The sequence below is a fragment of the Phoxinus phoxinus genome (assembly GCF_949152265.1).
Source record: "Phoxinus phoxinus genome assembly, chromosome: 4".
Lineage (NCBI taxonomy): Eukaryota > Metazoa > Chordata > Actinopteri > Cypriniformes > Leuciscidae > Phoxinus > Phoxinus phoxinus.
The window spans coordinates 23,703,287-23,991,644 of NC_136879.1; the positions used below are offsets into that span (position 1 = coordinate 23,703,287).

The following is a 288,358-nucleotide window of genomic DNA, read 5'->3' on the forward strand; positions in this document are numbered from 1 at the left end:
ATTATTTACTCACCCCAAGGCCATCCAAGATATATAGGCCTAGATGTTCTTGAGCAGAAAATCTTCAGCTGAGGAAAGAAAGTCATATAGATCTTGGATGGCCTTGGGGGTGGGGATATTAAAGACATTTTCATTTTTAGGTGAACTATTCCTTTAAAGAATGCATGAAGTCAGTTTCTCTCAAGATAACAAAGAACTCAAGATAGTTGATGACATTAACTAAAGAAATGAATACTTTTATTCAGCAAGGGCACATTACATTTTTCAAAAGTGACAGTAAATACTTTTAGATTGGTCCAAAAACATATATATTTTTAATTCTTTATATTTATCAAAGAACCCTGCCAAAAAGTATTTTAGTTTACACAAAATAACCAGCTAAGCTTTTTTAAACTGTAAAAAAAAAAGAAGAAAATAATAAGAAATGTTTTCTTGACCATCAAATGAGAATATTAGAATGATTTCTGAAGGATCATGTGACACTGAAGACTGGAGTAATGATGCTGAATATTCAACTTTGCATAAATTACATTTTAAAATATATTAAAACAGTAATTTTTTGACCAAATAAATGCAGCCTTGGTGAATTTAAGAAACTTCTTTCAAAAACCTTTAAAAACTTTTGAATGCCAATTTATCTATTATTTTCTCATTTAAAACCAGACAAATGGTGTGTGTGTGTGTGTGTGTGATGTTTTGCACTTTTCTTTAAAAAAATGTCACTTGGTTTGTTATTTTGTAATATAGAACACATTCATTCATTTATTTCAAAGCCTTGTCTACTCTTTGTGTGGCACCCATGACCTTCCTTGACTTTGAGTATTGGTTTTGGCTTGAACCAGTACTAAAGTCCCCATTCATCACAGGTGTCAGTCAAGTATGAAGAGAAGGGCTAAAAAGAAACAACTGCAGGGCAGCCGGAACAATAATGTCAGCGCATTTTTGCGTGCTATTTTCTTCATTTCTTTGCTGAGAAACAAAGTGCAAAGCTCACAAGAAGTCAGCAAAGGTCAAACGCAGCACAAACACCAATGCAATCAATGCAGCGCTGAACAAGTTTGAGACGTTTGTAAGCAAAAGTCTCCTTCACAAATTCCCTTTAAACACAAATGATATCAGCATGCTACGAATTACTCTACCCAGGGCTCCAGACTAACTTTTTTCACTAGGAGCACAGTGGCCCCCAACTGAAAATTTTAGGGGCACAACCAGAAAATTTAGGAGCACACACCGTAAATCAACATACTAACCAAATATTCACATTTCTACTGATTTCCAGTGTATTACTAATAAATATTTAGATAATAGATGCAGAAATTACAATGGCTTTGCACTCTGATTTAACGTTACAGCCTCTTGTCTTCTAAAAGCAACCGGCAGTTGATTTATTAACATGTCACCGCATACTCTGTGCTTGAGGCTAAGATTGTGTTTAAGTATTGTGTTTAAACGGTGAAGTGCCTGCACTGTCGGCAAACTTCGTGTTCCCCGCAGTTATGGGGTAGCGACTGCAACATTTGCAGTTCATGGAGTTCGTCTCCTTACAGCACTACCTCCACCAGCTGAATTCTCACCGCCAGTCTTCCCGAAAATGGTGGTTCGGCCTTTTTCACCACTAAAACCTCTCACTCTGAATCATCATCCGACTGTGGCACTGCACTAGGGCAGGGCTACAACGTTTCAAATAGCTCACGGACACGGTTCAGTTTGTATCACGGTTGTAGGTTCACGGTTTCGGTATGATTCGGTATGTGCTATGTTCAGGGGGAAAAAAGACTACTGTAAAAAAAATTAAGAAAATAAGAACAAATAATCTAACCACAAGCAAAAGCACAAATAAAGGCAATAGAGCAAAGATAGCCTACTAATAAAATAAACTATGCTTTTCAGGTAGGTCTAACATTAGTTTTCAGGTACAGAAATTGAATAAAATAATCAAATGTAAAATAACATTGAATATTTGACTGTATAAATTAAAGATTAATCCTTATTAAAGTTACAAAAGCTATTCAATTCAGAGCTGATTCAGTAGGCCTACACCGATACTGTGATGAATGTTCACTCAAGGTTGCTAGGATACTCATCAAAACGGACATGTTGACATACTTTTTGTATGAATTTGTCCATTCAAGTGCAAAACTTGAAAGATAACTCAATATTTGCGCGCTGTCTGAGATGAGTAGCCTACGCATACACACAGACGCGCGCGCGCGCGCGCACGCATATTCCTCTTGAATGTTTACATTGGCAAAACATAAATGATGAGTTTAGTTTAAACACCGATGGTAACGTCTGCAGTTCGGGTCTCGCCTGCGCTCGTGCGCGATCAACTCCCGGGTGATGATGACGGCGTAAATGACAGGTCATGTTTGAGCATTTGTCACTCGCATTGAACAGTGTTTACAAAGAGTAATCGTTTTGTTCACGTTTTTTTTATTATCGCTGTCGTAATGTATTATTTGGGAAGCCAGCAAGTGAATTTAACTGGCACACTAGCCGCAGATCGGAAGAACGAGTCAATAGTTCGCTTGCTCGTTGTTCAGACGCACATAGCAGGTTATGATATTTGTCTCTGTCTCCTTCCTACAGACTTTTAAACGCGCGCTCGATTATCTCTGGGACCCTCCCCCTCCACACATTAGCCACTTACAGTGGCCATTCCCTATTCTTCTTGCACTCATTGGCCTGCCACACATTCCGAATTCATTGATAAGCCCCTTCCACGTTTAACGTGTAAAAAAAAAAAAAAAAAAAAAAGACAAATTTACTGGTCGCACATGTGCGACTGGATGTAAAATTCAGTCGCGCACACTCAAATTTTGGTCGCAAAATGCGACCATTTGGTCGCAGTCTGGAGCCTGTCTAAAATACAAACATAAACACAGAATATTTCAGATTCCGCATCGGTCTTTGTCAGGTGACGTCACACTCGCGATACACGAAGTGCATTATGGGCGTAACCGCCATTTGTAAGGTATCGATGCTGGGGTATTCTGATGTTGGAGAATTGTGTTTTTCATTCTTTTTCAAACTAAAACATCCTTAACATGACATTATCATCATCATCAATACAGCAAACCTATCTTTGCTATTACTACTGTGTCCTTCGGTGGGAATGTAAATAAATCCTGTACACAGCCGTTTATGAAATGTCCGTGGGCTTTAAGAGATTTATAGTTTTTAAATTGTTCACTGGTATATGCGCTTATACCATAAACAAGATAGTTGACAATGTCCAAGTATGAGGATGAGGAAAACAATTCGCGATCAGCACTCCAACTCACTGCAGTTAGCTCATATATGGATCTATGTTCTGAATGGATGACAATTTCTCCAAATAACGGTACCTGCCTTATTTATCGAGTTTATTGCGGTACGACCTTTTCTCAGTTTTCTTGTGCTTCTCCAGTTTTGCGAGTTATTTACTTGTTTTCTCTACTATTGTAATCTCTTCAATGCTCACAGTCAGTAGCGATACCTCAAAAATGGCGGCGCGGTGACGTCACACACAACAAACCCACGTGTCTGACAAAGACCGATTGGATGTTACACAGCTGATTGGCTGGCAAGCACTGCACGTCCTGAGCCTGAATCACTCCATAATCCCATCATGCCTCGCTCTATCCCTCCGATGTCAAGAACTTGCCCTTAATTATATAATGCTTACACTCGATTTATCAGGCCAGTTTAGAGTTGGCCATTTGAGTTCTGTGGGAAAAGTCTATTCATTCATATAATATAACCGCAATCTGAGTGGAAGCCACTGAATATAACAACAGCGGTGTCTACTTATATGCTACTAATTCAAACAATTGTAGATATAATAAGATACAGAGTGTTTCAATAGAAAGATGTTAAGATGCCTACATTTTCATGCGTTCGTGAGTTGATGAGTCAGTTTTAGCACATGCTTTTTTATATTTTCATATGCAAATACCCTAGACAGTCCAGACAGATCAACAGCCATGTCAACAGTGTCGCATCTTTTCCTCCGACTAATTCACAACTAGGATTTGCCTACAAGGAACAAGGGATTCGGTGCTTCCCTGTTTTTGTTTATCCTTCAAACATTAAAACATAATACAGCGGTTGGTTATGATAACATTATGGCAATTGAACAATCATTTATTTCAAATGTAAACTCAAAATAAATACTTATCCCAGTCACATAACCCACACAGATCGGACATGGTAACATTATGAGATTGGAGCTGCATGGCACAGCGAGGGGCTCTCAGACATATTATTACATAATGTCCTGGCTGAACTATCTCTCAACCTTTCAACCAGACCATTAACACCCCACAGTGCAAATGGAGCGCTTGATGGGTGGAAATGTCCAAAAAGCTAAAGGGCACAAGCCTGAAAGCATCGTATTGGAAAATGGCTTGAGCCAATCACTCAAACAGCACTCAAGTGAAATCAAGCTATCAAATAAAAGAATAAAATAAAGTAATTGATTGGTAACTGATTGTATCTGGGATGTTTGGGATATTTGATAACCTTACAAACAAAAATCAATTTTCTCATCACAGGCATTCATTGGCAGGTCTTTTCTTTCAGACGGAGTAAATATTTGGTCTTAAGCCTTCAGGGGGAGTATGAGCAGGTTGTTCGGCAGGTTGAGTCCCATTAAGAGCCTATTAAAAGCATTTTCAAGCTCTGATGAAGTGATGGAATGTGAGGCATGTCTCACTGATGCAGGCGTCACTGTGGATATCAGTACCAGCTCCGCACTCCTCCTTTTTTCTGTCTACTTTTCCTCCCTGTGCTGGTTTTTTCTCTCTGTCCACCCTCTGGCCCCTCTTTCTCCTCTTACCTTATCCTCCTTTTCAGACTACTTCAAGGAAATGCACACAAAGACTAACACACAAGGCTCAAGTAACATTGTCTGTCTCTCCTCATTCTAAGCGGTCTCTGTGTGTCCTGTCATTTACATCCAACTGTTTATCACATTAAACAAGTAGGATAGATACTGTGGGGTCCAAAAAGTCTGATTGCTTTACGGAATTACAAAGATATGATCAGCATAACAATTTGAGTTAGAAGTTAAAATTAAAGTTATCAGAACGCCTTAGTATTTAGTTGATGCCGCTCTACTGAACTTTCTACCGTATTTGTTTAAAAAGCCTGAAAATGATTTATCAATGCACTGTAAAAGTGATCAGTTGACTTAACTTTTAAAAAATTGTGAGGAAACTTAAAATTATGAAATAAATAAACTTCAAGCTTAATTGAAAATAAATAAGTTATGTGGAATTGTCAAGTTCACTTAACTTGATTTTTTTAATTACATGAAGTTTATTTACTTAATAATTTTAAGCCAATGGGTTTTTCTCACTTTTTAAAGTTAAGTCAACTGATCACTTTTTACAGTGTGGTTTCCACAAAAATATTAAGCAGCACAACCGTTTTCAACATTGATAATCAAAAGAAATGTTTATGAATGCTGAATATTCAGCTTTGCCATCACAGGAATAAAGTTCTCTTGATCATATAAATGCAGCCCTGGTCAGCGTAAGACTTCTTTCAATAACACCAAACTAAATAATCATACAGATCCAAATCATGTAAACAGTAATGTAACAGAGTTTCTTTCTTTTAACTTTCTTTTCAAAATGCTAAAACTTTTTGTACATTTCCAGATTTTGAATCCCAGACTTTTGGACCGCACTGTATGTCAAGTCATGCCAAATCATTTGAGATGATCCATGACAACCCTGTCATATAGAGTAACAGCAATCCAGCAATTCAGTTCTAAATTCATCTGAAAATTAGGGTGAATGCCACGAAACACTATGCTATCCATTTCCTCACGTTTCAGCCCATCACTATTTCACCGCACACATTCTGTTGGCTCATATACAAATGTGATAATCTGAAAGCAAAGTCTATTTTAACAAACATGACGCCAGATTCTTGAGTTAACCAATAAATATCTGTAGACGTTGAGGCATTTCACACATGGTTAACAGAAAAAACGTATGAAGTTGCCCACCCTAGCACAGCAGCCTCTAATTTTTGCTCCAATCTCTTATTTCATAGCAGACAGTGACAACAAATGAACACCAATCAGCACCTACATGCCAGAATAGTGGGCCTTTTCCTGCACCGGATCTTCTTGAACTTCCCGCGAAAGTCGCCGCTCAGCATCAGGTCTTCAGGAAAGCTGGCCATGCTCACCACTTCAATCCTATCATTCCCCTGATGCACCGGCAGCTCCTTGCAGCCACGCTTGCCTATCGACATCTCCAGTTAACGTCAGGCTTTCCACAGCGGGACCATTGAACATGTGGTTTTCAGTTTGTTTGCTCTCCTTGCTCCTTCTCACAGAAGACCGAGTCTTGATCCTGGGCTGTTTCTTATACCAGTGTGCATGGGTGTGTGTGTGTGTGGTGTGGAGAGATGCAGCCAGATATGAGCCCGGCTCCACGCTGCAAGTGTGTTTTAACCCCCTCGTGCTTGTCAAAGCAGTTCAGCCAGTTACAGTACGACGCATGAGAACAGGCAGGTGTAGGATTACTGTGCCGCCCAGTGACAGAATACGAAAGGAAAAGGAAAACGGAGAAAAAGAAAGAGACACAGGAAATGCTGCGGTGGGCAGCTCTCCGTCTGTGAGTAGTTATCACAAACAAGCCGCTTCCGTCATTCGGTGTAATTGAGTCCTCATCCTGTGATAGTCCAGAGGGTGGGATTCCCCAAAGATAATGCAGATCCGTGCACGTCTCATGTTTTGGAGAGGCATCCCCAAACTCCGCTGGGATGGAGGAATCATTTGTGCCTGTAATTTGCATGTGAAAGCTCAGATGTGGATTGTCCTTATGAAGTCACTTAAAGAAAAACTCAGCACAGACTACGTAATGGGAATTGTTGCATCATGGGTGTAAACCCTCAAAGGCTTAATAAGAAAAAAAGAAAAAAAACACTCTTACCTTCTGACGCTCATTTGTACTTAGAAATAGCACCAGAAATGGCCAACACCTACGTGAATGGATTTTTCCACTGTTACCATACATGAGAAACACAAACCCACTTTGTGTGCACTTATAGGCGTTTTCTGTTTTAAAAGTACGTCTGTTTAGCCAGCTAGTACACTGAAGAATAGATATACTGTATGCCACAAGAAAAATACAATTAGTGTTTTTACCCTTCACGATCTGGGTTAGTCACACCCTGTAATGTTGTGTCATTTGTACTATTCAAATTTAAAGCGAATAAAATAGGGGAAAGGTTCAGCTTGTGAAAAGTTCCTAATGGAAAACCACAATTGAATTAGGAGGAATGTAACCACACAAAATCACTTAAGTATTCAAATTACAGCTATGAAAGGATTGCTGGAGTTTTTGGTGAAAAAGTAAAGTGAATTTGAGGGCGTAACTTCATGGATTTTTAAGGATGTACTATTTTGCATGAACACCTAGGCTATATCAAATGTATACTACCATTCAAATTTCTGGGTTCAGTAAGTTTCTCTGAAGACATCTCTTATTTTGAATTTTAATATATTTTAAAATGTAAATTATTCTTGTGATTGTAAAGCTGAATTTTCAGCATCATTACTCCAGTCTTCAGTGTCGCATGATCCTTCAGAAATAATTCTAATATGATGATTTGCTGCTCAATAAATTATTATTATCAATGTTGAAAACAGTTGTGCGGCTTAATATATTTGTGGAAAACTTTTTTTCAGGATTCTTTGATGGACAAAGTTCGAAACAATAGCATTTATTTGAAATAGAAATGGTTTAAAACATTATAAATGTCTTTACTGTGACTTTTGATCAATTTAACGCATCATTGCTTAATAAAAGCATGAAATTATTTTGTAAAAATCTTACTGACCCCATCTTTTGAACAGTAGTGTACTGTATATGTTTTGTTTAAAATAATATGTAAGTTTTTTTTGTCAAATCGGAATTTCAAAACTAATGTTTTAATTTCAGATTTGATACAAAGCAATCTCTAAGTGACTTTTAACATAAATTGTAACATAAGTTGCTCTAATGCAATGTTAGTTAAAAAGGTCTTGTGAATCTAGAAGAAGAAAAAAATTGGGGCAACTGCGCCCTCTAGAGTTAAAAGTAGAAACAAGCATATGCAGGACTGCCACAACTTGCAACTCAAATGTGCACGTTTAAAGAATACCATAAAAATCCATAAGAAAGGACATGATAACGTGTCATACATATGCCTACAAATAGAGTATATCATATCACAAGCAGTATATCATATCAAAAACTAGAAGATAATGTCATGCCTGTGATAAATTCATAGATCACAGAGCATGCTTTAAAGACAGTCTCCGTTTATAGTTAAAAGCTGTTTCATAAGCTCCAGCAATGCAGAGCAGGTCTCTGTGGGCAGAGAGAAGTAGGCGAGAGTTTGGCGAAGAGTGTCAACACCTCCGGGCACTGGGAGAATTCAGCAAGCTGTTGCCATGGCGAGGGACATCTGAATTTGCATACGCAGAGAAGGGCCTGGTGAATAATTGATAAACGCCTATTATTAGAATAAACTCATTTAAAGTTAATTGTACTCTGATGAGCCTTCAGTAAATTCCAGAGAAAACAAGGAGCGAATGTAAACAACAGCAACAAACATCTGCCGCACTGCAAATAATCGACTCAACACTCTCCTCTGGAGGAGTGTGTACTTTGTCTCTGTTGACCCATATTTCTCAATCATTTGGAGAATATGTGCTTATTGAGTTTAAAATGCTGTAGTTCAACACAAACTCTAGAAGATCAATTCCTCAAATGATTTCTGAGAAAAGCAACCGCAAAAAGGCCATTAAGGGGAAAAAGCTGAAAACATGTTAAATAGTTTCGGACTAGTGCATTGTTTCCAGGCAATAGTTTCATGCGTGGAGATGGTGAGAACATATCATGTGACTCATCAAAGCAGCTCTTTCAACCTGATCTCATGTACATCCATCCGTCTAAGTGCTTCAGATGCCATCTGGAGCTCAGAGACACACCGAGAGGCATCTATCTGCTCCCCATCGCAACACACAAACCCCAACATCGAGCTCAACTGGCGCATGCTTTACACTTAGACACGTTGCATCGAGCACATGGCTGTTTTAGGATTTCATGTAGATTTTTTAAGCAGTTCATACTGGAATTTAAAATGAATTAAAATAATAAGAATTAATAACTAGCCCTAATGCTTTGCAAATAAGTATAAATAAGTAAATGTGTGTTTACTTGATTTCATGCATTGCTTTGTTGCTATATTACTACATTTTCTGACTGATTTTTAGCACATTGCTTTGTAGTTTCTAGCAGTATTACTGTATTTATACTATTACAGTAGGTATAAATAGATATTGAATCAGCTTATGTTGTAATAATTCAAACTTAAAACTAATTTTTAGTAATTTTGTTATGCTTTTGTGATTTCTATTTGGCTTTAATTCTTTTTTATTTCAGTTCAAGTCATTTTAGTACTTCAAATCAAACATTTCATTTCAGTTAGCTTTCATCTAATATATTTATTTTATTATAATTTTCATTGAATACTTATATTTTATTTAGCCTATATTTATTTCAATTAACATAAATGATTTTTGAAATAGTTTTGGTTTCAACTAAGATTAACAACACCGGCTGCTAGGCTGTTCGGGGTTGTTGCTAGATTATTATTATTATTGTTTTGTTTTTTTGTTTTTTTGTTTTTTTAAGTCCATCCCAAGTCCCTATGAAATTCTGCTTCTGGCTCAGTCTTCCCAGGCTAAGGGATTTTTTATCCAACAAGCAAGTCAAATCACTTAAAAGGGAATAGCACTCCTCTTCTCAACAAGCAGCATGACTTTAATAGTAATGAGGTTTAGAGATTTGTTAAATAAAACAATAAGTTTTTCCTCCCTCCATTCTGTCACAGATGGAGTTTAGGTTCCTTGCCACTGTCGCCTTTGGCTTGCTTAGTTGGGGACACTTAATATTCAACAATGTTATTGATTAGCTGTATCGGATGCGAACTGAACTGGGCTGATGACACCACTCTTTTCTACAGAGCTGCTTTATAGTCGAAGTGAACTAATTTAATAATTAATGATCTTTACAACGGAACTGAATCAACACTGAACTGACTTTAGCTGAACAATGACACTATTTTCTGTTTAGAGCTGCTTTACAGCAGAATTGAATTCTGTTTGCAACGTTTAATCATTATTTTCCTGTTGATCACTGTAAAGCTGACTTAAAACAATCTGTACTGTATAAAGCGCTATATAAATGGAAGTGGCTTGACTTGACAATACATACTAAATAAAAATTAAATATTTAAAAAAATATATTTAAATATATGCATTTAATTATTCATTTAAGTATAATAGAATACAAAAATAAATTATTATAAAAAATAATTCTATTACAAGCAAAAAGAAGCAAAAGGTGCCAATGAATGCAGCATTCTTAAGGTTGAGACTCTGGTGTTCGCTGTATGAAAGTACCGGTTCTTTCCGCTCCACTGATAATGGGGTCTTTCAGGGCATCTGGGTCCTCACCCTGCACCTGTCCTTCTAACTGCTCGTCTGTTAGCAAACAGAGGCACAGCTCATTTCTGACATCCAATCAGACAGTTCAGAAACTGCTAATGGGCGGAGCTTACATCTCATCACCCTATGGCATCGCAGAAAACCGGTGCCACTGACACCGGTACGCTGCTCATATCTGGTTACGGCCAGGTGATTCTGATCTTTTTTTCGTTCCCGGCATCGATATACGTATACACAAACGTTCATTGTTCAGCTTTCAAGATGGGAAAAGGAAATCAGCCGTTGGCTCAGGTTCAACAATCAAGCGTTTGACACTCACAAAAGACGCCCTCCGTCTCAAGTGACACATGAAGACGTTGGTGTTTGAATGTCCCTGGGCCTCGGCCATTGTCTGAATGGCAACGTTCAAGCCAAGTCATAATTGAACTGCAAGCGGACAGGATTCAGGCTAATTAGATGATGCTTGCATGTACCTTTGGATGAAACCCATATGTGTTGGTGGATGACCATAGAAAAAATAGAGAAGGAACTATGAACTATGACTATGTAAAGATACCAAATCATAAAGCTTCCTGCCCACCTTCTCGCATATTTATAGTAGCGAACTATACCAGCGCGGTTGCCTGAGAAACAAGCTTCTGTGGGATGTTCTTCAAACAGATGTCTGGGAATGTTCTTGTCAGAATGATTCAATAAACTCTGGAATGACAGCTAAAGAGAGTGAATTACAGTAAATTATTGCACTGTCATAGAGGTCAACTCCATTTGTCTCTGATAGCTTCACTTCTAATAGCTATTCTAAGACAACAAGAATTGTTATAAGCAAATCACAACCATTTTTATGGTTCACACAGTCAATAGCACTTTTAGCATAGCCTATATATATATATATATATATATATATATATATATATATATATATATATATATATATATATATATATATATAAAGAAAGCTTAACTTTTATATAATAAGGTTTGGCATTTCCTCCAGCAGCATGGGCTCATTTACATAAAAGCACGCCTACATACAGAACTGTTGCATATTCCTATATTATTTATTGAACTATTTTGCCGTTCCACAAGCAGCTACTGTACACGCAACTTCACCAAGATAGCTAAAATGTATTAGTCGACACTGCTTTTAGATTATTCTAGGCTAAAATCTAAATTATTTGTAAGATTTCACAATCAATCAGCACTCTTTTATATTCAAACCTGTATGAATTTCTCTCCTCTGTTGAACACAAAAGAAGGTATTTTGAAGAGTATGGGTAACTAAACAGTTTCAGGTCCCCATTGAATTCCATAGAAGAAGAAGAAAATACTATGGAAGTCAATGGTACCCCATAACTGTATGGTTACCGACATTCTTCAAAATACCTTCTTTTGTGTTCAACTGAGGAAATGCATTCTTACAGGTTTGGAACAGCATGCGGTTGAGTTAATGATGACAAAATTTTCATTTTTGGGTGAATTATCCCTTTAATAAATTTGTATCAAATAATTTTAAGTTCATGTAAGATCAGCTCTAATAAATAATAACAGATGCAACCTTTGATTGTAATATTCTAATAGTAGATTGAGTAATGTTACCTAATTGGAACTTATTGTAAACTGTTACCAATATTTGTTATTTTTAGCCTTTATATAATAATGTTTGGCAGGCCCTCAGCATGGGAACATTTACATAAATGCACGCCTACATGCAGAATGGTTGCATAGTGCTATTCTATTCTTTATTTAACAGGAATAAGTGCATGTATTAAAAAGCATCAAAGTCTGATATTCTTCATTCTGATCTACTCCCTAAAAAGAGGTAATTCAATAGGCTACCTTTTTTTGGTAGGACAGCTGCAGTCAAAGAAACATGCAAATAACGGATTGCTCAGTAATATTATATAACATACCGCACAATGTTAATAGTTGCATTTTATCTCATAAAGTATTCAATAATGACTGGTTAATTAATGGAGATATCAGTATTTGATGCGTCCCAGTTTATCCAAAAATAAACACATGCGCAACATGTTGCAAACCTCATCACGCATTTCTACCCACGAGTCACGACCATAGCAAACTTTTGTTATAACCCTTCATCCAGATACCCTACAGAACGATTTCAGGGAATGTAGTTCAGGAAACGTGAAGGATAGGGTTCACGTGATGAATATTTTATACAAAGTGTGGATTCACAGAGGTGACAGATAAACCGCTCCAAATGACAGTCGCCAATATAAGTGAATAGACGTACCTGTGAGGAAAATACTTTTCTCGACTACTGCTCCATCCTAAAGTTGCTGCGGCTGCGGTGAATTCTCGCACTTGCCTCGAGGTATGCGGAGCCTCTGCCTCGTTACGACTGTCAATCAATAAGTAGTGTGAAGTCGTAAGCTCCTCCCACTTTGTAAGCCCCTCCCACCGGTAGCCCTGGCCTGAACCTAGCGTGTTACAACGAACTTACCGGGTAGGCTATGTATTCTATTTGTCAGTCATTGTATCTTTACTTCACAAACATAACTTACTCCAAAATGATATAGTTATAAGTTATTGTGTTTATACGAATGTTGTCCTGTCAGCCGTTTAATGTAGAACACTTCTCCACCTTGAATAGGTTTGTTGATAATGACCGACTAACTAATTATACAATATCCAGCTTATTACAAGGCTACTTAATAAATATGGACATTAAATATTGATATCTTTATTTTAATAGTTTTAGCTTAAAGCTTCATGTAAAAAAGTTAATCACAATGCACAATGTCTATTGCAACAAGACAAACACTAATTACCCTAATATTTAATTCTCATCGACCTTTTTAGTGCCTATACCGGTTCCTTATTCTCCTGCAGATTTTGTGAATATAATATAATCAGCATAAAACTTTTGATAAAAGGATTCTCCAGTTTAATCAAGAAAACAGGACTCAGGACTCCTGTAATGTTTCCGTTTTCTTGATTAAACTGGAGAATCCTTTTATCAAAAGTTTTATGCTGATTATATAAATTCACAAAATCTGCAGTTGGTAGTCGTAGTAACCAGTTTGAGTCACTAGGTGGCGGCAATTAGCCTAAACGTTGAGATGAAAAAAAGGAGAGACCGTGAAGTGAAAACGAAAAAAAAGAAGAAGATGGTTTGCCATAAATTAAACCGCTGTGAAATTAGAGGCCATTAAACAAAAATATTTCACAAAATATTTTTATAGTAGGCTAATAATTTTTTTAACGTAAAGACACTAGTTTGTTTACTCCATGGTCTCTACACCATTAGTCTATGGAATTTGAATTAAAGAAGTAAATGAGATCACAATTGTTGTAGTAATTCATTCCTGATTTTAAATATGTTGAGATTTCGGTCTTTCCCCATTCAGATTACGGGGGCGTGGCCAAGATTATCGCCATGTTGACTGACTTGGCTGATAGGCTACTCATCACTGTGATTACAGTTTTTTACGATCGCTATGACAGTTTTTTCAATACATTTAACAATTTTCCTAAACTCTTAACGCACCAACACACCTAAAACACACAATTGTCAAAACGGTTAATTTCATGCTCAAAATCACACACTGTAAACTAAACTCCAAAACTAATTTTCAAAATACAATAATACACTAACACAATACACTATGTCTAACAAAACACTGCAAACATGTTTCAAAATCAAATAATTATTCAAAACACTAACACATGTTCTCTTCCAACAGGAACATTTAGTCAATCATAACACAATGACAAAAAAAACACTAACATCAGCTGAAATTACAGAAACTGCATTATTTTATGTGTCAGGTCTGCCCTTATACAATAGACAGTATATGGTATTGATCATAGATTGTGTTTTGCACTGTAGTTTCTTGTGAAGCCTCTCTACATTTCAGTTTTGTTGGGTTTAGTAAATACATGCATTTTGTTGCAGAAATTCAATACAAAAAATGAATGACCATCTCAGAGTAGCTTTATGTACAGTTTATGAAAAACAGAATTCCTGCAGTAAAGACTTTATTTGCAAAAGGACATTACTGCAAGATATACCTCTCCCTTGTCCTTGCCCAACTCCTCTCCCTTGTCCTGGTACTCGTCTTCCTCTCCCTCGTGTAGGCTTCTTTCTTTCTTTCTTTCTTTCTTTCTTTCTTTCTTTCTTTCTTTCTTTCTTTCTCTCTTTGTGTTGCTCTATATTGTTCCTTTTCCACACAAGATCAGCCCAAAGAGTCCTCTTTTATAACATATGGTCATGCGATTGAAAGAACCTCAACACCTGAGTGTGCTTCTGGATGGGAATCAGCTGTAATTTATATATTTGCATAACTTCAATAAGCTGTTTCTCAGTAGCAATGGAATAAAATACAGGGAATATATTTGTGTTTCAATTCATAGCTGTTCACTTTGACTTTAGCCTATATAAGTTATGTTTAGAACATGATGTTATCTGTTCTGACATACAGTGTGAAAGCATTTGTAAATTTGGCAGTAAAATTACATTGTTTTGGTATTGGTTGAGCTTGAGTGTAAAAGAAGTTCAAGCATTTTAAATTTGTGTTAACTATATGCATTTTGTGTCAAAGCAACAAGAAATGTGTTAATTGTATAGCCTACAAAGACTGATGTTGTGCTAACCGTGTTAAGAGTTTAGGAAACTTGTTAAATGTATTGAAAAAACTGTCATAGCAATTGTAAAAAACTGTAATAGCCTACAGTCTTTATAATAATGGCTGAGTGATATTACACTGCTATGATGAATGTCATGACTGAATTGAAGTAGGATGTAGGTAGCTCCATTTACTTTTGCAAGTGAAAGAGGATTTTTCTTTATTTTTTGACACAAATACACTACAAAAAAGGGAAATAATACTGTACATCATATATGCAAAATACAAATAGCCTGCATGCAACCAACCCTCTGTCAAAGTAGGCTGCATCTTACAAGATCAGTGTATGGTCTTAAAACCTATTGACTAGCAAGGTTATAACATATTCAGCCATTTTAAAGCTTTTTATGATGTAGGCCTACTGCAATAGTGTCAGGCTATCTTACACTTTGTTTTATCATTCTTGTCCAACCATAACATGTAGATATTTGATCTAATTTAGGTCTTCAATATGGCATCTGATTACAGTCAGTCCATGATTCTGTGATTATGATCACCAGCAAATAGGCTCTACAAGGACATCGTCTTTAAGTGCTCCGGCACTCCGAAAACTCTGTAGATACACTACAGACAAATGCAATGTCCATAATACAGAATATCTTCATCTATAACTGACATCTATGACTATAGATGTCTGTGGGTGGTAATAAGAAGACCTTGAGGGGTCCATGTAAATAACAGAGCTGGTGAAGCTCTTGTGGTCCTGTTTGAGTCTTGGCTGTCTATGGCACCATAAAAGTTCCACCTGCTCTCTGAAGAAACTGGTGGTCAGCGTGTACAGGATGGGATTCAAGGCACTGTTGATGGGAAGGATGAAGATCACCACCCATGATGTGATTGTTCCTGGGAGAGACATGAAAGATAAGAGATATTTTCCTTTAGTAAAATATTGAGTGCATTATATGTTTGTGCATTATAGTCTTTTGTGTAGTTTTAGTCAAATATAAAATCTAAGTGGCACTAATAAATTCCTCATGTTAATATTTGTGAATGCATTTTTGCGTGTATACCATTTCTATACACACATTATTGTTTTTTCTTTTTTTCTTTACATTTTTTGAGGACCAACTAACCTGGTATCTTAACTTCCAGCAGGGAGAGGATTTTGACCAGGAATATGGGAATCCAGCAGAGGGCGTCAGAGAACACGATGAAGAAAAAGCGATGTGCCATAGCCACGTCCCTGTGCAGCCGTCCACGCACCTCTGTGGCGTCAATGCCTGTTTTGTAGATGGAGTAAAACATGCTGGAGTAGGAGACGACAATGATGAGGAAGGCCACCAGGTTAAGTCCTACAAGTATAAACATAAAACTCTGATTGAAAAACAGCACAAAGCATAGTGAAAACAGGTCAAGGCCAATTCTGTAGGCTGAGCTGTGACTAAAAGCTGAGCATACAAGAAAAGTGAGGTTTTGCACACCTGGAGCAATCGTTCATATATGATAAACGTTGCAACGTAGCATGATTGCCGAGCAACAATAACTGTAGCAAATTATTTAATAACCTCTTATATTCGAGTCATTTGATCTGGCTCATACTGTACAGCCTCCCCCCACTGGACGCATCAGGAACAACAGGGGCGTATATCTGCCTGTTCCAGGTCTGAATGCGCGGGAAAATGGCTTTCATCAATTCAGTCTGGTTGATTTCATTGATAAACGAGTGCCACCATCAGCAGCAGTTAACAGAATGTGGCACAAAAATAAGACAGATATTCTTCAGACTATTGAGGTTGAGACATTTCGCTGTTTTGAAGAGGCCATATTCCTCAATTTTATTTTTGTCCACGTTTGTTAGTTAAGGTTTCCTGGATCAAAAATAGCCCAAATTAAATTTTACATGATATATCAACAGACCCCATCTTACAGACCCCAAACTTTTGATTTGGTATATATTCTTAACAACAACAAAAAATCCACTAAACCTGTCCAATAAATATGGGAGATTAATGTTAATGTTAAAGCCAGAAAGAGACATTTTTGTAGCTTATTTTCAATAAATGATTGTGGCGAGCAGGACGAGGTCGAGGGACATGAGAGGGCGGCGCGAGACCGGTGGCGTGATTAATGATGAACGACACCGTTCTCGTATCTCTCGCGGAGGAGACAGTGGAGATCGAGAGAGGAACAGGCCTGATTTTATTTGATGTGTTGTTTCTGTTTTCTGTTTTATTTGTTTATTAAAATCTTTAAATGTTCGCCGGTTCCCGCCTCGTTCTTCCCATAACATCTAACCTTGTTACAATGATCTATGTGTGCTGGGAAGCCTATTGGATTAGATCATAACTAAATCAAATATTTCTCCACCATTGCCAGAACTCACCAAGAAAAATTCCAGTGGAATATCCCTTTGCAATGGGCTTTTCCAGACGCTCAGAGTGAAGAGGGAAACACACTCCGTTGTGTCCGTAATAATTCCCAAACATGTCCTCATTAAGCAGAGGCACTGCAGCTATAGAGATACCTAGCAGCCATATAGAGGTCAAGACGGCAAATGTCTGGCACTTGCTTGGTCGCAGGTGGCTGAAAGGGAAAACGATGACTAGGAATTTCTCTATGGTCAAGTAAGTGAGCAGCATGACGGAAACCTCGGAGGACAGCATAGCCAGGAAGCCAATGGTACGACACTCCAGGCTCTCCATCCACAGCTTGGCGTTCTTGTTGTACTCGCCACGGAACTTCACATCAAAGACCCCCACAAAAAACAGATAGACCCCCATCAGGCAATCTGCACCTAGGGATAAATGAAGCATTGTGGTAAATAGCTTTAGCTATTACTCATTAGATATCAGAAGCAGAACTCATTAATGAACAAGTAGCTTCCTAAAAGCCCAGATTTACAATTTGGTCTTGCGCCAGCCTTTCCTGCACATATAAAATGTTATTTTTAAAAGATAAATCACAACCCCAGCAGGCCAGAAATCAATTTGTACGAGGCATAGCACAGATGCGTGACCGGAGCACATGGTAATAGCATTGCAGGCTAAAATAGACGCCTTTCCCATGCCAAACATGGGTGCATTGATTAATGGCACCAGCCCAAGAACTCCAGAGTTAGAATTGATCAGTGAAGGTGATTGTAATAGAGAGCGAATCCTGTGTGAATAGAATTGTTACAGGTTTATAGATTTCCCGTCCGATCAGAACAGCCTTTCAGGCTAAATGTCAGGCGGGAGATTGTCAACAGTGGGACACTTTGGTTAAAGGAGACAGACAGCTAGAGGACCTGGAGAAAAGGGTTTTTAAACATCTCAGGCAGTGCTCTTCCAGAACTAAATTATAATTGTCAACTGCTCTCACACATCCCTTTCTGAATGCGGAAAGCATAATTGGACTGAGTTCTTCAGTAAGATGAAACGTACATAATTTTTCAGATAAATAGAAAAATGAAGAGATAGCTTGCGATATTTAATATGGCTTGGTGTAATTGAGAAGACATTATGGTGCAGGAACACTTATAATTCGAGAGCTTGGTGTCCTAGAAAACTGTTTCTTCTTGGAGTGCCAGCTGCTTCTGCTTGCGTCACATTGGTTTCATAACAGTCAGCCAATTATAGTACAAATAAGCCCTGAAAACAGATGTTTGTGGTGTCATTATTGCTGGTATCTTAAAAGACTTGGCCTTTTAAGGTTACATGCTTTTAACTCCGTATCATAAAGCATATTTAGTGTTTAATATAATGTGGGCAATGGTCAAATGTAAACGTCGGGTACTCACAGCACAAAACTTTGATGCAGAGGGCATGCAGGTTGTTCTCAGCCCGCAGGACAGTCCGCATCCCGATAACAAAGAGGTTCCCAAAGCAGGTGATAAAAGCCATGACCCACACAGACACACGAAGGACCACGTTAGCAAGCAGATCCTCAAAAGAAGAGATACCATCTGAGTTTGGTTTACACTTCCGGACATGTGGGGCGTAAGAGCAGTACTGGAACTTCTTGAAATATCTGAGAAAAAATGAATATCAATATTTAATTCTTATTTTAAAAGATTAATATTTTATGAATATTCATGTTATATAATGTGTTTACAAAATTCACACTGATGTGTGTCATTTCTGTGATTCTAGCGGTGTAACGATACCCTCATGTCACGATTCGATACATTATCACGATACTGAACTCACGATACAATATTATTGCGATACTCCAAGATATATGGTAAAAGGTAAACAACAAATTTACAGTTGATAAAAATGCTAAATTTTACATTACATTGTGGGTATAAATGAATAGGCTAATTTTTTTAGACGAATATGCTTGCACTCTGTCACTGACCAGGGCCGGATTAACCATTAGGGCAACTGGGCACTTGCCCAGGGGCCCAGGACATCTAAGGGGCCCTGGGCACCGTCAAATATTATGTTCAGATAAAGACAAGATACAAGATTTGTATTGATGTAGCAAGTTGTGGCTGGTGTGGTGTTCAAGTTAAGTGGTGTCAATAAATGTGTGGTGTTGTTTTTTTGTTTTTTTTTACTTGAAGCAAATGTTGTCTTTTCCCTTTATTTTCTTGTCAGTATCCACCATAATGCTTTGTTTGGATTTTAAAATCACCAACAAAAAAAAATTCTGGGATGCCCATACACCACCGTACGAGGATTTAATTTGTAAACATGTCACCTTTTCACCTCTCAGACCTGAGTTTGCAGGTCTGATTTAAAAAAAGAGAGATACTCACATGTAGGAGAGATTATCCATGGTCCGGAACATGCTTGTCTGGATATTTGGGATCTCCACTCCCTCCAGGCCACTGCAAAAACAGAATATTGACGTTTTAGTGTTATTCTGCTGACCATTGTCCGGTCACCTGCAAGCTCTAAGCCTCAGTGAATACTACAATCTGGCACATAGCCTGGTCTGCTGTTTGTTTTCTTGTCATCATCAGTATATCAACAGCCCACAAACACAAACTCGATTTAGAGAACAACCTTTGCTGTGTGGTTACTAAAGCATATCAAATTTAATAACATATATTGTTAAAAAAGAAAAATTCATGAAAACCTTAGATAACGCTGTTACTTACAGAGACTGGAGCTGAATTAGGTGGTTAAATTGGCCTGGGTGGATGTGGTCCAGTGGGTTTTGGGACAGATTCCTACAAATGAGAAAACACAGCAGCCGGATAGTATGTACATATATACTTTATAAAGATCTGCACCCGATTGTGTTTAAATTATCCAACTGCTACTCACAGAATTTGCAATGAGGGTAAATCCTTGAAAATACTGATTGGCAGTTCCTTTATCAAGTTACTGGACAGATCCCTGCAAAAGCGACGAGGGCATGTCAAGCGATAAAATCGTTGATACATCACTAGTGCCTTCTCTTTGTCCTTATTTTCATGCACACACTCATTCACAACAATGTTTCATTGTCACTCACAGGTCTCCCATCATGCACAGGGATTGGAAGGTTTTCTCCGGCAAACTCTTGATGAGATTGGCTCTCAGTGACCTAAAAAGCACCAAGGATGAGAAGACTTACAATCATAAACCTGATTGAAAGGGACCTGATTTTGGTGTTTTGCTGTTCACTTCTGTTCAGCTGAATAAGGACACCGTATACTTACAGCACAGTAAGATGTTCACAAGCGAGTAAAGTTGACAAGCCCAACGTCGTAATACGATTCCCCTCAAAATCCCTTTAAGAGAGCATGTCATAAAATTGAGGAGTAAGAATTAATAATGCAAATAAAAATGCTGGATATACAAAATTTCAGTAAATATAATACAGGCATGTTGACATGTACATGTGACGTACACAATATTAAAAGGTAGCATGACCGCTGGCCTAGGACTTTTTGGTTACACCTAGAAACACATCGGCATATCAGTGAAATCCAGGCTCATCCTGTTGCTCTTGGCTGTCAAAGACGGACACCATGGCCAAGGAGAGAATAACGCATTAGCAACAGAGTACATACTGTTCTTGTACTACACAAAGATGAGAGCAAGAAGGATGAGCCCCAGGTAGCACTTAAACCTGTCTGGGATCTTAAAAGAGCCAAACAAACTAATGCTAAAAGAAAAAATGCTACAGATGTACTGTACACTATGCACAATAGAATTTTACTGAGCTTCATTATGTTGATATGATATATATATATATATATATATCATTGTGTGTGTGTGTGTGTGTGTGTGTGTGTGTGTGTGTGTGTGTGTGTGTGTGTGTGTGTGTGTGTGTGTGTGTGTGTGTGTGTGTGTGTGTGTGTGTTAGATTTAGATTTTTGTTTTTTTTAACAATATACAGTGAGAAAAATCTGATCTGTGGTCAACATAACTTTATGATACGTTCTGCTCTATAATGTAAATTACACACATCCATTTCGTAAACACAAATCTTGGAAGCTGTTATGTTTCATTTAAATAAACGTATGTTTCTATTAAGTACATAAGAACGTTTGGGGTGTGAGTGTGTGCAGGTTAAGTTGCACAGAAAATCGTGCAAGCATTGTCACATATGTTTACCACTGATCTTATTTTACTCATAAATTGGAAAAACCCCATAGGGAAATCTTGAGGAAAACATTGGCGAATTAGTCTTCCGGGTTTTGACGTCAGCACTCTATTCAGTTCTTCATTTTCACCCATTGTAAATGAACTTGTAAATGATTTTAAAGCACTTTCAATTTCCATTTTGTATAAAATGAGCTATATTAATATCAAAAAAATATACCACTGAATATTACGATTTCTTTGTTTGCATTCTGAGTTACAGGCATGCCAACGTAGGAAACAAAACCCATAAAAAGTGCTTCTCCCTATTTTTTAACTGATATGTTAAAATAACATTAATAAATGAACTGTGTCCATTGGTATAATGCAACAAGGATTGCTAAATATCTCTAAATATCTAAATATCTAGATAGGTAGGACATACCTATCTATTTGTAAAAAATAAAATAATGATGCTGCCATCTTTTAATTTCTCTGGTGAAAATGGTCATTTTGACCCCCTTTACAAAATAGTGGATTACTTAATCAACTAAATATTTATCCATGGTATTTGATGTTTTGACTTTCATACTATTTATGTTTGTCTTTCTTCAGATTTTTTTAATTTTTTTTAGATGTGAGCCAGATACCTCTGGTTGAGTCGTCTCAGAGTGACCCAGCTCTGTTTCAAACATGATCTGCCTCGCTGCCAGCATCTTCCTAACTGAACTGAATTCACAATCCTGTAAGCCACGACAGCTAGAGTAAGTAAAAGAGAAGTGGATACTTACAGCCAGCTGAGTAAGGGCATATGGGTGCAGAGTCTGGCGGGGGGGAGCTGTTCCAGAGAGGCATTTACCATTGACCTGTACAGATGTTTGGATCAGGTGAGCCACAACCTCGTACAGACATTTAAAACTACAGTGCACAGACTTAAATCATTTAAAATGCAAATATATTTTTCAGGGCGATATTTTTTGTGACTGAATTTGGGTGAAATTATACAAACGCATTGATTCTGAAGAACAGCACTTTACACACAAATAATGGGGTTTATTTAAACAAAAGAAGGAAATGACCAGCACTTCATAAATGCGGATGGATGAAGACTTACAGGAAGAAGAGGGAACTCAGACCAGTAAATGTGTTGGCTGTAATTGTTGTTATGGGATTGTCATCCAAAATCCTGGAGATAAAATAACATTTTAAAACTTGCAAAAATTTTCCTTAACCACCAGCCAACCTAAGGGACTACTTAATTTAATAAATTAATAACTCATAGATTCAGTGCAGATACAATACCATTTAAAAGTTTGGGGTCAGTAAGATTTCTTTGCTTTTTTTTTTTTTTTAAGGAAATAAATATCCTTCAGCAAGGATGCATTAAATTGATCAAAAGGGACAGTAAACATAATTTAAAATCGAATAACATTTCACAATATTACTGTTTTTATTGTAACTGCACTGTCAACTGTTTTGATCAAAAATACAGCATTTGAGTTTAAGAGACTAAATATCAACAACCCTAAATTGTAACAAATTTTGAATCTATTTTAATATACTACAACAATACAAGTTTATTTAATTGTATTAATACAAATCTTATTCTTGGTCAAAATATTCAATATGTATTGTGTACTTATGCACAAAAATGACTGTTAAGAACAGGCATATACTGCTGTTGCAAAACATTTTAGATATAATGTAGTCTATGACTCATGTAAACAACTGAATCATCAGGACTTTGGATGTTGGCAGTTTAATTTGCGCATATATAAGCATATACTGTATGTACAGTATATATATATAAACAACAACATTTACAGCTTGTTGATGGTTGTACTCACAACCACTTGAGTTTATGAAGATCACTGAAGACTCCAGGTGAAAGCAAGGAGATGCAGTTCTGGCTCAAAGATCTGCAACACAAGAACAATAAATAATGTTGAGTTTAACTCAGAATGAGGGACGTTTTAACGAAGACAAAAAAAATAGTTGTAGGCTATTCACTGAATTGAACTTTCATAATTGAGGAACTTTAAAACTGAATTGAGCTGAATAATAACAGTATGATCTTGCTAGAGTTGCTTTACAGCAGAATTTTATTGCGTTTGAATCATTAATACTTTCCAGTTTATTATTGTGAAGCTGCTTTGAAACAATGTAAGTGCTATAAAAAATAAGGGTGACTTGACTATTCCCCTGTTTAATGTGAAAATATGTATTAAAAAACGTAAAAAACACACACACAAAAAACACTTACAGTTTTTGCAGCTTATATAGTCCACTAAAAGCGTGAACGGAAACTGTGAGAATGCAATTATCCTGGAGAAACCTGAGGAAGAAAAAAAAAACAATCAGCAATTTGGTCTACAGGTGGTTGTGTTTAACAGGTTAACCAAACTGATTAAAAAAATATATAGATATATAAATAGATTTATAAAATCATGTTTGTTGAAGGAGGGACTCAAGCCATATAGACTAAAATATCGTAGAGACGTTGTGCTAAGCTATTTTGACTGGTTTTTGGATTGCTGGTTTGCACTTTTGCACTGCCTCACTGTGTTTCTGACCAACGCCTGCACCTGGACCACAATTTCAGCTTGTCTCGTGTCCTTTATTTATCTTTAATAAATCTCTGCAAATACCTCCCACACCTCACAGAATACCCTCAACAACTCACATTCATAGTTACACCATCCTTTGCCATCAGTACTGTATCCAAAACTAAATGTCCCCAACCAAAAATTTATCTAAGAATAAATAAATATTTGAATATTGGAGGCGCAAAAATGAATGCCTCATCAGGGCAGTTTCCACATCCTCTGTGTGACATGTGAGCGTCATCACATTGTAACTGCACAAGTACGTTGTGTTTTCAAGCTGACGGTGTCTGCAGTGGCTCTTTACAGAAAATAATAGTCCTTTTTGAGTCACCTACAATATTAAATATTTAGGGGCTTTGAATTATGAATTAGGGAATGGGCATATTGATAATTAATCATAAAATTTATAATTTATATAAGAAGAAAACTCCATTAACCTACCGGTACATGGAACAGAACCTAAACATTGAAGTGTTACTGTACACACAGCTCGAATGGTAAAACTCGACTCTCAGTGCCGTTTCTAAGACTTAACACTAAACATAAATACGACAAAATAGCTTTTCTCCTTGACAGAAACACAAAAAGTAGATTCACTGAAGTAGCACACAAAAAAAAGCGCCACAATGACTAACTTTTCATGTTTGATTTTTATTTTTTGCAAGCAATATGTAAATCACAAATATTTCATTAATGTTTTGTCTCGTGCCGAAAAGCATGAAATGGACAATTGTCTCAAACTGATGTTTTTATCTCTGGACATGGAAAACTAAATAATTTTATATTATATATATAAAAATATATATATGTTAAAATTATACATATACTGTATGTATCTTACATATATGTAAAAAATACACCTGTTGGGTGCTTTCATCGATTACCCTTAAGGTAACCGTTGCTTTCAGCCAGAAGCAGATATCATCAGGTGGTACCCAACCTTCCTTGAGTGTTTCTACCCTTAACTACAACACTCTCCAGTTGGTGGGTCGGCAGTGGTGGCCAAATCACTGCCCATCTGCTCCTGGCTTCCAGCGGTCTTCCTCTCTCTTACTCCTGCAAGAAGCTCGTTCAGCCTCCTCTCCCATCCTACGAGTAGCGTTCTTTTTGCTCTTCTCGTCTATGCCTAAAGCTGACAACAGCCGCCATGCTGATTTGGCAGGAAAGCCTCTGCACCCTACTTCCACAGGGAACATGCCTGCCATCCCTTATCTTTGCACTCCTGGATTAAAGGCTGATATTTCAAGCCCTTCCTCTCCTGAGCCTCCTCACAGCCGTCCTCCCATGACACGGTCAGCTCGATTAGAATGATTTTACGGTATTTGGCTGACCACAGGACGATGTCTGGGTGAAGAGGGCTGTGTGGACGACTTCCGGAAACTGCAGCCTCCTTCCGACGTCGACTCTCATTTCCCAAGAGCTTGTGGCTTGCAGCAGATTGGATTTTGCTGATGCCCTGGCTGCGAAGGGTCTGGCTCCCTCCTTAATGAAGGTGATACTTCTTCTCTCGTCTGTGCAACCTAACCTCTTCTTGCACCTCTCTCGCTCAAGTGCGTCAGCGAGGGACAGGAGCTTGTCGTGGCACCACCTATATCGACCTTGGGTTAAATATGTTTTGCACCCTGACAGTATGTGTGCCAGTGTCCCCTTTGACCACAGAGCAGTACGGGTCGTCCCTCAACCCCCATGATTGCAAGTGAGACGTTGAAGGAAGGGTGTCGTACACGGGGCGCTGAAGGAAGGAGATGCGGTAGGGCTCCAGTCTCCACAGCTTTGCCCATGTGATCTTACGCTTGGGCAGATCCCATTTTGTCCAAGCTCCCTGGAATGCTTTTTCCACTGCTCTGGTCAAACGCCCCTTTTCCTCTTGAGGTCAGATTTCTGACTGGACCATGCCTCGCTTAATCTTTGTGCTTGCATTCCCAAACTGTTGGAAGTGTGTCGACCCCAGGCCTTGGCGTCCTATGCAGAGATCACGTAACTTCAGTGAGATTTCTGCCTGTTCAATGGCTGAGCTGACTGCCCATTTGCAGCCTGATCTTGTTATGATGCCTGCTTGCTTTACCCGGACGTCTTTGGACTCTCTCAGACTTAGCGCGACTCTGCATTTTGCCACCTTGAACTTCTCAACGACAGATGACAGGGGGAGCTGCAGCTGTCCTGAACGGGGGGGGGGTGGGGTTGCTATGCCTTCTATAGCAACTGGGATGTGGTAATGGTCTATATAGTACATTACACTACCATTAAAAATGTGGGGTTAGAAAGGTTTTTTTTTTTTTTTTTTAAGAAATTGATACCTTTATTCAGCAGGGATTCATTTAACGTTACTTGATCAAAAGTAACAGCGGCAACTTTTACATTGTTAATGTATGAATGCTGTTCTTTTGAACGTTTAGAAATTAACACAGTTTCCACAAACATAAAGCAACAATTGTTTTCAACATTGATAATCAGCATAAATCAGAATATTATAATGATTTCTGAAGGAGTAATGGCCACTGAAAATTCTGTTTTTCCATCACATGAATAAATTACACTATATCTATATAAATTTTACTATATCTTTGATCAAATAAATGCAGCCTTGTGAGCATTAGATACTTTCAAAAATTATTTTATGAAAATTATTTGTAAAAAGGAAAAACATTACTCTCTATTGGTGTAATGCTGATGTCTTTTGACAATAGATATCTACAGAACTGTAAGTGCTTGTGGCCACTATCCTTACGCCTTTCAGTGTGTCCTACTAGAAAGCATTAATCACTATAGAGCGACACATAAAATCCCAGCTTTAATGGCATGCTATGCAGAAACCTGCCAATACTGAGATTAACAAGCAGCAGCAAGCTCAATTTAAAGGAAGGTGACCATGGCCTCATCATAAAAGCTTCAGTGGATTCAACAGAAAGCTGATCATAAACGTTAATCAGTTTCATGCAGGAACCAATAGTTTTTGTACCACATACTGTAAACAGGCATTGGCTGTACAGGTTGACAGCTATACAAGCCTCTGTGTTGATTTGCGGCTTAAGCAAAGCATCTCCTTAGTCAATGCATACCAAAGTTGTCTTGAGCAGGTCTTATAAAAATCAATCACTAATTGTGACAAAAATTATAAGTAGCTTTTTTGGATCAGAGGAAAGGAATGGCTTATTCATACTTACAGCCTCTGTAGTTTTGTGTATTTGATGAAGGCTTTATTGGGTAACATGCGAATCTCGTTGCTCTTCAGTGATCTGTCCAAAAGCAACACAAACAGCTAATTAAACACTCAGTAGTGTTTCATTTGTGTATGCTGAAGAAAATACATGATAAAGAAAATGTATTGTTAAGCCGTGTCATGTTTGACTTTGCATGCTGTTTTACTGAATATACTTTTCAGACCATAGCTGTAAGAATAAAACGATCTCTTTTTCATTCAAAAAACGCGATTCCCGTTATTGCCATGTGACGAGAAGCTGCTCACTGCAGAGCAAATGGGTGGAGCTTTAGTGTAGCTCCTCCTTGCTAGAGATCCAGCGAGGAGGAGCAAATGTAATTTGGCCCTAATGGGTGGAGCTAGAATATCCAACCAAACCCTAACCCTACCCACAACTCTATCCCTCCACCCCATTAGACATTCAGAGAGGAGGAGCTGGTCGTGAAACGAAATAGGGTCCGCGAAACTTTCTGTGGCCCTGTCCCATCGCAGATAGCACTCGCGGTCTTCCTACGAGTCCGCACTTTCGTGACATAACGCCGCTTTGACTGGCGGGAAGAAGTCTGCTGCGGATCAGTGAGGGCTCTGCAAAAGTGCGTATCGAGGGCGCAAATCGACCGCATAGGGGGTGAGACCTAAAATGACAAATGGGCCACCCCACGCCTACGGTCTCACAGGCTACGGACACGCGCACGCGCCAGCCATTGTATGCATCGGACCTACGCCGGAGCCTCTACGCAGTAGGCAACGTGTTGGTTTTCATTTATACTTCTGCGTCGTTGGCGCACAATTACAGCATTTGAAACCCGGAGAGGTTCTAGCAGACCAATCACAGAGCTTGCATCCGCGTAGAATTGATACGTTGTTACATTTTTGGAGAGGTGCACGTCAGGGTACGCCGAAGGAGTTCGATGCAGAAGTATAAATTGTGCTTGACCGAAAGTGCATAAGTGTGTCATTTGTGCATAAGTGTGCCATTTGTGACAGGGCCTGTGACGCAACACGCACAAGTGGGCAATTCTAATTGGTTGTTTATTTCTAAACCGCCTGCTGTGGGGTTGCCAAGCGCACATTTTCTAGTGGAATTTGGTTACTTTTAAACTTCTTTTTTTTGTACCACGGTTTTTTTTTTTTTGTCACGTGGGTTAAAGGTTGTTTAGTTTTGTGAGGGAGTGCCTCTGGTAAAGATCATTTGAGCCCCTGCGAGCTCTTTTATGAAAACAGACTGTTTATGATTAGTGATTTTCAAGTTGAAATGCTGTATAACTCACTGCCCCAGTGGCCCTGGCTGACCCTGCTCTAGAGCTTAGTACTGGGTTATGTTTTTTTGGCTGCCTTAACATGCTATCGGAATAATATATAAATACGATTTCCTTAGTCGGAAATTGGACATGTACGCCCAAGTATTTACCACTGGGAAACTCAGATATGATTTTAATACCGGAGTTTCCGAGTTGGGCGTGCCATAAACTTTAAACATGGCGGAGAGGAGAATAATTGCTCCTTTGACTGCTATTCTTTATTCGTTTTTTTTCCACAAAAGCTATCGCCTTTTCTTGTCGTTAAAGTAGTGCATATATTTGCATATACTGTAGTCATAATAATTTCAAGCATTGTATGATTTTATACAGCGAAAATATGCATGTAGCCTATTTGACAGAAATTCCAGAATTGTCACCAAGCTGACTATCTATATAGTGCGGTGAATGTTTATATGGTTGTCAACGAATGGGAAGCTTCATTTTATTCAAAATTACATTTTGGCTTTAATAAGATTTCCCCATGAAATAGGCAAGAATAACCTGGTGTCCTCCACGATTCCTGTTTTTTTTTTCGACAACAAAGTAAGCTACTTAAATGCGATGAGCTCGTAATCACAACTTCAGAAGTAGGAAGTAGGAAATTTCTGATAGCACAGGAAAGCAGCGTTAAAGGGATAGTTCACTTTGAAATACAATTTTGGTATGTTTTTGCTTACCTGAAGTGCATCCTAGATGTAGGTGTCTTTGTCTCCGCAGTAGTTTCAATTTTAATATTTTTAGGTCAAACCGTTCTTTTCTGTCAGTCATATAATGCAGGTATATAGGAACTGTCTCCAAAAGCATGCAGAGATGTCTCTAATAGCATGCAGAGAAAAGTCCAAATTAAAAAATTCCCCATCATAAGTGCACATTTATGACCTAAGCTCGCGCGAATAACTCATCCGGGAGTGTTGAGTTTTCATTTATTCCCAATTTGTAAGCCTTCTATCTTGACACACTACTCGCTTCATTGTTTAGGTCAATCAAAGGCATACGTTGAGCCGTACAGCCAATCACACGCGTTTCTGCTAAAAATGCAACGTCCAATCGAAGGCGGTTAGATTAGTTTCCAGGGAAGAAATCCTGTGTAAACAGATCAGATGGACGTGGTTGTGTAAAAGAGATAAAAACGATATAAATACTGTTGTTCGTTTTATCACACAAACCACTTGTTTCGTGTCTTAGGCCATCAATGTGCACTTACGATGGGGAATTTCTTAATTTGGACTTTTCTCTGCATGCTATTAGAGACATCTCTGCATGCTTTTGGAGACAGTTCCTATATACCTGCATTATATGACTGACAGACAAGAACGGTTTGACCTAAAAATATCAAAATTGAAACTACTGCGGAGACAAAGACACCTACATCTTGGATGCACTTCAGGTAAGCTACAACATACCAAAATTTTATTTCAAAGTGAACTATCCCTTTAAACCTTCAACAATTCATAATCTTTTGAATCAGTGAATTAGGCTGCTGTACATTTTGACTATACAAATTTGCAATGGAAGGCTGCGTACAGGAAGGTAACATTCGCTGACACCTGTGGAACGGATCTCAAGCTGACATGCACACAGTGGATCTCATTGTTAATGCACTGGCAACGATCCGGATACTGCTCCACTTCTGCAAGGCAGGACAGGAAAGAGATACATATACACACGAACATACACTCATTCAAATTCAACAGTTTTTGGCAATATGGAAGTTCTGTGCAGTGACATCCAATACTGTAGTTAAAAATGAACACTGATTTACATTGTTAAAAGTATATTAAAACGAATTTTAAATTAAGGTTACATTTCAAATGTATTTAAAAGTTTAAATACGAGTTGACCTTATCCACATTTTTCCTATGCCCCATGACGCTTTTCACGAATTATGGAAGTACTTTCGTTAAAACGGTAAACAATTAGCAAAAGGTTCGCTGTATGAATGCAATAATAAGCATTTTCGAAAACTGAGTACAATATGACATTATTCTACTCACCCTTTAACCATCGAACATTAAAAGGAAATTAAAAAGTTAAGCATAAACAAATTACTACAACAGACAATGAAATACTATACCCCAAAAGCTTGATTAGCCTACTTCAGCAGAAATGGACGTGTTAAATACCACTGTTATGTCTGTATTATGTATATCAAAATCAAAATGGGATTATGTATCCCATAATCAAAAATGTTAATTAGCTGGAACATTGAGTGATACTATTTCAAAGTGATTTCCATCATTTTGACAGACAATTGCCTTGTCCAAAAACCCACTAGCGTATCCCATCATGCATTATGTTCGGGAACTCTCGTGCCCCGAAATCGCGAGATGTCGAGGAAAACAGTGCACTGTAATTTAAATTAATTAGATACATATAATTTGGTAGTAAAAACATAAAGTTTTGCACATTTTATTGGTGCAAAGATGAGTATAGTATGTGTAGCCCTATTATGCACAATTTGTAGCCTACGGATTTTACGAGGTGAATAATTTATTATACGAATTCGTATTTTTAGAAAAGCATCACCAGGAAGGACCACCCCTAAACCTACCCATCACTGGAGACAAACTGTACGAAAATGTACGGATGAATTGCTATGAGATTGCATTGGACGTTTGGATTTTAAAGCATCCATGTGAAAACAAACCTGGAAAGAGACCTGAGGATTTTGGGGGGGAAATAAAGATTATTTGTGCATTTCAGTGAATTATTCATGGGATAGCTATATCATAAATTATAGCAGGAGAGCAGACCACAAATGCGCAGTACAGCCTAGTCTTTTTTGCATACTGTTACAGTGGAACACAAAGGAAAAACAAACAATCAGGAGGAAAAGAATCCAGCGACTGAAAGAGCTCTTGCTATGTTATACCATATCACATTAAAATACCAAGTGTTGTTATTTTACAGCTCATTCAGTCCAACTGTAGAGCAACCTTACGATTTGAAATGATTTGTTTCAGTCTTTTTAAGTGGAACTTCCACAAACCGGGAGTGCCTCCCATAATCTAAAATGCAGCATCGTTAGGAAAAATGTGGATAATGAACTTCTATTGAAAGTGACATTAAAAATTGCACTTGATATATTTGGCATAGGCCTAGTTTAGGCAAAGTTTGTACTAATACAAGTAGTACTGTCTAGAACTGGACAGTCTAAATTGTGTTTTTGAGACTGCAAGACAGCAAGCTCAAGAGGTTAATGATTAGGTATTAGGTGTATATTTACGGCACTCTGTAGAAAGCTCTTGTGGATAAACCCTTTTAAATGTCTGGTCGAAGAGGTCTGCCCAGCCACTGTTATCCCCTTCAGAGAGATGGACAGCGATGAGATAGACGTCAACATGAGACGAGCACACAAACACATTCACACAAAACACATACAGACAGGCATAAGTTCATAATTGATTTTTAAAAAAAGGTACGATATTGTATCCATTTTAATATGTGGGGTTGACATGACATGGCCTTTTTTTGTGTCAAAGTTAAGTAAATTACAGAAAAATATGATATGTCAAAAACTGTGGTGATATTGTTCAGAAAGCTCTGTTTTATATGAAAATACAGAGCATTCATGGGATTAATCTTCCATTTTTTTCACGATTTTCAGCCAAACCAGAAAAAGCTCACATGCCGTGACTGTAAGCACATTTCACAAATTTAGATTTTGAATAATTAATCATATTTATTCAATCATATATTGATAACCCAGATGTCTACTTGTGAGTCTGCTTGACTAAAAGTTCAGGCATAATATTTTGAAGTCACCCTTAACTAAAACATTTTGTCCCAAAAATGGATGGTGTGACGCCATATTCTTTTTTTTAAACGGGCAATTGTTTGGAGACCTTTGGGGAGTGGGGGTCCTCCTTCATTCAGAAGGAAGAACAACACCTCAGAAGGACACTGAAAGCTACAAGATGAGTTTTCTCTCTTCATGTTTTCAAAAAAAATCAAGTATATCCGGCACTCCTGCTTCAGTTCCCTTTTGCGCTGTCTTTTGGTGTGACGCATTTTACACAAAAATGGCCAAATTAAGTTACTTTTCAGTCAATATTAGGCCTACCTTTAAAACTATATTGCTATATTATAGTTAGTATGGTTTTAGGGTGTTAGCATAAAAGCACATTGCTTAATATCATGCTAAGTACATGAAACCTCATATGGTGTGACACAACATCATAAGGTGTGACAGGGTTTTCTTGTCATATGATTATTTTGTCACACTATATGATATGAAAATACATAAATAATGCTCTTAGATACATATTTTATAGCTAATAGTTAAGTTTATTGAATATTTCGTCCTTTTAACACATTTTGATACTATATTATTCACACATTTACACCAACTCAATTTGGTGAATCCCTACTTTCCTACTATCCCATTTTCAAGCTGAATCCATGCTAAGCTACATAATTTTGTCACTCAAATGTTTCCCTTTATTTATTAATTTTAACGTACGGAATCAAGAGATCAGTTAAATATTGAGGTGCCAAATTATTGAGGGATTTGTAAACAAATAATACAATTCTAAACTCAATCCTATACTTGACAGGAAGCCAGTGCAGGGACATTAAAATTGGTGTCATGTGGTCATATTTTCGCTTCCCTTCAAGCAGTCTAGCAGCTGCGTTTTGAACCAACTGCAGACAAGAGATGGAAGCCTGAGAAATGCCATAGTACAGCGAATTACAGTAATCAAGCATAGATGTTACAAAAGCACGAAGAGCTGTTTCAAAATTGCTCCTTGATAAAAAGGGCTTAAAGGATAATTCCGGTATTTAACACCTTGAGTCTATATTGTAGTTTGTTTTGGATGAACAAGAGTGGTGGACAACATTTTTTTGACAATGGTTCCTCTCTCGAGTTTTTGACTATAAAAGAATTGGCCATGGACCCATTTAACATTGGAGTCAATGGGCATGTCCGAAAATGTCATTAAAACAGCCAATAATGTTCATTTACAAAACTGTTAAACTCACCGAGTGGTTAGTGGTGTTCGTTGATGATTATAAACAATATATCGTCGCAATATATGATTCCAATCCGTTTATTTTGCTATAGTGGAACTATTTTTTCAGACACTTCACAACCGTGTAACTTCCGCTCAATGACGAATAAAACACAACAGAAACTGTATTTCGCAACACTTTTTGTTTCTGGAACATCAACTAACATCACTAATCACTCGGTGAGTTGCACAGTTTTGAAAACTAATGTTAAAGGTTGTTTTAATGACATTTTCGGACATGCCCATTGACTCCAATGTTAAATGGGTCCATGGCCAATTCTTTTATAGTCAAAAACTCGAGAGAGGAACCATTGTCAAAAAAATGTTGTCCACCACTCTTGTTCATCCAAAACCAACTACAATATAGACTCAAGGTGTTAAATACCGGAATTATCCTTTAACTTTACTGAGAAGACGAAGTTGGTAAAAGCATGACTTGACAACAGCTGAAACCCAGATTCCTGGCACACTGTTCCAAAACACTGTTTTCCTTGGGGCCAAACATAATAAACTCAGATTTGTTTTTATTTAGGTGTAAAAAATAGCTTGAAAGCCATGACTTAAGTTCGTTCAGAAAATCTAACAGAGGCTAAAGAGAATATTTATTATTGCGTTCCAAGGGAAAGTAAAGCTGGGTATCGGTCATCGGCATATAGATGAAAAGAGACACTATGTTTAAAAAAAAAAAAAATGCCAGGGGGAGCAAATACAGAGCTCGCACCAGGCGGGATAGCCTGTGTTGTCCTTGTGCATCCATGAGCTTTGGGAGTCCAACACCCTGTCGCCATGCAGTTTATGGTTTGTCCCTCTTCGGATCACTTTTGGTTCACCACTGCTGACTGCAAGAAACCCACAAGCCTTGCCGTTTCAGAGATACTCTGACCCAATATATATTATATATATAGCCAGTGTCCAGAGATCGGGTCGTCGGGGCCCTCGCCTTCGCACGGGGCTGGCTCCAGGCTGCGCCATGCTGGGCGACGTCCTGGCCCTTGATTTTTCTTTCTTCATAATAGAATGAGGCATTTATAGAGCGCTTTCATATGTACTACTGTACACCCAAAGCGCTTTACAATCATGCCAGGGTCTCTCCTCAACCACCACCAGTGTGCAGCATCCACTTGGATGATGCGATGGCAGCCACAGTACAACGGCGCCAGTGCGCTCACCACACACCAGATACAGGTGAAGAGAGAGTGATAGAGCCAATTCAGTGGATGGGGATTATTAGGGGGCCATGATTGGTAGGGGCCAATGCGGGTGAAATGTGGCCAGGACACCGGGGTTACACCCCTACTCTTTACGAGAAGTGCCATGGGATTTTTAATGACCACAGAGAGTCAGGACCTCGGTTTTACGTCTCATCCGAAGGACGAAGGATAAGGGGTTCTAAACCGCTCTTAGTTTGAATCAGCACTTCCAAGTCCGAGGCCATGGTCCTCAGTCGGAAAAGGGTGGCTTGCCCGCTTCAGGTTGGTGGAGGAGGTTCCTGTCTCAAGTGGAGGAGTTCAAGTATCTTGGGGTCTTGCTCACGAGTGAGGGAAGGATGGAACGGGAAATTGACAGACGGATCAATGCAGCTTCTGCAGTAATGCGGTCGATTTACCGGTCGATCTACGTTCCTACTCTCACCTATGGTCATGAGCTGTGGGTCATGACCGAAAGGATAAGATCCTGGATACAGGCGGCCGAAATTAACTTTCTCCGCAGGGTGGCTGCATAGAGATGGAGGAGCTCAGAGTAGAGCCGCTGCTCCTCCACATCGAGAGGAGCCAGCTGAGGTGGCTCGGGCATCTGTTCCGGGGAGACACAGAGGAAGACCTAGGACACGCTGGAGGGATTATGTCTCCCGGCTGGCCTGGGAACACCTCGGTATTCCCCCGGAAGAGTTGGAGGAAGTGTCTAGGGAGAGGGAAGTCTGGGCGTCTCTGCTGAGACTGCTGTCCCCACGACCCGTCCCCGGATAAGCGGAAGAAGATGGATGGATGGATGGATGGATATATAAGCTATATGTGAGATGTCTGTAATCTGTATTTGTAAAAAGCTCTTACCACAATTGTCTTCGTCAGCTCCATTGGGACAGTCGTTTTGTCCGTTGCAGTGCAGAACCTGTGGCAGACAAATGCTCATATTGCCACATGGGAAGTAACCCAGCTGACAGTCTTCTGAAGGCCTGCGCTCCAGCCCTGCTGCTGGGACAATAAAATCACTTTGAACACTTATTCTAATCTTCTGCTGTTAAGGTAAAATGCAATTTAATAATGTCATTCAGATATAAAGATCCAGTCGGGTGGTATAAATGAGGCTATAATACTGTCTTTAGTAAAAACATGAATGATAAGCACTCTGCACTGTTTTTATTTATTTATTTTAAAGAAATAAATGTACTATATACAAAAATGTTATGGTACTAAATTAATTATAATACATTTATTCAGTTTTTGAGCATAGACCTGAAAATGAAATTTCCAACTTAAACTTTCCTAAATATTTACTGTAATGCTTTGGAGCACAGGTTTAAGTTTGGTCTATTTTTAAAGATGACAGATAATTGGCAGATTATTGTTAAAAATAAAAAGTGAAGGTAAATGTAAAGTTTTAAAAAGTGAACTTAAAAAAGGTAATAGAATTTTACTTTTATTGTTATGGAAACTGCACAAAAACACTTACAATTTTAAAAGTAAATATATATATATATTTTTAAAAAACATTTTACTCTAAAACTGAGAAAATCAAAGCCATAAATCAAAACAAGTTGTGTTGCAAACTTGACCTTGATATCTCAAAAAAATTAAGAAAAGAAAAGAGATATCAGTAAGATTTTGTATCTTACTGAAAAGGGACAAACTGTGCAGATTGTCAAAAATAAATATATATATTTTTAGTGTTATATAATAGACTCACACTGATATATATATGGTGGCACATGCTTCAGAGACAAGAACATTAGGTTGGAATATTCATATGAGCGCAAATCTGTAATGCAAATCTACTTTTGAATCTGATACAGCTGTAATTACAGGTGTAAAATAGAGGGGAGAAGAGAGAGGTGAAGAGAGAGATATCAAATCATAAATCATGAGATTTCTTAAACATATAATACTTAATCATGACTTTTAAAGGCAAAAAATACATTTGAGAGAATTTGCTGAATTTAAATGAGGGTAAATGTTCCATGACCTCTGTAAAGTGTCTTGTAGCAACTCTCTGTTTGGATTGTCCTCAATAGGAACTCAGCGTTCGAGTTTTAGACAAGACTTTATGCCATCTGTGAAATCACAGGAAAAAGAAAACAGCTTGCTGTCCCTTCTAGGATCTTGTACTTTAATGCCTAATGCCAGCTGCTCGACATTTCCGATCTTTGAGCGGAAGGAGATGGGCAGATTATCAATACACTGACTTATAGTGATTAAATTGAAGCCTGGAATCATACATGTACATCACACCATGTTCATTAATTTGTCCAGAGGAGAACTGAGCCTGGTTTCTTCCAAGTTTTTTTTCTCTCTCTCCATCTGTCACCTGATAGAGTTTAGTCCAGTTATTTGGTTGAGGTTTATAAGAACCTTAAAGGGTTAGTTCTCCCAAAAATGTAAATTCTGTCACTAATGACGCACCCTCATGTTGTTCCAACCCCGAAAGACTTTCGTTCATCTTCGGAACATAAATTAAGATAAAATTTTTGATGAAATCTGAGAGCTGGCTCACTCCTTAGGCTGCTAGGTAATGGATATCTGCCAGCCCAGAAAATGTAGTAAAGACATCGTTAAAATAGTCTAAGTGACAGTGGCTCAACCTTAAGTTTATAAAGCGACGAGAATACTTTTTGAGAATACCCTTTCATATTCAGTAATATTATCAATTTGAATATTTGATGTATCTGCGATGAAACAATATAACGCATTATATAAATAAAGGTGACTTGACTATGAGCCTAACAATCAGTACTACTTGAATTGTAATTGTATGAATTGTATAAATCTCTATCAATTGTAGGTTCGGTTGGAAAGTTTATTCACCAACATTTCGAGAAATCCCATCTTCCCATGTCCATTCACATTTAAGTTAGAATAGAGAAGAAAGTGTTAGTATTACTGGATCAAGTGCTGCCATGTCACACAGAATAGCCTACACTCTTAAAAACACAGGCTCAAAAAGGGGGTTTCACAGTGATGCCATGTTAATTCTGGCAGCCATTTTTTATTTATTCTTGGTTTTCATCTTCAGATGAAAATGCTTATTGGTCTTAGTCACATTTTAGTCATTTTGTCTTCCATAGTTTAGTTTTAGTTGACGAAAAGTCATTGCATTTTCTGTCAACTTTAAGTCAAACTGCAGTTACCAATTCCCTTTTTTTGTAGTCTTTAGACAAAAAATGTCATTTTCATTTTTCTCTCTAGGCCAATTCAATTAAGCTTAATTGAATTGGCTTAATTTGAATAAGAAATTAAAAAGAAGGTAACAGGCTGTATTGACATTGCACTCTTTAGCAGTAGCTCTGTGCAATTCTACATAATCTTTATGTAGATATCTCTACATATCTTATATCTCTTATATCTCTAGCCTACATATCTTATACATATCTCCTTTTCCTTAGTTCAGTGGTTCTCCAATTATTTAGAGTGCCGTACCCCCTTTCTTCCACTTAAACTACAGTCACACCTTTTCCATTAAGGGACAATATTTGCCCCCTTAAATCGATTTTTCCAGTTCTTTTTTTTACCTTTATAAAATAATTAATGCTTTAAATAAAACAATGTTCAATAAATATGCAATGATAATAAAAACGAAGTGATACTTTTAATATTAAATGAAAATCGCCAGTAAGTGGCGGTAACTCACTGTCTTTATGAGTGAGTCATCGAGTCATTCATTCATTCATTCAGTACGAAGTGGCTGTATTCATGAACGGGTCATTGAATCTCACGATTCGTTCAAAGCCACAGATTCGTTCACGAATCACCGCTGTGTGCTGCAGTTCTGCTGTGGCTTTCGGTGCAAAATAGAGCAATTCGCCTTCTGTTTTAGTAGGCCTAAGTCACCAATGTTACCCGTTTGTTTGTTGAACTGTTGTATAAAATTAATGTCACATGAAATCGTGTGGATATTCAGGAAAAATTGCATTTATGCTCGTATAATGATCAAATTAAAAACACTGCTGGATATCAGCCTGCATTTTAATCGCAGATTTAGTCGTAGCCTACAAACAGCGCAATTGCGGCTCGTGGCAGAACACAGACCGACTGAATGACAATTTAGTTTAAGTAAAAAATCTCAAATGAAGATCGCTGAACTCCAGCTTAGCCTACTTGTGTTTTCAGATCATCCGCGCTTTTTCAGTAGCCTAGTGTCGAGCGCGCGCGCGTATGGTTGCCAGATTCAAAAGACCGGGTTGACAACGTGTTCTTTTAACCGAAAAGCACTGACTGGGGGATTCAATTATTGAAATCTGGCAACCGTAAGCATGAACGCTCGTAAAAACAGTGTTGTCGTCTCTTTTATTTGACAAAAAGTGGTTTTAGTCAAGTTTTTTTTTTTTTAAACACATTCAGTCTCGTCTTTCGTCAACGATATTGTGCATGTGTTGCTATTCACAGTTATCTTTAATGATGTGTGTGTAGTCTCTCATCACCTTAGTCAGGGGAAAAAAAGGTTTTAAGGGGTAAAATATGGACAAACCCAGCCGTTGGGTTAAAATTTTACATTACATTTTTTAACCCAACGTTTGGGTTTGTCCATATTTTACCCAAAATTGGGTTGAAACAACCCAGCATTTTTTAGAGTGTAACGTCATAGTTTTCGTTAACGAAATTAACACTGTCTGTAGCCTGCCATTAGTGGTTCCAGAAAGGTCTACCACTGTGAACCGATCTTAAAGAACCACTTTAATAATATTATTAGCATTATTAGGCTAGGCTATATTAGGCTATTAGTGTAAAGAACATTTGAATGATCTAAAGAACCTTTTCCACTAGAACATTGGAAACATCCCATGAATGAAAAAGGTTTTTCATTGCAACTAGTTGGATTACTGCGCCTGTTCCTCAAGAGCTAACGTGAACACTGGCCTATTGCCAATTTGATATTTATACAATAAATCTACAAACACTGTGGGCTGTGAGTGATGGCTACTGTAGGCTATTTCATATTAGTAACTGTGACTTCATATATAGCCTACAAACGTGAGTTTATTTAAATTAATTAGGCCTATACATTTAGAATTTTATTCACTTGTAATCAAGTCCCAACCTAAGCCCTTGACTCTTGTCCTGTCATGCAGAATAGTTTGACACCCATGTTCTTTAAGCGCCAGATTACGGGTCCAGTATAGGCTCAAGCATGTCATCCCTAAAATGTATGTAAAATGACAAAACCCAAATATTTTGTGTAAAATGTACAATTTGGTAGGCTACCGCACAATTTACCATTTGTATAGTCTTACTAAATGGTAGGCTATAGACATTCAATTTACAGTGAAACGAATGAAATGATAATATTTATGAAACTAGGACACCAACAAATAACTTTTATTTTATTTTATTTAAGATGACCCAGCTCTGTCTTTTAGCATTTCTTACCTTTGATTGTTGTTATCCATAAAGTGAAAAATATCCATATCAAACATAAATCCAATGTAAAAACCGATTGAACAGATCTCATTGTGGCTTCGTGCCAGTCGTACATGCCCACATGAGTCCAATTACATTTTATCCAAACACTGAGCTGAGGGGAAAAAAATCACGATCTGTCTCGACGTTAGCCTATTGTGTGAATGAACGAGCAATTCAAAATAGTATCTCACCAGAGAGTGATTTTGCGTCAATACAGGTGGAAACCTGTCACATTTTACAGTGCAAAAGTTTGTCCGGAGGGAGGGAGGGAGGGGGAGAGAGAGAGAGAGAGAGAGAGAGAGAGAGAGAGAGAGAGAGAGAGAGAGAGAGAGAGAGAGAGAGAGAGAGAGAGAGAGAGAGAGAGGGAGGGAGGGAGGGAGAGAGAGAGAGAGAGAGAGAGAGAGAGAGAGAGAGAGAGAGAGAGAGAGAGAGAGAGAGAGAGAGAGAGAGAGAGAGACTGTCTCTGTTGTGCGTCAGTCTCGTCTTGTGTGGTTGACTGAATCATGTGGCCAGTTGTTCTGTTCATCTATTCATTCACATAAAAACGTAGATTTGTCTAATTTGAAACGGAAAGGTAACCCATTGGCTTCACATGCAGCTTACCATAATATTAACAATATTAACCAGTTATAACCAAATTAACCAAACCAAATTTATAAATGTAAGCTATTGTTATAATTATAGTAACAATAGTTCACAGTAGAAATCTATCTATCTATCTATCTATCTATCTATCTATCTATCTATCTATCTATCTATCTATCTATCTATCTATCTATCTATCTATCTATCTATCTATCTATCTATCTATCTATCTATCTATCTATCTATCTATCTACAAGTGACATGATTTCAGTACAATAAACATTCAGGTTTTAGTTTTCAAAGAAAGTGTTTGTTATTAATCTCAGACAGGTTTGCTAATTAGTTTGCCAGGTCTTCTTAGGTAAATGGAAAACCTACTTAACTAAAGGTTTTTCCACATTATTAAGCAAATTACTGCAGTTGTCATGCAATATGGGGAGGAAGAAAGATCTTTCTAAAGATGAAAAGCATGAAATGGCGCAATGTCTTGCAAAAGGCATGAAAACAACTAATATTTTGTAAAAACTGAAGATTATTGAATTATCAAAAGATTTGTAAGAGATTTAGAGCACATAAGAACTCAGTCAGATAAAGGATTATTAACATTCACCCTTCCTCCGCATGACCGCATCCTGTATAAATCCTTCCATCGCGGATCAAAAAAACCCAAAGCCCTAGAATTAGCCTATACTTCTTTTTTTTGTCCAGAAAGTTAATTTTTTTATGATTTGTTCTATTTTTGATGCATAATTTTGGAGATTTTATTTATTTTTTATTTTATTTTATGTACTTTTAAATTTCTATATTTAATCTATAAATAATATAATGTAAGCACATTCGGTAACACTTTAAAATACGGATCCTTCGTTAATGAATAACTACACAGGAACAAATGAGTAACACAATGTTAACAATCTAGTAACTAGTTAACTAACAAGTAACTGATTAACGAATTAGTAATTAATAGCACACAGATTTAAGTGGTATATAGTTCACTATTAACTAATCAATAACTACTATTTTTTTAATACTTCCCAGAGAACTACTGAATTTTTTACAGATTTAAGTGGTAGTTCACTAATAACTAATCAATAACTACTATTTTTCAATACTTCCCAGAGAAATAATGAAAAAAATTCACAATTCATGCAAAACTTAATAACTAATGCAGGAAAAATTACTAGCACTAGATTAATATTACTGCTAGATACTGTACACTAATTGTAAATATGTAATAGCGTAGCAGACTTATGATTTGGGAAAGCTGTCAATAATTAGCCTATGCACTGCTGTCTTTTAGAGAACTATTCATAAACTAAATAATTTTTAAGAATTGTTTTTATAAATGCACTTGTCTGGAACACTTACCCTGTGGCCGATTTTCCGGCATTCCTCGGGACTGGCTTTGAATAACTAGACTCATCATGGTGAGTACTGGAACATACTGAGTCGCCATCCACATACCAGTTATTTTATTATTTAACCTACTTCTCAAAAGTGTTTTTATGTATGTCTCTTTGCTCATATGTAGATATATATATATATAAATATGTGTGTGTATATATATCCTGTGAATGATTAGATGATTCTACCCTTTCGGGTTGGCTCTTCATTAGTAACTACAGCATGGAATCATGATAACTAGTAATGACTCAAGTGTTAATGCATACTTCTATAGGAATTATTAATTATTTGGATCCGTATTCTAAAGTGAAGATCATGTTAACTAACTAGTAATGACTCAAGTGTTACTACATACCTCTATAGGAACTACTAATTATTTGGATCCGTATTCTAAAGTGAAGATCATGTTAACTAACTAGTAATGACTTAAGTGTTAATGCATACTTCTAAAGAAATTTTCTAAAAGTATAAAAGTTCACAAACAATATCTCATACGCTTGAAATGACTTGTGTTTGGTATTCCTATAGAAGTATGTAATAACACTTGAGTCATTACTAGTTAGTTAACATGATCTTCCCTTTATAATACAGAATCCAGTATTTGTGGTTCAAGTGTGACAAAAGTCCTTAGGTCTTGGACGACTCCGATGAACACTCAATTTTTAAAATGTTTTAAAATAAGTTGCGGGTCAAAATGACCCGTGGGACAAAGCAGACGTGCAGGCAAACCCGATGCATGGCAACGAGATGCCACATCTCGTTCCCCTTCTCATGGTACCAAGGTTACAGTCGTTCTAAGGACGTTCCCTTGGAACGTGGAACTTCGATGCAGAGATGATGTCTGGAGATGATATAATGAATTATTATTATTACGATGCTATGGGGAACAAATACCCACTCCCCCATGCTCCTAGTGCCTGCCTTACTAGACTAACTATAAAAGTCACGGCCTTTTTGATAAACTTTCCTCTCCACAGGGCAGGTAAAGACACCCAAGTGCCCTAAGAGCATCGCACATCATTAGCTATGTCAAAAACTTGACACAGCCTTTCAGGGAGCTGTTCAAAGTAGACTACAACCTTTGATCTATTCTTCTCAGGGGAAGAAATTAGCTCTTGTTTTCCTCACAAAGGGATGTAAATCATGAAAAGAAAAGACTTCCTCGCATTTCAACTCAACCCCAGGACTATCGAGGAGCTTAAACTCTACTTATTCACACTAGCCATCACCTTGAATCTCTCGACCACCATCTCAACGGAGGTGCCAAAGAGACCTGAAGATGAAATTGGGGGTGTCCAGGACAGATTTCTCTTCCTCCTTAATCCCTGAGAGGTTTTTAACCACAAGTGCCTCTCTGTTTTACCACCAAGACCGCCATAGAACTGGCAATGTCCGCGGCAGATGATCCGTAGTTCGACGCAGTTCCTCCAACGCCAGGAGACAATCCTTTACTCTAATCCAGAGACTCGAAAGTTTAGACACACACACAGTAAAGACACACACATCCTAAACATATATGACAAAGTGTGTGGATTCATGAAGAAGATCAAACTGTGGGAGAGTAAATGTGAAGATGGGGACACAAGTTAGGAGACAATCCTTAGAGACTAAACGGACCTTCCAGCAATATTCCATATGCTGACATCACAGTCTTGTTGGAATTCAGTGGCCATTCACCAACCATCCAGAAATCCCCCCATTGTAGTACGGCATTCGTCAGTGAATAAAACTTTTAATATATTTCTAAACCCACTGTAGAATATCTATCTATCTACCTGTCCATCCGTTTGTTTGTCTATCTCTCTCTCTCCGACTCCGAGTATGGGTTGTCGGACACATAACTAAATTTGCTTTAAGCAGTTCATCGATCTTTCCTTGAAGCAACTGGTAACCGATTAGTTTCGCAATAGTAGTGCACACTCCCATCCATTTGGTGCAGATTTAAATTCAGGAGGTTCTTTTCGAGGAGAGCACTGAGCCCAGATAAATTGCTGAGCAGACAAGCTTGTACAGGATATTTAATCTTGTCATGTTTTATTCATCATAAACAAAATGTAAAAACCTGAATTATTCATTTTAATTAAAACACTCCTGAGCTTAGTTTCAATTTACATTTAGTAGTGACACTGATTAGAACACTGTGTTATTGTATATCAGCATTTATATATATATATATAGCCTATATACATATATATATCAAAAAGAATTTGATTAGGAATTTTATCCCAAAGCTTTTTGCCGGAGCAAAATTGTAACCAGCATTTTATTGAAGATTTCATTGAGATTTGACAGTTACTTAAATCCAAATGAGCATAGTTGATTTTAGGCTGAACCACCAGTCTGACCAAACAGATGTTCAGAAAAACGGTTTGGAAACAGTCCTCATTAGGGATATCAATTCCACACTTGACCTTTAAATGTTAAGTTTTATCTCAGTGAATAACTAAATGACTGAGATACTCATTACCATGTGATCATCTTTTGACAACTTCTAGATAATAGTGCTCCTTTATGTGATTCATAATACTGTATGTCTTTTTATTCTGGCTCTGTGCACCAGTGCGGGCCAAAAATAACCTCACGACAACAGCTTCGATGCAGTCTCATTAGTTATGAGAGGCAGTTGGTTTTGCATTCAATACTGAAATCAGGACACTGCAAAAATTAAATTAAGGCAACAGGATTTGAAGTTTATCATACATTTCAATATTATAATCACACATAATTCAAAACTTTTAGAAAACAAAAGTGTTTAAAAATAAACCTAAAAATAACATTGGACAGGTTGGGTTAATTGTGGAATATTCATATTTCAGACATTTGAGACATGCAACTCCCAAGAAAACACTGTTAAGTACATTCATACAGATCAGAAGGCATCCTTCCATTCATGTTTGTGCAAGATTCACAAAATTGAAAACATATGTATCAATGAAGGGCGAACAATAACATTTTTACACGTCAGACCAGACATACACACTCTCACTACTACACACACGCGCACACACAAACAAACACTATAATTCTTCTTTAGTGCTTTTCTGTAGTCCTTCTGTGTGTTTGCCGTTCTTCAACCACTTGTTAAACACCACGATAGGGTCTATGTTCCAGTGTTTGTGGAAGGAAATGGGGGTCTGGTGGGCCAAGAACTCCCTTGCGTAATCTTCTGGACGAGCCTGAGACAGAATACAAAAATAAACACAGGCGGAGATATGATTAGTGTTACCAAGTGAAACTACTACTAACTTCCTGTTATTTGGTGACATTTAAAGTGAAATCTTCCTTTGAAATAATATGATGTGATGTTTGATTGAACCCAAACGGCTTATAAAAGAGTAGTGAAAGCAGTGGTCATGTTAATCAAATATTTGCCATCACTGACTGACCTTTTTTTTTTTTAGCAGTGAAGGACGTTTATCATTTTGACAGATTACAGCAGGGTAATCTATTTGTATATTGTAACTGTAATTCTCACCCTGTCCAGTTGGTGGCGCATATTTATTAGCTATCTAGTATCGTCTCATCTTCGATCTGAGTGTATGACGTCTTTGTCCAGCCTGTGGCTTTAGCAAAGACTTTAGTTTATATATAGAAAGACGGTGCACTATATGGTAATATGGCGGAATAAATTCCCACGATTAAATAAAAGAGGCAATCGCTGATTGATAAATCGCATCACTGAAGCTGCTGTTAGAAGCTCCGGATGCTAAAGAAAGTTAGCGATCTGAGACGCGCATTTAGGACTGTGCAAGCTCATTGGCTGCTAAAAAAGCAGCTTTTTTAAACACTATTTGAGCGTAAGAAACCACATTTATGTTAAAGTGTTGTCAGATTTCATTGGTGATTTCTAATATGAAATTTAACCGTAAGTTTGGTGAACAGCTTTGGAGAATTTGATGTTTCCCTATTTAAAGAGATATGAGCTGTACTTGCATGACTGAAATAGCTGCCCGAGAGGCATTTCAAAGATGGCCGTCAAGTGAAATGCCTGAAAGGGACTTTTCTATTACACATAATTGCAAAAAAAAACGCTGAGTTGAAAAGTTTCTTCAAATGGCCAAATAGTTGTGATGTTGTTGATAAAAGAGGTGAAAAAGAGGGACTGATGCGGATGCGAAAAAAAGAAGAAAAAAAAAAAAAGTTTAGCGGTCACCAGCACAAGCACCCAGTTTAACGCTGCCTTCATGTGCTGCCGGAATTATCGCAAGTATCCTAGTTGGAAAATTGGACAAGAACGCCCATCCCAAGTCGTATTTACCACTGGGAAACGGCTATTCTTTATTAGTTTTTTCCACAACAGCTTCTAAAACAATAAATTGACAATAAATTGTCTTGTCATTAAAGTAGTGCATACTTTTATACAAGAATAATCATTTAAAACTTGTGTTTTATACACAGCAAGCTGACTATCTAGATAGAGCAGTAAATGTCTATTGTTGTCAATGAATGGAACGCTAAGTATCATTTTGGCTTTAATAAGATTTTCCCAATAAATAGGCAAGAATAAACCTGGTGGCATCCATGATTCCGGTTCTATCCGAGAACAAAGCACTTGAATGTGACATGGTTGTAATCAAACATTTCATTTTCATTTGAAGGTAGCAAAAGTCCATGCAGACCAGGAGGAAGGTTTGAGTTCAGGTAGTCGACTTACTTCAGTTCAGTTATTTATTTACTTGTTTTGTTCATATTTTAATTGTATTTTGTAATATTGCGTTGTTCATATTTGCCTGTTCAGACACAAAGGTCATGTTTTAGTGGCCTCCGCTGTTACTGCGGAGAAAACAAACATTCATCTGCTTCGTGTAGTGTTGGACATGAAAAGTGATGCAGTCTCTGTTCATCTGTTCTCTTCATAGATAAATAAATACATAATCTAGCCTATATGCTCGTCCTGTAAGTTCATCAAAAAAAGAAAAGCTTATTATCATTAAAATATGAAATTTAAAATGAAGGGTAATAATAGATTATGATAGAATTTGTACGACCCTGTCCATCAAAATGAAAGTCTAAAAAGCAACCGCTGAGTTATCAGTAAAACTTTGGTTACATAGCACTGCTAGTTGAAAACCTTTGGTGACAACCATTCAAAAATTGCACACAATTATTGTACACACACAAGGTGAGGTTAAAAAACAAATCTTAGACATCTAGTGCACTGAAAAATGAAGGCCGACGGGAAACCAATTTGAGGCACTTGCTTTGCAGCCTAGACTTTTTGTACCTTTGATAACTGGACAAAACATGGCAGCACAACATTGTGTGCCGACAATAGGACAGGGCACGTCATTACGTCCCGAAGGAGTCTGTGTATGTGGCATGACCTACTAACACTTTTAAATGACAAAAATGTTACAAAATAAAAATAGATACATAAACAAATAAATAAATAAATAAAAGTTTATTTTAGCAATAATCATTTTGATAGCTAGGCAACACTGTTTGAGTAGGAAAGACATACTTCTGGAGACAAAAATGCTGATAAAATAATACAATGATATAATGGCCTACAGTAAGATTAGGTAAAAATGTGTGCATGTACCTGGTGGAACAGGGGACTGTGTGTGACAGGAACTCGTAGAGCATTGAGACACATGCCCAAAACCATGTCATCAGGAGCATCGTTACTGTAGCACTTACAGCCGCTGGCCAACAGCTGGACCACAGCCTCTCGACTGAACACCATCCTGGTCAATACACAACAGCACTGTATACGTGACTGCTTCAGTGCAGGACATTTCAAAAACATTTGTTGATCTATTGATTTGCCATTGTAAGGTCAATGTAAAGGTCACACTTTACAATAAGGTTTCATTAGTTAACTACTTAAGTTAACATAAACTAAGAGTGAATGAACAATTCTTCTACAGCATCTTAGTTAATGTTAATTTCAACATGTACTAATCCATTATTAAAATCAAAAGTTAACATTAGTTAATGCACAGTAAACTAACATTAACAAACAATAAATGGCCGTATTTTAATTAACATGAAAGACACGTCTCTTTGACCTAGCATTCACATAATGCATTATAGACTTCTATAACTCAATGTTAGGCTGCATAGATTAGGTCAGCCGGAACTGGGAACACTTCCCTTAAATACTGATGTACTCGTTACATCATAAGAAGAATGGCATCTACGCTAATTTTAGTGTCTTTGTTTATCCCGAGGTTTTCCCGCAGCCTGCCGGATCCAGGCCATATCCAGATCTGATGAAGGACCTTCGCCTGGACCCTACTGGATATCTACTGTACCCCGAAGTGATAAAATTCTGTATAAAAATGAAGGCCAGACAAGTAGTTTAAGGCTTAGTTTGTAGGGAATTACAAACCTGCGCACATATATTCAAATACGCATAACTATAGAATGAATTCTTAATGCGCACGTGAGCGCCATAAGTGTTTCTCACATGTTCGCGTTTAAAGTCTTTGTAGAGAGAACGGCCTCGTCTTAGCGGCCTCTAATTTAATATGATCCTTGCGACGGAAGTGAATCAATTAAAACTAACTTTAGCTGGAAAATATCTTTATTCAAGAACCGCTAAAAAGACAAAACAATCTCTGTTACCTTAAATTATCCGTTTATCACTATAAAGTAGCTCTGAAACAATCTACATTGTTAAAAGCACTATCTAAATGAACATAACTTGACAGACACACACACACACACACACGCAGTCCAATAAAACACACATTGTTACTTAATGGCTTCACATCTGGTTAGGACACCATGTTAAGTAAATAATGTCAAAAAGTTTGTTTTTCTCGTAAAGCAGACACTCACCCCCCACCACCAGTGATGTAACTGTATCCTCCCTGACCCAGTCCGTACCCATAGCGCTCTCCCAGACACACTGGCACTCTGGAGTCATAGCAGCTCAGCAAGGCCTGCAGTCTGGGCAAGCTGTGAGAACCAAACACATTATGCCACCCACTTAACGTGTAAATTGATTCCTTGTAAAACCATGCAATTTCCCAGACAACAGGCATGTGTCGCATGGATGTACACAAACAGACAGCCTTACCTTATAAGAGTATCATCATCTACAATCAACAGCCAATCGGTCTTGGGAACGTGACTGCTCAAAAATCTTCTTAAGATGGCGAATGTTTTCCCACAGTGACCTGCAAACAGATAAATATGGAATCTTGTTTTCGACAAGAAATAAAAAAATAAAAAAGGTAATTATGACACTTTATCTCACAATTATTTCTTTTTTTCTTGCAATTGCAAGTTTATACAGGTATCTCACAATTCAGACTTTTTCCCTCTCAGAATTGCAAGTTTTTATATTGATAGAATATTGACAGAATTTATTTATCATGCAATTCTGACTTTATTTCTCACAATTCCGAGTCTATAACTTGATTATTTTTTACGCCTCAGAATAGTGTGATATTATCTTGGGATTGTAAGAAAAAAAAGTCAGATATAATCTAATCTTGCAATTAAAAAGGTAATTCTGACTTTTTATCTCACAATTCTGACTTTTTCTCTCTCACCATTGTGAGTTTATATAGCACAATTCTGACATTATTTCTTCCCATTCCTATAGTTTATAACTTGCAATTCTGACTTTTTCTTCTCAGAATTAGGAGATATATATATATAAAAAAAGTCAAAATTGTGAGATAAAATACTCAGAATTAGCTTTTTTATGTTTTATTCTGAGACAGAGATAAAAGTATTAAAAGTAAAAGTAAATAAAAAACAAGAAATGTCAGTGAGCACCTTCCTAAACATCATTTCTTCTAAACAATGTCTTCCATCAGATACTGTGCATCGTGTGTTTTTTCAACACACAGAGGTCAGTTGACTTTGTCTGACTTTGCTGAGAGCTTTTCACCTCAACGCTGTCATTCAGCTGTCAGAAAAAAACTGCAAATTAATGCACTCTGTCCATCCACAGGCTGAATGGGAAATGCAATGAGAACGGAACTCTATATCTCCGTTATGTACCCTTTGGATAAGTACTGCAGACATGATGTGATATCAGCTGGAAATGTTTTCCTAAGCCAAGAATCAGATATTGATATTGTATAGAGAATGTGCACCGTAAGAGGAAAAACCCTGAAGAAACTGCACTGGTGACAATAATGCGAGAAAAGCACGAATGCGGCAGTGACAATGAAGGCTAAGGGAAGAGAGCAGAACAGGATGTGCTGCTGTCAGACTGCACAGGGAGAACAAGACCCCCTTCACAACAAATATAAGAGGCCCCTGTAATGTGCCGGCCATCGGATAGCTTGCAGCCACCAGTTAATCCACCCTTAAGACAACAATGATGGGAACAAGAGTGACTGTGTGTATATGTTTGAAAAATGGCATATATTCTAGGAAAAATAATTAGACAGGAACGTGTCAACCAGAGATGTGCAAAATTCAGAAGTTGCTCCCTTTCAATTCATAAGTGTGAATTTGAATTAAATTGGCCATACCCTTAGATTTGGAAGTGGAGCTGGATTTGAACTGGAATGACAGGAACAGGACTGAACACCTTGATTGCCCTGGCTGTGTAAATTAGAGCATTGTCCTGCACGAAAAACCAATCCTTCCTATTTGGGGAAGGAAGCAATTTTTCTTTCAGAACAATCTTGTATGTGGCTTGAGTCACGCGTCCTTCTCAAAGACGAATATGCCAGATTCTAGCCTTACTGAAGAACCACCAGATCAACACCAATCCTCCACCAAATTACACAGTGGGTGCGATAAACTGTGGGTTGTAGGCCTCTCCAGGTCTCCGTCTAACCATTAGAGGACCAGGTTGTTGGGTAAAGATGAAAACTGGACTCATCATCAGAAAGATCAGAATCAGGAAGATCTGTCTTTCTGAAGGACGCGTGACTCTAGCCGTGTACAAGATTATCCTGGAAGAAAATATGCTTCCCCATCTCGAAGGATTGTTTTTTCCCGCAGGACAATGCTCCACTCCACACAGCCAGGCCAATCAAGGTGTGGATGATGGAGGACCACCAGATCAAGACCCTGTCATGGCAATCACAATCTCCAGACCTGAAACCCACTGAAAACCTCTGGAATGTGAGCAAGAGGGTCACCAGCCATTAAATAAAGCCAAGCTACTTGAACTTTTTCACCAGGAGTGGCATTAAGTCCAAACAGCAATGTGACCGACTTATAGGGAGCATGCCAAGATGCACGAAAGCTGTGGTAGGAAATCAGGGTTATTCCACCAACTATTGATTTGGTGAACTCTTCCTAAAACATTAGTATGAAAATGAATGTGATATAAAATGAATATAAACTTGTTTTCTTTGCATTATTTGAGGTCTGAAAACATGAGGTCTGACCAGTTGTCATTTTCTGCAAATAACTGCTCTAATTGAGAATATATTTATTTGAAATTTGGAAGAAATGTTGCCAGTAGTTTGTATAATAAATCAAAAATCTTAATTTTACTCAAACAGATAGTACATATAAATATGTTAATAAATTATTAATAAATATTTTTTTTCTAAAGCTGTTTTTATAATATATGGATCGATAGATAGATATACTGTAGTGACAGTAACTAGTGACCTTTTCATCCCTCTTAACTTTAAACAGCGATATACAGCCTCACTTTCGTCACTATCTGCCAATGATAAACGCAAGAATCCGCATTTAATTTGGCTTTGACATCAATTGAGATTAGGAGAGCAAATTAATTGAATCTATTGAAGAGGGTTTTTAGTCACAGACATTAGGCCTATGTCGAATGAATATCATTATGAATAAACAAGTAGGGAAAACAGAGGAACAGAATGTGCCAAGAGAATTTTAAAGCATCAAACAAAAGGGAGAAGGAAATCAAATGAAAGATTGACCCATCGGAGGTACTTTAAATAAAGTTTGAATGTTAGAAAAAAAAAAACGTGTGGCTCTCATTGGACTTGCTGTTCTAATCAGAAGATAAGCACCACGTTAACTTCAGCATTATGATCACATTCGCATAGGTCACCAGTGACAGACTGCCATGGAAGTGCAGCTTATCCGCTTGTGGGTTGGTAGCGCTGGAAAGAGATTGATAGAGAAATTGACCCTAGAGCACAGCATTTACTAACCGCTTCTTACATTATAGGGCATTATGCAATCATCAGAAAACAGCAGAAACTTTCTGATGATATTAGATTTTCCCAGAAAAGAATCTGATCAGACATTTTTAGTGTCACATCTGAGGTTTACAACAAACATGATTCTCCAGATTAGAAGATGTATGCATTCAGATCCATATTAGACCTCTATTCAACCCGTCCTTAGAATCAGAGTCCCAAAAATTAATACTAGATTCAGTCTAAACTTTTTTATACATGTCAGAGGTATTGGCCTTCTCAACAATTAAAATCATAATAGTACAATACCATTTTTGACATAATTATTCAATTGAACTTACATTGTTTGTAGTAAAAGCTATTTTAGTCATTTTAATGGCCTTCTGCATGCCATGCATTACATGCTATTAAAATATGAATATAAAAAAGCATATTAAAATTGTGACTCCCAATGCGTAGCATCGCAATGTTAAAACCCTGTTATCTATTCTGGTTGTTGTTGTTATTATTATAACTTTTTTTTAATAAGAAAATAATATCATTATTTAACATACTGATTAAACAAAGAAATTGATGCTTTAAAAGGATGCATTAAATTGATCACATTTATAATGTTAAAAAATATTTATATTTTAAATAAATGCTGATCCTTTGAACATTTTTTTACTTTGAAAAATCATGACATGTCTCACGGTATCAACAAAAATATTAAGCAGCATAACTGGTTTCAACATAGAAATATTTCTCGAGCAGCAAATCAGCATATTAGAATGATTTCTGAAGGATCATGTGACACTGAAGACTGGAGTAATGATGCTGAAGATTCAGCTTTACCATCACAGGAATACTTTTCTTATACATTTTAATAATGCTTCACAATATTACCTTTTAATGTATTTTTAGTCAAATAAATGCAGCCTTGGTGAGCATAAGAGACGTCTGTCAAAAACATTTCCAACACCAAACCTTTTAATGGTGAATTTATACTCAATTTTGCACCCAAATGTGGAAAGTGCCAGTGACAGCTTGACTATAAGTGCAGTACCTGTACCTAAGATTGAAACACCGAAATGAAATATAATTATTTCCAATAATAGACCTAAACACTGATCTCACGTCACAAATATACCAAGTATGAGAACAGATTTGAGCACTCACCCCTTTCTGTGTTTGGCACTCCCAGATTGATGGTCGGTATAGAGGGATCTGCGTAATCGCTGTAATACTCCAGCAGTGAGGCTTGTTCACTCCATGTTTTCTTCACCACAGGAACTGTTGTGTGGGAATAGAGAATCAATCAGTACTTCAACACATAAGAGATAACTCCCACAATCATCAGACCACTGCTTTATCTCCTAGGGCTGACAGTGATCAACATGCAATATTAAAGAAAAAAAAGAAAACATTTTTTAATATTGGGGTATAAATATTGCCCCCCCCCCAGACCAGAGCCAATGATTTTGATCTTGTACCATCTTATTTGACAGACTTACCTGAGAGGACTTCAAATTTCTCCTTCACATTCCCCGCTTGAAAAAAAGGGGAAATAGAGCCTTTGAAGTGGCTGGCCCCACTCTGTGGAATAATCTCCCGACCCAAATTAAAATGGCTTCCACTTTGTCTGAGTTTAAAGCTGCTCTTATAACTCACCTGTTTGTCTCGGCTTTTAACATGTAATTTATCCTGTTTTTATTATGTGATTGTGACTGTTTTTTATTGTGTATCTATATTGTAATTACTGTACAGCACTTTGGTCGGCCAGTGGCCGGTAGTAAATGTGCTTTAGAAATAAACGGAACTTGAACTTGTCAAAACTATGAATACATTTTGTAAAAATAATAGAATTCATATTTTCTAATTTTATTTGTCTTATCTTATAATTTTAGTGTATTGAATGAGTAAGGCTGTTTTTTTTTTTTTTAGGATGACAAAAAGTGAAATGTTTAGGCTGATTAATTTTTTAGCTGTCTACCTCAGTGGTCTAACAGCGCTCGTCAATGTCAAAATTATCGAGATGACCAATCAAATCAAAGTAGGCGGGTCCTACTGTCACTGTCACAACACAACAAGAGTTCATGGAAAGATGTAAGTAGATGCAAGTATTAGACAACTCTTTTACGACAGAAATGTTCAGCGACAGACAATAATAGACCATCCAGTGATGCAAACTATCGCCGTTTTTAATTGAAAATATGCGATCATGATTCAAGTAGGCTACTTCATAAATGAATCACCTATGTTCTGCAGGTAAGTCAGCCACACTTTTGTAACAAGTTATTCCAACTGTAATACTTATGCCTCATTTACAACAGGACTTAACAGTTTTATCTAAAAATAATTGAAGGGGAAATTTGTTCTTCCAAATGCCATCTTTAAAACTCTTCAAAGTGACTTGCAAGATGTAATTATGATAATCAGAGCAATTAGATACAACTGATGTGTCAGATAGTTCTCTGAATTCAAACTGCAACACTTTATCTGTCTCGTTAAGTTTGAATTAATGCCTGGTACTTAGCAACTGCCCAGAGTTGCCATGAAGGGCTCTAATAGTGGAGAGAAGACTGGAGTGATGCCCACCGGGGCAGTCGGCCAAAAATATCTCAATACCAAGTTGCTTCGGAGGTCAAACACTCGCTGAACTGTTAAAGCGAAAGAAAACGTCGGACTGTATCATCAGCGATAACAGTGGTGTGAAGCGAGGACGGGCAGGGTTCATGGTGCCATGCGCACATTTTTGCACGACCTCAGACACATGACATTACTACTACTACTTAAGTGCTCTTGTGAAGAACAGGTGGGGCCCTAGAGAGGGAGGCGGCGACGTATGTGTTAAGAGCGCGGACTATAAAGGACGTAACACTCACCTCTGTCAGAATGGAACTTCTTACAAGTTTTCACCGCCACGAAGATGTTTTCACAATTAACAGGCTGGCCCTGGGGACACACGTGAAGAGAAAGTTTTGACAGATTGCATAATGCTCAATAACATGTTGAAAGTGCTCAGCAGTATACTGTGCAATGCTGTGAAACGTAAGAACACCCCATGTAAAGTGTTTTTTCCTCAACAGACACGGACACTGAATTGGCAATAATTGTGCTTTTATATACAGAAATATACATTTCTTAAGAAAGAAAGTTCAGTACACCTCTACATTTACCACTATATCAAGGCCTAAAATTTGTATTTCGTTCAAATTAGTTTAACAAAAATAAATAAGGAAGCACTTTACATGGACCTCGATAACCTGAATGGGTTTGATCATAAGCAATGAAATACATGACAATGAAATGCTAAGCAGTGTTGATATTGTCAAGACTAAAACTATTAAAAACTACAAAAACCATTTGTTTTCATTGAAATAAAGTTTTTAAACGTTATTGATAACAGAAATCGTTTAGATTGAAGTTTTAAAATGACTAAAACTAAAACTAAATTAAAGCTAAACAGAACATTACATTTTTTCATACAAACTTACAAAAGCATACAAAAACTTTATAGATACATATATTAGTATATTCACATGCCTGTGAAATCCACAATGAAACCATCATACAGGTCCCTTCATATAAATATATTGGTGTCTTTTTTGATAATTTACTGACATGGAATATCCATGTAGATAATCTTTGTAGTAGGTTACAACAATGGTTGCAGTTTTTACGTGGTCTGAGAGTGTATGGTGTTGATCAAAGGTTTATGATGATCTTCTATCAGGCAGTCTTTGAGAGCTTAATTAGATACAGTCTGGTTTGGTAATCTCAATCTGTCTGCACAACGTAGAACTAAACTGTTCCGGATGATCCACACTGCTTGGAAAATTATTGGTGTGAAAGAACATACCTTATTGCAGACTATTTATGAACAGGCTACTTTAACACAAGCTAAAAAGATTTTCTGTGATCCATCCCATGTTTTGTACATAGAGTACGAGTTGCTGCCGTCTGGGAGGAGGTTTAGAGCTTCTCGCTGCAGATTGATTGGATTTAAAAACTCATTTATCCCGGTGTCTGTATAAATGTTAAATAGTGGTGGTATGGAGTTGTATTTGTAAAAAAATGTTTGGTTTTATTTTTGTCTGGTATGTTGTTTATTGTGTGTTAATTGTGTACTGACTGCAGCATTGGTGATGGCCCAAGACAAATTTCCCCATGTGGGACATAAAGTTTTACCTTACCTTACCTATATATACACATACTGTAAGAAATCTTTGCAAGTAAGAAAAGAGAATACTATAATGTCTACATTTTTTCTAAGTTTAATACCGGTTTTCTGAATTATTTCTTAGGCCATAAAACTGTATAGTATATAATCTTTATTCCAGATTTTTTTTTTTATAATAATAAAAAATATATATATCTGCAGTTAATATATATATTTGTAACTAGGACATTCTCTTGCTGCTTATTCCTTGTATATTTGTGACAACAGTGTCTTTTATGTCACTGTAACTTGCAGCACCATGTAAGAGATGAGTCAGTGTCCACTGGTTAAACTGCAGCTGTGAAGACGGTCACAATTTTCATTTTGGAGGCTTAATGTGAGGCATGTTGCGCTTTAATGCGTTTAGTCACCCTTAACAGATGCTTAATGCTTAATTTGCCACCTTGAATCACAGCAGCTGTTTACAAACCATTCAAATCATCAGAGTATCATAGTTACAATGCCATTTGAAGTTACTGGCAAAGTCTATTTACTCACTTTTAAGTAAGTGATTTTACTTGCATTTTATACTTGTTATTTCTATCATGCTTTAAAAGAGTCAGACTGGAAAAAAGGCAACAGAAAACATCTGCCCTTCCAAACTTGTGATTTTCACGCTTTCAACAGACACAGCAGTCCAACTTCTTTTTGTATTATGCTAATGTGTGTTTTTGTGTATTTCTGGTTAAGTTTTTGGTTCTAAATCTGAGGGGAGCATTAAAGGCCTGATAATCGTAACTCTGAGATAAGAGCGCTCAGCGCTGCTTCAGGGAGATATTGCTTTGATCTGAACACGCTGTGAATATTAAACACCAGGAGATACCGGATGTTGACAAAGCATCGGGGCAGGAGACGAGCTGATAAATGACCTGATAAAGTTTGTCGATTTTAGAATAATCTGCAGTTAAGAAAGATGTCTGTTGATATCATGCTGAAAATAGGCATGGTTATTTAAAAAATATTTACACGCGGGAACACACAGACACGCATGCACGCAGCGTAACATTCACAACTGTCTGTATCTGAAAAAGAAAGTTACAAGAATGGAAATAAGAAGGTAAAATAGCCTCAAGCACTAGCCTGGCTCCGTCCTCCTACGTACTTCCGTTCAATTTTCATTTTCCTTCAGTACTAGGTCTGGGATTGTGGTATATTCTTGGTTTTCTCCAGTCAATTTTTTACCGGTCCAATCAGCGAACAGAGGGAGTGGCTGAGAACGATGACATTGAGGTTGTGCGCTAGTTTGAGTCGTCATACGTCACGACCAAATGTTAGCTATTGGTTATGGCAGAGAGTGACTGGGCAGATCCAATAGTTTTAAACTTCAACAGAGGACCCGCCTTCAAGGAAGTTAACGCTTGTCAATAAAGAGAGGCCAGACTTCTCTGTACAAATTAAATGTACAAGAGTCTGGTAGAACCAGGCTACTCAAGCACAGCAGCTTATGAATTATGTAATATAATGTTTCAAAAAGAATCCACAAAGTGGCACTTAAAATCAATGAGATTGTGATGGGTCATAATGGAACTGGCGACAGATGCTTTAATGTGCTTGATGGTGATACAAACGGCCCAACCTCACAAATTCATAGTCATTTGCATAAAGTTTGAAGCATAGGCTAACAAATGCAGTGAACACATGGTCACCATCTTTAGACTGAAACATGATGAAATGACCAGCAATGGATTAGGATAAATGGATTTTTCATTTGATTTATAATATTTGGTTGGGATCAAACCCAGATTTTTTGAAACTGAATTTTTATACCTTAATTATACCTTTGGATAATTTGTTTTTCGAGGAGAGGGAGAGGGTAAGGTTGGAAAAAAATTATTAGGTAAAAAAAAAATATATATCAGTTTGAGGGGGCAAATATTTACCCTTATCAACGTAGCCTAAATGGATTCGCTACACCCTGTCCAGTGCATCGCACAGCTTTGCCCCACAGATTTTGAAAGTTGGTCAGCAGTTTGACAAATATCTTACATTACCTCCTAGGGATAATTATGGGTGCAGATGTGAAGTAAATAAATATTTATGAGATGCACTAATATTTCACGGCACGCGTAGGTGAATTTATGTCTACACAGAAGAAAGCTTTGTCTAGGCTCTGCCCCGGTACGGTTTGTGCCAGGTCATTAGTCTGGTTGTTTGATGAGAAATTTACTGTAGTTGCAGTAAATGCTTTAAGAATCCGTACAGCTGAAGAGTGGATGACTATTAATCTGTCAGGACCACTATCGTCAAAGATGATTGACAATTATCATACAGTTTGGATTTGCGGTATGCTTCTGTTCTGGTTAATTCCCACCCATGTAGAGATTGAATATTCAAGCGGTTTCTGCATTTTGGTTTTATTGTGTATTATTTCGTTTTATTTATTGTGTGGCAAAAAAAATATATATATATGAAGAAAAAAAACCCCACGAGATTAGTTTATTTATGTTCATGAGAAGGGTCAAATAAATTAAAGATTTCTTCGTTTTCCCATTTTGAAGAGGAAAAACGAGAAAAATTATCGAAGGTACACGAACCAAACCCTGACACTGAAACTCCATTTCATTTACCCATTTAGCAGACGGTTTTATCCAAAACTTATATCCAGCACAAATCAAATGAATCACGTATAGCAGTGTCCAGTCGTAACCCTCAAATCGTAACAGAAGGTTTGCACTTTCACCCCTGTCAGCCTTCTCCACATACTGATGAGGTGTGTGTGACAAGTGTGTTAAGCGCTCGATGTGGAGGTTACCTACACACAGTGGTGAATGGCTGCTGACAGTGGTGGCACAGTATTGTGCTCTTGGATTTTGCTCTGGCAGCGTGCAAAGTTCTGGAACCCCTGTCAGTCGAGGTCCCTTTCCATCCTCCCAGATGTATAGCGCCACCTGTAGGAGAGTAATAATGGAATTAAATGCAACACTTTTAAATACAAAGCAATTCTTATTGCTTTAGTTTAGAGCTAATAATAATAATACACTTAATTTTCTACATCGCCTTTAAAAGTTTGAGATGTCTAAGCACTTTACAAAAATAAGAGTATATAAAAGAGAAATACGATAACATAAAATAAATGCATTCATAAAAGTGAAGTAGATTCAGATATACAATACAAAAATAAAAACATGTTATCAACACAATTCAATATAGTTAGAAAGATAGTTAGAAAGTAAATCAAATCAATCAATAAAGCTACAGTACACTAAAAAAGTAAGTTTTGAGGGAAGTGTATTAAAGATTATTATTATTATTTTCGTCATTGTTTACGATCCCTTTCCTGGTTTGCCTTATTAAGATTCCCCAATTTTATTTTCCTGGCCCTAGTTTCTCTTCAATTATCTGTTTATTGATTTGTACCAATAAACCAATCATTGCAGATGTGTGCTAATGGGTCCTGATAGATAAATGCCTGCATTGATGCACAATAGTCTGGGAGATTTTGGAGCTGCTTGATGTTTGTAGTGTGTAGATGAGAAATGGAAAATGGAGAATTTTTTTTTTTACAGTATTATCTATCTTTTGCTTGTATGATTTGAATGAATTATCCAAATTGAAGTGTTTGTATTTCTGTTTTGTCTAGAAACCACACTCAAACTCACATTCCCTGCTCAATTGCTCTGTTCAATGTGTAAATAAAGTGACCAAATGGAACTGTACTCATGGACTCCGTGTTCTAATAGACCGCCATCTACATTTAAAGTTAAAGACCCAGCTTTACGGAGCTGGTGGGTTACAGTATACAGTATACAGTAATCCTCAGTATTATCAATGTTTAGACAAAGTCAATTTAGAGACCTGCATTTTTATAAATCTCAGAAATACATAAGACAGAAAGGCCACAGCCACATTATCATCAGGTTTTGAATCTAGGCCTATGTAAATCGCGGTGTTATCGGCATAAAAAGGAAAGTTAAGACCAAGTGATCTTAAAAGTTGGCAGACTGGAAAATGCTAAAGAGTAAAGGACCCAAAATGAATCCCAGAGGAACGCCAGATTGCATGACTTGCAATCACCCATAGCAACAAACTGCTTTCGATCTGAAAGGTAGGACTTAAACCAGTTTAGTGCTATATCAGAAACACCAAACTCAGTCTCTAAACGGGTGATTTAAAGAGTGATCTACAGTGTTAAAAGTGGCACTGAGATCAAGAAGAATCAAAATTTAAAAGACAGTCAAAGTCCGAAGTAATTAACAAGTCACTAGTGATCCTAACAAATGCTGTTCCAGAGCTGTGGAGTTTACGGAAGCCAGATTGAAGGGTCTCATAAAGATTGTTTGCAGTAAGATGAGAGTACAGTTGAGAAGCAACAATTCACTCTAAAAGTTTCACAAGGAAGGGAAGATTATCAAAGTCCATGTTAGTTTTATTTTGGTACAGTGGTTACAGCAGCCATTTTTAATGGGGTACATTTACAATACTGAAAACAACAGGACACAAGGAAGCAAAACAACAGACAAGTTGGTATAGGATCAACTCTGGAAGTGAGAGCTTTCATTTGTGAAACCTAATTGCTAAGAGAATGAAAGTCCAGTGTGAAGAAATTTGAGAGAGAGGTACCAGAAAAATCTGAAATATTTAAAGGAGAAACAGACAAAGGAGTAGTAGTGATAATAATGGATCTACAAATATACTCAATCTTAGTGCTGAAGAATTCAAGAAACTTATTATAAAGGTGAGTTGAAGCAGGGACATTTGAGAGACTGTTATATTTGGGAAGTTTGTTAATGGAATGAAACAAATGTCTAGGGTTTCTTTGATTATTTACAATTATCTGTGAAAAATCATCTGACCGATACAATCTCAGGCTTATATTCTAGTAAGTGGTCTTTCCAGGCCTGGTTATGAACCATCAAGCCAGACATACGCTCACCTACGCTCCATTTTATGACAACACGGCTTTATTGCACGCAGGTCATCATTATACCAGGGAGCAGAACGTACAAAGGAAACGGATCGTGATTTTAAAGGAGCAAATGGCCAGTCAAGAGAACAGAATTTAACATAGAAACTTTGTCCTCTAGTGCATCAGATGGAGAAAAACAACTTAAGGAAGAATCAATAAAATCAGTGAAATTTGAGGGCTCAATACATCTCCATTAGCTATAGTTAATGATGTGAGAAGAGGAAATGTATATGTCAGGCAGTTCCATATTAAAAAAGATAGCCAGATGATCAAATAGCCCTAAATCAGAGGTGGGCAACGGAGACACAAATGAGCCATTGAAATCACAAGGTCTGGCCTTTGTTATGTGTAGGATAGTCCATTAGCTGGTTCAAATCAAAGCAGTCCAATAAAGACAAAAAGTATTTTGTTATTGTAGTCTTTTATGTCCATGTGGATGGTAAAATCCCCCAGGATAAAAGCTCTCTCAAATTTGAGGCACAACAATGAATGCAAATCTGCTAATTCTGATAAAAATACTTTGTCTTTGGAGGCCTGCAGACAGTAGTGAGGGGCGCAGAGACACTCAGAACAAGACCTTCGTTTGAGTTAAACTGAGGAACAGCCACTGGACTCTGTATTGTAATATACAACACAATGATACCCCCACGTCTACCAGGAGATCAAATAATCTGTAGCCGGCGGGAGTAAGTTCATTAAAAAGAATATTATCGGACTCTTTGAGCCATGTTTCAGTTTAGCACACAAGGTCCAGTTTTTCTTCTGTAATATTTCATATTTAAATTGTTATCATTTGCTCCAAACCTGAATGAATTTATTTCTTCTGTAAAACACAAAAGAAGATATTTTGACTTTTTTTGTTCATATGAAAGTCCAAAACAGCATGTGTCCCCTTCAAAACACTAAGGGCCCTATTTTAACGATCTGAAACGCAATCAAAAGCGAAACGCAAGTAACTTTGTGGGCGAATCTCGACGCATATCTAAAATGGGTTGGTCTGAAGCAGCTTCATTACTCATAGGTGTGGTTTGGGCGTAACGTGCAATAAACCAATCAGAGCATCATCTCACATTCCCTTTAAGAGCAGGCGCGCTTGTTCCATGGCGGATTGCAATTATAGCGGCGGATTTGCCGGGCTCACGCAACTTACATGATGGTAAAGGGGATTTCGCAGTCTTCAGAATTTTGTTTCCTAAAGTCATTTGCGCTGGGTGCAAGATAGGGCCCTAAAACATTTTAAAGTTATCATGAAATGTAAGATGCGATTGTCATTTCTTTCCTATTGTGACGGCATTAACTTGTCAATCACAGCATTGAGTGCTCAAATATTTCCACTACTGCATTAAATTGATCAACATATTTCTATTTCCTGTTCTTTTGAATTTTCTATTCATCACAACTATTTTCAACATTGATAGTAATAAGAAATGTTTCTTGAATTTCTGAAGGATCATGTGACACTGAAGACTGAGTAATGATGCTGACAATTTAATGTTTAATGACACTTTAATGTAATCTAAAATTAAAATTATAGAAAAAATTAATAATAATATCAAGTGAGCCCATAGTCATCTTAAAATATACACCTTAAACATTCTTACCTCATGCTTTAGATCTATGGTGAAGTCTGATTTTAAAGGCTCATCTTCAATTTTGCTTGTCAACCTAAAATGTGAAATCACTGTAAAATTAATGAACTACAAGGAAAATTACCCAAAATACCTTCTCAAACATAACATTTCTAATGGCAAAATGGTAATACCATGTAATAGTATATGAAGATGGTAATTTTTCAGTTACATAGTATAAATCAAACTACCTGGTATAATCTAATAAATAACTTTAACAATGCAAATAATCCAGCTTTGAAAAACCTTTCAGAAAAATAGCATGCACAATAAAATGGAAGAGTTTTTAGAATTTAACTTAAACCTAATCTATAAAAACGTCATACTGGAAGACTTTATCCCTGGATCTGCTTTGTGACAGTTAGTCAGTTCAGCTTTCAAACCTGTTGACAAGAGGGATACTAAGCGCCCATCCTGCAGAGAAGTCTGGGTACTCGAAAGCCACTGGGTTCTCAGAAAAGGCATAATGGTGGATGATGGTGGACTCTTCATCATGAAGTGCCTTGCCAAGAAACCACTCCTGAGGGCAAAACGTGGAGATTAATGACACCGTGATGGTCATCTCAGGCTAAATCACACCTTAACAGCTGCCGCCCGTTCATATGACACTGTGTGGGGCATTACAGTCTCAAACTTTTCATTCTGTTTTCACAGTCAATCCTGCTCTGTACATATTGACATAGGTTAAATAATAATAATTAAGACAAAAGCAAACACATTTATTCCAGGAAAAGTTCTTACTCGTATTGTCATGTTGAATGCACTGTACAAGCGACTCATCATAATGTAGTTTACATTATGGTGTTATTTAGAAAAGGGTCAGGTGAACAGATTTGAATGAAGTGGAAACCTGTGACAAGTCTCTTGTTTAGTATGGCAGCTGTAAATGGCCTTCACTGTCAAATTTCATTAATATAAAAAAAATATATATACTGTATATAAAAACTTTAAGAGAAATTGGTAAAAAAAAAAAAAAAAAAAAGTATAATATATATATGTCCGAGACCGAGTATAACATATACTGTGGAGAATGACAAGTGGCATAATGCAGGTGAAAAAGATTCACTCATTGAATTATTTCCCTTCATTACTCTCATACAGGCAAAACTCGAAATATTAGAATAATGTGCAAAAGTTCTTATTTCAGCAATTCAACTTAAAAGGTGAAACTAATATATTATATAGACTCATTACATGCAAAGTGAGATATTTCAAGCCTTTATTTGTTATAGTTTTGATGATTATGGCTTACAGCTTATGAAAACCCCAAATTCTAAATTAGAATATTGTGAAAAGGTAAGCCATAATCAAAATTATAACAAATAAAGGCTTAAAATATCTCACGTTGCATGTAATTAGTCTATATAATATATTAGTTTCACCTTAAGGTTGAAGTAGTTTTTGCTTGGTAGTGTATTTATATTATATGTGTTTATGTATTTTTTCAGAATAACAACCGCAAATTACATGAATATCACTTATGGGCTATGACGTATTTTGCAATTTAATGTGATTTCTGTTAGGAGGGTTTTTAACATTGATACAGTAGCGTCTTGCAGAATCTTTCAGCGCATACACAATACACACCTTTTCACTTTTCATGACAAGATCAATGTAAATTAGCTTTCAGCATTAAGTGCTTATACTCTCGAGTAAGGCATTCAAAATAATAAATGTTGTCAAAAGTGTTAAGGTTTCATTCATAATAGAAGTAGGTGATGCCAATGCAAAATATATTGGTCATATATTTAAACAGCATCAGAGACTGACACCAAAGAGAAGAAATTTTTGAATGAAGTCGTCATTTTTGGAAAAAAATTCCAGCACAAAAAGTATTCTCGCGACCTCTTTTGATTTCATCAAAAATATCATTTTTGTTCTGAAGATGAACGGATTTTACGGTCTTACGGATTTGAAACGACACGAGGGTAAGTCATTAATGACAGAAATGAAATGTTTTGGGTAAACTAATCCTTTAAAATCATGATGAGCATGAATATCCACAGGAATAAGTCTTCATTGAACAGCAGGATGGAATATACATAAGAAAACACTATGTCAACCTATCTCCACTCATAGGGACTGTGATACATCAAGTATAGTGCTAAAGGTGAATTCTGTTTAAATCACATTCAGCACATTATGAAAAGTTCTTACTTTTCTGCGGTCAAATTTTCTGAGGACTTTATTAAGTTTTTGGAGTTTCACTCTGGTGTCCTCCTCCAGAAACATGATCCAAGAAGAGTTCTTCCCAAACTGTGACGACAAGCTGAAGGGAAGAACATTATGCATTATCAAAAGTTTTATTGAAACAAACCAGTTATTACAAACAGAAAACAGAATACAAACATTCATAAACAGTCTGTGCATTAGTGGTGGAGAGTTTTTAATTGTTTCTGCAAGTAACATTGTTACAGCGGTAGGTGGCGACAAGAGTCTTATGAATGAATCACAGATTCGCTCAAAAACCCTGATTCATTCAGTATGGAAACATGTGTCTGTTTTATCAGTGAGTCACTGAATTATTCACTCAAACAATTTGTTCTGATTCAGTCAGGAATGAAAGGCTGCATCTGAAATCACATACTTCCCTACTATACAGTAGGCGAAAAACAATATGTGACCAAATAAGTTTGTCCAAATGAACAGTACTCATAAAAGAGTAGAGTAAAGTCCCCAGATGACCACCTACTTCCGTCGAGATTCTGAAGTGTGCATACAATGAAAACTTTATTATCCCATGAGGCCACGGGAGAGGATTATGAATGGCAGTGAAGCAACACAACTGACGCTGGCAGGTCACATGATAACAACAAAATGGTTGAAGTTTAAAAAGATTACAATCATACTACACACATTCAAACTATACAGAAGATACTTTTTTAGCACTCTCAAAGTCATTACAAGTGAGTCACTGAATCTTTTACTTAATTGAATCATTCAAAGTACTGATTCATTAATAGACAACTCGTGTGTGTTGCCAGGAGATCCACAAGAATTGAAATTTTTATTTTGAAAAAATTCAAAATTTTATTTTGAAGAGAAAAAATACATAAAGTAACTGGCAAAAGTGAGTGTAAAATGAATAAGTCCTTATGAAATATTTATATTATGACTAAATAACAATATTAATATTGTATTTTAATATTAACAATACTAGTAATAATACTACTACTGCTAATAATTATTAATATTATTTAAAATCTAAAACATCAATAATTAATGCTTATAGTAAAATCCCAGCTGACTGTATTGATATTCAATCAGTACTATCATTGAATTAAGCCTAAGGAATAAGCCAAGTAAACCTCACTTCAACCTTTAACACAGATTTCACCATGCTGAACGTCTGTAATGTCAGATTTTACAGCACTTACTAAGGCAGCAGTGGGAGAATGCTCCAGTCTCCCTCATTGTCTGACAGTGTGTGCAGGAGCAGGACGACAGGGGGACTCTGAAAGAGACAAACACTATTACAGACGATGAGAAAATGGGAAGAAACCATGAGAACTGCCAGCTATCAAGTGTTTATCTGATTTGAGACAGTAGTTTACTTTCAGGACAACAGTCAGCAAAATCATGAATGGCCTTCAAAGAGAGAACAGAAGAGCGATCAGTATAATGATCTATATATATTTATGTGTATATTTTGATACACACTTAGCTCAAACAGTAGAGTGTTGGCGCTTGCAACGCCAAGGTCATGAGTTCGATTCCCAGGGAAAGCAAGAACTGATAATAATGTAAATGTGTACCTTGAAATGCAATGCAAGTCGCTTTGGATAAAAGTCTCTGCGAAATGCATAAATGTAAAAAAAATGAAATGTAAATGATATCATCAGCCTGTAGAAAATCATAACCTTGAGCTACAAAAGTGTTCTATATGCAATAAAAAAAGGTTTTCAACATCCCATCAGGACTAACATTTTTATCCCAAGTCAATTCACATTTGTGATTTTAAAAGGAGCGACAATGAACCAGATGAGAGAGTGCTCATGTTCAGTACTACCCCTTAATACATTCACAAATGTGCTCACAAAAACGTCATTCTTATCTCCAAAGAGAGACACGAATGACTGAGGACTTTGAGACACCCATTGTGTCTTGATGCAGCTCATTAGGATGTGACCAGAAAAAAGGGTTCGTGATCACGCTGTGACTAAAGATGTTGAAAATGGGGGTCGGCGTGACCTTGCTACCTTATGTTACCTCAGATGATTGCCCTGGCTCCATCACGTGGCAGCCAGAGACCAGAAAGGTGAAAAATTAACACTCGGGTCTTAGAAGTGTCTGATCTGTCTGTCCTTTATGTCATAGAAGAGACAAAAGCAAAAAGAGACTAAAGCTTGCATTTCCTTTGTTTTCTCAGAGAGTAACCCTCTCTTCCAGTTCTTCTAGTCTTACAGTTTTCCCTCCTTGACGCCGTGGGTCAAGAGTTGTAACTCATTGGTAAAGAAATTGATTCTTTTTATCACCCAAAAAAATGTCCCTTTTGATTTAACGGTTCAATAATAAACCTTTGCACTATTCTTAAGGTGCCATTTTGTTGGTGGAAAATGTCTTTTAATCTAAACATACTTTAATGTCAGGCTTTGGATGGAATATTGCCTTGAGAGAACATGGGCGATAAATGAAACAATTTGGTAAGACTGGCCATCTAAGTTTGGCCTAACAACCTATTGAACTGATAGTTTAAAAAAACACTTGCATAACATTACATACACTAAATACGATTGCTGGTATCATGTTTTTGACCAGCAACAAAAAACATTACAGATGAGAATAGTCAATATACCCATTAAGCTATTTTTTTTATGATTTGGGTACTTAATGTCATAAAATATACAAGCCAGCAGGTAGCATATAAACAATATTTTAAAAAGCTGCATGTCAGGTCAAACTAATACAATTTATTATGAGGATGCATTTCAGTTGTGAGGTCAGGTTAATTTATCTAATGTTCTCTGCACATTCAGCCTGATTACCATAGAGACTGGGACAAACATGTTATATTGTAATGCTCTGCTAAGAGTGTCTGTGTATCAGTGTAATTAATTAGGGCAAATTTAAGCTAATGGATGAAACTAATTACAGCGTCCCCACTGTCTGTAATGAATTACCCAGTTGTATTTTCCAAGTCAATCGCAATTACAGAACTCCTTCCACTACTACTTGTATGAATCAGGAAGCATTACATGTTGAGAATACACAAAGACTTGTTAAAAATGCTACTTTTTAATATTTGTTAAATTAAACTCCATGTCTGCACACTCCAAAACTAAATTACAAATTTACATCAACATTTCCAGGAAAATACCAGTGATTGAACACACACGCACACACACTCTTTAGATATAACAACTTTAAACTCACATTTCCTAAAATTATACACAATTTAAGGTTCAATTATCTAAAAAGCAATGCAAATGACATCAACAGAAGGAAACAGTCCTGGTCCAGTGTTGTATTAAGTTTACAATTCTCATACTCAATAAAAATACAGTTTTTGAAATTGACTTGAGTAAAAGTTAAAGTTGCTCACAAAAAAAATACTTAAGTAAAAGCATTAAAGTAACTGATATTAAAAGTACTCAAGTATTAAAAGCACAGGTACATTTTACAAATAATAGCACTGAGATGCTGTGTTATAAGAGTTATTAAAGGGATCGTCCATACACACACACACACAAATATATATATATAATAATAAAACATCATAATTTACTCACCCTCATTCCGTTCCAAACCTGTATGAATTTCTTCAGCAAAACACTAAAGATATTTTTTAAAAACATTCTTTCCATAATGGAAGTGGTCCAAAACAACAAACCCAGTGACTTTCATTGTATTTACATTTTTTTATATATATTTTTCTCCATAATATAAATGCATACATGAGGGCGAGTAAACAACTGAATTTTGGGGTAAACTGTCACTTTAACTCAAGAACTGAACAGTTAAATGAGAATGTCCTACTACAAATGCACTGTAATCCACAATATAACAAAATAAAGGAAACTTTTTAGAGATAAAACTGCAGTAAGATGAATAAATTTGTTCAGACGAGTTTGGTCTTAAAACACAAGATGCAGGGTATTGGAATTTGAGTTTGACTTACTAAGAACTAGTTTGAGAAATTTAAAGGAACCGAATTGATCAAAAGATTAATTTCCGAACAGGATAATATGACCAATCAGCAAATATTACTTCCTGTTATTTTTTGCACTTTGCAGCTGCAAATGTCACGAAAGGGTCTAGACAAATGTATTGGGGTAAAAGTATCAATGTCAAGTAAAAGTAGAAGTCAACAAAAGATGTTGCACTCAAGTACAAATATACAAAAACTGTACTTAATTACTGTACGAAGTATTTGTACTTTCTTACTATACAGCACTGTCCAGATCAGGTCATATCAGTTGCTGCCATATAGTTAGCAGACTTCTGTTCTGTGCCCTCTCAGGGCTTTAGAAATGAATAACTCTGTGTTTACAGACTGCTGGTCTTATTGAATTTGTTCTCTGCAGTAAACGCCCCCACTGTTCTGCTGCTTCAGCCCTCCAGTGGTGGAACAAACATCCCACAGCTTTTACAACATACAGTAACATTCATTGCTGGCTGCACACTGGGGAGTTAATATGAGCGTGTGAGCACTGTACAGTCACACAGGGCAAGAGTGATAAATCTGAAGTCTAATTTACACTAACAATACTGAAGCTGTCAGGGTTCACAGACCGACAGAGAGAGTAAGAATTGATGTGCACATACATGTAGAGCATGTTGCAGGAGTATTTCTCCGTGACGAATAGATGTTAGGCCTCGTGAGTCCAAATAAAGAGAAACTAATTGCTCTACTGAAACCAGGATCGAGCATCAGAAATCAACCCTCTCATGTCTCAGACGAGTGCTGACATCTTGTGGCAATGCGTAAAGCAGCAAGCACTATTTTCCTTCCAAGGTCTGAAGGTACAAGGCTGTATCTTCCTTCAGAGGAAAAACGAAGTTCCATATATCTCTGATGTTATCCAGTCTCATCTATAGAAGCTCTCCTTTAGTGTGTTTACCCATTTATCACAACTTCCGCTTATGAGAAACCCAGAAATGTGAAAAGGGTCCATTATTTAAAAAGACAGTTCCTCCCAAAATAATAATTCTGTTATTATTGACATTCTTCTTTGGAACAAAAATAAGATAAAAAATGAATCAGTGTTTTTTTGTTTGTTTGTCTATATAATGAAATAAAAGTAAAGCATAACATATTATTATAAATATTTATTATTAGTTACACAAATTAATATATAATATATAATATTTATTATTAAAAAGAAAACATTTAATTTAATAGATTAGATTAGATTTTATAAATATTACATTTAATAATATTTTCCTTTTAAATTAAATTACATTTTCAATAAAATAAACAATACAACGAAGGAAAACGGAAAACGTATAAAAAAGGGCTAAATAAATACAATTAAACAGAACTTTTTTTGTTCATCTGGATAAAATTGACTCAAACTCTTGACAACATGTACATGGCCTAGTTCCTCATTCATTTATAATATGATCTTAAAGGTAGGGTAGACAATTTTATAATAATTGTATGTTATACTGGTTAAAACTCTCTTCACATCCTGATAGCAATCAATAATAGAAGTGGTCTAAATATTAAAACATGTATATAACTTTTGTGAAAGTCACAGGACAATTTTTTTTCTCGGTCCGAATGCAATGATATGATGTTCTATGTTCCTGTCAATGTTTGTATTTCCATACCACCACGCGCCTGCTTGCGCAGACATCACACGTCATCAGTGTATTCCGTAAGGCTGTGCCGAGTTGAAGACAGACAGTTAGCCTTTTACAATTCCTCCAAAACAATGAGCCTATGCTGCATTCATGCAATGTAGAAACCGTAACTACGAGATGGCAACCCGTGATTTTCTCAGATTTATGCGTTTCCAAGTAAACAATATCAACGGTAAAATGAATCTGCAGCAGTCAGGTGGTACAAGTCTGAGCTTTGCAAGTTGTTTACATTCATCATTACTATTGTAATGTTATTTGCTTTGAGACATGAGGTAGTTTAATGCAATCTCAAGTCTTTGACGCTTTGCAGACTTTGTATACATTGTGTTTTGAAGGAGGCATGGCTCTGAAGGGAGGGTGGGATCTTATGCATTCAAACCTAGCTTGCTATTGCTAGCCTCTCCGAAATTGCCTACAAAGTTAAAGTTGGATTTGATTACATTGTTTATTGTTTTTTTTTGTGTGTCCTTGTCTATGGATTTGCTGTTTGCTTGGGGGCGAGTGATTTAAAAAAACTCAACTTTGTCACAAAAGCAGGCATTCTTTGACGAAGGTCCTGTTTGACAGCACTCTACTGAGTGAATGTGGTATCACACACTTTTGCACTTTCTGCAATTTGCACTGCATTCTTCTCACTTCATTTGCGTTCACAAAGTGTTGCTAAAAAGCATCTAATCTGATATGAGACGAGAAAGATGAAACAATTTACAACACACTGTCGAAAATCCATTGTACTGTACAAATTTTTGTCTAAGACGTTTTGCAAAAAGAAGAGCTTGAGAATGAAAGAAAGGAAGCAGAAGGGATATAGTGCAGGATAAGAGCGGTCTCTTAATCTGGTTTTGATTGGATCGGAGGGTGACAGCTCAGTGAACTGGTGCAGGGCTCGGAGGTTATTGTGGTTTGGCACTCCAGATTTTCAGAGCAAGCAGTCAGAAAGAGTTTGTCTACAAAAGCGGTAAACTATCAGGTGAGGATGTGAGGGGAGGAAAAAATAGATTGCATTACATTTTCACTCTCAGAGGATGGTCGCCATGCTGAGAAATAAATAGAACACACTATCAAGGGTGGAATATTGAGGATGAACCCAACAGTGTCTCTCATTGAAATAAAGCTTTTAACATTTCAAATGTCAATCCCACTACTTCACTTAGTGAAAATGTCACTTCATGATCTGTCCTTGCCTTTCCGCCTTTACTAAAATGAGAATTTTCAGTACGACGTGTACATACTGTGTGTATATATATAGAAAGAATAAGTAGGTGTGTTCAAACTTTTGACTGGTATTGTAAATCTGGTTTAGCAAAAGTTTCAGAACAGATGGGTGTAATTGTCCAGAAAGTCATGGACAAAATTGGAGCATAATTGCACAAATAATTTCTCTTTGGGTTGAACTGATGAGAGTAAATTATGTGAACACATGCCAGGCATGAGGTCAAATGGTCATGAAAAACAGAAGTGAAAATGTGAATCAAAAAATAAATAGCGATACCTCTTGAAGAGCTTGTGTCTGCTGAAGAAGGTCTTTTCTGAGTTTCTCTGCCTGCTGCACATGGAAAGAGTTCCTCTGGCTCTGGATGACAAACACCACTTCTTTCAAGTCTACAACAAAGAGAAAACACTCACCATGTCATCCCTGTTAAGTTGCTTCCTGTAGGGCATACCACAGTTTTCCATTGAGAGTGATGACATTAAGGCTGGGTAAGAATTATTTTGTTGCGAAGGCAAGCATATCTATGGAAAGTATTCATTCTAAACTCTAAGCACAGGAAGGACATGCAGATTTTTTTTTTATCAAATAATTTTAACATCAACTAATGTTTTTTTTTTTTTAAAGAAATTATACGGGCACAATATTTAAAGAGGGAATAAAAACATTGCACATATGTTCCTCAGTTAGCATTGAACCTTGGTGCCAATATAAGATGCAGGTTCCTGCAGGTTTCGAATTCCTGCTCTCTAACCAGTGTATTTCTGTCTCTATCTACTATCTCTGTTTAATAAATCTAAAAGCCCTGAAGATAATCATCCTTTTTTTTTTCTAAACAGATAACATTTGGAGGGTTTTTGCCCCGGGAAGAGATAGGGCAGCATGGCGCACCTGTCAGTTTATGAATGTGCTACAAGATTGAAAGAAAAAAAAGAAAAAAAAGTTTTTATAAAGCAAAACTCTCTGGGCTTTAGTTCAAGTCCGTACAGTTATGCTTCTGGGGCCATATTACAGAAACTTCCTATCTCAAGTCTCAAGTTCAAATCTGGCAAGTTCAATGTTCCAAATGAGAAGTGAAATCACCACGGTTACTAAACAGATAAGACCTGATTCGAGATGGAGTGTGTTTCTTGATCTACAGTAGCTACGTACATACAAATGTAACAGCATGGTCTCTTGAATAATTCACAAAGGATTAATTTATAATGAGTTTTAAAAACAGAGAATTAGCTATGACCACCTCATTGATAAATGTGTCATAAGAGGCTTTAAGTCATGAGTGTAAGTTGTTTGAAGGCCTGTGAGTTTTGTAATCAGACTCGGATTTAACATGCTGAGACACTGATCTCACCGAATACAATCTGTGGCATTTGTCTAATGTCACAGTCATGGAATCTTTACATGAACATTATGTTTATCATCAAACCAGTCAGGAAACATCATCACATGATCATTTTCAGAATAGAAGATGAATGGATGGATGGATGGATGGGGAATTTACTTTTTTTTTCAGTAATAAAAAATAATAATAATAATATATTAGGAGATTGACAGCTCTGTCCCCATTTCATTTCATTGTATGTAAAAGATGAAAGAAAAGCTATATTTGGTTAGAAACAATATTTGGGTAAAATATTATTTTTAAGAAGTGTAGACACAGGAAGCATATAGATATATTCGATATTTATCTCCACAAGCTAATCATTTATAAAACAAAAAGGCATTAAATGTCGTAATAGAAGGAGGTATTAAAAATCCTTGATGCAGGTGCAATGTAAACTATCTAGTTTAACTATAAAGAACAACCAGCAAAATGCACTCATATTCCACTTCATTACACTACAACACCCACACACTGAAAACAGACTCTAAATCTGTAGGCTGGCTGACAAAGAGAATTAACTTTGCTTTCATATGTTCTCCCAAGTAAGAAAGCTCTGTCATGTAATAAAACCCATATGCCAATTAGATAAGTCACTTCTTCAATAAGTCTTGCAGTCACTTCATCATGAGCTCTGTTCCAGCTCAAGCTCACGTACAAGGCTCTCTGCCCAGCCACAGCACTCTGGATCTCTTTATTAGGTTTCTTTCAAACATCTGCAGCAAAATGTGGCCATACAGTGCATATTACACATCGTAAATTATGATTAGACACCGAGTTTTCTCCTTCATGCCGTTTTTAAGCAGCTCTGAGAAACGAGGCTCATTTGTCAACACAAACGAGACGAGGAGTATGAGGAAAGCGACAGCTCCGTAATCTTCCTCCGAGACAGGCTGAGAAAGAGTGAGAATGTGGAAAACGGCTGACATGAGCAAACAATCTCTGTATGCCTCAATCTGCTCCCTAGTTAAGTCGTAAACCCTCTTCCCAGGGTTTCAGTTTCTAAGGCTGTCCCATTGTCCAAGCTGTTCCAGTGCAAAGACATATTCATATTCTCAAAAAAAAATTCCCCAAATACACTGTACAAACTAGTGAGTGAGCATCGGATGCATGCTATATTCACTTCAATGGATATTTAGAATCATCAAATAAACAACTAATAATCAAAATAAATAGTCTGTACTTTTTGATAAATAATAAAAATGTAAACAATATTATATGTTTAACTACATATGTATAAATACATTAAATAACATGAACTGAGGATGAACAATACTTCTACAGCATATAATAATCTTAGTTATTTTTAATCTCTTCATTTACTAATATACTAGTAAAATACAGTTGTATCTGTTAACGTTACAGTAGTTAATGCACTGTGAACTAACAAGAACATGAATATTATTAATAACTAACATTAACAAAGATAGATACTGCTGTACAAATATATTGATCACTGTTAGTTTGTTAATTAATGTTAACAAACGAGGCATTACACATTTAAAGCGCAGCTATTATGCAAAATCCGTACACAATCACCCTACAATGATACAAATCCACCCACTCTTTTTTTTAGATCCCAATTAAACCAAGGCAGTCTCATTAGACATGCCATTTTGATTCTCTGAGCAGTGTGACATCATACTGTTCAGGCCCCGCCCACGGCTGCTGACTGACAGTCCTGCATTACCATAGTTTCCGCCCTCAGCGAGTTGTACATCACTATCCGCCATTTTCTCCGCGCTCGAGCAGCTGTAGTGACAATGTCTCGTAAGCAATCCCGGTGTTCTGTTGGATGTAAGAGTGAACATAAGAGTCTTCATTTTCAAGAGTGGATTAGTTTATTATTAATTGAAAACCTCTTAAAATGATAAGATGTTATATATATATATAAAAGTTTAATTCGCACTCATGCTCCTAAATGCATTTGACAGTTCGCACACATCTATTTTTTGTCGCAAATACGAATGAAATGCTCGCACTGTAGAGCCCTGAACCCGTTTACATTTATTTGTGTATATATATATATATACACTCATATATATTCGTTGTACATTTACATGTATTTAATGTTGTCCACTTATTTGATCAACCAAAAACACATCTTTATACCAGGTGTAAAAAGGGCCACAGTCTGTGTAGATTGAAAGCTACAGTTGTTTTGCTTGAACCCTCGGTCCACACAAAGCTAAGGGGCAGGAGAGCCTGGGGCCATGGGCATGATCTGTTATGTAGTGTCATGCTGTTTTAATTTAGTATTGCTGCCTGCCGTCTCCGCTCTGTCCTTCTCCAGCTCAAAGCTGCTATTGATCTGCCGGCTCTGATGGGAAGGGGATTTACCTCCTAAACCACGGCATGCCCATCTCTTACAGATCTGCCTGCCTCAGGGATAGACAGGGACTTATAAAGAAATGTACACGCCGTTCACTCCAGCTTCCCATTCGCATCCTTGAGCGTTCAGTGGCACAATCCCACTTTTAAAAGCCTTTGTGCTAAGTACGCTTGCAAGTTTGTGTGCATGTACGTGTATGTGTCTGCATACGGATGTGATAGGATCTTTTCAGAGTTATATTTATAGTATACATGCATTTCGGTGCACTAGGTTTGTCCATGGTAACAAAAGTTGATCCTATGACACTGAATTCAGACACTTCAACAGGAATCCATGCGATTGGGAATTTCACGATTTCCCCACAGATTTCGTTTAAAGGGCACATAACAACACACACAGATTCTGCCAATCTCATGTTAATCTAGAGTACCTATTGAGTAGTATTGCATCCTCTTTCCGAAAAAAGCCGAGCTACTGGAGGCGTGCCGTGGGCGGAGCTAAAGAGTCATGCACCATACATCCTCCCGCTATCCCTGGATAACTTTTGATTCACTATACGTTCGTGTTGTTTACACACACTTTTGATGTTACTTAGCGCCTGCAATTCCGAATCATGACTGGGATATTTTAGCGCTGGAACCGCTCCATCTTTCGGTTTCAAACAATCTGCAAATCTAGCGTCGAACTGGACCTCATAAAACATGTCACCGGAATGCCAGGAACAAACACACTTGCACAACTCCGTTGCTGCTCCGGAAATACTAACTCCATCCACTGTTCCCCTAATGCAGGGTTATTTGGGAATCTGAACAAGGTTATCTTTCCCTTACAACCGAAAACACACTTCTTTGGTGACATTTTTTATTCTGGCCTAAAAACAAAATGGCAGCGCTGCTCGCTCTGGTTGATGTGTGCACACGCTCTTCCAGGAGAAGTGCCATACATGGAATTCCGCCCTTTATGACATCATATAGCCTAGGGCCATAGTGAATCCTGAAGGAGTGTATTTGGCATGTCATACATCCAACTCTTTAACAGTGTAAATAAGTCAGAACGTATGAATTAGCTTTAGACCTCCCCTTTAAGGCAAGACACTTGAATAAGGGTTAAAGAAAAACTAATAGATATCACCATACTTAACGAAAATTATATAAGAACAAATCCCTCAGTAAAAACCTTCAGAACAAAACTGTAAATTCTGGTGTATGTAAGTGCTACTGACGTGGAGATTTCTGGCTCAATGAAAACGGCCTTTAAAGATGTGTACTGTAATTTAAATCTACTACAGACGCAATTAGATAAAGTGCTCTAAAAGATAGAGTTAAAAGTGTATTTTGGATGTTTTCTTTCCACTAGTCTGAAAACACACTTTATGAAAAGCCAAAGAGCCCAAAATTGACAGATGGATGCAAAAAACACTGTTTTTGCCTGTAATGTATCGCCTTACGCTGGTCAGGTGGATTTGCCATGTTGACCAACAGAAAGCTGCTGGTTTTGAAAGTGACTTCTGAGTGAGCTGTGTTTCAATACATCAGTGTGCACTATTAACAATGGACCGTTTTTGCACTGAAAATTGTGGCAAAATTTGACCACATCTTAAGGCAGAATGCTTACAGTCATGGAACCTTATGTGGAACACTCTATATAGGCTCTATATTAAACTACAACATAACTTCACACTCTATACAAATAGTGCTTCAAAAAGACATGATTAATTTGTAAATGACATTCACAATTAATTTCAGAATAGTTTGCTGTTAGATTGTTGCCAAGCTAGCAACACAATCCTCTAATACGCACAAAAACACACGACGCAAATACTGGGTAAAATACATTTTAAATGTATTCAATCAGATTGAACTTTTTATTTAAAAAAAATGTCTGAAATAAAAGTTTCTTATAAACTTTTCGTTATTGAATGAATCAAACATACAGCATAAAATAAACTTTTCTCTCAATTCGTCTGCCATCTTACAGTAATTTTTTCATTGAACGAGTCACAATGTATTATGGGATTCCCTTCTCCACTGTCAGATAAGAATACTCTTTTGGCCAAAATAAGTAATCTTGTAAGGGTCAGAAGTTATTGAAATACAGTACATTCAAAAAAAAATCTCAACCAATGTACATGATATTTGTAAATAATATATTATTGTATCTGACCGACGGGTAAAATAACGAGTGAAACATGTACTGTAAGCAGCTAACAAGGTTTCGCAACGGAGTGATTGCGTGTGTTAAGACAGGCATTGTGCAGGTGTATAAAAAGCCTGAGAACATTTTAGAGTCTTTCTTTTCTGGCATTGTGGGGTGCCACAGTAATAACAGTTATCCGGTCTCGGCAAGCGTCAATGATAAGGTGCTTGCCAATCTTTCATTGTGTCTCTATGCCTGTGTGATGTCAGAATGAAAGCACAGAGCAGTGTGTAAAAAAAGAAACTAATTAAAGCTGAATTTAAATGGTGTGGCCTCCACTAATAGCGTTCGATTAATCATTAAACAGCGGAACAGCAGAGGGATGGGAAAAGGAAAAGCCTTGACATTTTGTCTTTCTTTTTGACCTTACATCAGCCTCGTTCTCTCTAAGCTTGGTCACCATCACTTTTGCACGCACCAAATTTGCGGACGAGGACTATGCGTGATGGAGCTAAGTAAGCAATTAAGAAATGTATTGAATTATTACACAAGGCTTTAAAGCAGCAATTTCTTCACTGCAGACCACCACTGAATTGTAAAAATGCAGAGAACGGTTCTTCAAACTGTTAGACTTATTTTGGATGAGAAGGCCAATCAAACTCTGACATGGAGAGGAGACAGGGGTGACTGATGTGAAGAGAAAGTAGTAGGGGACTTGAGGTCTATCATTCATTTAGTGAGGTATCATTTGATTACAGGGCTTAGAAGCATGTGATCCTTCGACAGGTTTCTTCCGTCCTCTCTCACTTCTCTCTCTGCTCAATCTGTATTCTACTGGAGGGGTGACTCGAAAGATAAAGGGACTGAATCTTCTGGATAAGGGAGATGTATTGAATGAGACGCTGGAGAATTGAGCTTCAGTCACTGAATCGTTGTGAATTGTTTTCCCCATATAAAGTATCACCTTCAAAGCTATGACCTCTGCTTGTCCCCCATCATGCTCTCCAGGGTTTGGTCACCCTCCAGGGGTCTTAATTTGCAGAAACACTAGTACCTAATAAGATGCAATGTAAAAATACTGCAAAAATGTTACAACTAACAACCTGTGAAACAACCTTACCATATACAAAGAAAATTACCATATGCAAAATACATGAAAGTTTACTGTGAAAAACTCTTTTAGAAATATATATATGCATGCTGCTTTGGAAGAAAAACATGAATCACACAAACAGTAAAAAAAAAAAAAAATTGGGAATTAGGAGCCACTCGCTTGTCAGGTCTAAAAACTTGTGGAAAACGCTCTCCGCGGCGCTTTCTTCTCCAAAAAGTGCATGGGAGCTTGCTCTCCCGTGGTGTCTGCCATTGCAAAGCAATCATGAGCAGCGTTCTCCATGAAGACAAAGAAGTTGTACTGTGTACTAATATTACAAAAACTAAAATGGAAATAAAAATAAATTAAAGCTAAATAGAAATCTATAAAAAAACATAAAAATGCCAAAAGTACTTAAACTAAAATAAATTAAACTGAAAATATACAGATAAAATCCCATTTAAAATATGAATAAATACTATAACAGTATATACACACAATACTAAAACAACTTTGAATGCAAGTACTTTAAGTGGGTTTGTATAGCTGATTTACCAATTTACTGTCATAACTATATGGTTATGAACTTAAAAAAAATATAGGCACAACACGTCCAGAAACGTGTTTGGTTGTTTTTTTTACCAAAAAGGATTTTCTTTTTCCAGTTTCCCCATAAACAATGAGCTAAGATATTAAGACTAGGAAGAGGCATCTGATGAACGCAAGTGTATCATTATAGTCACACTGAGGCAACCCACTAAAAATGAACCTCAGATGGTATTGCATCTACCCAGGAACCAAAACCAATCAGATTCTGTCCCACGGCGACACAACAAGATGGAACTACATGACAGCAGAAACTCAAATTAGTTCTACAGCAACCCAGAACAAAGTCAGACATGATGTTGTTTGCTTATGTATGATAATAGAAAGAGGGAAAGAGAGGTGACAGAAAAGGGAGAAGGAAGGGAGAGAGAGCACTACAAAGTTAAAGAGAAAATAGCACATTTATACCCAGAGGCTGGTGAATCAGGTACAAGTCTGAGGTGAATAAAATGTAAGATGAAAACAGAGTATTGACAAAACAGACTGATTACTGAGGAATAGATCTCGATGCAGACTATTTAATTGAATCCAAATGGCAATTTTAGACCCAGAATGCAAGTACATACAAATAAGCCATTTTCCAGAAGACAGTTGAACAGTTGGTGGCATAATCTTTGTAGACGAAGGGGTTGAGGACATGTACAAATATTCTGCACAACCAACCAACAGGCAATCAAGAATTTCTCTGTGCGCTGTGCTTGGATCAGCTAAAAAAGCTAAAAGTCTTTATTGTGCACTCATACCGCCTTAAATCGGAGAGAAAAATTCTGTGAGACTAAGCAGTGAAGACATATGGCAGTTGCTGAAGTGTGAAAAAGGCTAAAAAGAAGAAGAAGAAAAGTTTTCCAGCGATTGGGGTGCTCACAAGTTCCATCAGAGCATTTAGTAGAGAACATTGGCACTGAAGTACAGTAATTAGAGGTGATTTTTGAGGTCGCAACAGTAGGGAGCACAAAATGCCATGTTTAACCAACCAACAGCATCTACAATTTCAGGTTTATCGCTCCATTTTTGGACTTCGCTCAAAAAGTCCAGAGACAAGCCTTTTCCAACATTAACTGGAGTCATGCAGACACAATGAGTCTCAAACGTGGACCGATTTAGTCAACAGAGACATAGTAAGAGTCTGTGCACATGCCCGATTGAACGCAGAGAAACTAATGTGCTGTCCGTGTGGTGTGTGCGTGTGGTGGTACAGTCCATCCACCTGGCACAAACTCTTGCTGACAGTTTGCATTGCCTGAGGTGGCCGGGGGAAGCGTACAGGACAGTCACCTCGTGCCCCCGCCGGAGGATTGTCAAATCTCTGAACGTCAGCAAAACAGGTGCAGAGAACTTAATCCATCACCCTTAAACGAATAGTTCCCCCCCAAAAGAAAATTAAGTTTTGACTCAAACTCATGACGTTCCAAACCTGTAAGACTTACTTTCTTCTGCTGAAAAACAGCAGAAATTCTGAAAATATGCTTGTCATTCTTTTAAACGATTTACAACGAATCGGTACTGAATGCTTCAATAAAGGATAATAAAGGAACACAAAAATCTATATTATAAAGTATTTTTTTATAAAGCATCATAAAAGTGGTCTTTCTTACTCATTTAAAATCTTGCCCGCCCTAGTTCTCTTTGAAGTAGCCATGTTCGATTTGGGAATGATTTATTGAAAAGATCTGACTCGAACAAATAATTCAGTTGATTCAGTCTGAAAGAGTTGTTTCACAGTTTGGGCTGATTTAGTTTACTTGTTCAACTCACTGAATCGATTCAATTTTGGCTGCAGTAAATAAAACTGGTTAGTAAAATAAAAAAAACTTAAATCAACTTAAAAGTTAATGCATGGCTTCAGAAAAATAGTGTCTCATTTACTAAATTTAAAGGGTGCTTTTGCATGTTTGCATTTTTGTTTAGTTCATTTAAGCTTGAAAGCTTCAGTAACTGTTTTGTAATTGAATGGAAAAGGAGCAACCAGCAACCTGTTTTCATAATTTAATTTCCTCCTCTGAGGAAAGAAAGTCATGCAGATTTGGAACAACATGAAGGGTGAGAAATGACAAAATGTTCTTTTTTGGATGAACTATCCCTCTGAGACTTGGCAAATGTACAAATAAGCAGCAGTCTACCAACAATGATAATTGGAATAACTGGGGGAGTGGGAAGCCCCCCCAAAAAAACTGGAGAGAGAGTTTGTTCCGTCAATCAAGTCAATCATGCATGACAATGAGTACCAGATGGAAAGCTAAAAGCAATGTGAAGAATAATGGCACAATTTTTTCGCCTACTCCTGATTTGAATGTTGCTTTAACAATAACAGACATCTTTCTAAACGACGGAGCCACACAAGAGGGGCCATTAAGCCGTACGGAGGAACAATGAGAATGTCAAGAGTGGATTTTGCACGCTCGGTGGCAGGTGATGGGAGACAAGAAAGACTGTCGATGGCTCATTTCCATGAGCGGTGGCGTTGTGCATCCTGGCCCAGAGCTGATTGTTTCAATGTGGAACTGGCTGTGCTCCAGTGACTCAGATCATTGTGCTGCTGTAGATGTAACGATTTGGAGTGATCCAAGTTTGTATGCAAAGCTACCCAATCCCTTTCGACTCACCGGGGTAATACGTCGTTCAAAGAAGAGAGAAAGCAAGGAAGGGAAAGAGAGAAGGGAGTGAATGAAAGGGATCAAAGGATGATAGGGAAGAAAAAGATGAAAAACAAGATAAGACGGGAGAGGTGGAATGAAAGAGGGAGCAAAGAAAAGCGAACTCGAGTTTTCACACCAAAAAAAGGCTGGCTAGATCAGCCGGAGCAAAAATAGCCCTTTAGATTTAAGGCCCCCGCAGGTGCTTCAAAAAGACATTAATGCAAAAACCAAAAATACAACCATCTTAGGTTTAAGATGAAAAGCTTTTCCATTGAAAATGTGACTTAGGGATGTGCATCTACATATTTAAAAAAAAAATAAGAACGACTAATGACTAATTAACACTGTATAATTAGGCTGACTTTGGGTTCACCTGAATAAATAAGATGCATTTACATGAGACATGTTCTCATGTAAAAAATACAGGATTCTTGAGATTATTAACTTGACACACCATCATTTGAGGTGAGGCACAATGCAACGGCTAAAGACATCCATATATACTGTACACTACCATACAAAATCATTCTAATATGCTGATTTGGTGCTCAATTAACATGTATTATTATTTTCAATGTTGACAACACTTCTGTTAAATACTTAAATTATTTGAAGAATGGCTTTATAAATACTTGAAATATATTTTTTGCAACAATGTAAAGGTCTAAAATTCTAAAGAAATTGTCACTTTAGATTGATTTAATGCCTTTTCTTTCTAATATATATATATTTCTTAAAAAAAATCTTACCGAATTGTTAACAATAGTGTATATGGCTGAAGTGGCAGTACTTTGAAAGGAATTAACTTAAATACAAAATGGTTTTAATGAGCAAACTGTTTAACAAACAACTTGCCAATTAAAGATTTGATGCTAAAGATATTAAGAAAAAAAAAATCTAGAAACTGTTAACTAGTTGACCCTACTAATTGCCTAGCAAATAAATGTCTAATATATTTTAAGAATATTATATTTTAACATTAATGGCATAATCATTCACCATTTTATACCTGTGAATTTCTGTTTAATTACTCCGCACAAATGATCAATATAACACGCACGCATAGTTTTTAACTCACCGATGGAAAGGTCAATGACGTAAATAACTATTTTAAAAAAGAGAGAAAGAGTGTTAGTTGTAGGGAAGAAAGCAGAGAGAGGTAGACACTTTTTGGCAGAACAGAAAAAAGAATAACACTCATTAGGATTCTCAGCGAGGGTTGGACATCACAAAACCTCCTGGACTCCAACACCTGAACTTAGGCAAGGGAGATCGAGCTGGTTTAATCATGCTCATTATAAAGCTGCAGTCCCTGTCCCTGTGTGCATCTCACCCGAAAACTAATGAGCGTTGAAGGCAGTTTTAAACCTCCTACTTTGCATCAATAATTCAAGGCCTGGAGGCAGCTCCACTTTAAAAGATTCCAAATCCGTGAGCCTCATTATCAGGTCTTAAACTGTGCGCCGCTGCAAGGAAGTGGATTGAGTAAACATGATCTCAGCCACTTTTAAAAAGGCAGAGTTGCGCTTTAATTACTCAGAAAGCATCTGAGTTTTCGGATATCTAGGCGACAAGCTGTTCAGAAGAGGCAACATCGTGAGATTTTCCGAGCAGATCCCAGAAAAGAATGCGGGTCACTTGAGTTCAGAGAGATGTAGGGAAAAATTTTGTAGGATGAGGAGGAAGAAAACTTGTCACAGGAATTATCAAATATGTGGCACTCAACTATCAGAGAGTTAGTTGGTTGGTTGTTGGTTGGTAGATAGTTACGGAGAAGGTCAAATAGTTGAGATAGATAGTTGCAGAGATAAATATAGTTCAGATAGTTGGGAAGAGAGATAGATAGATGGATAGAAAAACAGTGCACTTTGCTAGATTAAAGTGGTGACATAGCTCACACACTGACACATCTTACCCCAATCTCCCCATATATTTAAGCAAGCCTATCATTAAACTAAACTACAGAGTTTGAGCCATGCTCTGCATGCCTTCTGGCAGAATAATCTTGATCATAACCAATGCAGAAATTGCAAAGACTCCTAATAACTTGGCACATTGCCCAAGTAATAAAACCTGACATCGCTGCAGTATGACTATGAACAATGACTAAGGTCTTAATCATATTTATAGACGTAATCACATTAGAAAACAGAGACGCCAACACAAACACAGCACATCTAAGGTGTTGTGTTATGAAACCGAAGTGTCATCAGTGCTGGATAAAGTAGAACTAAATCCGGGTTAATTAAGCAATACAGTTTGGCTTGTATCTACATTAGCTATTTTTCATGTGAATGATCCTTTAGGAGATGGTCCAGAGAGTAACCATGAAGAAGAGAGTATCTGATAAAAGAATATAATAAAAAAGAGTCACTGATACTGAGGCAAGGTTCCTTTTTTAAGTAAAACAAGCCTTTGATCTTGAAATCTTCTAGGCATTTCATTCTAGACTTGAGATGCAACCCATACTATTTTATTAAAAGGATAAAAAACATTCTGTCAACATTTACTCACCCTGTTGAAGCATGTTGTCGATCCAAGGAGATGTTAGGCAGAATGTCCAAGCTGTGTCGGTTTTAAACGTTAAAAGACGAGGCAATACAGGAGAGAAAACTATTTATTTGCTATTTAATTTGGAGCAACAGTGTGAATATCTGTCCATTTTAAATGTATGTAAATGAGCAGCTTGGGTATTCTGAAAACATCTCCTTTTGAGTTTTATAGACGAAATAACATCATAGAGGGTTTGGATAAAGCAATGTGCGTAATATACTTCATTATTAGGCATTATATATAACTAGTCGTTTAAATTTGGTATAAATATCAGTTATTGCGCTATTATTAATAAAACAGTAACCAATTGGTGTCATTTCGACTTATATCCTTTTTCTTTCTCACACTCAGAAGCTGTAGTCAAACCGACATCATTAAAGTCTCATTTAAAAACCCTTGAAAAATCTCCAATTTAAAAATGAAACTCAGAGGAACTGTTATCTCACCCTTCCTGAGGCTCTTGAAAGACTCTGATATCTTCTTAATGCACCATCTGAGAGTTTTGAGATGATTTTCAATGGCACGTTTAAACAAAGAAGAAGTTTGAACCAGGTTAAATTCCATCAGATAGTTGTATAAAACATCCTCAAGGACACCCCAGAACCTCACTTTTCTATTTGACAGTTTGACGCATTGATAAAAAACAGAAATAAATAAATAATTGTATCCCTTTTCAAATGTTCAAATCTAACCACTCCATCCAACTCTTCATCATGCTTCATTACATTCAAAAAAAGCCCCTGACTTTCTATAAGATAAGACAGGGCCGATGTCAAGTTACCACCATGGCAACCGTGACTGTGTTAAGTGACTGTTATGCACAGGGATGGAGAGGCATCGGGTACTACAGTTCTGGAGTGTTGGATGAGGGAAGCATCCTCGGTTTGCTTCGATTGCAATCAAATTCATGCAGGCCTTCAAAACATTCTAAAACAAATATATATTTAAGATTAAACGCACTCAAATATTCCATATGAGCGTATTCTGGGAGGAATGATGCATTTCAAACTACTTCTAACTTCTCAACATCCCCATATAATGTCGACTTTGGTCTGAAGTACAGTATTTTTAGCTGTGCAGACAATATCCAGAAATAATTTAGAGATTATGCTAGTGCGCTTGACTTTTCGCTATCCGTAGAGTGCATTACAAGAGAAAACAAAGCTCAAAAGAATGCCTCTCTGACATATACGCATAAAGCGCTTCAGGCAACCAAACACTTCTGGGAGACTAAGGAAGAGAACTTCAAAACCATAAAGGTTATTGTTCTGCGTCACGTGCTTGGTGCAAAAAGAGGCTCTGAGAATATTCGTAATCATACTATGGGCTGAAGCATATGAAATACCTTTTTGAAAGTGAGAGTTCTGTGAAATTAACCATCTTTGCACTTCAGGCTTCCTTCAACTGTTTGATGTATGAAAGTCATTAAATTTCGACAGACTCCACATCCACTTCATGAAGTTGATTAATTGCCGTACTTGCCTTCTTTTGAGTCAGACAAAGAAGCATTTCAAACAGACCATGTTTAACTCTATTCTGCTTTTTATAAAGGATAATTTCATGCCTGTACATAATTGAAACCCCAGTCTATGCTCAAACTGTTGATCTCCTTTCATCGTTTAACATGTCCTTGTCATTTCTCTCTTCCTCTGCCTCATCCACTGAGATTTCCTTTGTTGAGCAGCGACAGCCAATCATAATTGACCTTTGCACCTTTAGAGTCATTTGTATGCTGATTGCTCTTGCGTAGGCCTTTTAAAGACAAAAGAAAAGCAAAACACCAGTATCACTTTAGCTGTAATGGTTGCTGGAATTAAGAGGTCAAATAATGACGTTCTTTTCATCCAAACCGTTTTGCACCTTCTGCTCGAATGTTTCACTGTGGCAATTGCAAGAGAACCTAAATTACGGGTATTGTAATAAACCTTGAAATAACACTGAAATATCAAACACACGTTCAGCACACTGCAAACGATGACCCAAATCAATTAGCCGTGCCCTAAAATCCAATCCTGCTGCACGGAGAGCCACATCAACTATAACCATCTAAAATAAACCTTATCATTTTCTGTTTAGATGAGGCATCAGTGATATTTACAGCTGGTCTGAAGAAACACTAAATGAAATGTGATAAGAACATAGTGTTAGTAGCCTGAAAAGGTACTAAAATACAAATTGAAGTCTCTGACAGGAATTATTTCCATGGGATTTTGGTGTCTTTTGAAAAGCTCCTCACACTCTGGTTGACTTTTGCAGGATGTGAAAGGAAACAGAAGCTGCTTGAATACTCACCGAGCTGACTCTCAGAGGGAGGTTTGTCAGCGTCATGGATCTGAGAAGAGAAGTTGAGAGAAAGACAACATTAGAGGCAGTGTTTACAAATGAACCAGCAAGTAAATAAAAGTTCAACCTGGAGCCACTCATAACATCATTCGTTTTGACAAGAAAACTCAGCACTATTAAAGCATGCCAATGAGTACAACCTAAACACTAAGGGAGAGAGATATAGGAGTCACAACCTTTCCCCAAGACTAAATAAACTGCAGACTAATGGTTATTCTAAATGTAATGTTGTCATCAAGTCCTCCTGGAAAGTTCTTACTGACAAGATCAGATATCTAAATTACATACAATCGGCATCTAGGGCAAATTTAATAGTTTATTTATTTGTTTGCATTTGAATAACTTTGTAGGCAAAGTACTGACATTTAGTGGGGTCAAAAAGTCTGACATTACATTGAAAATCGGGGACTTAAAATAGAATTGAAAACAAAAATATTAACAGAAGTGTTTTAATCTATTAATATTATAATGAAATGTATAATTTCAAAATTAATGAATGATATAGGAATAACATTTAATATTACATTGCATTTAATATTTTGGCTTTCATTTAGGTTTGTCTTTCTTCAGACAAACTAACATTAACAAAATCAAAAATTTGAGCTGGGAAAGTTTCTGAAATTTGGCTGATTTGACATGGAATGACCCTACACTTTAGCCATTTATTATATTTCTTCTGTTATATCTGTCTATTTTATGTTATATTCTGTTTATAATTCTAATTATGTAATACAAATTACCATCAACCACAGATAAAAGAACATCTCAAGTTTCCCTACTGGTAATTATGACATTGTGGTTTCGTTCATGCAAATCTCCTAAACATGATCATTCCGACATGATGCCAGAATAAGTCTTCCAGTATGCATAAATTAGTCGTTCAATTAAATTTCTAAAAGAACATCAACATTTGGAGAGGATCCTTTGGATTATTTGAACTACGGTAATAAATCATGATTCACCATGTCATTAGTTCACTGCAAATTGTGTGGTTTCGGTGCCTGGAGCTGATGCTGTTCTAACCCTGAGTGCTCAGCTCAATTAGGGTATTAGGAAGCTCATTCTGCCACCAGAGCTGTCAGTGCTTCCAGCCGACTGTGGAGGAGAGAGCGAATCGATCACAGTTCCTTTTGCAAACTTTGAACGAGGCTTCCCCGCTCAAACCAAATCTCACGTCCTCAGGGACATGAAGAGAGAAGGGAGCAAATTCGAGCAATATTCGATGCTCTCCCTACTCATATTGTGGTATATTAGAGGATAACGAGGAAAAAAGGAGATGGCTTTTGATTTATTGCTACCACTCTGCTAACAATTACTCTAGTCTTGAGCTCCAAGCAGCCCTTCGAGAAACAAGTCATATATCTTTACACCGGGCAGAGTGTGGCACATCATTACAGAGAGAGGGAGAAGCTGAATCATCAAGGTGACGTTGTGAATCATGGCACGGTTAGAGGTTCAATCCACGGCGAACCGATGAGGAGAAAAACATTGATTCTGAAACCCCAAAGGACCAGGAAACTCAAAGACAGGGACTCGTTGTGACGGAAGAGCCACCTCCTGTTGTATAATTGACCCTGAAACAAATACACAATGTAAAGTAGCTTAGGAAGTGCTGTGGTTAGAGGTCTGGTGATATGGAATTCCAAAGCTGCCAAAATAATCATACATACATAGATACATAAATATACAAATAAATATTTTTTGTATAAAATGATTTATAGAAATATTAAAATATAATATGTACTGTATAATAATATTATATATATTCATAGTAAATATAATAAGTTAGATAATCGTATTTATACTTTTAAACCTGATCCTTTATTAAGACATACAAACTAAATAAATAAAGTTTTAAATGTCAATCAGTCATTTTTTGAATTGAGAAATCAAAATGTCCTTCATCTTTTTACATATGACCTTTTATCATGGTCATTGTACTGTACAAATCTCAAAACTTCCTTGTTAGTCCAAAAACAGCTTTTATTGAAACCATGATCAAAACATGACTTGTTTCGGATCATGTCACATTATTACGTTATAGTGCGACGAAGATCAACGCCTAGTTCTACGGCATTGCCTCTTTAGCTCCGCCCACCCATTCACAAATGTCATGTAGTAGTAAATACGAGACCAACGCAAACACAGGATTGCTCCAGCAACAAAACCATAGAGATGCCTCAGAGGATTACAAGACGTTTTGAAGTGCCAAGTTGTGGAAAAACAGTATTTGCATTGCCTTCCTTGTGATCATAACATTAAGAAAGCGTGGATGAACTGAAGTTCCAGTCAGATCGCGTCAGTAAAATGTTCATTTGTTCGCTTCTTTTTACTGCAGATTCAAAGTTCACCGCAGGCTTTTCAGAGAGACTGAAAATTAGAGATGATGCAGTTCCGACTGCAATGTTGCAACACACAAGTGTGAGTGTGAGTAAACAGCGTTTTTACCATGTGTCACTAACTATATTTGAGTATTTATACTGTAGCGCCGCAGTCAAACTGTGAATAGATATGATAGGCAGTTGTGATTGGCTGTTCTTTCCTTGCTTCGGCATTTAGGGGGTTAATGTGAGAGATTGCCGGATACGGAAGAAAGCACGTAGAGAACGCAGTGTTTGATATTGTTTTGATCGAAGCCATTCGCTGTAATCCTGAATGAACAGCCTGATGAATCGCCTATAAGAATGACAGGGTGACTAGCAATGACACATTCATTCATAATTCCATTTACCGGTACACAAAACACTAAGTCATCCTTTGTCCATTATAACTGTGGTAACTCCAAGACCTTAAATTTTATTTGACAAAACCAAGACTTAACCAAAACATATGCCATATGGATTTTTTTCAACATCGGAAGTTTTCGAGATGTAATGGCAGGCCATTGAAATGTATTTTAAAATGTAAAACTGTTACCCAATCATAGCAGTGGGCATAAGTATTGAATGTGGCTGCCCATCAAAACAGTGCGTTTCAAAGAGAGGGTCAAAAACAGGATAGAAAATAGCTTATTACTTCTAAATTAGGATGTTTTTGATGTAAAAATCCTGATAACATTATAAGTGGCCCTCAGAGAACATTATAAAAGAAAAGAAAAATGCATGACCTCTTTAAGTAAGTGGGTTCTGGCTAGAAAACCTGCTTCCTTCCTCACAAAAGATGTTAAAAATTACACATCTTCAAAATCGACTAGTCAGTGCACTGTCTGAATGAGTTGGACAGAAAGCCCTGTAGACAGGTCCAGCAGACACCATCAGATGTGCTTCTGTGGATAAATGGATGCTAAGTGCAGACTTCAAAATAGGTTATAACTAACAGATATTGAACAAATAAGTAGGCAAATTAATAACTTTTATTAATTATAACCATAGTCCTCACAAAAACAAAATCCTAGAGACCAAGCATAATAAAAAAAACTGCTCACACAATTGAAATCTAACAGTAATTGTCTTGAAATGTATACTGTTGAGTACAAAAAAACAAAAACACTGCTTTGATGGCTGTAGAGGTGGTGGTTTAATGGGTATGAATTTAGTCATGCAACTTCTGGGAGAAGGTTAACTGACTGTCAGCATGCTAAAAGCCTTTATGAGAGGTTATGCGTCTAAATTCAACCCCCGTAGAGATCCATCACTAAAAAAAAAAAACATCTCAATTTCCTATTTTTGCATATGCATTTAAAATGTAAGTGTGTCATGAGGCATGTCACCACTAATCAAACTGTACACATCTTCTGCCCCCCACCATAGACATGCATCACCTTATATTGTGCAACAGAACACCCATATATCCACACACAAGTTCTGATTTACACGCATGCTTTCTCATTTTCATCATATAATCGACAGGGGGCGAATATAAATCTGTTTGAAGAAAGTGGATAACAGGATGCCAGGCAAAACGTCTGCATGGTTAGTCAGAATTTTTTATCTGATTTCAGTGAGAGGAAAATTTATGCATGGGCCGAAAGGACCATATCAGAACTGATTTAAATCAGTGCCAGGGGTGGGTAGAAGGCACTGACTTAATTAGGCTCTGTGGTTTATCAAGCTCAAGGGTTTCTCCTCGTCACATTCTTTCTGAAGCGGACTAAACAGGAGAAAATGGGCCATTGCAACTTACTGTTGTCCTCTGGATAACAGATTAAATACAATCAAGTGGAGATGGCTTTATCATACTTGTGGTTTACACAACCATGATCTTGTATTGTCTACAGCAAAAAAACAAAAAAAAAACATTAAAATGACACTACCAGGGGCCTGTACCATGATGGTAGTTGAACAAACTCAGGGTTACAGGATTAGTTTCGAGTTGACAAAACCAAACCAATCCAACCAGGATTTGATGGTACCATGATGCTGAACTTTCTCTGTCAACTCAGGCTTTGATCCGGAGTTTAGGTGTGACATCAGTAGCGAACAGCCAATCACATGCTGAGAAAGAGTGAAACTGTGATTCATTTCTCACGAGAAGCAGAGCGATTCACTTTCTTCTGCAGAATATTACGAGATTGAACAATATTACGAATTTAAACAATTTTACACAGCAAGAAGAAAACAGCAGTCTATGAAACACAACAACTAAAAGAAAAAGTATTGCTATATCAGTGCAAGTAAAAATTGTAAAGTGATAAAGATATAGAGAATTGAACATTTAAGCTCACATGTAGTCATTTTATAGCTTTATCTATTGATTCTAAAGCGTATTTATATTATCTTTATATATGTATTCCTTTAAACTGGGCGTAATAATAATTTATAAACTAAAATGTAAAATTCTAAATAAGTGTTACTAAAAGCCAGACGATTTTGTTTTTAAAAATCATTTGCTATGTAGTGACCTTTAATTTGGAGTAGAAACAGGTGGAGTGACTTTATCCTTTGCTCACAGCTGATTGGTCCAATTTCGGTTTGAGATCTCTTACCTGGAACACAAGCTGCCGGACCAGTTTAGCCTTGGAGCGTAAGTTACTACGGCGATGAACACTGCTAAAAGCCAAACCACTTTCATGGTGCCTAAAACCCAAGGTTGGTGCAAACTAAACTGAAACATACCTGGCTAGCCACCTAAACCGGCTTCATGGTATAGAGCCGTGGTCTTTCACTTCTATCGCTACAACCCCAAAACAGCAGTTTGCTGAGAGTGTGTTTTTGTAAACATGAGATATCTTTAATCTATCCAAAATCTACTTCTGAGCTGGAAAATTATAAAAGTTCACATTCCCACTATTTCATCTACTAGCTCTCTATTTTTCACACACACATGTCTAAATGGGGATTTTTAATTGTGTAATAAATTGTTTATTAATTCATTTAATTTATTATTAATCAACTTCAAATTTAAAGATGTTTTCTTTTGGGGATAGGCTTCAGTTAAGACCCTGATACACTCACAGCAAGTTATTTTTCGTTCTTCGCTTAGGGGTAAAAATAAGTTACATAGCAGCGATATACTGTTAGCAAACATCCCGAAGCCGCCCACACTGCTAAGAGCGGAGTTTAGATGACTATATAAATATGTGCTGCACGCTTTCCTCTCAATAACAAAATAAACACACAGCAAAAAAAATTATTTTATTTTTTATAAATCATAAGAATCTGATCAGCATTGTGATATGTTTGCACGAGCTCTGCATTTCGGCACATCATGTGACATTTGTATATCACTTTATACAATATATTGCTTAAAAGCAAGCAGCTTTACAGTATTAAACATGTGTTCATGTTATCACTCGAGGACGTCTGACCTCAACAGGCTGAACAGAACAAATTTCCGAGGAGATTCAGCGCACACCTACCTTCTACGTAATCACCACGAACCAATGGTAGTACAAATGTGTTAGCGAGAGGGAACTTTTCCAGAAAGTTCGGTTTGGCAAGCTGTTTGGGCTAATCTTGTTCGAAATAACGTCACATCAGGTCATTCTTCAATTTTGCTTGAAGTATATCCGGGCTTTTATAATTAGTTATAATCTGAAAAGTGCTGTTCATTCCCAGTGTTGTAAGGTTGACTTTCTTTCCTTTACCTATGCTTCCCTTTACTCAGTTTACTCATATACATATATACATACATAACATACATACTGTATTTTTAATATAATCAGTCATGTTCAGTATCATTTGAAATGTCTCAGTGTCCCTGGTACAATGGTCTCATTTCCAGATAAATAGACCCATAGATGATACAAGTTACAAGAGTTTTGAGATGTTTTGCTTACTGTGGAGGGTGTGCCATTTCCCAGGATATTCCATGCTAATTACATTCTGTCCCTAAAAAGGTGTAAACTACCCAGTTCAGAGCATGTGAGCGAAGTGGTGTGACTGTCTGCTCAATATTCGGCTCTATGCCAAAGCGTTTTGCTCAATCCCTCACGGCCCGAGCGAACGCTCCACTCATGCACCGCTCACGCTCACCGGTAAAACGATATTCCCTCAAATCCCGTTCAGTAAATTTCTCTGTACTATACGTCTTTCTGTTTGTAACGCTTGCATACATGTCTCAATTACAGTAAGAGCTCTCATCAGTGTGGCTGCGGGATGTTTGTTAACAGTAGCGCTGCAAAGGTATTTCAAACTTATTTTTATCCATAAGTGAAAAACGATAAAGAACTTCGCCGTTATATATCACAAAATGAATCTTTGCAAACTCAGTTCCTTCACACTTCCTTTCAATTTCTTATCCTTCTTCATTCTTACTCCTCGAACTCCATAACCGTAGACCTATTGCTTATTTCACATATTCTCAAACCAGCATATCACAAAGACCATTGTGGTTTGAGTGAGCGGCCCTGAGCGGACTGAGCAAGTGGAATCTTCAGTAAGGAAATATTACTCCAGTCCACTCACATGCTCTGACCCAGATCTAGGATCTTGATTAATGCAAATTTAAATTGTTAGTTCATGCCTCCATTTGGAGGATGTTTTGTCTTGGTCTGGGTATTTAAATGTTGCAAAAGGCTCGGGGTGATTCTGTAGCCAGATTATCCAGTAATGCAGAGTGTCTTCTATACACTCAGCATTATGTAGCCTATCTTTCAGATGTCAGATACGCACCTTTACTCTTTATTTCTGAGCATTTGATGTTTTGTGTTGTATTGTATTATTTTGTACTGCCAGACAAAAATACTATTGAGGTACTAGTAAGCATGGGGCGGCATTACTTTATAGTACTAGCCATAACCTCTGATTATGGAACTACTATTTCATTAATGGCAAGCATGGGCAGCCTGGACCCTCTGTGGTGAAAAATCAAGTTTGTATTTGTTTATATGTCTATGTGGTGTTTTAAATATACTTTAAGACAAACCATGTGCAAATTCATGAATCAACTAACAATCAGTATTTTCTCCTTAAAACTGCAGTGAAAAAAAGACGGTTTAAATTGACGGAGCTTCTGACATCACAAACTACTTTGTAACCAATCACGTCAATGTGAGGGCGGTCTATATCAGGCTGTGAAGCAGAGTTAAATAGTTAAATAGAATAATCAAATGTCTACATAAGTGATTATATAAATGACAAATAATTCATTTGTATTCGAGGTCATGAAAAAATTAAGTAGGCTAATACAAGTTTAAATGGAATTTAATTACTTTCTGCACCGAAAAGACAGAACATGCAGGAAACCTTCAATCATACCATTGGACACCATCACTGGGCCAATTGGATGGACCTTACATGACTAAAATGTAAAAAAAAAAAAAAATTGTTAACTGAAATAAAGCTGAAATAAAATAGAACCATTACTAAAACTAAGAAAAAAATTTGAAATGCTGCCTAAGGGATGTTGAGTTTAAGTAACCAATTTACTAAAATTACTAAAACTAAATTAAATTAAAGCGAATATAAAGTTAAATGTTTTTAAAAAAATAGAAATTAAAAAGCACATAAAAATAATAAAACTAAACAAAAATGAAAGCTGAAAATACAAACATAAAAGCCAATTCAAACTATGAATAAATACTACATATTAGTATATAAACTTAATTATTTACCATTTATTTTTCACCAGTAAAGGACGTCCCTAAAAGAACCCTAAGGAAGATTTGTTCTTTGGGGATACCTCCTAACACAAAATAAAGAAAATTATACTCAACAGACAAAACCAAAAGAGAATGGAGGACAAACTCAACCCACCAACATGCGGAGCACGGGGGATATCAGAGACAAAAACAATGCACAGAAGAGAATGGCTGCATGTGGGCATTGCTAAGAATATCAAATAATAAGCACAAGACATGTGGGACTCATAAAATATTTTTTCTTGCTTCACAAGGTCATCTGAGAACATCATAAACTCTACACACTGTGGCATCTCAGGGCTGCCGGGAGCCTCTTTCGCCAGTGGTACAACTTTCAATGAACCAATTACTATTCAATGGCCAGTGGCAGAGAAAGATTTAACTTCCCATCCTGTCCCATATATATCCTGTAGTTTAAGGAATTGTTGTCACAAAACTCATTGGAGGAGCCTGTTAGTCTCTGATCTGAGGAACGAGTCTAATGATAATCCCTCATGATGGCCGTTTCTCATCCTCCTGCAAGAGAAGGAACCATGTAAGCCCAGAAAAGTGATGTTTATTCACCATTCCCATTCAAGTGCGTTAAAAACACTCTTTTGCGGGATTCTGTAAAATCTTCAGATTCAGAAAGGACAGTTTGGCACAAATGGCAAAGTCTAGAACTGCCAATCCAAGCACGCCGAGATTGCAAGTAGCTTGAGTGACATTTGCCAGCTGGCTCTCGATATCCCTCAGCTAAACTAGCACTGACAGGACTGAACCTGTTTGAAGAGGTAAAAATGAGTCACCAGTCAATTCACATGGGAAAAGCTGCTTGAAATTACAGGGCCGAGCTTAATTGGAGTTGGGTTTAATGTGTGTGCTCGCCTTCCAGAGCAATTCAATCAAGGAAATCTTCAGAAAAATCCTTGATTGTACCCGCCTTTCATTTTTTCCATACACAGACCAAGGTTGGTTCACTCTCTCTGTCCTTGTGATATATGGTAGAGTATTCCAGCACACACCAGTGACCTGTTGAGTCTCATTTGGCCTCTGTTCCCCGAGCCATTGAGATTCTGAGTCCAGCGCCTCTCCTCGAGCTGCATGACCAATGTGGCCGGTTATTGAGAAAAAGGTCGACAGCAAAGGTCATGCAAGACTAAAAAGCTGAAGATGAAAACGGCACCTTGGTGTATCTTTTATGAGGTGTTGGATGGGTTGTAAATCACATGACTTGTGAGTTGTAGATTATTTTCCATATTTCAAGACAAACTGTAATCCCTGTCGTGTAGCCAAGATCAAGGACAAGTGTACAGCCCTAACAACATAATTTGCATGCAACCACTGTCCTGTATAAACATTGGGTCATGTGAAACGCAAAGGCCTATAGTGACCTTGCTAGTAAATAAATTAAAATGTAGGGAGTCTTTAGGGTCTCCCAAAACGTATGGGTCTTTAAAGGGAGTTTACAAATAAATAAAAAATCCCCTAAACTACATTCGGAACGCAAAAAAATTACATTCTGAAGAAGAATACAATACAATGATAACTGTTTTTGCCATAATGAAAGTTAATAGGGTACAAATTTACAACATTGGTGCCCACTGACTTCCACTGTATGGAAGAAAAAAAAAGGCATTTTTTTCAAAATATCTAATTCTGATATATTGGAGAAAACTTCCATAAAGTAATCTGAATTTGTAAAGCACCTAACCAGTAACTAGGATATATTTATAATTAAAACCTCCTAACACATTGAAAGAAGCTGTACACGACAGCAAATTCTCTTTTAGCCCGACTTTTCATGTTCTTTGTACAACATGCTTTGCAACAGTGTAGTGGTGATGACATGCCAAATCTGAAATATCTCATTCTGCGATAATGTGATCATCCATCATTTATCAGGGAAAGTCATTAGCTGCAGTTGGAACCTCAACAAGCCCTCGTCAGAAACAACTTTCTGTTGCAGGCACTTAAATTCAGACTTAAAAAAAAAAAAAAAACAGGATTTAATGGCTTTTAACTTGACACAAAGCCCAAATCAAAACTAAACTTAAAAAATAATAATATGTAATATGCTACAGAACAAATGCTTGTCTAACACTCATGATAGATGTTCAATGATATGGAAATAAAAAAACAATATATTGACCTCTAAAATGCTTTTTTTAATGTTATTCTTATTTTTAATGTTATTCTTATTAATGATTTGAATGTCATTTAATTATTAGCAAATATTATACGCATTCAATTTTGATTTAATTAAAATCATGTATTAACATCATGTAACTAATTCAACGATTCAATATACAATATACCTTCACAGAAATCTTTATTTCAAATTGTAATAATATTTTACAATATTAATGTATTTTCTGTATTCTGTATATTTTTTTATTAAATAAATGCAGGCTTGATGAGCATAAGAGAATTCTTTCAAAAACATAAAAAAATAGCCTAATGTTTCCCAACATTTAACCGGTACTGTGTAGGCGAATGACAGTCCTACTTAATGCACAAAAAGAAATGGCAGAAAAAGAAAAACTTCAATGACAGCAACAGCAACATTCATTTGGATCCTTGATTAGAACCAGTCAATCCTCTCACCCCAGGAGCACAAGGATGTGCAGTCTTTGAAGAGCATTGATTTAACAGTAGGAGGGCCTGAACAATTGTCCATCCTGTCATCCTGCTGTGCAAATCAAGAGAGACATTATTTAATGTCTATTTCTTCTCCTCTCCATGCGTCTGAAAGGACCTAGAGAGATCTATTCATTAAAATGTCCACTTTTACACTCAATCAACCATGTGAACCTTCGACCATAGTGAGGACAACATTAACAAACTGTACTATTTCACTTTTAATTTCATCGATTGAAAAAAAGAAGGAAATATCAACAAAGAAAAGGAAAATTGCTAAAACCCCAGATGTACAAGCACATCTGAACCCTGGCCATGGTCTAAACACAAGCATATTACAGCGTTCTATGCGTTCTAATGTATTCGCTTCCTCTTTCTCTTGCTCTCTGTCCTTTGTTCCCTCTCCTGACCCAGAATGTCAGTGGCCTTTCTGCTTAAAACTCAACAAAAGCTACACCAGAAAATGAATGCATTAACCGTGAAACCTATCGGCGGAAAGCAGAAACGGCTGACGCAATAAAAGAGACAAATGTTACTTGCAGCAAGGATCATATGCTCAGCATTTCAGCTGTGAAGACCCCTGTCAAAGTCCCTTAGAGTTAGAGACAAACTCAATGTAATGCTTATTGCAAGACAACGACACAGCCTGACAAGTTGAAGATGGATCTGGAACCAAATAAGAAACACGTATTGATTAAAATGCAGTGTTTAAATTACCTCAGGGATGCACCAATAATAAACAGCGTGTTGTGGCAGATAACTGATAAATTGACTTTTTCTTTCTGTTTGCAACCCTTTCAACTCTAGAATATAGACATTACAATGTGATTTGACCAATGCATAACCACTGCTTTTTAATTTACTGACATCTTGGTGGTATGTTTCATAGTTTGCCTCAGACTGTTCCAGTAGAGCAAAGAGCAACAGTAGCAACACCAAGTTCATAGACTGATAAAATATATTTGAACTTGAATGCAACGTAAGTCACTTTGGATAACTGGCTGCGATTTAAAGTGCCCCTATTATGGTATTTTAAAGGTTCCTAATTTTGTTTTGGAGTCTCCTACAACGGGTTTAAATGCATCAAAGGTAAAAAAAGTTACATTTTCTCATAATATAGATTGCACATCACCACATTTTTCAATGATTTTTTAAACGAATTGACCAATGATTCAGTCCGTCTAAACCCCTCTTTTCCGCACACACACGTACAATCACACCAAAAGTCTTTCGAGTAAAAAGTACTTTTTCGCCTCTTTTTTTCTATACCGATGCACTCCCTAACAAAATCACACACACACATATATAGCCTATATATGCTAGGCTTTAATTGGTGCACTTTCAGCAGAAAAAGATTATAGCTGTAGCGTAGCTTGCATTTATGGTGCTGGAGATACAAAACTGGTACAAAGGGTGATAGGTCTTGAGCCATGTATGAGAAGCAAACAAACAAAAGAACAGGAGATTACAGATCTGCTATTTAAAATCAAACTGCTGTCATATGCCGTTACACAAGAGTAAACATGCTTCAACCCTTACCTTTTCGTGACTCTCCACATCGTCTCCTTTTGCAGTGATGAGGGGCACTGGAATAAAATCAAACAGAAAACATCAGGCCACAACAATGAGGGCTCCATCATCAATCCATTTAACATGTTGGCAAAACACATAGGCAATGGTCTAAAAGCATGACTTAATGTAACTGTTAAGTGGTGCTCCTTTAAGATCTAGAAGAGGGAGTTAAAAGCCAGCTGATTAGAAGAGAATCTTTCCCCCTTTAATCTGTACCAGCCTTTAGGGACTTCTGCACCTTGTATTTTGCAAAGTTTTTCATTAGAGCAGGAGAAGCTTCTCTCAAATTACATTTCCATTGATCCCGAGAAGAGAGTCGCTTTGAGAGGAGCTTCAAAATCGATATTGAGCGTCAAAACGGCAGATGCAGAGATGACTTTCCATGCCAGTGAAATCATTGCGAGTGAGTTTCGGTTTCTGAGAATACCACAGGTTTCTGGACATTAAGCTCTCCTTGGGACAGTTCATAATTGCTCCTTTTACTTATCCGCTTCTCAGGTGACATTATAAGAGCAGAGCCATGAAAGTGTGCATTCTAGATTAACTCATATGAGGGTTAAAAGGCATTTGCTTGTTGCTACTTCACAAGTCTATTTGCAACCTGTGAAATCTTCTTTTATATAACTATTTAATGAGGCTGATGTTTACACCTCTGGGCCAATAGTTAGTTTGAATTTTATTTTGCTTCTTTATCCCTGGCCCTGTATGCTTGTAACTCAATTATTTATGGAGTCCAGTTCTCTGTAGATGCAACAAACAAAAAAAAAACTGTTGAGAATCCTGCAGAAAAAAAAAAAAAATCAAGCATTATGAATTACGTTCTGAGTATTTCATAAACATACAAATGGTGGCAAGATCCACAAGTAATAGTTGTTTCTTGGCCTAGTGTTATGCTGAATAAATTAAATATGCATAAATGAATGGCTCAATGCTAGACATATCTGCTGGCTGCTTCAGTGAAAGCATCTTTAAATTAATTAATGTCATCGATGAAAACTAACACATATGACACTTGTTAAAAAGATGATGATGGGTAAACATAGCCTTAGAGAAAAGTGGAAAGAAATCTAGACATGGCCACATTAAAATTCCAAGTTAACTTTGAAATGAGGAAACATTGAGCAAAATCACAAATGAAGGGAACCAAAAGGTCATGTGAGCTCATCAGACCTACAGCACGAGTGGCTCTGTGGATCTAATTAATACTGTTGCTGAAAAAAACGTATATATGTGCTTATTTGTCTTTATTAATGTCACACTGTTAGCACAAACAGCTTTGCAGAGTTCAGGGAACAATCCAACATGCTCATGGATCATTGGAAAATAACAAATGTATGTGGTTTGTTTGTTTGAATGGTTAATATGAATAAACCAAGCTTAAAAAATCCATGTGCAGCACTTTAGTTTTTTTTTAAAGCAGCACTAGGTTACTTTTCAACCTTAATAATATATTTCCAAGTCTCTTGTGATGGTACATCGACTTACAATAGGTTGAATGACATGTCTGCCATAGCCTGACGGGGTCTGTAGCGTTTTTATCGTACTTTTAAACTTCGGGTTTCGGGTAGTAACCGGCGAACAAAGAGAACTACAAAATTCGACTGCTTTACGGCATATACGTCACTTCCACCACCACCCCCACTTCCTTAAAATCGGACGTGCGAGCCAAACTAGCGTTTGTTTGCCAAATGTTATAGTCATAGCCGAAGCAGACAGAAAAGCAAGAAAGCAAAGGTTTTGTCGGAGGAAAGCAACAAGAGGAAACGAGAAAGTGATCGTATTAAAGGCAGAACGAGGATCAACATTGGGCCAGCGTTTCCGATGCCACCCGTCCCGGTTTTCCAGGGATTATTCTCTTTTTTTGAGCGACAGTCCCAGAAAATTCATATTCTTTCCCGGGACACGAATTGTCCCGTTTTTTTGTGAAAATGTACTTCTAAAGTAGAATTTCCTGGTTTCAAATTAAACCGTTTCCGTCTACTGTTACTGTGTTTTCTTCATAGTTGTGTACAGTACATCCAATCCTGTGTCCGTAAACGGGTAAAAACCATGGTAAAAACGGGTAAAACAGTGGATTGGCCAATGCCAGGCGTTTACTTTTATTTGATTGGAAGCTCAACTTATCGCCTAGCAACTGGCTGTGCTGTCGGTCGGTCGCGCGCGCGCATCAACACACATCCAAGATGATACAGTGTGAGTTTAGTTGCTAGCTAGCTTTTTAAAAACGGTCTATTTACATCTATTGTGTGAAATGGGGAGAGAGACGGACGAGGAGGATAACCACTGTCTATGAGGATAACACAACAAAGTCGGATGAGCCACCAGCACCAGTGTCAAAGAAAATACTATTTACAACCTACAACTCAGACCCCCAAAAATAATAATAATCTGTGTCCCGGTTTTTCACAAATCAAAGGAGGCAACCCTATGCCGATGCGGACTTTCAAATATCAAATGAAAGCCTATGTCTAAACGGCGTGTACAAGTTTGATAGGGGCTACATTCTTGCAAGTAAATATATAAGATGTACAAAATAATATTTTAGGATACCTAACATGTCTGTGATATTTGTTTATTTGTAAACCAATAAACAAGCTATAATGCAAATCGATTTGTAAAATTTGCAGATTCATCTATGGTAGCTTGATATTATAATATTGACGATATATGGTTATTATATCTACCACTCCACACATTGCATTGAAGTATCATATTAGATTCAGTAAAACGGTAACCAATAGACTAGGCTACTATAATGACGCTGGCTTGTAAACGTGAGCATCGCGATCATTTGTCGTTTGAAAAAAAATAAAACCCATGAAATTATATTCATATCATGACATGCTGAAATATATGCCACTGTACCTGGATGAAGACATTTCACACGCGACGCAAGCAGAACACCTGCATGTGAACTCCTACAGTGTTCAGGGCTATCATGGTTGTCAACAAATGCACGTGCATGTATGACAGAGTTTACGACAGTAGTAGAGGACAATACTGTTTCCCAACTGTAGGGGGACCCCGAGAGCAAAAAAAAAGAAAAGTAACCTAGTGTACAAAAAATATTTAGTTAAATGCTACTCTCTCTATCTAATAATATTAGCAATTTTATGTATGTTTCAATTGCTATCATTATTTTCATTTGTTGTCATATACATTAGGCTACCATTCAAAAGTCGAGAACTCTATGTTTAGGCCGTTGAGCCGCTATCAATATGTGGGGTATTGACAACGTTTTTGAATGCGGGCTCGCTTTCACTGTAGCTTCACTGCGAATTCCCGATCATGCGTACCCTGAGTATAAGGAAAGCACTTACTCGCCGCACATTTTACAAGATATTTGTCAAATCCCACTATGACCAAATCCTCCGCCTTCGTCTTGTCAGTCATCTCTCTTTACTCTCTGAAATCTAACTCCTGCTGCAACTGTGCTGTGACTTTATGGAGCAGAGCAGATGATTTCAGTTTATAATTGTAGTGTCCGTTGTCTAACTGAACTAAATGTTTTTTTTTTTTTTTCTGTAAGAAAGCAAAACGACAGTAGATGTGGTGCCATGGTGGACAAGTACGGCCAAACAGTGTGTAAGACTACCTCAACAAGCTGACATTGTTACAAGAAATTATACATTTCAAGTAAATGCTGTTCTATTAAACTTTCTATTCATCAAAAAAATCCTGAAACAAATTGCCAGTGTCCATAAAATAACTATTTCAACATTGAGAATTTCTTGAGCACCAAATCAACACATCCAAATTATTTATGAAGAAGTGTATCATGTAATACTGAAGACTGAAGTTATGGCTGCTAAAAATTCAGCTTTGCCATCACAGGAATAAATTGCATTTTAAAATGTATTAAAGTAGAAGACTTATTTTAAATCACAATAATATTTTACAATATTTTTTTATTTTGATACATTTTGTTTATTGATTTTTCATAGACAGGATCACATACAATTGCCCAAAGGTTTCTTCACAATGATGAACAAAACAAAAATTGACCCTTTGAAGCCCCCAGCGGTCCCCCAGGTCCAGGCCACTGATCCTTGTAATAAAATCTCAATCAAATTTGACTGTATTTGATCAAATAAATGCAGCCGTGGTGAGCATCAGGGATTTCTTTTAAAAGCTTGCCAAACCTCAAACAGTAGTGCATAATATACATATCTCAGTATTATAGGCCCTACCACATATACCATACCATACATATTTTGCCAATGCGCAGCCTCTCCCACTAATAAAAACATTTATAAATGTATGTCAATGTAACCAAATATAACCAAATGTTTAATCTGGCCCTATGATCTCTAGATATCCACATCGGCCACTGATAAACATTTCAGTGGTCAACATTCTGACCAATATACAACTAACTTAAATCTGTCTAAGATTCAAGTAAAGGTGTGCGTGTTTACCACCACGGTCACACAACTTAATTCATGTTAAACAACTTCCAAAACACATTTACAAATGTTTAAGATGATCTTCCAACACATCACTTTTTCTTACAAAATGTAAGCCATTAATAATAAATAACCCAGGAGTGGATGGATTTGCTCTGCCCTGAACATTATCTTTTCCCACAGTGACTGAATCATAAAGAAGCAAGGCATTTTCAGCATATCAGTGGGCAGGATGAGCCGAGGCCAGAGCTGATATATAATTCTGCTGTTCCTGTTAGATGATTCCCCTAACAGTTTCACCCAAGCATTGGGTTGTTTACGGTTGAAAAATGCACACTGGTACTGCCTATCATCAGGATAGCTTCCCTAATGTACACTACTTTCGTTGCGGCAAAAGTTAGATCACAATTTCACCTCAAATCTAATATTCCGTATTAGTGCTCTGACAGGAACACAAAAGAAAAGCAATAGGGGAGACTCATCACTACATCTCCCTGAGCGCGCCATTAAAGCGATTGTAAAATGCAAGAAATATGTGTTTAATATTAAGAGCCGAGCGCATTCACCAGCACCGTTTCACTCAGCCAACATATTCAAGCAAAAAAGTTGTCCATCTTGAATTTTAAATAAATAATTGCACATAAATAAGAGCAACTGTAGAGTGAGAAAATGGGTTTCAACAAAGAAAAGAGTAGTTCTCTCAGCAGCAAGACGGGCTACATTCTCACATGGACTGGAGTCTGTCAGGGTGGATTAAATATGCAACATTTGGCTTGAAAACCTTGGCTTCTAGCAGGAACGCATCCAAGTTCACTCCTCATTTCTTGACATCTGTCGCAAACTTTCAATCTTTTCATGCCGGTCCCCTGAGGATGTTATAGGGCGGGAGAGACACACACGAGGGCCATTTACCAGCTCTGTAAGCACATGGCCGCTGAGACGACTACACTATAAAGTGCCCTTCTTTATTGCCAGTGTTGCTTTTAACAACTGCTGGCTATATTCTTGATACAATGCTGCAAGGCAATCATTTGCCTGAACTGATGACATCTGTGTACAATTTTTTCAGATGTCTTCTAGAGTAGACGAATGCAAAGAACAGATGCTCCTTCAGATGAAGGAAAACAACATAGAAAAATTAGAGAAATTAGAAGCTTTGGATGAAAGCTACTTGTGTAATCAAAGGTATTTCAAAGTCTGATAGACAAGATTGATGCACAGTTCCTTTGAACAAATATGAATACTTCCCTGCTACACATTAGCAAAAATGAGTATGTCAAATCAGCTGCATGCCTGAATACTCAGTATTCATCATATACACTTAGAAAACAATAACTGAATGACCAATGTTACTATAAAAAGCACTAGGCCTATTAAAAATTGAGGGTGATACAGCAAGAGGAATTAATGAATTGATAACAAAACATAATAAATAATACATGGATTTACATCTTTTCTTACTATTTTGTATATCTATCTACGGTAAGTTATTTCCAACTCATTTTCTTTTTCCTTTCAGAAGTGTGGAGAACTTTGTCTTCAGTAAACTGATTGAACTTCAACTTTGACTGCTGGTCTTCATTGAGCATATCAGTCTCAATGGGGTCTAGCTGTAATTCCCCTATACAGTTAAATGGATTAAGAATAAATCAATAAAAAAACACAACAATTCTTACATATAGCCCCATTGAACGGTTGATTTTAGTTTTAATGTATGTTACACTTTTTGTATTGCCAATGTGTGAACAGCTTGTAACGAAAAACGAGACCTTCCCCGACTTCGTAGGTTGTAAACTGATTTTTATGTGAAGAACTCGGGCCAGTTTCAGCAGGAAAATCCAAAGGATGTGACGGTTAGGAAAGTTTGATAAAAAAAAAAAACAGAATCTAAAAGGATATTAAGATATCTTTAATACTTATTAAGTTACAGGCATGCAAATTTGGGGCAAAAAACTAAAGAAGTGCTTTTTCCCCATTTCTGTTGGGACTTTCACTGTTGGCATATAATGCAACAAAGATTGCTAAAGTCAACAGATTTAACTAATAGACCTACTATTATCTCTGTGTAAAAATAAAATAATGATGCTGCCATCTTTATAAAGTCATTTTGACTCCCCTGTAATTTGGCTCCAAATCTCAAGTGAAAATTGTCATGTTTACCTCCTCTAAAAAAGGATGGATTACTTAGTAAACAAACATCCATGACATTTAATATTTTGGCTAATAGTTTGTCTTTCTTCAGAAAAAATATTACCAAACTTTGGTTGGTTTGACACGGAATGTCCCATATACTTTATATTCAAACAATCATGAAATTCAAAGAACTTCGCCATAAGCATCTCGTGGCCTTGAATCACATTCAGTCTCAGTAATAGGTTGCTGGCTGCATTTCACTTTACAGCCACCGGTGTCGCTAATAACAAGGGTTTCTGAATTCTACATATAACCCCTTTATATGCTACAAGTAATTTTAGGCATCACAGCATTATAATATAGGCTACAGTTTGAAAAATGGATATTCATTTTGAAATTTGCTAAAGATTACATTTAACAGTGTTTTTAGTGTTATTCGAGCTTGTGAAGAAGAGTTCGTCTAAAATGTAAAAAAGAAAAACTACAATTTTTTTTATAACCAGGTGATGATGATGCTATCGTGCATCCCTAGTTAATATGTTTTAGATCAAAGAATACAAGGGTGAGAGGACAATGCCAACATTGTACATCGGGGAATGTATTCACTACACCGGCATACCTACATAACGTACTACTTATGGGAATAAGAAGGATGGTGTCTACGCTAAGATTAGTCTCTCTATTTATCCCGAGGTTTACCGCAGTCCGCCGGATGCAGGCCGTATCCAGATCTGATGAAGGACCTGTGCCTGGACACGACAACAACGCAGTCCTGAAGTGTCAACTAGTCTCCCTGAAGACCTCCCTCCCTTCACCTCTGTACAGATAAAACGGTGTTCACGTGGCTACGTGGAAGTGATAAAAAAAAGTCTTTATTATAAATTTTTCAAGGCTTGTACCTAGGAACCTATTTCATGGTTTGCGTTCTCGAGCCACCAGGCACTGTTTTGTGCGGGTGGGCGGCCGGATCGCATTAGGGGTTTTCTGTTAGAACGGTGTTGTGTTGGCGGCCCCTAAGTTAATAACTAATGATCGTTGCGACGGAAGTGAATCAATCAAAACTAACTTTAGCTGGACAACAACTTTATTCTAGAGCTGCTGTAAAGCCAAAACAATCTTTGTTACTTTAATTTCCTATTATCACTGTAAAGCTGCTTTGAAACAATCTTTATAGTTAAAAGCGCTATATACTGTAAATGAAGGTGACTTGACTTGACTTCCTCTACAGTCAAGAAGAAAGTTCTCCCTCAAACTCAAAATGTACTTTGACAATACAGGAATTTGCATTACTTAGCTTTAGATGGTTAACATGGAGTTTTGAATTTCATCAAGAATATATTAATTTGCCTCATTCCATCAACCACACCTCCAAACGCATCCACTTTTTCCCTGAATCAGAATTTTAACTGGCACTTGTTTGAAACAAAACTATTGTCCTCGGCATTGGCTTTTTTACATGAAGGAAATGGGATTCCAAAGTCTCAGAGTCACAATGAGAGCAGTCACTTTGGTTTGGTTCCGGAAGCCAAATTTATTGTTCATGCATGCGTGCCGTTTTGTGTCTGAAGTTCTTTTCATTACCAGGACTCCACAACCTTATTATGCTCACTGCCTCAGTAAGAGGTTAGCAGCACAAATTACATGATAATATAAAAAATATAAAAATATTAATTACATTTTTAGAGTGTACAAGAAGTCATTTGTTGAACTCCATATACTCTGCAAGTTGATAATGAACCTACAAGTGTTAATCAATCAGAATGTATAAAAAGAGTCAGCAATTCACAAGTGTGAAGCAAACAAAGCAAGTTATTAGTCATTACTCCTTCCATAAATCACAAAGGCGCACTGAGATTTATCAAAAAGGCACTCAGAGGAGACCTCAACGCTGTTCTGAAAGAATTATATTAATGTCATGCATTAGTTATTAGAGACTTGAATGGTGTTACTGCCATTAAATGATAACATTGAATGCTATAGACTGTTCTCTGCTTCTGTATTCTGTTGGTGTGTATTAATTCTCTTGCCGAGTACTAGACCCTGCTGTGATGATGATTAGTACCACAAACAGGAGCACTACACAAAATACAAATCCAATCTAAAACACGAGTCAATCAGAGATCCCTTTTAACTTATTGCTTGTAAGTTGTATTAAACCTGAACTACTCTCTCTTGACATTTCATTCAAAGTGGATGAGTGAATGCTTTTAAAACACAAAATTTCATGGCACTATGAAACTAATATGACCTGAAAGGAGCATGACTTATCTCTTGAATAAAAAGTACCTCCCTTCATCTTTCACATCACTTCACGATCTCACTTTGGAAGCGAAAAGGATTTTCTGATGACCTGTCAGTCTAAGGAAAAAAGGAAAACTTTAGAGAAGAAGCTGTCAAAAAAGACTACGCTGAGATCGGCAGGCCTGATAATCACATCAAGGGTTTGTTGGTAAATGTATATGACGCGTCTTCAGTTCTCTAAACAGACAAATATTGATCACTCAAAAGATCGAAACATGATGAAAGTGCAGTTAGATGACAACAAGTTGTGAGCAGACTACAACATTATTAAAAGGATGTCCCACTGTGTGACAATGCCTCTGGCTGTGCACTCTTCAAAACTGAACAGAGAATGGCTTTTAAAGTGGGCATGAAATACAAATTAATTGATTTTCTATCTTATTGTGATCGATTCATCTATGCATGTTTCATTTTTTATTACTTTTTTGCAACACATAGTAATTTTCAATTAAAACATCATACAGTAACTCAACCTTCTGGTGAAATGACAGACTTCTCTCTACCACAGGGGGACTTTAATACTTCTTAGGTTCAATTTCCACATCCGGATGTGTCTCACGCACAACCGTGCGTCATGCGGACGGCCGAAGTATACTCGCTCCTTAAGTATTAAAGTCGACATGAAACGCGAGTTGCGATAGTCTTTTCTTCTCTGTTGTGACTTTCATGTGAATGAAAGGGCTTCTCGAACAACGAGAAAAAAATGTAGGGCAGGACTTGATTTGTCTATGACCTCATGTGAGTGACCGGTTGCCTCGCCCTCACGCCAGTAAACACGTCATCAGAGAAGAGAAGAGATGTCCTTTTAGCGCACGTTAGAAAGTTGGGAGAAAAGAAAACGAGCATGCATTGGCATTTCTTTGCTCATCATAAATGCCTAGTTTGTCTCCATCTCCCATGGCTTTCAATCCCAAGCCAAATCCTAAGACTGCCTCTCACTGATAAGCAGAACAGAGCGCAAGTATTCACACCGCCAAGGTGATTTCATGCCATCCGTGGATTCCTGCGCTCCCTGCATACCTTAAGATTTGTATTTGACAGTCACTTTTCCAGACAGTCAGAGTATGTTTATCTTTTTAACTGTCAGGTGTAAACAGCACTTTTATCTTTCAAAACTGCTAGCTTAAACTGCCTCCTGACTCAAGCAATGGAATAACTTCTATGGGAACAGAATAACATCTGTGGGAAAGACTTAAAATGCCTGCAATTATTCTAAATCTTGCAGTATACCTCGTCAACTAGCAAAACATCTTTGATGCGCATTTTAAATGACTTTGTTTTTATCTGTGACTGACAGCAAAACCGCAGTGGCCTTTGACTGATCATTCTGCCTGCAGGTACACATAAAATGTATGTTTTCTCTTAAAGTTTTATTCTGTACATTATAAATAATACAGTGCCGATATCTTGACATACATAGACAACCCTTACACAAAGTTCTTTACAGGGAAAAATACAACATATTTTAAGATCAACAGTATTTTTTCCCCATAGTCCCAGTTGGGCCTGGTTGTGACAGTAGTTCAGATCTGCACTTGCCATGTTTTCATCTGGCTGAAAAAACAACAATATTCTTTTTTTTTACTTTAAAAAATAAACATAAGAATATTACAGAGATAGTATTTTTGTTTCTTTTAAATTTTACATTTTCGTCACACAAAATTAGGTTTTGATTTGCAATAATGACATTTATTTTGTAATTATTTTATTTGCATTCTATATTTATAAAAAAAATATTTTTCTAATTTTTCCATAAAAATCTTACTGTGAGTCTTCCATTAGTTTATTTTGTCACAAAATGTCCAATATTAAATTTATTATTTTGTTTTTCTAACAGAAATAATAGAGCTATAATGTAACTCCATGATGGCTAGATTGATAAACAATGGCAAAAGCAAAAAATAAAAATGTTCTTTGTAATTTTTTACAAAGTTTGTAATTTTCCTTAAAATTAACATTCTAAATGATGCTTTCAAGACTATCATAATAATTCTTACAATTTTGACAAAACCGCATGTCACTCAGCTAGATCTAAAATCATATTTGCAAGATCAGAATATATAAGATGCAGTGATAATGTACCACTAGTCCAAAATAGCAGGTGACGGTTCTATCAACTGACCTGAAACTCTCTCACATGTGCCCCAGACCAGCGGGGTCGTCCTAACTGCTGAAAACTGCAGGTGCGAGCACTACTAAAACTAGGTCAGTTCCTCAAGATATTAGCAACCACAAGTCTCATTCTTGAACAACGACATATATCTTACGTGTACAATGCACATCAATAATTCAATGAACATGTGAGATCTTTCAGTATAGCCTACTTCTTGAATTTAAAAGAAGCCCTCAACAGAAGTTTATTTTCTCTACATATCTCAACAAATTGCCAAAACAAATTGAGGCACTTTGAGAAGTAGCAAATTATGCCTCAGTGGCGAAACTGACAAAATAAGGGGCAATGACAATACTTCTTATCAGACAGCACACATTTGCCAGAGGTTCAGGTGTTCAGACCCATTAGGACCCACATGCTCTATATATACACAATACAAATGGATGGCACGCTCAGTCCAACAACCTCAATTGCATTTACGTGACTGGCATGTAGGGCATACACAATCTTACATGAACTGCATCGGAAACACACAATTCATGCAATCGGGTGGTTGTAGGCTTGACCCTAATATCCACGAATGTCCATATTAAACTGTCTTTGTAGGCATTGATCAATACATTAAAATGTCTCTATCTGCATTGGTGCTCTGTATGAAACATGTAACATTACTCAGTTGCCTGGCACATAGACCTCAGGGGGAGAAGAAAAAGGTTTCAGTTAACAAACAATACTTCACATTTACGCATCTACTCCAAACTGTTGTCAGTCTGTTCAATTCATTTTTAACAACGACAACCAGATACTCTGGTTAAGGCAGCTTACTCACAGTAAATTACACTCATGTTGGCCAAAAATTATGTCAAGACAAGCAGCACACTAGGTTTTGAGACAGATTATCTCACCTATGATGCTCAAAAAAATATTGTCAAGATTGGCAGCTCAATAGGTTTTCGAGAGACAATCAATGATACCTACAATGCACACATATGCTGTATACACGCAGCTCACTAGGTTTTGAAACGGCCAATCACATGTATGATGCCCAAAATGTTGCTAGGTAGGCAGCTCAGCCATTCATTCAATCTATTAGACACATAAGTTTGAAAAGGCACGTATCCTTCAAATATTTGGGAGTTTAATTCATTCAACTGTCAAATGGAGTTGCAAAGATCAGTCTCAAGCATTCATCAACTTGACAGAGAGCAGCAAAGCTGTTACAAAAAAAGAAGGAAGTGTCATTTGTGGCAGCTTATTTAAAATAGCTATACCCTTGTTACAAATAACGGTTATACTCAGCATATTGCTTTCCCATAAGTACAAGAAGTAAACATAATTTTAGACTGCTGCCTTTCTCAAACAAACAGTAAAATAAATAAATGTAAGATTCTCGAGCTGAAAAACTTCATTTTGGTAGGCTATATGAGTAGAGAAATACTTACCAAGCGCCAAAAGCAAGAAATAGTGGGCAACACTGTATCCGTATTGAGAGTTTATGGGAAGCATAGTAATACGAAGCGCTGATAGCGCAGGCAGCCAGCTCGCTGTAGCAGAATGTTTGCACTGATCTTCTATCCAACACTCACTACAGTGCGCGCCGAACATTACACAGCTTTGTTTTGCGAAGACATTTCCTGTTGAACGCGCGCCTCGGCTGCGGCCTCTAGTGGCCACATCGCTAACTACAACAAAAGGGGCAGTGCTTGTCACTACCATAACAAGTGCGATTCAAATGTTTATTAAAGGGGTAGTTGGACAGAATTGCCAGATGAAACTGACAACAAATGAAACAGCCATAATCTACGTTAATCAAAACCTGACTTAATTTCTTCCGTGAAAGTCAGAACGGCAGAACGACAGTTCCGATCATTGAAAGATGGCAAATGACAGAACACATGTGAACAATCACGTCATAATTTGGCTTCCGTTATAAAATCACCTAAAATGTTAACCTGCATATTTTGATTACAAACCCAATAAATTACATGAATAAGAACACACCGATCTGATCTAATCTGGATAACGTTATATATTTAAAACGCATTTAATAGTCATGATGAATATCACCCCACTAACATTCATGCAGTCTTTTTCACGCTTAATGTGCGCACTGACCGATTGAACAAGTGTTATGTAACGTTAGATTTTTTTTTAAATCCAACCGCTCTGTAAGATTAAAATAACGACAATAAATCAATAGATGTGTGTGCTATATTTAGCTGTAGCGCAGAATACTCTCGCACGGTTACCACAGCAACCCTTCGGACGCTCCACGTTGAGTTCTGCGCCGAAAGCTCTGGAAATGTCAACGCAATCACACTGCGCGGGGCCGCGGACTGCTCCTGCTGCTGTGTTTGGAAGTTTCTCTGGAAAGTTCGCCGAAAAGAGATACGGGTCGCGCGTGCTAAAATAGTGCGCGCGCGTTTTGGATTATCAACATCGACAAGCACAGGCGGGTTTGTTCGTTTGTTTATCTGATCTTAACACACCGCTCGCGCAGCGAGGAGGGTCCGGGATGTCGTGGGCTTTGGTGTGGGATTTCAAAACTGACGTATATCTGTGGTCAAAGCGGGGCCATCGAGACCGAATCCAATGAATTTTCAGAGTCAGACAGATGCACGCCTTGTAAGTGGATGCTGATTCTGTGCTTGCTGGATGCATTAAAATACACAGAGCTTGCGTTGCATGAATCGTCAGTGTATCAGTTGAATGTTGACTAACTTAGGCCTATACTCTACATTAAACATTTGATATCCACCCAGGCTGAAAGGCTAGTCAAGCATAAATCACACTTTAGGATCTAAAGTTTAATTGATAAGCTGTTATTGTTGTCTTAAAAATAAATAACACAATATCAGAACTCATGGTTCGTCATGTCATATCATAAACCTGTCAATGTCAAACATCTAAAACCTGTACATATAAGATATTATCTGTCAATTTAGGCGCCTCAGAATATGAATATGCCTTAACGTTTTTCTTTTAGAGCTGTTATATCATTTAGTTAAAAGAACAGGACCATTGGTAATGCTGCAAGAAACCAGGTTGGCATCCCTGTTCTCATCTGATGATTATGAATTGAAAAGGATCTACCGTGATGTAACACCATTAGTCTTTAGTTTTTTTTTCACTTGTTCTATAATAACCAATCCTGAAAGCACTGCCTGTCTCTCATTTTAAGAGACCTCATGGCAGATTGTTTCAAGATTATTTTGTGCAATCAGAGAATGAACTGGTAGCACTAAATGATGGGAAAGTTGGAGTCAAGGTAAACACTGTGTTTGTTTATTAGCCCTGTAAGTTGTGAAGACAGGTTGTCATTGGAGGAAAGAGTACAATATTGACTTTTAATGTCTTGATAAGGTAATGTACCTCGACCAGAAGCACCATTTCAGCATCGAGCAGATCTATGCTGCTGAGTAAAATGAAAGACATCGCAGAGGCAAATCTGCAGAAGAAAGTGGTCGTGGCGTGTGTCATCTCTATATGTTTTTGCACTGGAGCCTTGAATAGTGCAAGAAATAATGAGTTTTTTTTGATATTTAATAGATACCAGAGGCATGTACCAGAAATAGAAGTTTTAGTTCATTAGAAATTCTCCCACATGATAATATATTACAGTATTTTTTAGGCTTGTCATCATGATATATTAAAGAAAAGGCCTTGCTTTGCTTTCATACAGCAGGAGATTTTAACCAGGCCTTTTTTAATGTGTAAGCCACTAATCCGATGGTTTGTTTGTGTTATTTCTTTGGCCATACAAATGATTTTGCACGCATATATCCCCTCATTCTTCACTGATTCAGAAAGGAGGTCTGTTCTGGATGCTGCCAAGATTGAACCGCCTAAAGCTAATGAATGACAACACTGCAGGTATCCTTTTTTGGATTAATGAAACTCCCTACAACTGCCTTTGCCTCGCCTAAAGCAATGTCCACAGTATCATTATCATTCCAGTGGCTTTAAACTACGGCATAAGGAAGATCTTCCAGGCTGTGATGAGAATCCAAAGATTGTGGCGTTTGTGGACATGGACCACTCAGCCCAGCCCTCCAGGTCTCTGTTTGTGCATTCAACAAAGGCAAACTTAAGGTGAGTCTCAGTCAAAGTAAGACGCTTGTGTAGATTCCCAACTTTGCATTTTCACGCACATCAGTGTATGCTCTGTACTTTGCAGGTGCTGTCTACCGCCTTTGATCCTTATTTGGGAGGGAAAGACTTTGATCAGAGGCTGGTGGAATATTTCTGCGCTGAATTTAAGTCCAGGTACAAGATGGATGTAAAGTCCAAGGCTCGAGCTTTGTTGCGACTGACACAAGAGTGCCAGAAACTCAAGAAACTGATGAGCAGCAACTCTACGGACATTTCCCTCAACATCGAGTGCGTTATGGATGATAAAGACGTATGTGGGAAAATGAACAGGTAGGGTGACTGTTTAGTATCACTTAGAGCTCAGAACTATTATGCCTTTATCAAAGTTCAAAATGAACATTCTTTTTTTCATACTGTACATTATAATGTTGTGATGCTTAAATTCACTTGTAGCATATTGATTTTGTTGTTGAGTTTTTAGCGTTTTATTTGTAATTTATTTAAACAAAATAGTGTAGAATTTTAATATCAGCTATTTATTGATTAGCAGGGATAACATAGACATATTTATCAGCTTGAAATTTTAAATGTAATCTTTATCAGATTTCAAAATAAATGGGCATATCCATTATTTGTACTGTAGGCTACATTATGATGTTGTGATGCATTTTATTTTGTACTTATTTAAACAAAATAGTATATAATCTTAATATCGGCTGTTCATCAGTTATCATGCATAATATATAGGTTAAAGCATAAAATATTTATCTGCATATTGGTACCTTTACTTTGAAAGTACATAACGATTCTATTATTTAATAAATAATTAAGATTCATGTTATATTGGGAGCAGTCTTATCTGCTTAAGTGATGATGCACATCAACACAGGCTTGTATTCTAATAGTGAAATGGCAATTTGATGCAAGTTTCACGTGACTGTATGGTTTCCCCAACCCCCTTATTCTGTCATTTAAGAGTCCCCCACTTGTGTTTTGTAACATGCTTAAATTCACATCTTAATCGGGTGTCTGTTTACATATTTAATTGTCCTTATTCGCATGTATACAAAGCACCAATGTTATTGCAGAACTGCAATTGGGATTCGATGGAGAAGCCAAGAGAAGTAAATGCCTTCCTCTTCCACACAGGGCCAAATTTGAGGAGTTGTGTGCTGACTTGATGGAGAGAATGGTGGTTCCTTTGATGGCGGCTCTAGATCAGGCTCAAGTGTGGCTTCAGGACACCAGTTCTGTGGAGATTGGGAGGAGCCACACGGATCCCTGCTGTAAAGGCCCAGATCAGTAAGTTCTTCAAGAGGGATGTGAGCACTACATTAAATGCAGATGAAGCAGTGCATTACACGTAAGTGGGTTTTATAATATGTAACATATAGCATAATGTGGTTTATCTAAAGCTGAAGCACATAATATTATGTTAAAATGATATCTCCTTGCCTAGTTGAATATGCAGAGACAACTACAAGTTTATAATTTGATGCTAGTAGCACAGAGATTACACACTTCAGCTTTAAGAACCAGAAATTCTTAAAAAGTAGATGAATAGGAATCCTAAAATTGAATCGATTTAGAAAAACAGCAAGAGTGTTGTACATTAACATTTATAATGTTGGTGTCAGTACGATTTTTTTTTTTTATGTCTCTTATTCTCAATAAATATGAATGTATACTATGAAAACCTTTTCACAATATTCTAATTTTGAATTTGGGGTTTTCATAAGCTGTAAGCCATAATCATCAAAATTAAAACAAAGGCTTAAAATATCTCACTTTGCATGTAATAGGTTGATGAGTATATATATATTAGTTTCACCTTATCAGTTGAATTACTGAAATGAATGAACTTTTGCACGATATTCTAATTTTTCGAGTTTCACCTGTATGTAGCAATACTAGCAAACCAGGAAAGTCTCTTCAAGGAATGTAACCACATACTTTAATTTTCTTAAAAATATATATAAAAAAACACCATTCTAAAATCCCATTAGAAATTCCAGAGGGAACCCATAAATGTGCCTTCCAGGATGGTCTACAAATTGACATCATGACTAAACAGCTCAAGCACACAGTGGTGAGAATATTTTGTGTGTGTGTGTGTTTACAGTAGCTTAGCTAACGTGTGGTTCTCATAGTTATGTTTTATATGATCAATAACATTGACTGATTGGGTTTCTATGAGGGTGACAGTGAGAGATAGGCTCCTTGTTGTGTAGAAATGTAACTATGTAATGTAACCCTGGTACTGTGATTTCTAGGACAAGATACTGGAGCCAAATATGCCAATAGCACAGTTTTCCCCATGGAAAAGCAGAATCAAAGAGATGCACATTGAGATGGCCAGTACATTTAGCTTTAGACTGTATGTGCATATCAAATGGACATGTTGATGTGCATCTAGTTTATATAAAACATCGGTCTTCACAGCATGTCTTGTGAAATATCTTAATATGGACATTTTCTGTCAGTTTGACTGACTGCCATACCATTATGCAAATAGACTTTGTCTGTTATTTACAGTTGAATGGAGAAGTAAACAATCACCCCCCTGATGCTAAAAAAGCCAAGATGAAGGTCAAGCATGTTGTTCTGCCTATTGAGGAGACATTTACCCAACTGTTGCCAAAGGATCGCCTCAGAACTTACATAGAGCAGGAGGTACTGTTGACTAAATGTTTGTTTAACGTCACATGTATACATCAGTGTCTAAAAGTAACAAAGGTTGTTGATAAGGGAAGGAGGCGGGAACCAGTAAGCGTAACTTTAATAACAAAATAAACAACCAAACGAAAGTAAGCAATACCCCCTCATGGACGACTGTCGCATATAAACATTATAAAACATCAACGCAAAGTCCCAGCCCTGGCCTTTTCTTCTCGTCCATTGTTGTTTTAGGTTTTAGGATGTTGAAACGTTTAAAACAAGTCATTTTACGAAAAAAAAAATTGTAAGAAAAATTCAGCGCTATTCCTAGGTCGCAAATGGATTTTAAAAAATTGACAATTTTGGGGTTAGTAAAAATAAATAAAAAATCTCTTATTTCTCACCAAGGCTGCATTTATTTGATCAAATATAATCGATGTTGAAAACAGCTGTCCTGCTTAATATTTTTGTAGAAACTGATACTTTTTTTCAGGATTCTTTGAACAAAGTTTGAAAAAGAGTTTATTAGAAAACTAAATATTTTGTAACATTATAAATGTATTTACTGTAACTTTTAATTAATGTTATAAGTGTTCATTTATTTATATTTTTAAAAATGTATAATCTTACGGACCTGAAATTTTTGAAAGTTAGTATATAGGTCATGTGATATTTGAAAAGAGGATCACACTAAGCCATCCTGAAATTAATTTTAATAAAAAAAATTCAGTCCAATAAAGCAAAACAAATATAGTTATTTTTTTGTATGAGATTGTTTCAGTAAAGCACAAAAGATGATTCAAAAGCTGTGATAGATATTTTGTTAGCCTAAGAAGTGTAATTTTGGTATCTTGACAATGTATGAATCCATAAACATAAATAAAGACATTCTGGTAGATTTTTGAGTATCAAAGCTATTCAAAAATCCATCAGTCATTCTCACCATCTGGCGTTCTCTTAAATTCCTATTCTTTTTTCTGACAGAGCAAAATGATACAGCAAGACTGCCAGGAGAAAGAGCGTAACAATGCTAAAAACGCAGTCGAGGAGAATGTCTATTACTACAGACACAACCTGGAGGGCCCCTTTCAGACGTTTCTGAATGCTCAGGTAATGTATCTTCCGTGCTGCTTTTCCCAGATAGCACGCCATTACCTGTAGAGTGACATGTAATCTATTTAGCTCACAGGAACTGTTATCAACAGATTGTGATTTATTCATAGCGCCTGTTTAATGTTTTCATGTTTCAGAAGCCTGTTCCTGATTGCTAAATCTCTAAAGGCCATTTTCAGCTCATGCATAAATTAAACAAACTCTCATTCAAATTAGTTTGTAGTTCATATGAGCTCTTTGGTGAAATGCAGTTGAATGGACCATAAATGTAAATGCGGCATAAAATACTGCTAAACAAGCGCTTGTTTTTGCTTTTCTCTAGGACCGTCAGACATTCTGTGAGCTTTTGAATGGCACAGAGAACTGGCTGTATGAGGGAGCAGACCGAGATAAGCAGACGTACATTAACAAGCTGGCAGAAATACATGTGAGTCGTCTGTCCTTTTTGATGAACAAACACATTTGATCATAGGTTAGCCTTTGTGTGCCGTGACAAACTGATTTTGTGTTCTCTCAGAGATAGCCGGACTTGTACACTGCAATGGGTTTAACATTACACTCTGCTTGATATGCGACCAAAGTTTTGTGGTTTAATTGACTTGCGCTGTCTTGACAGCTCGCAGCGTTTGCGATGGCATGTGCTTCGCTTAAAGGCTGGGCGAGTCATTTGTGTAGCTTTCAAAACCCCTCTGATGCACTTTAGGAAGAGCACTAATTGGATGCTGTGTACTGCAAACCAAACGAAAGCATTCATGCTTGCAAACAGTGATGTATTAAAGCCTTTTGTTTTTTATTCAAAAGAATCTGGGTTTGCCTGTGCAAAACAGATACCAGGAGTCCATAAGGAGACCCAAAATGTTTGAGGAGCTGTCAGGCAAAATACAGAGTTATATGACTTTTGTGGAGGAGTACAAGAATGGAGTAAGATTTTGCTCTCATTTACTTTGTCATATTTTACATCTTATTTAAAACAATCATGCTCTGCAAGGAACATTATAGCATCGGGAGGCATTATGCTATTTTTTTTTTTTTTTTTTACATTAGAATGGATCCCATGCAGTTATGCAGTCAATTTCAGTCATCAGATACATCACTTACTATAAATAGTCTGCTTCTACATTTATTCATTTAGCAGATGCTGTTATCCAAAGCACCTTACAAATGAGGGATGCAACAACACCGCAATTCATCCTAAGGAGACAGTAATATCAAAAATGCTGCAATACCTTTAAGTTTCTAAACTGACTAGAAAATTACGAGCTAGTGAAACACTAGAGTGTGTAAGTATAGCTAGGCATCAATGGTCGTCTTATAGTTAACACAATATTATAATACAAAAAATAAATAATACTGATACTGATAATGATAACAACAGGTATATGAAAAATTTCAATTTGATATTCAATAAAAAATGATAATATTTTCCCAGAGAAACCTTTTAATGTATATTAATTAATGTATATACACAATATATTGTTGCCATATCGGTTATCGGCTAATTTTAGAGGGGTTTTAAACCATATTTTACAGTAGGCTATATACTTATTTCCTCTATTTTTGCCATCATCTAATGCTCACCGTAAATATTTAAAGAGATATTTAGAAACACGGTTAAATGTAATATTTAGAAAATCTCAAAATGTATATCCATTTTTCTTACTGTATATTATGATGTGATGCCTAAATTTACTTGTAGCATTTAATTTTAAAATCATTACATCCCTATCAATAACCGCACTGTTTTAAAGGCGCAGTAAGCGATTTCTGGGAAACGCTGTTGAAAGTGGACCGACCGCCACAACTAACTTGTAGCCAATCAGCAGTAGGGGGCGTATACACTCATGATGGGGGAGGAGAGAGAGTGAGCAAGAGGGAGATTTGAAGAAAGAATGTATAAAGAGAGATGGCTGAGAGGCATTACTATAATGTCAAAGGAATATCTATGGAAAAAGGGGGGTTATGATCACACAAGGCCGTGTTGATATTAGAAAAGCTTTCCAGTGCTGGAGAGACCTAAATGGGAAAGCCTGAAAACGGACACTGAGGCTGCGTTCTTTCTGCTCCATCCGTGAGTAACATTGGTTTTGTTATGTTTCACATAACCAAGATATGCTGTTGTTGTAATGTTAGCCATAGTAAAAACAGTTTTGAGTGTCATTTTTTGTCTTTATCTTTCATGAAGCATTACTTAGCTTCCTTTATCAATGATAAAGGGACATGCACTCTTGCATTGTGTGTCTGTCCATTTGGGGGCGGAGCAATGAAGGGAGGAGCGTGTCTGTTTGGATTGATTTCAAATATCAACAGTGCTTCTCAGAAATCGCTTACTGCACCTTTAACCCACCTTAAAATCTAAGGTAATTTTAAAACCAGTTTATCAACTCAATCAAACTTAAACTTAAAAAAAAATCTCATATTATTTATGTAATTGAAAATGCATTGTAAATATATGTATGCCACTTCTGATGCCGCTTCTGTGTCACCTCTGCACTGCAAAGATGGATTTTGTTGATAATGATTTAATTTGATTGGTAACAGCCCTATACTGTGTTATTATTGTAATTGTAATTGAATTTGAATATTATAATTTTACATAAAAGGTGATGCATACATCTAATAAGTTTAGATGTCCTTATATAGGTAAAAATGCCCCCGGAAAATCTATTTAAGGTGGAAAATATTACCCTTAATAAAAAAAAGTTAATTTATGTCACTGCTGTAAACTAAATATAATTTAATTATTGTTATCAATAAAATCTTTGAAAATGTCGAGATAAATGTTTAATGTACAGTATTCATTTTTATTTCTTCAGGTCTTAAAACGGTATTAAAAAGCCTTGCATTTGACTTTAAAAAATGTGCAGAAACCCTGTGCATTTATTATATATTACAAACTTTTTTTCACCCAGAGTGACAGATACTGCCATATTGACGCCATAGACATGGACATGGTCAGGTGTGTGTTGAAGATACTCAACTGTGGATGACAAACATACAGGATTCTCAGGATAAACGCACACCTGATCATGATCCTGCCATACACAGCACTCAGATCCAGGCAAAATTACAGGTGAGGAAAGACTAAAAGCATCATGAAAGCATTTAATTGGGGGAGACAGATCTAATAATAACCTTATATGTAACAAGTGTTGATTACTATGTCCGAACACCTACACAGGGGTGGTGTTAGCTGTCTTTTCTGTCATCCTTCAACATTCAAAAGTTGTTTTTTTTAAATAGTCTTTTACTGAAGCGTTTCATCAGGAATTTCTCACTTTAGTTTTATTCTCACTATTTTAATATAGAAGTTATCAGAAAACAGGACTTCAAAGTCATAGTGAGCAAGCATGTTATTAAATTAGTGAGCATGTTATTAAACCTAATTTATAATTAATGAAATTATATTTGCATTTGTTTGGGATAGTGTTTAACATTTCTTTTTTTATAATTTTCCAGTTACTCAACAACAAACCCAAGCCCTGGGTTGACTCTCTTATGGATGACAACATTCAACCAGAGCGGCCACACAACAAGAAAAGTCCAGAAGATGTGACGATGCAATACACTGATTTTGTTCAAAATGAAGCAAAAAACAACCATGTCAATATTTAGCAGCTTCTGATATTGGACATTCAATATAGCTGGATTGCATGTAATATAATGGTTGCTGGTCATTCAGTCATGCAAACAGTGGTAAACGAAGCTTTTTTGTTTCTTATGTTTGATGTTTAGAGGCACATTTGAACCTTGTTTCTTATTTTGATATGATAGTCATATTATAACTTTTAGTTCATCTTCATGTAGCATTTCTAGTTTGAAATCTTAAAATGAAAAAAATAATATGATATTGCTGTTTTGGATTAAGAAATGAATAGATGTAGATGTAATAGCAGTTATCAACAATATTAAGAGAACAGCAAAAAGAACTGAAACTGCCATTGCCTAGCAGTGACTAAAAGAAAGCTCATGCTGAAACTATGGCACTAAAGTGAAAGCTTGCAATTTCAGGAATTGATGTACAAGAGCTGCTGCTATACGCTTGAGTGTTTCGCTTTATTTTCGCTGTGCAGTCAATCGGATATGTCATGTTAAATGCGCAATTTATTTATAGCGCATACTGACAATCTGTGCAGGTGGAAATGCACCAGCTGTCCTTGTGAAATTTGATGATACTGTGAATTGTTGTTTGTTCCTTTGTGTTGTACCTGAAACTTTAGCAGAAATCACAATAAAATAAACACTTCTAAAAATTCCTAATCCATGTTTTTCTGCAAATATAGGTATACCCAAATGTTTTTTAATTCGGTAATTTACAAACCTTAATGAATTTTCTCTTTGGAACAAAATATTTGATGTAAAATGTTTTGGACCCCATTGACATCCATTGTATGGACAAAAAGAGTTTCTTCAGAATTGGAACGGTATTATTTAGGTTAGGAGGACTATCCCTTTAAGGCTTTCAAAATGGTTAGAAACATTTTTAACTCGAAAATAAACATGAAGTGTATGTCTTTAAATCATGAGATGATATCTAAAGAAAAAAATAACTCTTCACTCCTTTGATAGTAGTGTTATGTCATTTATTTGTCCTTATCTTAGCACGCTGACTTTGACGTGACTAGTCATCTGCATCGTTGGATTGGAATTTGGAGAGATTTTTTGTGAGAGATGTTTTTTTATTGTTGTAAGGTTAACAACTAGGTCTGAGTCCTCAAAAGTGTGGTAGCCCTTGAGACCCATTCTGTCTGAAGTTCTGATACGGTTGAATATTGCGTGGCACTGCCTGCGATCCAAAATAAAACCCAATTTGTTACTCTTTAATAAGGAGACTCGGTTAACATTTAGATGTGCTTGGTCTGAATGAAAATATACACTAACCTCTTGCCAGGCTCAGACACACCTGGAATTGCTCGGTGCAGATTCGTTATCTTTGAGGATTGATGGAGGGTCACTTTCATCGATGAGGACATCCAGCTGCAATTAAAGCACATTAGGGTCGTTTTAGAAGCCAGATTTCAATCTGAGAAACACCACCTGATCCATTCGTGGGAAAACAGAGCTTTATAAAACAACCCCTAACCACACCAGGCTTCATCCAAATATCTTACCTCACTCTTTTTATTTTTAGTTTCCACAGAGTCCAAGACATCGGACAGATCAGTCTCTCTATCCAGTATGGGATGAGAAGGCATGCTTAAAGGATCTATGAGAATTTCCGAGGGAACAGCCGGGTGCTTCCAAGAAGATGGTGTGTCGATGCACCAACTCTCGTACTGTCCAAATGTACCTGTAGAATTCAATGTAGTTTAGGTTGTCATACATTTGATTCCTGAACAAATGACTCTAATTAATTGGTTCTTTTCAGTGAATCAAACACATATAGCTTATGTCTTGTGAACCTACAAATTGAAAAATGTAATTTTATAATTTCAATTAGTAGTCTGTAGGGTCTACTAAAGGTGCGGTCACATTAGCAAAATTTTGAGGACAAAAAAAAGATATATTGTCAGTATTGTAGCAATGGTCAACGTGACAAATTTTGTCAATTAATTTTGACAAGTACATTTTTCAAGTATCTACTTTATCTGAGTATTTTTTTTCCCCTTAGGGAAATGTTTACTTCACTACATTCCAAAGCAAAATATCATACTTTTTACTTCATTTCATAAAAATATATCGTTCCTCGTTATTTTGAACTGAAGAAATCGCCACCAGATACCGAAGCTGAGACGCGATAGATTGATTCATGAACAAGCCAATCCTTTACAATGAACCTGTTGAACTGATTCACAAATTGCACTGAACTATTATTACATGAATCTGACAAATCTGACTGCAGCTGTTCTTGAGTCAACAACTCACTGATTCAGTGATCCGGTCAAAATGTTGTATCGTTGTAGCTTGATTGACGTAGTGAATTTTCACATTATTATTGTAAAGGAAAATAACAATTAGGTCATGACTGTCAGTTATTTGTGATCTAAATATGCAGTGATAGTGTGCGTATAATGACCATAAATAATAACCATAATAATACGTATAATGTATAATAAGATCTGGTGATAAACAAAAGTTAAAAAACCATACTCATGGAATCATCAAAACTTTCTCCTGGGACTGCAACTCGATGCTCGTTCAATGGCTAAAGCGTTGCAAGTATTGTACAATTAACTAACTAATCAGAGGTTCAGTATAAGCGGTAAATGCCTTTAACCAGGTGCTTTAAACTAAGAAACTGATGGTTTTCTGTGCATGGCCACGAAAAAATCCTTTCTGAGAATTGATAGACTATCAATACTAGTGTTCGCTGGACGAACAGATTAATTGATTGTAATATTAATTCATCTACATTAAGTTAATTCGGTTAACTGATCCAAATATGTATAATCAATTATAACAAGTTATGATTAATTATTCATATTTCCCTTTTGAGATAATTTGTTAAACTGTACATTTACTCAAGTACTTGATTCGTCCACCACTGATTTTAACCCCACAGATCGCAGCTTGAAATAGAGCCAATTTATTAGCGTCATTCGTTCTGGTGTTGGACTGGTTCACCTGAAAGTTTTTGATTCACTTAAAACTCAAGAGTCATTATTCCGGACAACACTGGTTACGTAGAATTAGCAGGGCTGTTGTTGAACTGCTGAATAAGAATAGCAGGAAATGCTGTCCAAGTATTTTAATGGGATACTTAGTATGATGCACATTGGCAAACGAATGTACATGCCACAACTGTTACTTCCTGAAAAAAAACATCTAAGCAACTTGTATATGTACCTATAAACTCTCCATGGATACTCCACAACCGCACTGAGAAGTCCAACGAGGAGGTAAGCAGAAACTGGTCCTTGTCAATTATCTTCAAGCTTGAGGAGAGGAAATTATGGTAATAATGGTAATGAGATGTCTTTTTTTAAATGAACAAATACTAAACAAAAAATGAAAGGAAAATACATAAAATAATAGTAAATAAAAACTAAGAATATTGAATAAACACTTTTTTGTGCTTTTTCCCCCACTTATGGAACCTACCTAGTGATGCTGCTGATGTGTGCACGCCAGAAGTTCACCTCTAGAAATGAATAACACCACATCAAGACTCAACATACACATGAAAAGATAAAAATAAAATGAGGACTGTCCTTACTTCCAGGAGGGTTTTGTTCAGGCCCCAGGGCATATTGCTTGACATCATAAACGTAGATGAAGCCGACATGATCGGCTGTAAAAAGCATGCTGTCATCCTGCGTTAAAGCCAGTTTCATAATCGCCTGCTGATGCTGAGACTTAAACATAAGATTTTGATTAGAAACGTTGTCTCATTCTGTTGACATTGAATTTATAATCAAACTTGAGGAAAGATATGAAGATATACAGCCTGAAAAGATGTGATGAACTTCCCGCCATTCAGAACACTCCAGAAATGAACAAAACCTTTGAAAGAGATCAAATACGTTCCGCGAATTATATATCAACTGATTTCTATCATTTTATTCATCGCAAGGACCAGTTTACCTTCAGTATCTGAAGATACAAGCCAAGCAGAAGACGACAATTCAGGAACAAACGCCCGGGTCTTTAAGAAGATGAGGCTCAGCACATTTGTGCATTGAACTATCAATAAAAAAATTAAAAGTAGTTAATATAAGTTGTGCATAATATACCAAGTTTTCATATTGAGGACCAGCGAATCTGAAATCATTATTCACTGAAAATTCATGTGAAGATTGGCATACCAGGATAACTGGTCTGTTGAGGGGTCGGTTGAGGAGTCTGGAAGCGAGACAGTATGCGTTCAGACACTACATTCCACACGATGATCTCCCCATCGTAGCTGCCAGTGGCCAGGAGGTGTGGTGTGCATTGAGCAATGCACAGAATATCCACTTTGTGCCCATTCCTCTGTGTGTGAAACATTCAACACATTTCCCAAAATGCCCCTGCATATTTGAAGGAGATTCAAAGTGTGTAGTTTTGTGAGTTGTGGAGGATGCTAATACCACATCGTCCTGCCAAGAAGGTTTTGGTCTCTCGGTGTACTGAGTTTCCTCTTTGGAGTCCTTTAAAAAAAAATAAAAAATAAAAAAAATAACATGTTTAGCTTAAAAAGTAATCACTGCAGTTATGCACTATTCTGTTCACAGTCTCTTGAATTAAATGAAATCACTGGCATTAAATTTGGTGCACATTGTGGCTTAATCTGGCAAAGGTCCATTCAGATATAAGGCAACCTGACCAACAAGTTAAAGTACTAATTACATATCCTCGATTTTATGTAATTTGGTGGCGAGAAAAAGATAGTTCAGAAAATGTTTGAACATTTTAAAAAAAAAAATTTGTAATGTTCCAAGTAGGTACATAAATGTATTTTGTTGGTTATGGGATTAATCTAATTAATTTGTCATTTGCAGAAGAATTTAAATTAATTAATCTAAAGGCACAATATCGACTTTTGGATTAAAATATCCAAAAACCACTAGAACAATGTTATATATATTTCATAACCGTGACAACCATACAATATTTTTAAATTAACTACATGCCATTTAGCAATAAAATCATCCCGTTTCTATTAATATTATATTCTAATATCGATCAAGCTTACTGCAATGTGCAACAAGTGTCTCATACCAGACACCAAGCGAACACTCAGAGTAACGTTATAACAACTTTCAACACACGCAAATTTATTTTTAGTATGATTGTTTTGACCAAGTAAAACAGCGCTGCTTTACCCCACAATTTAATTCGTCAGATAAAATTTAATGTGAAAATAATTTATTTATAATTGTGTTTAATTATAATAAAGTTATTTTTAACTAATAAAGTTACTGTGTGTGTGTGTGTGTGTGTGTGTGTGTGTGTGTGTGTGTGTGTGTGTGTGTGTGTGTGTGTGTGTGTGTGTGTGTGTGTGTGTGTGTGTGTGTGTGTGTGTGTGTGTGTGTGTGTGTGTGTGTGTGTGAATTTTGGTTTGTCTGTATATCTACAGACACCTTCAACATTTCTTACATTATCACAGTTTATTCGCAACAGTTTAGAAAATTATAATAAAATATGACAAGAACTTTTATCAAATCAGTTGATATTTCACTGGTTTTGCCCATCCTTCTGTTAGACTGTCTCACAAATGAATTAGGTTGAATAGCTGTCAACTGTTACATTTAAGTACAACTAGATAATACCAGTTTAGGTCAATTACCAAGCAATGCTTAATTTTGTTCAGTCTGTGGTCGCAAAACATGGTCAGGTCAAAGTGTCTGAATATTTTTGGTCCCAAATTTTTATAAATTTTACTGGTATTCCACTGTATGAATAAATTTGGAGTATAATATATCACAGTTTACTTTACTTTGCTATCCTCACTTACATGAACTAGTGTCCTGCATCCACTAGTAAAAAAATAGAAAAAAATACAGCTGGTGTCTGAATAATTTTTGTTTTGACTGTAGATAGATAGATATCCCTCTTCCACTGAAAGAATGGCTAAATCAAAGTACTCTGAAGACTTAATAGAATTGACAATAGATGGGGAGGGGAACTTTTTAATAAAATGAGATATGTATTCTCCAGTGGTGTCAAAATCATGCATTTAGGGTATATTTTTTCACGAAGCTCGGATTCTCTTTTCTAAAGTGAACAAAAGCTCTTGTAATAGATGGAATAATGGACTGTCAGAAGGGAATGGAGGAATAAACCACACCAAACACCACTCAAGCACTTTTGAGGAGGAAGGAACATCGAAGTAAATGAAATATGGAAATGGAGTGAACAGCAATAAAGGCGAGAGTACCAGGGGGAAGAAACAGGTCATGGCAGTCAACCATTTTATGAGAGCCATCTGGGGAATTACGCTGATATAAAAAAAAGGTCGTAAGGGAAGCAGGCTGGTCACTTTATACTCACCAAGTAAATGTCAATCCTGCGGTCCCAACCAACAGAAATCACAAATCTGCCAAAAGAAATAAGAAAAGTGAATCAGCCAAAAAATGAGGATAATAATATCCATGAAGATTATGGCGCTTGCAGTCAGCAGAGACTTACGCATTCCTGTGCAGTGTCAGGTAGAGGCAGTCACAAATCTCTGCACATTTTCCATCTGGGAAAAAAACATAATGCAGGGCTTTGCTTCACAACAGCTTTAGGGAATGTGGGATATAATCAGTCATTCTCAGGAGCAAAGGAAATCAATTAAATGCACATTAAGAACTAAAAGGAATTATTGACCTTTCTTGAATATTTTCACGCACTGGCCATTGTTGAAGTTCCACATCTTAAGGCAGCCATCTCTTCCACCAGTCACTAGCCTAGTGGAAAAAAAAAAAACACTGCAAAAAACAGTAATATTATGCATTGTCATATATAAGTTAGCTTTAACAACCTCCTTCCGCTAGAGTCAAAAGCCATGCAGGTTATTGCAGACTCTCCATGAGCACCTCCAAACTCAAACATCTGAGCTCCAGTTTCCACATCCCAAACTTTGACAGCCTGAATTCAAGAAAATACGTTAACGCACTACATTTAGAAAAGAGGGACTTGCTTTACTAAAAACAGCTCAGCTTGTCATGAGTTGAAATTAAAGAATATACTTTTAAAACACTTCTGGATACACTCAAAAAAACGAACTAGGAAGGTTGTGCACTTTACATAATATATTTATATTTAGTTTACTTATAATAATTGTGTTTGTTGACTTGAAATGTTTTTTTCTATTAAGGTCCACGTAATTATGTCTCATCTTAACAGTACAAAATCCTAACGTGTTGTCTAAACACAAATCATTTATGTTAAGTAAAAAATTCTTACATCCAGAGGGGGCGGTATAGTGCGACGCCAACTGCCATTTTGCCCTAACTTAATTTGATTGTGTTCAATCTGCTTAAATATAAAATTTAAGTTTACTTAATCCATTTGTGTTGGATTACATGAATGATTTGTGTTGCATTAACTGAGACTGGGCGGTGCTTGTTAGTTCCCAGCATGCTTTGCATATGGTTAAATTAAGAGAGAATAAATGTTAAAATGAAGTGTTATTTTATGTTTTTTGGAGAAAATTAGAAAAGGGGAAGACTTGATAGTGTGTAATTGTGTTTAATGTTCAATTACATTGGAATAATTAGAACCATTTAAATTACAGTGGGTTACCATTGTGGAGAAGAGTGGAGCATTTTGTTTGGCTGTGGACTGATTCAGATACGTTTAACTGTTTTGGTTGAAGAAGCATGTAAATCTTAGCATTTGCAAATATGTACTACTGCTAGCAAATAGCTAGCTATAGTCTATCGATTTGATTATGTGTCACTAAAATAAATGAAATATTAATGGATATTTGAAAATAAAAAACACTTCAATCATGTCAGAAAACCTTAAAATTAGTTGGGCTGACACTATTAAATGAAGCTGTGCCAAACTATAGTAAATAAGTTGAATCAACCTTAATAAATTAAGTTGACCCAACGTAAGTACATTAAATTGGAATAACATAATTGCATAATGCTGAAATAAAGCAAGTTAATCATGTGGAAATCCTTTCCATGATTTTTTTATGTTCATTCAAAGAGTAATTTTTTTGAGTGTACAAATGTAGCCTATATCTACTATTTGGATCTTACGAAAAGTCATAATTTTGCTAACTTCAACCAAAAACCCTACTAAAGACAAACAAACCTGTACCCATAAATTGGTTACTCACACAAAGCTATCATTTGACTTCATAAGAACTGGAATATAGCACACAAGACGTATGAAGTACTTGTATGTTTTTATGTAAGGTTTGGTGTCAGTAAACTTTATCGTCTTTTTAAAGAAATGAATGCTTTCATTCAGCAAGGACACATTCAATTGATCAAAAGAGACAGTCAAATCTTTTACACTGTTACAAGATATTTATAGTTCTAATAAATGGTTTTCTTTTGGACTTTATAATCAAAGAATCCTGAAAAAAAGTATCATGTTTTCCACAAAAATATTAAGCAGCACAACTGTTTTCAACATTGAGAACAATAAGGAATGTTTCTTGAGCACCAAATCAGTATATTAGAATGATTTCTGAAGGATCAAGCGACACTGCAGATTGCTGAAAATTTAGCTTTGCCATCAAAGGAGCAAGTTACATTTAAAAATATATTAAAAGAGAAAAAAAGTGATTTTCAATTGCAATAATATTTCACAATAGTACTGTTTTTACTGTATTTTTAATCAAATAAATGCAGCCCTGGTGAGCACAAGAGACTTCTGTCAAAAACCGACCTATGAGCACGAGGAACAGAGCATCTGCGTGCTCAATGTATTTCATACAGATACTTCTCAAAAGCACTCACCGAGCCCTCAGAGCAGCTCACCACCTGCCTAAACTCCTCACTGTATCCGCAGCACAACACTGGCTCTTCATGGGACAGAATCTGATTGCCCTTAGGCTGTGGTCTACAACAGATACAGGCATGTGAAAGGAGAAAGGAAGCAAAATGCATGACAACATTGTAGCTAAATACACATACAATCTAATGCCTTATAGCCAACTGATACTCATTTGAAATCTTTTTGTTATATAACATCTAAGATACATACTTTGTCTGAAGGGATAGTAAGGCGAGAGAATCTGTGGCGATGTAGAGCCCCTTCACAGCTGAGGAGTAGAGGCACGCAGACAATTCTCCCTGGATATTACTTGCCTCTGGATCGGCAGTAAAAAGACACGTCTCATCCTTAATGTGCCATATCTATAAAAAAATGAAATAAAAAAATTGTCATCATAAAAAAATAATACATTTTCATATTTATGTTGCACGTAACTAGGAATATTTCACAGAAAATTACATAATTATTTACTCCCTCATGTTGTTCCAAACCCATATGACCTTCTTTCTAATGTGAAACACAAATGGAGAATTTTAAACAACATTCTGCCCACTGTTGTCAAAATAATGATCGTAAATGTGGACTGGGGCTGTCAAGCTTCGAAAAAGATTCAAAAGTAATAGTATCATAAAAGTGGTCCTTGTGAATTACACACCACATTGCAAGTCTTCTGAATAGTTTAGCGTGATGAACATACTATTCCATGCTAATCTTCACTTTAGTGGGCTGTTTACGGTGAACGGATCATTGAGTCGGTAAGATCAGTCCGGTTCAGACCGGTTTAGTGGACTGGATCAACTGATTCATAGAAAAGAACAATTTAACTCAAAGAATGATTCCTTCACAAACTGGACATGTCTCATAAGTGCATCAAGGAGAGACTGTGTGGATTTAACTATTTCTGACTTTAGAAGACTTTGAATACAGTGCATCTTTATTGTGGTGCTTTTTGTCATTTTGGAGCTTGACAGCCTTGTCCTTATTCACCTTCATTATACTGACAAGAGTGATACGCATTTGCTTAAAAAAAATTGACTTGAGGATGAGTAAATTAATTTAAATCTTTGGGTGAACTATCCCTTAACAAACAAATGGTGCAGTCTATAAATGTTGCATTTGGGTTTACTAATTATGAACATTCAGTTTAACTTTAGCTTAGTTTAATGTTTGGCTTTTTTCATATTGAGAAGATTTAAAACACTTTTTTGATATAATAAATTCAGATTTGACTTTGGATTTTAAGTAATGAATCAATTCCTCACCTTAGCAGTCTTGTCTGTGGAGACTGAGTAAATGTGCCCATCTTCTGAGGAGATACAGAGGTAGGAAACGGGGGCATCGTGACCTTTCAAAATCCCTGTTGGTCTTCTGCCATTTCCAAATGTAAAATTACTAGCCTGGCATTTCACATCAGTATTTGATAACACAGTTTTATCTATGTATATTTCATATTTTCTACAGTATATAGATCAGAGAGGAAATCATCTCTCTGATTTTAATTCTCCAAAATAATTAAAATCAGAGAGATGCCACTTGTTATGAAGAAGATACCCTAAAGATATAAGGCATACTTAGGCACATAAGGATTCCACATGCGCAGCAGCCTGTCCATCCCGCCGGTGACCAAAAGATTGCGCTTCTCACAGAAATCAAAGGTCATGACTCCTTTAGGAACGGTGAAGATTGTTTGGTTGCTGGTTGCCCTCTGTGTGACTTTCGTAGACTTTCCCTTTTCGCTCACTTCTGTCATCTCTCTCATCTGCTCTTGCATGTAGGTTGATGGATGAATGCATCCTAATTAAAAACAGATTGTCAAACCTTCATACACGCATATCCACTCAAACAGATCACAGCTGACAGATTCAGAGCCCTTTCCCCCTCTTTCTGAGTCATGGTGTGTTATTCAAATGAGTTTAACCGGAGCTTCATTGCACTGAGAGTTTTGACAGATCTCTCATCTGGCATTAAACATGCAAGACACCAGAGTTGCTATTTTCTTCCTTTTGCAATGTTAAACAGACATCACTGAGAAAAAAGTGAGAAAGGAGGACACTATTTTCTACACATGGGTTTATATGAATGTTTAGGTCAGATCTCACCCTAAAATCAATAGTAATATTATCTTAAAAGTATATCTTGCATAAATAAAATTAACGCAATTTTTAGGATCAATACGATTTTTTGCTCTGTGACTGTGCTCTGTGTTCAACTAAGACCATTTCGACCCCTATTCTCATTATCTTATTGCGTCTGTTTCCATCTTGCTTGTATTTCTCATTATTTTTAATTATGACTCTCATTACTGTAATACAATAATGAGGAAGACAATGTGCTTAACTGCCATGAAATAATGTAAAAAAAAAAACTGAATAGTCCTAAAAGTAAGCTGAATTATTCAGGCAAAATATGATTTATAATGTTTCCTTTTGATTTTGGGGTGACATATAATATTAAATGAGAGAAAATAAAATAATCAAAATTATCCTACTATACTGCAAAAAGTAAACCAATAGAAGTCATTTTTAAATCTTACCTATAACAAGGGCAGAGTCTTCATGCCCTGATGAGGATACAATGGCAGGTATGCTTTGAAAATATTTCACCTGAATTGATAAAAAAATATTGTTACATTTTAGACACTTGTTTTTTCTTTTGTAAAAAATGAGATGATTATAAAAAATACTTTAGTAAAATATTTTACTGTCAGTATCTTATACTAATGCACTGATGGAGTATTTACAATTGATTGCAATGTATATTCATGTGCATTGTAGCAATAAACAACATTGGATGAGAAGAAGAAAAATATATGTACAGTCATTAATAATGATAATAATAAATATTTAACCTTTGACACCCAGTCTTGGTGGACTTTCCATCTGATAAATGCTATTTCTGGAGACTGAAGTGCACGGTCGAGGCTTATGTTTGGCATGTTGTCAACCAGCGGCAATCTTTTCCACAATCTAGGGCATAAATGCATTCTTATAAAAGCTTACAGACCATTCACAAAATATACTATAAAAATGACTGTTTCTGCCTTTTTGTTTTTTGCTTATGTTATTATTATATAAATAAGATGAATATCATGCACAGTGTCAGTGAGCAAGGTAATATAATATTCTTAACATGCCAGTTATCTCTCCAGAGAACAGAATCAATGTTTCCTAATTAATTTATTCATTCATTTATGAAAATTAGAGCATGCCTGCATGACAAATTGTAATTTTGTTTTACAAAACTGCACATGAAAAATCTTTACTATTAAGAAACCTTGTTTACCTCAGTTTCTCCCTGATCGATGTTATTAACAGGATGTTCACACAGCCCTAGAGTGCCAACAGCTTTGTGTTTAGTTAAACACGTTGTATTTCATGAAATTAATATGTGTAGGACTGCCTTCGTTTACTTACCTGAGTATCGCCATATACAATGATACATTCATCTGGGCCAGTAGAGCTAACAAAACCAGAGTATATTTTTTAATTACAAGAAAAGCAAACATTGACATCAACAAAGAGCATTGTTCCAAAATATGTTAATGCAAAAGCCAACATAACATACCCTTATTTATTTTTTTCTGTTTTCAATATCATGTTACATTGTAAATGCAGAGCAAATTAAGTTGTTGTTTTTCAAACTAAAATCATATCTGAAAACACTGAACATGAATAAAACTCCAAAACGTCACAAAACAGCAATCACATCAACATGTCTGACGTGAATCAGGTCTGCTCACCAGTAATCCAGGTTTAAAGGCACAGTTTCTAGTGCACTCAACTGACAGCAAGGCTCCAAAGAGGAAAGCTCATAAAACTGGATCTCTCTGGATCTGTAAAGTGGGAGAAAATATGTTGTTTGGATTGACTGAAGGAAAGGCAGAGATCAGAGGTGGCTGTTATATATATATAAAACAGTTTTTCCCCAAGAACACTACAAAGTTACAAGGTATACTTGAGCAGAATAACAGAGGAGTCCCCAGGCTGCTCCAAGGGAATCATCACTGTAATAAATGTAAATTGCTTTGGATAAAAGCATCTGCAAATATACTACTTCATCTTCATTTGAAACAGCATGCCATAGGGAAAAATCTTCATTAGAAAGTTATAGTGTATTATAAAGACTGTTCTGTAAAAATAAATGTATTTTAAAAGCAGTTTACCCAGTTCCAATAATCAGTTTGTTGTACTCTGTCATTGGCACAAAATCAGTAGCCCATTTTTGTTTTCGACTGACGGATCTCTCGGGCTGGATATAGAAACAGAGAAATGATTCAAATTCAATATTGGATTCTTAAAAAATGGATGAGAGCAGGAACATGAATACAGAAGTAAACAAATGTAAATGTAAATATAACCCACAAACACATTCTTCTTGCTCTTCAAATAAAGCTTGGGGGTCCAGAAGTTAACAACCCCATCTTCTCTTAGAGTCACAACGGTTCCATCAGAAGGCAAGTGGATTCTCACAACAGGCTTCCCACGTTTCAGAAACTTAATGTTAGCCGGTAATATAAAGGTTGCCATTTTACTGCGACGCACAGTCTCTTCCTTCGCTTCGTACTCCAGGTATATGTATGTGCAGAACTCATGCTAAAAGAAAGAGAAGAAGACTTAAAAAAAACTTTAATAGAATTTGTTATGGAAGTGTGTTCAATATTTCATAGTAAAGGTTATGAGTCTCATTCACAAATCATTTAAATACACATATTTTTTTATTAATTATTATTTTTTATTAATTACATTATTAATAATATCAATATTATATTCTATTATTTTGATATCCATTTTATAATATTATGAAAACTATATATAATATACAACATAATCAAATGAGTATAATATGTATTCATTACATAATACAACAAAATAATTTATATATAAAAAAACATTTAGTCCATCAGGAGTTAGATTTTTGTATACAAGTTTGGAAATAAATTGAATTGCAAACTTAATTTCAATCATGACCTCTATTTGAAAATGTTTGCAAGCAATTTCCTGCACAAATATGTGCATTCAAAGTTACTGAATGAGACCCATTTTGACCACTTGCCCACAAGGGGTTTTTATATGTAAAAACTTGACTCAAAAACACAACATTTAACAAATTGTCAGTTCCTTTAAGAGAACAAGTGTGAGATTTAAAGAGGAAACAATGATTTATTCATACCCATTCGATTTTACCATCACAAGTGTAATCGATCTTCATGAATAGCTGGTGAATGTGAGATTCTTTCTGTGACGTTTCAAAAAGTGTTAGTCCAAAGTAATGGGTGGGAAGACAGTGAGAGAGAGAAGATTGTACAATCATACATAAAGATTTTAGGTCTTGGGTCCCCGTTAATCCATTTACGCAAGCAACAGGATATGACTGAATAGTACTTACAACTCCTTTCAGACCTGGGCAGTTTTTCACAACAGATTTGAATTCTGAATAATCCAACATATGGATGCCAGCCTTTGCAAACTCCTGCTCAAGAGAACATAATTAGGAATAGCGTATTGTGTCTAATTAATCATTTAAATTAGATTTCCAAAAAAACTACACATTTTTAATACTTACATCATAGGCCAGTTTAATTTGCTTTAGATCATCAATGGACACCATCTTCTCAATCTATGATGGACAGCAAAAAGAAATTAAACAAGGCACAACTCTCACAGAACAAGTGAGTTGGAAGGAGCATGTATTAAATGTGCAAGTCTCTACAGAGAGGTTTGTAGGAAAGAAGATTAACAAAGATTAACATCACAAAGTCACTGCAGATGCTATTTCAACATAGTATGAATCGACAAGTGTTGTTTGACATTTGTTGGATGATCAAACAGCACCTTTCAGCATGTCAAAAAATGAAACAGCTGCTGGATTCCGACAGGTTGCTGTCACATGTTCAGCTCCTCCTTACAATAATAAATTCACTTGAAAATGAAACGGCTTCGTTGCAACGTGATGCAATTTTAATTTTGTTGTGGATCAAAAGCCCACATGCTTCATCAGTCTGCAGACAATCAATAGATTACATGCGAGTCAAATCACTCAAACCATCTACCATGAATAAAGGAATGATATGATGACTTGATGAGATATATGGGTTTCTTCTACAATTCTTAATAGGATTTTAGATTAGTACTTTGTATTTATAAGACTAATTTACCTTGGGTTCCCTCTGCAATTATACATAAAAAAATCTCTGCTAATTTTTTGCAACTTAAGTTTTCAAAATTCATGTTTGAGACTGTATTTTGTGATATACAACAGTCTCTTTAGATTAAAAGCAGACCTCAATTTACTCACAAATTGAAAATCGCCACTAAAAATCCATAGGAAATTGCAGAGGGAACCCAAGCCTTTCCCGGTTGGCCTAGGAATTGATAATAAGTACTGCATCTGCCACAAAAACAATTAGGCTAGGATTTCAATTAGGGTGACAGCATTAAACAGCAAAATGAACACCGAAAACAGCTGAGCTACGGTTACACCAGTGATAGGGGTGTCCCTACTTGTTATTTGGTCTCCTACTGATAAATACAGATTATAACTTTCATGCCTATTTCACTGTGCAGTCAGATGGCAAATTACCTCCAGCGCAAACAAATTTGGGCTTGATAAGGAAAAAATAATTGATTTGCTTTCTGGGGAGCAAGTTCAAGCACTCTGTTGAAATAAATAATGCATGTCCACTGTGTCATTTCATTCAATCGCTAGTCATGACAGATTACCCTGCAATGGCTGCCCATCCAAAGGTCATCCAGCTAATGAATTAATGGATTCTGTACTTGATTCAAAATGTCATTTTAGGAAAAAGACCACAATTCTGTCCTGCAGAAAGTTAATGATTTGGTTTTGGCATATTTAAAGCTTTGGTATGAGAAGAGTGACCTATTATATACTACACTGACACCTTTAGGTTTTAAGATTGAAAGACGGTTGGCTAAAATGGCAGTTACAATTTGGTTGGTTACTTCTACATCAAAACCTGGGACATAATAAATAGCTTTTTGAAGAATGAAATATGATATGATTTAGAGCAGACAAAAGATATGAAAAGAAACATATTCTGTACATACCTAAGGTTGATGTAAAAACTGAATTCAGTGGTCTGTTTACTGGTCGGTTAGAGCAGATCAGTTTAAAAAATGCAAAACAAGATTAGAACGATATGAAGGCGGGCTCTGTGCTGGAGGGGGCGGGGTTAAACATTAAATATAGCCTAATATATTAAATAGTAAACAATATATTAGACTCTAATTTCATATGCAATATTATGGATCTATGAATTGCATCAGTCCAGCTGCCCAACTCCCTTATTTATCATTATAACATTTACATTTGCATACCTGACCAGTGAGAGATGATGCTGGGGCACGTTGCCATTCATATAGGTAGAATATAATTGTTGGGAAATGCAGCCAAGCAGCAGATGCTGCACAAGTGTGACCCTTTGACTTTTACCTTGAGCTCACTGAGGGTCCCAGCAGGATCTGCTCTGTAGCGTTTTCGCATGCTAAGTTTAACATCGTCTCCCAGGGCAAGAGAGTGTCGTCTGGGTTCTTGCCTCAAAAGCTCTCTCTCTAGCCAAGCAGGAAGCTGTTGGCTCCTCTCAGAAGGGTCTAATATGGACCCAGTAGAATACAGAACCCCATCAGCCGGCTGTCTGTACCGCGTGCCCTGCTTCTGGTTCAGTCCAGCCGCTCCATACACAGGCCCAAAATCTGTCGAAATACTGCATAAGAGTGTTGCATTGAATATTTTGATTATCGTTTCTTTTTTATTTAAGTTATTGAGAGACAACCTTGCAAATGGCCCTTTCACGCATCGCCCAACGGCAAACTCAAACATCACATGTACCTCTTACAGGTGCTTGTGATGGCATATCTCAACAGGTAAAAGTAGGCTACTTTCAATAAAAGATCTAACATATTAGCAATACTTTTTAGCTGTGTTGCTATGTGTCATGAGTAACCACACACACATGAGAGGGACTAGAATATAGTTTGCAAAGTATAAAAAGTATTCTATAGTCTATTGGATGTCCCTATAAAACATGAAAACCCAACGTGTGTGTGTGTGTGTGTGTGTGTGTGTTTGTGTGTTGTTGTTGTTGTTGCTGTTGTTTTTATAGGGAGAACTTTACACCTCCTACATTTTATTTTGCAAAGCGAAAGCCAAGAGTATGTTAGGTCAAATCAAATTAGAGTCAAGTAATATCTTCATATTTGTCTGTCAAAACATAAATTAATTAATCTTCAAGGACACAAACTGGTTCCAGCAAGGCAACAGCATTATCCATATTCCCTGGCAACAGTAAACTCTATGAACAACAGGAGGAGTGACACCCAAGGTCAGGAGCTGGAAAATAACCGAATACCAATGTGGTACAAAACATAGTCCTCATACTGAAATGAAAGTCATGAAGCAGAACAAATTAGTCTCTGTATCAGGAGCTGTTTCAAAGTGGTGCTGAGCAAATGAAATGCTTAAATATGGGAACTGGAAGCCATGTCAAGATATAGATAACTGAAAAGCATAAAGCAGAATACCTGGGCTTCTTATGAGTCTCAAGTTGGGCTCCAGCAGATGAGGCCCGAATTTTCCTGCCTAGCGGCATAACTCAAGAGATCTGAGAGTATCTCGTCTTTTCCAGCTTGGCTTCCGTTCTCTTTAGAGACTGCTTGCTTGTTTTGCAAAGGAGCTTAGAGACACAGCACACCTGAGTCTCAGGTTACCTGATACACAAAACCGAGTGAGGTGGCTACGCATGCATTGTGATGAGAGACACATTTAAAACCACTTTTAAATTTCATAATGTTAAAAATACCTTTTAAGCAGAAATGTCTGTTCACCATAAATTAATTTTCTTCATTTTCAGGGGGAAGAAAACTTTTCACTCTTCGTCTTTCAGTTTTAAACTTAATGAGAAATATTCATGTGGTATTAAGATTAAATTGAAATTAAATGTTTTTTGTGTGTGTCCTTTCTACAGCTTGCGGTGCACATGCTCTGCATAATAAATCAATTCATCTGATGCTATTGATTTATACCTTTACTATTATTTTTATAAAGTCATAATACATACAATATCTCAGGACTATAGGGCCGTATTCTCCAGTACAAAATCTCAAGAGGTTTATTATTCTCAAGAGACAAATGATTAATTATATTTTTTCCTTGTATTTTCATCATAGTAAAAATCTCAACAACAAAAAAAGAACTGTGTATAGTAAAAATGACTTATGTCTGTTTTCAGTTTATTTTGTGTGTTTTATTATATTAAGCACATCATCAAAGATGCATAAAGGCATATCATTATATTAGGAGTGTTCTGACTCCTGGAAGAAAATCAGAACCCTAAAAAATACAGCACAAATATTCAGCTTTTTATGATTAAGATTGCCATGTTTATAAAGGCCCAGGCCAGGCAGACATCCTCTCCAGTGTGGAAGGGGCTTGCATGAATACACCAGTATTCTTCACCTTACATCTATCAGAAGAGGAGCTGCTTATGTGCAATGTCTTCACATCTTTCTTTTCTGGTAAAAGACAAAATAATAAAAAATATATAAAACACTTAAAACACAGTAACAGGCTACACTGTAGGAATTATATTTATTTCTGCTTTTCAAGCAAGATCGGTAGGATTTCTAGAAGGATGCTCGTTATAATTACGTAATAATGAAGTATAACAACTTTTGATTCGACTGATCTAATTTGTTTGATTTTAGTGTGAAGTTTTAAAATCACAGAAATCTTAAAATCAGGGGATTTTATTTTTTTACATTTCTAACAGTAAATACTTAATTTAATAATTTAGTTGAACTTAAGTATTCTAAATATTCAGTAAGAACACACAGCATCACTCTTTCTCACCTTTATCAGATAATTTCTTACAAATCTGTCGAAACGTCTGAGGTGGGATTGATTTGAGCACTGAGGAGACATCTGTATGTCTGCTTCCAAAATGCATATTGTAGGTGGTCTGCAGTTTGCTGTTTTCCTGATTATTGATGTGGCTGTGAAACACTGTTGGGACTAAAATGCAAAAGAAAAGTGTGTCATTCTTCTCTAGTTTGTTTGTGTGCCATACTGGTGCCATAAAACCTATTTTGCGTTTTTTTTTTAAACATTTTCAGCTTTCTTTAATGTGTAAATGTTGCTGTTTGAGTATGAAAAAGGTCTGCAAAGCTACAAAGCACAAAAATGACTTTATCATTAAGTACCATTTCTGAACTCCCTCCTGAAACGCCACGATTATACTGTTGAGTTTTCCACGTCACAATGTTCCTCATTTAAATAGTTCCCACCCAAGGCATACATACAAATAAAGGGATGAGTCCTTGTCAAAGACTATAGATATACAGTAGAAAGACAGTTCACTCCTATTACTTATAAATGGGAGAAACTGCAACACACATTATGGCGGAATACTGTAGATACCGCCTTGTAAGTAAAAGAGCCAATCACTGATTGATAAAGGCATTACGTCATTGGAGCTGCCGTTAGAAGCTCACACTTAAGCCTGCACATGAGCATTGGCTGTTCTAGCTTGAAAATAAGCTTTTTTAACGCTATTTTATTATAAGAAACAACATTTATGGGACAGTTCATGTCAGATTTGGTTGTTGATTTGAAACATGTTATTTATTTGTGAGTTCGACAAGCAGTTTTTGATATTTCAGGATTCCCCCATTCAAATAGATAGGACTTGGTCTTGGATGCCCGAAATAGCTGCCCGGAGGCATTGCAAATATGGCCGCCGAGTGAACAGACTTTTCTTGAAAGGGACTTTGGCCTGGTTGATTTGGTTGAGATATAAATATATAAGCTTTACACAAGTGTGTTGAAACTTTCAGTAATTGTAAGGGGTGGGATATTTCTGAAACATGCTCAAACCCGTTGGCCAATCACAACACACTGGTCCAGCCAACCAATCAGAGCACATTGCATTTTTTGGAAGGAGTGGTTTCATAGAGACAGGAAGTAAATAGAGCGTTACTTACAGACTGGGAAGAGAGGTGCTGCAACAATGTAAAATATGTGAAAAATAATAATTTTTTTGACCATGAAAACCTATTCTAGTAGACCCTTTTAAGACCCTCAAGACTTTGTAAAAGGGCATAATAAGGCAATTATTTAACAATAATTGAATGATTATAAAGTGTACTTTGTAATTGTCAACTGATGGATTAAGTCAATTAACTTGCAATTCAACTTGTAATTCATTGTATGTCTAGTCTACTTGTTTGTGTTTGCATTGTGTTTTGGCTATTGACAGGGTGGGTTGTCTTAAATTTCAAACAATGTAGTTTAAGCCTAGTTGAAACAGAAGTGTTGCAGGTTTGCCAAAGCTTACCGATACCCCTTGCTGCTATACCATGCAGCTTATTGCACCCATAGCGAGAGTTGTTCCCCAGAAGCTCAAGTTTTGATTGAGGTGGGCGGTAGTTGTGTCTCATTTCAGTCTGGGTATAGTAGTGGACAGCATGACTGTGGTTAAAAGGAGCACAGATTGCATGGTTCTTCATAATCCCTGTGATTCAGACAGAATAACAAAGACATTGAGATGTTTCAGTCATAATAAGATTATATTTGGAACCACAAGACCTTGAAATTAAATAAGATTCAAATGCCTTTCAGTGTGTATACACCTATAATGTAATTCTTAGAACTCACCTTGAGGTAATCTAATAAAGTCAGTCTGGTAGGTTGACCTGTACTGGGCACTCAGAGCCTTTTGGATTTCCTTCTCAGTCAAAGCAAGTTGAAGAGAGGAACTACCATCACAGTGTTTAATTTGATCTGCATTATGTCTCCACACCATGAATGCCTTGACACAAGAGATACAATTATGGTAGTACACTCTTTCCAATGTTTTTTAAACAGGAAAAAAGTTTCCAGTTATTCACACTATGTTCTTCACACTAGCCTTTAAGGCCCGTTCACACCAAAAAGTATAACTATAACGATAATTATAACGTATATAAATATAATTATAACTATTATTCGCGTCTACACCAACGAACAATAACAATCTTTTTATTCTAAGCACGTGCGCGTCCACGCTGCGGTTTCAAAGTACCAAAAATGGATGACCTGCTGCTGCTTTCCGTTACACAAAACCATCAAAAGAAAAACAAGCGCTTTTGGGTACACGATAGCCTTAAGAGACGAGATGAGTTGGGAGAATCCGTCACTTTGATTCTTTTGAAGACACTTTTTATTTATACTTTCGAATTAATCAATATCAGTTTGTTTACACGTCTTTTACCAGGCAGCAGATGTCCTCAGCATGCTACGTTTTGAGCGCATCTAAACAGTGAATCTAGCTAGCTAGTGTAATCGATCTAATCTGACAGCGAATTTAGCTGACGAAGTCAATAGGGGAATAAAAACTACTCGGTTACTGTCAGAACCTCGGTTCCCTGAGATAGGGAAAGAGTATTGCGTATAGACCAGAAACCTCGGGTCTAATACATGTATACGGGGACTAAAACAGCCAGAGGCTGGTTCATAGTAAGGGATAGTGTGCTTATGATCAGTGACATAAATATATAGATAAGACCAGACTAGTCGAGTCTTAATCATACAGAAAGGACCTTCGCCTGCAGGAAAGGAACCTCCAAGTTGTAAAACCTAACAAAAGTGGAGGGTGAAGACCAGCCGGCCGCCGCAAAAATGTCCTGAATGGGAAACCCACAGGACCATGGCATGCGGCGTTTGAGCCAGTGCTGTAGCGGGCGCGTATGCAGTAGTCCCATATGGAGTACTGGCGATGCGGCTGCCATGAGACCAATAATTTTCTGAAACTCTCTGAGGGGGGTGCGCGCGCTCCTTTTGAAGGAGGCTGTTAGCCGTTGTATAGAGAGCGCTCTGTTGTGAGACACACTCTCATAGTTGTAGAGTCTATAACTGTGCCCAGAAAGACCACATTCTGGCTGGGTGTTAGTTTGCTCTTGGCCAAATTGATTTTGAGTCCCAGGCATTGCAAATGGCTGAGAATCAAATCCCTGTGCATCAGCAGTTCGGCCCGTGACTGTGCCAAAACCAGCCAGTCGTGGAGATAATTTGAGCGAACTGGAGCGAGTAGCCTCGCTTTATAGTGTTTATAACCCAACTCGACACACCGGGAATGGCTTGCCAGGCCAGGGCCTTTGTGGCTAGGGTTTGACACATGTTTAGGAACGGGCCACCTAACAGGGGGACTGGATACCTTTATGTTGTGATTATTGCACATACTGAGTGTTAGTTTGACTGAGAAGGCTTGCGCCTCAGGCAAAGTCATAGTTACAACTGGGAGAGGGCCACCTAGTGTAGGGGGACCGGGAACCCGTGTGTTCAAAACATGCTCTTTTTGCGTTTTATTGGGGTCCCCATGAAAACGGCGTTTGTGAGCGGGGCCGCGAGCAGTGCAGTGGGCCCGTTTGCTACAATACAAAATTCTCCAGTCGCCTGAGCTGAACAGGGAGCTGCGAGAATGGTGGGTTTCTTAGAGGGCGGTCCGGCTAGACTCTAGGTCTCGCTCTAGTCGCTAGAGCGAGACACGAACCCGGTCTTTTTACCCCCGTTGCTAGGAGGATTTCGGCGGTCCAGGATCCGACGCAATAGTGGGTCGGGGGCCCTGGCGCCGGGGCTGTGGGTAGTGCTTAGATGGCTGCGAGTGGCGGTGGGTCTCAGCCGCAGGGCGGGGCTGAGGGACCTGCTTCGCTGTGTTCTTGGGCAGAGACGAGGCTAGTAGGCCCAAAGCCACGGAGCTGGAGCGCTTCGGCAGGAAGTGTCTCATAGCCTGAGACGACTTCTGGGCTTCGGTGAACCTCTCTGAAAACCCCTTCACCGCCGGGCCGAAGAGACCGGAGCTGGAGATAGGCGCGTCGAGGAACATCGTTCTATTAGCCTCCTTGATCTCTGTGAGGTTGAGCCAGAGATAGCGCTCAAGCACAACCAGGTTAGCCATGCTACGTCTGATAGCCTGCGCGGTAGCCTTGGTAGCATGCAAGGCTAGGTCAGTGGCGCTCCTGAGGTTGTGGAAGGCCTCAGGGTCCGGGCCAGCCTCGTCCATCGACTGGAGGAGTTTGGCCTGGTAGACTTGCAACACGGCCATCGTGTGCAGGGCCGAAGCAGCTTGACCGGAGGCGGCAAAAGCTCGTCCGGCGAGAGCTGACGTGCTGCGGCAAGGCCTGTTCAGATGAGTTGCTCTAGCTCTCCAGCTAGCAGTAGCGTTTGGGCAGAGGTGAGCGGCCACGACCTCTTCGAGGGGCGGCAACGACTCATGGCCCTTTTCCGCTGCGCCGTCCACGGAGGAGAGCGTTGCGGAAACGGAGAAGGTGTTAGGGCAGGAGAAAGCGAGGCACGCAGGGACGTGGCCGGCGTGGGCTCGCTAACCTCCATAACCTCGGGCTGTCGCTGGCTGCGGCGCTTCTTCTTCCTCGGGAGAAGCAGAGCGGGAAACGAAAGAGTGGAGCTAGCCGCGTCCGCAGCACCGAAACAGGCATGCCCTCGCAGAGAGAGCAGCCGCCAGCAGAGAGCCCGGCTTCAGCATGGGTAGTGCCCGTCGCCCTCGTGCAGATGGGATCCGCACGTGGTGGATGTGGAACGAGGCATTTGGAACAACGCTCGTTCAGCTCTTTCAAACTGTATAACGTTACAGTTTTAGAGAAAAGGATTTATGTCGATCGCCGGATGGCCACAGGAGAATGGCGACAGAAGCGACTTCGGAGAGAAGGGCGCAGTCCGCTGTGAAAGGCTCATTCTAACAGAGAAGGCTTGTTTCGACGGCGATAGCTTCAAATTTTTCCGGAGGACACAGAGACAGAGTTTGTCGCTGAAGTATGTCGCCGCGCTGTTAGCTGTTTGGCGCATACGTTGGAGGCGCCTTCGCCATTGGATGTGCAGTTGTGTCAACACAATGAGTGAGCCAGTCTCACTGTGCAGGCTGTGCTGCTGCAATGCGCTTTACATTTTTAAGCTTCAATAAATCACTGCAACTTCAAAGGAAACAATAGAATGTTGTCAAAACTAGCGCTGCATAGGCTAACGTTACCTGAGGTAATTTTGTTACTCTAGGATTTGCTAGCCTGCATAAGGATCTAATCGTTAATACTTCTCACCTTTTATTCCAAGGGTACGACCGATTGCTACATATCCATTTTTTTACTTGTCCTTGAAAAGGGGTTTTGACTTGTCAAACAGTGTTGGATTTTTCTGTACCTCGGCGATTAACATCTGCATTTTAAATCCACGAGCCCTTTAAATTCGAGTGGATTCTGATTGGCTGTCAGTTTTATTGTTCGGCAGCTGGGAAAAAATCGTTCTAAAAGTGATCCAAATGATATCGTTCCTAATATTTATCGTTACAGTTGTGGTGTGATCTCTGTTATTCTTTAATAGAGAACGATTTTTAGAACTATATCGTTATCGTTATTATCTTTATAGTTATCGTTCCTGGTGTGAACGGGCCTTAAGAAATAAAAATGGTTATTTTAAGAACTATTCAATGAAAGCTTCTTTGTGGAACCAAAGATGGTTCTTATAGAATCTTTGTAAAAAAAAAAAAAAAACCTTTGGAACCTTTATTTTTAGGATTGTACATTCTAAAGTTTTTCCATGTAGGCTATGACTTTCTTTCTTCCATAGAACACAAATAGGCTACGCACATTCATACAAGCATTAGCACAAGCAGACACTTTCAAATTATACTCTACAAACACAGCAAATTACAAAATGTGCCATTTACCTGGCTTGGGTGTGGGTTGTTCCTTCTGTTTCCTGATGCTGTGGCAGACCTTATACAGGCAGTCTTTGACACAGGCTTCCAGCAGAAGTCTTCACTGTATGCAGTTGCTCCCATTGGATCATCCAATGCATATGGATTTCGATATAGGCCTATCTTGCCAGATGTTTTCGGCCTTGTGTTTGATAAAAAAGAAAGAAAGAGATGATTCTCAACTCAGACATTTTGCATCACTTCTGTTAACAGGAAACTCACCATATTAGAGTTGGAATAGATAGGTCTATAGATGAAATCACTTTTATGAGAAGTTTAATACACATCCCACTTTTTGATAACATCTACACTAAAATGCACAGCGAAAAAACATGAATTATACTGAAGTAACACTGAAAATTAAATTAAATATAGCATATTAAAATCACAATAAACTTGTCTAACCATAATTTGCCATGGTTGTCTTGACAGATATGAAATATCTGACTCTGTTGTCCAAACGACATTGTGTCTCTGTGGTTTCTATGCTGTTCACCGTGAGAATCAAGAAGATAAACTTTTTAGCCTGTTAATGTGCATTAATGTCCATCTAATCGGATGTTATTTGTAAGATGGCGTTGTTATAGGAAACGCACAACAACGAGTGCGCGAAAGCGAACTGACGCTCTGCGTGTGACTTTCTCCACGTACGAGGAAAACCCCAAAACCAGCTGACAGTGTCAAGCGTCCAAAGAGGTTGTAGACAGCACACTGAAATCTATATTCCATGTATTCAAGTTTGACTGAAATAATTACCCTATAGCCTATGCAAAACAAAATAGTAAAACATGAAAAGGATGTAGCCCTACATGCATTAGGATTATAATAGTCTACAAGCTAGGCTATTTCTTTTATCACGTTTCTTAATACTAAACAAATCGTTAACGTTAAAGAAACAGAATCAGTATATCCTTGAGAATCGAGCCAGTTCGATTTTATTTGGGCGTAGCGCCGCTCAGTGGAAAATATGATATAGGCCTAGTGCATTTCAAGATTTATTTTTTATTTTTATTTTTTTGCCTACTATTATTGCCAGGAATCACAAAAACATACATGAATAAGGAATGGAAATGCGATAATAATATGGTAGGTTACATGTGAGGAATAAAAAGTACCAATTATAAATAATAAAAATAGTAATAATAGCCTAATAATAACAACAACAGCAACAGCAACAATAATAAAATAAAATAAATTCTCGACCAAATATATTACATCCTTTATCAAAATAAATTAAAAAGTCAGCACAGGTTTACCGTCTTGAGTTCTTGGAGAATTTACAACGCTGATTGTGAGATTTGTCAAGGGGCTATGAAAGATGATAGGCTACTCAGTCTTTTTTTGTTTTATTCATGTTACAGAAAATGTAAAGATTACCATTACAAACTCACTAACAACGATGACATCATTAAAATATAAAGTCCTAAAACATTGCCTGTGATTCATCTGTGGCACGTTTATTAAATCCGCGTGTTATAAAACAATTTTATAAAAGAAAGAAAAAACTAATCAATTAATGAATACATTATCAATTATTATAATTCAAATGTTCAGTTTGTTGAATGTAAAATTCGTGTAGCTATAGGGATCTAAATCAGATTTTGCATTTGCATGAGTTCAAAACAGTACGGGATACATGTGAACGCAATTGAGTGATACATATTGACAGTAATGTATGCTTTGCGTTCTCATCAGACAATTTGGCGATGCGTAGCTAGGCTACGTACTGTTGCTGTATGGTTGCATATTTTGTTTGCGGCAAAAATAATTTGTGAAGCGTCCCTTACCAAATATACAGAATTAAATATGTTTAATGTACTTTGTAAAACTCACAACAATTTGTGTTAATTATCTAGGGCGATTAAAACAGTCATTAGGGTCAGGGTCCCCTCCAAACTCCTGTAATTCGCACCCTGGGAAAGTAGGCTAACACTTTTCTTCTTTTTCTCTTCCGACAGTTATCAGCGTGTATTTGTGCAGTGAAATCTTTGAAATACTATGTTTTTAAATCAAATATTCATAATAAAATTTGAAACCTTTACTTCAACGACAACGGTGTGCTTACATGTACTACAGTATGTTCACAGCAGTTCAAAACGGTGTCTGAAACTATTGCACTTGCACCAATGTATGTTTTTTCATATTCACGCGCCGTTGAAAAAATGTGACGTTTCGTCGATGAACAGCCAACCACACCTCAGCTCTCGTAGGGACTATAGTGCGCCGATAGCCAATCACGGGCGCTCAGGACTTGGCGGTAGCCAATAGGATTCGTGACTGTATACTGTGTCTCTCCTGAGCGGAGGGTTCTGCAAGGACTTGGAAGAGCGCGCATCGGTGTTATTGTACTTCAAAGCTCCATTATCTAGGCATCCACAGAAGCTGCAAATAGAGAAGACTGGTGAGTTTTGTCAAAATATGCTTGTCAAGGCCTTAATTAACCATTTTTTAAATTGCGTCGTATATTATAACACATTTCCCTTGGTAGATGCGTGTTAATTTCGCGAACGCAGGGCGAGCAATCTTTGTCAGAATCTATTCGCCAGTCATCAGTCATAGTGAAATGTCCTGAATGGGAAAATCGTCTGAAGATAAAAAAATATAGCATTTTCCTTGTGAAATGACAGTATTAGAATAGTCTTTTTTTAGGGTGGGATGTAATATTTGTCAGGTAACTTAGCCATCCCAGCTAAAGCAGTTAGCCTTTGAGGTCTTTTTGGGGTGTTATTGTGTCACGTCAGTGACGTGCTTGGCATTGACACAAAAACACTAAAATAACACCTCGGATAGATTTACCAGTCCCGAGGGTATGTAAGTTACTCGTCATTTTGTGCATTTTTCTCTTTGAACGGGACGTGTGCGGCCGTGTTCTGTAATATTATATGGTTGGCTTGCGGAGGATAGGCTACTCTGCGTTTTGTCTGTGAGTGGCGGGGGATGGAGACGGACGGGGTGTAAGCGACATTCAACTTAACTAATAAAAATAAATTAATCCAAGCTCGTTTGCATTGCTTTTTCAACTCGTATAAAGGGTCAGAGGGTCTATTTCAGGGAACGCCGGTGTTTTCCATAAGAACTCGAGCGAGAAAGGGGATAAAATTATATTTATACTGTTTCCCACCGCCAGTCGTGTGTGTGTGTGTGTATGCGGCTCTGGCTAGCAGACATAAAGGGAGAGAGCGAGAGGAAGCCATGTTGGCTCTGCTAGCTGTGCTCATGTGGCTCCAGTTGAACGGCGGCCTTACGAGAGCGAAACTCCCATTGCATTGCGCTTATAGTTACAGACACTGTGTCCATACCGACCGACTTCTTCCATAGGGGAGGCGAAATATCGGAAGGCGGCGGGACAAGGGCGAAAAACGGACAAAGTGCGGTGATTTTAGGTCCTAGAAATTACACAGGAATGTGGGAGGAGACAATTGAGGGGGACTTTCTCTCATGAAGACGGCTTTTTCAAAATGGAAGAAGAAATATTATTGTTGCCGCATTTAGGCATTTTAAGGCGGGCCCTATGTAATCTATCTGCCCGCTCATGGTCGATCATGCTATCAATGTTCCGTTAATGAGAAATACACATAATGGAAAATAAAATAGTGGAAATGAATATTAAAGCATTTAATATATTATTTTATTCACGAAATGGAGGATGTCCTTGTCTTTCACCCTGAACCTGAAGGGGGTCTTTGTGCATCTCACCGTCCATCTCAATAATATGATTTCACAGCACATTTCATCATTAATTATTTTTTTAGTTAGTGCAAATATGTCCCTCACAGTACATAATAATGACTATATAATATATATATATATATATATATATATATATATATATATATATATATATAATGAACAAATACATTTTAGAAGTACATTTACTAGTTTAGTAATTTTAGAACTACATTTAGGAAGCATTTACAGGAAGCAAATACATTAATCCATATACATATATATATATATATACATTTTTTAGTATATTTTATGTGTTGTAATGATGTGTGTATATATATATATATATATATGTGTATATAATATATAATTGGACTATATATAATAGTGAATATATAAAAATAATTATATTATATATTATATAATATAATTGTGCAAGGTTACAAATTATAAAATGAGTATAGCTTGTCACCTTCATTTAGTTGAGAATTTTTTTCCCCCAGAGAGTAAATATGGGTAAAGATCCAAGGAAGCCCAGGGGAAAGATGTCCTCTTATGCCTACTTTGTGCAAACCTGTCGTGAAGAACACAAAAAGAAGCACCCTGAAGCCAGCGTTAACTTTTCTGAATTCTCCAAGAAGTGTTCAGAGCGATGGAAGGTACTGTTCTGAAAAAATGTGCATAAATATTATATGTGTTGTGCCTTTAGGCTTACTTAGAAAAATCTTTGCAAAAATCTGTTTTGTAATGTAACTTGCACTTTTTAAAACAGCCTTTTCTCGTTCTGAACAGACAATGTCTGCCAAGGAGAAGGGTAAGTTTGAGGATATGGCCAAACAAGATAAGGTTCGCTATGAGAGAGAAATGAAGAACTACATCCCACCGAAAGGAGAGAAGAAGAGGCGATTTAAGGATCCCAACGCGCCCAAGAGACCACCGTATGTTCAAGCTTTGTACTGCTTTTGAAAATAAAGCATTTTTCAAGATGGTTTGGTTTGAATACATGTTTCCCATCCCCCCCCTCAAGGTCGGCGTTCTTTATTTTCTGTGGTGACTACCGCCCTAAGATTAAAGGTGAGCACCCAGGTCTCACCATCGGAGACATTGCCAAGAAGCTGGGAGAAATGTGGAATGGCTCAGCCGCTGAGGTGAAGCAGCCCTATGAGAAGAAAGCTGCGAAGCTTAAGGAGAAGTACGACAAGGTAGTGTATAGTCTCTGTAATATTCTCAAACTTGAAATTGCACCTGCCCTTTTTGTTAACTTTTTGAATCTTCTGTAGGATATTGCCCTATACCGCACGAAGGGAATTGCTGGCTTGTCTAAAAAAGATGGTGGGGAGGATGATGATGAGAACGAAGACGAAGAGGAGGAGGAGGAGGACGAAGATGAGGATGATGATGAGTAGATTAGCTCCTGATATAGCCTAAGTTCTTGTTCATGCCATAAACCCAATTGTACACTATTCACATCTTCAAACGTAATACAGCAGAAACAAGAATTGTTAGGCTGTGTATATGCGACGTTTTTAAGATGTACAGTGTTATTCTCCTTTTGTAAAGTTAACACTATGTGTCTTCAGTCTTTACATTTTTATTTTTTATCTTTGTTTTTTGTTAGTGGTAGTTCTTGCCAGGAACAGCGTAAGGTTGAATATGATTTGAACTGTTTCTCTGAAGGTGCATAGCACAAGTATCTGGTTCATGTAGATCTGTAGTGCACTATCATATTAGTTTTTACAAATATTTTTAGTATTTGCCGTCATAAGGTCCTTTAACTGTACTTTGAATACCACTCTAATTACAACAATGCAGCTTTGTTTGACATTCAAGAATGTGTCTGAAGTAAACATTTCTTTTTTTAGAAAACTGTCCTGTTTTTTTTCTTCCGTAGCTACTGTAGTGACAGAGTTCTAGGATTTTATACTTAATATCGGAAGTTTATACTTAATATCGGAAGTTATCGGTCCATGTAGGCCTATGCATTGTATTATAAACTGGTTCATTAAAGGGATAGTTCACTTTAAAATGAAAATGATGTCATCATATAATCACCCTCAAGTTGTTTCAAACCTGTATGAATTTCTTTCTTCTGCTGAACACAAAGGAAGATATTTTGAAGAATGTCAGTAACAAAATAGTTAACTGGTCCCATTGACTGCCAGAGTAGGAAAAAAAAAATACTATGGCAGTCAATGTGAACAGTTAACTGTTTGGTTACCGACATTCTTCAAAATATCTTCCTTTGTGTTCAGCAGAAGAAAGAAATTCATACAGGTTTGAAACAACTTGAGGGTGATTATATGATGACATCATTTTCATTTTAAAGTGAACTATCCCTTTAATATAGCAAAATCAACAGAAATGTTCTGCATCAGCCAATTAAACATTGCAGCACATTTAAGACTCTAAACGTTTTTGAATTTTCCAGTTATGTACAACATAAATATCAGAATGTTGCTTCACAAAGCCTTTCCCAGTGTTGCATAAAGTCGTGCTCTGGCACATGAATTAAATGCAGTGTATTGGAGCGTGCCATCAAAAATGAAGAGAAATCTGTAGCCTACTTGGAAATGAAAATTTAGACACTCCTATCAGACAGCATAAAGGTAACCTAAAAATCGAAATGTTTTGGAAATAAGCTATGTGACTGAACAAGAGGATTTACTATGTTAAGGAATACGTAAACAGCGACGCCCTGTGGCCGTGATGTGTAACTGCTTTGTTTACTGTTATACTACAGATGATGTCATCTTATTCAGGTTTCACCTTGACGTTTTTTACAAGGTCCAATACTGCAAGGAAGGACACAAAAACTGTACATGCTAAAGCACCTAAGCATTGTATCTAAAATTTTAGGGTTGACGTCTGATATTTCTGTTTGTATTAAAGTGAATTTATCTGTTGGCGATAATGATTACTCATGATTACTCAGATCACAAGTCCATAAGAGACAAGCAATTAACTCTTTAATATTTGTCACAACGCATTTGTAAACCAAACAGTAATTGACTATTAATTACTTGACCTGAAGGCAAATATCTGGAAGATGGAAAAAGACAATAACAAACGCAAGGCTATAGAAAATAACTCAGACTCTGTTTAGTTCCACCAGAGGGCGCTTTAGGGGTGACGTTGACAGCCCCAATCAGTTTAAATAATGTGGTTAATGGATCTTTTTGATGGTAGACTAGTTGACAAAGCTTTGAAGCAAAAGGTGGTTTTGTTGAAATGGAATAAATTATTTAATATTACAGATTATAACTTAATTCAACCAACCTGAGAAAACAAGGTTTTACTGAAGCATAACTGTCAGTAGATATAATATCCTGATTTCACCAGCAAGGTAAAACTACTTAATAATGATGATGAAAGTCATTTTCCACTTTGATGGAAATACACTCAAAAAATGAATCCATTACCCTTACTTAATTTAATTAAAGAAACATTTGACACACAATTCAATTTAGTCCATTCAAAATAAATCAGTTTAGTTGGGTCAACACAAAGTAGTTGGTTTATGTCAACTTAATTAACTCTAGTAGGTTTTACTTAACTTTTTTAGATTTATGTTTGTCCAATCTATTTTTATTTATTTATTTACTAGGGTTTACTTATCAATAATGAAGTGTCATGCATCAATATACACAATGTATATAATGAACCACTTAGCAAGTACAAGTGTTATACTGAGCATACAACTTTTGAGTGTCCACACACAGTCCAAAGTTGGGACAAAATGTTAAATTGTATTACTTTAGCTCATTTTAATGAATTAAACTGAAGAGGCAAAAGGGTGTATATTTGTTTTACAATTGAGATTTTCACTTTGGTGCAACATAATGAGTATAATAATCTCAAATCACAATTTCACATCGAAGCTAAATTTGCAGATCAGCAAAAGCTGCCAAACACAACCCCATTTTGTTCTTTGTGCTTCAGAGCAGATGTCCATACGTAATACAGTAGTTGACACGAGTCACAACTATACTGTCCTATACGCATGTGTCAAATGTGTTGAGCTTTATTGGAAATTGTATATTGGGTCAATGTATATGGAGGACCAAACCTGCAGAAATTAAAAATGAATAAATAAATGAATAAATGTGACAAATAGATAAATAAATGTTATAATATAAAAATAAATAAAGGAATAAACGACTTGATAAAATAAATATGAAAATAAAATGTATTTATTTTTGTATTATTTTTCCCCTTAATGTATTTTCTGCTTTTATATATTTTTAAAAAATCGTTTTAAACTTTTATTTATTGGTTATTTATTTATTTTTATATTTATTCTTACATTTATTTATTTCCACATGTATTTATTTTTAGATTTATTGATTCATTTATTTTTACATTTCTTTGTCTTGTATGATAATTAGGTGGGTTGGTCTTGCTTACCATTGGTTCATCGTTGATTGAAGCGCTTGCTCGATTACTCTGGCTTTGTATAGTGACGTCGGGTCACGGTGGTGGTGACAGGCATAGGTGTGTGGCCTACTATGGCGGACATTTTACAAATAGCTAGAGAGTTGCGCAATTTAGCAAATGAAGTTGGTAACGCATCAAATACTATGTGTTGTTTAGATTAGATGTGCTTATCGATGTTTTAAGAGAGATATTTGCCAACATGAACGTCGAAGAACAGCCAGAGGAAAGGCAAGCTTGTTCGTCTTGCAAATCCTCTTCCTCTGTTGTAAGGCGTAAATACGGTAGTCTTGCAACTTCAACTAGAACGCGTAGGAAAGTAAACAAACCAGCCATCATTTTAGAAGTGAAGGGGATAGTAACAGAAGTGCTATAAAAACAATTCTGACCTGTCAACTTGACATGGTTTCTTTTTCTTGCTTTTAGCTGGCAAAAAAAAATAAAAAATACTGAACAATAACCACCAATTTCTATAATATTTTATTAAACATTTTTTTATGACAATTGTATGATCTAAGTCAGTTGTTCCCAACCTTTTTCCCTGTAAGAGACGCCGGCGCGACCACAACAGTGCCCAACATCAAATGGCAAACATAATGCAAGCGGAACGAAACTGCTCGTTATTGTGTGGTTCACGGACCGTTTATCAGTTTGGACCAGTGCAGCGCGAGCCGATCGTGATCATGCGACGCTGTTACTACACAGCGCTAATAAGAGATCCAGTAAAGAAAGCATTTGAATTTGCCACAGAAGTAATAACATCGCTGCGAGATCTAGAGAGAAACATTCACATTTCTCCGTTATTAACGGATCAAACAGCGCGTGGAAACCAGGAAGAAACATTGTGCCGTGAATGAACCATGGATTGTTCCGATTTTCCTAGAAGCCATTGGTGGTTGAGAAAAGCAACCATTTCAGTTATTTAGAGTCAAGATCTATTACAGGAGAACAGTCATTAAACTAGAAAACCAACCATCCACTGGGTGTCTGATTCTGTGTGTGAAAAATCTCCTTACTATCGATTAGCTGGCCTGGCGATTCTATTCGTGAGCTCTCAGCCAATGATGCACTGAAGCTACACAAGGACCGCCTTCCTCATTTCCATGTTACACATGGAAATGTAAAAATAAATGAATCAATAAATAAATAAATCAAAAAATAAATACATGTGGAAATAAATAAATTAATACATAAATAAATCAATCTAAACAATAAATGTAAGAATAAATAGCCTATATAAAAATAAATAAATAACGAATAAATACAAGTTTAAACGATTTTTTAAATGTAAAAATGTATAAAAGCAGAAAATAATACATTAAGGGGAATAACAAAAATATTTTTAATATAAAAATAAATTTGATTAAAAATGAGTCATATTTATTTTATCAAGTCGTTTATTCCTTTATTTATTTTCCTATTATCACATTTATTTATCTATTTATCACATTTATTTATCTATTTATTAATTTATCTATTCATTTATTTATTTTTAATTTCTGCAGGTTTGGTCCTCCATAAATGTAACTCAATTAAGTTAAAACAACATTCCCTTGTTTTATGTTACATACACCTGATTGAATTAGGTTACAACAACAAAATTAGAATGAATAGGTAATCAGGTAGAAATACATTCCTAAAGCAACAACTGCACATGTTAATTTTTTACAGTGTAATTATGGGCTCTACCATGTTGACATCTCATGACTAGCTAAGCTGCTACTACTAGAGTCTTATCGCTCTCGTGGTACTTTGATGGGATACCTCACAATCACTTGGTATCGGCACTGTCTCAAGTCGGACAAAATTTCTAACCGGCATACACTGCTTCAAGTCAGTCGCTGATCGGTCTGTGGAGCACTGCATGAAGTCGAACAAGCCTTTATGTCGTAATTACCGTAAATAAGAGATGACAATATGGTCACTGTACTTGGAGCTGTTCATGTCCTTATTCGGACTTATACATTTATCTTGTATTGTTAACTTACATGGTACAAAGTCATAGCTCTCAGAAAATTATGAGTCTAAAGTTGTAATTGTGAGTTCTACGATAACGTGAAAGCTTTTTACAGGTCAGAATTACGGTATTATGGCATGGCGGGAACGCACCTTTATGGCAAATACATGACAGACAACAGGCAGCAGTTTGATCGCAGTGACACCGCCAATAACCACCAACAACGCAGAGCAATTCGGACAATTAGCAGAATGTCAATTATGTAGGCTATAGCATATGTATGAAGACGAAGAAAAGTTTCAATGTGTGCACACGTTGGGACATTAGTTAAACAAACTTCCTTCGTCCAAACACTATTACTATTGGAATGGGGGGGGGGGGGGGGGGGGGGATTATTTCATGCACGTTAACAGCCTTTTGTTAACTGATTTACTTGACTGCACAAAATGCAGTAAAGCCAGTAGGCTATTTGCAAACGTGATGGAAGAAACTAGCTTTTTGAAACTTTGAATCAATTGAAGCAGCTCAGCCCAAACATGAATAAAACATATTTTTACAAACAAATTCAAATGTTTTGAAGACCTATAATGCAAATAACAAATTATCTAATAAATATGAAGTGTCTTTATAACAGGCTAGTTATTAAATTGTAGAGCTTGTACAACTCAAGTAAAAAAAATGTTTTATATGTGTCATTAAATGTCTACAAATTTAACAAATTGATCGGCAATGCAAAAAATAATAATACGTAGACACTGGTTCATGGGTTCACACAGAGATCGCCTCTAGCGGGGAAGGTCAGGGGATCTCTGGATAATCCGTAATTCGTTTGTAATTATAAAACGAAAATACCGTTTTTCTGTTTTTTGTTTCAAAACGAAAAACCAAATAACCGTTTTTGGTGTCAGAATCAAAAAACGAAAAACCAGTTAAAAACGGACCGTTTTTCGTTTTTGGCGATCATTTTATCGTTATTCCTTTTTGAACAAAGAATGAAGAGAGTCTTTGAACTTCAGTAAATTCGTTTTTCGTTTATAAACCAAAAACGGAGGTCACGTGGTGGATAATCCGTAATTCGTTTTTCTGTTTCAAAACGAAAAACCAAATAACCGTTTTTGGTGTCAGCATCAAAAAACGAAAAACCAATTAGAAACGGTCCGTTTTTCGTTTTTGGCGTTCATTTTATCGTTATTCCTTTTTGAACAAAGAATGAACGAAAAACGGAAGTCACGTGGTCTGTTCCTTTTTTAGAAGCGAAAGTAGGCTAACCCTTTCAAAATAAAAGTAACTAGCTATAGTTAGCGAGGTGATTGTAGACTAAAACTGAACTAATATAACGTTTTTTAGGACAACTAAAGTAGGCTAGAACACTTTAGTTAACTGAAATAAAAATTAAAAATAATAAAATAATAACTGGCTGTTAGGGAGAATTAAACATTTGTAAGACCATTTTGCCACATGCACAACCAACACCACACTTTATATAAAAAAGATTGGTGAACATTATTTATTATCTATGTAAAACACTACAAGGGGAATGTGTTGCTCTCAGGAGGAGGCGGTATTGGCACCTGGCTCTGGCTAAATCTACATCTGTCCACGGCAGAGGCTATAACCACAACCTGGAGGAGGAACTAGTATAAATGTATAAAAGTATAATATAACATTAACATTATAACATTTACAGTAGGTTTTAGTCTTCACTCACCCACTATGCTTGTAAATCATTTAAGGGCATATGCAAGTGAAAGAGTTGCAATGCAGAGCCCTGCTTCACTGTACCGTTGTACATTATGATGTACATTTGTATTTAAAGACACAAGTTGACATCATCCAATTCCACAAAAGTAGTGCCACTATTCAAAGATGTGGCTTACCATAAACCATGATGTAAATATTTGAAAGTAACAACAAGGCCCTTTTATGGTGCCGGAGGAAGGAGTGGTGTGCTGCTTTGTCCTGCCAGTCCAGCATTTATTTGAAGAGAGAGTGATGGTAGGTGACTGCATGGGGCCAGTCTTGCTACTATCATCAGTCCTTAAACCCTGCACACAGTGCTCAGGTATTGTTCCTCCAGGTATTGGGGAAACTCTGGGAGGCCCTGACACGAGTACCAGGGAGAAAAACTAAATGATTTAACTTCACTTTTATTTTACTTTACACAAGTACCAAGAGTACAGAGCACTGCCTTTCCCTGGTGGTTCATCAAACAGAATTAAACCTTAAAGATCACTAAAAGATCTGAAAGTCCCAGAGCTAGAGATAATTTTTAACTGAGTTAGGCTAGGTTTCACACACAAGGTCTACATAACTAATGAGAACTACAAGCTGCATAAAAAAATATTTCATCTACTTTACTAACATAATAAGTATATTACACTGGAGAAAAATGCAAAGGAAAATAAAAAGTATACAACTTTATAGATTTGTTTTGGAAGAGTTTTGTTTTTTGACACAGAAAGGGGTAACAGATGGTGGATGCTGAGAGTTTTTAGCAGCTTTAGTGCCATAGAAAGAGGAGCTGGAAGGCAGGTGAATTTCTGCACACCCTTCAAACTCAATGATTAGCTTCTGTTGGTAGCAGTGCTTGCCTTCTCTTTGATAAAAACACAAGTCAAAAGGTCAAACCCTTGTTGCCTGTTGTCGCCACAGAAAGAGCCGGTGCACAGAAGGGGGACCTGCTGGTTGAGCTTCCACATAGCAAGAAGGGCTATAAATATGTTACAAAACTAAAATGTGAATTAAATAATAGAAACTTATAAATAAATAGGCTACCTGCTATCCTAAGCTACATATAAAATGAGTTCACTTGTCTTAATCTGAAGTTACAGGTCACCAATGGTCTTACAAATGTTTAATTCTCCCTAACAGCCAGTTATTATTTTATTATTTTTATTTCAGTTAACTAAAGTGTTTTTTTTTCACACCCAGTGCTACTTTAGTTGTCCTAAAAAACGTTATATTAGTTCAGTTTTAGTCTACAATCACCTCGCTAACTATAGCTAGTTACTTTTATTTTGAAAGGGTTAGCCTACTTTCGCTTCCAAAAAAGGAATAGACCACGTGACTTCCGTTTTTCGTTCATTCTTTGTTCAAAAAGGAATAACGATAAAATGAACGCCAAAAACGAAAAACGGACCGTTTCTAATTGGTTTTTCGTTTTTTGATTCTGACACCAAAAACGGTTATTTGGTTTTTCGTTTTGAAACAGAAAAACGAATTACGGATTATCCACCACGTGACCTCCGTTTTTGGTTTATAAACGAAAAACGAATTGACTGAAGTTCAAAGACTCTCTTCATTCTTTGTTCAAAAAGGAATAACGATAAAATGATCGCCAAAAACGAAAAACGGCCCGTTTTTAACTGGTTTTTCGTTTTTTGATTCTGACACCAAAAACGGTTATTTGGTTTTTCGTTTTGAAACAAAAAACAGAAAAACGGTATTTTCGTTTTATAATTACAAACGAATTACGGATTATCCAGAGATCCCCTGACCGGGGAACCACTGAACATTTCGAAAGTGCATCACTGGTTCGAAACAAAATTCGCAAAGGGTTCGAAACTAAGCGCTCGTCATCACTACTGGAAGTATTTCATTCAGAGTTGCAAGATTATTATTCCCGAAATTGTTTCTTTGTTTTACTGTTTAACGGTTGTCTGGTGGCTCCCCTTTTACAGCGGCACTCCATTCATTCACGTTTTGGGCGAGTGCCATGCTGGCATCCTCTGAATTCAAATGGAGACAGAAACAGTGCACATGATCTCTTTGCTGCCGCATGAGAGGGGGAACATTTAAATAGATCATTGTCAGTTCACATTAAAAGTGGGCAGACAGATATGGCATCAAGCCACTGGAAGACCAACCGACTTGTAAACACATGGCGTCACAACATGTCTATTTAAATTCTTTGTTACTCAAGTTATATAGGCTAGAGACAATATTATTATCATGTACCAGGGAAACTTATTTATAACTTTAGAGCTTTTTGTTTGATATATAAGTAACTATTAAAGTTTAGTGACGTTACCTGCGCGTTTTGGCGTTACAGTTGGAGGAGGTGTATTTACACTGGAAGCGCGTCAGCGCCAATAAAAATCCTCACAGGACATCTACCACCCACACACACTGCTCACAACACTCTGCACAGTGGACAGAGAGATGGTGCACACAAAGTTCTTCGAATATGTGTTATGTCCGAGAAATGTTCATATTTTGGTAGAGAGGTAAATGGATACGTGCAAAGATGAACAAGTTTGGATCATTGCATCTCTGTATATTTCTCATTCACGCGACGGTGAGTAGCCTAGATATCTCTTTTTGTAGCCTACAATTAAAAAACTGAAAAGTTTTGCGAAAGTGCTCAAGATGTACAGTTTCCTAAATAGCATGGGCTGCATGTCCTTGATAACATTTGTGAACACATTGATTTAGTATAGGCTACTATTTTAAATTAAATACACATTAAATACTATTAATATTTAATTAAATATATTAATAATTATATATGAACATACATGCATGATGTATCCAAGTATTTAATTAAATATTTATATCATGTCTTTAAATGTATAGCCTATAATTAATTGCATAATGTATATATATGTGTGTGTGTGTGTATATATATATATATATATATAATTTATATAATTAATTATAATGTGTATAATTGAATATATCTATAAAACAAATATAAGAGGACCGAAAAACAAAACAAAAAAAAACACCTCAATTTGAAGTGATGCATTAAATTTATAGTGCGTTCAGATAAACAGGATTAGAACATTCCTTTTTATTCACCGAGAAACTCATTGGATACCAGATTGTCCAGATCTGACATTTTAGAGCTTAAGAAAGGAGGCAGGTACCTTGGGAACGCAAATAAAGAAACATTCAGGATGGCGTGGGATACTGTGGTAAGGGGAGAACCACAAGAGCTCTCAAAGCACAGACCTTACACAAATCAAGGTATACTGTTGCCTTTTTAGAAAAGGTCTCGTACAAAGAGCCTTTTCCTGTATGTCATGGGATTTAATGGGTGAAACTGTTCCATGTTTCTTGCTCCACACCTTTGATTTGGTGTTTTTCTCTGCAGTGTCTAATTTATAAGTTAATGTTTTCTTCTTTTATCCCACAGATTTTCTTCAGGTTTACTGCTTATGGTGCTTGCTGTACCAGTTCAACAAGGACAGAGCTGGGTAATAGTAATGAGAAGAAGTGGTTCAACATATCAGCTCGGCCATCTATGACCAAATCAGGCTTAGCTCCAGTTCGTAGAAGCTTCTCACAGCTATCCTTTTCCAAATCTGTATATTCCTTTGAAGTGATGGAAGACACCCCCCCTGGTAAGCATTGTTTTCTATATATGCAGTCGTGGTCAGAATTATTGGCACCCTTAGTAAATATGATCAAAGAAGGTTGTGAAAATAATACTGCATTGTTGATCCTTTTGATCTTCATAAAAAGAAAAAAAAGAAAAAAGTAACCTTTTATTAAAGTAAAACTAATAACTAATAATAATAACTAATGTGTGTGTGTGTGTGTGTTTCACAAGAGTATAAAGTGAGGTAACACAAATAAAAAATTCCCGTAATCATTCATCACAATGAGTAAAACCAAAGAATATAGTTCTGATGTGAAGCTATAGATTGTTGAGCTTCACAAAATAGAAAGTGGCTGTAAGAAAATAGCCACCATCAGGGCAATGATAAACTCCAGCATATTCAGTTGTCTGACACCTCTGGAACTTTAAACGGGACCAGGTTTCTATGGTCAGATGAAACAAAAACAAAAAAAAGTTTTTTTAGCAGCAAACCCACCAGGGCTGCGTTTCCCGAAACCTTCTTAACTCTACGTCGTTCTTAAGTTATACCTTAAGCTGAATCTTATCGTTAATGCGTGTTTCCCGAAACGTTTTATACCTTCTGTAAGTCATACATTCGGAAGGTTGGTCTAGACCACTAGCTATACCTTATAACTGTTGACAGTCTATAGGAATATAATTCTGAAGTTGTAATACACCCAGTGTTCAACTAATTCAAATGTTTTCATGCAAATAATAAAATTCGCCTTTGGCTAAGCCACGCCCTAGAATGTAGATTGACCAATCACAGCGCAGCCAAGAACGAGCTCCCACAGAGGGTCCGACACTTTTTCACGGCGCTCCATTGACTTCAACGCAGGAGGCTCATATTTTTGGTCTCGGCAGGCTATTACGTCGTCGTTTTATAAAAAATATGGTTAAACGTTGTGCCTGGGGCATTTGTAACACAGATACGCGTTTCCCAGAGAGGTTGGAGGGGGTGTCCGTTTTTTCCCCTTCCCAAAACCGAAGTTAAATACTGACAAGTGTCGTCTTTGGATGAAACTGTGTGGACGTCCTCAGTCAGCGAAACCCCTCAAGATCAACAAGCTCACTTTTGTGCTCTAAGATACATTTAGCTTTTAACCTTACTGTGAAGTTATACTAGTTACAGTTTTATGCTGGTTTAGGTTATGATTTCGGTTCTCTGCCCTAATTGTTGATACGCTAGCACACGCTGCTAATAAATACAACTTTATACTCGCGTAGTCCGTTTGCTTTGTAAATAATAACGATTATATAAGTGAATAGAAGAGACCTACCCAGCTTTGTATGAACAGTGTTTCTCCTGATATTGTTAGTCACAGCCTCCGTCTCGATTAGGATATTCGGTGGTTCATTTTTTGACTGTGACCGTTATGCTTTTGCCTGTATTTGGATGCCTTGTTGTTGCTTGCGTTTCGCCGGTATGTCTTGAATAAAGCCTTCAAACGCATACTGCAGACACATTTGCCTACTTCTATCGGACACTTTATTTGCTGCTTTATAAAAGTTTGATAAAATTCCAGCAGGAAGAGCTGTCACAGCATAAGCCATGTTGATACCAAACCAGAGCCCAGATGAAGTTGTCGGAGGTAGCAACAGTAACTAAGGGGGGCGGGGCTTAGCCAAAGGTGAATTGTCATTACACTGATTATTGTTAGATTTTTTATTATATTATCCAAATGTACATCAGCTGGCAAACCATTAGCCAGTAAAGGAGTCTATTTTAAGGGAATGATTGTGGTGGGGAGTTTGTTTAAACTGCAGCGATACAGCGAATAGTTGTGCTAAAAGACGTCGTCGTCCGTGGAGTCATTTCAAAGGCCAGTGAAAGGATACTGTCAGTGCCAGTTGAGCTCACACTAATTGTTTCTCATGGGGTCGTACGGTATTTTCAACATTTACAGGGGTTAGTCTGTGACTTTATTGGTGGGCTCTGACGTGACAGGGCGCGAAGCGACCTGATAGGTTCACGTGGCTCAGCCGCCTCGCCATAGGTTTGTGCAGTTGCCGCAGCTCAGCCAATCAGAATGCTCTGCCGGGGTCTGCTGTGCAGCTGCACTGCGTTTTACATAAAATTATAAGGATAATTTTGGCTTCAGTATTCTCGAGAAAAGGAGTTTTACCATAGCGTAAGCTAGCCTTACGCAATACTAGAGTACTAGAGTACAATACTAAGGGAACAATATTTCATCACAGCTCCACCTCAGCGAACAAAAATGGGAAAGAGAAGAAAGCACATAAACATTTGAAATGGGCCGCTATTATGACGTTATTGTGATTTATGATTAAAATATCTAGGCTAGGCTATTATAGTTTGGAATATTTTTCTTTATAATATCCCATACCTCCTAATAAATGCAATTTCAACTATTTCTGAAGTGCTTCTTTTATAAAGAACACCGCTTTCTCACATAATGCAGTGAAGCAGCCCCTGCGCGAGAGAATAATTGATTCTCGAGCCATCGATATCAACAGTTTCAGCCCCATCGCCACGGACAGCACCTGGTAACGTCGCACGTAAGAAGGTAGCCTATATCTTAAGCAACTTCTAAGGTATGGTTCGGGGGAACATGCCTAGAAATGGTATACCTTTAATTTAGTTCTTCGTAGCGCGCTAAGAGACAACGTTATTGGGAAACGCAGCCCAGATGGGTTTGGTGCTCACAGGGATAAAAAAGTAGCCCATGTCCACGGTTAATTATACTGCTGGATCTTTAATGTTGTGGGCCTATTTTTTTTGCTGGAGGTCCTGGACATCTTGTTCAGATACCAACAGATTAAAAAAAAAAAAAAAAAAACTTGCTAGAAACCTCTGCTAGAAATCTTATAATGGGCTGTGGTTGGATCTTCCATCAGGACAAAGATCCAAAACAAATATCAACACAAACATGGGTAACTGAGCTCAAAATTAAGGTTCTGCCATGGCTGTCCCTGTCCCCTGCCTGAATCCTGTGTAAAAACTAAAGAGGAGAGTGTATAAACATGGACTTAGGTATTTGAAGGATCTGGAGAGATTCTGTATGAAGGAATGTTTTCTGATCTCTTGTCAGGTGTTCTCCAAACTTATCCGGCATTATAGGAGAAAACTCAGAGCTGTTATCCTGCCAAAAGGACGTTGCAAAAAAAGTATTAAATAAAAGGGTGCAATTAATTGTGACCAATGTGTATTAGAGAAAATTATTTATTTCATTATTTCAATGAAAGATAAAATAGGTGAAATAGGAAAAAATACAATACTGTATGTTTAACAATGCGGATATCTTTTCACAGGATTTTATATATATATATATATATATATTGTCTAATCTGTTTGTGAGCACATTTCAAACACTATTTTTTTCTATATTTCTCTAATATTACTTAAATTCAGCCTTGTCTGTCACCTTCATAGGGACAATTGTGGGACATGTGGAGGCATATAGTGAAGAGAATGAAACCTCAGTATACTCTGTTCAGGAGGATGATGGCGATGGCCTCTTTCTTCTCAATCCACATTCCGGCGAATTCCTCCTGTCCCGTGCTCTGGATTTTGAGTTGGAACGCTACTACATCCTGACTGCTGCAGCTCAGCAGGGAGACAGTGAGCTCAGCAGGGTCAGGGTGTACTTCAATGTGATCGATGTCAATGACAACCCACCAGTGTTCAACCAGAATGCCTTTTCTGCCTCTGTACCAGAAGACTCACCTGTTGGAATGTGCTTCCTAAGTCTGAATGTTTCAGATCCAGATGAGGGTAACATTGCACTACACTACTGTTTATTTTTCAAAGAAAGGAATGCTTTTATTCAGTAGGGATGCATTAAACTGATCAAATGTGACAGTAAAACAGTAATGTTACAAACTATTTTTATTTCAAATAAATGCTGTTCTTTGGAATTTTCTATTCACCAAAGAATCCTGAAAACAATGCACTGTGATTTTCAATAAAAATACATAATCAACATTGATTATGGTTATTTGAGCATCAAATCAGCATATTAGAAGGATTTCTGAAGAATCATGTTACTTTGAAGACTGGAGTAATAATGCTGATAATTCAGCTTTGCCATTGCAGGAATAAAGTGCAAACTTTAAAACAGTTATTATAAATTGTAATAATATTTCAGTTTATACTGTAATTTGGATCAAATAAATGCAGCCTTGGTGAGCATAAGAGATTATTGCATGAACGATTATTGATCATGTGTTCATAAGATTCTTGTTTAAGTCTAGTCTTTGACAATATTTTCTTTTTTCTTTTGGTTTTTACATCTCCTTCATTACCCAAATTGAGATATTCAAGCAAAGTGAGGATGTACTACAATACTTAAATCTAGTAAATATAGAATTAGCACAATGGATGGTACCGGTCAGCTTTTATTTTATTTTAAGCACAAAACCTCTTGGTTCACATGCACGTTTGAAAAGCTTCGGGAAATACCAAACAGGCTAAAGTGGTCTCATTAAATCTTACGTCATTTCTCCTTTGTAAGCGTCCTGAGACGATGAATAGGGTCCTCTCTAGGGGCTACTGCTAATATTGGAGAACACCCTGTCTCGGCTTCTCTTATTTCAGGTTAAAGCATAATGTGTTCCACATACAAGTGCACAATGAAACTCCCATTTAGGAAGTTGTTCAGGATTACACACAAGCTTTAACAGCAACAAGAGTGACCAAGATTATTGAGATGTGTTTGAAAAGACACTTCATTTGTTCTGGAAAGAGAAAGATTTGTTATTGGAGATGCTACACCAAAACAATTGCTTTCCGCATCAGAGATTGAAGTTCTGTCCTTTTAACAAGCCTTTTACTAAATTACCAAACTTTTTGTATGCAGATCTGATGATTATTAACGTCACATTCGTCATCATCTAACATTCAGTTAATCTTTAAAAACATTCAATTTAATAATGCTGTTAAATATTCAAATGAATACTAATTTTTCATACTGTACATTATAATGATTTGATGCCTAAATTCACTTGGTAACACTTAAGTTGTGGGTGCAATTCTCAATATTAACTTGCTTATTAGCATGCATATTATTAGGATATTGGCTGTTTATTAGTACTTATAAAGCACATATTAATGCCTTATTCTGCATGACCATATTTTACATCCCATAATTCTTACCCAATACCTAAACTACCGTAATAACTATTTATAAGCAGTAATTAGGAGTTTATTGAGGCAAAAGTCAAAGTTATAAGTGTGACCGAATTGAATGACAGTCATTTATCTGTAATCAGCCATAACATGAAAATATTTATTAATTTGTTGATATCAGCCAAATTTTTTATTGGCTCATCACTAATGTATTCTGTACATAGTGCATTATTATTTTAATTTCTTTGGCCTTCCTTTTTAGGATTCCCATCACTGACAGGCCCAGACTTTATATCATATATTACTGTTACTTTTTCTTAATTACCAAGCTTTTGCATGTAAATCTGGTGATTTATTAATATCACCTGCTCAGTCATTGAATCAGAACTGTTTTATGTTGGCTAAATTGTAATTCAGGTTTTCTGTTTTGTTGTATCCAACAGGTATAAATGGAGAAGTGGATTTAGTGGTGACATCTGGAAATCTTGAGAGTAAGTTCTCTATAAACCAGCAGGGAGCTCTGTGTCTGCGAGGGGAGTTAGACAGAGAGACAAACGCAATGTATAGTCTCATTGTCCAGGCCAATGACCGTGCTCTACCCACAGAGGCTCGACTCACAACCTCAGTGCATGTTACCGTCTATCTTCTGGATGTCAATGACAACTCCCCGCTCATCACAACACCCAGTACAATTAGTTTTCCAGAGAACGCACCTCTTCATTCTGTTGTTACGGTCATACAGGCCATAGATGCTGATGCTGGATCCAATGGTGAAGTTGTTTTCATTTTTGAGAGTGCAGAAGAAGAACCGTTTAGTATAAATAGTTCAACTGGGATTGTGTACCTGCAGAAGCCACTGGACAGGGAAACCGAGGATGTTATCACAGTCATATTGAAGGTCAAAGACAAAGGTGTACCTCCGTTGTTCAGTTCATTTAACCTCACAGTGCTAATTGAGGATGTGAATGACCACAATCCAGAGTTCATTCAAAGCTCTTACAGCCTTTCAGTATATGAGGATGCGCCTCGCGGAACAAGCCTGCTCAGAGTTAACGCAAGTGATCAAGACGTTGGGTCGAACGGGCAGGTGCGGTTCTCTGTCTCAGAGAGTGGGTTCATGGTAGACTCTGTTCTAGGCGTTGTCTCAGTGATAGACAAGCTGGACCGTGAGAAGAAGCCTTTCTATAGTTTTTCAGTCCTAGCAGAAGACCAGGGAGATGTTCAAAGGTCTGCCACTGCAACCATCAACGTCACAGTCCTAGACGTTAATGACTGCGTGCCTATTTTTTCATCCGAATCACTTACATTACATGTCTTCGAAAATGGGGAAGACTCTTCTCAGCACTCCCACCAGGTACTTAATATAAAATAGAAATGATACACTAACTTCTGGTTTAATTGACTACATTTTTCGTCTTTATTTTAATTTATTGTTCAATGATTCATGAAGATATGAAATATGTATTTTGTAGATATATGCGTCTGATGAGGACTTGGGAGTTAACGGTCAGCTGACATATTCTTTAGAATCAGGAAATGATGAGAGTATCTTCTCACTTCATTCCAATGGAACGTTCCAAATCTTAGAAGATCTTGATAGGGAAGTGACAAGCCATCACATGTTGAAAGTTATTGCGGTTGATTCAGGTAATCATTTGCTTCATTCACCTCAATGGCTCAATAGATATAACCACTTATTTGCTTGTTTCTGGGTTAGTTTGTTATTCTAGCTAAGGATGCACAATATTTCTGTGCCATATATTGGTTATTAGGTAATATTAGAGATTTGGTTTAATTTATCAGTGTATATTGGATATATAATTGTGCATGCTTATTTTCCTTGTTTTTTACATTTCATATTCATAATGTTAATCTTTAAAAACACTAATAATTTATTAACAGTTAAATGTAGTATTTAGTGAAATTCTTAAAAATTCATATACATTTTTTACAGGTGTACATTATGATGTTGTGATGCCTATATTCACTAGTAACATTTACCTATTTATTTAATGTTGTTAGTGTTTTATTTTTTATTTAAAAATCAGCCATAACATGAAAATATTTATTGGTGTTAGCCAGAATTTTAATCGGTGCATCCCTAATAAATTCTGTACATATTCAGTGTATTATTATTACAATTTCTTTACGTTCTAGGATTCCCATCACTGACAAGCACAGGCACCATGGTTATTGTTGTTGATGATGTGAATGACAACGCTCCAGTATTTGACAATGACATGTTCAATACTCGCATATCAGAGGATTCTCCTGTTGAGATGGTTTTTTGGAGAATTACAGCTTCAGACTTAGATGAGGGGACAAATGGACAACTGAGGTAATTTGATAAGCACACTATAATATTGTCATAATATTAGCATTTTTGGTGTCTTATATGAGCAAGTGTTATTTAGTCTTATTTATATACTGTTATTGTCACGGGTATGGTGCGGATGAAGACAGGCAGACGGGTACAATACTCCAAATCAAACTTTTACTAGAATAAACTTACAAAAAGCTGGTACAGGCTGAAGGGTAACACTCAAACACAGTAACATAAACATTGACCGACAACTGAAAGGTGAAAGACAGGAACTTAAATACACAGAGGATGACGAGGGTACAACAGGTGATGACAATGAAGGATGATTAACTGATTAACTAGACAGGTGATGAAAATGAACTAATGATGATGAAGAAAACAAACAGAAAGTCCATGATAAACGTGACAGTTATAGAATTTATTAAAATATATTATTAATTAAAATAACATTTTAATTTTAGATTTAGTATTTTTGTTATGAACTTTTGTCATTTCTTCCTCTTATATATTTCTATATAGCTTTAATACATTTTATTTCAGTTTTAGTACTTCAACTTCAACTTATTTATTTCAGTTAGTTGCCAAGGCAACATTTGGGATTTTCGTTTGTTTTTCATTTAATATTTATATTTTAATTTATTTCAGTTTAATTTCATTTACCAAAAGCAATTTAATCATTTTAGTTAGCAACAACAACACTGATATGAGCCTGTAATATAATTGACTGTAGATATTTAACTTATTTCACTTGCAGATATTCTTTAGAAGGCCTAGATGTTCCTTTTTCCATCAATGAAACATCTGGAGATTTATTTACCATAAGATCCTTGGACAGAGAGACAGTGGCTTTGTACAGATTTTTGGTGACTGTCACTGACGGACATCCCACGAAGCCTCTTTCAAGCTCAGCTGCTGTTTCAGTAAAAGTTGAGGATGTAAATGATAACTTTCCGTCCTTTCTTTATGGACCATATGTGGCCAATGTTCCTGCTGGGATAACCAAAGGTGAATGTACACACTATTATTAGTGACCCTAATATTTTTATCCAGTGTTCTTAGACAACTGCCTTTAAAAAATAAAAACTGTTTTCATCGTGTATTTTACAGGATCAGTTGTCGGCACAGTGATGGCAGAGGATGCAGACACTGGATTGAATGCAAAACTAAATTTTTCTCTACATGGCCAACAGGCCTATCTCTTCTCAATTAACCCTAGCACAGGAACAGTGTTCACTACAGATTCTGTGAAAAGAGGAAATGACATCACATTTGATGTTCATGTGCAGGATGGAGCAGAAATGCCAAAAATGGACATAACAACCTTGACTGTCAGATTCCAGAATGACTCATACTTTCCTCGAATTGCAGTCCAAGTATATAAAGACGTCCTCTCCGAGGATACAGCTACCGGGACCCTTGTGGCTACAGTGACTGCAGAAACATGGAGAAACGTATCATTATCTTTCTATCTGTCCTCTGGAAACTTTGGGGAAGTTTTTGAGCTTCAGCACAGCACTGGCGAACTGACTGTCAAGGATTCCTTAGATTTTGAAACCAACATGCATTTTCATCTCATAGTTGAAGCCAGGGACTCAGGGATTCCGCCATTTTCATCATATGCCGAACTTCATTTGAATGTCAGTGACGTGAATGATAATCCACCGGTGTTCTCGCAAAGCATCTACAGATGTCACGTGTATGAAAACTTGGCTTCTAGTAGGGTGTGTAATGTGTTAGCGACCGATGCAGACTCTGGAGTGTTTGCAGAGGTGGAGTACTTCGTTTTAGCTGGTAACATTGGAGGCGCGTTTAAAATAGACAAAATTCGTGGCAGTCTTTCCATAACAAAGCATTTAGATCGAGAAAAATGGCCATATTATAATCTCACCCTCAAGGCCATTAATAAAGAAAACAACAGTCTTTCGGCAATTGCAGCAGTTATCATTGTAGTTCTCGACACAAATGATCATCCGCCCCGCTTCTCACAGATTTTCATCACAGAGGTTCCTGAGGATGCCCCTGTTGGCTTTTCAGTCATTCAGATAACTGCTACAGATGAAGACGTTGGTTTAAATGCTGCCATTGAATATACAATCATCGGCCATTACAGTGAGTTCCCATTTAGTATTGATAAAACCACTGGGACTTTACTGGTACTTCTTCCTTTGGACAGAGAAGATCAAGATCATTACATAGTAAAGGTTAATGCCAACGATTCTGCTTGGAGCATTAGCACAGACATCACCATATACATTACAGATATCAACGACAATACACCGATCTTCTATCAACCACTTTACTCTGTCACTGTCCCTGAGATGAAGATGCAAGAAGTTTCACTTCTACGAGTTAGTGCTACTGATAGAGATCTTGGTGAGAATGCCCATATCCTCTACTTCATCGACCCTCCAAATGAACTTTTTTTGGTAAATGTATCAACTGGGGAAATTTCTAACAAACAGCCCATTGTTCTCCGTGAATCTGAATCTGTCAATTTTGCATTTACAGTTGTGGCGTCTGACTGCGGCAGTGTCCCTTTGAACAGCTCTAGCATTGTTTCAGTGACATTAGTACAATATAATAATTGCCCACCCTCGTTTTTACCCTTCAGTCCTTTGGTACCAGTCCCTTTAACCCTGGTTGTGGGAACAGAAGTGATCCAGATATCTGCAGTAGATCAAGATTCTCTTAAAATGAACAACAGTGTTGAGTACTTTAATAGTGGTGGCAATGGATCTCTTTATTTTGAGGTAGATCGTAACAGCGGAAAAGTGCTGTTGAATAAAACTTTCACAACTAGCCTTAGCATCATCCTAACACTTCAAATCACTGTGAAAGATAAAGGCCTTCCTCCTCTTTCTGCACAAACTGAAATCAGTTTTGAAGTCACACAAGAGAACCTGTTCGCACCACAATTTCTTAACAGCAACGTTGAGTTTTTTGTTCCAGAAGATTTGCCCATTGATTCAGTTATTGGAAAGATCCAAGGCAAAGATAAAGATTTTGGCATCAATGGTGTTATTTCCTATTCTTTTGATGGTGGGAATGAAAATGGATTGTTTTCCATTGGACACTCGTCAGGATTGATCATGCTTGTTAAAGTGCTTGACTTTGAGGAATCAGAAACTCACCATCTAAACGTCATTGCCAAGGATGGAGGCTGGTATCCCAAGATGGGGCGACTCAATATCACAGTATATGTTTCAGATTTAAACGATAACCCTCCTGTATTTACATCTAGAGATTACATTGCCACTATTACAGAAAATGCTGTAATTGGTACCTCAGTTTTGCAGGTTTGGGCGAAGGACGCTGACACAGGAATTCACTCTCAAATCACGTATTCGCTTATTGCAGGAGACATCCATCTCTTCTATTTGGACACCAAAAATGGCACTATCACCACTTCAGTGATATTTGATTATGAGCAAAATCAGCATTTTGAACTTACAGTCAAGGCTACCAACATTGGCTTTCCATATTTGTTTAATGTTGCCCATATACACATCCAGGTCGTTGGCCTCAATGAATTCATCCCTGCTTTTCAGAGACATCTATACAACTTCTCAGTGTCAGAGGCTTTGCCGCCACAAACTGAAATAGGAAGGGTCATCGCCATAGACTATGACCTAGGGCCTGATGGAAAAGTGTTTTATGTACTTGCAGGGCAAAGTAAAAAAGCTAGTTTTGTGGTGGACGAGCATACAGGAATAATATATATCTGCAAAGATTTGAAAAATCGTCTTCAAAATGAAGATATCCTACAGGTGTTGGCAAAAAACAGAGGAGCCATTACTGGATTTAATGTTGATGAGGCATTGATACATCTACACATATTAGATGTAAATGACCCCCCTGAGTTTGATTCAATGCTCTACACGGTAGCAGTGCCAGAGGGCATCTCAATTGGGACCTCCATAACTAAAGTCAAAGCGGTGGACCGGGATGTGATCCCAGAATGGAGCAGGTTCTCTTATAGCATTGAACATGGAAATATCAATAGTTCCTTCATTATAGATCCCGCCAGTGGCATCATTTTAGTTAACAGTCACCTGGATAGAGAGATGTGGGCCATCTATAACCTGACGGTCATTGCTATTGATGAGGGCTCACCTGCTGTTACCGGAAGCACAAAGGTAGCTATCACCATCACTGATGTCAATGACAATTCTCCCAAATTGTTGAACACGGAAGGGTTTGTCCGAGAAAACCAACCTGCTGGCACTCTCGTCTCTACTTTAGCTGCCACAGATGATGATCTACCTCCAAATCAAGGTCCTTTCACATACTGGATGATGAGACCTGCTGAGGGTTTTTCGCTTGCATCTGATGGAGTTCTCCTTACCTCAAGACCTTTTGATCGGGAGCGCAACCCTCTTTTTCACATACATATTGTGGTTCAAGATGCTGGTAAGCCGCCAATGTCCTCCACCACTTTGTTTCAAATTAAAGTTCTTGATGAAAATGACAATGCACCACTTCAGAGAAACATCAATATATTGGTCAAATATTATGGAAGTTCTTTCCCAGGAGGACTAATCGGAAATGTGAGACCAACCGATCAGGACGAACTGGATGTGTTCAATTGTACAATCAGAAACGGGCCACTTAGGATGTTTAGTTTCCCATTTGGGATGTGTAATTTGTGGTCCTCCCCATACCAAGGAGAGGCAACATATAATATTTCTGTTGAAGCGAGTGACCAGCTCCACCCTTCAGTCAACAACAGCATCTACGTCAATTACAAAGGCTTTACCAATGTCTCTCTGGACAACTGCGTGTTGTTCTACGTCTCTATATCTTCTCTTGAGGAATTTCTGTCTTTGAAGTATTTAAAATTTGTCAAAGCATTGGATAGCCTCTTTAACCTACAAGCATCCAAAACGCATGTATTTGGAATGAAGTCCCAAGGAGACAAAATGCTGCTTTTGGCTGCAGTGAAAAGCTACAATGGTCAGTATATAACTGGAGAGGCTGCAAGCGGAATATCAAACATGCATAAAAAGTTACTGGAAGTGCAAAGCAATGTGACTATATCCCAAATAACCAGCGACCCCTGTATGCTCCGTCCCTGCCATAATGGTGCCACCTGCAACAGAAACATTCACATCAGTCAGGAAGTTGCTGTATTGGAAAGCTCTAGTCTTATATTTGTTTCTCCCTATTTTGTGGAGATCTTTAACTGCTCTTGCCCAACAGGCTTTACAGGTGATGCATGTGAACTAGACTTTGATGAATGCACCAAGGAACCTTGTGAAAATGGCGGAAACTGCTATAACAATCCAGGAACTTATTTTTGTCGATGCAAAGAGGGGTTCTCAGGACCGCACTGCAATACAGTTGATAATGAATGTCAAACAGTAATATGTTTAAATGGAGGAACATGTTGGAACAGACAGGGAGGGTTCATATGTGATTGCAGCCCAGGGTATGAAGGTATGGTCATAATTTATCAGTTTTTTTTTATTTTTTATTTTTTTATTTTTTTATTTAATCGTTTATTCCAGGCAATAGCACAAAAAAAATAAAAATAAAGGTAGACAATATGGTAAAAATCATATCAAAAAAACAATAAGCAATAAAAAAACAAAATAATATATAGTATTCAAATATAACAATCAAATTCTGCCTAAAAGGGAGTGGGAAGAAGACAACTTATTTAATCCCACCCCAGCGTCACCATTTGTAATTGATATTTAGGCTTCATATTTACTGTGCTCTCAGATTATTTACAAATAATATATCACGGTGGCGTTACCACAATAACAGATTAGTTTTTTATAACAGCAGTTGTTACCAACAATGTAATAGGAGTACAATCCAAACCATAGTTAACGGACAATATCCAACGATGATAATAGACAATATACCAACAATGGTAATAGACAATATACCAACAGTGGTAATAGACAATATACCAACGATGGTAAGAGACACTGAACACATGTTAACACTATGAGACAGATAACAACAATGCAATAGAAATAAACAATGCCAACAAATGTAATGGACAATATACCAACGATGGTAGGGAAACACTGAACACATATTCACACTATGAGACAGAATACAACAGCAATCTAAATTAAAGACCCTCATCTCTATATTTTAACCAGACCCAATGTTTATATAACAGTTTGAATTTATGAATAGTTTGGCATTGCTTTAGTAGCAAGTCCAGTTTGTTCCAGAGTTTCACTCCACATACAGACACACAGTGACATTTACGTGTGGTTTGGGCTCTCGGTATTGAAAAATGTCCAAAACCTCTCAAATTATGAGTTTGTACTGAAGTTTTAAAAAAACGTTGTAAGTTGTAAGTTGCAAAAAATGTTTTTGTGTTTGGTCTATCTAATTTTAGTTGATTTGTTGTACATGAATTAACCTCTTATTTTTGTTGCAGGAAGATTTTGCGATCGTATTGTTGACCACTGTGCTTCCTCCCCTTGTGTGTTTGGCAACTGCTTCAGTTTTTTAACTGGTTACTCTTGCCAATGTCCATTTGGTAAGAGGAAATTGATGTATCTGTATATTATGATTACATTTCTGACCTCATTTTGTGATACTGCTCATAGGCACATATTCAAAACATTTTATTATTTTTTAGTTAAAGGTGCATAGCGCAATATTCTGAGTTTTTGCAGAACTATGCCACCTCTGGCAGCAAGCGAAACTGCAGCCAGAGATGTGCACGCACTAGACAAAAGTTTTCTTTTTTTATCTTACGTGGAGTTTGCGTTGGTGCCACAAACCTGCCAGACATGTGAGCGTGCCGTGAACGCGCATGACGTCACGCCCAGTCTAAAATTCCGGCCCGAATCCCTCTTATTTATTTTACTTTATAGGATTATAGAGACAATCTCAGTGATCAGAGAAGGGCTCATTCAGCCCATCAGGCGATTGTTTAAGCATGTATGGGTTAGAAAACGGGTATTTTTAACATGAAAAGTTGCTTAATGCACCTTTAAATATTATTTATAATTGAATTCAATTAATTTATTATTTTATTTTATTTAGGGTTAGTTGTTTTTCACAACTTTGTTTTTTCATTGTAAAAATTTATTATTAATAAATTAAATGTATTATATTACTGTAAATGTTAAAGAGTAATAAAATGTATTGTTTGATTAGATTCAATTTATTCATTTTTATATTCATGTTAAATATTAGATTATTTTAATGATAAAGTGAATCATGTATTATTAAACTAAATATAATATTTGTTGTATATTATTTTATATGATTAATACATTCTATTGTTATTAAATACAATATATACATTTTATTAAATATTACATTATTTGTAATGATAAAATTATGAATAATGTATTTATTCATCATTTAATTAAATGTTTGAATTATTGTATATAGGATATATATACATTTCTGAATAGAGATATTTCTGACATTACTATTTTTTTTTTTAGGTGTGAGCGGAATCAATTGTGAAGAACACAGTTATGGCTTTCAGGAACTTTCTTTTATTGAATTTCCTCCATTGGATCCACAATATAACTTCATTTATCTGGAATTTGCGACTGTGCAGCAAAACGCGTTGCTTTTGTACAACCATGGTGACCCATCAACTTCAGACTTCATGGCCCTTGAAATTGTGAGTGGAAAGCTGTGGCTGTCTTATGATCTTGGTTCTGGAGTGATAAGATTGGAAACAGGGAAGATAGTGGCTGATGGAAGTTTTCACAACATCACCGCAAAAAGAACTGGAAATGTAAGTGATTCCTATACATAGTCATTTTCAAACTTAGCAATCAATCAAGCCGTTTTTGTGAAACATTTGTCAGATATTCTGCAGGTATACTTCCCTTTGTGTCTCTCAGATAGCCTCTCTAGAAATAGACAACTGCTCTGCCAATGAACCACAAGGGTTTTGCTTATCGCAGAATGGTGGCACTGGAACCCAAAGGTATAGCATTACATTTAATCTTGCCATTTTGTCCAAGATTAAACATACTAGTACACATAATAATTGTACTGTTATCTTCATGCTTATGATTCACCATTTTACATCATCTTATTACTTGTTTGTTTACATGAACTCATACCTCTAAATCATGTTTACACACAGGACTCTGGAAGTGAGCTCAAATAACATGACGTTTGGTGGCGTAAAGTCCATTGATGTCATTTTGCAAAGGCAAATCAGGACTCACGACTTTGTTGGCTGTATGAGAAACGTGCAAGTGAACAACATTGGTCCAGATTCCATCAAATCTCTGGCATCCCAGAATGTTCTTGATCGGTCAGTTTCAAAAGAAACTTTGTAACTGTAAAAGATCTATTAAAAATACCATGTTTAATTTTATTTCCTTTTGATGATCAGATGTCCGCGAACAAATATTCCTCCCTGCGAAACCGCAGAGTGTTTGAATGAAGGAGTTTGTCAAGACCGATGGTCTCACCACCTCTGCCAGTGTAGAGACCATTTCACAGGACCCAACTGTGCCATGAGTAATTTCATCCATACATATCATAAATTTGTTGTTTGTCTGTTTTTTTTTTCTGTGATAGTTCAAAGTTGAAAGCCTTAAAGTGAATGTAATTTGCTTTCTGGTAGATTTGCCTGAGCAGCATGTATTGTTTCTCAACGGAGAGGCCTACATTGAGTTTGACGTCAAGGAAAGCTACAGAAGAAATCAGCTTCTACAAGCCATTCTGGATGGGAAGGAAGGAGACTCTCAGGGGTTTGACAGTGTTGAGATCAAGATGAGGACTGTCAGAAGAAATGGTGTTTTGCTTGTGTGCTGGTGTCAAACAGCACATCTAAAACTTAAGGTGAGCTCTGAAAGATTTTTAAGGGAATGTTCAATACAAGTTAAGCTGCTAGCGTTTGCAGCTAATGTTGATTACCACAAAAAAATCTTTCAACTGTTTCTCTTTTATTTAAAAAAAAAAAGTATCAAGGTTACAATGAGGCACTTACAATAGAAGTAAAAGAAGACAGTTTTTGGAGGTTTTAAAACAGAAATGTGGAGATTATCAATCAATTTATTGTAGGCGAACTTACAAAATCAGCAGGGGATCAAATTATTATTTCACCCACTGTATCTCTTAATACAGTTGATAACATGTTTTCTCTTACCTCCTCAGATATCCGATGGAAGACCTCTGTATGTGTTCACCAATGTCACATCTGGTCAGCAGCTGGAACTCTCAATGGAGGGAGATGTGTCAGATGGACAGTGGCATGTTCTTCAGCTACGCAGAAAGGGTGCATACATCTCTCTGTTTGTGGATGAACGGCCTGTTGTCAACACCACCAATGGCACCATAACTCACTCTGCATTCTTAGTGGAGACCATTTTTCTGGGCACTGCTTCACTGGGAGAATCCAGAGGTTTCCCAGAGATGATCCAGGACTTAGGTTAGATTGCCCCTGGTTTGTTGATTATATAGTACTGTACTTTTTTTTTTTTTGTAATTTGTTTATTTTATAGTATAACATTTTAAGTTTGTATTTCTATTTTATTTTAAGTTGTATTTTAAATTTAGTTTAGTTTTCTTTAATTTCTTCTTTCAATTAATTTATTCATGATTTTTTAATAGTGTTTATTTGTCTTTTAGTTTATTCATAAAGCCCTTATGGGGTTGGACACAATAATGTGAACACCTGGGAAATAGGCAATATATCTTTATTAAGGTGTTTTACCGAAATTTGCCTTTAATATAGCTTCCAGCCTTATTAGAATAGATGAATCAAACTTTTTGAATAGTCTCCAGTTGAATGTCGTCTATCAGAACATCTGCTAGTTGTTTCAGGGATGTTGAAGAAGGAAATCTGCTTCTCATTCTTCTCTCCAAAAACTGCCCACAGTAGTTCAATAATATTTTAGGGTGACCAGATTTCCAGTGTGGAATACAGGAAGGACAGGCACCACCATGCATAAAAGTATCTATATATGACAACAACATTATATATGTATATGTGTATATATGTATATGTGTATATATGTATATGTGTATAATCTGTATATGTATATATATATACAGTAGCCTAAGATTTGAGCAGAAGTGGAAAAGTCTTTTTCACATTTTAGCAGTGTTGTCTGAGAAAAAACATGGTCTTGGGGAAATATTGAGGTTTGCTGTCACTTTGCTGCAGTTGTTCGGTGTTGTTTGGACACAATCCTTCTTAGTGTCCGACGATCCCTATCATTCACTTTCGGCTTTTGCCCTCTATTCTTCGATGACAATTTCTGAAAACCACTTATACTGCTCTGCTCTGAGCATATAAACAAAAGGATCAATGAAATATAATTGCAATGTTTGTTTTTTGTCACTAGCTTACACAACTGAAATTAACCCCTATACTAATGGGTGTTTACATTATTTTGTCCAACCCCTTTATTTAGCTGCTTATGTTGCTTTTCTTGTCTTTCCAGGTTTTAGAGGGTGTGTGGAATACATCAAATACAACGGCCACCTCCTATCCTTCAGCGGCTATAATGAGATAGTCCAGGCCAGCCCCAGTCCGTCTGTCTTCCAAACCTTCTGCGTTTCTCCAAACCGCTGTGTTCTGACTCCATGCCTCAAGGATTCCTGCCTATCTGAGCCCTGCTGGAACGATAGTGACTGTGGATCTTCTTCCAAAGAAGACTACTGGTGCATTTGTCTATACAACGTGTCCGGGTCTCCGTGTGGATCCTGTTCATCTGATGCCGTCCACAGTGAGGCCTGTTCTCAAACACAAAACAGCGTCCCCTTATGGATAGTGGCCATCGTTCTTCCCATCGTCCTCATTCTGCTGATTCTGCTTCTATGTATTTTCCTCAGGAGACGAGGAAAACTTTGTGAGGGTGAAAAGAGGAGTCATGTCTACCTCATGCCACCAAGCAAACCGCACGGAACAGATAACCTGGCATTTAGTTTAGGTCCTGCCGATGAGTCTCATCAGAACGTCTCTAATGGGGCCAGCAAGCAACAGGATTTGATAAAACCAAGGGATTTGATGCAAGGAGTGGAAAGTTGTACTGAAAGTGGGCCTTCTTGTCATGTCTCAGGCTTTGGAGGGAGTGAACTGGAGTACTACGAGATTGACAGCACATACTCAGATTTGAAGACCCCAGAGCTGAAGAAGGACGATGAAAGTGGAGATCAGTCGAATGGCAATCCAAAATATTCTCAACCTCAAACAAATCATGATCCATCTCCTAAAGTTCATCAGAAAACGTCTAGAGGTGATTTTCACCAGTGGCAACGTCAGTCCCACCTGTTCTTCAAGAGAAAACTGGCTCCTGATCTGACAGGCCCTCCGCAGCATCTCTCAGTCGATGAGGTTGAGAAGTTGAACACCCCACGGGACCACAATGGATACACTCATCACAATTTCAGAGAGTGTCCCATAAAGCCATGCAGAAGCGGGGCGACAGAGACGTCGTCAGAGAGTGAAAGTCACTGCTCCTTCACCGGCTCAGAGTTTGACTGTGAGCGAGAACTGTCCCTTGTCAGCTCACATGACAAAGATGAACATCCACCTGAAGGCAAGGACACACTGTTTCGATTATTACACCTAAATTAAAGAGGCTCATAAAAATGGGGTGGATATTGGTTTGGCCCTTTAGTTATAATATTCAGAAATAAAATAATATACATGATGTGTGTGACACAAACAAGAAAAGAGAGACATTTGTGTCTTGGTACGAACGGAATTGTTGCCATTTAAGGCTGAAGAAAAAACAAGATTTATACATGGGTCAGAAGGATAAATGTGCTACTTTTAACATGATATGTTTTATATAATTAACTACATTAACATTTCTTTAAAAGTTTTTTTTTAATTAAACCTAAATATATAAAAAATATCCAAATAAGGTTTTCTAAAAGTATTAATTTAGTTAATTACTTAAGAAATATATATCAATAAAAACACTTAATAATGCCCCCTGATTATTGAACTAAATGAGCATTTATTTTGAAAGTTTAATTTAAGTTCCATTAAAAAAAATATTTTATTTAAAAAAAAATAAACTTAAATGTAAAAAAAAATTAAAAGTATATCAATATTTCCCAGCAAATATTTCTCAATGTTTAGAACGACGTCTGTCAGAGGCATTGTGAAGATTTGGCGCCATCTAGTGGCCATGTAGCATCCGTTCACCACCATAGTCTTCTAAATTTTACACTGTGCTTTAGGAAACAATAAAGACCTTATTTTTTATACCTTTTAATATTGTTGACTATTCAAACGAAATATTAAGACACAAATTTAATTTGATAAAGATCAAATGTGAATGCACAGCATTATTTGATTATAACAATTATTGAACCACTAAATGGGTTTGGTCTTTATTTGACTCTTGTTTGACTCTGTTTCAGCTGCAGATTGGTCCAGAGGACAGTTTATACTAACGGCCCCTTCACCCTTCAGAGACATGGTCACATCCCCCTCCGTCCACAGTCTCCCCAACCCCGCTGTCTACGGTGGGATCCAGCAGCTAGAAAATCTCCTAAATCTAGGTGTTCACTTTAACACTTATGCAGATGTGTTCGAGGACATAGCCAGCTTACCGACTATTCAGCCAGCTGATTGTGACTTTCAAAGTGATCAAGAGGAAATTATTTGAAAGTATGTTAAAACAACATTCACATTCATTTAAAACTCCTTTATTATTTAGTCAGTAAAGTTGTACATGTAGCCTACTTTATATGCTTGACCAGTGAAATCATTTATTCATTAAGAACATTAATAAAACTGTAAATATATTATTTAAACTTAATGTAATTTACCAATAGTGACTGAATCATTAATATTGCTTTTATCTCTTGTGTATAACCACGGACGCAGCTGGGCTTATTTTACCGGGCTTTAAAATGCTGGGCTTTTAAAGCCCGGGCTTTACTTTTAGCCAAACTTGACCAAAAATAACATTAGGTTTTACACATAGTTGCAATAAAAAATACATTTTATGAAATGTTTTGGGGGCTTTAAAAACTACCCCAGTCCCCCCCCCCCCTAAAATCACAGTGTTTGAGGAGCGTAATAATCGTGATACATTAGCGCCATCTGTTGTCAGATCTCTAACATTACATCTGCTTATATCTAAGCTTTATTTACGTTTCAATGCTAGATGTCAGTTCACAACTGTCTATCTATTTTTTTTATGGAGCTGAATTATGAATTTTGTAACTATTATTAAAAATGTCAGAAGAGGTAAAATGTGTTTTTACATGGAGTGAAATAACTGCATGTTGCAACTGGGTATTTGTTTAATATGCATTTTATTTGCAAGCTAATGCATATTCATGAAAATGGAAAACAGCAGCAGGCCTAAATGTCACACTTTTCACTCCAGTGAACATTTCTCAAGGTTAAGTTATTTTCTGAATCCATTTGAAAATGTTTTTGCTGTAAAAAATGGATTGAACATTTCCACTGTGCCCAGGATTTTTTTTTATAGTTTATTGAACAGACATGGACATGATTCAGGGGGTAAGTTGTCACATTGGCCATCTGCTGTTGCTTGACAATGATTTGAACGTTTTTAGAAAAATACTATTATATATTTTAAATGGGAACTTCAGAACTGTGTTGAAAGTGTATTGACTATTTAATAGTGGCTTCAGCTAAATTTAAGCAGTAAAACTGCAACAACAACAAAAATCCCACATCAATGAAAATAACACACCAAATCACATTAAGTTAATCAGCTCTATACATTTCCAACATTTCAATTTTAGTCCTAAAGCACAATTTATTTGAACTGAAACATTTAATTAAAATAAACATTAAAAACTGATTAATAATAAAATACATAAATGTTTTATTTTTCTATTTACATTTTAAAGGCATACTGTAATAAGAGTATTTTGCCTTTGTGGTTTGAATTAAACTAATTATTATATTAATTTATTACTAAATTATTAGTTATTGTGGCACATTAAGCAGCAGTAGACAAAAATGCTTTAGAAAATAAATAGTAAAATGTTTTTTAAAAATTAAAGTGCAACAAAGTATGTAATATATCCGTACTCTGCAACAGTATTCCACATATTCATATATAGGTTAAATTAAATAGGCTGTATCTTTTGTCTTAGCATGAAGATGCTTTCGGATAAAGGTTGACTTTTTTACCTCTCATTCTCTTCATGAAGATGTCAAACTGTCATGAAACAGGTGGGAGTATACTGTACGTAACAAGCATCCGAAAGTAAAAATGTTTTAACAATCCAAACACCTGTAGGTATTTAGTTGCGTCACATATATACACAATACATCTAGGCAAAAAGGCATTTGATTGAAAGTTGAGGGGTCCATGTTGAAAATGTTTTAAATTCGGGCCTGAATGCTGAAGATTTTGAAAACCGATTTCTTGATGGCAATGTACGAAAGTATGATAAATAGTAGAGGGCCCAAAATAACAAACAATGATACTGATTCCTCCTCATCTCTACAGTCAATTTTAGCCAATGAATCGAAATCACAGAAAGATTGATTTATTACGTTTGTAGTACAAAAAGGATGTTTTTCAGTTTGGTAAGCATGTAATGGTAATCATTCCAAAATACGTAAATAACCAAAACACTGTGCATGCAATTATAGACTGGTTTGTGATAATAAACACTGAACAAAGTGTGATCAACAGTAGCCATTTTTTTCATATATTTTTTTCATATTTCCAAATTTACTCATAAATTATTTGTTTTTTACTCAAAAAATGAGATGCCTACTCTCAGATAAATGAGGCCCACAATTAATCAGATGTAAACAGAAATATAAAACCAGTCCTAATTGAAAGAGAACAAGTTGACAAAAAGATTGAATCCAAGATTGGGTGAAAATATGGTATAATGAGTGATTTATAAGCTATTTTTTATAGGCCGGTCATTTTTGACCGGGAACACCACAAGTGTGACTATGTGCCATATTTTTTCACAAAACAAAATTCCTGGTGAAAATTTTAGGTTGACTAGTGTGATCAACAATACCAATTTTCTTCAGATTTTATTTAATATTTCCAAAATTGTTATTTTTTTTTTAAATACTCAAAAAATGAAATGCCTACTCTCAAATAAATGAGGCCTATGATTATTCAGATGCAAATCAAAATATAAAACCAGTCCTAATTGAAAGAGAACATGTTGACAAAAAGATTGAATCCAAGATTGGGTGAAAATATGGTACAATGAGTGATTTATACGTTTTTTTTTTTTTATGGGCCGGTCATTTTTGACCGGGAACTCAACAGGTGTTATAGGGTTTTGAACACCACATGAGGGATAGTTTAGTTTAATTATGGTTTTAACTTATTTGTCATCTCCTTTGATCCACTATTAAAACAAGCCTGCTGTAGCGGACCGCGTCCAAATGATGGCCAAAAATATACTGATGAGTTTAATGAAGTTTATTGTACATCACACAATAGATAAAGCATCAGTTTTACTCCAGAAAATCACCATAAGAGCTGTATAAACTCAGTATAAGATGTGCACATTAAAGTCTTATCCATACACTCTCTCTCCCTTTCATTATCATCAACATACACAGCGAAACAACTTGCTTAATAAACTGGTAAACTTTATATCCGTAAAAACAACTCCTATGAACTGTAATAAATTTTGCGCTCTCCCTTTCATTACTGCCGTGACCAGTAACGCACCGGAGACTATAAGCTGGATCACAAACCGTTACAGACCCTTCCTCGAGTAACAACGAGAGTAAATGGCGACTGCTATGTTTATTCTTACATCTTATAACAAAACACCTCAATTACTTAGAAGACATTCTTACAGCTGCTCCGGCGTCGAAACAATTGCGGCCTGTGTACAGCTCACTCAGGGCGGGTCTACCCTAAAACTGCAGTGTCCATCAACAGTCGTGGGAAGGGCTTGTGCAAAAGTACGTCAGATTGCATAGAAACTGCAAATGGCTTCTTCTGAGACACTGCTTATGATATATGGGGATAAAAAAAAAGCACTGGGTGCATTTTTATTATTAAAAATGGTTTAAACGGTTGTTGTGTACACACACTGCAAACACACATTTATGTTCAAACCCCATGTAAAAGTGAATTTTGCATAATAGGTGCCCTTTAATATATCCACACAAAACAAATGACCCTCAATAAATCTAAAATAAAAACATAGTAGATTGTATAGAGCTAATCAAAATAAATATTGATTTAATAACTATACAATAATTATTTTTGCCATAATTATTAATAATCGCTATTTTGTGGCTAAAGACCTGATATTCAAGCCAAGGGGCCATTTTGCTTTGAAGTCAGAAAACAAATGGTCTCAGAAAAGGAACTATGATATTAATGGCTATCTGAAGAAAACAATGAAGATGATACCATAGTGGCCATTAGTCAACATGGTCCACAAAACCAAGGTTCTTCATTCATTGGGAATTCTGGTGGATTTTCAGGGGTTAATATTGTTATTTTAAGTAGCACAACGCAGGGACCTTTAGCACATAATGTAATATAACATTTTTAGTTTTCTATTATTTATTATCCTTTTAATTACATCTCACTGAACAATATTTTTTTTACTAATAATTTTCTAATTAATGTGGCTAGAAACTAGCCAGGAAAAGGATTACATGGTGAACATTTATACTATTTCTAAAGAACAACATTTTACAAAGGAAATAAAAAATAGTGATCTTTGGATTAAATACTGTACGTAAAGTGTAAACCTCTGTTTATATGTTTTCAGAAATTCTTCACAGACAAAAAACAAAACAAACAAACAAAACTTTTAACCTTTATCATGTGTGTCATTTAATGAATAGTTTATTCAGAGCACTTGCCTTGCTTAAAGGAAAATTGAGAAAATGAAAGATAAAAACGAATCTTTAAAAAAAAAAAATGAAACTTTAAATGAAATTAAAGTGTTAGAGATTTGTCTTTAGTCTGATCGTTAGTTTGACAGACAGAATAACAAGGAAATAGGAAAAGTCTACAAATTAAACAATATGGCCGGGGTCCACAGACAGGACTTAGGTTAAGCCAAGATTAGGCCTTGCTTCAATTAGGACATTTAAGAAGCTTTTATAAACGTGCATTAGAAGAAAAAAGAAACATTATTGGTGTGCATCTTGAGACAAAACAATGGCACTGACATATTTTAAGATACCGTCAGTGCAAGTTGCTTTCAGTTAAAACAGCTTAATGTATTTTAGTCTGGGACTATCTTAAGCCTTGTCTGTGAAACCGGGGGTAAATACTGATTAAGTTATTGACGTATTTTAGACTGCCTGGTCATCTGCATGCTAACTTCTCTGTCTCTCATTTTCCTCCTTAATGCATCTTTGATCTCTTTGGTTCTGAGGCAGTATATCATGGGATTGACAACAGGTGGAAGCAGACTGTACCACATAGTTAACATAATCCGAATGTCAGGAGTTAATGCAGCTGTCACATCAAATGTATAGACAACACATCTGGGGAGATAATACATAAAAACAATGAGAAGCTGAGGAGTGCAAGTTAAGAACGTTTTATATCGGGCCTGGAAGCCAGAAATTTTGAAAACCGATGTGAATATGGCAATAAAAGAAAATATAATAAAAGTCAAAGGGCCCAAAAGAATAAACATGGCCCATCCAAAAGCAAAATTCCTTTTCTGATTTATATCTCGACAAGAGAGTTTAATTACTGCATTTCGTTCACAATAATTTTGGGTTATTACATTAGAAGCACAGTAGGGCTCATCGAAGGCATGATAAGCAATAATCGCCATTAAAGGTATTAACATTGTCCAAATCAGTCCACATGCAAGGAAAATAGTTTTGTTTGTAATAAGAACACAGTATCTCAGTGGGTTACGTACTGCAACGAAGCGGTCAATGGCTACTAATAGTATAACAAAAGAATTAATACTCCCTAAGTAATGAACAAAAAACATCTGCACAAAGCAACTATTAAATGATATAGTGTTGATATTGAATAGATATTTTGCAATGGCTTTAGGCAGCATGACAGTTCCAAAAGCAAGATCACAAAGAGCAAGATTACAAAAGATTAAATAGGTGGGTTTCTGAAGGCTTCTCTCATAAGAAATAAAAGAAATGATAAAGATATTTCCTCCTGCCAGTGTCAAGTAGACAAAGAACAAAAGGGTTCCCACAGCTCCATAATACTGTGGATGGAGTCCTGGAAATCCCAGCAGGTAGAATTCCGTAAAGACAGTGACATTGGTGTAGATCATGACTCTATACGGCTTCACAATTACCTAAAAAAATCAGTTGTATTACCAATTAGAAAAATAAAATGAAAACAAAGCCAAATCTGAAAGTGGCATCAAAATAGCACAACAAAGTTCAACATTAATGCAAAATATTATAATAACATTATAACCTTATATTAGTAGTATATTTCATGTAATTATTTCCATAAGACATTGCTAATTTACGCAGTTACACAAAAGACCTGCCGCAGATACATACTGTATCGTTAGTATGGAAATCTTCTTCTTGCTGAACAAGCATCTGATGATGATATGATGAAATCATGCTTTATCATCTCTCTCGAAATACCAAAGAGACCTTCCACGAAATGTTGAGGGGATGATTGGTGATCTTTATTTGTGACCTTCTGACAATTATTACATAAACTAGACACCTGAAATTATCTCTGCAACATGTTAACCCTTAGACAGTGTATGACCCCTGTATTACCTCAGACCCTCTTTAAAGGCACAATATGTACGATTTTTGGATTTACATATCCAAAAACCGCTAGAACAAATATATTTTGTTGACTTTTGTGTACGTACAATATTTCAAATGTTTCCAACAATGTTCAGCTATTTTAACCAGTGTAATGGCCACTGTCAATGTGCTGCATGTCAATGACGTCATACCTGCCTTACCCTCGATTTCCGGTTTTACTTAGAAACCATGGAAACATCAAAGACTCTTTAATATACTATGCTTTTATTAGAGAAGTAGGCAACTTTTTGGATACCTTTATCGACAGAAAACGAATCATTGTTACAGTATATAGATCAAAACAGTTAGTCTTATTGTTTGAAGTTTTTTTTTTTTTTTTTACTGAGTAACTTGTTGTTTGTGTCCATGCATCAGAGACAACACTATTCTGTCTAAGTTGCTAACATAGGATAACCAGAAAGAGCTTTATTTGTAGTAACAGTAATACAGCATTTTCTCCACCATACAATTTACACCATACTACCGTAATTATTTGGATCAGTATTCTAAAGTGAAGATCATGGTAACCCACCAGTAACTGCTCTCTCTGGCTCAGCAGCAGCACCGACGAGATATCTAACGGCAGAACCACAAATCACAACAGTCTGAGGACAGCAGTGCCAGGCCAGCAGCCTCAAACCCTTAACCCTAAAAGTTAGAATGGCACAGATGATCGTGTGTATTTATTACATACTCATAGATTAGGTACGTGGGCCATCAGGGGAGGCTTGGCAATCAGAATCGTCAACATGCCCATTCAAACCGAAGGAGTGTGCGCCATATTTAAGTTGCATGATTATGCCTTGTTTCCCTGTGAATTGTGGTGTTTCTATTGCATTATGATCATTGCATTGTACCATTGTATTGTTTCTTTAGTTATCTAGTATATTAGCTATACAGTGTTGGTGGTAATTTTTGTTTTATTTCAGATAAAAGAAAACAGTGAATATACTTCTGTTGCAAAGTGCGGCGCCTTCCATGACTTCGTCAGCTCGTCATGAACTTCTGGGAAGAAGGACATGTCGGCGCCCCTGCAGGAACCACTCATCAAGCCTGCTGCACGTGGGCTCTTCGAGGGCCCTGGTCAGCACACGGAGAAGCTCTGCATCGATGCTCGTTCACGTGCTGGTTTGTGTTGACGGCGCGGGGCCGGAAACCTAGCCCGCCCACTCATCGCAGTCGGATGCAGCGATGGAAAGGCTGTCATCCTTCTCTTCATCCTCGTCCGAAGCTCCGAAAGAGATGAGACCTGCCGCTCGCAGAGAGGGGCGTTGGTCCACCTGCGTGAACAGGACTGGCTTCCCCAAGAGGGGGATTCCCAAAGAGAGAGGGAGGCACGCGGGGACTGGGCCGGCGTGTGCTCACTCGTCTCCGTCTGCTCTGGCATCCTTTGTGAACGGCGCTTCTTTTTGCGCGTCTCGAGCAAAGGGAGAGAGAGAGCGGGGAGTGCAGGGTCGTTGTCGGTGAAAACAGCCAGTCTATCCCGCAGGGTGGTGAGATCCATCACGTTGCACTCAGGGCAACCGCCCTGGGTGAGTGGAACTTCCACGTGGTCACGGCCCAGGAAGCGTAGATGATGTGGCGGTCTCCACCAATGAGAGGGCCTCTGCACGAGGCGCAGGTGGTGCGAGGCATTTGAAACAACGCCTCGGAAATTGCTCTTTTAGAAGAAAGTGTTTTATAAGAAACTTTTACTTATAAAGTTTTAAATATGGATATTTTACTTACACAAAACGCATCGCTTTGCTTCAGAAGGCCTGTATTAACCCCCCGGAGCTGTGTGGAGCACTTTTATGATGAATATGTCATGATTCTGCCATCTAGTCCTTGTCTTTCTTTAAGTCTTGAGGCAGGATCATGACAGACCCATGTTTTATGTGCAAACACATGGCCTGGTTTGGCCATGTGCTTGTGTTGTCTCGTCATCTAGCCCCGCCCTCCTTGTTATCCTCGTTTTGTCATTATTGCTTTACCTGTGTCACCTGTTATGTTATCATTAGTCTCCCTATTTAATCCCCTTGTGTTTGCTGTCCTGTGTTGGTTCATTGTTAATCCATGTCAAACCTTTGTCTGTGAGTATCTTGTCAAGAGCTGTTGTCCTGTTGCGCTATTGCCTGTATTAGTTGTTTGTTTTCTTGTAGTTATCTGTCACAGTCTCAGTCTAGTTAGTCTCCATAGTCCTGTCTTGTTTTGCCCCCTCGTGGGTTTTGTTTTTCTCTGTTTTTGTCTTTAATTAAACATTGTGTGTTGCATACTGTCTGCGCTTGGGTTCATCTGCTATCCACGTAACAGAATAGATGCACTTTTATGATGAATAGATGCACTTTTATGGACTTCAAAACAGAAACGGCCATTCACTGTCATTATAAAGCTTGGAAGAGCCAGGACATTTTTTAATATAACTCTGATTGTATTCGTCTTGAAGAATCCCATATACAACTAGGCTAACTTGAGGGTGAGTCAATCATGGGCTAATTTTCATTTTTGGGTGAACTATCCCTTTAAAAGAAGGTCCCTTATCGGAAATTTGTTCTGCAGTCACATAATAAGTTTAATAATAACAATCTGACATAAGCAGTTCTGTCCCAGGAGTAAGAGCCATACAAGTGCCACTTCTCGTGACATTGTGCGTACACGTCATCCACTACGAAGCACCGCCCCCGGCGGTCAGGAGATCCAAAACATAACGTTAGTTACAGTACGTATGTAACTGTGGTTCTCTTACGTAGAGTTCTCTCGTACTGCGTCGAAAGAACGCTACGGGAAAGTATTTCTTTGTCGAGATTGAAGCCTAAAAATTAATCCTTAATTTTGTAAACATGTAAAACGCTTTTCTGTAGCATACAACCTTAGGCGGAGCAATATCGCTCACCCATTGGCTGCTCCGCCAGAAAAGCACAGCCTATGCGAGGCCAGAGACGCTGACCAATGAGGACGCTTCGCGCCCATTCTGCGTCATCTCCCGCCGAAACAGGCGTGGCCTAGGCCTATAAATACGAGCATAGCTGTCTAACACACCGATTTTTCTTAATTCACGAAGCTGCACGCATCGTTGGATTGGATTCGAGCCGCCACAGCCGTCTGAAACAAGCACTTCAGCAGGACGCGCCTCTTACCTGAAGCCGCTGGTCATCGCCGCCTTCAGCCGCCGTTCCCTGCTGCGCTTCTCCGGCGTGGAATATCCTTTACATTATGTGTGTGTGTTTTGTTTGTGTGTTCGCCATCGCGACACACAGTTTTTCCACCACTAAAAGAGCCGAGCGTCTTTTTCAAGATGCCTCGCACCTCCTGTGGCTCGTGTAGAGCCCCGCTCAGCGACGGGGACCACGTGCTTGTGTTTCCTGCCTGTAAGGATCACGCAGCTTCAGCTCTCGTCGATGGCGGCTGCCATCACTGTGATTGGATGCCTACGGTGACTCTGCGGACTCGCCTGGGGTTCATTACTGAAGCTGCATCTTTCCGCCCGCTGCAGTGCCGCGCCGTGAAAAGCGCCGTGCTCAGCGGAGCCCGGAACCTATCTCCACCACGAGGTGCTCGCCGCTGCTGCCGCCAGCTTCTCCGCCCGCTTCGCTGGACTCTCTGACCGACGGACAAGGGCCGCTGTGTGCCGCCGCGTCCGTCATGGACGAGGAAGGTGAAACCACGTCTGTGGAGTACGACTGCTATTCTCTCCTCGCTTCGGGTAGCAAGGGATGGGCGAGCTCCGAGGATCTCCCCTCCCCCGCCGCTCGTGAGCGTCGACGGAGAAAGACCAGCATCGATGCGCTTACCGGCTGGATGGCTGCTTTTCTGCAGAGGAACGTACGTTACCGTCCTCAAGACCCGCGCCTTTTTCTTCCTGAATTCACGAAGAAATCGCGGAGTCCCGGAAAGCCCCGTTTTCAGCCAGGATGCGCACTTCTGCTTCGAGGAAAGCTAACGTTACAGTGTTAAAATCCCGCCGCGGCCGGATTTCACTAAAATGTCTCGCTCGCACAGTCCCAACATACGCGACCGTGCCAGTGTATTTTGCAGTCACCAAATCGGCATCATGGCCCGTTTGCCTGCACACAAACGCCGTTTTCACGACGCCCCAGGTAAATCTGAAAATGTATTTTCTGGTGTCCCGGCCACGGCCGATGGTGTAATGTGTGTATCCGTAATGCCCACGACTCAGTGCCCATTCGTACACACAAGCACAGCCCTACACAACAGGGCTTGCACACATAAAATCGACTCTGTCGATTGTGCGTCACATGTAAGTTAGTGAACGTGCCCGCTTTTCAGTGCCCACAATCACTACACACTGTATGTCCCGTGGTTTCTGTAAAAACGAAACGAATGCACGGTCAGTCGGTTCTGATAGACAGTACTCTCTGTGCTACACGGTGTCCCGGCCACAGCCGATGATGTAATGTGTGTAACTGTATGCCCACGACCAGTGCCCATTCGTACACACAATACAGGGCTTGCACACATAAAATCGACTCTTTTGATTGTGCATCATATGTAGTGAGCGTGCCCGCTTTTCAAGTGCCCACAATCACTACAAGCTACATGTCACACGTTTTCTATGAAACGAAACCGATGCACGGTCAGTCAGTTCTAATAGACAGTACTCCCCAGTGCTATAAATGTACCCGCGTTCACGCACCCACATTTATTCTCAAACATGCCGAGCCGTACGGGGCTCGCACCGCGCGCTCTCTCTCTCAGCTGAGAGAGCTGAGCGCGCGCGGGCTGCCCGCTCGATTAAGCGCGCCCCCGCATCACGCTGCAATGGCGCCCATGTTACAGCACACGACTGCTCTCGTGTCGCCGCCATTTCGCGACCAGAGCCCGGTTTTTCAACCCGTGCAAGCACAGCCCCGTACAACACAGGGTCTGCACACATAAAATCGACTCATGCCGATTGTGCTTTACATATAGTGAGCGTGCCCACGTTTATTCACAATTATAACGAGCCCTACGGGGCTCGCCCCGCGCGCTCTCTCTCAACTCAGAGAGCCGAGCGCGCGCGGGATGCATACTGTGTTAAACATGCCCCCCGCCTCACACGCCACGGCGTCCATGTTACAGCACACGGTTGCTCTCGTGTCGCCGCCATTTCGCGACCAGGGCCCACATTACATTCAACCCCTAGTCACTCGTGCAGATGCATGGGAAAGACTTCCCGGGGTCTCAGAATGGGTGCTAGAGACTATAAAAAGAGGCTATTCGCTGCAGTTTCATCGACGCCTACCCCGTTTCACGGAGAAAGTCGAAACCACGGTAAAAACAGAAGTAGCACATCTACTTCGAGCCGAAATAGCGAAACTATTGAGCAAAGGGGCCATAGAGCCTTTATCTCAAGCTCAGAGCGAAGGGGGTCTGTACAGCAGATATTTCCTGGTACCGAAAAAGGACGGGGGTCTCAGACCCATTTTAGATCTGAGGCGTCTGAACAAAGCGCTAACAAAGCGAAAGTTCAGAATGCTCACGACCAGAAAAATCCTCGCGCAGATTCGCCGAGGAGACTGGTTTATGGCGATAGATCTGAAAGACGCGTATTTTCACATACAAATTGCGTCACGTCACAGGCGATTTTTGAGATTCGCCTTCGAGGGCCGGGCATATCAGTACACAGTCCTGCCATTCGGCCTATCCCTAGCACCTCGTACATTTACAGTGTGCATGGACGCGGCGCTGGCACCCCTGAGACTCCGAGGCGTTTGAATTCTGAACTATTTGGACGATTGGCTGATTCTGGCTCAATCGCCTTCAGAACTCGCTCACCACAGGACACTAATACTCGATCACCTCGAGTGCTTAGGTCTGAGAGTCAATTGGGAGAAAAGTTCACTGTTTCCCAGTCAAAGGATCTCCTTTTTAGGACTGGATCTGAACTCGCTATCTATGACAGCACAGCTGTCATCACGGCGCAGGCAAAATACCCTGCAAATGGCGAAATCCTTCCGCAGCGGCCATATAGTGCCGCTCAAGAGATTTCAGAAAATGCTGGGCCTCATGGCCTCAGCCTCATCGGTACTGCAGTTGGGCCTGCTGCGCATGCGCCCACTGCAGTTCTGGTTGAAAGCGCGCGTTCCGCGCCGAGCATGGTTGCGCGGTCGCTATCGCCTCAAGGTCACTCAGGAATGCATTTCAGCCCTGACACCATGGAGAGCGTCAGACTGGTACCGGTCAGGTGTAAGCCTGGGGACTTCCTCGAGCCTGAAGGTGGTGTCCACGGACGCGTCCACCTCAGGCTGGGGAGCACTGCTCGACGGCAGACCGTTCTTGGGCCAGTGGGCAGAACGGGCCAAACTACCGCACATAAACTGCCTGGAAATGATGGCGGTGGACCTTGCGCTGAGGCGTTTTTGTCCCCGGATAAAAGGACACCACGTCCTGGTCCGTTCGGACAACACGTCGGTAGTAGACTACATAAACCGCCAGGGTGGCGTGAGATCCCGAAACCTATTCAGGTTAGCGGAACGCATACTGGTATGGGCCCAGCACAACCTGCGCTCGCTGAGAGCATCGCATGTGCCAGGCCACTTGAATGTAGGCCCAGACAGACTCTCACGGAACAACGTTCCTACAGGAGAGTGGTCCCTACACACGCAGACAGTGCGTCTGCTGTGGGAAACGTTCGGCAGAGCGGAAATAGACCTGTTTGCAAGCCAGGAAAACGCTCACTACCCAGAATTTTTTTCGAAGAGCACGAACGCGCTGGCCAGTGTCTGGCCCCGCCGTCCGCTCTATGCTTTTCCTCCTGTCTCACTCCTGCCTCAAGTGCTGGAGCGGATCAAGGAAAGCGGATGCTCGGTGCTACTAGTCGCTCCATACTGGACGAATCAACTGGTTCCCAGTTTTGATGCGACTGAAGAGTACTGCCCCGTGGCCGGTTCCAGTGAGGAGAGACCTCCTCTCGCAGGCCAAGGGCTCGATTTTGCATCCTCGCCCGGAGCTCTGGTCCCTACACGTATGGGCCATAAACGGGTACCCGCTAACCTCCCAAAGGGAGTGTTAGACACGATCGAACAGGCTAGGGCTCCGTCTACTAGACGGCTCTACGCTTCCAAATGGTCGGTGTTCTCTGGCTGGTGTTCAGACCAAGGTCTGTCACCGCTCCAGTGCGGGGAAACGGAGATTCTCTCCTTCCTCCAAGAACTGTTGGATAAGGGAAGAACCCCATCCACGCTCAAAGTCTATGTGGCTGCCATATCAGCGTTCGTTAATCTAACGCTTGGCCATTCACTGGGCAGAAACGACCTGGTGGTCCGTTTCCTTAGAGGAGCCAGGAGGTTAAACCCTCCAAGGCCTCCTTCAGTCCCCGTTTGGGACCTTTCTACAGTGTTGAACGCTATGAAAGGGGCCCCTTTTCGAGCCTATTCACTCAGTTGACATGAAACACCTGTCTTTCAAGACCGTGTTTCTTCTGGCTCTCGCTTCAGTGAAGCGTGTGGGGGATTTGCAAGCGCTCTCAGTTAGAGCTTCTTGTATGGAGTTCGGGCCAAACGACTCTGTAGTCGTGTTGAAACCGAAGCATGGGTACGTACCTAAGTCCCTCAACACACCGTTCAGGGCTCAGGTCATCTCCCTGTCGGCCCTGCCGGCCTCGGAGGACGGAAATAGCTCCCTTTGCCCGGTCAGGGCATTAAGAGCTTATGTGTCCCGCTCTGCTGTTTTTCGACAGACGGAGCAGCTCTTTGTTTCGTTCAGTGGGCGCTCTAAAGGGCGAGCCGCGACGAAACAGAGTCTATCTCGATGGGTAGTGGATGCCATTGCGCTAGCCTACGCATCTAGAGGTTTGGAATGCCCCCTGGGCATCAGAGCACATTCTACGAGAGGCATGGCCTCTTCGTGGGCTTGGTATAGTGGAATCTCGCTACAAGATATCTGTATGGCGGCAGGCTGGGCCTCCCCGTCTACATTTATACGGTTCTATAACCTAGAGGTTCCTGCGCTGCAGGCTAAACTGCTCTCGGTCTAGAAGACTATGTTTTAGTGTTCCTGCCCCGCGTTGCGGCCCAGGTCACTTCAATGTTCAAGCATCACTCACTGACATGGTGTCCCATGAGCATGCTTTTACCCCTCATATATATATTTATATTAATCATATATATGTTATTATGCCCTTAGAGGCACTACTATAAAGGGATGATGCTATTTTAGCCGCTCTCCCTATACTTCTTGGGGTAGGCACTTGTATGCCAGGGCGCGCGCGCCCTTAGGTGTCTGTGTCGGTCCAAGAGCACGCACGGCGTTTTACATGGGGTTCCTGTAGCGTTCTTTCGACGCAGTACGAGAGAACTCTACGTAAGAGAACGTACTCGGTTACTAACGTAACCTCGGTTCTCTCTAGGAGAGGGAACGAGTACTGCGTCTCATGCCGTGCGTGCCCACGCTGCGTCGCTTTCGTGACGAAAATCGGTGTGTTAGACAGCTATGCTCGTATTTATAGGCCTAGGCCACGCCTGTTTCGGCGGGAGATGACGCAGAATGGGCGCGAAGTGTCCTCATTGGTCAGCGTCTCTGGCCTCGCATAGGCTGTGCTTTTCTGGCGGAGCAGCCAATGGGTGAGCGATATTGCTCCGCCTAAGGTTGTATGCTACAGAAAAGCGTTTTACATGTTTACAAAATTAAGGATTAATTTTTAGGCTTCAATCTCGACAAAGAAATACTTTCCCGTAGCGTTCTTTCGACGCAGTACTCGTTCCCTCTCCTAGAGAGAACCGAGGTTACGTTAGTAACCGAGTACGTTATTAGTAGTGGAAATAACACACACAAAAAAATATACCAAAATGTCAGTTTTGTCAAGTTTCCTCAAGTTTCCTCATAAGAGCAGTCTGAAATGAGTTAAATAAAGTCTTAAATAAATGTAAAGAGTTGTGAGAAATGAGACGGGTGTCAAATCCACGTCGTGCAGCAGCGGCAGATCTTAAAGTGACAGCAGTCAATAAAATGCTCTCTGTCATTAATGTTAATCAAAGAACAAAGGTAACAGAGAAATTCACTGCTCTTGACTAAAGAACTTTTGTAGCTTTAATAAGGATTCATATATATTTAATTTATAATTTCTGCAGTGCAAAGTGTTTGATAACTGTATTAATTATATTCAGAATTTTTGTATATTTTCCTAGGCCTACCTGTTAGACAGGAAGGGCACAGTTAATATGACAATTATTATGGGTTTATGTGAAGATTAAGTTCACTTAAATTTAAAGTTGTCATGTTTTTGGGAGCCCAATACATGTTAAAATTAATAGCTTTCAGTTACACTGTAATGTTGAATGGCTATAATTAATGTTTAAAATTGAAAATATATATATATATTTAATTGAGACCTCAGTAGCAGTATTAGTATCAGTGATACTGGCCTTCATTCATAAAAGGATGCCATTAAACAAGTTTTTTAAATATATGTTATTTATGTCATTTCTACATTACTTTGGAGATTAACTGTGGAATTATTACTTTCTAAAGAATTTAAAAAACTTTAATGTTTCTAATCACGATTAAAAAAAATTTCTTCTAATTGTTGTACTTTACCGAGTATAACAGGTAGAGTTGACTCTATAAATGCACTTTTTATCATTTTGTTTTCAGTCTGCCTCATCGTTCAATAAAATAAATGTGGCGCCCCTAATTGTACAACTGACTACGCCACCCCTTGAGCTAAACTGGTTAGTGCAAGTGTCAGAGCAAGGGGAACTCTACTCCAATAAAATGTACAAACACAGGTTCTTAGAAAAGTATAAAAATACAATCTTTATTAAGGAATGATTGAAGATGTCGGTTGTTGTAAAAAAAAAGGAATAAATCAAACAAATTAACATATAAATAGGGAATAACAAGCCATCTGCACAGGAGCCAGTAAAGCAGTTGAGAAAACACTAAGGGAAGCTTAAGTTCGCACTACCACCAGTGAACAAAGACACAAACCTTCTTTGAGGTAATACACACTGCACACTAACAGCACTCTAATAAATAGGGTTAAAAGGCATTAAGGTTCACACTACACGGCACTGCAAACTTCTTCGTTAAACAAAAAGAAAAGAAAAAAGATAAGGGAAACTCGCTTTCCAGGGAAGCTACCCTGGCTCCACTAACACAGAGGCTGGTTACAAACAAAAAGGGGAATTGGGTTTAAAGATATTAATAATAAATAAATAAATAAACCCACTCTAGCCTGTGACGTACAATTTATACGATCACATACAATAACAGCTACAGCCAACAGGCTAGAGGAAAACAAACAACCAACAAAAGGGAGAAAAGAAAAAAAACAATAATACTAATAAAATAAACTATACTATGAGCAGCATCCACAATCACACAGTATGGAGAACAGCAGCTAGCAACTTAAGTGTAACTGCACAGGTCTGTCGTAGCATTCACAGTGAAAGGGGGAACACGAAGTTGAATATAAACATCCCACTGCAATCACAGTCTCCAGCTGACGCTTATTATCCGCGGACGTAGTTTGGCACTACTTTGCTGTGATTCGTTCGCCCATACATGGTCAACCAGGAAAACAATAGCGCGCTGCGGCTCAATCAGCGTCAGCTCCTTCACGCACTCAACACTTAAACAGCATCTGGATCACTGATTCACCACACCAGAGCCAGCAGTACATTTACACCATCCCAGTCTAAGGACACCAGGTGTTTATAAGCCTGCCTCAATCGCGTTTGACGGCTTACTAAATACCCGCTCCACCCACCAATTAGTGACGTGATTAAACATAAAATTGAAAGAGAACGAGAGTAAACCGAAGGGACCCAATCCTAACCAGGCCCACAGGCTACATTCCACCCCCTCAAAGTGAATCGGCGGCCTGACGATGGCAGTTCACACTCCAATACTCTGGTCACCCACTTTTGGCAATATCCCCTCCTCATTCCCCATGGAAATGGCTCGAGGGAGCCGGTAGGGGTTAGGGTGCCGACCTGCCGTAGATCTAACCGAGCGTCGCAGAGTCATGGTCACGTCTTCAGGTATAGCCTCCATTTCATCAGGAGCGAGGGAACTGGGTGAATCTAGGGCCTCCTGGATCTCCTCAGGATGAAAAATGACCACATCTTCCTGCTCTTCCTCTTCCCTGACCATAGGGTTAATGGGTAAGTCAGCTTGGCTCGTGGAAGGAGTGGCCTCCTCTGCCATTGACTGTAACCCTTCTGGAACAGCTCTCAACTCGGACCGGTGCACCTGCCGGACTGGTCCTTCTCCATCTCTAGGGGCCACAGTATATACGGTTCCAGTCCCAGAGGGACTCCGTAGCACCCGAAACACAACAGAGTTCCAGTGATCTTGGATCTTATTCCGTCCAGGCACATGGTTACGCAGGTACACCAGCCTCCCCTCTTCGAGTCCAGGATCGTTCACATTGTCATTATGACGCTGGTTTCGTCGGCGTATCAGCTCATCTGATCTTTGCCGGACATGCTCCTGGGTCACCCGCATACTCTGTTGATGTTTCTGGATCCAGTCCTCCAGGTTGCCGGCGTCCTGCACTGCTACCCCATTCCCGAGCAAGAAATCCACGGGTAGTCTTGGATGGTTACCGAACATAAGATAATATGGAGTGTGCCCAGTAGTCTGGTGGGGTGTCGTGTTGTAGGCAAAAGTCAGCTGTGGCAAATGGTGGGGCCAGTGTCGTTTCTCGGCTGACGGTAGGGTACGCAACAGGTCGTGCAAGGTACGGTTAAATCTTTCACACTGTCCATTACCTTGGGGGTGGTAAGGGGTGGTTCTACTCTTCTGGATGCCATACATCTGACAGAGTTGTTTAATCAGGATGCTTTCAAAGTTCCGCCCCTGGTCAGAATGGATACGGCCTGGGGGACCGAAACGATGGAACCACTGCTGGACCAACACTTTGGCCACAGTGGAAGCCCTTTGATCTTTGGTGGGAAATGCTTGAGAGTACTTGGTAAAGATATCAGTCAAGATCAAAACATTCTCCCGACCATCGCTTGCAGGTTCCAAAACTGTGAAGTCGATAGCCAGGATCTCATTTGGCTGGGTAGCCTGCAGTGTCCCCCAGTAGGCACGAATCTTGGGCTGGACAGCCTTCCCCAATACACACCTTTGACATCGTTGGCACCACCGTTCAGTATCCCCGGTCATATTCGGCCAGAAGCACCGGTCCCGTAGGAGCTGGAGAGTCTTCTCGGTGCCCTGGTGCCCCTGATTATCATGGACACTATGGAGGACTTCTTCCTGCAAGCACTGGGGAAGCAGCAGCTGGAGTATCTCCAGGCCTTCACCTGGGGAATGAATGAGGCGGTACAATACCCCTTCCTTCTCGACTAGGCGGTCCCATTGACGCAGCAGCGCCCTGCTGGGGCGGGACAATGACTCGCGCTCCTCAGCTCTTGGACGGCGACCTGCTTGATGATATTTGCGCACCGGGCCGATGACTGGGTCAGTCTCTTGCAGCAGGCTTAGGTCCTGAGATGTACGGCCAGGTAGCGCCACCACTTCTCCACAGTGACCCTCGGCGGCAAGGGGCTGGCCCATACCAGCCAGGGCTCCCAGCAATGGGACGTCTGTCCCAACAGAAAAACGGTCCAGGTATTGCCGGGATAATGCATCAGCATTTTGGTTGTTCCTCCCTGGGCGGTACTTGATAGTAAAGTTGAATGATGCGAGTTGAGAGGCCCACCGCTGTTCAGTCGCCCCCAGCTTGGCAGTCTGCAAATGGCTCAGAGGATTATTATCTGTCAGAATGGTAAAATGATTCCCCAGCAAGTACTCTCTATACTTTTCTGTCACTGCCCATTTCACTGCAAGAAGTTCAAGCTTCATTGAGCTATAATTCTCCATGTTTCTCTCGTTGGGTTTCAACCCTCGGCTAGCAAAGGCGATGGGGCGAACCTTCCCGTCACACTCTTGAGAGAGAACCGCCCCCAAACCCCCGTGGCTGGCATCTACTTCCACAATAAAGGGCTTTTTAAAGTCAGCATAGGCCAAGACTGGGGCAGAGGTAAGTCTCTCCTTCAAAGACTGAAATGCATTCTCACAAGCATCATCCCATGCTGTTATTAAAGGAACCGGAGGAGTCTTCCCCTTCCGCCTTGGTCCACTGAGCCTCCCCACAAGATGGTGTAATGGGGCTGAAAGCTTAGAGAAGCCTTCCACGAACCGCCGATAATAGCTTGCAAAGCCAAGAAAAGATCTCAAGTCGGCCAAGTGGGCCGGGCGCTGCCACTCCTTAACCACCTCGATTTTCGCAGGGTCAGTAGCCACCCCATCAGCAGAAACCACTTGCCCCAAATAACTCACTTGATGCTGGAAGAATTGACACTTGGGCAGCTTAACTTTCAGGTTCTGATTTTGAAGGCGAGCAAACACTTCTCCTAGCCGCTCAAGATGTTGTTCTACTGTAGTGGAGAATACAATCACATCATCAAGGTACAGGAGAACTGATTGATGACGGCAATCTCCAAACATGCGCTCCATAAGGCGCTGGAAGGTGCCTGGAGCATTGCAGAGCCCGAATGGCATCCTATTAAACTCAAAGAGGCCAAACGGGGTGCAAAAGGCAGTCTTTGACTTATCTTTATCTGCCATTGGGACTTGGTTATACCCACTTGCAAGATCAAGGGTAGAAAACCATCTTGCCCCAGACAGGGCATCTAAGGACTCCTCTATCCTGGGGAGAGGGTAGGCGTCACGACGGGTCTTGGAGTTCAACTGCCGATAATCCACACAGAGACGAAGACTCCCATCTTTCTTTGTTACAAGGACGATGGGGGAAGAGTACGGGCTGTTGCTTTCTCTTATAACTTGGCTATCTAGCAGCTGTTGAATGTGTGCCTTCACAGTCTCATACTGAGAGGGCGGGATTCGTCGATAGGGCTGGCGGACTGGGGCATCATCAACTAACGGAATCTCGTGAGCAATCAGAGAAGTACATCCCAAATCTCCATCACCCTTGGAGAAGATGCTTTCGTACTGGGCAAAGAGGGCCTTGGCTTGGAAAACCTGCTGTGGAGCCAGCCCCTCAAAGTCAGGGAGGATAGACTCAGGGACACTGGAGGAAGTGATTGCCTCCTGGGTAGAGACATAAGCGCTACACTCTTCCCATGAGGGCTCAACAGCGACAGGTTTGGTTCCAGCAGAGGTCGCCACCACTGCTTGCACAGTCCCAACGACACGACGAGGGGAAAGCCACACTTCAGTACACCCAACATTAACTATGGGGGCATACAAAAGGCCCTTTTTGGCAGAAACCAGGGTGGGAGACACCAGCAGACCTTCGGGCAATTGTCCATCTTCAAAACCTAACGGCTCAAGCAAGAACTCAGCGGTCTCGAGCTGAGGGCATGTAACTGGAACCATAGTCAGGGCACCAGCCCCAAGGCAGATCGGAGACTTCCCCTGGACTTTAACCTTGAACGGCTTGGGGGCGTTGACGAGGGTCTGGATCTTCGCACAATGTCGCAGGGCCCGTTGAGCTGCTGGGGCCGCCGACTTAACTGGAGGGAAGTGGAAGAGCTGTGAACCATGCTGCTCAAAGAGAACCCTGTAGCACTCTGAAAGTACATTCATACCCAATATACCAGGGGTAGCCACCTTACGGTCTTGGAGGGTCACATTCGGTGGGTCCCTGACAATCAATATCCCCCTCCCCGGAATACGCTGTCCTAAAACGACCACATCCAATTCAATATAGCCAGTGTAAGGTATGTCTAGCCCGTTAGCTGCCTTAAGGCCTAACCACTTGCAATCTTTCCTCTGCAAATGACTAAAATGCTTACTAAAGAAACTCTCAGTTACAGTTGTAACCATTGATCCAGTGTCAATTAAACAAGGGACTGTCACACCTCCCATAACCACACTCAACACTGGGCATTTACCCACTAACTGTCCAAAAAAGGACGGACATGCAGAGCCAGAACCCATCCCTCCCAGTGTGCGGCTCTGTACACTGGGGGGTTCTAGTTTCCCAGCTGGCTATTAGAATTACTTACAAGGGGCAATGACTGACTGGTGGAATCTGATAACGTGTGAGAGGTAGATCTACTATTGCTAGCGGGAGCAGACTGACAATACCGGGCTATATGCCCAGGTCGATTACATCTAATACAGATAGGCTGACCATTAGGAGCACGTTTAAAACGGCCTTCCCTATTTAACAAAGGGGCGTGAGGTTTACCAATAGACTGTCCCAAGTGTTGGACCAGCATATCTAGTTGGGCTTGTTGCTTTAAAACCATTTCCTTTAACTCCGCCATCTCAGAAGGTTGAGCAACCGTGGAGTCACACTGAGACATATAAGAGGTTTCACTACTGCGCCCCGGTACGCGGTGACTCCGGTCACGACCTGCCTGTCCCTCCTCCACCCACCTAGTGGCCTCCCGTCTTACATCCAAGAGAGACAAACGCCCATTAGCCCGAACCAGTCTTTTAAGTTCCCTTCGTAACATATGATCTCTCACATTCTCACAAAATTGGTCTCTTAACACTATGTCTGGATCAGAAATTGAATCTCCCTTGGACTGTTTCACCTTTTCCATAAGCTCCATTAATGCATGGGAAAACTCAAATAATGACTCATTTTCTCTTTGTTTTCTGTCAAAGAAACGTTGTTGCCAATATACATATGACTTAGAACATCCATATACCTCTTTTAACACTGAAATGATTTCTGTAGGATTTTCTCTTACACCTACAGGTCGATATTTAATCTCACTCCGGGCTTCGCCCTCTAAATGGTCATACAAAAACATTGCCTTTTCCAAATCAGACATGTACCTCGACCTAATGCAACTTTGTGCTTCTTCACTCCACTCTTCAATAGAAAGTGACCCAGCTGTTACAGAGCCGGAAAATTTAGAGCACCGTCTTTCTCTAGGCAGATATACTGCCTGCTCTCTTCGTACTGGCAGGGGACCACTCCCGCCAGCATCGTTTCCTTGTGCACCTGACAGTCTCTCATTTTCAGCTTGGAGCTGTGTCACACGGTCCCGCAGTTGCTGCAGCGCTGCATCAAATCCTCCACCGGCGTCGCCCGAGTCCATACTGCCAGACGCTGTTCTCCACACACACACACCACACACACACGATGCTGCTCAATGTAGCCAACCAACACTTCAAAGAAAGAAAAAAAAACAACCCTGCCGACTACGCCAATTTGTGGCGCCCCTAATTGTACAACTGACTACGCCACCCCTTGAGCTAAACTGGTTAGTGCAAGTGTCAGAGCAAGGGGAACTCTACTCCAATAAAATGTACAAACACAGGTTCTTAGAAAAGTATAAAAATACAATCTTTATTAAGGAATGATTGAAGATGTCGGTTGGTGTAAAAAAAAAGGAATAAATCAAACAAATTAACATATAAATAGGGAATAACAAGCCATCTGCACGGGAGCCAGTAAAGCAGTTGAGAAAACACTAAGGGAAGCTTAAGTTCGCACTACCACCAGTGAACAAAGACACAAACCTCCTTTGAGGTAATACACACTGCACACTAACAGCACTCTAATAAATAGGGTTAAAAGGCATTAAGGTTCACACTACACGGCACTGCAAACTTCTTCGTTAAACAAAAAGAAAAGAAAAAAGATAAGGGAAACTCGCTTTCCAGGGAAGCTACCCTGGCTCCACTAACACAGAGGCTGGTTACAAACAAAAAGGGGAATTGGGTTTAAAGATATTAATAATAAATAAATAAATAAACCCACTCTAGCCTGTGACGTACAATTTATACGATCACATACAATAACAGCTACAGCCAACAGGCTAGAGGAAAACAAACAACCAACAAAAGGGAGAAAAGAAAAAAAAACAATAATACTAATAAAATAAACTATACTATGAGCAGCATCCACAATCACACAGTATGGAGAACAGCAGCTAGCAACTTAAGTGTAACTGCACAGGTCTGTCGTAGCATTCACAGTGAAAGGGGGAACACGAAGTTGAATATAAACATCCCACTGCAATCACAGTCTCCAGCTGACGCTTATTATCCGCGGACGTAGTTTGGCACTACTTTGCTGTGATTCGTTCGCCCATACATGGTCAACCAGGAAAACAATAGCGCGCTGCAGCTCAATCAGCGTCAGCTCCTTCACGCACTCAACACTTAAACAGCATCTGGATCACTGATTCACCACACCAGAGCCAGCAGTACATTTACACCATCCCAGTCTAAGGACACCAGGTGTTTATAAGCCTGCCTCAATCGCGTTTGACGGCTTACTAAATACCCGCTCCACCCACCAATTAGTGACGTGATTAAACATAAAATTGAAAGAGAACGAGAGTAAACCGAAGGGACCCAATCCTAACCAGGCCCACAGGCTACATAAACACTATAAAATCACACATTAGCTTGTTGCTGCATTTTACAGTAAATTTCCCGTGGGGGAAAGAAAAGTCTTTATCTCCGTTACCAAACATTTATGGAATTATAATTTTGTACTTAATGGTAACAGAAATTGAATAGTAAACATATTTTTAATAATAGATAAAAAAAATATCAGTATAATAATAGCAATAAATAAAGATAGATTGTTAGTCTTCTTGCAGTGTGTGTGTGTGTGTGTGTGCGCGCGTGCGTGTGCGTGTGCGCGTGCGCGTGCGCGTGTGTGCGTGTGCGTGTGTGCGTGTGAGTGATCTTTGTACTGTATATAGGGACAGATTTTTCTTAACTATACAAAACCCATAATTCAAGGCTTAATTCTCTTAAGTTTTTAAAAGCACAAACATAGAGAAAAATTGAGGGACCAAAGACAGGCTTGTGCAATCACAGAGTTTTAAATTTTAATAAAAACAATTAATTGTACATTTAACATAAATGTCAATGTCTCAAATTTATTTCTAGAGCACAGTTTAAAATAACTGAAAGTTGACCAATGTGCTTTACATTGATACAAATATCTTATTAAAGAGGCGAACAAAGAGTACCTGTCAAATTAAATAGTATTTGTATTTATATTTGTAAGATTGGCCACCAGGCAATGGACGTGAAACCTCCAACACTATATTGGCCAGTGTTTCAGTTTCATTGTTGCTGTATCGGAATAATTATTTCTATGATATTATACAATACTGGACCAGATTATTTTTATCCAAGAATGAACTTTCCATTGACTCCAACCTGTTTTATCTTAATTTTTTTTATTATTGCCTCTTTGATCTCTTTAGTCTTGAAGCAATATATAAACGGGTTAATAACAGCAGGTATGAGACTATATATCATGGAGACCACAATGCGGATGTCAGTACTAAATTCATAGCCAGCAGCATTTGTAATATACACAAAAGTTCTGGGTAGATAATACAGACAAATGATCAGTAACTGTGGAGTGCACGTGGAAAGGGCTTTATAACGTCCTTCTGAATTTGAAATTCTCAACACAGTGATGATGATAGAGATGTAAGAAAATAAGATAAAACTGAAAGGACCCCACAGAACAAACATGGCAATGGCTACAGATGTGACTTTCATGGTAGTTACATCCCCACATGTCAGTTTGCTTAAAGCGACGTGATCACAGTAGCAATGGGGTATGACATTTGGCCCACAGAAATTCACACCGAGGAGCAGGAGAATGACTCCAACTAACTGCAGCATGTTTGCTATCCAAACACATGCACACATAATGGCAATAGTTGAATTTTTAATCAGGGTATGATATCTGAGAGGGTTGCAAATAGCTATGAATCGATCAAGAGCCATCAGTGCCATGAGAAATGAATTTGTAGCCCCAAGAAAATGGACAAAATACACCTGTGTCAAGCAGGCGTTGAATGATATGATTTGGTCAAACATCCAGTACATTGCAATGACTCTTGGGTAGGTTGTCGTTCCAAGGGCAAGATCTGCCAGTGCAAGGTTACAGAAGATTAGATATGTTGGTTTCTGAATGCTTTTCTCGCACATCACAAAGACAATGATGAAAATATTCCCAGTAGCAAGAAGAAGATATAAGATGAAAAACAAAGCTCCTACACATCCGTAATACACAGGAGGGAGGCCAGGAAAACCTCGTAGAACAAACTCAGTAATCATTGTTGTACTGTTTGCATTTTGGTACGTTCCATCATTGCTGCCCGGCCCCATCTGGCGAAATAAAAAGTAAAATAGCTCAATAAAACTCTTTATACACAAACTCTTGCATGAGTACAATATGTATGCCTACATAAAGATAACATATTTGAAGAACTTTGCTCTATGATTGTAGCATAGACATTAATACTTTTAGCTTAGATCGGTAATCATTTTTTACAGTGCGGTATCTACAAACACAATATTTACAAATGAGTGAGGTGAGAAAGAGGGAATAGGGGAGGCAAAGAATAAGCCAAAACACAGGCTCATGGTCTTTTTCTAGATATAACATAAATATACTTACAGCACAGGTCAGAGTGTCCTCAGTTATGTTATGGGTACACGTTTGCTTTGGCTTTGGTTTATAAATGCTCACACTTGAGATACACTTAAACTCTTTGACGTAATATATAACTCTCTCATGTAGAAAAGCACCCCCTGAGGGCCCTGTAGAACAGCAAATGTATTGTGTTATTGTTTAAAAATTACAGTAGGGGGTGGAAAGAGCAGTTTTGTTGTACATAAACCTATATTTATAATGTATTTATTTATATGTATTCACTGTCAAGTACTTTACGTTGCCTACTGATGAAGTGCAGAGGTCAGCCAAGCTAAAATAAATAAATAGGTTTGCACTTCCATTACATCACTGTTGGCTGATCAATACTGAAACAGAAAACTGCTTTCTTCCACCATGAATTTAAAGCTGCCATTGATAGAAGAACAAATGCGTCCAGGTCCACAACGTCACTTTATAGCTAACAATGACGGCTTGGGCTGGTTAAGCAGTGGTGTAGGCCTACTTAAGTAAATTTTTCAAGTACCTGTACTTTATCAGAGTATTTTTCTTTTAGGGGAAAGATTCACGCAAGCTCACACTGTTGTTGTTGTTTCGTTCAAACATTATGGACCATGGCAAGCAGACCTTGGGAAAAAAGGAGAACTAAAACGAGGATCAATTTCAGCGTGGCATTTTCGAGATGCCGAGAGCTCCACGTCCGTGACAAACTTTGACTTGACAGAGCTCTTGTATGTACTTTATTAGACTGGTGAGCAAATGTATATAAAACTAATCAATGTTATTTAGTTCAACATGATGAAATGTTAAAATATGATCTGTATGTTATTCTATTGTTGATCTAGCTTACTGCTTGTCTCATATAGCAAATAAACTATCAAATAGAATAACATTATAACTTTCACCACGCTCAAATGCAGTTTAGTGTAATAGTGTAGACCAAGTGAAACAGCGCTGCGTTACCTCACAAGTTTCATTCGTCTAATAAACTGACATGTGTGAGTATTAATACAGCACTTGCGTAAAGCAGAGCCAGCATAAAAAAAGCTGGGTTGTTCCAACCCAATTTTGGGTAAAATATGGACAAACCCAGCCGTTGGGTTGAATTTTTAAATTAAATTTTTAACCCAACGTTTGGGTTTGTCCATATTTTACCCAAAATTGGGTTAAAACAACCCAGCATTTTTTAGAGTGTAGAATTAAATTTCCTTATACCTTAATATTTTACTCGCCGGACTCGTGTGTGGCGCTGATATCTGTCTCTTATTAGCAATCACGCCCTACTTCTGTTACATATAGCGGTTGAAGCAAGGATGAAGCAGGATCCATACGCAGCACACTTTATTAAAGAGACACAAAACTTTACAAACTCAGGAACAGGATTTCAAGACCAGAAACAACCACATACACATAAACAATCAGACAAGAACTCACAAAGACAGGGCTGAAACACAAGGCTTAAATACAAGGGATAAACGAGCTAAACAAGATAACAAGGGGGCGTGGTAAATCAGAAACACCTGTGAACAATGATCAGACAATTAACAAGACACATGGCAAACAGTGAATCACATAACAGACAAGAACAAGGAACAAGACACAAAACCCACACCGTGACATAGCCACTCAGAAACACTCAGGAACGGACACCGGCTCCGACTCAGGAACGGACACCGGCTCCGACTCAGGAACGGACACCGGCTCCGACTCAGGAACGGACACCGGCTCCGACTCAGGAACGGACACCGGCTCCGACTCAGGAACGGACACCGGCTCCGACTCAGGAACGGACACCGGCTCCGACTCAGGAACGGACACCGGCTCCGACTCAGGAACGGACACCGGCTCCGACTCAGGAACGGACACTGTGGGTCCGAAAGGCATCTTCAGGATTATGGCCAGACGCTCGAAGTAATCTGACAATGTCCCAGAGGCCACAAGAATGGGCATCAGGAGTTCATGCTCAGCAGGACTGACGTGGAGTTCAGGCTTGGGTGGACTGACGTGAAAAGTCGACTCGTTAGGACTGACGTGCATCTTCTCTGTCTGGGCAGACGCGACGTGAACCGTCTCTGACTGGGCAGACACGACGTGAACCGTCTCTGACTGGGCAGACGAGTCGTGAACAGACCCTGGCTGGGCAAACGAGACGTGAACCTCTGGCTCGCCTGTGCTGGACGGGACCAGCGGTGAGGGCTCGTCTGTGCTGGACAGGACCAGCGGTGAGGGCTCGGCTGTGCTGGACGGGACCAGCGGTGAAGGCTCTGCGCTGAACGACACCAGTGGTGAAGGCTCTGCAGGACCGGCGTGAAGTGCAGGTTTGTCAGAGCTGACTTGGAACACAGGTTCGACAGAGCTGACGTGATGCTCAGGCTCAGCAGGCAGGGCGGTCTGGACGAGTCCCAAGCAGGATAGTCTTCTTGGCAAACCGTGCTGACCTCAGCGGGGGAATCGGCCACGCTGGACACCAGACCCGGACGGCTATAGATCGATCTGGTGGGTGGCTTGATAATGGGAGTGACGTAAAGACCAGACTGAAGGGATACTGCAGGTTGACAGAGTTTCTTCTCCTTCATGTCCACAACAAATGACAAATCGCTCAGGAAAAGGGCCAGGTCAATATACCGTTCTAGCGTCCAGTCGGTATAGTCATCTGGCATCATAAGAGCGATGCCCTCGTCTAGTCCGCTCCGGAACAGCTCTATAAGCTGGGCGTCGTCTAGGGACGCTAAATGGCAGCAAGCCCAGAAGTCCTTCACATACCTTACTATGGGCTGGCCGTCTTGTGACATTGACAACAGGTATCTCTTAGGGCCTGGTTGTTTGTGACTACTGGATCCACAGTTTTGGTGAGTTCTTCTGTTACATATAGCGGTTGAAGGAAGGATGAAGCAGGATCCATACGCAGCGCACTTTATTAAAGAGACACAAAACTTTACAAACGGTACTCAGGAACAGGATTTCAAGACCAGAAACAACCACATACACATAAACAATCAGACAAGAACTCACAAAGACAGGGCTGAAACACAAGGCTTAAATACAAGGGATAAACGAGCTAGACAAGATAACAAGGGGGCGTGGTAAATCAGAAACACCTGTGAACAATGATCAGACAATTAACAAGACACATGGCAAACAGTGAATCACATAACAGACAAGAACAAGGAACAAGACACAAAACCCGCAAAAAACCGGCTGGTCTAGTGCAAGAAGTACAAAGGAAGCTGGTTAATTTTTTCTGGTCCGGACAACATCGGGTGCGTTCCTCTGTACTGTTTCTTCCGACACAAGAAGGAGGCCACAGTTTGGTGGATATCAGGTCCAGGTTAATGACATTTCGTTTACAAGCTGCCCAGAGACTATTATACAACAATGATAGCTCTTGGTTTGACACCGCAGTGGTACTTTTGAGACGAGCTGGTGGAATGGGACTTGATAAGCATTTGTTTTTGATGAAGCTAGAAGAGACTGAGCTTACAGATCTTACTCCCTTCTACAAATCCGTTCTGGAAGCCTGGAAAGTTTTTGCATTTTCAAGATCACCTGAAGTAACTGCCGGGATGTGGCTGTTGGAGGAACCATTGTTTCTTAACTCTTTTCTGCCTTCGAGACTTCTATCCTCAGCTTTTCTGCGTGCACGTCTACTGTCTGCTGGGTGCACAAAGCTGGGGCATTTACTACACACCAGTGTGGAATCATTGGGCAGGAAAGCTGGAGTAAAGTCAACAAGAGTACTACAAAAGCTCATCACAGAGGTCATTGGAGAACTGGATTTTAACTATCGTTCCTTCCTGGATAATCCAGCCATGATAGATGAATGGAGAGGTGGATGTGAGTATTGCTTTCCCTCTCTGACTGTAAGAGCTGCTGTGGAGGACTGGCAGGAGGAGAGGAGGGGTCTACTGTCTTTCAGAACCCCACAAATGGATGGATTTGAGTCGGTGGGAAAGAAAGCCCTTTATGTCACCTGTGTAAAAGTGTCTAATTTACGTTCTTTGACTGGGGTTCTTTAAACGAAATGGACAGAGGTTTTTGGCACTGACTCTTCCCCTAATGGTAGTTGGCGTATCTTGTACAAGCGTCCGATTGACCAGCGGACTGGTGACCTCCAGTGGAGGATTGTACATGGATGCATAGCTACAAACAGGCATGTGGTGCATATTGATCCTAGTGTCTGTCATGGCTCGAAGGAAAAGTCAAGGATTCAATAGCAAGTGAATACTGGTGTTTATTAACACAAGGAGTAGAGTAGAGCATATACAGAAGTGAGGTAGGCAGCAGTTTACAGGCTCGGCAACGCAGGACCCCGTGGGCAGACAGCGCAAGGGAAACCCCAGACGATCCTCAGAACAGGCAGATAATCTTGAACAGGCAGACGAATCTAGAACAGGCAGACGAACCTCCGAATCAGGAAACTGGAGCGAGGGAGAGAAGACAGTGAGCCGGGCGCGAGAACCTCCACAACCATCTGACAAAGACAGGACGAGGTGACAAACAATATATAGAACATCTCTCATTCAAAACAGCTGACGCTGATCAGCTCATTAGCGGAGAACAGCGAGCCGCTGATGAGCCGCGCCCACTATTCCCACACACACACACATAGCGAGGGCGAGTCAATGAATCCATGAACCGTGACAGTGTCAGTGTGGTTTGTCCTTTTTGTGTAGATACTGAATCTGTTTTTCATTTGTTCATGCAATGTACAAGGTTGATGGATTTGTTCTCTTTGTTAACAGAGTGGGTTACATCTTTGGGAGAAACTTTCTCTTTTCAGTTGTTCATCTTTGGTCCAAAGTACACCGTTGAGCAAAAGAATGTTTTGGTTTTACTTAATTTTCTTTTTGGGAATGCAAAATTAGCCATCTGGAAAACTAGAAAAAATAAGATAGTTGGACAAGGTGCAGTAAATCCAGTTTTCATGTTTTTGGGCCTAGTGGGTTCTCGTCTCAGAGTGGAATATGCGTACTATAAATTAGTTGGGCGCATAGAGCATTTTATGGAAATTTGGGGGATAAACCATGTTTTATGTACAGTTTATGATGATGAATTGGTGCTAAAATTTTAATGTTTATTTATTTGTTGTGATGATGAATGGTTGTTATCATCATCATCATATTGTGTTGAACAAATATGTTTGTTTATAATTGTTTGTTAAAATAAAAGTGTCTTTAATCCTCTCTCTCTCTCTCTCTCTCTCTCTCACACACACACACACACACACACACGCACACTCAGTCTCCCTCTCACACACACGCACTCACTCTCTCTCTTCTCTCTCTCACACACACGCGCGCACGCACGCACGCACACACACACACTAACAATTATGTTTGCCACTTATCCTGCGATTGTCATACAGTAGGCAATATTGTAAAAACGGCTGTCCCCAAAGCAATATTTGACGCGATTTGCCCCGTATTCTTGAACACAAAACTGTTGATTAATTTCTCCCTCGCTTACCGCATCTACAGTAGGTTTCCTTCGGAGGAGTTGTGCCGCTTCGCACAACAAAATGTAACTACAGCGCGCCGCGCGGACAGCCTCTCACAAGTTAGAAAGAAAACACAAAGCCAATCAGTTTAGTGATGTGTGTTCAGGAGGCGGGACTCAGATCTATTGTATAATTGGCCATTTTTTGAACGACGACAAGCCGGAATGAAAACAAGCAGAAATGAAATAGGAGTAACGAGGCTATTTTTAAAAAGTAAGGAGTAGAAAGTACAGATAATTGTGTGAAAATGTAAGGAGTAGAAGTAAAAAGTCGGCTGAAAAATAATTACTCAAGTAAAGTATAGATACCCAAAATTTCTACTTAAGTAATGTAACAAAGTATTTGTACTTCGTTACTTGACACCTCTGTATATAACCTACAGCCTGGTTTGCCTACCAGGCAGGCTATGTGCTCCCCTCCTTGAGGGTCACTATGAGTACTTGGTCTGAGTCTGGTCAGACGGTCGTAGGCCTCTCGTGAGGCCTCCCAGTTAGATCAGCTCTTAGGCCTTTTCAGGCCTCCTCAGTGCTTTGAAACATGAGAGCTGGGTAGATCCGTGGATCGAGCAAAGAAACTCCCCTCGCAAGTGTTGTAAGCGCTATGCTGAGTCATGCTCTCCAGGATACCCCATCATGGGATCCGGGCCGAGTGGTTCACTGTCAGCTTCGCAGTTCCTCGGGTTGGATGCCTTACCTAAGGCAAGTGTCCAGAGGCTCTGTCTTCGGACAGACAGGAAGTTGACCAGACTGAAGTGTCCCTTGTAAGTGACGCCAGGTCAGGCCTTCCTTGTGGCATTTCGGTTGATTATGTTCCCCAGAATAGTGACTGGCTGGGGCTCCTTTGGGTTCGCTAGCCACATTCCCTAGAAGGAACCACTTCTAATTTGAAGCTGTGGTCCTAGGCTCTTGAGCAGGGCCAGGTAGGCCTTTCATTAAACAAAGTTCATGGAGGTTTTCCTGTGAAGCGTATAGCTTGGGCTATGACCGTAGGGAATGCTGTCACTGACAGCCCAGTGTGACCTGAGGGTGAGTGGTTCTGGCATTTAATTTGAATGTTGCTGGTTATGACAGTTGTCACTGCCAATGGGCATGCACTCCCCTTAGCATGACGGCGTGAGTATATCGTTACCCAATGCGTCAATCGACGTAGTGCGAGGTCCCTTTCGAAAGGGAAAGTCTCAGGATACAACTGTAACCTTTGTTCCATGAGAACAGGGAACGAGACAAGTTTATCTTTTTAGTTTAATTATGTTACCTATTCAGTTAATCTGTATTATTCTGTATTGGCAGTTCTTCTCTGGCAAACAAATGAACAGTGTATGATTATGATTCAGGCAGCATTACAGGTCAGAAGTCAGAATATTCAAAATATTTAATCAAGTTCCATCTGGTTGAAGATCGGATTCATCACGCCGGTGTGGAGACGGGTTTGTTTAGGATCTGTACCCCTGGCTGTCATGTCGATGAGGCCTTCACAGGGGATAGTCTAGTGACACAATCTCTGCTGACACTTAAGGGCTTCGTTGTGGTTGTGTCTAGACGCAGGTCTTCCATCTGATATGGATACGGCCTGGATCCGGCTGACTACAGTAAACCTCAGGATAAACAGAGAGACTAATTTTAGTGTAGATGCCATTCTTCTTAGGATGTAATGAGTACATCAGGTGTTATGAAAAGTGTTCCTAGTTCCAGCTGACCTTATTTATGTAGTCTAACAATAATTTTACATGATTTGAATTATGGAAATTGATAATGTGTTATGTGTATGCCAGGTTAAAGAGATGATATTTCAGTCTAGATTTAAACTGACAAGAGTGAGTCTGCTTACCGAAACAATGTTAGGAAGACCGTTCCAGAATTTAGGTGCTAAATTGGAAAAGGATCTACCGCCTACAGTTGATTTTGATATTTTAGGTATTATCGAATTATATAGGTACTATTGAATATTGGCCAGAATTTTGAGATCACAATAGATGTGAAGGACTATAATGCGTTAAAGGGGTGGTTGAGTATGATTTCACTTTTCTAACTTTAGTTAGTGTGTAATAGTGCTGTTTGAGCATAAACAACATCTGCAAAGTTACAATGCTCAAAGTTCAAAGCAAAGGAAGATATGTCCTTTTAAATAAATAGTTTTTTAAGGACTACAACAAACGGCTGGAAGGGACTACACAACATTCCTCACGGGTTAGTGAAATCACCAACCTTAAAATTTACATAAACCTTATACACAACCCGGGAACACGCAGTCCATGTTGAGAAGAGGGAGAGTTGTTGTAGTCCATCACATTTGTGAGTCAGCTCAAACAGTAGCATCTGTCTTTTCACATGCAATTGAAAGTCACTCTGTGTGCATCTCACAACAAAAGTTCCTATGCGAGCGATTTATAGATTATCATGACTAATTGACTAATTGAATCAATATGCTAATTGAAGATAGTTAACGCCACATCAGCTACATAAATTCATCAACTAACCATTCAGAGACGTCCTGTTGCATTCTACATGTTGCCAGTTCTTCTTGAGTCTCTCTATCATTGTCTGACTCCGTTTAAACATAAAAGGCAGAACAGTTTCTGTAATTTTAGTGTCTGCATGAGGTTATCGGAGTTGCTAACACACACGAGCTCTTGAAACAAGAGCCCTCTGTGTCGGGAGCAGCAGCTAATTTGCATTTAAAGGGCCAGACACAAAACGGTGCGTTCTTGCTGACCTTAAAAAAAGTTTCAACTTTAACATGCTATATACAAATATCTATGAGTTATTTTGAGCTAAAACTTCACACACACACTCTGGGGACATCAGAGATTTATTTTACATCTTGTGAAAAGGGCATTTTACCAACCCTTTAAAGGGACACTTCATCCATTTGCATTAAGCTTTGTATCGTTAGAAACTCATATTTTTGAATGGTCATGCATTATTCCCTCATTTTCCCCTGAGAAGGGAGAAATAAGGATTTCAGTGTTGCAGTTCCTGCTTATAATGATGTAAAAATTGTCATTTTGCGTCATTCTTTGCAGGAAGTCAAATATCTTTGTAGAGGGGTTGAGACTACAAACACTCATTCCTCATTTATCCAGGGGGAGGGACCCACTCACGCTACAGACCTATTACAGATCAGTGGGTGGGACTTCACTTTCTGAAACTAAAAGCAATATCCTCCATCTTGTATTTATATATATATATACAATATAAATACACACATATATTATTTAAACAAAAACCTTTATGTTAGATGTGATTCATCACGATTAATCGATTGGACAGCACTAATACGATACATTTTACTCAGATTTGATTCTTACAAAAAATAAAAAAACATGGATACCAAGCACCCCATGCTTCCAATGAACCATTAATACATAGTTAATAAAAAGAACAAAAACAGTGAGTGATTACAACATGATACTCAAACATGTGGGCTACAGACATTATGTAAAATTATGCAATGGATCCTCTTAGCATCATTTTGGGATAATCTGATGCATTTTCTGTGGGTTTTAGAGAGGATTTCAATCCTGTGTCCAACAGGTCACCAAGAAGACTCATATAGAAGGTTTGTATTAGGTCTCTGTCTTGGGAATTACCCCACCTTTGGGTCTCAACTCATTATTTTCTCCGTGATAGCCAAGATATTCCCTCTTCGGTCCCATTTGTCTTGCAACTGCCTAACAGTTGGCAACATTCTTACTTTATTTTGGACCATCTCTTACAAGCGTGGAATGTATTTGCATTACTTAGCTGTGGAGTTTTAAGATTGGCTGATGCCAAAATTACAGGATATTCTTTTGTGGTCCTGAGTTTCATCTCTTTTGGTCAGTTTGAACAAGTCATCTCTGTCTGATTCGCTCTCATACCTACAATTGAGCCTCTTAAAAGGTGGTGTGAAAAGTTCAAATAATTCCCTTGCTCAAAACCTTGTTTTGTTCCGAATGAATCAGCATTTTTGAATTACTTGACTGAATGAATTGTCTGCTATCTCGCTCATAAAGACAGTCCCTTGCAGCCAGCTACTGGCGCAACAATGTAACCAGCAACTATCATGTTACTATCATTTCTCAATACCATGGTACACCAATACTATTTAATTTTTATATAAAATATTATTTATTGAACAATAATATTTAATGAACAATAATATCCAATGCAAGCATAAGAAGTTTGTACAATAAAACACACAAACAATCAAATGTACAAAGGCATTATGCTCTATTACAGCATTAAAGTTGAATAAAAATATAAAGTTGTTAAACTTAACTTTGCCCTGAGACAGGGAAAATTTGCCCAGAGACAAATAATAGATTCATGAGATCAGAGACTGACTGTTAGATATACCCAAAAATGAATTAGCTCTTGCTGAGATAAGGCTGTTACTGGTGGGGTGAGTGCTAATTGTCCAAAGTAAAGTACATGTATAATAACGTAAACATATATGAGACTGAATTGATCATTGTTCATTCTCACTGTCTGCCAGGGAAAGTTCAGTGGAGAAGGATTTGGCATTTCTCTCACTCCACTTTCACCTCCATTTCGTTGTCACGCGCTGGCTAGAGTTGATAATCCAGATTCACAGGCTTGACACAGAATAATGATGAAATCACATTTAATAAACACAAAGAACATTAGCGAGAAACACCAGCATGAAAAGTTAACATAAGACAAAGAAAAGATAACTGAGGGTATAAATCCACAGAATTTACAGTACAGAAGTAACAGGTAATTCACTAATCAATTAAACAATGAATAACTATGATAACCACGAAAACAGGAACTAAACACACATGAACTGAATGCAGGCAATGTCAAAATAAGAGCTCATGAACAAAGACACAGAGGAACCGTATAATTCGTCTACAAATTTTAGGACTTTCTGCATTGTTTGAATCAGAATCAATAAGAGGAAATGATGGTAAATAAGTTATCTTATGTTTAATAAAATCATCTTGTCATCCTACTGTTAATAGACCCACACTATTTTTATGCATATCACAAGGCAGAATTAGAAAACCTATCGGTTATTGCTATTTTTAATATTGGCTGTTATATATTTAAATTTCCATATTTTCACCCTCATCTATGAGTAAAATTACTTTCTCTTTTACTAAATTGTACTGTATAATACCAGATAATGGCTTGAGCAATGTGGACTATTAAAATTGAAGATAACTTTTCTGTTATTTCATGTAATGTTGTACTATTTTTTAAAAGGTAAATTCACATTTGGAATAGGCTATATATAAATTATAACCAAACCATACAATTAAATTCTAAATGGCTTGGAATATCTTAATCAGAACAGGTGAACACATAAAAAACAGTACAGTCTATTAAATGAACATTTGCTAAGGCTTATATGCAAAAAAAGAAAATAGTTTGATGTGTTGTGATGCTCATTTAGAGGGCAATTAAAATATACTTATTGAAAAAATTAGTTTATACATCAGGAAAACTAAAATTACATGTAGCATATTTTATTAAATAAAATAATTTCACAAATATGTAATTGATTCTGATTGAAAGGGCTAGTGCACAGCCAAAATAACAGTATTACTGTAATAAATCAATTTCAATCTTTCTTTCTTTTTTCAAAATCATAGGTTGTTCTCTATGCTCACTTTCATATCTCTAATTCTTTTCCTTAATGCATCTTTGATATCCTTGGTTCTGAAGCAGTATATCATGGGATTGACAACAGGTGGGAGCAGACTGTACCACATTACTAACATAACCCGGATGCCAGGTGAGATTCCCCCATTTGTCAAATCATACACATAAACAACACATCTGGGCACATAGTACAGACAAATGATAGTAAGCTGAGGAGTGCAAGTTGAGAATGTTTTATATCGGGCCTGAATGTCTGAGATTTTGAAAACAGATCTAATGATGGCAATAAAAGAGAATATAATAAAAATTAAAGGGCCCAAAAGAACAAACATAGCTAGTGAAAATGAAAGAAACTTTTTCTGCCTTACATCTCCACAAGACAGATTAATAATTGAATTTTGGTCACAGTAATTTTGGGTTATTATATTAGAAGAGCAGTAGGGTTCATTGAAGGCATTCAAAACTATGATTGACATCCACGATATAACGATTGCCCAAATCACAGCACATGCCATAAAAATGGTTTTGTTTGTAATAAGGACACAGTATCTCAGTGGGTTACACACTGCAACAAATCGATCAATGGCCATTAATAGCATTAGGAAAGAGTTAATACTCCCTAAGTAGTGAACAAAAAACATCTGCACTAAGCAACTATAAAATGATATCTCACTGCTATTAACCATGTATTTTGCAATGGCTTTAGGCAGCGTGACAGTTCCAAAAGCAAGATCACAAACAGCAAGATTACAGAAGATTAAATAGGTGGGTTTCTGAAGGCTTCTCTCATAAGAAATAAAATAAATAATAAAGATATTTCCTCCTGCCAGTGTCAAGTAGACAAAGAACAAAAGGGTTCCCACAGCTCCATAATACTGTGGATGGAGTCCTGGAAATCCCAGCAGGTAGAATTCCGTAAAGACAGTGACATTTGTGTAGATCATGACTCTATACGGCTTCACAATTACCTCATACAGCAAAAATGTAAAAAAGCATTGACTTTTACAAAAGCATTTTACTGTCAAGGCAAAATAAAGCAATATACAAACATTTTTAACAATTACTGACTTTATAAAGTACAGATTATATTGATAAGATATAGTTCACATACAGTACATCTGTGGAAACTACTTAGATGTGAATAGCATAATCTATTAAATTTGCATTAAGTTGACTTTGATTGACTTTGACCACCAAACTGGAGAAGTTTCACTGAATCACCAATTGTATTAATGCACAAACAAAAAAATAATCTGTCATGTGTATATGCCATAGGTATGACATAAATAAAAATGTCTTTCTCGCTGTGCATCCATCTGACAACGACAAAGACACTCTTTATCATCACTCTCCAAAACCAAAGACACCTCCCCACAGGATGACGTGTTGTTTGGAGTTTCAGTCTCATTTCCGCATGGTTTTCTTTTCTTCATGGAAACAGTTTGATTCTTTGACAACACTAACATGCTTGAGTCTTGCTGTAGTTTGAAATAAACCCTCATAATCCCTTAAATGGCATGCTATATTGAGTGACCACAATTGTTGAGTCTACAGTAAGAGCTATAAAGTAGCATAGCTGAGATACACATTTTTTGGATTTTTTTTTAGTTGAGACTAGGCCAAAACAGTTTAAAATTAAATTACTTTACATTAAACAACTTAATTGTAATTATTAGTTTTAATGAGTGCATTAGTAATTCATTGATATTATTCTATGATCTATAATAGCTACCGGTTGATATAAAATACGTCCGACTGTTTGCACTGTATTTTTTTTTTTCCCAAACTGTGATTCAGGAAGATTTTACTAATTTTTAGGGCTGTCTGATTGGAAGAGATTTTTAAGGGGAACGGGAGAGCTTCACTCCGACAAAGCGAGTGAAGATTAGCTATACTATGGAGAGTATAGAGGTTCGCTGTTTGTTTAAAACAGCAAAAGTGAAACGTGCTCTATGGGGCCCCCATTGGGCTATACTGGTGAAAGACACCACCCCAGTAGAGGACGTCCCTGGATTAGGTCCAGTGGCACCGCAAACCAGCTCAATCACTTCCATCTCAGATAGGGGTGATTATTAATTATCAGGGTTGTCTGATTGGAAGAGATTTTGAAGGGGAACGGGAGAGCTTCACTCCGACGAGGCGAGTGAAGATTATCTATACTACGGAAAGTATAGAGGTTTGCTGTTTGTTTAAAACAGCAAAAGTGAAACGTGCTCTGTGGGGGCCCATTGGGCAATACTGGTGTAAGACACCACCCCAGCAGAGGACGTCCCTGGATTGTAGGTCCAGTGGCACCGTAAACCTGCTCAATCACTTCCATCTCAGACACGGTTTTAATTATTCTTATTTCTTTTGATTATTTTAATTTCTTCTATGTAAAGCACTTTGAATTACCACTGTTTAGCTTTGCATTTACTGAATGAGCACTGTGCCACTGTTCGTCCGACTGTTTGCACTGTATTTTATTTTCTAAACTGTTTTAATTATTCTTATTTCTTTTATTATCTATGTAATTATTTTAATTTCTTCTATGTAAAGCACTTTGAATTACCACTGTGTATGAAATGTGCTATATAAATAAACTTGCCTTGCCTTGCCTTGCCTATGGTTCTCCATTATCCAAAAAGTATGTAACTTCCCACTATCACAATACTTATTTTCAGTTAGACTATTCAGGTCCATCGTAAAAAATCAGCTGAATGTTCCATGAAATCCTCCAATACCCATTACCAAATGAGCCAAACATCACCAGGAAATAAAAATAATAATAAAAGCAACGACAATGTACATGCACTATATTACTATTACACTTTTATAATCAGCATGCATTATCTAATATATTTGAACTAATTGAATATTGTTTGTTTCACGGCTTGCCATATTTTAATCAGGTTCACACCTTTTAACTGAGCAAATTTAATTGTCACAGAAAACAGATTTTTATACATTTTCTAATCAGCATCTTGATATGCCACACCTGTGAGGTGGATGGGTTATCTCGGCAAAGGAGAAGTGCTCACAAACACAGATTTAGACAGATTTATGAACAACATTTGAGAGAAATAGGCCTTTTGCGTTTATAATTTTGTTCAGTATAAAATAGTAGAATACATAAAAGATGTAAATGTTTTGTAAATATTTCTTTCTTTGTTTTTGTTTTTTTATATCACAGACAATCATCTGACATTGAACTGGATGAAGACTAGGAGTTAGTCAGCAGAAAGCCATATACTGAGGGACATGATGACAGCACCTCATCAAGAGAGGAGCCCCATCCATCACCTTCCCAGAGAGGTTCAATAACCAAAGAAAAATATAATCATAACATTTGTAAATATTTTGATATAGCCTATAAACATATATATAGTGTATAATAGATTAATATAGAGTCAATCAGTCTGTGGCACTGCTCAGGTGTTATGAGAGCCCAGGTTGCTCTGATAGTGGCCTTCAGCTCTTCTGCATTGTTAGGTCTGGCGAATCACATCTTCCTCTTCATAATACCCCATAGATTTTCTATAGGGTTAAGGTCAGGCGAGTTTGCTGGCCAATTAAGAACAGGGATACCATGGTCCTTAAACCAGGTACTGGTAGCTTTGGCAATGTGTGCAGGTGCCAAGTCCTGTTGGAAAATGAAATCTCCATAAAGTTGGTCAGAAGCAGGAAGCATGAAGTGCTCTAAAACTTCCTGGTAGACGGCTGCGTTGACCTTGGACCTTAGAAAACATAGTGGACCAACACCAGCTGATGACATGGCTCCCCAAACCATCACTGACTGTGGAAACTGATGCAAAATTTGCTCTCATCAGAAAAGAGGACTTCGGTCCACTGTGTTTTATTAAATCCAGAGTCAACGCAGCCGTCTACCAGGACATTTTCAGAGCACTTCATGCTTCCTTCATTTTCCAGCAGGATTTGCACCTGCCCACACTGCCAAAAGAACCAAAACCTGGTTCAACGACCATGGTATTACTGTGTGATTTCATGTAATATTCTAATTTTCTGGGATTTTGATTTTGTGGGTTTCATAAGCTGTAAGCCATAATCATCAACATTATAACAAATAAAGGCTTGAAATATCTCACTTTGCATATAATGAGTCTATATAATATATTAGTTTCACCTGTTAGGTGCAATTATAGTATTACTATAGTTTTTTTTACAAAAAAACTTTTAAAATGTAGTGATTTATGTCCTTTTCCCACCCTGTTTCTCATCCTCTGATTCAAACAGTCTGTTTTGGGGGTGTTTCCCCTTTAAGAGTTCAGTGTTAACACCCACTGTTATGATTGGCTAACGTCAGTGCCTATCCATCAATTATTAACGCCCCCAGCCAGAACATTTGCGGATTCGGCGTATTTAAAAAGTAGTTTAAAGTTTTAAATACATTACTTACAGTTTGCGTCGTCGTTGTTGAGCCCAGAATAGTCGGCACAGACTTATCTTTGAGCAACAGTTTTCTGGCAAAGCCAGCATCATTTTGGGATTTGTTCTTAAACTAACACTGCCGTGACTGAGACGTCCGCAAAAAATAAAGTGCATCCTTTTTACCCTGACGACTGGATCTTTCGCAGCGTATTCAAAGATGTTGTTTGTCCACAGCCAGGAACAGCACAGCTGTGGCTTGGTAATTTCCCTGTACACAGACCCACTCGCTGTCCGTCGACTGAACTCTTGTGAGGCGCGCGGGCGCGACAACGATACGAAATGAGCGTAGTTGCCTTGCGCTTTAAGCGTAGTTGTCTTGTGCTGGAGGCGGTCTATAGACGAATCCGGCGAAACTACCGGAAGTAATGCGGGCGCCATAACTGAGCTGTTGCTGGGTAGCGTAGCGTTGCCTCCTATTGGTTTAGTTGCAACTTGCGTCCACTGGAATAAACAGCCCGCGATTTACGACTGTCACTAACGTGTAACTTTTATAATGTAGAGTGGGAAAACATGTTCCGTTATCAATTGTTTCAGTGGTGGCAGTACAATTTCAGTTTGGAAGAGTAAACGTTGTGAGTTACATAAAATACCCCGGGTCGACTGCCCCTGTCCGGTGCCATACGGTTTACACAGATTTCTGTAATGCTGTAAACATAGACGGCCCAATCTGCTGGTATTATTAAAGGTTTAAAATAACAAATTAAATTAAATATAATGCAGTTTTTGTTATAATAATAACAATTATTTAATGACATAAGTAAAAAATATAATAAATATGTAATATAGTGCTCAGCAAAATCTCCTTTCTAGCTATTTTTTCTATTCAATTAACATGCTATGGTCATTAATGGCTTTCCTGTGCTAAATGTAACGTTATGTGACATTGTTCTGCTGTTATATTGACCTCTTTCCATGGTTTAAAAACACTAATTGGTCGATATTATGTATACTTTCTAGCTGTACCTTACCCTTGCCTTTTGCAATGTGAAAATGAGATAAATAATGGACACAAATGAAAAACATGAATTCGTTTATTTGATGTCATTCATTTATTTATTGTTGCCAAATGGACAGATCTTTTTATAGTTTCCTCGTTAGCTAACGTCAGCCTAGCTAGCATAGTTATTGCCAAGCTATTTTCATAAATAATCTGTAAGATCGTTTGTACCTTCATCTGTGACTGGAGGCCACTGTCTAACATCATCAACCCAACAAGTCATTCTGCCTGGCTGTAGCTGTCATCGAGGGTGCGTTATCACGGAGGTTTGTTTACATACCGGTAACAGCTCAGTAATGGCGTCGCCACAAGATGGCAGCCTACACAGAACGCTCGTCGGATTCGTCTATATGCAAATGCTGGTACGTCACTTCGTACCGTGACGTCACTTCTTACCATGGATCCAGAACGAGCTGTATTTTGAGCTTGATTAAATAAATAATTTGTTTATAATGGGGAGGAAGTCTTAAACTATGAAACTTGCAGGACGTTTTAATGGTACAAAGACCTCTTATATACCAAAAGATCAAGGCAAATTTGGTTTCTCATGTCATGACCCCTTTAACATAAATGTCAATGTCTCAAATTAATTTCTAGAGCACAGTTTAAAATAACTGTAAGTTGACCAATGTGCTTTACATTGATACAAATATCTTATTAAAGAGGCGAACAAAGAGTATCTGTCAAATTAAATAGTATTTGTATTTATATTTGTAAGATTGGCCACCAGGCAATGGACGTGAAACCTCCAACACTATATTGGCCAGTGTTTCAGTTTCATTGTTGCTGTATCGGAATAATTATTTCTATGATATTATACAATACTGGACCAGATTCTTTTTACCCAAGATTGAACTTTCCATTGACTCCAACCTGTTTTATCTTAATTTTTTTTGTTATTGCCTCTTTGATCTCTTTAGTCTTGAAGCAATATATAAACGGGTTAATAACAGCAGGTATGAGACTATATATCATGGAGACCACAATGCGGATGTCAGTACTAAATTCATAGCCAGCAGCATTTGTAATATACACAAAAGTTCTGGGTAGATAATACAGACAAATGATCAGTAACTGTGGAGTGCACGTGGAAAGGGCTTTATAACGTCCTTCTGAATTTGAAATTCTCAACACAGTGATGATGATAGAGATGTAAGAAAATAAGATAAAACTGAAAGGACCCCACAGAACAAACATGGCAATGGCTACAGATGTGACTTTCATGGTAGTTACATCCCCACATGTCAGTTTGCTTAAAGCGACGTGATCACAGTAGCAATGGGGTATGACATTTGGCCCACAGAAATTCACACCGAGGAGCAGGAGAATGACTCCAACTAACTGCAGCATGTTTGCTATCCAAACACATGCACACATAATGGCAATAGTTGAATTTTTAATCAGGGTATGATATCTGAGAGGGTTGCAAATAGCTATGAATCGATCAAGAGCCATCAGTGCCATGAGAAATGAATTTGTAGCCCCAAGAAAATGGACAAAATACACCTGTGTCAAGCAGGCGTTGAATGATATGAGTTTGTCAAACATCCAGTACATTGCAATGACTCTTGGGTAGGTTGTCGTTCCAAGTGCAAGATCTGCCATTGCGAGGTTACAGAAGATTAGATATGTTGGTTTCTGAATGCTTTTCTCACACATCACAAAGACAATGATGAAAATATTCCCAGTAGCAAGAAGAAGGTATAAGATGAAAAACAAAGCTCCTACACATCCGTAATACACAGGAGGGAGGCCAGGAAAACCTCGTAGAACAAACTCAGTAATCATTGTTGTACTGTTTGTATTTTGGTTCGTTCCATCATTGCTGCCCGGCCCCATCTGGCGAAATAAAAAGTAAAATAGCACAATAAAAATATTTATACACAAACTCTTGCATGAGTACAATATGTATGCCTACATAAAGATAACATATTTGAAGAACTTTGCTCTATGATTGTAGCATAGACATTAATACTTTTAGCTTAGATCGGTAATCATTTTTTACAGTGCGGTATCTACAAACACAATATTTACAAATGAGTGAGGTGAGAAAGAGGGAATAGGGGAGGCAAAGAATAAGCCAAAACACAGGCTCATGGTCTTTTTCTAGATATAACATAAATATACTTACAGCACAGGTCAGAGTGTCCTCAGTTATGTTATGGGTACACGTTTGCTTTGGCTTTGGTTTCTAAATGCTCACACTTGAGATACACTTAAACTCTTTGACGTAATATATAACTCTCTCATGTAGAAAAGCACCCCCTGAGGGCCCTGTAGAACAGCAAATGTATTGTGTTATTGTTTAAAAATTACAGTAGGGGGTGGAAAGAGCAGTTTTGTTGTACATAAACCTATATTTATAATGTATTTATTTATATGTATTCACTGTCAAGTACATTATGTTGCCTACTAATGAAGTGCAGAGGTATAATATTATTTCCCACAGAAAATATTTTTCCCATTCAGAAAAGTTCTCTCTTTTCGCCCAGTCTGAGTTGTAGGTTGTAAATTGTTTTTTCTTTGACACTGGTGGCTCATCCGATTTTGTTATGTTGTCCGCCTGGTCCGTCTCTCCCCCCATTTCACACAATAGATGTAAATAGAACGTTTTTAAAAAGCTAGCTAGCAACTGAACTCACGCTGTTTCATCCTGGATGTGGTCTTATATTCAGATTTAAAAAAATTTTTTAATCCAGTTCCATCTGGTTGAAGATCAGATTCATCACGCCGGTGTGGAGACGGATTTGTTTAGGATCTGTACCCCTGGCTGTCATGTCGATGAGGCCTTCACAGGGGATAGTCTAGTGACACAATCTCTGCTGACACTTAAGGGCTGCGTTGTGGTTGTGTCTAGACGCAGGTCTTCCATCTGATATGGATACGGCCTGGATCCGGCTGACTACGATAAACCTCAGGATAAACAGAGAGACTAATTTTAGCGTAGATGCCATTCTTCTTAGGATGTAATGAGTACATCAGGTGTTATGAAAAGTGTTCCTAGTTCCAGCTGACCTCATTTATGCAGTCTAACAATAATTTTACATGATTTGAATTATGGAAATTGGTAATGTGTTATGTGTATGCCAGGTTAAAGAGATGATATTTCAGTCTAGATTTAAACTGACAAGAGTGAGTCTGCTTACCGAAACAATGTTAGGAAGACCGTTCCAGAATTTAGGTGCTAAATTGGAAAAGGATCTACGCGCCTACAGTTGATTTTGATATTTTAAAGGTTAAAGGGGTGGTTGAGTATGATTTCACTTTTCTAACTTTAGTTAGTGTGTAATATTGCTGTTTGAGCATAAACAACATCTGCAAAGTTACAATACTCAAAGTTCAAAGCAAAGGAAGATATTTGCTTTTAAATAAATCGTTTTTAAGGACTACAACAAACGGCTGGAAGGGACTACACGACATTCCTCACGGGTTAGTGACATCACCAACCTTAAAATTGACATAAACCTTATACACAACCCGGGAACAGCAGTCCATGTTGAGAAGAGGGAGAGTTGTAGTCCATCACATTTGTGAGTCAGCTCAAACGGTAGCATCTGTCTTTTCACATGCAATTGAAAGTCACTCTGTGTGCATCTCACAACAGTTCCTATACGAGCGATTTATAGATTATCATGACAGAATATGCTAATTGAAGATAGTTAACGCCACATCAGCTACATCAATTCCTCAACTAACCATTCAGAGACGTCCTGTTGCATTCTACATGTTGCCACTTCTTCTTGAGTCTCTCTATCATTGTCTGACTCCATTTAAACATAAAAGGCAGAACAGTTTCTGTCATTTTAGTGTCTGCATGAGGTTATCCAACCCGATCTCACGGCAATTCGTACGAATTTTACGAGGTGGCTAATTCGTACCAATTCATACGACCTCACTCGTACGAATTTGTACGTTTTTTGCTAAATCGTACATATTTTAAGAGTTGCCAAAATCGTATGAATTCATACGAATGACCTACCCCTGACCCCGCCCCTAAACCTACCCATCACGTGGGTTTAGACAAATCGTACAAATTCGTAATTTGCATTTAAAGGGCCAGACACAAAACGGTGCGTTTTTGCTGACCCTCAAAAAGTTTCAACTTTAACATGCTATGTACAAATATCTATGAGTTATTTTGAGCTAAAACTTCACACACACACTCTGGGGACATCAGAGATTTATTTTACATCTTGTGAAAAGGGCATTTTACCACCCCTTTAAAGAGACACTTCATCCATTTGCATTAAGCTTTGTGTCGTTAGAAACTCATATTTTTGAATGGTCATGCATTATTCCCTCATTTTCCCCTGAGAAGGGAGAAATAAGAATTTCAGTGTTGCAGTTCCTGCTTATAATGATGTAAAAATCTTAATTTTGCGTCATTCTATGCAGGAAGTCAAATGTCACCGGGTGACCAAGCCGGAACCAAAATTCAGCGCAGAGTTTCCCCGGGGGAGCACTTCCGGGGTAACACCAGGTTCCGGTTTAGCGTCATGGCCGACTGCAAGCGAAAACATGGAGAAAATTATTCACAGCTGAACAAAATTAGAGTTGATTACGGCGGCAAAGGAGAGCGTGTACGTTTGGAGAGGATAAAAGAGGAGCAGTTGAAAGAAGTGGGGTTGTGAAAAACAAACGGCGTGGTACGGATAGGGAAGGACTGGTCAAAAGTGAGCGGACGGGCGAGGGAGAAGATTGTCCCGGTGAGTGTGAAGATCGTCATTTATGAAGAGTTAAGGACCTAATTACAGATTTTTGTACAAACCTCGTGATTGAGTTATGGAGGAATTGTGACCTATTGGAAGAGCTGCACCTGTTTGCTGTTTCTCTCGTTGGTGAGGTTGAAGCTGGCGATGGGAAGACACGTTTGTTTTCTGGAATGATCCGGGTTGGATGAAGTGGAGGCCCAAACCCACTGTGAGGTATTTCTAGAATTGCAGTGCTTATAAGTTGAAGTGTTCACGTGTGCTTTGTGTATACACAATTGTGAAGAATATTGAATTCTGTTCACTCTAATTTCCTCCGGGATCATCCAGCCCGGGTGGGGTGGGGAAGCTTATCACCCGGTTGTGTTACAGGAACAGAGAAAGCCAGTCACTCACGCCGCCTTGAGTTCACTGACCTCGAAGACCGTTACTTCCTGAGCTCCCTGGTAGTTCCAGAGACCCTCCATCTCGGGTACTCCAGCTCTACTGCTGTGTTACAGGAACAGAGACAGCCAGTCACTCACGCCGCCTTGAGTTTGCTGACCTCGAAGGCCGTTACTTCCTGAGCTTCCTGGTAGTTCCAGAGACCCTCCATCTCGGGTACTTCAGCTCTACTGCCGTGTTACAGGAACAGAGACAGCCAGTCACTCACGCCGCCTTGAGTTCGCCGACCTCAAAGACCGTTACTTCCTGAGCTCTCTGGTGGTTCCAAAGACCCTCCATCTCGGGTACTCCAGCTCTACTGCTGTGTTACAGGAACAGAGACAGCCAGTCACTCACGCCGCCTTGAGTTTGCTGACCTCGAAGACCGTTACTTCCTGAGTTTCCTGGTAGTTCCAGAGACCCTCCATCTCGGGTACTTCAGCTCTACTGCCGTGTTACAGGAACAGAGACAGCCAGTCACTCACGCCGCCTTGAGTTCGCCGACCTCAAAGACCGTTACTTCCTGAGCTCTCTGGTGGTTCCAAAGACCCTCCATCTCGGGTAATTCAGCTCTACTGCTGTGTTACAGGAACAGAGACAGCCAGTCACTCACGCCGCCTTGGATTCACTGACCTCGAAGACCGTTACGTCCTGAGCTCCCTGGTAGTTCCAAAGACCCTCCATCTACTTCAGCTCTACTGCCGTGTTAAAGGAACAGAGAAAGCCAGTCACTTACTTGAAGGTCCCCTTGCCTGAGTCCCTGAGTTCCATTGCTGTCTGGAAGAAGTAGAGAACTTCAGTCCTCACGTCGTATGGAGTTATTCTCCTGGAGATCCTCGTAGTCGTCTGAGCTCCACCGTTGCCCTAAGGCAGGGGTCGGCAACCCGCGGCTCTAGAGCCGCATGCGGCTCTTAAGCACCGCCCTAGTGGCTCCCTGGAGCTTTTAAAAAAAATATGTAAATGGACATTTATTTTTTAACCCTTTCGCACGTAGCCTACGTACACCGGTGTGATCAGTTTTGGCTGGTCCCTGGAGTGTACAATCACATCGGTGTGATTAGAACGCTCAGTGCATCACGTGATCAACTGCTAAATTCAAACGTGCTTTGGCGCGTTGGCTGGCACCGAGCCAGAGACGGACGCGCTCAGTGCTTGTCATATATCACAACTATTCAGTGTTTTCAACCACATAATGGTTATTTTAGGTTTAAGACATTTAAGAATCACATAAGTAATAAAAAAACAATGAATTTGATGTTGTAAAATATACACTGATGTCTATGGAAGCGGAAATAATAATCCTTTATAATATAAAAAGACGACACGTTTTATTCATATCAGATAACTTTACACATTGTGTAAGTAGCTTTACATTTGACCCTATTCTTCTCCCAGTTCACCAGCCACTTACTTTCATGTATTTCGGGAGAAGTGGATGAATTGACGTGTTGTAAATCCAACAGATAAGTTACAGCTCAACTAACGCGATCGTTATAAAGATGTTTATACAACAAAACACATCCACATGCACATATTTGACAATCGGAATATCAGTGTTTCATACTATAGATAATAAATGTGTGAATATTTTTAATAAAAAAGGAAAAATTACATGAAAGCAGATCATCATTCACTCAGCGCTGTGTTGTGATTGCGCTGTGTCACGTGACAAGCAATGACGCGTAACCATGGAAACAAAAAAAGTAACAGATTCGGAACAAAGGTCGCCTTGCTCATTACCGGAATGTATTTGTAGCATACTTATCATTTTGATACTAGGGGGCTAATAAAGCTAATATAGACACTAACAGCACGTGTTGACTTCATTATAAGGCTTATATAAGGCTTTTAGTTTTTTGCGGCTCCAGACAGATTTTATTTTTTATTTTTTTTTGGTCCAATATGGCTCTTTCAACATTTTGGGTTGCCGACCCCTGCCCTAAGGAAACAAAGGAAGCCTGTTACTTATGCTTCTCTGAGTCATTTACTTGAAGGTCCCCTTGCCTGAGCCCCAGAGTCCCATTGCCGTCTGGAAGAAGTAAACAACATCAGTCCTCGCGTCGTATGGAGTTATTCTCCTGGAGATCCTCGTAGTCGTCTGAGCTCCACCGTTGCCCTAAGGAAACAAAGGAAGCCTGTTACTTATGCTGCTCTGAGTCACTTACTTGAAGGTCCCCTTGCCTGAGCCCCAGAGTCCCATTGCCATGTGGAAGAAGTAGAGAACGTCAGTCCTCACGTCGTATGGAGTTATTCTCCTGGAGATCCTCGTAGTCGTCTGAGCTCCACCGTTGCCCTAAGGAAACAAAGGAAGCCTGTTACTTATGCTGCTCTGAGTCACTTACTTGAAGGTCTCCTTGCCTGAGTCCCTGAGTTCCATTGGCGCCTGAAAGAAGTAGAGAACGTCAGTCCTCACGTCTTATGGAGTTATTCTCCTGGAGATCCTTGTAGTCGTCTGAGCTCTACCGTTGCCCTAAGGATACAGAGGAAGTCACCCGTTCGAGGGCCCGTGGGCGTCGAGTAACTGGAGTCCCACGGTTGAGTGGAAGAGTGGAACAAATTTTAGCCTCCGGGCTAATGTTCTTTTAAAAGACGTTTTAAGATTTAATAAAGACCAATTACTTACTTTACCTTGTGTCCGGCCTTGTGGTGTTCCGTGGTGTAGCTCCTCAGAGTGGTAGTTGGTACGGGTGGTGGTTCCTCCCCACCCCCGGCCTGTGACACAAATATCTTTGTAGAGGGGTTGAGACTACAAACACTCATTTCTCATTTATCCAGGGGGAGGGACCCGCTCACGCTACAGACCTTTTACAGATCAGTGGGTGGGACTTCACTTTCTGAAACTAAAAGCAATATCCTCCATCTTGTTTGGAAGCTAAGCTAACAGGCGCTGTGGAGCCAGATGTGAAGTTACGACAATGGTGGAAGGTAATTTACTCAATATGATATGGAAGAAGAGGATTTCGAAAGTTTGTGGCTACTTTTAGAGTCTGTCTGCTGCAAAGAATTTCAACGATGCTAATTTCTCCTGGACGAAATCTCTGAATCAGACGAGGACACGGACGTTTGTGTTGTGAACCATCATAGTTCCGCACCGCATCTGTTCTGACTGAACATCCCGGTACCGTGCAATAATTCACCATTTCGAAAGAAATACAAATGAGTAATTCACTAATGAGTTCGCCAACTCATTTTAATGTTTGTGTGAAATTAATTTCAAGCTCTGGTGGTTAGCTAGGTTTGTAGACAGAAGAGTGATTTCTCTGATAGGCGGATACCTCATACGCGCTGTTCTGGATTAGTGGGAGTGGCTTGCGGAGCTTTGCAATGTGGTGCATTGTGGGAGTTGTTGTCTTTCATACGAACACGCCCTAAAGTTACTTTCTGTCTTTTCTCGGTCAAAAAGGCACCAAATTTGAAAATTATTTAACATTTCGACTACATATATGACCCCCTTTCAATAAAGATTAATGTTCCCACGGGTGAAATGCTCCTTTAAGAGCTCGCTCAAGTACTGGGTACGAGTTGTCGAGTATGTTTTGGACCAGCTGGAGTTTGTTTATTAAGCATGAAGGGGAGCGACCCAGTAGAGCATTACAATAATCTAGCCTTATATATATATAATCGATTGGACAGCACTAATACAATGATACATTTTACTCAGATTTGATTCATACAAAAAATTTAAAAACATGGATACCAAGCACCCCATGCTTCCTATGAACCATTAATACATAGTTAAAGGCACACCGTGGACTTTGTGACCTAAAGAGTTGATGCATACGAGTTATTTAAAATGATTCCTCAGGCCAATATACAGTGTTTGACACTATTAATGTTCCGAGCGGGGCTGCCCTCTTGAAATACCAGCCCGATCTCACGGCAATTCGTACGAATTTTACGAGGTGGCTAATTCGTACCAATTCATACGACCTCACTCGTACGAATGTGTAAGTTTTTGCTAAATCGTACATATTTTACGAGTTGCCAAAATCGTATGAATTCATACGAATGACCTACCCCTGACCCCGCCCCTAAACCTACCCATCACGTGGGTTTAGACAAGTACGAGTGAGGTCATACAAATTCGTACGAATTAGCCACCTTTTAATCACTCGTACAAATTCGTACGAATTGGTCGTGAGAGCGTTGGAAATACCGCCTATGTAAGTTTGGAGAAGACGGACCGTCGTTGGACAGGTCATGTGACCTGGAGAACGTATCGCTTTACGGCCGTCCATTTATTAAGTGGATGTCTTCTAGACTTTTGCGACAGTGCTGTGGCGCTTGTGGCCTCTAGGGACGCTAGACGTGACAGTTACAGGTCTAGCGCCCCTAGCGTCCGCAAAAGTTCTGCGTTGTGGCTTTAATAAAAAGAACAAAAACAGTGATTACAACATGATACTCAAACATGTGGGCTACAGACATTATGTAAAATTATGCAATGGAATGAGTTTTGACAAAAAGTCCTCTTAGCATCATTTTGGGATAATCTGATGCATTTTGATATTTAAAGATAGTCTCTGTGGGTTTTAGAGAGGATTTCAATCCTGTGTCCAACAGGTCACCAAGAAGACTCATATAGAAGGTTTGTTTTAGGTCTTTGTCTTGGGAATTACCCCACCTTTGGGTCTTAACTCATTATTTTCTCCATGATAGCCAAGATATTCCCTCTTCGGTCCCATTTGTCTTGGTTTAACTGCTTAACAGTTGACAAAATTCTTACTTTATTTTGGACCATCTCTTACAAGCGTGGAATGTATTTGCATTACTTAGCTGTGGAGTTTTTAGACTGGCTGATGCCAAAATTACAGGATATTATTTTGTGGTCCTGAGTTTCATCTCTTTTGGTCAGTTTGAACAGGTCATCTCTGTCTGATTCGCTCTCATACCTACAATTGAGCCTCTTAAAAGGTGGTGTGAAAAGTTCAAATAATTCCCTTGTTTGTTATGTGGATAGCAGAAGAACCCAAGCGCAGACAGTATGCAAACACACAAGGTTTATTTATAACAGAAAACAGGGGAAAACAAAGCCCACGAGGGGGCAAAACAGGACTGGAGGGCAAAAACAAAGACAAACTACACTAAGACTTGACTGATAACTAGACTAACAAACAGCAACACAAACTCACAATTCTCATTAAACAGGATACAGACAAAGTACTCACAGGACTATCACAGAGATGAACACGCAATGATTGACAATGAACCGACACAGGACAGCAAACACAAGGGGATGATAAAGGGAGACACTAATGACAAGAACAGGTGAAGCTGACTAGATAATAATGAAGGCTAACGAGGAGAACAAGGGGGCGGGGTAAAGTGACGAGACAACGCAAGCACACAGCCCAAACACAAGGCCATGTGCTTGCACACAAAACATGGGTCTGTCATGATCCTGCCTCAAGACAAGAGAAAAATCAAGGACACGAGGGCAGAATCATGACAGAACCCCCACCTTAAGGAGCGGCTACTAGACGCTCCTCAAGGGGACATCAAACACGGGACATGACAGACTGAGACATTGACACAAACCAACAAAACATGACGAACAACAGCAAAGGCATACATGAATAAACAACAACAGGGTTGGGATGACATATTAAAAATAACATACAAGGAAGGGGAGGCGGAGGAAACACAGGGTTCATGGAGGATGGTCCAGGGTGGATGGGGGGACTGGGGGTCTTTGGAATACGGGCAGAGGGCTTAGGGCGAGGAATCCGGGAAGACTTGGATGGGGAAACAGTCCGGGGCTTAGAGGTAACAGGGATGGCCGGGGAAACGCACAGGGGAACTGCAGAGGTGGGCGCAGCAACAGACACCGACACAGAGGAAACAGAAGACGGAGAAACAGGAATCCTGACCGGGGGAACAGCAGGGAATGGAACAGGGCACATGACAGGGGGTGTAGAAGGTGACTGTGGAGCGGGAGCCGGAACTGGGTTCTCAGAAGCAGCTTCAGAACCAGTGCTGCCCAAAGCAAACTCAGAACAAATGCTCCTAATATCAAAGTCTGAATCTGCAATGTCCGCAGCAGACTCTGGAACCGAGCTGACGGAAACAGATTCAGAAACATTGTTGTCAGTAACAGGCTCGGGAACCGCGCTGGCAGAGACTGGCTCGGGAACCGCGCTGGCTGTAGCAGCGCCCTCAGCAGCTGGTCCAGGAACCGTCGCGGGCTCAGGGGAAGGAAGAGACGGAGAACGGGAAGCCCCCTTCTTTCTCCTCTTTCTCCTGGGGCGGGAAGCAGAGGCCATGACCGGATCAGTGACCAGTTGGGGAAGCACTGCAGGAACCGTGACAGGCGGAGGGGCTTTCTCTGGCTGGGTCGACTCTGTCGCTGAGGACTCAGAAGGAGACTCCCACGAGGCCCGTCTACCTCGTTTCCCACGTAGCCCGAAGGAAGCGGATGGAGTCTCAGGAGTCGAGTGAGCTTGGTCCCCAAGCGTAGCAACTGCAAGAACGCGACCCTCCGGGATCGCAGGCAGACAGGCAGAGGGTGGAGATCCCGAGGAAGAAGTCTGTGGATCCTCCTGGGAGAAATGATCCCAGAGTCGGGCATAATTCTTCAGGATCCACTCACCCTCGGACGGGACCGGACAGTTGACCCTCTCTCTGTCGGTGGGAGCCGACAACCACCATTGTTCCCGTTGTAACTGGAGCCGGGAGGACATACTGTCTGCTGGGTTCCTTCTTGGTCGGTTCATTCTGTTATGTGGATAGCAGAAGAACCCAAGCGCAGACAGTATGCAAACACACAAGGTTTATTTATAACAGAAAACAGGGGAAAACAAAGCCCACGAGGGGGCAAAACAGGACTGGAGGGCAAAAACAAAGACAAACTACACTAAGACTTGACTGATAACTAGACTAACAAACAGCAACACAAACTCACAATTCTCATTAAACAGGATACAGACAAAGTACTCACAGGACTATCACAGAGATGAACACGCAATGATTGACAATGAACCGACACAGGACAGCAAACACAAGGGGATGATAAAGGGAGACACTAATGACAAGAACAGGTGAAGCTGACTAGATAATAATGAAGGCTAACGAGGAGAACAAGGGGGCGGGGTAAAGTGACGAGACAACGCAAGCACACAGCCCAAACACAAGGCCATGTGCTTGCACACAAAACATGGGTCTGTCATGATCCTGCCTCAAGACAAGAGAAAAATCAAGGACACGAGGGCAGAATCATGACATTGTTCAAAACCTTGTTTTGTTCCGAATAAATCAGCATTTTTGAATTACTTGACTGAATGAATTGTCTGCTAACTCACTCATAAAGACAGTCCCTTGCAGCCAGCTACTGGCGCAACAATGTAACCAGCAATAAAGTCGCTGAAAAATTCTTACTATCATTTCTCAATACCAGGTACACCAATACTATTTAATTTTGAACAATTGAACAATAATATTTAATTAACAATAATATCCATGATGCAAGCATAAGAAGTTTGTACAATAAAATACACAAACAATCAAATGTACAAAGGCATTATGCTCTAGTACAGCATTAAAGTTGAATACAAATATAAAGTTGTTAAACTTAACTTTGCCCTGAGACAGGGACAATTTGCCCAGAAACAAATAATAGATTCATGAGATTAGAGACTGACTGTTAGATATACCCAAAAATGAATTAGCTCTTGCTGAGATAAGGCTGTTACTGGTGGGGTGAGTGCTAATTGTCCAAAGTAAAGTACATGTATAATAACGTAAAAATATATGAGACTGAATTGATCATTGTTCATTCTCACTGTCTGCCAGGGAAAGTTCAGTGGAGAAGGATTTGACATTTCTCTCACTCCTCCACTTTCACCTCCATTTCGTTGTCACGCGCTGGCTAGAGATGATAATCCAGATTCACAAGGTTTGACACAGAATAATGATGAAATCACATTTAATAAACACAAAGAACATTAGCGAGAAACACCAGCATGAAAAGTTAACATAAGACAAAGAAAATATATGAGGGTATAAATCCACAGAATGATGAGTAACAGGTAATACACTAATCAATTAAAGGGCACCTATTATGACATTTAAAATGTTCCTAATGTTGTTTTGGGAGTCCCCAACAACAGTTTTACATGCATGCAATGACAAAAAACACTTTAGTTGTCGTATAATATGCATTTATTTTTACCTGATTTGCTCACCGACTCCCAAATGAATCGTTCAACGACTCATTTTCCAAACCCCTCCTTTGCGCGACGCTAATCTGCGTTGATTGGTCAGATGACCCAGCAGTGTTTACAGAGATAATACTTATTATTAACACGGAGTACAATGATGCTTTTATCAATTAAATCGTGTTATAATAATGATTATAGTCCACTGCTTTGTAGTTTGTAGTAAAAAACTAAAAATAAGATAAAGAATTTAATGTTATGTTAGCGAGCATAGGCCAGAGTTCATATTGTAAAAGCACAATCAGTCTTTGTTTGCGTTAGCCCGATGCATATAAACAACGTTTTTACAAAAAAAAAAAAAAAAAAATGCTGTTATGTTACTACGAGGTATTACTCTATCATATAAGACAACTCCGAAAACAACGACAAACACTTCACATATCTCAATACAATTGTCATTAAAGACCTAGAAGCTAAACGGTGCTTACACAACAAACAAAATAATTATAAAGCATGCTACATAAAAGCAACAATTATTAATAACACTTACAGGTTGTGATACGGAGGAGGAAGCTGATGCAAATACACTTGGAACTGAACCTTCCTTCAATATCAGAATATCGCGAATCCAAGTTTGATTGCATTTAAGTTAAGCAATCGTCTTCAAAATCCAAAATGGCGCGAACAAAGCACAAGCTCGGACTATACTTCTGTGGTATAGTTGTATATATGAATTGTAGCCACTTAGTCTTCAAATGCTGACTTCACTTGAGTCGCACTTCAGAACACAGCGTCTCGTCGCCATGATGTTTTCCCTGCTGGCCTTGGAGCGCAATAAGTGGGCGTATCGTATTCAAATAACTTGACAAGTTGACGTCATCTAGTCAGAGAAAAAGCTTCGGTCTTCTAACGATTCATAAAAATGACTCAGAGTCGACTCTTACTTTTGAAAGACAATAACTTTATATACGGTGCACTTTCATATTTCAAACTTTGCAGGATGTTTTTGTTCACTTAGATCTATGTTACACACTACATGAAAGGTAAATTTCAAAATTCCATAATAGGTGCCCTTTAAACAATTAATAACTATGATAACCACGAAAACAGGAACTAAACACACATGAACTGAATGCAGGCAATGTCAAAATAAGAGTTCATGAACAAAGACACAGAGGAACTGTAACACTCGTTTACAAATTTTAGGACTTTCTGTATTGTCTGAATCAGAATCAATAAGAGGAAATTATGGTAAATAAGTTATCTTATGTTTAATAAAATCATCTTATCATCCTACTGTTTTCATTCAACCTACTGAACCTATTAGAGTACATTTGATGTGTCTCTGTTAAATCGATATATACATGTCACATAACAGAATAATGTTAGAGAATCAGTAGGCCCACACTATTTTTATGCATATCACAAGGCAGAATTAGAAATCCTATCGGTTATTGCTATTTTTAATATTGGCTGTTATATAATTCAATTTCCATATTTTCACCCTCATCTATGAGTAAAATGACTTTCTCTTTTACTAAATTGTACTGTACTGTACCAAACCATACAATTAAATTCCAAATGGTTTGGAATATCTTAATCAGAACAGGTGAACACATAAAAAAACAGTACAGTCTATTAAATGAACATTTGCTAAACCTTATATGCAAAAAAGAAAATAGTTTGATGTGTTGTGATGCTCATTTAGAGGGCAATAAAATATACTTATTGAAAAAAATCAGTTTATACATCAGGAAAACTAAAATTACATTTAGCATATTTTATTAAATAAAATTATTTCACAAATATGTAATTGATTCTGATTGAAAGGGCTAGTGCACAGCCAAAATAACAGTATTACTGTAATAAAGCATTTTCAATCATTTTAAAAAAAAAATCATAAGTTGTTCTCTATGCTCACTTTCATATCTCTAATTCTTTTCCTTAATGCATCTTTGATATCCTTGGTTCTGAAGCAGTATATCATGGGATTGACAACAGGTGGGAGCAGACTGTACCACATTACTATCATAACCCGGATGCCAGGTGAGATTCCATTTGTCACATCATACACATAAACAACACATCTGGGCACATAGTACAGACAAATGATAGTAAGCTGAGGAGTGCAAGTTGAGAATGTTTTATATCGGGCCTGAATGTCTGAGATTTTGAAAACAGATCTAATGATGGCAATAAAAGAGAATATAATAAAAATTAAAGGGCCCAAAAGAACAAACATAGCAAGTGAAAATGAAAGAAACTTTTTCTGCCTTACATCTCCACAAGACAGATTAATAATTGAATTTTGGTCACAGTAATTGTGGGTTATTATATTAGAAGAGCAGTAGGGTTCATTGAAGGCATTAAAAACAAGGATTGACATCCACGATATAACGATTGCCCAAATCACAGCACATGCCATAAAAATGGTTTTGTTTGTAATAAGGACACAGTATCTCAGTGGGTTACACACTGCAACAAATCGATCAATGGCCATTAATAGCATTAGGAAAGAGTTAATACTCCCTAAGTAATGAACAAAAAACATCTGCACAAAGCAACTATAAAATGATATAGTGTTGATATTGAATAGATATTTTGCAATGGCTTTAGGCAGCGTGACAGTTCCAAAAGCAAGATCACAAACAGCAAGATTACAGAAGATTAAATAGGTGGGTTTCTGAAGGCTTCTCTCATAAGAAATAAAATAAATAATAAAGATATTTCCTCCTGCCAGTGTCAAGTAGACAAAGAACAAAAGGGTTCCCACAGCTCCATAATACTGTGGATGGAGTCCTGGAAATCCCAGCAGGTAGAATTCCGTAAAGACAGTGACATTTGTGTAGATCATGACTCTATACGGCTTCACAATTACCTCATACAGCAAAAATGTAAAAAAGCATTGACTTTTACAAAAGCATTTTACTGTCAAGGCAAAATAAAGCAATATACAAACATTTTTAACAATTACTGACTTTATAAAGTACAGATTATATTGATAAGATATAGTTCACATACAGTACATCTGTGGAAACTACTTAGATGTGAATAGCATAATCTATTAAATTTGCATTAAGTTGACTTTGATTGACTTTGACCACCAAACTGGAGAAGTTTCACTGAATCACCAATTGTATTAATGCACAAACAAAAAAATAATCTGTCATGTGTATATGCCATAGGTATGACATAAATAAAAATGTCTTTCTCGCTGTGCATCCATCTGACAACGACAAAGACACTCTTTATCATCACTCTCCAAAACCAAAGACACCTCCCCACAGGATGACGTGTTGTTTGGAGTTTCAGTCTCATTTCCGCATGGTTTTCTTTTCTTCATGGAAACAGTTTGATTCTTTGACAACACTAACATGCTTGAGTCTTGCTGTAGTTTGAAATAAACCCTCATAATCCCTTAAATGGCATGCTATATTGAGTGACCACAATTGTTGAGTCTACAGTAAGAGCTATAAAGTAGCATAGCTGAGATACACATTTTTTGGAATTTTTTTTAGTTGAGACTAGTTTAAAATAAAATTACTTTACATTTAACAACTTAATTGTAATTATTAGTTTTAATGAGTGCATTAGTAATTCATTGATATTATTCTATGGTTCTCCATTATCCAAAAAGTATCACCAGGAAATAAAAATAATAATAAAAGCAACGACAATGTACATGCACTATATTACTATTACACTTTTATAATCAGCATGCATTATCTAATATATTTGAACTAATTGAATATTGTTTGTTTCACAGCTTGCCATATTTTAATCAGGTTCACACCTTTTAACTGAGCAAATTTAATTGTCACAGAAAACAGATTTTTATACATTTTCTAATCAGCATCTTGATATGCCACACCTGTGAGGTGGATGGGTTATCTCGGCAAAGGAGAAGTGCTCACAAACACAGATTTAGACAGATTTATGAACAACATTTGAGAGAAAGAGGCCTTTTGCGTTTATAATTTTGTTCAGTATAAAATAGTAGAATACATAAAAGATGTAAATGTTTTGTAAATATTTCTTTCTTTGTTTTTGTTTTTTTATATCACAGACAATCATCTGACATTGAACTGGATGAAGACTAGGAGTTAGTCAGCAGAAAGCCATATACTGAGGGACATGATGACAGCACCTCATCAAGAGAGGAGCCTCATCCATCACCTTCCCAGAGAGGTTCAATAACCAAAGAAAAATATAATCATAACATTTGTAAATATTTTGATATAGCCTATAAACATATATATAGTGTATAATAGATTAATATAGAGTCAATCAGTGTGTGGCACTGCTCAGGTGTTATGAGAGCCCAGGTTGCTCTGATAGTGGCCTTCAGCTCTTCTGCATTGGGTCTGGTGAATCACATCTTCCTCTTCACAATACCCCATAGATTTTCTATAGGGTTAAGGTCAGGCGAGTTTGCTGGCCAATTAAGAACAGGGATACCATGGTCCTTAAACCAGGTACTGGTAGCTTTGGCAATGTGTGCAGGTGCCAAGTCCTGTTGGAAAATGAAATCTCCATAAAGTTGGTCAGAAGCAGGAAGCATGAAGTGCTCTAAAACTTCCTGGTAGACGGGTGCGTTGACCTTGGACCTTAGAAAACATAGTGGACCAACACCAGCTGATGACATGGCTCCCCAAACCATCACTGACTGTGGAAACTGATGCAAAATTTGCTCTCATCAGAAAAGAGGACTTCGGTCCACTGTGTTTTATTAAATCCAGAGTCAACGCAGCCGTCTACCAGGACATTTTCAGAGCACTTCATGCTTCCTTCATTTTCCAGCAGGATTTGCACCTGCCCACACTGCCAAAAGAACCAAAACCTGGTTCAACGACCATGGCATTACTGTGTGATTTCATGTAATATTCTAATTTTCTGGGATTTTGATTTTGTGGGTTTCATAAGCTGTAAGCCATAATCATCAACATTATACCAAATAAAGGCTTGAAATATCTCACTTTGCATATAATGAGTCTATATAATATATTAGTTTCACCTGTTAAGTTGAATTCTTGAAATAAATCCACTTTTTGATGATATTCTAATTATATGACCAGCACCTGTATCTGGTGCGTATGCGGAAATTCCACCCTGCAAATGTTAATTTATGAGACTCTTTACTAAGGTGTATAAACATTATATAAATACACATTTGCATCTAGCTTCTGCAACATTTTGGTTACCATCAGATAGTTGATGGTAGCCATTGACTTGCATTTTTTTTTTTTACTATGGAATTCAATGGCTACCATCAACTGTTACCAGCATTCTTCAAAATATCTTATTTTGTGTTCAACAGAAGAAAGAAACTCATACAGGTTTAGAACAACTTGAGGCTGAGTAAATGATGACAAAATTTTCATTTTTGGGTGAACTATCCTTTTAAATATAAATATAGCAGATCAGAAACGTAAAGAAATACCAATTTGCCTCTTTTGAAATTGTCTTCTTAAAATCCTTTTTACCTCTTCCGTTCTTAAACAATAAATGAGAGGGTTGATCATGGGTGGTAACAGACTATACATCATAATAATGACTAATCGCAAATCAGTACTGAACTTTATGCCGATGTTGCCAGACAAATAAATGAAACACCTGGGTAGAAAATAGAGAGCAATTATGATGAGCTGCGGACTGCAGGTGGAGAAAGTCTTCATTCTTCCTCGAGTGCTTGAAATTCGTATAACTGCCACAAAGATGGAAAAGTATGAGAAAATAATAACAGCAAGGGACCCTATCAATGTTACAAGGGCACTGATGAGGGCTGGAACACTATACAGTGCTCTGTCTGTGCATGCCAGTGTTGTAATGGAAACATGATCACAGTAACAGTGCATAATGGTGTTTTCTGCACAATAAGGAATAGGGTATGCTCGAATGACTATCATTAAGGGTGCTACTAAACTCAAAACCCAAGAGCAAATGATCAAAATGAGTACATTTCTGTTTGTCACAATACTATGATATTGAAGTGGGTAACATATTGCTACATAGCGATCTATAGCCATTACTGCTAGAATTAATGAACAGACACCACCTAAATAATGCACAAAAAACATCTGAATAAAGCAACCCAAGAATGAAATGGTTCCATCTTGGAACCAATACCTGCTAATTATCTTTGGTAATGTTGCGGTGCTGAACAGTACATCACACACAACAAGATTTATAATGCAATAATATACAGGCTTCTGAAGGCTCTTAGTCATTACAAACAATGTAAAAAATATGGCATTTCCCACCAAAGTAAACACATAAACAAAAAACAGAAGTGCTGATACAAGGCCATAGTAATGAGGCTGAAGTCCAGGAAAGCCGACTATGACAAATTCTTTTACAAAGCTGATGTTTCCCACTGACATGATGAATATTAGTCCTTAGATAAATCTCTTTGTGTGCCTGTTCATCTTCTGTATGAAGAAAATGTTGCATTTAATATTAGTACAATATTTACAACTTTACAAATACACTTTTAAAATGAAACAGTATTTTGATGTTACACTCCAATTCTACTACTAAAATACACTATAACGGTAATAATAGCTGGATAATTTTACAAATAATAATAAAGAATAAAGAGAAACAACCCGCCACACCTGTTTCACAGGCTACTGTTAAAGTGCATTCTGCTCCTTACACTAAGATGTGCTTGTCACAGTTTGTTTATATCAGACATGTAAATTATGAAGACTATGGGCAGAAACGCAGATGACGCAATTGCTCCAGGGACAGTGACAAAATAACCTTGAAGTTCTTAGCCTGTAATCGAATTCTTTGCTGAATTAATATTACAATAAATTATTCTGTTCGTCCAGCGAACACTCAGTATTGATCGTCTATCAACTCTCAATAAGGATATTTTACGTGGTCACATAATCACATCATTAAAGTTGATTTACAAACAGTGACCAGAATCTAAACAAACGCATACACACATTCACGCATACATGGGTAAAATGGAAAGCGAAAGTGACTGAATGAAACCCAAAAAGAGACAGGGGAATCTAGGGCTGCACGATTATGGCCAAAATGATAATCACGATTATTTTGATCAATATTGAGATTACGATTAATTATCACGATTATTTGTTGATTTGAACCAAAACAAATTTTATTGTCACATAGGCTAATTACAGTGCTATGCATAAGTTTAGACACCCATGCTAAAGTTGACTAAAAAGAGGAATAAAAAATCATCTTTTGGAAATTGAACTTAATGCCTTAATTTAAAAAAATAGGAAAAATCCAACCTTTAAGGACACCAATTTTCTTTGTGAAGGAATAATGTATCGTAAATAAATAAATGTTCTTCCTTAAAATACAGGGTGCATAAGTTTGGACACCCCTATGTTAAATTCCCATAGAGGCAGGCAGATTTTTATTTTTAAAGGCCAGTTACTATATGGATCCAGGATACTCTGCATCCTGATAAAGTTCCCTTGGCCTTTGGAATTAAAATAGCCCCACATCATCACATACCCTTCACCATACCTAGAGATTGGCATGGTTTTATTTCAGTTAGCCTAACAGCTGGTTTGATTTACATTGAGAGATGCTCTTATGGAAAGTACTCCATGCCAATCTCCAGGTATGGTGAAGGCTATGTGATGATGTGGGGATATTTTAATTCCAAAGGCCAAGGGAACTTTATCAGGATGCAGAGTATCCTGGATCCATATAGTAACTGGCCTTTAAAAATAAAAATCTGCCTGCCTCTATGGGAATTTAACACAGGGGTGTCCAAACTTATGCACCCTGTATTTTAAGGAAGAACATTTATTTATTTACGATACATTATTCATTCACAAAGAAAATTGGTGTCCTTAAAGGTTGGATTTTTCCTATTTTTTTAAATTAAGGCATTAAGTTCAATTTCCAAAAGATGATTTTTTTATTTCTCTTTTTAGTCAACTTTAGCATGGGTGTCTAAACTTATGCATAGCACTGTATAACTGCTTTCACATCCATATTGTGCTACATTTCCTGCTAATGTAAAAATATGTGCATCAAAATAAAATAGGTCCTCTTATTCACCAAAATTTAGAGAATAAATCAAAATAAATCATTTATTATTATTTTATATTGTATTTATATTTTATACACATTGTATTTATAATTAATATTAGGATAGACTAGATATTATCTTCTGTTATAATTATTATTACCTATGGCTTGGTTAAATTCGAATGTAGTCTTGATAACAGACCGCTGCTAAGAATAACCAGAGAATGTCTATTATGGGGAGAACTGCCACTCTCAGTAAACTTCCGGCTTCTGAACTGGTTGCAGTTCCACTCTGGTTCCATATGAGGGCGCTCACAGGACGAGTGCAGAATGAATGGAGGTCTATGGAGCTATACCCCTCAAAATCCACTTTTCTCAGGATATCATTTTTTGTCTAGTAATTTGAATGTTGTATTTGAAAGGAGATGCAAAGAAATTACATTGCTGGGTGTCACTTATTTGCTTTAAAAAGTATTTTAAAATGTCAATGACGTCATACACATCGTACGACCAGAGATACTGCTTTACGGCAATCCTTCTGCACTTTCTTTTCTCTCGAGGCATCGACAACACAGCTGACACAGGTAAATACACGTGCTAAGAATTTTTGCTAGGAGACATTCTGGTCCCGCTTCGAAAGTGACGATGCCATCAAGCGGTATCTCTGGTCGTAATCAGTCCTTCACTGACCAATCAGCGTTCATTAGCAGAATGCTAGCGTGTTATGGGCAACAACAACTCCACCTGTAAGAAATCAAAAGGACATAAGTACTCGTTCATTCAACTTTCGAGGAAGTTAAAATAGTAGTCACTTGAGGCCCTTCCAGCTGCGCACCAGGGGAAAGGTCCCGTGGTCGTACTGGATGTCTTTTCACACAAACAGCAATCAGGAGAAGGAAGAGAGGGAGGGTCACTGGGACTGTGGCCTTTTACTTCGGTGGAGGTCACTCATCCAGGGGGTCAGTGAGCCAATGGAAACCTAAACTTTCGGAGGGAACATTCATGAACCTTTGGGCCTGTTTATCCCAAGTATTTAGATGCATTTTGGTCAATTGGATCACAAGTAAATGAGGCATACCCATTTTTTTATTCGTCACTTCTTTCCTGATTTTTTCGAGGGGATGGTCTATGGGTGGATAAATGTATGTTTTTTTTCCAGATCTTGACATGATTCTGCCCTCGTGTCCTTGATTTTTCTCTAGTCTTGAGGCAGGATCATGACAGACCCATGTTTTGTGTGCAAGCACATGGCCTGTTTGGGCCATGTGCTTGTGTTGTCTCGTTACGTAACCCCGCCCCCTTGTTATCCTCGTCTTGTGATTATTGTCTAGTCAGTTTCACCTGTCTTCGTCATTAGTGTTCCATATATAATCCCCATGTGTTTGCTGTCCTGTGCCGGTTCATTGTTTGATGTGTCACATTTTGTGAATGTCTACCCGTGAGTGCCTTGTCTGAGAAGAACGTCTTGATCGTGTATTTGGTGTTTGTTAATAGTCTAGTTTTTGTCACGTGTTATCTAGTTAGTTATCCCTCGTTTGTATTGCCTCTGTTTTGCCCCCTCGTGGGTTTTGTTTTCTGTTTTTGTCTTTAATAAACCCCTGTTTGAGTTATCTGTCTGCGATTGGGTTCATCCTACCAACCTCATAACAGAATGAACCGGCCACGAAGGAACCCAGCAGACAGCATGTCCTCCCGGCTCCGGCTACAACCGGAACAATGGTGGTTGTCGGCTCCCACCGACAGAGAGAGGGTCAACTGTCCGGTCCCGTCCGAGGGTGAGTGGATCCTGAGGAATTATGCCCGACTCTGGGATCATTTCTCCCAGGAGGATCCGCAGACTTCTTCCTCGCGATCTCCACCCTCTGCCTGTCTGCCTGTGATCCCGGAGGGTCGTGTTTTGGCCGTTGTTTCGCAGGGGAACCAGGCCAGTCCCGCTGCGACTCCTGAGACACCTTCCACGTCCATCAACCGTCATGGTAAGCGTGGAAGGCACCCGTCGTGGGAGTCAGCGTCGGAGTCTTCCTGCTCGGAATCCTCCTCGCCTGCAGTGAGTTTCCCAGTTCCTGTAACGGTTCCTGCTTCACCTCCCTCTCCGGTCCCCAGTCTGGCCACAATCTCCGCTCCGCGGCCCAGGAAGAAGAGGAAGAAGGGAGCTTCTGGTTCTCCATCTCTAGCTCCCCCTGAGTCCGCGATGGCTCACCAACCTGCCGCTGAAGTCATAAACGCTGTTCCTGGCCCTGCTGCTGTAAGCGTGGTTCCGGTATTTGCAACAGGAAACACAGGTCTACAACCTGCTGCAGAAAGCTCTGGATCCCAGTCGGCGTTGGGGAGATCCATTCCAGAGACTAGCACAGTGAATGTCGTCTCTGAGTCTTCCGTCGTGTCTGCTGAGGAGAGAGCAGCGACCGATTCCGCTGCAAAGGCTGTGATACAGTCCGTATCAGCTCGTCAGGAGATGCCAATCATCATCGCTGCCAGAACCCTGTCCGAATATTTATCCCGTCTTGCCAGAATTCTCGATGTCCCAGTCAGTCCAGCCTTGTCCCCTGTTCCAGATGCTCCAGAGAGCACCGTTCCCAGTCCAGTTACCGTAAGCACTGATCCCAAGTCTGCTACACAGAGCACCGATCTCAAGCCAGCCGCAGAGAGCGCAGCACCCACGCCAGCCGCTGAGAGCGCAGCACCCACGCCAGCCGCGGAGAGCACAGCACCCACACCAGTCGCGGAGAGCGCAGCACCCACGCCAGCCGCGGAGAGCGCAGCACCCACACCAGCCGCGGAGAGCACAGCACCCACACCAGCCGCGGAGAGCACAGCACCCACACCAGCCGCTGAGAGCGCAGCACCCACGCCAGCCGCGGAGAGCACAGCACCCACGCCAGCCGCGGAGAGCACAGCACCCATGCCAGCCGCGGAGAGCACAGCACCCACCCCAGCCACTGAGAGCGCTGCATTCAAGCCGGCCGCAGTTAGTGCTGTTCCTGAGTCTGCAACATTCAACGCCTCTCCTGACTCTGTGGTGATGAGTGTCGCTTCTTCTTGGGGAAGCCTTGACTCCGATACGGCCTCTATGAACTCTGTTCCTGGTCCCGCTTCCTTTTCGCCTGTCAATCCCCTTGTCTCCGCTCCGTTGCCTGCTGCTGCAGTCCCCACTGTCCCCGGTCTTCCATTTGTTTCCCCTGTAATGGCTCAACCCCGGACTGTTTCCCCGATCGCCCCTGTCTCCGCAAGACCCCAGACTTATTCTTCACCTCGTATGTCTTCGTCCAAGCCTGCCCGGATTCCTCGTCCCCAGCCCTCACCCCGTAGTCCCAGGACCGCCGTCCCTCCTACCCACCCTGGACCACCCCCCATGAACTCTGTGTTTCCTCTGCCACCCCTTCCATGTTTATTTTTGATATGTCATCCCAACCCTGTTATTGTTTTTTCATGTATGCCTTTGCTGTTGTTCGTCATGTTTTGTTGGTTTGTGTCAATGTCTCAGTCTGTCATGTCCCGTGTTTGATGTCCCCTTGAGGAGCGTCTGGTAGCCGCTCCTTAAGGTGGGGGTTCTGTCATGATTCTGCCCTCGTGTCCTTGATTTTTCTCTAGTCTTGAGGCAGGATCATGACAGACCCATGTTTTGTGTGTAAGCACATGGCCTGTTTGGGCCATGTGCTTGTGTTGTCTCGTTACGTAACCCCGCCCCCTTGTTATCCTCGTCTTGTGATTATTGTCTAGTCAGTTTCACCTGTCTTCGTCATTAGTGTTCCATATATAATCCCCATGTGTTTGCTGTCCTGTGCCGGTTCATTGTTTGATGTGTCACATTTTGTGAGTGTCTACCCATGAGTGCCTTGTCTGAGAAGAACGTCTTGATCGTGTATTTGTTGTTTGTTAATAGTCTAGTTTTTGTCACGTGTTATCTAGTTAGTTATCCCTCATTTGTATTGCCTCTGTTTTGCCCCCTCGTGGGTTTTGTTTTCTGTTTTTGTCTTTAATAAACCCCTGTTTGAGTTATCTGCTGTCTGCGATTGGGTTCATCCTACCCACCTCATAACAGATCTTTCAATCTAATGGACAAAGTAAGTTAATTTACATATGAACGTGCACAGAGATGACGGAAACACATAGAGCATCAGCTTTCGTTTCTTCACTTTGCGAGATTAGTCAGAGGTTTTGTAAATAGTGCTTGAAGATGAGGTTTTTTTTTTAATGTTTTCAGACAATAAATGGAGCAAGGTTTCAGAAATTGTGTTTTGGCAATTGAGAAAAATTGTAATAGGCTACATCGTTCGACTGGACATAACTGTTTTATATATATAAATATAGGTTGTGCACGTGATATCAGGAAGCAACGTAATACAAACATGATGACAGGAGGGTGAAGGCGATGCGCAAATCAAATTACTCCTCCCACTTCTGTTAGTTTTACTGATATATCTTATCCCGTGCGAATAGGCCATTACTATTACAGACGTCCTGTGGTAAAATTACATTACTCCATCTACCCCTGTAAAGTTAATCCCGTCCGAATAGGGCTAAGTCTGTTAACACGCGCCAAACATCTTTCCAAACTTGTATTGAGAAACATTTACAAACCTGTTGTCCAACAAAAGAGAACATTTATGGAGTTTTCACTCCAAACTCACTTCATAACATCAGTCAAGTGTTAGAAATGACTTTCTGTTGTCGCATAAATCAGTGCTTCCTAAACCAGTCCTGGGGACCCCTCACCACTGCACATTTTGCATGTCTCCCTCATGTTCATCTGATTCATCATTGGGTGTGTCTGATGAGGGAGACATACAAAATGTGATGGGTCCCTCGGACACGTTTAAGAACCACTGCTGGCATAAATTTAATTATTTTATTCTATACAGTGATAAAGGCTATGTCGAAAAGCATTGCTTTATTGCACTTTATTCTTATGAAAATACCTGAGATGTCTAGAAAAACACAGAGAAACCAAAATTGTCACAGTTTTATGTTTATTGTCTTCATATTTCACCAGTCAAAACAGTCTTTGTCCATATAAGGGATTTCCTTGAACCTCATACGTTTTATGACATCTATCATTTGTTGACTTTCAGCTCTGCGGCACCCTCTAGCTACAAGTATGAAGGAAACAGACATTAAATCACATGTGTAGTCCCTAATGCTCACTAACACTCTAGTTTGGGTAAATTTTAAAAAAAATATATACTTCCGTCTAAGGAAATTTGAATGAAACAACTGCAAATCCATAAGTTTTTCTCAGGTGTAGAGAAGTGTACAGGAGTTTTTTCTCTCATACCCCTTTTCCACCAAGGCAGAGCTGGTGCTGGTTCGGAGCCAGAGCCTAGTTTCAAATCGGTTCTTTGTTTTTCCACCGCCAAAGCACCAGCTCCGAACCAGTAAAACTGGTTCTTAAGTAGCACCAAATCATTGCAGGGTCTAGAACGGAGCCAAGTAAGAACCGCTTGCGTCAGGGGCTGGGGGCGGGGTTACTGTGACCAACAAGACGAATAGAAACTTGTGACCGCCATTTTTAAATAGCAGCTAGTCGAGCTAATAGCAGCTCGATTATAATATCCGTCTATGTAAGTTACGGCGAGCTGCACGAACGCGTTGGATTCCGATGTATTTTTGCAATCCCATGAGTATCCATAGTATTGCAACGTACGTTATTGTTGATGGCTTGTTCGAGATGCATCGGAGCGCGAGGACCGATCGGAGCTGCTTTAGTGTTTGGAGAGCATAGGACTCCTTGTGCTTTTAGATCGCTATCGCAGTGCTTTGATGTCATCTGCAAGAAGCCGATGCATCTCGAACAAGCCTGGCGTGTTTGTGTTTGGCGCTACCGCACTAGCGGTTGCTGGGCAACATGAGACGTATACAGTGACGTAAGATCTGGCTCTGTTGTGGCTCTCTAGCCGGTGGAAAGGCAAACCGGTTCTTAGTAAGCTCGTCAGTCGAACCAACTCTGAACCAGCTCTGGCTCTGGCTCTGAACCAGCACCCGGTTCTTGTTGGTGGAAAAGGGGTATCAGTGGATGTGTAACAGACCTGGCCAGTAAGAGCTGTACTTGCAAACCTAACTCCCCTGGCCTCAAGAGGCATAGCAACTGACACTAGTGCCTGCGGTCTTTAGCGTTCCTTGGCCTGCCTCCCACACGCCAGAGACCTCAGTTTAAATCCTGATTGGAGCGGGTCGAGTAGAACCGGTTACATTTGGTGCCGTTTACCTGGATGGGAGTGAGGTTTAGGGGGGTAACGGACATAGGCCAGCAAGAGCTGTGTGTAAACCTTCGATTAGGGCTAGTTACAGATGCATAAGCTTTCCTGACAAAAATTAAGAAATTACCATCACAGATTTGTATCATAATAATAAAACTTAAGACCTTTTTAATGATTTATAGGAGAATAAAGCTGTTTTTCAAGTGCTTAACTAATATGGATGGATGTTGTTTGGATTGTGATTAGTGATATTGGGGTATATAAAGAAAACTGACAATGTTAAGCAAGAGCTGTTATGTTCCTGCTGTCTGCCATTTTATGTCTGCCATTTTCTTTGCACAAAGAAAATGTTTGTCTCACTTATCATTACTCGTTCTGGTTTATTTTTCCTTCACATTTTCTCATGTTTCTCATGTGCACGTACAAGTTCCCAAACTATAACAATATAAACAACAAATACAATAGGTTCAACAACATAAGTACATTTCCTCTGCAGTATTAACAGGAACTAAGAAAAAAGGAAACAGGAAACGTGTTATGTTCTGTCTCATGACAAATTTACTGAATGTATATAATTTAAGCACTGTAAACTGTAAGCACAATATAATATAAGCACTGTAAATAATGTTGGAACCAAAGGTACCAAACATTTCTTAATTGCTGAAAGTTAAAAATCAATTTTCAGGATACCTTCAAAAGGCTTACATTACTGTTCTTGGCATTCAGTCCAGTTCAAAATGTTCAAATGTTCTGAAAAATGGGGACATTATCTAAAGTTGATGACCAACAATGGCAACATTTTAACAACCTATCTAAATAAAGCAGATCAGAGCAACCGTAAAGGAAAACCAATTTGTTTCTTTTGAAAATGACTTCTAAATATCTTTTTTACCTCTTCTGTTCTCAAACAATAAATAAGGGGGTTGATCATGGGTGGTAGCAGACTATATATCATAATAATGACTAATCGCAAATCAGTGCTGAATTTTATACCGATATTGCCAGACAAATAAATAAATAACCTGGGTAGGAAAAAGAGAGCAATTATGATGAGCTGAGGACTACAGGTGGATAAAGTCTTCAGTCTTCCTTGAGTACCTGAAATTCGCATAACTGCTGCAAATATGGAGCAGTATGAAAAAATAATAAGAGCAAAGGGCCCCAACAGTATTGCAAAGGCATAGATGAGGGCTGGAACACTATATGGTGTTCTGTCTGTGCATGCCAGTGTTGTGATGGAAAAATGATCACAGTAACAGTGTATAATGGTGTTTTCTGTACAATAAGGGAGAGGGTAAGCTCGAATGACCATTGCCAACGGGCCTAAGGAGCCCAAAATCCAAGAGCAAATGATCAAAATGAGTACATTTCTGTTTGTCATGATACTATGATATTGAAGCGGGTAACATATTGCTACATAGCGATCTATAGCAATTATTGCCAGAACAAGTGAACAGACACCACCAAAATAATGTACAAAAAACATCTGAATAAAGCAACCCAAGAATGAAATGGTTCCATCTTGTAACCAATACCTGCTAATTATCTTTGGTAATGTTGTGGTGCTGAACAGTACATCACACACAACAAGATTTATAATGCAATAATATACAGGCTTCTGAAGGCTCTTATTCATTACAAACAATGTAAAAAATACAGCATTTCCCAACAAAGTAATTGCATAAACCAAAAACAGAAGTGCTGATACAAGGCCATAGTAATGAGGCTGAAGTCCAGGAAAGCCGACTATGACAAAATCCTTTACAAAGCTGATGTTTTCCATTGACAAGATGAATATTCGTCCTTAGAGAAATATTTTAATGCGTCTCCTTTCTGTATGTATAAAATATATAATTTAATATTAGTACTATATTTAATATATATAAACTAGTGTTTTGACTTTATAATGTACTTGCTATAGAATACACTATAATAGCAATAGCTGGATAGTTTAACACATTATAATAAAGAATGAAAAGAAACAAACCTGTCTGTTTCACAGGCTACTGTTAAAGTGTGTTCTGCTCCTTACACTGAGATATGCTGGTCTCAGTTTTTTTTATATATATTGGACATGTAGCCTACATTGTAAAAAGTCTATGGCCTGAAAAACAGATGACGCAGTTGCTCCAGGGACAGTGACAAAATTGCAATGTAGTTTTTAACCTCTAAAACATTACATTACAGTTCTACCAGAAAGACTCGGAAGGCAAGATGATATTACAATGACATTTATTAATTATAGTTTTTCTCGATTGTTTACACACCTTTTCTGAAAGCATGCCTCATATTCTCAGAACTCTACACACAAATCAAAAAACACACACACACACAATGGGCAAAACCCCTCAATTCTCCTGCAAAATTAAACTTTGGAAAAAAAAACACGCTAGCCGCATGAAAAAACACTTTAGTGGACACACGGCCTTATGTTATATGGATGGTTATGTAGGGATGTGCACAAATTTTCTAATATTCGATCTGTAATTATTATTCGAAAAATAAGATACTATTTAAATTTTACTACGTTGCTTTGCTGGCCGTTAATGCAGTGAATCCATGATAAATCCCAAGCACTAACTCGCAGTTATAATTAAATGCACTGGGTGGCGATGTGGAGCGTGTTTAACAAGTGGATGGTATTTGATCACATAAAGTCTTTGTCTGCCTCGCAAAGTTTGGAATTGCTTAGATGAAAATTATATTACAAAGTGGAAGTAGGCTACTTTTAATCAAATTAATTAATGAAACTTGTGAGTTATCATAGTATCACCACCACAATGAGACAACACATGAAATCCAAACAGCAGGTTTGCTGAGGAAAGACAGCTGTCCATCACTGCATCCGACTGCAGGTAAGCACAGCTGTAGCGCGAGTGATCAGATATATCTTCTGATAGCAAAATTATTTTGAGACATTTACTCCCTTTACGTTTTGTTGAGGTAGACAGGTTTAAGAACAGAAAACCCAAAGCTTTTCGAAACTTCGCTTAGCAAGCCATTATATTTGTGTCTCTGCAACGTCTGTCAGCACAGCGCGTTCTCACTAGAGCATGTGGTGCTCCATATGGTGCTAATTGGCTGCGTCAGCATCTGCGAACTTAGACATGTAAGTACCAGTCTTTTATACAGCAGGTATTAGCACATGATTGGTTACTGTAGATGTGAAGGTAATAAGTGACGCAACGATTGAGTTTTCCTAACAGAACTTACGCTGAAGCTTTTATTTCTAGCAATGTGGTCTGCGAAGCTCAATTGATCATCAATCACAACTCCAAGGTTGCTGGCTGACCTTGATGGAGTTATGGATGACGAACCTAGCTGAAAGGAGAAGTTTTGAGAATAGTGTTGGATTGGCCGGGACCACTAGCAGTTCTGTCTTTGCTTTGGTTTAGTTAAAGGTTGTGCTAGCAATTCGAGACATCCAACATGCCTGGACAGTTGTTCTAGGGGCACTCTAGCCCGTAGAAAAGCAAGGTCCGACCACGGGCTGAATGTTTGCCGACAGTTTGGTGTGATGGCCTTTTCCCAGTTGACCCGGACTCCCAGATGGCTGAGGTGCCTGAGCACCAGGTCCCTATGATACATAACTGATCTCGGGACTGAGCCAGATTGATCCAGTGGTCAGGATAGTTGAGGATGCGAATGCCCACCTCCCTGAGCGGGGCAAGGGCAGCTTCAGCGACTTTGGACTAATATGCTCAGCCCTCGAATGCAAAGCAAAGAAACCCGGGAAGCGCAGAGTACCAGAGTAGAGGCGGTGAGTGTGATGCACTTACCTGGCTCCGTGGGTCCTGTGAGGGACCGGGCAGGGAGGCATGATGAGGCTGTGCAGTCTCGAAAAGCAAACTCCCCGCCCATGGCGACTGAGGGTGTGGCTGAGAGTGAGGAAGCGAAGCGTCGCTCACTGTCAGCACAGACCCAGTATGGCCAGTGATTTTGGAAACTGCTTTTTATTAAGAAATTGGAAACAGAAGCAAAACAGATGTTTCTTGACATTACATATGGCTACATACCAATCAAAGGCCATTATTGCCAGGATAAAAGCCTTGGCTGAACCAAAATAATGCACATAATACATTTGAATGGAGCTAGTGAATAAATGAAATACTACCAGCTTGGAACCAATACTTAGCAATAATTTTGGTAAGGTAGTAGAGCTGAATAATATATCACGGATAACCAGGTTTAAGATGACATAATACATAGGTTTATGAAGGCATTTTTCTAAAGCAAAAATTACTAGAAATATTCCATTCCTCACTAAGATACACACATAGACCGTATACCACACATTTCTTATAGGCTACTAACCAGTGACCTAAGGGATATACTTACCTAACTTTAGAGGCGTTCACACCAGAGGAACCTTTTGGTAGAAATAATGGCGGAAATACACGCTTTTTGGCATATTCGCACTGCAGAAACAGTAAAAAAAAAAAAAGCTGTGTACACCACAGATTATAGCCTATATATTTATTCCACAAACTAACTCTACGTACATGGAAAACAGTGATAGATGGACCTCTCAACTTTTACACCAAGGAGAAAATCCAAAGCAACTTTGAGATGACCAAGCGAAACATGATTTCTGCTCAGCTAGCGTCATAAACTGTGCTTTGAGTTGTAGTGGCTATTTTATGATATTCACTGATCTTTAGTAAAATATAGATGATTCAAAGAATGTCACATGTGTGACTCTCACTTGTAGTGAGAGAAGATTCTTTTTATGTACCTGGGAAGGCAGAAGGGAGAGACACTCCAGAGAACAGACGAACGAGGACCTCTGACCTAGATGTCAGAAGGCCATTTGGTGAAGGAGGGCTTAGGAGTTGGCTCTAGTGACGAATCGAAACTAGTGTTATGGCTTCCTTGTCTATGGAAAATTACTGAATGGAAGACTACTGGGAGGAAGGCTCTGGCAAGAAGACCTTGGGAGCATAGGAGATAAAAGCTGGTTCAGTCTGTCTGGGGGTGTGTCACTCTTCTGCACAGGGTAACAGCTGTGTATTAGACTGCTCCTTCTTGCAAGAATAAATACTTTTAATTTTATAATTTGACTCTGAGTCTCCCTTACGCAGTGATGTTTGTTTGATGAATTTTTGCCACAACAATTTGGTGTCAGAATAGTGGGATTCCTTGGACGATGCCTCCTGGACCTGAGATCGGACGGTGTTTGGCCACCTGGACTGAGTAAGTTCCAGCTCTACCTCGTAAACTTGAGAGAGAGAGGCCGGCCGATGTCAGAGCCTGGGAGAGTCGACCACTGGAAATCAAAAGAACTCAAGGTGGCTCGGAACAACATCTCTGAGTAAAGGTAATTAAATAATTAAATTAAGTTTAATTGGGGGAAGAGTGAAATTGAACCATATTGGCTGGGAACTGTTTTCTGTGGTACGTAATCTGAAATTCAAACAGATACGAGGAAAATAATCTGAAATTAATTGAGGTCTGTGACAGAACAAGATATTTCAAGCAGATAAATAATCTGGAATTAATTGAGAACTGTGACAGACCAAGACATTTCATACAGATAGGTACCTGGAAATTAATTGTTCCACCACGGAGCAAAGTATTTTTGGGTGCTGAGGCTAATTAGGGGGAGCCAAGAAAGTCGTAACAGATTTTTGGTAAACCGTAATTAGGAGGACACTAATAGTGTAACCCGTCCGACTGGGTTAAAAGAAAGGTCGGGTTTGTCGGGGACGCTTGACAAATAAAGAGAACGCGCGTAAAAGAGAAATCCACAGAAAGCAGATAAGCGGTCAATATGGCGAAGTCTCAAAAGCAAGCTTGCGAAATTTGGTACACCGGTGTTTTGTCAAATGAGATAAAATTAAGGGCAGAAATGTATGATATTGAGCACCACAAGATTAAAGATGGTGCGGGAAGCAGTTGAACAGGGCAGTGAGAAACAGAAAGGTTGTTGTGTCTGCGTTCAACGTGTGTAAAAGTGTGAAAAGACAATGAGTTGTTGGCTAGAATGTATTGCCATATAGTAAGATTGAATACAACTGATAGAAGGGTTTTTATTTTTCATCCATTAGATGGATGCATGACATTAGATGTCAGAAGATTTTGTTTGTAACAAAAGTTGAAGTAGCAAGCAGCAATAAGGCTGTCTTTGTGAAGGATTGAGATTTGAGTAATATGTAGAGATAAGTGGTACAGAGACAGTAATGATAATAGTTGTTGAATCGGCAGACTAACCATTTTGAGAAGAAAACAACTGTAGAAAATTTATGTTATGAAAATAACATTTCTGATCAAATTTATGGAACTATATATGAACGGCTGTTAAGTCAGATTAAGAAATGGTATGAAAAGTGAGGTTCAGATTAAAAATAATAAGGTATTGAGTTTACTTTTGGTTTGACAACCATTATCTTTTGAACCTAAAGACTCCAGCTATGCTGGGAGTACAGCAACAGCGCGTGCTTATTCAGCCCGGCTTCTGGGTGTTAAATGTGTACTTGCTATTGTAATCAGTGTTGTTGATGATAATACCGAATTAGAGAGATGTAAAGACAGATTTTGAAATTCAATAATGTAAAATGTCGGATATTGGTTGATATTAAGTCATTGAGAAAAAGACATTGTCTGTTTTTTTAAAAAGGAAATTATGGGTCGGGGATAATTTCCCTGGACAAGTGTTAAAGTTAAATAGAAACTTTGTGAAAACAACTTAGAAACAATTTATGCATTTCCGTGCAGTTTATGAAAATGAATGTTCTGCCAATAATGATGAAGATTATGATTTGGCTAGTGTGATAGAATCCGCCACTGGTGGACTGTCAAAGAATAGAGAGAACTGCTTATCAGCTGTGTTTACATTCTGATTGGGACACACTGCTTCAAGTGTATGCAGTAAGTTGGAGCTGCTAGAAAGCTCAAGGTAATCGAACTATAGGCAAGGGGACAGAGAATGTTTTAATTGTGGTCAGCTGCGTTTAGCAGTAACTGTAAATGACCACTCAGAAAGGTAGAAAAGAAAGTTGATGGAATGTGAAAGTGACGTATTAATGTGGGTTTGAAAGTAGAACAGGATTTGAAGACGATATTAAAGTTTCGTCTGAGAAAGAACTAAGAATGTGAATGCAGTGCTAAGGAAAGTGAAAAGTGCAAGTAAATGAAAAGAAAGTTGAAAAGAAAGTTGATAGATGGAAGTCGTAAGTAGATTGAAAGAGAAAAGAAAGTTGAAAGATTTAAGTTGTAAGGAAATCCTTTTAAAAGGAAAGAACTAAAGTACCAGTAGATGTAAATTGCAGATAAGCAAAATATTTGTAAAAGTAAAGGTAACTAAAAATATGATTGTCTTATAATGAAACGCTTAAAAAAAGGTTTTGGAAGATCCTAATTGTAGATTGGTAAACCCCTAGAAGAGAAAATATGGAAAATATTGTCAGATAAAGTTGTAATTGAAAACCTGACAACTAAAATGTAGGATGTTTTAATGAAACGTTATTGAGAAATAGAATAACTATTTGTATTTAAGATCAAATAAGCAGAAGAAGAAGCACTGGGTTGCTAAATGTAAAAACAATTTTGTAGAAATGGATCTGATTAAACAAACAGCTTGGTGTTGACCATGAAGGAGCTAGAAGATGATGTTTTGGTTTCAAAAGATAAGCTTTGGGACTTGGCTGAAACTGCCAGTATGACAGTCTCAATATGAGTGGAAATTTGTAATGTCGAAATTCCCTGATGTATGGGCAAAAGACAACTTTAAAATTATTTTTAATATTGAAAACGTATGATAAAGTAGAGAATGTTTAGGGAAGAGAAACATTGTACCAGGTCCTGAAGGTCTCAGAGTCTCTGTCTCATTCAATGTCAGAAGGCTGTGATCTTAGCCTGTCATGACAAAAAGGTATTTATAGTGTTTCAGTTGAAAATTACAGCATAATGAGATGTTAAAAGAAATAATTGCCATTCAGAGGGCAATTAGTACTTAAATATTTTAGATTGTAAAACTGAATGACTTTAAAGGAGTCTTTAAAATAATAATGTAGACCTGAATGACAGAAGTGACATTTTTGTACTTTGTTATTTTAGGACCAGTAACGTATTTGTCTGATCTTAGCCTTCACCATGACACAGGACCTATGACCATGCTATAGATGTACATTGAATAGATGGATGTGAATAAAGTTCACTGTGATTTTGTTGATTCAGACAGGTCTAACAGATTTGAGTGATTAAATACTGTTGTTATTAACCTGTCTCCCTTAACATTTATTAGGCATGCAGTCCAGATAGAGGTGACTCCTGAATGTGTCTTTCCTAAGCTCCAGAAAAAAAACAGCTGAGTTCTGTTGAAGAAACTGATTGTGTGATGCGAGCGGGTCACCAGTGGGTACGTGGCTACTCAAAGACGGGATGATTTTCCTGGCCAGGAGACATTCTAACGCAGGGGGTCCCGGACACTGCATCTCCGGATGGAGGTGTTATATGTGAGAAGGTATGAGAGTTGAGCGCTGACTACTAGAGGCCAACTGGGGTCAGCAGAGCATTGTGGGGTCAGCAGAGCATTGTTTGACCGAGATAATGTAAGTTCCTCTATACCACTCACCAGAGAAAACCCCGCAATTCACTGTATGGCTTGTTTTCAACTGTGACAAGTCTGATGGAAATTATAGATAAAGAGCTGATGGGAAATGTGCTTTCAAGAGCCGGCTGGGGCCATCTGATTGTCATTATTTGTTGGGGAGACAGTAACATAACTTATTAATTTATATCAGGAACATGTTGCCTTATGGGCAAGGAAAATTAAAGAAGTTGATTTTGAACTAATATGTCTATAGGATGGTTTTAACTCCTGAAGGTTAGACATGGTGCTGGTTAAAGATTAAGACAGTTTTTGTAAGAGTTTGGATAACAAAGGTTAGGTGAATTGAGAATTTATACAAGTATTCAAACTAAAGATAACCTTATAAATACTTAGAGCATAATGTATTTTAGATTATTGTAATGGTTCTAATTTGAGTTAAACATTTGTATATTAACATTTGTGAACTATTAAGGGTTCTAGACTATGATTAATTAAGTTTCAGTCTTAGGAGGCTGTTTGAAAAGATTATTTGTGTAAGAGAGACTGCTGAGTGGAGGAAGGGATTTGGTACTCTGTTTGTCTTTCTGTTATCAGGCATGGTAAGGCAAGTTTAAACAAAATAATGATAATGAACCAAAACAACCCAGCTGACTCTTCTAAAGAAAAATGAATAATGAACAGATAGAACATTTGAAACGGTTTGAAAGGCCATGTAAAATTATATAAAAGCTACAGAAAGATGTGAAGGTTAAATCTTATTTAAACCTTAAATATTATACTTTTAGAGTTAATATAAAAAAAGAACATTGGAAATGAGCAGTTAACATATGTGTGTCTAGCATGAGTGTGTGAGATGGGGACAGCACTTTGTAGGTGTTAAGTGTAGGGCAGCTATTCCGCCTGAATAGTGAGTATATTGTGTCTTTAACCTCTGGAGAGTGTTTTTTTTTTCATTACAGATGAGTTAAGGCAAGTGACAAATTTTAAAGAAGGCAAATGCTGAGTGAATCTGATGAGAAGATGATAGAGAACATGGGACTTTATTTGAGTTGATTGGTCATCACGCTCCGTCTGGTAGTAATTACTTTTGTCATTTATGATGTGGATTTGAATTACTTTTGGATAAGTTTAGGTATTTATATAAATTGGAATTGTGGAGTTGTAGATCATGGGTTGAAATAAAAGAAGATGTTATAGATTTGACAGCAACAACAAAGATGTGACACATTGGCTAAGTCAATATGAAATTATCCAAAGAGCAATTTATTATTATCGTAAACAAGAGGAGAATGTTTTTGTTGTTTGACTGACATTGACCAAGTCTGTACAGCACGACCTGACCTGATAAACTATTGATGACTTTAAAATGGTTGAAGAGGACTGAGTTGCGAGACAAAATAACAGACCTGAAAAAGCAGGATACGCTGTGAGATGGGCCGTTGCCCTTCAAATACTTCGATAAGAGAATGAGATTGTGACTTTTAAGTGAAGAATGTAATATTTTGTTTCAGAGACAGAGAAAGATGCCTGGAGGAAGTTTGTCTGAGGGACAACGTTTGGGTTAGTGTTGATGGCAGACTTTATCGAAAACACTATGTTAAATGTTATGTTAAATTGATGATCGAGTTGTGTCGACCATCAAAAGGGGGATGCTTTATGTTTTATTAGGAATAAATGTTGGGAGAACACTAGGGGTAATTGGGTAAAAGCCCTGAAAGAGGCCATTTTTCTGCCTAACAAAATTGTTTCAACAGGACGTTTCCAAGGGCATCGAAGGCCGTGGCAGAATAGTAGACAAAAGAAAATACGTACTTTACTATCTGATGATAACCTCGAAATTTGTTTTCTTTACAGAGAGCATGCAGAATTGGGAGACAGGGCAAAATGTGTTGAATAATGGCTATGGATGAATTTTGCTAACTGTCCTGGCCTGATTGTTATTATTGTGGCAGAAAGGTGCTACACCTTGTACAGAGCATAACCTAAAATTTTCCTTTTGCAGAATGTCAGGAGGATTGCATCAAGCTGAACTGATTCTTTTTCCAAATGTATGAATATTGACTTGTTAACGTTTTTCAGGGGAAAAGGACTTCGACTTTATTAAGCAAGAAATGTCTAATGATAATATGTTTCAGTTTGTAAACAGATGGTGAAAATTCCACAGGCCTACACCAACACTCCTGGAGGAGGATGTGGACCAACTAATGAATTAAGAATGTGGTTTTGGGATGATTTTGAGGACTTTATTTGAGCTTAGTATTGATATTGGTATATGACAAATGATTTGATTGGTTACTGATTCATTAGAAAATATTTAAGGCAAATGTTTTGAGGAAGAGAAGATCCATTAATTAATTTAAATTATAGGGATTATTGTTGAAGCTTATCTAGTAGAACCACTGCCTGATTGAATTAAAAGTAAAAGAACAAATCATGGTTAGGGAAATGGATATGGGGAAATGTTGAATGTGTAGTGTATGAGTTATGATTGTATGTGTTATTCTGATCATTTTGTTATTCATGGGTGAATATGAGAAAACTGGAATGTCTGTTCAATTGGTGAAAATGACAGTCTATCTGGATGATGATGATGATGATGATGAACAAAATTATGCAGATGATTCAAGTAGAGATTACAGTTAAATGTGTTGATGTTTTCTTTTTCTTTCTGAGAACGATTGATATGTAAAGAGGGTTAAAAGTAGCAGTCATCCGTGTTACGAGATGGCGTACAAGGACAGGGTTTGAAACTGAGGGATTTTTTTATTTTTTTATTTTTATTTATTTATTATCTGTTTGTTTTCCTACTGTGCTATAATCTTTTTCCTTACTAGTGTGACTGCGGTAGTGAGCCCGGCATTAGTAAATTGTTTACTTGCTTGCTAAATAATTAATGGGGCTTTCCCCCACAAAAAACAGCCTTATGCTTCTTCATTCTAAACTTTTTCTTCACAGGTTCAAGGAGAGTGATCTTTTAGGATGGTGATGTAATGACTTGAACTTGCATTTTATTATTATTGTTATTATTATTATTATGTTTGATTAATAATGATAAAAAGTGAGGAGTGTAGTGGCTATTTTATGATATTCACTGATCTTTAGTAAAATATAGATGATTCAAAGAATGTCACATGTGTGACTCTCACTTGTAGTGAGAGAAGATTCTTTTTATGTACCTGGGAAGGCAGAAGGGAGAGACACTCCAGAGAACAGACGAACGAGGACCTCTGACCTAGATGTCAGAAGGCCATTTGGTGAAGGAGGGCTTAGGAGTTGGCTCTAGTGACGAATCGAAACTAGTGTTATGGCTTCCTTGTCTATGGAAAATTACTGAATGGAAGACTACTGGGAGGAAGGCTCTGGCAAGAAGACCTTGGGAGCATAGGAGATAAAAGCTGGTTCAGTCTGTCTGGGGGTGTGTCACTCTTCTGCACAGGGTAACAGCTGTGTATTAGACTGCTCCTTCTTGCAAGAATAAATACTTTTAATTTTATAATTTGACTCTGAGTCTCCCTTACGCAGTGATGTTTGTTTGATGAATTTTTGCCACAACAGAGTTCCAGGTTGATGCTGTGTGTAAAAAAGCACACCAGCGCATGCATTTTCTTCGTAAGCTTCGCAGTTTTAATGTTGACACTGTTTTTATGGAAATGTTTTATTCCTGTTTTATTGAATCTGTTCTTACTTTCTCTTTTATCTGTTGACACGGGTCACTTTCTATTAAACAGAAAAATCGCATGCAAGGTATCGTGAAGGTATGCAGCAAAATTGTTGGCACACCCTTAAATGACCTACATGACCTGTATAAGGTCAGATCCTTGAAGAAGGCGAGAGCCATCTTGGCTGACCCTAGTCATCCCTTGTGGGATGAATTTATGCTGCTGCCATCCGGGCGCAGATATAGTCTGCCGCGATGCAGAACAAATAGATTACAGTTTTTTTCAGTCGCTAACAAGCGTTTGTCCAGCCAGTTGTCACATTTTCAAAACTCTAAACACAATTAGCACAGCATCGGTCTTTTGTGGCCATACCATTCACACATTTCATGTCGTTTTCAAACAATATGCAGTCAGTGAACACATTTCCATAATGCTTACATTTTCTTAACAGACAAGCTATACCTCCCAACAAAACTATGGATTGTTTTTGTAGTATTTACGGATGTTAACACACAACATCCCACAATAGCAAAAACAATATTCCAAACCTTAGATACAGTATAAAAACCTCTGCTTCTGCAATGATCACTTCAAAAACAATATATCTCAGCTGATAACAAACAAACAATTGAATAATTGACACAGAGCTTATTTATGTTGGGTAAATTGGGCCAACCACAGCTGATTCCAGTCTGGCTTAGACTGGCTTAGAGTGGCAGGGGTTATTTTTTTCTATTACATTGACACTTATACAGTAAAAGAAGGACTGTGAGGAGTGATGTTTTTGGAAAGGGAAACAGAAAAAGACAAACACTGTAATGTCTGGAAGAGGAAGAGTAAGAGCAAGGGGCCCAGTGAGAAGAGCAGGCCCAGTGAGAGATGCAGTGAGAGATGCAGTGAGCCAGTGGACCCTATAATACCAAGCGCATCCTTGCCTTTCTCAATGATCTCCACCAGCGCCTGGGTCCAGAGCAGGATCAGGAGGGTGAAAAAATGAGGACCTTTGTAATTAGGTCCTCATAAAAGTCTATGCAGTTTTTGTAATGTCAAGAATAGCCAGTATTCTGAAACCTGGTGTACTTTGATTGACTGCATGTACCTTGTGAAAAGAAATCAAGTGTTATTCTTTGACAGAATAATTTCATTTTGAGTCAGATTTTCAGTGTTTTGGTAAAGTTAGTGTGTGCAGAGAAAGATGTGTTCTATTTTGGGGGTGGTATAGGGAGTGGTGCTAGCGCAATGGATAAGACACATGCCTTTGGTGTGAGAGACCCGGGTTCGAATCCACTGTGAGACACCAATGTGTCCCTGAGCAAGACACTTAACCCCTAATTGCTCCAGAGGCGTGCGACCTCTGACATATATAGCAATTGTAAGTCGCTTTGGATAAAAGCGTCAGCTAAATGAATAAATGTAAATGTAAATGTAAATTTTGAAATGAAGAGTTAGTATATATTTAACAAAATGTGTTTTTGAGAAGAAAATTAACCATTTGGCCAATTGTGTTTTGTAGGTGTGAGTCTGTGTTAAGAGTTTAGAAAAAATATCTGAAGTATGGGTAAGCGCTTGTTAGCGATTGAAAAAAACTGTAAAAAGGTCATTTATCCCGACGGTTATCACAATTGTTAACAATACCCGGTGAATTCAAGTATAATTTATGTTTTTCTGTGATTGTGTTTATTGTTGTTGTTTGATTAATATATTTGTTGTTACTGCTGGCTGTAATCTAAATTGCCCCTCGGGGATAATAAAGTTACCTTGACCTTGATCAACCACAAGGCTAATGAAAAAAAAAAAACACTCTGTAGTGTTTATATATTGACTGATCTGAAAGGTTTGTTTGATTTTGAAAACAGGTGAAATGGTTTTGAGGCGATTGCTTGATTTTGTCAGAAGGGTCAGGGTTTTGTTAATGTAGTTTGAACACTAGGTTTTGAGTTTATTTAATGTTAACCTGAGACCTGGTGTCCACATACGTGGACATCACATTTTTGGTTGTGTGCAGCATAATACTTAATTCTGTGTACCTGGAACATGTTTTTCATAAACGAGGACACTTACACTGCCATCTGGTGGTGGCAGGAGAAAAATAAACTTAACATAAATAATGTCAAGATGGCGGCGAACGCAGGCGACATGTCACGCAGCCACTCCAGACCAAAACGTCCACAAGGTAATTTTGTTTATAACATTTCATTGTTGATTCTTCTTAAGTTATGCATAATAGTGTTGTATGATTAAAATGGCATGCAAATTTGACAAACTTTTGAAACCGTAAAGATTTACTATGCTGCTAAATTTGATGTCCACATATGTGGACAATGGGACTTAGCTTCATTGAAACTGTATAAGAATGTTAGCAAAAAAATGAAAATTTGTAGTTGCAATGAGCTTCGTGATCGCACACACACACACACACACTTACTTACTCACTCACTCACAATCGCGCGCGCGCACAAACACACTCTCTTGCTCACTCGCGATCGCGCGCTCACAAACACACAATTGCTCTCTCGCACACACACACACACACACACACTTGCTCACTCGCGATCGCGCACACACACTCACGATCGCACACACACACACACACACACACACACACACACACACACACACACACACACACACACTTACTCACGATCGCGCCTGCGCACACTCACACACACACTCTCTTAATTGCTCACTCGCGATCGCGCGTTCACACACACACTTGCTCACTCGCGCGCACACACGCACACACACTTGCTCACTCGCGATCGCGCGCGCACACACACACACACACACACACACTCTCACTCGCGATCGCGCGCACACACTCACGATCGCTCACACACACACACACACACTCACACACTCACGATCGCACACACACACACGATCGCACACACACGCACTCTTGCTCACTCGCGATCGCGCACACACACACACACACACACACACACACACACACACACACACACACACACACACACACACAGTCGCACATCCGCAATAAGATTGAAAAATGTGCCAAAAACTTAGTTTGGGAAGAATTTGTTAGAAAACATCAATTACGATAGTTTACAACAGTATAAATTGAGATTGCATGTATGATAAATAATTTTACATTGATTTTTATTTTATTTTTCCCATGATATCGTTTCCAGAGCGTTTTTCTCTGTCAAAGACACTGGAATTGGTACTGGATTCAATTTCTGGGGACAACTCCGAGGTAGAGGACTTGTCCGACAATGATGAACCAGTTGATGACATTGATTACCATCCTCCACAAAAGGAGCCAAGCAGCAGCGAGGAGGAGAGTAGTGGTGATGAAGACCCCATTCCACAGGCCAGCCGGGGACGTAAACGTCTCTGAAACTTGTCGTTCAGATCGTACCAGTGTCGTTTTGCGCACTTGCAGACGTCGGACTCCGCAGCCAACAGCTGGCTACTGTACCGCCAAGACCACAAAGTACGCGGCACACCAAGAAAGGGCATCATGCCATTTCTTGAATTCCGGATGGAAGTGGCTAAGACATTCTTGGCCCAGCATAACAATGCACAGGAGGACACTACAGACCTCTCAGAACAGGAAGACAACACAGAGCCAAAGAAAAAGCGCCCTGTGAAAGAAGTCCCCCACATCTCAGTCCGCAGAAGGGCTAATGCACATCTTCCAGAGGTGGTCAACCTGAAGAATGCAGCGCGCTGCAGAGCGACAGGCTGTTCAGGGAAAACTCGGGTTCGATGTGCAACATGCAAGGTGTTCTTGTGCTTGCAAGTTGAACGCAACTGTTACACACAGTTTTTCACACCAGTTAAGAAAAAAGAAAGCAAATTTTTACGTTTTTTTTGCATATGCTTTTTATTTGGATATAAATTTTGTTATTCCATATCAATGTTCAGAAGTTCTACATGCAAGAGTAACAACGAAAAATGTTCAGGCACAGTGCTCAGCCTGTAAATAAATGAGATTTGCACTTTGTTACACAATGGTGTCTTGATTGTTTTCTGTGAATACAGACCCAGTGTCCACATATGTGGACATCATTTTTTTCAAAAAGTGCTTCATGTTCAAAAATAATATCTGGTTATTATATGTATTGGTCCCTCCTAACCCCAAAAAGCTAGAAGAAATCTAAAATGCACGCCAAAACAAAGCTCAGGTCTTAGGAGGTTAAAATAGGTGAAGGTTACAGGAAATGTGCCTTAGCAATTGTGAAAAACTGTAAGTCAACAAAATGTAAATCAATTGTACAAAAGTACAGCTATTGACGTCTTTTTTCAGAAAAGAGAGTCAATACAAAATTAATGTATTGACTTTTTCGGTGTAAATGCAATGAATTTGTAAGTAAACTTTTTTTAAGAAAATAAAGTTGCAATAACACACAATGTTAGATTAAGCCATGTACAAACACAAATCTTTGTTTTTTCTTTAAAATATATTTTCAAGTATATTCTTTACAGTAAAAGATACAGCAGTTGCGTTTTCTGGCTTCAAAAAACAGAGCATTAAAATGTTAGAACTGGAATATAAGCAAAAGACACTTTGTAATAACTGCACGCTATTGATAATTAGCTAAGCATTAGTAAACAGTTAATTCATAATTTATAAAGCATTAAAAGACATTAACAAGCAGTCTATGATTTATTCTTGATTTATAAGCATATCTATAATGTGTTTAATAATTGTATTTTCATACTTTATTAATGATCAATTTATCATTTCTAAGTTATCATTGATGCATAAGATCAATTAGAAAGTGTAAGTAAATGTAGTAAATTCATATAGTTATAAAGCATTTAATAGCCAAGTTGTCAGTTAACTTTTTTTGTGAGCTCATCTAAAGTGAGGACTATTTATGCCTTGTAAAGAATTTACAAAGGAGATTTAAAGGCTCATTTATCTTCTAAACAGAAAAAGGAAACAAATACAACACAGTGATACAGAACAGAAATATTTAACTGCGCCTTTAAATCTCCTTTGTAAATGCGTTACAAGGCATAAATAGTCCTCACTTTAGATGAGCTCACAAAATAATTAACTGGCCACTACTAAATGCTTTATAACTACAGTACCTGAATTAACCCTGAATTACAGTAGAAATGCATGTTAATAAAGCATTAATTAACCACTAAGTAACTATTACTATATGTCTGAGAAATAAGATGTATGAATGTACATTTAAATAGTTTATTAATATTAAGTGATCTTATGAACCACTGACAACTCCTAAATAACTGGTTTGTAAATAATGCAATACTTCATTAGAAATGATAAATTAATCATTAATAAAGTATGAAAATACATTTATTAAACACATTATAGATATGCTTTTAAATCAAGAATAAAGCATTTATAGCTGTATTTTCATTTCTTTAGAAACTGCTTATTAGTGTATGTTAATGCTTTATAAATGATGAATTAACTGTTTACTAATGCTTAACTAATGATTAATAGCATGGAGATATTATAAAGTGTTACCAAGATATCTTTCCTATGATACACATTTTGTGGATAAATCCAATGTTCTTACAGTTGCTCTAGTTCAGTATGCTGCATGACATTCAAAGAATACTATTTTATTTTTGTAGTTTTTTCTAATCTATGACTACTGTAATAATTTACATACACACAGTGGTTACATTAACTTTTGTTGGATTGATTTGGGGATTTTTTGACATTTTTAGCCTTTTAAGTAAGCTTTCCTTGACATCTTTTGTCCTTAAACAGTATATGAGGGGGTTGATCATGGGTGGAAGCAGACTATACATCATAATAATGACTAATCGTAAATCAGTGCTGAAGTTGATACCAATATTGCTAGCCATATAAATAAAACACCTGGGTAGAAAATAGAGAGCTATTATGATGAGCTGTGAACTGCAGGTGGAGAAAGTCTTCATTCTTCCTTGAGCGCTCGAAATACGCAGAACTGCCACAATGATGGTGCAATAAGAGAAAACAATGAAGGTCAGAGGACTGAGCAACGAAACCATAGCACATGTGAAGGCTGGAACACTGTACAGTACCCTGTTAGTGCATGCAAGTGATGTGATAGAAATGTGATCACAGTAACAGTGCATAATGGTGTTTTCTGCACAGTAAGGAAGAGGGTATGCCCTTATTGACATCATTAAAGAGCATGCGTGTGCTAGCACCCATACAACGAGACAAAGATAGAAAATGTTCGCTTTTGTGAGTATATTAGGATATCTTAGAGGATTACATATGGCTACATACCGATCAAAGGCCATTACTGCCAGGATAAAAGCATTGACTGAACCAAAATAATGCACAAAATACATTTGAATGAAGCAACCACTAAATGAAATACTACCAGCTTGGAACCAATACCTAGTAATAATTTTTGGTAAGGTAGTAGTGCTGAATAATATATCACTTACAACCAGGTTTAAGATGACATAATACATAGGTTTATGTAGGCATTTTTCTAAAGCAAAAATGACTAGAAATATTCCATTCCCCACTAAGATACACACATAAACAAAAAATAGCAGAGCAGCAACCGTGCTATAGTATTCTGTTTGAAGCCCAGGGAAACCAACAATGAAAAAGTCCTTAAAGCTGTTGTTTCCGGCTGACATGATGACCTGATGGCTGGATGAAAAAATAGATTAAGGTACACAGAGATGCCTTTTCTTTTATGCATAGTTATACTGCTGGTTTGGCATGAATCATATATAGCACATATTACTCTATAATATATATATATATATATATATATATATATAGCCTATAATATAATAGTAATATTTGATCACAGAATCATAACAACCAGTTAAAATATGAAATTGTATTTGATCATTTTTTAAAATACAGGAAATGACAGGAATTAGCACATTATCATCTACAAAATATTGACTAAAGTTTTTAATAAACTGGAAAAGCATCTGATCTAACTCTGGAATATCAAAAGAATCACTTACTTACAATATCTTTCTACACTTCAAAAATTGTCTGAGTCAAAGATATTTAAGTTAAAAAATATATATTCTCATCAAGGCGGGACATTTTGTGGTTGGTTGATGACACTGACCGTATACCTCACACATTTCTTATAGGCTACTAACCAGTGACCTTAGGGATAAAGGGTAACTAAACCCCTGGTCAGAGCCTAACTCCACCCACTGGCAATATTTGAAAAAACGCTGGAAAAATGGGCAGAGCCCAGCGGAGACAGGGGGACGAACCAAGGGGAAAAAAAACAAAATGGTGTTATCGTTTACAATTGCAGTCTTATATTCAGTCATTTTAGAGATTTTTAAATTTTTATAAATAATATCAGAATATTCAACCTGAAGAGGGCAGCACTCACCTGAAGAGGCCAGCACTCACCACTCACCTACAATATATGGGACTTTTACACCATATATTGTAGAATTAAAACACTTTATACCCAAATGTCAAAACATTTACTCGAATCAATGAACAGCACTAATAAAGCCCCAGTCTAACAGATCATTAACTAAAAAAAAGTTGTTTCAGGGTTTAGTTTTTAAACTATAGGGGACTTTGCACTGGAGGAACCTTTTGCTAGACCTATTGGCAGATGTACCCGCTTTTTGGCGTGTTCGCACCGCAGGAACTGGGAACGATTTTAGTTCTAGGAACGCCTTTTGGGGGAAATAAATTAGCTCTTACTTCAGAGTATGGTCTAACCCAGGACAATTGGAACTACCAGTGACGTAAGTGTACGCTGATAGGCGAGCGTATGCGAAACACTGGCACCCACCATTTTTAAAAATGGTGTACACACACACAGATTATAGCCTATATATTTACTCAACAAACTAACTCTATGAACATGGCAAACATCGATAGATAGACCTCTCACTTTTTACACTACGGAGAAAATCCAACGCAACTTTGAGGGGACCAAGCATGATTTTTGCTCAGCGACATTGGGAATCAACCCAAAAGGAAACGCTAATACTTTTTCATATACTGTCTACTTTCTTTGTATAACAGTTCTATCTAATAACGTGTTAGTCAGGGCTGTTAAACAGATCGTAAATAAATGAAGACAGAGAATAAGAGCTTTGTGTGATCGGGCTCTGGTGTTCTCATCACCGTCAAAATAAAGGTCACAACAAAACGCGCAGCTTACGTCCCTTCCGAATTTCCTACTGGCGGCAAATGCAACAAGGAAAATTGAAGGGAACAATTAGTTCTCGGGGGAAGCACCATGGTGGCTAGTTCTTATAACTAAGTTCCTAGAACTGTGAGGAACAGACTTACAGTCAATGGCACACGTTGGTTCTGGATTACATATTTCACAACTCAGAACTTAACAACTGTTTATTGAATTTTTGTCGACAGAAAGTTTTAGGAAGATGATTCTTTAGCTTAACATTTTGGATGTTGTTAAATAGTCCAATTCATTGAACGAATTGTAATTATATCCCTCAGAGCCTTGTTTTCGTTCCTGTCAAAAATTAAATATGGCCCCTAGTGAAAAGTATGCCAAAATGTATTTAAAAAACATTTATTTTTTACTAATTATACTACAAATCCACATACATATTTACTGGCATATCGCTTGAGACTCACTGTTATAAATATTATAATTAAAATTAACTTTATTACACAATGCACATTTCTTAATATTAGCCTAAATTGTGTAACATTAGCCCAAAATATCACTATTGGTATAAAGGACAGTATGATCACTGTATAAGGCAGTTTTTAAATGCAAGATATTTAAAGTATACTTGCAGTAGTTGCACTTTAGTACAATCAAATATATCTTTAGTTGGACCTCAGCACTATTTCCAGATAACTAAAGTGTATTAAGTACAACATTAGTTGTTACAATTTAGTAGACTTTAAGTATATAAATTTATTAAACCAACAATACAATTGCAGGGTTCTTAAAATAAGTACACAAATATGTAGGCCTTAATATATTTGTAGTATACTTTGCATAAAGTGAATGTATTTCAAATACATTTTGGTATATTTATTTTTCACTAGGGTGCTACCCTGACTAAGGTCTGTAATAACAAAGATACAGTTTCAAGCTTTAGTCAAAACATAATATAGTGGCCTTTTGCAAGTGTGCATTGCAATTCAACATTTATTACAAACATCATACCTGTAGATGTCCAGCCTCTTACTAACTTGAAAACATCATGTAAGAACTAGCAATGATGACTAGCTTTTTTGATAAGTTATTGGAATAACAAAACACCACTGTAATATGACATTGCTTTTATAAACAATATAGACCCCTTTTCAGTTAGTAAACATTGTGACCTTTTTTGTAGCTTAGGTGGAGGCAGAATGATTTCCCTGGCCGCTTCACTAACGCTAGTTAGCAAGTTTTGGTTGCTTGTTTTTTTAACAATGACTGGAGAAAATCCGATTTTATCATAATATGTAAGGTCATTATTTCAATTTAAACTAACAGAACAGTAGATATTGTGTAGGGCCTCTCGTTATAAGTGGAACAACTACTTCTCATTGCTTTATGAAAGTTCATGACTTCTCCAGTTCATGACTTTTCTTTTTAAATCTGATGAAACAATTAACAAGTTTTGTGGATGGTTATTTCACTAAAAGACTCTCATCACTTGATATGGCAGTAACAGCACTCTTATGAAAGCAAAGAAAATACCACTGTCCAGGACCGCGATTGAAATTTGAAGTTAATTTTAACGGGCGGAACCAGATTGGCCGACCCGTACTCACTCAATGTTTGGCGATCTTACAGGATTACCTCCGGTTGATAGCATAACTATTAATGTGGTGAATTACTACTCATACAGGTCAGTTTATTTGACCAATTAAACTTGTGAGGTAAAGCAGCGCTGTTTCACTTGGTCTACACTATCACACTAAACTGCATTTGAGTGTGTTGAAAGTTATAATATTATTCTATGTGTTATTTTGTTGGCTGTATGAGACTAACAGTAAGCTAGATCAACATTAGAATATCGTACTGATCATATTCTAACATTTCATCATTTTGAGCTACATAGCATTAATTAGTTTTATGTACATTTGCTCATCTGTCTAATAAAGCACATGTAAGAGCAATCTCTGTCAAATCTGAGTTTTTCGCAAAGCTCTCTTCATCTCGAAAACGCCATGCCGATTGCCATGGTCCATAATGTTTAAACGAAACAACAACAGTGTGCCACTAGACATTACACAGTTGTCCACGTATGTTGCCATGGTTAGTAACCATGGCAGTACAAGCGGAAACCAGTGATAACGCAGATATTACAGCCAGCAGCCATATTACTGCCAGCAACCATATCACCCTGTAGCCCAAGACTGGTTGCCCACTGAAGCTAAGCAGGGCTGAGCCTGGTTAGTATCTGGATGGGAGACCTCCTGAGAAAACCAGCTTGCTGCTGGAAGAGGTGTTAGAGAGGCCAGTAGGGGTGGTCACCCAGTGGTCTGTGTGGGTCCTAACGCCCCAGTGTAGTGACGGGGACACTATACTATCAAAGAGCACCGTCCTTCGGATGAGACATTAAACCGAGGTCCTGACTCTCTGTGGTCATTAAAAATCCATGGATGTCCTTCGAAAAAGAGTAGGGGTGTAACCCCGGCATCCTGGCCAAATTTGCCCCTTGGCCTCTGTCCATCATGGCCTCCTAATCATCCCCATATACTGATTGCATTTTGCATATATTGCCCCATCACTGTCTCCTCTCCACCAGTAAGCTGGTGTGTGGTGGGCGTTCTGGAACAATATGGCTGCCGTCACATCATCCAGGTGGATGCTGCACAATGGTGGTGGTTGAGGAGATTCTTCCCTTCAATGTAAAGCGCTTTGAGTACCCCCCCCAAAAAAAGCTATATAAATGTAACGACTTATTAATTATTATTATTATTATTACGTCATTGACAGGTGACAAGTGACAGGCACTATTTAAAATTGTGAATTTCTCTGAATTTGCAAATTCTTGGAAACATTTAGTATAATGTAAGTACACAATTGAACGAAATATATAACACCGTGCAAGTGGTTTATTTTAATAGAAACATTTTACATATTGTACCTAAGACAATCTGTTCTGTTAGAGGGATTGGTGTTTAAAAGTGTAATCCCAGTATACTCAACAGACAGCAGGCCACATGACGGGGATTCACAGTTCTATCACTTATTTTAATAATCTCTCCACTGGGACTATTTAAACGTCTCTAGGCCCCAAATTGATTAATCAGATAATAATTTAGCACATTTGGGGGATGAATTAATAACCTATAAAAATCATTTAGCTTTTGTGACAGTTAACAAAGCAGGAGTGACATTTTCTTGCATGGCTTCCCCTGCTTGCATCAGATAAAGCAGGTCACCAGTGACATCTTGCTTTAACATCATAACAGGCCACTGTCTTCTGTTTTTTTCTTCTTCTCTTCTCTTTGTTGATCATTATTGAGATGTATGCAGTGTCTCTCTGGACCTTTACTGTATAATTGCTAGGTGACATTGAATGAAATGAATGGTAAACATCATAATAGCAACTGTTTTATCGCCTATACACAGTCAGTAACATTGCCATAAAAAGTGTATTTTCCCCAGAGGGTTAATTTGCTACTTGTTGTTCTTAGTCCCTGAAGAGTTCTAAGCATTCAAACAGCAAACAGGCCTCCTTCATGATCGCTGAGTGACATTTTGTTTATAAGATTGTTTCTACATGTCTCTGTTTCTCAGATAGCTCATTAACAGGTGAAGTTTGAAAAACAGAAGATACCCTGGAGCAAAAACACTTTCAATAAAGTATGATGCAACTCTTGCTCAAAAGTTTCAAAACGCTTACAAAGAACATTCTAAACTGAACACAACTTAATAATCAATAATCATTATTAGGAAAGACTAATCAGTGGTTCAAGCTAAAACTGGATACATTCGATTAGCATGAAAACACATCCCAGAGAACGGTCGACTCGGTACCCATGTGTTATTAACCCCTAGGTTGATGATCCGGAATTGTCCTTTAAAGGAATACTTCACTGCTGGAAAGATGAATGTGTATTTAAATTGGGTCATGTATGTAGTAGAAATGTGAAATTATTTTAGAAGTTGGTGACTAAGAAAAGCCAGAAAATGTATTTTTGGCTCATATGGATGAAAGACAACAACTCCCAGAATGCACTTGCTTCGCTGCCCTACGAAGTCATGCCTACCGGTTACAGAGGCCAGTATTGAAATAACTAGTTGACTCGAAACTGAAAAGACGCCGTTTTTCAGTAAATCTCCGTGACGAGTCTGCCCGGGCTCTTCCTCCTGACCGCCGGGTGAGTCTCGCACCTCTGCTGAAGTAACTGCTCCGGCCGCATCTTGTTCCTCCCCTCCATCGTCCGCGGCTGTTCCTCGCAGTGTTGCGGCTCGTGCGGGTGGCCACGAGCATCGGATTCGCGTGCCGGATTTCAGGATGTCCGGGATTCGGCTTTTGGTTTCTGCGGTCACATTCATTATGTTTACATGCACACCTTTTGTTTCAAAATGGACTGAATTCATTCTGATTGGTGAATCTGAATGTAGTGTTTACATGAACGTTAAACAAGTGATCGGTTTATGTGCGTTTTAGCATTGCTAAGAAAATTCCTGTGTTTTCGTCTCTGTGTGAAGCAGAATGCATGACCTGCAAAGCTGGCATGTACGTGTCAAATAATGTAATAATGTAGGCGTAGTGAATGGCGACTGTAGAATGCAGGAGCCGAGTCCCGGACATTTTGGGCGATTTCGAAGTCTGGTGCGCGGGTCCGATGCTCGTGGCTGCCTGTGCGGGCCGCAGTACAGCGGGGAGCAGTTCAGCGGATGGTGGGGGAGCGGGAGGCGGCTGGAGCAGCTGGCCGGGCATGTCCGGGAAAAAGAGGACGTATGGTCCCCCCTACTACTCAGCTTTCCCCACAGAGCAAGAGCCTGTTAGCTTAGCTTAAAAAAAAAAGATGACTGACACTATTTTTACATTCTGTAAGTAAGATCCCACCCACTATGGGCGGGTTGAAAACATGCGGAACTAGCTCTTACTAGCTACTGGCTGTAGTTTTTAGCCTCTGGCCAAAAAATACTCTGATGATGCAAAATGACGATTTTTGGGTCATCTGAGTATTTTTTTCCAGACAAAAAATACATAAATCTCTCGTCTCAGGGGCACATGAGGCAGGTAAGCACGGTAATTAAAAAATACTACAGGTTTTCTATTGATGCAAAGTTTAATGCTAATCGGTGAAGTATCCCTTTAAGTTTCGTGTAGGGTCAAAAGCAAACAGAACCCATGAGTGTCGACACTGATCCTGGCTCAATAACGTCTTGGTTAAGTATGTAACCCTAGTTCCCTAAGAAGGAACGAGATGCAGCCTCGAGACGGTGTGGGAACGCCTCTGTGTGATTGCGTCATGAAGCACGTATGAAACCAGTCCAATGGCGTGATGGAACGTCACGTCGGCGAAGCCCGTCTCTAACCCCTCTGCCAGATCCATTTGCTAACCCCACGACTCGAGCCGCCACTCTGCCTCGGCAGAAGCGGGACGTGAGGTATGCGAGGCGTCCTCCTCAAAGAGCGATCGGCGGGAGCACAGCGTTCTCAACAGTGTTCGTATCCAGTCCCCTCGAGGGCTGCCTGAGCATACAGCGCACCTGAAACTCTGTTTGGTTCAGGTGTGCGTTATAGACCTAATGCACAAGAGAAGCAAGGGCACAGCCATCTTTAGAATATTGTCTTTGAAAGTTAATGTAAAGTTAACGAAAGTTATCATGAGGATTGTAATGTTTAAAGCAGATGTCTTAACAAATGTCAGTCGACCGTGAATATTTTAAAAAGAGCCATTCATTCATAAATACGCAAGATGGCTGTGAAAATACAGACCGGAAGACGGAAGACAAAAGACAACGAGCGCAGCACTGAAAAGGGGCGGGGCAACATAAGGTCTATAGTTTCATGGTTGATGATGTCACATGACGTTCCGTCACGCCATGGGACTGGTTTCATACGTACTTCATGACGCAATCACGCAGCGTTTCGACCATAGACAGTAAAAAAAGATGGACGACGCCCCTTCGCTCTCTTCCATTTGTGAGAACTGAAGCCGCCAGTGTCCCGATATGGCGCTGACATCTTGGGACTTGAGTCTGCGCAGTAGCGATCTCAGGACCAGACCTGCGCAGTAGTGAGCAGGAAGAAAAGCCGCGAAATCAAAATGCGATTTTGATGTCTGTTGATTGCAGAACGACAAGAGGCTGTGTGCATGTGACAGGATGTAAGTGCGCAAAGCTGTCCCAGGTCTGAAAAAAGCCAAAATCAGTGCTTTGAACAAACACTAAATCCACACAATTGACAATACGCTTTGGAGCAATATTTGAGGCCAAGCAAAATGCTCTGAAATTTTGATAATTCGAGGAAAACTTTCCAGTGTAAGTTAAAATTATTAGATATTACATATAATTTGTTAATACAAAGTAAAGTGTTGCACATTTTATTGCAACAAAGATGTGTATGTCTATTTGGTAAAACTGCTTAATTAGAAGTATAACAGATTCGTGGTGCCTGTTCCATATGGACTACTGAACAAACATTTAAAAGTTTATTTTAAAGCTACACTATGTAACTTTTTATTCAAAATTAACCAAATTTAAATAATGAGTAAAAACTACTCATAAAAACAGCAACTAAATCTGTGATCAAACTTTCTCTGATGAACTGTAATAAATCCAATCAGGGATCTCGACTATATTGTTTGCAATTATGGTTGCTGAATTAATGCAGTTTAGCAACCTTTGTGTGGAAATACAAAGTCTTTTTTGCTGTTGTTGTAAAAAAGAAATATGAATGTAATTGTAATTATTGGAATTTCACTGTTAATTTTTTTTAACAGGTTTTCATAATGTAGACAGAGTCGGCGGCATAAATCGCAGTCTGGGGTGGAGGTGTTTTCCAATAAACTAGTTTTGTGAGGTCATTGGCCTTAGCAAAAAAATAAAACTCGTTAATGATGTTTTGATCTACAGTACTCAAGGTGATGGGAGACAGGATCTTCCCAGGTGTCAGAGTTGTTTCTACTTTCTGTTGATGCCCCCTATGCATCAACACATAATTAGTCATCTATTATGAGTGCTGCTCATTAACAGGTGAAGTTTGACAAACAAGAGTAACTGTATTCTGTGCAATAAACACTCTTAAGCTTTCAATCAAAGATGATGCAACTCTTGCTAAAAAGTTTCACAACAAATACAGAAATCTTTCAATTTTGAGGAGCAGAAAACATAGAATTCATTAATGATTTAATCATCTTTTATAATGAAGTCATCAGAGTCAAATATCAGAGTATATACTGTAATTTACTTATTTCTTCTTTAATGAGAAAAACATATAATTAAACACATTGCATTTAACTGCAAAACATATGAATATGCATTATAAAATTCTGATATTTGCTCCAGAAATCATTTGCCTTTTATGCTCAATTAATTAAAAACAAAGAATATTTCATTACCTTGCATATACTATAATTACAGAATAATGAACAATTAAGACTATACAACACAAATGCAAACAAAAACCCACTTTTTTGACAATAATGCATATTGGCATAGTAATTTAAAAAATAAATCTTACATAACAAAATTACAGATACTTCAGAACTCGGGTATTTACATCACTATGCAGGAAGGTGCAGGACGCTAACAATAGTCCAACACAACTCCCAACTTTCACCATTTTCTGTTTGTTTAAAATAATAATTTCTCAAAATAGGCTTACCTGAAAATTCTGGAAGACCCACCGCAAACTTGGTTTTGAAAGGCCTCTTAGTAACTTGAAATAATGGAAAATCAGAATGAATATGTTAATGTTCAAGCATCAGAATTTAAATTTATATCCATGTTCATCTCGTGAGAAGGTGTAAGTAAGATTATTTGATTATAGCACTTATTGATAGTCCTTATTTTCTCTTTGTAAATAATTTAACTAAGTGTGTGAGTCTATGTTTGCATTTGTGTGAATAGCTGCACTAACCCATCAAATGAATTCCCTCTGGATTTAAATCCAGGCTAATAATTCAATTTCTGCAGGTTCAAATATCATTATTAAACAATGCAGTGCATTCACTCTCAATGCCAGAGCCATCAGTACGTCTCTGGCATATGCGGTTCCACCAATGCTAAATCCCATCATTTATGTTTTAAACACAGCTGAAATTAAAGACTTAATTAGAAAATTACTTAAAAACAGATCAGCACAAATTGAGAGTTAGGCCATGCCATCACTGTAAAGTAATTTCTAAGACTGCTGGGCCTCATGGCAGCTGTGTCCAACATAATACATTTTGGACCTTCTACACATGAGGCCCCTTCAGTGGTGGCTGATAGCCAAGGGGATTTCCCCAAGGGGGAATCCGTTCTGAACAATCAGGGTTACGCGCCGATGCCTTCGTTTCCCTAATTAACATGGAAGAAACCATGGTTCCTGTCCCAAGGGACAGTGTTAGCAGCGTCATGTTGCCGGAAAACCGTTTCGACAGGCGCCTCCTTCACTGGCGTGGGCGCGGTCATGGATGGCCGCTTTGCCAGGGGTCTGTGGCAGAACCATCAACATTTTTGGCATATATTTTGCCTAGAGATGTTGGCTGTGTTCAGGACTCTGAGGAGCTTCCTCCCAGACATCAATTTATCTGAACCGACAAGGGGGACTCAGATCGCGCCCTCTATCCAGACTGGCGCATCAGATTAATCTATGGTCCCAGGGGAAATTATTATCTATTAGAGCAATATATGTCCCGAGGGTTCAGAATCAGGGAGCAAGACATCCTGTCGAGGCAGGGGCTGAGGCCTGGGGAATGGAGACTTCACCCAGAGGTGGTGAAGTTGATATGGCAGAGGTTGGACCAATGGAAGTGGATCTGTTTGCGTCTCGAGAGACGTCCCACTGTCCACTTTGGTTCTCCCTCACTCATCCACTCCCTCACTGGGGTTGGATGCCATGGTACAGGCCTGGCCGAGGCTTCGCCTGTACGCTTCCCCCCCGATCGCTCTGCTCCCGGGAGTCCTGGAGAGGGTCCGTCAGGAGGGCATCAGTCTTCTTCTGATAGCCCCGTTGTGGCCGGCCCGAGTATGGTTTTCAGACATATTTTCACTTCTGATTGCTCCGCCGTGGCAGATTCCTCTGAGGAGGGATCTGTTGTCTCAGGCGGAGAGCACAATATTCCACCCTCGCCCGGAACTGTGGAAATTGTGGGTCTGGCCCCTGAGGGGGTCCAGTACCTAGATGCCGGTCTATCAGCTGGGGTGGTCAAAACCATACTTAGCTCTAGGGCTCCGTCTACTAGGAGATTATATGGCCTCAAGTGGTATGTTTTTCCACTTGGAGTAGAGAACATGAGTTAGATCCAGTTAACTGCCCAGTGGCTTCAGTTCTGGAGTTTCTTCAAGATCGTTTCTGGTACATGGAGGATGAGACCGACAGTCAGGTCCAGGGTTCCTTCCTGGGACCTGGCGGTGGTTCTCGAAGGGCTATCCCTGGCTCCCTTCGAACCCCTCCAGTCGGCTTCGTCTAGGACCTCACGTTCAAGATAGCCTTTCTCTTAGCTATTTCTTAACATATTAAGAGAGTGGGAGATCTCCAAGCCCTGGCACTAACGCCAGCTTGCTTGGGGTTTTGCCCCTGGCAGAGTTAAGGCCATCCTGCACCCGAGACCCAGATATGTGCCTTAAGTGCATTCTAACATGGCTAGGTCCATGGTCCTGCGAGCATTTCATCCTCCACCTCATGTGTCGGCAGAAGAAGAAAGGTTCCTTTGCTCTGCCAGTCAGGGTTCAGAGTATTTACCTTGAGAGGTCCTCTTCTTCGAGGAGGTCGGACCTACTGTTAGTGTGTTTTTGGGTCAACTAATAAGGGGCTCCCGGCATCCAAACAAACCATAAGTAGGCCTACAAGGTGCGCAATTTGCCTTCACCTTTGGCCGTAAGGGCTCATTTTAACAGAGGCATGGCGTCCTCTAGGGCCCTCCGTTCGGGAGTGCCCCTCCAGGAGATCTATGAGGCAGCTGGTTGGGCTACCCCGCACACTTTCATCAGGTTTTATTGTCTTCACTTCCTTAGTGCGTCTGGCGCACGAGTGCTCTCGTCCTAGCTTTAGTGCCTGAGATCAGCTTCACTCTAGGACAGGCTTGTGCGTGGCCTAGTGGGTATTCGTTCCCCAAAGAGTCGTTTTCAACGACGCAGTGCGAGTTCCCTACGAAAGGAAACGTCTCGGGTTACGACTGTAACCCTTGTTCCCTGAGGAGGGAACGAGACACTGCATCGTCTTGCCACGCCCCTTAACGCCTGGGAGCAGCTTGCTTCATCGCGAGGCTAATGTGTGTGTGCGCCGGCGACACTTTTATGCATCCGGTTATGCCGTCACGTTACATCACGATGCAACACCAATCAGGATTGGATTAGTTTCATTCACACTTCAGAGGCGTACGCTTAGGGAGCGTCCCCAAAGAGTCGTTTTCAACGATGCAGTGTCTCGTTCCCTCCTCAGGGAACAAGGGTTACAGTCGTAACCCGAGACGTTTGTATTGGTCTTGTATTGTATTGATGTCTGTCTGAAGTTCCCAAAAAAGCATATTATTTAGTTAAAATATGTTTTCAAACAATTTGATGCCAAGGATCCCCTTATGATTTCCTAGCAAAGGATTCACTTCCTAAAAAATAAAGGCAACTATTTATTTTAAAACTCATTTATACCATTTGAGAGAGAAAAAAAAATGTCATATTATAAATACAATATGAATTAAATAATTTGCATTGTATTTCTACTATTTGTAAAGAGCGTTTCACAATAAATATTGGTCCAAAGCAAGTATTGCAGTCCACTAGTGGTGAACCATTAACCTCTATTTGAAAAAAAAAATATTTAGAGCAGACAAGAAATGTAAGTAAGTATTACACATTATGCAGGTTGTTATTTATTATAGTCGTTATCTATTATAGAGGTATATTTGAATAGACCTCCCCGAGAGGATCTCAACCATTTCTACTCGCTGTTAAGGCCAACATATGGACATAAGTTGTACTACAGTTGCTGTTATATAGAATTAAATATATCCTTGTGTTACTATAATATAATGTGCACTAATGAGAACTTCACAAAGACGTATTGTGTGGCCAGTAAAGAAAATGTATATCAAATCTGAAGCAGTGGCCAGAACATTTACTTCAACATACAAGTATTACATCATTGTGTTGTCTGAAAGCTCTCAAGAGATGAATCAGTAGATATATTTAGATTCAATGACGCAGATGTCCAATGATCTTTGTGACATGAGAGAATAAGGATGGGCATTTAAAACAGACTATTTAATTCAGAGCAGCTCACAGACATTCAGACACTGTCATTGTTTGCTCTTGCTCTAAAACATTACGATTATTTAGTCAAGTCTGTGATTCAAATATTATGCAGCAAGTTTGCATAAAGGTATACATTCAAGATTTGAAAATATATGTTAAAAGTGTGAGATGACAATTTTGTAAAGTCCATATTTGGGTTATTTCTTTATAGTAATTTCTATTTTCAGCCTGTGCAAAACAACAAACACAAAGCTGCCATGAGTTTATCCCAGAATATCTCGATTGTTCATCCTGAATACTTTTTCATCACTGGGCTTACAGGTACACCGTACAACACTTATTTCCATATAATCTTATTTATCATATATTTTATTACTATAATTGGGAACTTGATAGTCCTTCTCATTATAGCTCTTGAACGGAGCCTGCACAGTCCAATGTACATTGGTGTGTTTAACTTGGCCTTGGCTGATATTGGTGAAACTAATGCACTGATTCCTAGCATGATGAAGATTTTTTTTTTTGACTCACAGTACATCTCATACAATGGTTGTTTGGCAAACATGTTTTTTGTGAATGTCTTTATTACTGTGCAGACTTACACTCTTGTTGTTCTGGCATTTGATCGTTTCATTGCAATTTGTTTTCCACTAAGATATCATGCCATAGTGAATAATAAGTTAATGTCTATAGTGTTTTCAGTAATATGGGCATTTAACACCTGTATGGTAACAATGACAACATCTTTGATGACCAGGCTTTCATTCTGTAATTCCAACGTGGTAGAGAGTTGGTATTGTGACTATGGAACATTGCTGAGGCTGCCATGCAATGACAATAGCCTCAATAAGTTATTAGCAGTCATTATTCAATATTTATTTATTGTAGCACCACCTTTCATTATTGTCTTGTCATATGTGGGCATTTTTCTTGCTTTATGTAAAATTACAACTTGGGAAGGACGTTTAAAAGCACTGAAGACCTGTGTTTCTCACCTTTTGGTAGTTGGATCATTCTTTCTTCCCATATTATGCATTTTGATTGCTTCACCTACTACTAATGCCAGGATCATCAGCGGATCGCTTTCATTTGCTCTTCCACCAATGCTCAATCCTATCATTTATGTTTTCAACACAGCTAAAATTAAAGACTTAATCCGAAAAATGCTTAACAACAGATCTGCACCTATTAGAAGGAACGTTTCAAAATGAATGTAATGATTGTCTATGTGTTCTTCAATCATTGTGAATTAAATTACCTGTATGAAAAATTACATTTATCTATTTCATAAATATGTTTAGATCCATTATGTGGAAAATAAAAGTGTACAAGCAGAAAATAAATTCAGTCTGCAAGACTCTTAACATGTATATTGATCACATTAGACGTGTGTTGGTTGTTTATTTATTTACGAATGAATCCATCTGAATTCAAGTGTGTGTACTGTACTGTGTTTGTTCTTAGTTACTGATCCCAAGACAAAACTAACTGAAAAGGCAAATATTTAAGCAAGAAATTTGAATTATTTTATTGCTAATATAGTATTTTTGTCAGGAATAACAGGAATACCAAAGAGGAGGTTTGATAAAGATGATGTTTTTATAACAGTAATGAATACAATGAACAACAGCAGAAACATGGCAGAGATAATGGTAGTAAAAACAGAAGAGGCAGATGTGGACAGCAGTGTTTCAATATTCTGTATATACTCTAAGACTGTAGAAATTAGACAATGCCGGGCCGTCTGGTTGAGGAACGACTATCAAAGAGAAGACAAAGGAGGCTTCTGGAAATTAACATTTGAACTCTCTCTTGCAAAACTAGCATCTCCATCCAAGACACAATCAAAGAGTCAATCACATCAATATTGTATTAATTTAGATTTCTTTCCTTTCTTTTCTTTCCCCTCTTCCCCCGTCCATTCTCTCTCTCATGCTGAGATCACCTGAAATTCAGCCAAAAATCTATATGAACAATTATCATACAACACATGTTTGGTACCATTTGAATTGTCTCAGTGTGACTGGTACAATGGTCTCGTCTCCACAGTACCAAAACGTAATAAAGTTTTTTAGAGTTTAGAGATATCTTGCTTATAGAGGGTGGGTCTTTCATGCAAATGTCCTCAAAAGGTGTAAACTCTGGAGACTGTGAATAATGCAAATTCCCATTGTTAGCACATGTTTAGGCTTCTGTCTTAGCTTGAGTACATAAAGAAATGTCTCAAGAGGCTCGGCGCGATTTGGTAGCCAGATCAGCCCGTAATGTCCTCGGATGCTCAGCATTATGTATTTTTTCTAATGTCAGGTATGCATATTTTACTCCGTATCTCTGAGCATTTTATGTTTTGTATTGATTATCTTTGAATTGATTATATAATTGGCATGATACATTTATCTGACATAATAAATTATTACATTTGATTCTATTCTGATTTACTCTGAAATTATTTTCCCAAGTAGATTAAGCGAATGCGTATGTTACCGCAAATCTGTGTCAGGTATAACGGACTAGAGTCCAGTTTTGACACACCAACTGTGTCAACACAACTGTGTCAACACAAGGGATTTTAGAGTTCCGGCTAATATTTGGCACTAGTTCAAGTACCAGCAAGCAATTTTTTGCATTTAAAGATGTCTAATAGCCGTCCAAATACAGCTCAGACGTCTAGGCTAAAACAACACTGTTAGACTTTTCAAGTTTTTTTTTTTTTACAGTAACTGCAACAGTGTTGCCAGTAAGTTACTGTAATCAAGACTTGCAGTACCATTACCGTATTTCAGTTTTACAGTAGCTACATGGTACTGTGATTGTGTAATTCAGGGCATTACTGTAAAAACCAAGCTAATCAGTACACTACTGTAATTATTTTTATTTTTATTAAATATAAATTAGATTTCATAATTTTGATATAGAATTTATTTAATTTTTAACCTACATAAGTACTACTGACATACAAATCAATTAGACAAAATTATTACAAAATATATATTTTTAATTTATTTAAAACATTTAATATATATCACAAAATAAAAAGTGTGCCAATGCTGGAAATGTGTTTAATTTGTACACATTAATGGGTGGGTTTAGGGACTACATTTTTTGTGTTTCATTCATTGTGTTTGTGTTTATGATTTTAACAAAGTAAATTTGTCAGAAAGGTTAGCACAAAGATGTGTAAACGTGTTAAATTAACACATTATGTGTTGTCCTTCACTGCACACATTGTTAAAAAAAACACACATAAAATCCTAAACAAAACGTTAGCATTTGACAAAATTAATGTAGAGTCATTGGTTGTTTAGCTTATACAATTATTATAAGGAAATATCAACCATTACATACATAAAACTGCAGAATATAAATATATTTTTAAGCAGTCAAAAGAGAGAGAGAGAGAGAGAGAGAGAGAGATTTGATTTTCAAAACCCATTTTATTACAATTTAAATAACAAAGAACAATATTACAGACTGCCCACCAACAACAGCTTTAATTTAAGACCAATAAATAATCTTAAAAAGAAAACGTCTCAGGTTACGTATGTAACCCTGGTTCCCTGAGAGGGAACGAGACGCTGCGTCGAGACGCGGTGGGAATGCCTTGCGTGATTGCGTCGTGAAGCATGTGTATAATCAGTCCAATGAAAAAAGGGAGACGTCATGGGCGGGTGACGTCATCGACCAGGAAGCTATAAAGCGCCCTTGAGATCATAACACACTAGCTTTGAAAAAGCCTGAAGCAAGATCATCACAGGTATGCAGGGAGTATGGCAAGGCGACGCAGCGTCTCGTTCCCTCTCAGGGAACCAGGGTTACATACGTAACCTGAGACGTTCCCTATCAAGGGAACTCCAGCTGCGTCGGGAGGCGGTGGGAACCCTATACCCACGACGTCATATGACAAATGCCTGTTCTGTATAAAGACCATGCGCACACTAAGAAACAAGCCCCCTAGACCCTGGAGTGGAGTCAAGGTCCAAGTCATAAAAATGGACAAATGTATGCGGTGAGGACCAACCTGCCGCATTACAGATGTCGTGGAGAGAAACTCCTGAAATTAAGGCCTAGAGGCAGCCATACTCCTAGTAGAGTGGGCCCGGACAGCCAAAGGTGAAGGCTGTCCAGCCGCTACATAAGCAAGTGAGATAGCCTCAACTACTCGCTTGCTCAATATCTGTCTTTAGCTTTTCCTGATTAAGGTGGAGGACAGAAGGCCTGCAGCACAAATGACCCGCAAATTGAGTAGGGATCTAGGAATACAACCCGGCCTGGGGTGAAGAAAGACTACCACCATACCAGGTGCAAATCCAAGTACGTGCAGGCCTCAGCCTCATGTACCACGGAGAAAACAAAATAAGGATCTCTCCTCAGAGATACTGTAACCCGGCAAAAAACATTCATTGCAGAAATCAAGTACTGTACCATAGGGCAGATAGCAAGATTCAGAAGGAGTTCTCCGCACCAGGCAGAGAACAGTTTACATTTCAGCACAACTTTTGAGCAAAATGAGAAAGAAGTGTTTTTTTTCAAAACTGGTGATTTTCGCTTTTTTGCAGAATCTGTTAGTTGAGATCACGAAGAAGCCTCTCCATGTTTTAGATATCGATATTGGTATATTTAAAATCGTACATTTTTAGGTTGAAATTGGCTTGTTTTGTGAGATTCTAGCTCGCAGTAGGGGCGTGTCATTGTCTGTGTGTATTTCCATACTGGATAAGCCGGCTTTTGTTTCTTTTGTTATTGCCCCCACCCTCCAAGGGAACAACGTGATAGAACTGGGCGATATAATATCGATATAAAAAATATATTGATATATTTTTTAAATGGGATATGGAATTAGACCATATCGCATCGATATAGTTCAAAGTTGCGCTGTGATCCTTGCTGCAAGCAAGCTGCTGCGTGCTTTTGTAGCAGTCTGCGTCTCAACAGCCCAGTGTACAACGTGACAAATACTCACATTAAATGTTTACGCAGAGGAACAGGACACTGCAGTTCTCAAAAGTTCATTATTTGCATGTGCTTTAAAGCCTTGCCGGTTAAACATGTCATTCGCTGCTGAAGCGCTGTTCTAATGCGCTTTTCTGCGCGCAAACAGCCGACGCGCGCATGCACTAAAAGCCTGTCTAACAGCGCCTGGATACTGGACTAAGTTATCTTTCGAGTCTTTTTGAGCGAATACTGTCAAATACACTCAAGGTTTACATAAAGAAAGTTGGTTATGTCTAAATTGAGAGAAATCTGCGTGTCATATTATGCGTACATATTAGACGCGTTGCTTTCAGGTCTTAAAGAGACAGTAGCCCTAATAGTAAACATGCAGCCGCTTGTCCTTAAAGGGATTGTTCACCCAAAAATAAACATTTTGTCATTCTTTACTCACTCTAATGTTGTTTCAAACCTGTATTTATTTATTTCTTGTGCTGAACACAAAAGAAGATATTTGGAAGAATGTGGGTAACCAGACAGTTGCTGGTCCCCATTGACTTCCATAGGAAATAAATACAGAAGTCACTGGGGAACATCAACTGTTTGGTTACCCACATTCTTCCAAATAACTTCAACAGAATAAAGAAACATATTCAGGTTTAAAACAACTTGAGAGAGTAAATGATGACAATTAACTAAACATTTGGGGAGAACTATCCATTTAATGTTAATAAAACAACATGTGAT

The 288,358-nt window shown here is 38.4% G+C and overlaps 14 protein-coding genes across 21 annotated transcripts; 4 read left to right on the top strand and 10 right to left on the bottom strand.

Moving 5' to 3' along the window:
- Positions 1-15,290: 15,290 nt before the first annotated feature.
- Positions 15,291-40,526, bottom strand: rxfp2b (relaxin family peptide receptor 2b). Of its 8 annotated transcripts, none has more exons than XM_079610969.1 (18): positions 40,284-40,526; positions 35,757-35,894; positions 31,920-31,997; positions 30,218-30,323; positions 27,358-27,429; positions 23,851-23,922; positions 23,435-23,506; positions 22,702-22,773; positions 22,379-22,453; positions 20,720-20,791; positions 20,533-20,604; positions 20,343-20,414; positions 20,174-20,245; positions 19,829-19,900; positions 18,866-19,095; positions 17,471-17,881; positions 16,221-16,439; positions 15,291-15,990 (listed from the first exon to the last, which is right to left on the bottom strand). In XM_079610969.1, exons 1-18 carry the CDS (start codon positions 40,387-40,389, stop codon positions 15,749-15,751), a joined length of 2,253 nt encoding a protein of 750 aa, XP_079467095.1. In that variant the 5' UTR covers positions 40,390-40,526; the 3' UTR covers positions 15,291-15,748. The 8 variants fall into 8 exon arrangements, with proteins under 8 accessions (XP_079467095.1, XP_079467096.1, XP_079467094.1 ...); XM_079610970.1 differs by having other exon boundaries at positions 17,471-17,875; positions 35,757-35,897; positions 40,284-40,523; XM_079610968.1 differs by having other exon boundaries at positions 35,757-35,897; positions 40,284-40,523.
- A 3,788-nt stretch (positions 40,527-44,314) lies between these two features.
- On the bottom strand, positions 44,315-112,951 carry b3glcta (beta 3-glucosyltransferase a). The gene is made up of 15 exons (XM_079610852.1): positions 111,795-112,951; positions 99,367-99,413; positions 87,138-87,177; positions 72,391-72,500; positions 66,470-66,546; positions 65,250-65,361; positions 63,476-63,612; positions 63,066-63,129; positions 59,315-59,446; positions 55,222-55,291; positions 53,516-53,629; positions 49,333-49,432; positions 49,092-49,211; positions 47,848-47,992; positions 44,315-45,481 (listed from the first exon to the last, which is right to left on the bottom strand). The coding sequence occupies exons 1-15, from the start codon at positions 112,066-112,068 to the stop codon at positions 45,323-45,325; spliced, it is 1,701 nt and encodes a 566-aa protein (XP_079466978.1). The 5' UTR covers positions 112,069-112,951; the 3' UTR covers positions 44,315-45,322.
- A 549-nt stretch (positions 112,952-113,500) lies between these two features.
- On the top strand, positions 113,501-122,493 carry hsph1 (heat shock 105/110 protein 1). The gene is given in 18 exon segments (XM_079610799.1): positions 113,501-113,759; positions 113,761-113,929; positions 113,984-114,186; positions 114,188-114,225; positions 114,310-114,324; positions 114,327-114,391; positions 114,394-114,444; positions 114,530-114,774; positions 115,594-115,704; positions 115,706-115,746; positions 116,451-116,533; positions 116,980-117,117; positions 118,087-118,212; positions 118,538-118,642; positions 119,017-119,136; positions 121,125-121,170; positions 121,173-121,285; positions 121,672-122,493. Coding segments are annotated over 18 exon segments (1,866 nt in total). The 5' UTR covers positions 113,501-113,718; the 3' UTR covers positions 121,828-122,493.
- Positions 122,494-122,822: 329 nt separating this feature from the next.
- Positions 122,823-139,381, bottom strand: wdr95 (WD40 repeat domain 95). The gene is made up of 30 exons (XM_079610851.1): positions 139,116-139,381; positions 138,028-138,298; positions 136,138-136,191; positions 135,961-136,044; positions 135,745-135,810; positions 134,937-135,167; positions 134,738-134,823; positions 134,315-134,407; positions 133,989-134,034; positions 133,858-133,904; positions 133,424-133,541; positions 133,109-133,178; positions 132,147-132,369; positions 131,838-131,943; positions 130,786-130,937; positions 130,539-130,641; positions 128,600-128,706; positions 128,446-128,525; positions 128,263-128,317; positions 128,125-128,170; positions 126,222-126,281; positions 125,958-126,123; positions 125,737-125,835; positions 125,597-125,655; positions 125,369-125,507; positions 125,254-125,293; positions 124,999-125,087; positions 123,324-123,502; positions 123,094-123,189; positions 122,823-122,998 (listed from the first exon to the last, which is right to left on the bottom strand). Exons 1-29 carry the CDS (start codon positions 139,181-139,183, stop codon positions 123,106-123,108), a joined length of 3,021 nt encoding a protein of 1,006 aa, XP_079466977.1. The 5' UTR covers positions 139,184-139,381; the 3' UTR covers positions 122,823-122,998; positions 123,094-123,105.
- A 275-nt stretch (positions 139,382-139,656) lies between these two features.
- Positions 139,657-160,450, bottom strand: tex26 (testis expressed 26). The gene is made up of 6 exons (XM_079610853.1): positions 160,417-160,450; positions 146,303-146,474; positions 142,246-142,399; positions 141,926-142,102; positions 140,443-140,604; positions 139,657-140,105 (listed from the first exon to the last, which is right to left on the bottom strand). Exons 2-6 carry the CDS (start codon positions 146,414-146,416, stop codon positions 139,975-139,977), a joined length of 738 nt encoding a protein of 245 aa, XP_079466979.1. The 5' UTR covers positions 146,417-146,474; positions 160,417-160,450; the 3' UTR covers positions 139,657-139,974.
- hmgb1b (high mobility group box 1b) lies at positions 148,575-152,902 on the top strand. Its single transcript, XM_079610854.1, has 5 exons — positions 148,575-148,733; positions 150,502-150,657; positions 150,791-150,936; positions 151,026-151,200; positions 151,279-152,902. The coding sequence occupies exons 2-5, from the start codon at positions 150,511-150,513 to the stop codon at positions 151,402-151,404; spliced, it is 594 nt and encodes a 197-aa protein (XP_079466980.1). The 5' UTR covers positions 148,575-148,733; positions 150,502-150,510; the 3' UTR covers positions 151,405-152,902.
- Positions 160,451-160,549: 99 nt separating the features above from the next.
- LOC306997497 (protocadherin Fat 4) lies at positions 160,550-182,067 on the top strand. The gene is made up of 17 exons (XM_079610800.1): positions 160,550-160,683; positions 161,524-161,731; positions 165,125-165,466; positions 167,263-168,173; positions 168,292-168,466; positions 168,977-169,157; positions 169,897-170,147; positions 170,250-174,578; positions 175,546-175,647; positions 176,570-176,871; positions 176,981-177,066; positions 177,229-177,402; positions 177,484-177,611; positions 177,718-177,935; positions 178,251-178,524; positions 179,543-180,640; positions 181,476-182,067. The coding sequence occupies exons 1-17, from the start codon at positions 160,633-160,635 to the stop codon at positions 181,721-181,723; spliced, it is 9,078 nt and encodes a 3,025-aa protein (XP_079466926.1). The 5' UTR covers positions 160,550-160,632; the 3' UTR covers positions 181,724-182,067.
- A 4,271-nt stretch (positions 182,068-186,338) lies between these two features.
- Positions 186,339-187,313, bottom strand: or30by1 (odorant receptor, family 30, subfamily BY, member 1; the record flags this gene model as incomplete). Its single annotated transcript, XM_079610801.1, has 1 exon — positions 186,339-187,313. The coding sequence occupies one exon, from the start codon at positions 187,311-187,313 to the stop codon at positions 186,339-186,341; it is 975 nt and encodes a 324-aa protein (XP_079466927.1).
- Positions 187,314-205,860: 18,547 nt separating this feature from the next.
- Positions 205,861-206,859, bottom strand: or30bw1 (odorant receptor, family 30, subfamily BW, member 1; the record flags this gene model as incomplete). Its single annotated transcript, XM_079610803.1, has 1 exon — positions 205,861-206,859. One exon carries the CDS (start codon positions 206,857-206,859, stop codon positions 205,861-205,863), a length of 999 nt encoding a protein of 332 aa, XP_079466929.1.
- An 11,376-nt stretch (positions 206,860-218,235) lies between these two features.
- Positions 218,236-219,306, bottom strand: LOC306997501 (olfactory receptor 1500-like; the record flags this gene model as incomplete). The annotated part of the gene is made up of 1 exon (XM_079610804.1): positions 218,236-219,306. Exon 1 carries the CDS (start codon positions 219,193-219,195, stop codon positions 218,236-218,238), a length of 960 nt encoding a protein of 319 aa, XP_079466930.1. The 5' UTR covers positions 219,196-219,306.
- A 5,209-nt stretch (positions 219,307-224,515) lies between these two features.
- LOC306997502 (uncharacterized protein) lies at positions 224,516-243,338 on the bottom strand (the record flags this gene model as incomplete). The annotated part of the gene is made up of 10 exons (XM_079610805.1): positions 224,516-225,515; positions 228,802-228,874; positions 229,038-229,130; positions 229,294-229,386; positions 230,974-231,101; positions 231,151-231,191; positions 231,437-231,520; positions 234,426-235,519; positions 235,743-235,746; positions 242,399-243,338. 10 exons carry the CDS (start codon positions 243,336-243,338, stop codon positions 224,517-224,519), a joined length of 3,549 nt encoding a protein of 1,182 aa, XP_079466931.1. The 3' UTR covers position 224,516.
- Positions 243,339-252,003: 8,665 nt separating this feature from the next.
- On the bottom strand, positions 252,004-252,960 carry LOC306997964 (olfactory receptor 2AT4-like; the record flags this gene model as incomplete). Its single annotated transcript, XM_079611622.1, has 1 exon — positions 252,004-252,960. The coding sequence occupies one exon, from the start codon at positions 252,958-252,960 to the stop codon at positions 252,004-252,006; it is 957 nt and encodes a 318-aa protein (XP_079467748.1).
- Positions 252,961-268,994: 16,034 nt separating this feature from the next.
- or30bt1 (odorant receptor family 30, subfamily BT, member 1) lies at positions 268,995-269,978 on the bottom strand (the record flags this gene model as incomplete). Its single annotated transcript, XM_079610806.1, has 1 exon — positions 268,995-269,978. One exon carries the CDS (start codon positions 269,976-269,978, stop codon positions 268,995-268,997), a length of 984 nt encoding a protein of 327 aa, XP_079466932.1.
- Positions 269,979-282,903: 12,925 nt separating this feature from the next.
- Positions 282,904-283,893, top strand: LOC306997504 (olfactory receptor 1496-like; the record flags this gene model as incomplete). Its single annotated transcript, XM_079610807.1, has 1 exon — positions 282,904-283,893. The coding sequence occupies exon 1, from the start codon at positions 282,940-282,942 to the stop codon at positions 283,891-283,893; it is 954 nt and encodes a 317-aa protein (XP_079466933.1). The 5' UTR covers positions 282,904-282,939.
- Between the last annotated feature and the right edge of the window lie 4,465 nt (positions 283,894-288,358).

What these genes read in the sequence shown, in the direction of transcription:
- rxfp2b (XM_079610968.1), bottom strand. Translation starts at nt 40,389, where the DNA reads ATGTACGACTGGCACGAAGCCACAATGAGATCTGTTCAATCGGTTTTT. An exon ending in TGTGAACATCTTACTGTGCT is followed by an intron (nt 20,605 to 20,719) that starts GTAAGTATACGG and finishes GGTGCTTTTTAG; the next exon opens with GTCACTGAGAGCCAATCTCA. An exon ending in TTCCACTGGAATTTTTCTTG is followed by an intron (nt 16,440 to 17,470) that starts GTGAGTTCTGGC and finishes TTATACTTGTAG; the next exon opens with GACTTAACCTGGTGGCCTTC.
- b3glcta (XM_079610852.1), bottom strand. Translation starts at nt 112,068, where the DNA reads ATGGTAGTGACAAGCACTGCCCCTTTTGTTGTAGTTAGCGATGTGGCC. An exon ending in ATTCTCCCACTGCTGCCTTA is followed by an intron (nt 65,362 to 66,469) that starts GTAAGTGCTGTA and finishes TCTTCCCTTCAG; the next exon opens with CTTGTCGTCACAGTTTGGGA. An exon ending in GAAAATTTGACCGCAGAAAA is followed by an intron (nt 63,613 to 65,249) that starts GTAAGAACTTTT and finishes TTTTGCCCTCAG; the next exon opens with GAGTGGTTTCTTGGCAAGGC.
- wdr95 (XM_079610851.1), bottom strand. Translation starts at nt 139,183, where the DNA reads ATGCCGCTAGGCAGGAAAATTCGGGCCTCATCTGCTGGAGCCCAACTT. An exon ending in AAATTAAACTGGCCTATGAT is followed by an intron (nt 136,045 to 136,137) that starts GTAAGTATTAAA and finishes TCTCTTGAGCAG; the next exon opens with GAGTTTGCAAAGGCTGGCAT. An exon ending in TCATCACATCTTTTCAGGCT is followed by an intron (nt 125,508 to 125,596) that starts GTATATCTTCAT and finishes CTTATGTTTAAG; the next exon opens with TCTCAGCATCAGCAGGCGAT.
- tex26 (XM_079610853.1), bottom strand. Translation starts at nt 146,416, where the DNA reads ATGGGAGCAACTGCATACAGTGAAGACTTCTGCTGGAAGCCTGTGTCA. An exon ending in CTTTATTAGATTACCTCAAG is followed by an intron (nt 142,103 to 142,245) that starts GTGAGTTCTAAG and finishes TCTGAATCACAG; the next exon opens with GGATTATGAAGAACCATGCA. An exon ending in TAAGAAATTATCTGATAAAG is followed by an intron (nt 140,106 to 140,442) that starts GTGAGAAAGAGT and finishes GTCTTTTACCAG; the next exon opens with AAAAGAAAGATGTGAAGACA.
- hmgb1b (XM_079610854.1), top strand. Translation starts at nt 150,511, where the DNA reads ATGGGTAAAGATCCAAGGAAGCCCAGGGGAAAGATGTCCTCTTATGCC. An exon ending in AACGCGCCCAAGAGACCACC is followed by an intron (nt 150,937 to 151,025) that starts GTATGTTCAAGC and finishes CCCCCCCTCAAG; the next exon opens with GTCGGCGTTCTTTATTTTCT. An exon ending in TTAAGGAGAAGTACGACAAG is followed by an intron (nt 151,201 to 151,278) that starts GTAGTGTATAGT and finishes AATCTTCTGTAG; the next exon opens with GATATTGCCCTATACCGCAC.
- LOC306997497 (XM_079610800.1), top strand. Translation starts at nt 160,633, where the DNA reads ATGAACAAGTTTGGATCATTGCATCTCTGTATATTTCTCATTCACGCG. An exon ending in TGTTTCAGATCCAGATGAGG is followed by an intron (nt 165,467 to 167,262) that starts GTAACATTGCAC and finishes TGTATCCAACAG; the next exon opens with GTATAAATGGAGAAGTGGAT. An exon ending in CAGCACATCTAAAACTTAAG is followed by an intron (nt 177,936 to 178,250) that starts GTGAGCTCTGAA and finishes TTACCTCCTCAG; the next exon opens with ATATCCGATGGAAGACCTCT.